Consider the following 271,481-nt stretch of genomic DNA (forward strand, 5'->3'; position numbering starts at 1 on the left):
AGACCAAGAAATGGAACCGTAATGGTCTGTGATAAAATCCCCACCACTCCCATGAACATGATTGAAAAAGATCTGGTTTTGTTTAAGTAACTTTGGACATTGAGTCCATCCTAAATAAGACCAAAGCCTGTGTCAGTGGAGTTGAGGCAAGCTTGAATGTCACTAGCAAAAGCTCCGTAGTCATTGTAGTGTGCAGGAAGTGTTTCAAAACATGGGAAAGTCACTGCTGACCACTTCCAGCGTTAGTTCACTGGCCAAGAGATCCCATCCTGTCCAGAATTGGAGGAGTACAGGTGTTCCCTGTATAAAATGCAGTAGAATTTTTACATTTGTAGAAGTGCTGAGCAATAACTTTATGAAAGTCACCATTGCTCAACACAAACCAAAAACATGTTTGGCCACAACATACCTAAATTTATGTGCAAACTGGAGAAGGGTCAGCACTTTTGAGAGGAAGAACCTGTTGAGTCCTTCTCTGACAGCTGCATCCCCTTTGGAAAGAAGTTACATGTTTTGAGTAAATTATATGGAAAAATATTTTTATATTTTCCAACATTGACACAGCAGTACCTTTCAATTTACAATTGAGAGGGCTAGCCCACTCTGTCTTCGGAGCCTTGTAGGTCGAGATTAAAGATCTTTCCTGGTCTTCTGCTGAGTCCCGCAGGTCCATTCTTAGCAGGATGGCTTTTTTGTTCTCGTTTTCAGAAAGTAATTTTGACTTGTATAGCTTTGCAGCTTTCTCTGCATCTGGTTCAGACTTCCAATCTACAGTAAAGATACAATTATAACACAAATTGGATTAAAATGCTCAACGGCAGAGAAGTTAATAACTTTTGCATTCTCCCTAGCAGTGAATTTCCTTCACCTAAATCTAACTGCACTTTCACGGCTTCACTGAAGCTACAGGACCAGGACTGCTTCTCTGTCCTAGTTTCACTGATGCTACAAGGTGACTCATCTGTCCTAGGTTCAATGATGCTGCAAGATGGCTCCTCTGTCCTGCTTGAAGTATTTACTGCTTGCTCACTCTGAGTGTAAACAGAAGAAGCTGCAGCAACAGTGGGCAAACAGCGAAGAGTTTACAGAGATTAACACAAATAATCTTAAAGCAACATGGATGTTTGTAAGGACATTTGAATATGACTTTGGCATGAATTTAAGTCCCTATACGGCCAATAGCATCTTTTTAAAGAATAGACTGGATATTAAACTTTTTAAATATATGTACAACAGAAGAAGGGACTAACAATTGGGACTTTTAGAAGATAAAAGTAATTTCTGTAATACTTACAGTATAAGTAATATAACTTACACGTACTCGAATATTGACACCAAAGTCATATTCAGTCAAAGGTTTCTGACAAGACTACCATGTTGTACATATGTATTATGTTCCACTGAAACCTGTATGGTTTAAATGAGTAAGAAAAAATGTTTCACAACAATTATAACACATAAACAAACACACCCTGGACACGTGGCAATATGATTTCTCATTTGGTTTAAAGGGAAATCCTTGTCACAGGTTAAGCATCTGGTCAGCGGCCCTTGGTGTTGCATGGATTTTGGGATCTACATAAAACAATGACATCAAAGATCATTAATCACTTAAGCGTTTTGTCCTGATGGCAGCATTTTTTTTTTTAGGTTTTGCAATGGAATAGTATTTCTGCTATGCAAAGTTTTTCTTCTGGTAGCTGACAGTTAAATGATGCTCAACCTAAAATCTCACCCTACATGCTTCAGCCCTCCCTTCATCCAGAGCAAGGGCCAGGCCAAGTACAATACCTTGTGCCTACATTGTTACCTCTGCAGGTATTCCGTATCACATCAATCAACCTAAGCTGAAATTTTTCTTTTTCAAGTTTTAGGCTGGGATGAAATTCGGAGCGGATTGAAAAACAAATCAATCAACTGACCAGAGAACATCAGCCCTAAATCTAATGACATACTTACACATTCACAAAAAATACGATTTTGCAATGGCCTGATGTAAATCATGGCCTATCCAATGCCAGTTGCAGGATTGGAGAGGTATCGGACAGTGTATCCTTCATCTAGGTTTGGGATTGGGGTTAAATCTCTGCTCTGTGTTGTCCCTGAAATCCTGAGTAGTTGAAACCCCCCCTGTTTGTAACTGTGGAAAGACTTCCTCAATTTTGTCACAGAAACTTTTATGATCTTCCTCTCTTACTACATACCACACACATAATAGAAAAGGGGGAAGAGAAGAAAATAGCTATTATTTTAACATTCATATTCATAAATTCTCAAAACAATGTTAAAGGGTACCGTTTTTTTCAACCCTATTCCCCATGTTTTGTGTCTAAGTGACTGATAGGAACAACAATCTTTGACATTGGTACAGTATTAAGCAAGATGGCTGCAGTCAGCAGCGGAGAAACAAGCTACAATGCAAGTTAATAGGACAATTGTCCACTTTGTATTTACCTTCACAAAAGTGCTTGTTTTGCCGCTGACAGACTCAGATTGATATTGTAAATGTCTGACAAAAAAGGATCCTACTCTTTAACAGAAAGGTCAACCTTCTTAAGAATCCTTTTCATGATGTTGTCAGAGACTTAGAATACTAATCTGAACATGTCAATGGGAATACAAGCACTTTTGTGAGGGTAAATACAACTGGACCAATGTCAAAGATTGTTGTTCCCATTAGACACAAACACATAGGAACATAGGGTATAGGTTGGAAAAAAATGGTAGTTACCCTTTAACTGCCTGATGAAACACAATCCGTTTCTCTCCCAGTCCAGCAGCTGTTAATTCCATTTTGGCATTTTTTGCAGGAACTTGGTCCCCCATATGGCCATTCAGGCAAAAGAAATTGTGCGTAAACGTCGTCCAACACAATCTTTTAGCTGGAGGTGCCGTTCATGTTGTAGGTCTTGCTGGCCTATCACTGTAAGGAGCAAAAAGTATCACCACTTCAGCTTAAAAATGTGAAAAAGAAAACATAGGATTAAGGAGACAGTCTGTAAATACAGTAGCATGCTAGGCACACAAAGACAAAGCTTTTTCATTTAATATATGATGATCTTGTAGAACATGATGCTTTGCTATACACAAAATTACCCAACAGTATGTACAGAAGTTAACATAAGCACAACCTTAAACATCTTATTTTATAAATGCAAAATACACATGAATGCAGCAAGAATATTCATCCCGAAATATTAGATATTAGATAAGATAACACTAACTGGGAACATTTAAATGTACAAGCAATGCTTTTAGCTGCCTATTTAACATTAGCTGATGATACTTGCAAACTTTTATTCAAGTAATGCTTGAATAAATGCTTTACTTTTGGAGAAGTATCACAGTGTAGAATTAGCACCTTTACTGCAGTAATATTGCAGGATCTGAATACTTCTTTCCCCACTGCTAGAAATTTCGTGTAACGCTAACATTAGTTTATCTTTGGTTGTGAGATCAGCGTTTGCAACTCATACTGTAACAATGTTATATCAAAACCTAGACTTTCAAACATCAATATGTAATTTATTAATATGTATTCGTGTCTAAATGACATAAAGCATATTTTCCTATTCTATTTTGCCTGGAAACGCTCGCGTCTCGCGTGAAAAATAGACGTCAGATATATTTCAGGCAAAAGTGGATCTGTACCGTTATCGGCCTGAGGGGTTCTGACCCGTTTTAAATAGTCTATAACGTCATACAGACACATAGAAAAAACACACAAAGTTACTTGATTTAAACCGGCCGAGTAACGTGACGTTTACTATGCAGCCGCAAATGAGCTTGCTGAAAGTGTCTTGGATATCATTAATATTACTGGGAAAATCCTTAGCGCAAGCTAATAGCATAACGTTGTATAAAATGACTTTACTGTTTTTTCTGACAGTACCACTTTCACCTGCCGTTAAACTGTGCCGGGGAAACACAAGCAATCTCGGCGTCACTCGTGAAAATGGTAATAGCTAGCTGGTTGAAGTAACGTTAGCTCGCTATGTTAATGATACCACAATGTTTTGGACGTGTTTCTATTCTCTTCTTCTAACATACCCTTATATTTATAATTGAAATGTGTCAACCACACCCACATTTGACTTAGTACAATACTTCTATACTGAATATCCATGGACATTAAACTAGCTAGGCTAACGCTAATGTTAATTGTGTTAGCTACTTTCACCCTTTAACTTCGACTTTGTTTAACGTTACCTTGGACAGGGGTTCTTGTGCTTGCGGTTCCCACTTCGGCAGCTCTAGGTGGTGTTTGGTTGTAGGTGGTGGTGGTGGTTTCCATCCCATCGAGGCGGTTGGCAGCCGCTCTCAATAAGTCTGAGATACTTTTCTCAGACATGAATGAACCAGTACCTTATTTGCTACTTTCACAGCCCTTTCACTGCCAGCCTTTGTTTGCACACGGCTCTGTTGTCTGTTCTGAATGTTAGATGTAGCCACGCCCCCTGATTTGCATATAAGAATGTGAAATGTAAAACGGCATTATGAAATAAGTCTCTGGAAATGAAAAACGGCATTATGTAATAAAAGTCTCTGGAAATGTAAAACGGCATTATGAAATAAAAGTCTCTGCAAATGTAAAACGGCATTAAAAATAAAAGACTCTGGAAATGAAAAGTGGCATTGTGAAATAAAAGTACCATGAAATGAAAAGTGGCATTATGAAATAAAAGACTGTGGAAATGAAAAGTGGCATTATAAAATAAAAGTACCATGAAATGAAAAGTGGATATTTCATGTATTTATTCATTTATTTATGTATTTATTCATTTTTGACTAAAACGGCATTCCATAGTTTTCACACACACTCACGCCACACAACCAATTTCTCAAGGCAAAAAAAAATAATTCTGATTTAAGGCAGAAGCGCGTTCATTCCTTTTTAAACTCCCCGACGATAGATGGCGCTAAAGAGCGCATCCGTAAACCTCTTTACCCCAAAGAGTCCCAAAGTTGGCAACGGAAGATTTTCAAACTGACAACCGCGGGAGAAACTCAGGAGGAGCAAAGATTAAGGTATGTTAATGACATGTGGTTCAATTTAGTACTCACTCTCTTAAACTTTAAATCTTGAAATATGTAGGGCAAGCAGGTTATGTCAGGACAAGATCATTGGTCAGCTGCCAGTGATGTGCTCATTGTGTACAAGTACGTTGGTATTGTATTCATATGGACACGTGGTAACAATTTGATCATAGCGTTCTGGTCACTGGTTATTTACAAGGAAGTCAGCTGTTTATAGAGAACGTGGGTGGCCCTTAAAAGGACCGTTTGTGTGTTGGTAACAGAAGTCGGGGTTTATCCTCCGAAGCCGTACAGGGTGCGTCCCTGTCTCTTCAGGGCATAGACCACATCCATGGCGGTCACCGTCTTCCTCTTGGCGTGCTCGGTGTAGGTGACGGCATCGCGGATCACGTTCTCCAGGAAGACCTTCAGCACACCGCGGGTCTCCTCGTAAATCAGACCGGAGATGCGTTTCACTCCGCCGCGGCGAGCCAGACGGCGGATGGCGGGCTTGGTGATTCCCTGGATGTTATCACGGAGGACTTTACGGTGACGCTTGGCGCCTCCTTTGCCGAGTCCTTTTCCTCCCTTCCCTCTTCCGCTCATGTTCACTGGTCGGTTTGGTACAAAGATGATGAACACGAGTCAGTTCACAGATATTTAAAGCCAGTCTGAGGACGTGATGGAAGACGAAGGCGGGGCTATAACGTGGTTCTGCAGCGCCTCCTGCTGAACGAATGTCTGTGTTTTGTTGTCTTCTGCAGGACCAAATAAATGCTGTAAAGATCAATATCTGAGTAGACTTTTGTGAATTTTGTGAACGGCAAGTTTTCAAAATTGCTTTTGAATAAAATATCGATGATGATCTTGATTTAACTCAAATCCATCAGCAGATATTCATTTGGAATTATGTTTATTCTTATTCGGTCTGATGATTTGTCGACTGGTTCACTGTAGTAACGTTAATGTAAATCAATCAATGTAAATGTAATGTAAATCAGACAACGGTCTTCTTCGCCAGAATACATACAACTTATTGTACAATGTGTTTAATCACATGTCACTTTGCACTGTGTCTTGACTGAGACAATTTACCAAAATCTAATCAATAGTGACTATTGTCACTATTATCATGAATTGATTATGGTCACGTTAAGGAATGAGTTCTTTACAGAGAGTGAGGTGGCTCTTAAAAGAGCCGTTGTGGTGTTAGTAGGAGCAGACTTTTCAAGCTCGCTCCCCGCGGATGCGACGGGCCAGCTGGATGTCTTTGGGCATGATGGTGACCCTCTTGGCGTGGATGGCGCACAGGTTGGTGTCCTCGAACAGGCCCACCAGGTAAGCCTCGCTGGACTCCTGCAGAGCCATAACAGCGGAGCTCTGGAAGCGCAGGTCGGTCTTGAAGTCCTGAGCGATTTCTCTCACCAGACGCTGGAAGGGCAGCTTGCGGATTAGCAGCTCCGTGGACTTCTGGTAGCGACGGATCTCCCTCAGGGCCACGGTACCGGGCCTGTAACGGTGAGGCTTCTTCACGCCGCCGGTGGCCGGGGCGCTCTTACGGGCGGCCTTGGTGGCCAGCTGCTTCCTTGGGGCTTTGCCTCCGGTGGACTTACGGGCGGTCTGCTTGGTTCGTGCCATGATTCACTAGTATCTCTGGTCGGAAGAAGTATGCAGGTCGGGAGGAGACGCGCTGCTATTTAAGCGGGGACCGGCTGTGGAGGGGTGACGCAGCTTCAGACCTCGGCTCCTGATTGGTGGAGGACTCCTCCTGGAGCTCAGCCGCGCCTCCACAAGAGAGTCTGCAATGCTCATTGGTGGAAATCTATTTCAAACTGTCCGCTGCGGGGCGGATTTCCTTCCTTTTTTGTTGAAAGAGCGAAATGAGTGACTGTCTCTCTCAATGCGTGACACTAGAGAGCCCTCTAGTAGTAAGATAAATACGGGCAAATCTATCACCCCACCACTTGGTGGAAGTGGAGACCCAGATAACAGTGTAATACCTCCATTTCATTTGTTTTACGATGGCTTCTAATATCTGGGAATCCAGTTTGATATTACCTCAAACATATGGTGGAGTTGAATCTGATTCTTATCCTTAAACTGGTTCAATTTGATCTATACAGTTAGAAACATGGCACGAGAAAGACAATATGCTTTGGTTTTGAATCATAAGGATGTTGGTCGTTGTCATTATCAAGTACAATGTTTTTAAACTGGGTGTTACACTGCAAATTCATTCAGCAAAATAAGAGCAAATCAACTTGATTTGTGAAGTATTGGAAGATTATCTAGCTATCTGACATCTTTGAGCTGTATTGTTAGTTTCAGGTTGAGCCCTGAAATGTCACCATGCTGTGGCCCTTCTCAAGCTTGACTAAGCAACAGCCAAACAGATATTTATTTATATACTTACATTTTGCAAAATGGTAATATGAAGAATAACGCAAAACAAGGGTTAATGGGTCAAATGGTTAACGGGTGTTTGAAAGTAAGCTGCAGAGTGATTGGACGAGGACGAGCATCAGGAGGACGAGCATCGGGAGGACGAGCATCGGGAGGACGAGCATCAGGAGGACGAGCACTAGCCCTCGGTGACTTGCTGCTGCTTGGAGGCATCCTGAGCCCAGTTCACATCGTGGTTCACGCAAATCTGCCTCCCTATGGCAGTTGTGCAAAAAAAACAAAGAAATCCATGGAAACAGTCATACATTCTTCCTTGAAATGTGATCAGTATTCACTGTTGTGGTGAGCTCGAGTAACAGAAACCAATGTCCAACATACACAAATGCCTTTACACCACAGCTGCTGTGGGTCTCCATGAAGGAGGCGATTTGTTTGTCCGGCACCCTTCCTGTAAAGTTTTCAAAGCAGAACGACGCAGGTGACATTTGTTATACTAGCTGGGCTGCAAAGACAAGAGAAAACCAGGATTGGTGTCAGAACACATGGAGACACATTTAATCAGGCTGCAACTACATCCATATTTATTACTTTTAATATCACTGGGTAGACATCTAGGAATGTATGTTACAACTATATACTATTCAAAAAAAAGTTCGTATGGTTTTTATGTAATCGTGTGTTCTAGTGAACGCTCTAAATTGCGTACTTTGACTTCACCTACAGTTAGAAAATTCAGTAACCCAAATGTATCTCAAAGAACTTGTTTAAGTCGTGATGGCAAAATAACTGTTTTTCTAAATACATTTTTTTTCTTTGAGGACAGAACAGAAGCGAGTTCAGCAGAGGTAATGGAGAAAAAAAATATTTGATTATATCTTTTCTCTGTTTAATAAAAAACAAACAAATTTCTGCATAGTAAATTAGCTAAATATTTAAGCCATTTGTCATAGACGTTAAATCCCACCGATGACATGTCCACTCTGTCTTTTGAGAGTTTTGGGGTTTTACCTATTTGGGTTATTATTATTATTCTCCCTATTGTATATTAGATATAAATACGCAGCATATCTAAATAGTATTTATTCAGTGTATTCTTATTAAGTGTGATCTAATATATTGGGTTAATTTATATATAATATAAACTTTATAAACTTTTTACTTGAAAGTGACATTAAAAGCAACGGATTTACAATAGAAATGTATGACACCATTAATAAATAAGAATGTAAATTGTTATTAAAATTACCGTTAACAGGATGGAAACCATTGGATAAGAGTCAACACTAAAATGCATTAATTAAATGATGGTTGTAGCTGGTTGTCATCTACGGTCCACTACGATTAGAGAGGTGTCGTTTGTGTTTTGACAACGTTTTATCTCATAATTTAGACCTTTTATCCCCTTTCTTCAGGGCGGAAATGGGCTTCTATAGTTCTGTGAACTCCAGCCAATCCAAAGACGGGGTTTGTTACCAATTAAATGTAGAGACCATGGTGACTGTCTCCGCCCCCTTACTGTCAAAAAGAACAACAGCAGAAAACACCTTCGAGCGCGAGACGGAGATTTGCTCACGGATGTTTGATTTACGCGTGAGCATCAACCTGATTTGGGCTCTCGAATTTTGACAGTGATTTGCCGCCATAGTTTAAGGATTCAAGTCTCTTTTGCTTCACTGGCACTAAGAAACGGCAAGAGCTAAAGCAAGCTAGCAATCAAGTTATCTTAAAACAGTAGAATCAACAACACATTTAGCAGACTTGCTTGGTTTAAAGAAAAGATACTTAGTCTTATTTCAGGTCGCCTGGATGTCTGAAGGCCTAATAGTCGAGATGAAGCCTTCAGAGCGATAAAGGAGAAACAAGGAGAGACCAGAGATGCACCAACGCAACTTGTGCCCAAGAGAGGAGCTGTGTCTGTTTGGAGGCTCTTTTGGAAAACCCGACGTAAGTTAGATCAGAAAACGATTTCTTGCAAAGCCTCTGGTGGCAACACTAGCAGCCACAACAAGCTATACCATACCGCACATCCCTACGTCCAGGACCCTGAAGCGAGCTAAAAAGAGCTTAACCGACCCCTCTCACCGCGGACAGAACCTGTTTGTGTCTCTTCCATCTGGCAGGAGGCTGAGGTCCATCAAGACTAAGACCTCCCGCCACACCAACAGTTTCTTCCCATCGGCAGTCGGGCTCATCAACAGAGCCGGTCCCCCACTGACTGACTCTGACATCCCACCGGTCACTCCCTTCAGACCCCACATGCACACACACACTTGTGACGTTCTATTTGCTGGTGCACCTTATTTCTAACTTTTTAAAACTTTATTTTTTAATTTAAATTCCTCTTGCACCACGTTGTCTTGTTATCATTGTCTTATTCTCCTATGTTGTGCACCAACCACCAAGTCAAATTCCTTGCATGTCTGATATAATTTGGTAATAAATGTTCCTGATTCCTGATAATATGAACCATATAGTTTGAGATTAAATTCCTCTCTACTGCCAGTCATTGACTTGAGCTTATTTGAATTTACGTTAAATAGACTGTTTTCAGCAGATGGAACAAAGCTGACGCCAAGTGGAGCTGATTGGCTGTTGCCCTGCGGACACGTAGTAACTATTCACTGTGTAATATCATTAATTACTATTTACTGTGTAACATCGTTGACTACTATTACTATAAGACATGCCAAAAATCTCAGATATTATTAAATGTTCTGTCTGTCCTTTAGCGATTGAAGTAGAACAATTATCAGATGTTGTCGACTAGTTACGTTAACGTGTGAGGTTAATAAAAAAGGGTTGGTTTTAAGATGGTGTCTCTTGAGGTTCATCAATTAAGTCTGTGCAGAGCTGAGCCTTTTGCAACGCGACATACAACACAACAAATTATCACTCAAAATAAAGATGAATTATAACAAGTGTGTAAATGAAGTAGGAAATCATAACATTTTCATAGTGTGTGTAAAATACAAGGGACCATCTCAACCTAGGTGTCCACTCTTGCCAAGCATTAATATGAATGAGTAAATGCATATTTTGATTATACAAACCCTACAGGGAAGGAAAACTAAGCTTAACAAACCAAGGTAGTGGGAAATTTGTATCAATGGACCGAATATCTTTTGTGGGTTTTTTTAATGATGTTTTACGGCGATCGTCAACTGCAAATGCAGCTCTGCCCCTCTAAAGAGAGGGGAAGAGCTGTCAACTGATCACCGTCTGGTGGTGAGTCAGGTGAGACCTGGTAAACTCTTCGGCCATCTGCACAAACATTTAATAACTGGGTACATTCTAGATCCAAACAAAAGGGTTTGGTTACATTGGTCAAATTATTCATATGTGCTCTGAAAATTAAAAACAATTTATCGTTTCAAGTTCTGAGATTCGTTAGCTTGTCTTATGGCACTATAGTTGTTGAAAGCAGACTGTGTTGCTGAAATAAAAAATCAGCAAACTAAAAACTTATAACCCAGAAAACTAAGCCCTTAACTATAAAATCAAAAATTGTCATTTAATTAAATTAGTTAAAAAATAAGAATTTACATTCAAACTAAACAATAAAATCAATAAACTTAAAACATTAAACATTAAAAAAAAAGAAAAAGTTGATGCTGTCACTCCCTCTGTGACATCATCGGAATTGTCACTGACCAGAAGATCTGAGCCAGCAGGCGTAACCATGGAGATGATGATGTCAATGACATCAACGCCATCTGATTGGCTGGCACAGAGCTCACATCTTTCTAAGGTACAAGGTAACAGTCAGTTGGAGACCAGACAGCAAGAGATAAGGCTGCACCAGAGAGGCACTCCACACCAAATTGAAATACAATGGTCAAACTGGAGAAAAGTACTAAAGAAATGCCCCAGACTTCTACAGGGAGAGCATTTTCCAGTGCAATGGCTTTTTGGAAGAAGCCTCGTGCCAACAAAAAGGAAGATGAGCCAGGACCTTCCAAGCCAAGGGTGAGAAGTCTGCAGGAAGAGATTGCCATGGATAAACAGAAAGAAATCGCCATATCTGAGCAGCAGCAGATGGCCATGGCTGAACAGACCATCAAGAGTCCAGGGTCAGAAATCTCTGGTCTGAAGGAGAGTCTCAAGGAAATGTTTAAAGATCATGAGGCAAACATTCCGCTTCTGGTTAGTAAGGAGCTTGAGGTCCACTTCGCAGAGAAGACAGCCAAACTCTTCCAGGACCAGACAAAATGTAAGGAAGAGTACGAGATTCTCATGGGAGAACACAAGAACCTGCTTATTGCCCTCCACGCTGAGCAGGCCAAGACAAAGCAGCTGGAGGAAGATAAGAAGATCCTGGAGCAGAAAAATAGGGTTCTAGCGGCGGAAAACGTGGTTCTTGATGAGGCAAAGATGCTCCTGGGCCAGGAAAAGAGGGTTCTGGAGGGAGAAAAAATGGTCCTGGCCCAGGAAAAATGGGCTCTGGAGGAAGAAAAGATTGTCCTGGGGCAGGAAAAATGGGTTCTGGAGGAAGAAAAGATTGTCCTGGAGCAGGAAAAGATGGTCCTGGAGCAGGAAAAGATGGTCCTGGAGGAGGATAAGAACCTTCTGGTCGAGGATCAGAGGCTCCTGGAGGATATTTGCCTCCGAATGAAGAAAAGAATCCTAGGATTCTTTGGGAGGAGGATGGAAGACAGAGCCACAGAGATGGCAAAGATGAGGAGGAAGGCTTCTGGCGGTGGATTTTTCCACAGGCCCTTCAGGAGGTAGTTTCTCTGCCTCTGTTTTTCTCCCGGTACTCGGGTTTTTAAAAAAAGATGGTGAGAAGGAGGAGGTGGTGGTAGGAGGTGGTGGTAGCGGGTAGACGGAGTATCTGCCTCTATGTGTTTTTTTCTCCCGGTGCTCGGGTTTTTTTTAAAAAATGGTGGAGGAGACAGGGAGTGGGTTTGGCGTCAGGAGGTAGACGCCCTTGTGTTTCTCTATATGGTTTTCTCCCGGTGCTCGGGTTTTTAAAAAAAGATGGTGAGAAGGAGGAGGTGGTGGTAGGAGGTGGTGGTAGGAGGTAGACTTCTTATGTGTTTTTTTCTCCCGGTGCTCGGGTTTTTTTATGAAAGTGGTGGAGGAGACAGGGAGTGGGTTTGGCGTCAGGAGGTAGACGCCCTTGTGTTCCTCTAAGTGGTTTTCTCCCGGTGCTCGGGTTTAAAAAAAAAGAAAAGGCTGTCGTGAAGTGGAAAACATTAAATGAACGATGTCTGATCTGGTGCATATGTGTGTGATAAAACTCCTGGACTTGACCAATATCTATGTTGTAAATGGTTGTCTGAATGAAGGTCTACATGTTGTGGAGCATCTGGTTGTACATGGTACCAAATACAAAGTGTGCTTTAAAGAGTTCGTCAAAAGCTCCTAGGGTACTGGTTGACTTGCAAAGTATGACCTGCTTGTCCAGAATAATGAAGAACTCATGGATGGTGCTCCTCTTCATCCCAACAGCTAGAAGATACGGTTGAGTGGTGCATTTGATTGCATCAACATGTTCTTGAATACTTGTTCCGCTCTGAAGATAAAGAATAAGTCAAAATTAAAAATTGGAAAGTCACAGATTACAACGGTCCCAACGTCTTGTTGCCATCTGTAAAGATAATCCTCATAAGCAATGACATAAACCTTCTTGAACACGACAAGATGTTTCTCAGCATGGGCTGCAGGACACCTTGCCTGGTCTTCTCACACCTTGGCCAGTATTTGAGGTATTTAATGTATCACCGGCCCCTTTTTCAAATGACTTTTCAAGCTCGCTCCCCGCTGATACGGCGGGCCAGCTGGATGTCTTTGGGCATGATGGGCAACTACTCGTCCCTCCCTAACTGAGAGCAAAACACTCGACTAGATCTCGACTCTTTGCTGTCCTTGCGCCGAAATGGTGGAACGAGCTCTCTGAAGACACCAGGACCGCAGAGAGCCTTCACATCTTCCGCCGCAAACTAAAGACACACCTCTTCAGACTCTACCTCGACTAAAGACTAACAAATTATAGCACTTAAATTGTACTTGTAACGTCACTCATCTATAGCTAACTGTAAATTGGCTTATTTGAGGAAATTGCACTTTCTTGTTTCTTGTTCTCCTGAGTTTGTACCCTATGGTTGAATGCACTTATTGTACGTCGCTTTGGATAAAAGCGTCCGCTAAATGACATCCACTGAGAGATGTCAGTTAGACAGGCAGAGATCCGAGCCACCACCTGGGTGTCCGAGTGAGGGAAGGAGAGAATTAGTTGGGTGTCATCGGCATAGCTGTGGTAGAAGAAGCCATGCGAGCGAATGACAGCGCCAAGAGAGTTGGTGTAAAGCGAAAACAGGAGGGGACCCAGCACGGAACCCTGAGGAACTCCAGTAGTAAGAGGACAAGGTTCCGACACAGATCCTCGCCAGGTTACCCGGTAGGTGCGGCCGTCGAGATAGGACGAGAGAAGGGAGAGTGACCGGTCTGTAGTTGTTTTCTTCAGAAGGGTTGAGGGTAGGTTTCTTCAGGAGGGGGTTGACTCGTGCCTCCTACAGAGAATTGGGAAAACAGCCAGATAACAGAGCGTTGTTGATGAGACAGGTGAGGAACGGAAGAAGGTCAGGTGCGATAGATTGTAGAAGATGTGATGGAATGGGGTCAAGAGGGCAGGTGGTCGGACGGGCAGAGGTTACTAGGGTAAGAATTTGGTTGGGAGAGAGGGCAGTGAAAGAGGAAAGTGAGGGCGAAAGAGGTGAGGTCGGTGCGACGCGAGAAGTAGGAGGTGGGTTTGAGAAGGAGGAGCGTATGTCAGCTATTTTCTTGGTGAAGTAGTTGACAAAGTCTCCCGGAAGAAGGGTGGAGGGGGGAGGAGGGGTAGGGGGTTCGAGGAGATTGGGGAAGATCGAGAAGAGTTTTTTGGGGTTAGAAAATGACGATTCGATTTTGGATTGGTAGAAAGCGCTTTTGGCAGCAGAGATAGAAGCAGAAAACGAGGAGAGGAGAGATTGAAATTTAAGCAGGTCGTCAGGTCGTTTATATTTACGCCATCTCCTTTCCGATGCTCGCATGGTGGCTCTCATGGCACGGACCGGTTGAGACAGCCACGGAGCCGGAGGGGATTTGCCAGTCCGTCGTGTCGTAAGAGGGCAGAGAGAGTCTAGAGAGGAGGAAAGAGTTGAGAGGAGAGTCTCTGCAGCAGCGTTCGGATGCAAGAGTGTGAAGGAATCAGTTGAAGGGAGAGCTGATAGAACAGAGGATGCCAGCGAGGAGGGAGAGAGGGAGCGAATATTGCGACGAGCCGGTATAGAGTTAGTCAATGAGGGAGGTTTGTTAGTTATAGAGAGTGGAAGGGAGTAAGAGATGAAGAAGTGATCAGACACATGAAGTGGAGTTACAGAGAGGTTAGTGGTAGAGCAGTTTCTAGTAAAGATGTAGTCAAGGTGATTGCCGGCTTTGTGAGTAGGAGGAGAGGGACTGAGTGACAGAGCGAAGGAAGAAAGTAGGTGTAAGAGGTCAGATGACTTCTCCGTCTGGATGTTGAAGTCACCTAGGAGGATGAGCGGAGGTCCATTTTCGGGGAAGTTGGACAGGAGAATGTCCAGTTCTTCCAAGAAATGACCTAAGGAGGCTGGCGGACGGTAGAGGACAACGATGGTTAATTGTACCGGGTGAGTGACTGTTACAGCATGGAATTCAAAGGACAATGGGGTGGATGGTGGTAGAGGGTAGAAAGAAAAGCTCCATTTGGGTGAAATGAGTAGACCTGTGCCACCACCCCTACCAGTGGGCCTGGGAGTGTGGCTGAAGGAGAAGGCGGAGGAGAGAGCGGCTGGGGTGGATGTGTTCTCAGGTGTGATCCAGGTCTCGGTTAAGCTATCGTTTGAGTACACAGGCTGATGGAAAACAATGGAAACAGCAAGACTAATAACACAAAACATCGGGGACAGCCAGCAGGCCTATCAAACTCCCAAATATGTGATTTTTTTGACTTGACGTGTGTTTGAGTCACTCAAACACACTCACACTATGAGCTACGCATTTCATTTTATGACAATTTACAGGTAATAACCTCAGATTTGAGGCACCGCTCTACACGTGAAGTGCTGATGGTTAATTAAAAATGACCAGCAGAGGGAGCTCAATGACCTGATAAGATGTGCTTCTAAAAAATGCCACATCAGCACAGCAGAAGCTGAGTTTTTTCATCTGTAGGCTGTGACCAGTTTGCATGGCTCGTTGGTCTAGGGGTATGATTCTCGCTTAGGGTGCGAGAGGTCCCGGGTTCAAATCCCGGACGAGCCCTTACTTTTTTACTCATCTTTGTTTGTGCAGCCCAAAATTGTACATTACAAATTTGTCTCAGAGGGCTTTAGAGTCTGTACACATGCAACATCCTCTGTCCAGAAACCCTCACATTGGCACACTCCCTCAAAAAAAAAAAAAACAATGGTGGGGGAAAAAAACAAAACCTCAGGGAGAACAGCAGAGGATGGGATCCCTCTCCTGGGACAGACTACAAGGGATGTCCATCCATCTTCACACCGCTTATCCTGCACACAGGGTCGCTGGGGGGGCTGGAGTCTATCGCAGCCAACTTTGGGGCGAGAGACAGGGTACACCCTGGTCGCCAGCCAATTGCAGTGCTAACACAGGGACATACAACCATCCACACTGACACAGGGAATTTAGAGTTACCAATTAACGTCATCCCATGTCTTCAGACTGTGGGAGGAAGCCAGAGTACCTGGAGAAAACCCACGCAGACACAGGGTGAACATACAGCCTCCACACAGAAAGGCCACTGGGCAAAGTCAAACCCAGGACCTTCTTTCTGCAAGGTGATAGTGCTAACCACCACACCACCCAAATGTCATGAACAACATAAAATATTTACAATGCATTCAATTCCTAAGACATAAAAAAAACTCAAAATAATTTCAATCACAGGTCATACACCGATGTGAAATGAAGGGAAGACTTAACATCTATTGAATCTTGATGATTTTTTGGCATTAGCCAGAGCCAGGATGGAGCGAAATCAATCCAGCTGTACACAGCTGGAATAACTGCGCGTCCACGGGTTTCTTAAATAGACCACGGTATCGATCACAGATTTACTGATGAAATGGAGAAGCACGGCATATTTTTCACCGGCTGAGCAGCAACTAAGTATGGAAACTTATAGAGCTCCAAACTTTTCAAAAAAATCTTTTAGTGAGATTTTGTCGGGAGTGACCAAAATTTTGCCGCGCTCGCAGTCACGTGACTCAAATATCAGGGAATATGGAATTCATTTGGCGTTGTAGCCATGTTGTGCCCTGCAATCTAGTCGAATCGTTGATGAGGGCGGCCTACTGGAGATGGACAACATTGGTTACATTCTGAGAAGCAAAGACACAGCTGAAGGTAAAGCCCCAGGACATTTTGGTTTCAGTAGATGTTATTTCCTACATTCTAGTCGATTTTTGGGTGGTATGCTAAAGAATTGATTCTGATTCATCTGATCATGACTTGTAGGGCCTTCTAGACTTGAGCTGAACCTTCAGACAACTATTGTTGCGCCTTAATGACTGTCTATGTGCCACAATATGGCCTAATTATTAGACCTGTGTTTGAGATTTGACCCAGGTAAAAATGATTCAAGTAGGAAGTAAATAGGATTTGGGAACTTGGGAAATGGGAAAAACCATGTGGATACTTGTCTGATGCGGAACAATTTGGTATTGGATATTTTCAATTTCAATTTACAAATTAGGAAATATATATTGTGAAATATGTAGAAGGCAGTGTTGAGAAAGAAGTTCTTCAGAGGTAGTGAGGTGGCTCTTAAAAGAGCCGTTGTGTGAAAATCAGGCGGTTTAAGCTCGTTCCCCACCGATGCGACGGGCCAGCTGGATGTCTTTGGGCATGATGGTGACCCTCTAGGCGTGAATGGCGCACAGGTTGGTGTCCTCGAACAGGCAAAGACCCGCTCCTCTCGTGCTGGACTCCAGTTCCCAGTCGGTCGCGTCCACAGACATCTGCGCAAAGGGAACTATGCGCAGCGTGTCGGCGCAGGAGCCCCCGTCTACCTGGCGGCCGTGCTGGAGTACCTGACCGCTGAGATCCTGGAGCTGGCTGGAAACGCCGCCCGCGACAACAAGAAGACCCGCATCATCCCCCGTCACCTGCAGCTGGCTGTCCGCAACGACGAGGAGCTCAACAAGCTGCTGGGCGGAGTGACCATCGCTCAGGGCGGCGTGCTGCCCAACATCCAGGCGGTGCTGCTGCCCAAGAAGACCGAGAAGCCCGCCAAGAAGTAAAGCCGGAGACCTCCATCTACCACAAAGGCTCTTTTAAGAGCCAGCCACATGTCTGTAGAGAGCTTTGTTTCGTGTGTCTAATGGTATTGTGTATAACACTGGCCTGGTGAACCAGTAGTTATTTGCACATGTGGTAACATGTTAACTGGCTCCCTTGATGACCCTGATGTCATCAACGTGAGTGGTGTGAACCACAGATCCTTTTTAAAGTACTGATTACTGAAGAGTTCCACAGTCACGGTCCAAGATAACGTGTTTGTGGGCACCAACACATAACTCCCACATGAATATATCTATTCAAACAACTTATTCATGTAACCCAATATCTGAAATCAGCATAGGCTCAGAGGGTTTTGGAACTCGAGGTGTGTTTTTTGATGAGGCCTGTCCATGTGAGATGAGATATGCACTATTGTGTTGGTGTAATGTGTATTGGGACATAATAGTTGATTAGCAGAAATATTTTTTGACAAAATAAGATTTGGTACCAGAAGATGAGATGACCAGAGCAGAATCTGTATGTCAAGACTGAAGAGAGCGAAATAATCCGCTCCATCACCTTCTAAATCTATATAAATAAGGCCTGCTGGTTAAAATCCTGGACGATGTCAATAATACTTTGAGCCATCAGTCCGCTAAATATTTTTTTCAAAGTGAAATTGCAGATGCCGTTTGTCCTGTTCTCTTAAAGAAGCAATATGTACAGTAAACACATTGCAAGTACAGTCTCAATAACTGAAACTGAGAATTTGTAATTAAACATTTCATTTTCGGCAAATCATTGCACTTTATGTGTGAGAGAGAAACCTGACTTAATGTCAGTTTTTGTGTCTTTCTAAAACACTGTCATTGCAAACTTTACATGGAGCAATTTAATGTCATGTATTGATGAATAAGGATTTGAGTACAATATCAACGGAAGCCAACATCCACAAATTTAAAAAAAATAGTTTTTTTCTACGAAAATGAATTAGCATCATCTATTTAACATTTACAGTTCACTGTTTGGATTGACAGTGACAAATGAAACCTTTGGAAATGATTTAACGTATTGACAGAAAAATAAATGTTTTTATGTGCAGTAGTATAGTCTTGTTTGTAATGCTCAAATCCTTGACTATTCAAATCCAGTCAAAGTTGAAAAGGTTCTAGATTTAGTATAGTATGTGTTACTGGTTTGAACAGAATTAGTAGCAGTGTCATACAAAACTATTATTTTAAATTATTGTATAGTTGTAAATGATTGATTTTACTGCATCTTCTGTATGTATGCGAATTGTGTTGATGGTGCAACTATTGTGCTTATGTAATAAAAATAGAGGTCAAAAACACTTACAGGATTCTTAATAAAGCTCACAAGAACATCATGAAATTGATGATCCGAAATTTTTATCTCTAATATATGCTGACTTCATTCACCAACACAATATTGGTAATAGCTGTTACAATAACAATTACAACATTAAGCTTCTCAAGATTTTTCAGTATCAAAGCTTCAACATTTTCCGGTGTGTTTGATGATTAAAAGTTGTAAATATTCAAAATAAAACTTGTCAGCAGAGGACAAGTCCACGGTGAGCGGATCTCATTGGAAGTCTGAATGAACTGAATCATAAGCCACCATCATCAGTGTGTTTGCTGCTCCCGGAATAACTGCAGTTTATTACAAACTGATCAACATCCGATGGTTGTTTTCACCTTGAGACCCTGAATAAACATGTGGATCAGATGGAAAACGACTTTTGATGGCGATATGATGTTATTTAAATACTTTAAAGAGAGAAATGAGTGGGAAAAGCCGCTGATCACTGCTGTCCACGGCGCTGAGTAGGTGAGGTTTGGAGGCTCCTCAAACAAAACGCATCGATCATCAGAGGTCTACGTGACCTGAACACGAAGAGAAACTAGTCCGCTATCGGCTCCTCCACCTTCAGCCTCCAGCACCTGATGCACATTTAGTTTTTAGTCTTTAATCAGTGGAGAGAAAACACAAGTGACTCGACTTTCAGACTGCACGAGGAGCTCCGGGCTGGGTTGAGTCTCTACGGTTCTCATGGTGCGTTTAAGTTCAGTCCGCTGCTTTCAGCTCTTCATCAGTCTCACTCTCTCGAGTCCTCGACGATACAAACGCACAACAACGGGACAACATGGCAGAAGTAGCTCCAGCTCCAGCCGCCGCCGCGCCCAAAGCAGCCAAGAAGAAGGCGTCCAAGCCGAAGAAGGTCGGTCCCAGCGTCTCTGACCTCATCGTGAAAACTGTGGCCGCTTCCAAGGAGCGGAGCGGCGTGTCTGCTGCCGCCGTCAAGAAGGCTCTGACCGCCGGAGGATACGATGTGGACAAGAACAAGGCCCGCGTCAAGACCGCCATCAAGAGCCTGGTGGCCAAGGGGACTCTGGTCCAGGTCAAGGGGATCGGGGCCTCCGGCTCCTTCAAGATGAGCAAGACCACCGCCGACAAACCGGCAAAGAAAGCCGCTCCTAAAGCCAAGAAGCCCGCGGCGAAGAAACCCGCAGCTGCCAAAAAGCCCAAAGCAGCGGCAGTGAAGAAAGTTGTAGCCGCTAAGTCACCGAAGAAGGCCAAGAAACCCGCAGCGGCCAAGAAGGTGGCCAAGAGCCCCAAGAAGGTGGTGAAAAAGGCCCCTGCAGCCAAGAAAACTCCAGTGAAGAAGGTCGCTAAGCCCAAAGCCAAGAAAGCAGCACCCAAGAAGAAGTAAACTGACCTCAGTCTGAAGAACCAACACCTCTATAAAAGGCTCTTTTAAGAGCCACCCACTCCCTCCTTAAAGAGCTTTTCCTTTATTAATACACAGCCACCCATGATTATTTTTGTTTTACCTTATTGGGAACAGTCCTAATAGTTACTTAGCTGAGCTTATTTTGCGGCTGTATGACTTTCATTTTAAATGTACAGGAAAAAGTTAATGTGAGAATCCACCTCAAGTAGAAAAATTCTTACTGGTCCAAAATAATTATAAACCAGTATAACTAATACTCTTGTATGAGCAAAGTCTAATCATGTACACACAAGTTGCTGCTCTGAGGTCTGTTTTAGGCTGTTAATTCTGAAAACATCACGGTCAAATTTAGTCAGTTATGCATTCACAGCTCTGCAAATGTTTGTGTTCTCTCAACTTGACTGACCAAGTTACACATCAAGGCTTCAGTGCTGGGACATCACAGGCTCCATGGGATTCTAAAGTAATATGGAATATACTGACAAAAAAAATATTTCCCAACAGACAAAAAAGCATGTCAATATTTACCTGCTGTGTTCTGTAATTTGTGTTAGCCATATAGACGTTCCTTTTGTGCGTTAAACATTTCAGTATTAAACTACTAAAATCCAAATGAAAGATTGCAGAGCAGTTATTTAATGTCCATTCACAATTACTGGCATTTTCTCATTTTCAACAGATGTTGAGGGGTAAACAATTGTGCTCTAATGGCGTTTGACAGTATAACAAACAAACATTTTGTGGACACATCGAAATGGTCTTTAGAAGAAGTGGTTGGCTCTTAAAAGAGCCTTTGTGTTGGTGGTCTACATCAGGTTTACTTGGAGCTGGTGTACTTGGTCACGGCCTTGGTTCCCTCAGACACGGCGTGCTTGGCCAGCTCGCCGGGCAGCAGCAGGCGCACAGCGGTCTGGATCTCCCTGGAGGTGATGGTGGAGCGCTTGTTGTAGTGAGCCAGGCGAGAGGCCTCACCGGCGATGCGCTCAAAGATGTCGCTCACGAACGAGTTCATGATGCCCATGGCCTTGGAGGAGATGCCGGTGTCGGGGTGGACCTGCTTCATCACCTTGTACACGTAGATGGCGTAGCTCTCCTTCCTGGTCTTCCTCTTCTTCTTGCCGCTCTTGCTGACGGCCTTGGACACGGCTTTCTTGGAGCCCTTCTTGGGCGCTTTCACAACTTCAGGCATGATTGCTCGACTTTCACAAGCAGCTGATAAACCCCTGACATTTGGACAGTGGTTTTATATAGTATCTTTATGCAAATTAGACTGTGCTGTAGCTCAAACTGGATTGGTTGCCATGTGGGTACTGCGCCTGTGTCACAAACCTTGTCGCCAATCCGATTTCTTTACTCTCTGAGTGACTCAATTATTATACATAATAGAAGGTTTCGCAAAACATACTTCAGAAAACTAGTGGTAATCATTCAGAAATGGTCAGATGAGTGACGAGGGATTGACTGAAGGATAAAATAGATCCATACATAATTCTGACCTTCTCTTCAACTTCTCTGACTTATTTTTTTATCACATTAAATTCCCTTATATTAACAATAATAATCTTAATTGTTGGCCATGCTACATACAGATTAAAAACATGATTTGCCTTATAATGTGGGGTTCAATTGCTCTTGTATTGTTTCCTTTTTTGTAATATTCTTATTTTAATCTGATATACAAATTATTGATTTCATAAGTTTCTTATTTAACTGTGCAATGTTTCCTTGCTTCCTTCCACGCTTACATTCCCCTGGGGACAACTAACTTCTCCAACCTTGTTTTGGAAGACCGCTTTATTCTCTTTTAAGACTTCATGAACGCCTTTGATTTTAAAACAACAAAACAAAAACAGGAGTGTATCGTCAAAGACTTCCACCAGTTCAATTTTTCTACAGGAATACATAAGAGATATCATGTCTGATCACCGTCTCTTCTTGGTAAACCTATATGTCGCTTAGTCTTAAATATGATTAGAAACGGTCTATGGAAAAAAAATTAAACCCATACATTGATAGCAGCTTAAACTTGATACATTTTGGATCCTTAAATAAACATTACAACATAAATTCCCGAAGTTGTATAATGGTAGTGTCGTGGTTATTCAAATTCAATGGCAAAGTCACTCCAGTTATACTGGTATACGGCAGGAGATGTTTCTGTTTTTAGTGCTGTGCCATCTGAATGTTGAGGGTTTATGGAGTCGCTTTTTGTGATCCGAGGTCTGTTTGGCAAGATTGTTTTTTCCGTCACCAAGATGAAGAAATACTGAAAGGTTTTAGGTTTTGTTCAACCGTAGACGTTGTATTCTGTGAATATGTTCTGTTGTGTTATTTCTGTAGATTGCAACCCCAAAGTCTCTCTCACTATTTTTGGCCTAATCACTCATAAAATGTTCATAGCTAATGCAATGCAAAAAAACGTTTTTAACGACAAAGAAATATGCATTGTATTTCCTTGTTACATTAAAAGTAATACTATCTTGAAATTATTAATAATATTTTAAATGCCGTTATTTTTTGTTATTTATGTGTTTGAATATTCTTTCTGTAATCACAGGCCTTTTTTAAATATTCATCACTCGATGCCACTACCGCCGTCTTTGGCGACCACTGCGTTCACATTCAGCTGAAGAAAAGCAGGTAGGAACTAAAGCCGCGGTGCAAAAAGCGCGACGGTGTGTTTTCACCGTGACACAAAACGTCATCGATTTGGAGCATTGACATCATATCAACTAGCCGAGCTCGGTGAGTTGTTGTGAGACACAAATGATCCCGCTTGGTGTGAAATGGCCCCGCTGTGGAGCTCTAGCGTGCTCGGTCGTGCAGCAGGAACCGAATATCGTGTCGGGCCCCGGACGCGACGCGATGTTCGGCTCTTGACCACGGTGACCGCCGTCAAACGTTAAAGAAGCTAAAGCTAGCCGGGCTCACCGGGCTCCTCCGGGGTGCACCGCTCGCGCCTCCACACGGAGCCAACAAGCCCGCCTGTCGTACCGCACAACGGTCGCTGTGTCGACGAGCCATAGCGGCGTCGTTAGCCGAGTGCGTCCTTGAATGGATCGACTTTAGCTGCCAGCGTTGTTCCCGTCGCCGTGGCTCGGCGGCGGGTTGAATCGGCAGGGCCGCCGATTGGAGCGGGACGCGTTGTTCCGTTTAACGTTCCCCGGATCGAACTCGACCGGCAGCTCGCGGTGAACCGGTGGCGCCGTCCTCGGTTTTTTTTTCCTTCAGTCGTCGCCGTTGACGAAAAGTTCTTTTCAATTTCGATCGTCTCGGTTACTTGTGATGCTTAAAGATGACCACCAGAGAGAGACAAACCCTTAGCGTTGCATGTTGACTGTTTGGTCCAAAACGGATTTGAATCTCACGTTGCGTTGTGGTTCAGTAAAGTTTAACGTCACGTTGGATCTTTTACAAAGTCGCTCAAAAGAAAATCGCAACATAAACCCTAAATCGGTTTCCATGTCCATCTCAAAACACTGACACATTTATGACAAAGTGGCAGTTGGGGTCAGCAATTTGAGGAAATCAGGCTCTAATGGGGCGATTGTGTTTTTATTTAAAAAAAAATGCATACAAAGAAACATTACAGGGGCACCTGTGACATAAAAAGAAATTAATATGGCATTCACGAATAATACACTCCACTTGCAGTGATTAATTCACTCTATGTACAGTGCTGTCATAAATGATATGCTCCCTTCTGGTTTTTCCCCTTTTTTTTGCATATTTGTCATGCACAAATATTTCAGATCATCAATCTAATTTCTACGTTGGACCAAGATTATCCAATAAAATACCAACTGCATTTTTTTTTTTTTTACATGATTTCCTTTTTATTAAGAGAAAAAAAAAATGTTTTACTTTACTGGACAACATTGAAAAAAAGACATCCAGCGATAATGCAGATGCCCAGAGAAAAAAGCAACCAGTACACTATAAACGCTCAAAAGAAATAGACGTTGCAACAGCGCAACGGCTTTCTGCAGTCACACACTCAATAAGGTGTGTTCTTGTTTCTTTTGGTCAGTTGTAATGGAAGCAGGAGCTGTAACGGGCGTCGACCTCAGCAGGAAGTTCGTGTCGGAATCGGAGCTTGATGAGAAGAGGAAGAAGAGACAGGAGGAATGGGACAAAGTGAGGAAACCTGACGACCCAGAGGGTAAGACGAGCACACCACACACACACACACACACACACACACGTTTTCATAACTTGGAAAGGTGCATGCACATTCTACTTTTTTACTCCTCAGAGGCCCCAGAGGAGGTGTATGACTCACGTTCCCTCTTTGAGCGATTGCAGGAGCAGAAAGACAAGAAACAGGAGGAATACGATGAGCAATTTAAATTCAGTAAGTTTTGTCTTTGTTATTTCTTTTATCGGGACCTTTGTCATCTGCTTTTGAATGAAGACATGTACCGTATATGTCCCACGAAAATCAGACGTACTAATAAGTATAATGAACGAAAAGTCAAATAATCCTTTTTTAAATGCACAATAGTCCAATTCAACATACTTCATATTCATGGATGGGTGCACGACATTCATTACGTAATTATGTTTTCTCACGATTAAAGACTTATATCCACCAATTTCTTACATTAAGGTCCATTCTATCGTAATGGTTAGCAGCATCCGCCTGCAAGAGCAGCGGTGAGGTGTCTTTCTGTCTTTTTACCTAAATAAGATTTTAAAGGATGGATTTTAACTTCTAATGGAGGATTAGAATGTACCTCACTGGTACATTAATGTAACACTGAGGCCATTTTTAAATATACCAGTAAGACTATAAGCATATATAATATTGTATATACTTATACCCCATTGGATGGAATTGTATTGACTTGTAAATAAAGAGCAAACGGGCAATTTCTGTGTAACATTCAATAATACCATCGTCTTTGCCACCGATCCGGATTTCCCGTGAGAGATGCAGCGAACGGTTTCATCATTCAATTGAAGCATTCGTAGTGGATTTTTTTCATATGGTACATACCAGTTGTCAGTACGTTTACCAATGTTTGACGCTCTCTGTGGGTGGAATCTACAGTAACATCCGTCGTAAGTCCCACCCCCTTTTGTCTTTAACCACAAAGCCCGGTTAGATTTCGTCTTGCTCAAAAGGTTGTTTTTTTGCGTGTGGATTTAAAGAAAGACTCTTTTGAATAATTTTCTGAAAAATGCAATCACTTTACACTCGCGTGTTGAGAGCCTGTTTGTTTCCATGGTGACAGGAAACATGGTTAGGGGATTGGACGAGGAGGAGACCAGCTTCCTGGACGAGGTCTCCCGGCAACAGTGCCTGGTGGAGAAGCAACGCAGAGATGAGGAGAAACAGGAACTGTTGGAATACAGAATATCCTTTTAATGTTTCGGTTTGAAACATAACATTTTAATTAGCAAGTATCGATTTTGTCATTAAATTAACACGTTGTATCCCAATTTAGTGAACATTCAGTGATTTTATTTTTTAGGTCAAAACGAGTATTAAGGATTATTTTGACGCATGGTCAAGTCTGGGAGATGTCGGTGCTACAACTTTTACCTTTTCAGTTTTTCTTTTTCAGTTCAAGACCTTCTGTTCCAGTTGTACTGAGCTCTACTAAGCTTTACTAACCCTCTAGAGTGAATTCGCAAAAAAGCAAGGCAACAACAGCCAAAGTGTCAAAATTGAGGGTTTAAAAAAAAAGAGTAAACAAACCTCTGTAACTGCATCCACTACTTATTTGCAGGCTTTAGCATGAATATATGAAGTATGTATAACTGAGTACTTTGCAGTCGCTAAAAGGGCTGCAGCGTAATTCTTTGGGCACTTACGCACCATCAATGTACATCCCCCTCAAACGCTCTGCTGAGGCACCTTCTGAGTAGTAAACCATTTACTTTACTTTTTTCTTGGATCCGGTGTGTTGGTTATTGTTTTCTGTTGAGCTTTTCATTTCCTTGTTTGTTGTAAGCTGATATATTTGCAATAAGCTAATATCAACAAATCTGTCCGCCTGGGCAACTCATCGGTCCATCTCTGCTGGCTAGATATGTGGGATGATTGCATTCTTAACAGTAGGATCTGATTAGCCAGTTGATTTGCCAACTGGAGAAAGCAGCTATGAGTGGGCACAATTGCTGAACAAGTCTTGGATGTGGTCAACGGGTTAAAAGTCAGCAACCAGCCTATTTTGTGCGGCCAATCCAATCTGGATCACTTCGCTGCATTACATAACCTCACGTTTTAGCCCCTAAAAGCAATATTGCGCGTATTTACCGAGGCCGCACTACCTAACTGCAAAGGTACTGTGCTTTACGACACTGTGTCTGTACCACATTATCTGAAGTGGCGTCCAGCCGTTAAGCTTGCTGGTTCGTGCTCTTTGTGCTTTTCTTCTGTTCCTCTCTGTCCTTGCGGACAGAAAGGTTTATGACGGACAGGTTTGTCTGCCGATGAAGAGAAAGGGTTGTCGTGGAAACTGCATCATAGGCTGGTAACTACGGTGACCATTTAATGGAGTTGCTGTGAACACAAAATACATGGACATACACACACACACATTAGGCATTAGTTATTGCAGTGCAAATTCATGACGGCTTGTCTATGCACCTCACGCATGTCTAATGCCTGATGTTTCCTGTTCATCTGACCCTTTTGTCTTGTCCCCTTGTGTCCTTAGTCTTTGTCTTTTTTGGTCCATTTTCCTCTGTCCCCGCATCTCGGCCCAATTTCATGTCTCCTGAGCTCCGTCCGTCCCCTGGTTTACCTTTGGGCTTCATATCTGTGCCACCTCCCTCTGCTTCTCTATATAAGTGCTTTTTTTTTTTTTAAGCCTCTCAGAACTGTGTCGCTCCGTCCTGCACACCGATGTAGAGATGTAATGGCTCCCCCCTGAAGGGAGGAGATAACAGACCTGTTGAATAGACTACTCTGCTTGCCCCACCCTTTGCTCCACAACGCGCCCTCATTCTTTTATTCACCTTGACGTTGTACTGTCACAGCGCTGTGGTGAAGCAGGTGGCCACCAGAGAGCCTGAAAAGAAGGTGGCATCCAAACCTTCGGCAGCGGAGCAAAAGACCAGCCATCTGTCTCAGGCCCATTTATTGGCCGGAGCTGTCAAGAGACGCAGGTAGTCAGAAGTTAGAAGCTGGTTTTGTTTTGGAATAAATTCAGCACCGACGTGTGTCGTCTATATGAAATTTGTCGGTTGCCTATTTACACATCTACAAGACATTACCATCCATTTGAAGTTGTAAGAATGTTTGATATTCAGCATGTGGAATCTAATTTATAACAATTGTGAGCTCTTAGAAAAACACTGTTTGCATCTCTACGTCTAGCTATTATTGTGTTAAAGAGGAGCAGGACTTGCATAATGCGCCATAGTGAGTCAAATGTAATGTATAATGACAATATTGATGATAATTCTGTGTGTTTTGTGTATGCGATCCTGTTCACGTTGTACTCTGTCATTAGATCCATCCAGACCTAAAACTTCAATATCTCTTTGTTCTGTTTCACCCAGTTCCTCCCAGTCTTCAGACAGCAATAAGAAACAGAAGGTGGAAATCTCAAAAACAGCAGGAAATGGAGACAGACACACAGGTGGGTTGCAGCCTGAAGCTTGAAAGGTAGGAATTTGTGTCAGAAGTGGACAAATATTCACTTTCGCAGTTCATTGACAACTTGTGTAATGGCTCGATGATAGAGCTGCACAGCAGGAGGCTCCGGTAAGTCAAGGCTGACAAGCAGGGGACGACGTTGCAAAAATAAGTCAGATTTGTGGAAGACTGAGAAAATTACCCTAGTTTTCTTTTGGACTGCCCCCCAAATCCCTCTTCCAACATTGGCCAGTTCTAAATGAGTAAAAATCTGTATTTTTGTAGCTCCGCAGGTAACGGTTCAGCTATCTTTACGTTTGACTCTCTTTGCAGTGGAGGTGGTCGGGCTTTTCATGTGTTGACCAGCTAGCTGTTGGTTTGTCTGACGGCAATTTGGTGCAGGTAACATGTAGTATTACGGAGAGGTTCTGAAAGCAGTTTGACTGAAAATCCTGCTGGAAACAAGGCTGAAGAGAACGCTGAGTGGATGAAAATGTTGAGGGCGACGAATCACAAACGTTACATCTCTGACCGTCTTTAAAAGGACTCGCGCGGCGTGCGGGCCGCTGAGTCTGACACTATCTTGTGTTGTTCAGAACAGGAGGATGGAGCAGGCGCTGCAGGAGGAGCTAAAGATCCACAAACCGCCCCCTGCTTGACGGCGAAGACCACCTCGGATCCCCCGAGCGCCGGCCAAGGCGTGTTACACCTGCCGTCGGCAGCCGTGTGCGTGGGCGTCTTACCGGGACTCTGGGTTTATTCCGCCAGCAGCGACTCGGACAGCAGCTCGGACAGCGAAGGTAGCGTGGACGCAATCATGTTGCCGTATCCCCGGAACAGCAGGGCCTACAGATAGACAAACACCAGCATCCGCACACACACACACACACACAGTGAAGTACGTCTGTGCAGCTGCAGAATCGCTTGCAAATAGTCTGGAACGGTATCCTTACACAAGATATACACACACACACACAGATATATTCAAACTGCTACAAACATACCTGCAGGTCGCACAAGTTCTCTGTTATAGTCACACACTAGCCACCTGCACACTAAGCAAAGAGGATTCTATTTCCAGTTGTTTCAACCGGGGATTTGAAAGGTTGTTTTTGTCATCAGGCAAAGTTCAACCAGGAAATCTAATCTTGATAAATAGTAACATTAAGAACTGCTTGTATCTAATTGTTTTTTTCTTGGTATTGTGGCACTCAAACGTTATACCTCCACCCTTCCTTCCCTCGATCACGTCTCACACAGTTTAAGCCGAGCAACCAATCCCGCACTGACTACCCTGACGACATCCTGCCCCCCCCCCTCACCCCACCCTCCCCTCCCTCCCCATCACCAAACCCTCCTCCCCACCCAACGCCGCAGCGGCTGCACGCTGTGCGGTTGGCTGAGGGGAACGTGATTGACATCTGTGGAGCACGGAAGAGGCGGCTTTAGACTGTGTGTCAAATGACTCGACGCCTTTTTTAGAAATCCACGACCAGGAGAGAGCCGACGCAGGACGCGCTTCGCTCTCCGTTTGGGTTAAATGCAAAGTCCGAATGGTTTGAAAAAAATCAACCTTTTAGTTGTGTGATGTAATGTCTTTTGTCACCAGTAGTTTGTTTTAAAGTCGCGTCGTGCTGGAAAGATGCAGGACTTTTTGCTCAGACATTGGAGCTTTATTTTGTTTGTTGAAGTCTGAGCAACGTGGAATAAAGATCTGTCCCTTGTACTGTGTTTGCCCTCTTTATTTGTGTCTATGTGAGACAGAAAAGCAAAGAATGTTAAACTATAGTGAAACCTTTACTGAATTAACAATTACGGATTCAAAATTGAATGCAGTTTTCATGTTTCTATTTGGTTTAGTTCTCACTAGGGGTCACGTCCCTTGGTTTCGGCGTGTGCTTTCTGCATCTCGTCACATTTACGGCATTTGGACACCAGTAACGAGCACCAGGAATGACTTCTTTTCATTTAAATGCACGCGGAACAGCTCGTCCAGGTGTTTGTGGTTTCACAGGTCTGATGTGTGGTTCAGAGCTACATGGATCACAAATTGGAATCAAACGTCAAAAGTGACGTGTGTGATTTGATTCTGGGATGTTTAGATTTTATTAAACCCGTAGTGATAGAAATTTGCGTCTGAAGCTTACTTTGGTAGTTGATTGAAATAGAAAAATATGGAGGCAATCCAGGTAAGATGATGAGATATTCAAGTCTGCACTGCTCAGGTAAATAATCACTGACAATGTTCGTAATCTTTAGCGGAGAAAATGTGTCAAAGCATCTTGCTAAAGCAATGAGAGTAATGAGCCTGGGAGATAATCTCAATCTGTGTGTATGGAGAGAAACATTTAGTTGGTTTGTCTGAGACGGTTCACTGACATCAGCAAGAGAGCCGTGGGTTGTTTGTGTTCCAAACTAGCATTTTACATTATATTATTATATTATTATTAACTTTCAAGCTGTTTTTTTTAGTCCTGTGCTATAATTGACATACCCTTCCAAAAGGTAAAAGATACAAGTAAACTAATAATAGTTACATTATTTATTATTAGTAATACACGAATGCCCAAAAACAACTACGATTATTTAAATATGAAATGATACAAACAGTAAAATTCTTTTGCTTCTCCTTGTGGTCGTTCTGCGCGTCTTTTTGTGTCAGTAAGTTTTTTTTATGAAGCTCGTTTCGGAAGCAAACCTGTTAAAGGGTCTTTACATGAAAAGTCGAGACACGTCTGGCACCTTGTGGATATTATCCAAGTCAGCTGTAGCTCTAGTAAATGGCAAAGAACTGCACGTTAAACATTTAACGGTCCACTGTGTCTCCTCACTCAAGTGTTTCTTGGAAACCATGTATTGTGTCCCTGACTCGGCAGGAACAGCCGACCCATGAACCTACTTTATAAAGAGGTAGTGATGTAAAAGGGTAGAAGGACCACCAGAGGCTCAACAGCCACACAAACAAGGTCACTGTTACTTCGGCCTACGTCTTTGTCACGAGGCTTTTTATACTTTAGTACTCTTGTCCTTCAGTCCGTCCCTAATAAAGGATGCACAGGTTAGTTACCGTACATTATATGCAGTTGGTTATAGTCAGTGGCAGCAAAGCCTCTGCTGGCCTAAACATCACAATATTGGTATTTCAATCAGGAGAGACTCATTTAATAGAATAATACTTTATTACACATCAAATACGAATTGTGCAACGTCTTTGTCGATTGGACTCCATCATGAAGTACTATCACCGAAGGCAGAAGGCAGGGATACTGAGGTCCAATAGGCCAAACTCCAGGGGGATTTGGGGTGATGGTGGTGGTGGTTAAAGGAATAGCAGCAACCTGATGATGAACCAGGAACAACGCCGACGCCGACTGGAGGTGACTGGTGTGGAGGAAGGTCGCATCAGCTACACACTGAAATGACAGATGACAGCCAACAGAGAGGAGGACACTTTTAAACGTTTGACAGCAACTACGTGATTGGCTCCCGGGAAACCGTGTGTAGACTCTGATTGGTTACTAAAATGTGCCCCGCCCCTCGATCAGCTGATAGAGTAATTACCTGGGAGGCAACCAGAGTCCGACAGATTGTTAACGTCCCATGTTTCAGGGTTCGTGTGTTGCCAGGGTAACGAAGGCCAACGACCCGGTGGGGACTGGATGTCTCGGCTTAAGTAGCGTTGTAGGCGATGATCAGGGCCAGATGTGGATCAGGTGGGAGCGGTGCGCCGGTGATCCTGGAGTTCCCGCCTTGTACTCGTTGCCCAGCAACCGGAACAGGTACCAAGCACAAACAGACATAAACAAGCAGGGAAAACCTACTCAAGGAGCTGGGATCGTGACAGCTACATTATAGCTTTTTCTGACGCGCTACTCAACGCCTTGTTTTCATTTTTGTTAACACAGTACCAACATCCTTGTTTGACTCTCTGTACTTTAATTTCTTGAGCTTTTAACTTTAAAAAATATATAAACTTCAAAATTACCGTTTCACTTTTTCTCACATGTTATAATGTGACTTGAAACCATATTTGAAATACTATTCTATGCGACAAACCAAAGTAGATAAATTCTTCAGGATTTTGACTTTTAATTTATCACATTAAAGTCTGAATTACAGCGGTGGAATCCATATATAAATGATCCGTCACTAAACATTTACGTGGCATAATACTTTATGATGTTTGTGTCTTTGTTTTCTCAGCCTTTTAGTGTTTGGCATTCTCACACACTGAGACCGCTCCAAAATGGATAATTTTGATAAATGTTAACACAAAATCATAATATGTCCTTGAGCATGCAGCCGTAACCACAAACTCCAAATATTATTATGTAGTTTCCTGCAGCCTATTTCTTTTTTTTTAGATTAACTATAGACAACACAGACACCCACGATGCCACTAAGGCAGATTAACACAGCAAAGTGAGTTATTACAGCAGTAGCAATTATCGATAAACACACACACACACACAAGGAGCATCGAAAGATCCTCCAGGATTACCATAAAAACATAAAGGCCTTTCACACAGAACGATGTACCAAGCACATCCAATTTCATGGGTAGGAAACATTTAACCAGAGGTGTGCGATATACCCAAAAGACAAATAATACACACATAATTGTAAAAAAGAATATTCATTCAGCGCTAACTACAATCTAAATGCTGGTTTATTAAAGTATACGCTGTTACGATTCACATTTAATAAAATTATATAGTGTTTTTATTATTTGTTGAGGATGTTGCCAACTCATTTTTAGGGGAAGTTGTTACAGGCCGGTTGATTTGCTGCTAAATGACGTTGGGCTGCTATGTTTCATTACACATTCTGAGACCTGTGCCACTGCAGAAGAACATGTTCTATATTTCCACCTGTGAGAGACGCATCTTCCAGCAAATTCCACAAACAGATTTCTTTGCTTCGTGGTCGTTTGTGTCACCCGTGGTCATTTCACATCTCATTAAGGTTGTGTGTGCGTGCATTTGTGGTGTGCCGCTCTTATATCTACTGACGCAGAGAGAACATGAGCATTCCTTCAGTTTATTAACCTGAGTGTGCACATGGACACAACTTTAGAAAATGAACTGCAACACAATTAGTACAAAGATGCACAACAATACATATTAAAGTAGTTTAGATACACAATTCGGCACTGCATAAAAAGTACATTAAAACATGTCAGAAACATTGGCTTGAGAACATGAACAGCATCATATAAATATACATTTGATATGCATATATATATATATATATATATATATATATGTATATATATATGCATATCAGAAACTCCTCTTATGCCTCCAATCCTTAAAACGTAAACAGCCTTCTCTGACACGACTGTCGTTGCTGTGATACACTTCCCTCCCTTCCCTCCAATCTCATTAAATATTTACAAAATCTAATAAATACATCATTTGAAAAAACAAACATGCATCGGTGAACATCAGTTTGTAAACGGTGCGTAGATATCGGCATCATGCGGGATGGACTGAATCATGACAAACAGAAGGAAGCAAAATGGCCCCATTATCTAAAAGCCTGACGAGTTCACAAAGAGTCCCGAGTCCAAGTCAGTGCTACAGCCGCCAGCACGGCCTCGTCCTCCTCCGGTTCTCTCCTCTTGAATCAAACAAGCACAGTGGAGCGTTGAAACTCGCCCTTCACACAATTGGCTTTTTGACACTTGAAGAAATAGTGCTGAGTGTGTGTGTGTGTGTGTGTGTTTCTGCCACACGTGAACACAATAGCAAACAGCCTGAAACGGTGACCGTGAGACAAAGGGAAGGGATTCAACCGCTGACACGTTTCAGCTGAGAAGAGGATCTACACCAATAAGTTGTATGCATCACATGGTATCCATCACAACACACACATGCAAAAAAAGCGACAAAAAGAAAATCGTAAACAACTCGTAAACAAGATATTTGTAATTTCTCTTAGAAAAAGGCCAGTTCATAAACTTCCACATCACTCCGAGACACCTGCCCTCACTATAGACATGAAAGGTCTTTTAAACGTTATTTTTATGATGTCTTGGAAAGCTTTAAGAAACAGAGAACATCCTTCCCAATGGATCCAAACTGCATACTGACCAAACAACCTGTGACAACTTTGCATCACTTTGCCGCTGTGTTGGTGGGCGGTAGATTCCGCTGTTTAAAGTACTGGACGACCTGCTGAGGCAGCTCGGCTAGAACGGATTTAGCGAGGGTCTCCTTGGGTGCCTGCAAGAGAAAAAGGGCAAGACAGCAGATGTCTTTTATGTGCATTTTCATTTATACAAGAGTTAAGTAAAAATGAAGGCGGACAAATTGGTCAGTTTGTTGACTGTGGGGTATTTTGGTTCTGCTTTGAATGGCTTCTTCTGACCGTCTGTTTTTGTTTAGTCTTTACTGCAGTTGTGTAGTTCATGGACACTCATACACGGATTTGCGAATGATTGATTGCGTCTCGTCGTGATCTGGTCTAATGCATTCTACGTCAATAATTACTACCAACTTCACGAAGGGGATAACTCTGTTTCTGTGTTTCACTCTTCCTCCAACCGGTGTTCCTCCCACTACGAAGGAAGTCAGCTCGCCCACCCACGCACACACGATGTATACTAAAATGAACAGAAATGCAAAGTGAGTCCTTTGGTGCACTGACAACAAATGTGCACTTCCAACCTGCGTGCTTAGCTACAGCTTTTGAAATGCGCGTTATGTGCGCTCATGCTGACAGTGTCTCTGCGGCGTGTGAGATAACGAGGCACCTCTGCTCATCCAGCAGACCCTGTGTGGCGTCGTGTGAGCAGTTACAATCCGAGCAGCAACGGGCTGCCGTTGGGTAACACATTCGCACTCGGACAGCAGGACATTGTGTCATCTGGTGAAGCCTCCGGCGCAGAACTAAGATGGAGTCAAAATGACACTACAGCTGTAGGTAAATCCCGGCCACTGGCGACTGAAAGGTGTTCGAACTTCTGCTGAGGGCTGCATGGTTTTTAAACTGACTATCAGAAACCCTTATCTACGTTAACAGACAATTCCAAGCTGACCAGACTGGAGCAAATAAATATATAATATTTAGGAGCACTTGAATCAGAATCTGGCACGGTTGTTTGCTTAAGTTGCTAGGCAACTGTAAATCAGATCAGATCTAACCACACTCACACAGTTGTGATGTATCAAAGATCGAACCCCATATCAGATTTGAGAAGAACAGAGATAACACAACACCCCAGTTGTGTGTCTGTATATGTACAGTGTATTATAGTATAGGTGCTTTCTGTTAAAAAAGTTTTACATTTAAAGTTATGCACGGCATTTGGAAAGAAAAGACTTGACCAACAATTCAACTTCGTAATTGTTCCCTTAAAGTAAACTTCAACCGTGAATTGAAGCCGTTGTATTTCTTGTGCATGAGCGCATGATGGTTCCATGGAACATGCTGGGTTTTTTTTTTAGAGATCAGTACTCACATTTCGGAAATCTCTGAACGGGACAAACTGCACAATGTCGCGGACAGCCTCTTCTCCCGTGTTGGACCTTAAAACGCTGGCGTCTCCATCTAAGAACTCCATAGCAGCAAAGTCTGCGTTGCCTACACCGATGATGATGATGGACATGGGAAGCTTAGACGCCTGTACGATGGCGTGACGCGTCTCGTCCATATCGCTGATGACACCGTCGGTTATAATGAGGAGAGTGAAGTACTGCTGCAGAAAGAGAGAGAGAGAGAGGGAAATGAGGGTGAGAAGACACAAAAGGTTGTGACAAATGACCTGGAGGCGCCTGAATAGACTTGAGGAGAAATCTGCATGAAGAAAATAGACTGGGACAACAAGTGGCAATCATTGTAATTATGCTCTCAATAAGTGACATGCGGTTTTTTGGAGGCGGAGAAGGAGAGCTCGGTCAAAAGGGCGAGACAAAGGAGAAACGAAAAAGAAAAATACAATGGGGGACATTTCAGAGATTGTTAGTGACGGAGAAGAAGTGACAGAAAGTATTCAAGAACAAGAGAGAGCTTGATGAAGCTGAACGAGCAATGAAAAAATATATATATATATATATGCAGAATGAAAGCTTTTCTGCATCACGGCATGATGGGTTCCATTCATATAACAAAACGCACCATCTGCTCCTGGAAAAAAATGCCAGATGAATAAAAGAAAGGTGAAAAAAGAAAAAAGAAATATCGAATCATTTGCAGTGATGGGAAAGGGAGAGAGAGTATGCTTTGGCATAAGACAGAAATGTCCTGTTGCATGTTGGATCAATAAATCAGTGGCACCTCATGAATGCATAAAGGGGATCGGTCGCCACAACCTGGCAAAGTCTGGAGGTGGACTGTGCACATACTGTATATCAACCCAATGTCTATCAAATACACATAAATAAGATACATAACTGCGTGCATGAGATAGCAGGATTGTTACAATTGAACGTGTCGCTTGTCCAAATCAACAAATTTGACTCGTCAAAACATTCGCCTGCAAGTGGGAAGCAGATCAGATCCAATTCTTGAGCCAATTCCTTGCTTTATAGTACGATTGTTAAAGTAGTAATAATTTACTTTTGTCAATTTTGGGGAAGAAAAACACATATATTAGACATATTTTCTAGTTTTATGGTTTGCTTTTTAGCAAACACGATTCCTATTTTGTGTCCAATCAGCATGGAGCAGCATCGGCATCCGTCACAATGTTTCTGAACAGCTGTCACAACATGAGAGGTGAGGATGTTAACCTCCACATCTCCGCCTCAGAAGTATATATAAAATAAAATGTATAAAAGACAATGTGCAGTCTAGAGAGCACAAAAAATGAATTTTCATACATATAAGCAAACGGTACATTGTTCATACAGTATATTGTGTGCATCTCTTCTACAAGGCCACCAGACATCCAGGCGACCTGAAATCGGACTAAGTATCTCTTTCTTTAAACCAAGCTAGTCTGCTAAATTTGCTGTTGATTCTAGTGTCTTAAGTTAATTTGATTGCTGATTTGCTTTAGTTTTTTGTCGTCTCACGACCAGTTCTCTTTGTTTGAAGTTATCTTGGTTGCTAGTTTGCTCAAGCTCTTTCAGTCTTTTAGTGCCAGTTTGTGTTCTAGATTCTACTATTAAGTTAACTGCCAGTGTGCCCTCCTAACTCTGCTAGGTTTTGACCTGATCTAAGTCTGTTTTGCCTTGTTTTCTGAAGCAAATAAGACTTGTATCCTTAAACTCTCATTTTGTCAAAAGACCACATGGTGTTTGTTCACTGATTAGGGTGTCAAGCTATTGGTGCTTTGCATTTTGAGGAGTTTCTGTCGAGGCCAATCGACCTTTTGTCTCCTAAACGACGGGGGAGCGGCCAGCGCAGCCGTTCAGAGGTTAAATTCCCCTTCCCAGACCTGAACTAGCCAGTGTGCATCTCTTCTACAAGGCCACCAGACATCCAGGCGACCTGAAATCGGACTAAGTATCTCTTTCTTTAAACCAAGCTAGTCTGCTAAATTTGCTGTTGATTCTAGTGTCTTAAGTTAATTTGATTGCTGATTTGCTTTAGTTTTTTGTCGTCTCACGACCAGTTCTCTTTGTTTGAAGTTATCTTGGTTGCTAGTTTGCTCAAGCTCTTTCAGTCTTTTAGTGCCAGTTTGTGTTCTAGATTCTACTATTAAGTTAACTGCCAGTGTGCCCTCCTAACTCTGCTAGGTTTTGACCTGATCTAAGTCTGTTTTGCCTTGTTTTCTGAAGCAAATAAGACTTGTATCCTTAAACTCTCATTTTGTCAAAAGACCACATGGTGTTTGTTCACTGATTAGGGTGTCAAGCTATTGGTGCTTTGCATTTTGAGGAGTTTCTGTCGAGGCCAATCGACCTTTTGTCTCCTAAACGACGGGGGAGCGGCCAGCGCAGCCGTTCAGAGGTTAAATTCCCCTTCCCAGACCTGAACTAGCCAGTGTGCATCTCTTCTACAAGGCCACCAGACATCCAGGCGACCTGAAATCGGACTAAGTATCTCTTTCTTTAAACCAAGCTAGTCTGCTAAATTTGCTGTTGATTCTAGTGTCTTAAGTTAATTTGATTGCTGATTTGCTTTAGTTTTTTGTCGTCTCACGACCAGTTCTCTTTGTTTGAAGTTATCTTGGTTGCTAGTTTGCTCAAGCTCTTTCAGTCTTTTAGTGCCAGTTTGTGTTCTAGATTCTACTATTAAGTTAACTGCCAGTGTGCCCTCCTAACTCTGCTAGGTTTTGACCTGATCTAAGTCTGTTTTGCCTTGTTTTCTGAAGCAAATAAGACTTGTATCCTTAAACTCTCATTTTGTCAAAAGACCACATGGTGTTTGTTCACTGATTAGGGTGTCAAGCTATTGGTGCTTTGCATTTTGAGGAGTTTCTGTCGAGGCCAATAGACCTTTTGTCTCCTAAACGACGGGGGAGCGGCCAGCGCAGCCGTTCAGAGGTTAAATTCCCCTTCCCAGACCTGAACTAGCCAGTGTGCATCTCTTCTACAAGGCCACCAGACATCCAGGCGACCTGAAATCGGACTAAGTATCTCTTTCTTTAAACCAAGCTAGTCTGCTAAATTTGCTGTTGATTCTAGTGTCTTAAGTTAATTTGATTGCTGATTTGCTTTAGTTTTTTGTCGTCTCACGACCAGTTCTCTTTGTTTGAAGTTATCTTGGTTGCTAGTTTGCTCAAGCTCTTTCAGTCTTTTAGTGCCAGTTTGTGTTCTAGATTCTACTATTAAGTTAACTGCCAGTGTGCCCTCCTAACTCTGCTAGGTTTTGACCTGATCTAAGTCTGTTTTGCCTTGTTTTCTGAAGCAAATAAGACTTGTATCCTTAAACTCTCATTTTGTCAAAAGACCACATGGTGTTTGTTCACTGATTAGGGTGTCAAGCTATTGGTGCTTTGCATTTTGAGGAGTTTCTGTCGAGGCCAATAGACCTTTTGTCTCCTAAACGACGGGGGAGCGGCCAGCGCAGCCGTTCAGAGGTTAAATTCCCCTTCCCAGACCTGAACTAGCCAGTGTGCATCTCTTCTACAAGGCCACCAGACATCCAGGCGACCTGAAATCGGACTAAGTATCTCTTTCTTTAAACCAAGCTAGTCTGCTAAATTTGCTGTTGATTCTAGTGTCTTAAGTTAATTTGATTGCTGATTTGCTTTAGTTTTTTGTCGTCTCACGACCAGTTCTCTTTGTTTGAAGTTATCTTGGTTGCTAGTTTGCTCAAGCTCTTTCAGTCTTTTAGTGCCAGTTTGTGTTCTAGATTCTACTATTAAGTTAACTGCCAGTGTGCCCTCCTAACTCTGCTAGGTTTTGACCTGATCTAAGTCTGTTTTGCCTTGTTTTCTGAAGCAAATAAGACTTGTATCCTTAAACTCTCATTTTGTCAAAAGACCACATGGTGTTTGTTCACTGATTAGGGTGTCAAGCTATTGGTGCTTTGCATTTTGAGGAGTTTCTGTCGAGGCCAATAGACCTTTTGTCTCCTAAACGACGGGGGAGCGGCCAGCGCAGCCGTTCAGAGGTTAAATTCCCCTTCCCAGACCTGAACTAGCCAGTGTGCATCTCTTCTACAAGGCCACCAGACATCCAGGCGACCTGAAATCGGACTAAGTATCTCTTTCTTTAAACCAAGCTAGTCTGCTAAATTTGCTGTTGATTCTAGTGTCTTAAGTTAATTTGATTGCTGATTTGCTTTAGTTTTTTGTCGTCTCACGACCAGTTCTCTTTGTTTGAAGTTATCTTGGTTGCTAGTTTGCTCAAGCTCTTTCAGTCTTTTAGTGCCAGTTTGTGTTCTAGATTCTACTATTAAGTTAACTGCCAGTGTGCCCTCCTAACTCTGCTAGGTTTTGACCTGATCTAAGTCTGTTTTGCCTTGTTTTCTGAAGCAAATAAGACTTGTATCCTTAAACTCTCATTTTGTCAAAAGACCACATGGTGTTTGTTCACTGATTAGGGTGTCAAGCTATTGGTGCTTTGCATTTTGAGGAGTTTCTGTCGAGGCCAATCGACCTTTTGTCTCCTAAACGACGGGGGAGCGGCCAGCGCAGCCGCAGCCGACTTCCACTAACGAGGGAGTATTTAACTAGAAATCGTAGGAAGCGTTAGCTTCAGCGTTATCTTATCCTCGCAGCACGAAGACGAGCAGAACAAAGACAAGGGAGTCTTTCGTGGCAGTCTTCGGGGCGGCTGAATGCGGCGCCTTCTTCTGCTATTTTTAATAATGTGTTTGACCCCTTCACCCGTGCCTGTTCGAATCTCTTCCCGCAGATACTACAGGCCTCGGGCTAGATCTGCTCTCTATCGTAACCTCTCCTCTCTCTCCTATCCCACCCGCTCCTCACACGTCCAGCACCTCGTCACAGGAGGTCTCTGGAACTGCCAGTCAGCGACTCGCAAGGCTGACTTCATCTCCGGCTTTGCTATCCAGCAGTCACTCGACTTCCTCGCTCTGACCGAGACCTGGATCACACCCGAGAACACATCCACCCCAGCCGCTCTCTCCTCCGCCTTCTCCTTCAGCCACACTCCCAGGCCCACTGGTAGGGATGGTGGCACAGGTCTACTCATTTCACCCAAATGGAGCTTTTCTCTCTACCCTCTACCACCAGCCACCCCATTGTCCTTTGAATTCCATGCTGTAACAATCACTCACCCGGTACAATTAACCATCATTGTCCTCTACCGTCCGCCAGGCTCCTTAGGTCATTTTTTGGAAGAATTGGACATTCTCCTGTCTAATTTCCCCGAAAATGGTCCTCCGGTCATCCTCCTGGGTGACTTCAACATCCAGACAGAGAAGTCATCTGACCTCGTACACCTACTTTCTTCCTTCGCTCTGTCACTCAGTCCCTCTCCTCCTACTCACAAAGCCGGCAATCACCTTGACTACATCTTTACTAGAAACTGCTCTACCACTAACCTCTCTGTAACTCCACTTCATGTGTCTGATCACTTCTTCATCTCTTACTCCCTTCCACTCTCTATAACTAACAAACCTCCTTCATTGACTAACTCTATACCGGCTCGTCGCAATATTCGCTCCCTCTCTCCCTCCTCGCTGGCATCCTCTGTTCTATCAGCTCTCCCTTCAACTGACTCCTTCTCACTCTTGCATCCGAACGCTGCTGCAGAGACTCTCCTCTCATCTCTTTCCTCCTCTCTAGACTCTCTCTGCCCTCTTACGACACGACGGACTGGCAAATCCCCTCCGGCTCCGTGGCTGTCTCAACCGGTCCGTGCCATGAGAGCCACCATGCGAGCGTCGGAAAGGAGATGGCGTAAATATAAACGACCTGACGACCTGCTTGAATTTCAATCTCTCCTCTCCTCGTTCTCTGCCTCTATCTCTGCTGCCAAAAGCTCTTTCTACCAGTCCAAAATCGAATCCTCATTCTCTAACCCCAAAAAACTCTTCTCGATCTTCTCCAATCTCCTCGAACCCCCTACCCCTCCTCCCCCCTCCACCCTTCTTCCGGGAGACTTTGTCAACTACTTCACCAAGAAAATAGCTGACATACGCTCCTCCTTCTCAAACCCACCACCTACTTCTCGCGTCCCACCGACCTCACCTCTTTCGCCCTCACTTCCCTCTTTCACCGCCCTCTCTCCTAACCAAATTCTTACCCTAGTAACCTCTGCCCGTCCGACCACCTGCCCTCTTGACCCCATTCCATCACATCTTCTACAATCTATCGCACCTGACCTTCTTCCGTTCCTTACCTTTCTCATCAACAACGCTCTGTTATCTGGCTGTTTTCCCAATTCTCTGAAGGAGGCAAGAGTCAACCCTCTCCTGAAGAAACCCACCCTCAACCCTTCTGAAGAAAACAACTACAGACCGGTCTCTCTTCTTCCCTTCTTGTCCAAAACCCTTGAACGTGCTATCTTTAATCAACTCTCCTCTTATCTCCACTGTAACAACCTCCTTGACCCCCACCAGTCAGGTTTCAAGGCAGGCCACTCTACAGAGACTGCTCTCCTTGCTGTCTCTGAGCAACTCCACACTGCTAGAGCCGCCTCTCTCTCCTCTGTCCTCATCCTTCTGGACCTCTCTGCTGCATTTGACACGGTCAACCACCAGATCCTTATTTCCTCCCTTCAAGAACTTGGTGTCACAGGCTCTGCTCTCTCCCTTCTCTCGTCCTACCTCGATGGCCGCACCTACCGGGTAACCTGGCGAGGATCTGTGTCGGAACCGTGTCCTCTTACTACTGGAGTTCCTCAGGGTTCCGTGCTGGGTCCCCTCCTGTTTTCGCTTTACACCAACTCTCTTGGCGCTGTCATTCGCTCGCATGGCTTCTCTTACCACAGCTATGCCGATGACACCCAACTAATTCTCTCCTTCCCTCGCTCGGACACCCAGGTGGCGGCTCGGATCTCTGCCTGTCTAACTGACATCTCTCAGTGGATGTCCGCCCACCATCTGAAAATCAACCCCGACAAGACTGAACTACTTCTCTTTCCCGGAAAAGATTCGCTTACCCAGGACCTGACAGTCAACTTTGGAAACTCTGTGCTAACGCCCACTTCGACTGCTAAGAACCTCGGCGTCACACTCGACAACCAACTCTCCCTGACTCCCAACATCACTGCGACAACGCGATCCTGTAGATACACGCTCTACAACATCAGGAGAATACGTCCCCTTCTCACTCAGAAGGCAGCGCAGGTACTGATTCAGGCTCTTGTCATCTCCCGCCTGGACTACTGCAACTCCCTCCTGGCAGGTCTCCCTGCCACCGCCATTCGACCTCTGCAGCTCATTCAGAATGCAGCAGCTCGACTGGTCTTCAACCTTCCGAAATTCTCCCACACTACTCCACTCCTCCGCTCTCTTCACTGGCTACCGGTGGCCGCCCGCATCCAGTTCAAAACACTGGTGCTCACGTACCATGCTGTGAATGGATCGGGTCCAGCTTACATCCAGGACATGGTCAAACCCTACATCCCAACCCGCACTCTCCGCTCTGCATCTGCAAAACTACTCGTCCCTCCCTCACTGAGAGCAAAACACTCGACTAGGTCTCGACTCTTCGCTGTCCTTGCGCCGAAATGGTGGAACGCGCTCTCTGAAGACATCAGGACCGCAGAGAGCCTTCACATCTTCCGCCGCAAACTAAAGACACACCTCTTCAGACTCTACCTCGACTAAAGACTAACAAATTGCAGCACTTAAATTGTACTTGTGACGTCACTCATCTATAGCAAATTGTAAATTCGCTTATTTGAGGAAATTGCACTTTCTTGTTTCTTGTTCTCCTGAGTTTGTACCCTATGGTTGAATGCACTTATTGTACGTCGCTTTGGATAAAAGCGTCAGCTAAATGACATGTAATGTAATGTAATGTAATGTATATTGATCAATATCTTTACAAAATGCACAGGCAATTATAAAGCTGCAGCCCTTCTGGAGAATCATTTTGATCCTTAAAAGATCTTGAAAGATTTCTGGAGGGGTTGTAAATGGAAAAAAGCAATTTAGATACATATTATTATTACATATAATCTTGACTTTAAAGAAAAAGAATCACAAATACATCCAACATTATCTACACATATATATATATATATATACGCAGATACATTTTGCCACCTCTAATGATATTTTGAGAATAAACACAACGGGGGCATGAAGCAAGTTCAATTCAACGCAATAGTGAAAATTAACAGGGAAAACCAATTTTATACCCAATCCCAGAGGTGTGAAGTGAGTGGGTTAACCAGCTATCTGTCAGTATAGAGATGCACCATGACAAAGTCCCGCCCACACTGGAGGCAAAAACAATGAACAGCTCCTGACTTTGAATTATGCGAAGACTCCTTTTCACTTTTTGTCTGCTGGCGAACAACAGAATAATGCATGGAGGTCGCTATGGTGGCGCAAATCTCCATGAATATAATATGACTTCACTGGCCACGCAGTGTTCAATCAGCCAATCATTGCAAAGGAATTTGATATTGATCAGCTTATAAAAGACTTCACTGTACCAATGTTGCGCTTATTTCTGACCAGTTCCTTCCTGCGGCCACGTAAGGACATCGATAGCAAAGGGTTAAAAAGTTTTGTCGTAAAAAAGGCTGAACTAGTTATGTGGTCCGTCTCACAGGAGGCACACAAACACGTGCGCACACGCGCACAAAGGAGGTGCCTTGGTTACTGCTCACTAGAATGCGAATTGTCATCCTATGATAACAACAACAAACACCAGGACACACGCTGACATTAATCGGAACATAATCACACTTTTGTGTTACACACACACCGACACACAACACACAGGGAGGGCTCTAACGCCTGTCTCTTTAATGTGCTAACGGCTCTTCGGAGAATTATTATAACGCGGATAGAGAGGGTCGCTCGCACACTGGAACGCGCTCTGACTGCACGGACGGTGTTTGTACACAGCGACACATTGTGCCGTCCCAGGTTCCCTCATTATCTGAGGAACAAGACGATCGAGGCTGAGCAACCGCCGATTTGTGCTGCCTTCCTACCTAACCACTTGGCCCAACACACACACACACACACACACACACACACACACACACACACACACACACACACACACACCTGTCTAACGACCACCACAGCATGTGGTCCACACACTCTTTCACATCTCCTTCCTATGTTCCACCGCTGTTTGAACTCACTGTAATATGAAACGAGAAAGACGACTGCAATCATCCCCTTACAGAAACAAAGGATTCTGGCACACCAGCACACAGACGGGCACAATCCTTTGTGTATTTCGCTCATGTGTTTGTTCTCCATCGAGTGACAGGATACAATTAGGGACAAAAAGCCCCGTGGGAGCATAATGATACCCAGCCACGGCGCTCTCTGTGGACGTGTCACTGGATACGGCACATACGAGAGGGCAAAATGTAGCATGTGCTAAAAGTTTGGAATGTCGGAAGCTCGTTGCCGATTTCACACATCTGTGCATTTTTTGGCATGGAAAACTCGGCAAAATGGCTGCTGTTTGAAGGGCCTATCGTCCATTTGAGACTTTATTTCAATGGGGACGCTGCTTATGATTATTACCAACAGCCACGCTGGGGTCTACGTGAACGCGTCAGACCGTTTGAAACATTCTTGGCCACAATATGATAAAACCGTTTGAAAATACTCCAAACACAAATTGTGCACACGGCGGGGCATTTGTAATATTTTTCAGCAAACGGCCACCCGCCTTCTTACATTGGCTCCCACAGCTTCTTGTCGCTTTTGAATGACGTTGGGGGGATTTAGGGGGGTTGAATTTCAAGGGCAGACGTCATTCTCGAGCGTCATTTACCCTCTACCCATTTTGGCTCCTGAGCGGCCGAGGACCATGTCGATCAATTCGGCCTGGCTTTAGTCGTATCCCAATGCGATCAGACGATTCAACAAAGTGGTTGAAAGGGGATTGAATGGAGTTAATGTGAAAGAGAAATAGTAAGTATGAGACAGAGGATGCTCTTCCGTTATGCTGTTTAGCCCAATAATGCGGGAGATGCCTGTTCAGTGACTCAGCGGAGGTGTGATGGAGAAGAAGAGAGGACAGAAGTTGTCACTCCAGTCTGTCACCTTGCTGCCTGCCACTCTGGTCAATATAACAGGACTCAGAGCCAACAGATGCACACACTTCTTTCTCCAGTCAGTCATCAGAGTGGATTATTTTAGTAATGAGTGAGAACTGGCCTGCCAGGCACACACTGCTCACTACTTGACGTGTAGGTGAACAACAACCATAAAGAGCAGTGATGAAAGAAAAAACAGAATCCTCAATGGAAATGCTTGGGTGAAAGTACACAATAGGAACAGCAAAACACTGTTCGAAAGTGGCCACTGGACAGGTTCATGCTACAGCGTATAACCGAGTAAGCTAAATATCAGGAAATGGAAGCGAATACATAAGTGGGGGGACCAGGTAAAGCTGTAGGAGCTGTTCGATTGCATTGAGAAAGGCAGCGAATCCTGTGAACAGATGAAATGAAAGAGCGGAATGAAGTATTAAATAATATGCAAAATGTCAGATCATTGTTTGAGGAGCTGTAGTCTTTGAGCAACAAGAGCAGTAGGTGAATTATAACTATAGGGATATAGAATAGTCTTAAGATGCTGTAATGATATTTAGAAATAATTTGATGAATCCTGCTATAAGTCAGACAAACTTGTAGATACAAGCCTATCTCGTGTATTGTAGGTACATGCGTTAAATTAATTCATTTATTTGTGTGAATAAAATCAGGTAGCAGCCAAGTAACAAATACACCTTACAGCAGCTCCATTAATCGGCTACTATTTTCACTATTGATTAATTTGTCTTTTCTTGCAGAAAAAAAATGTGATATCAGGCACTTAAATGACCGTTTTGGACTTCTTTAAATAAAAACTGTAATTTTTTCTGATTGGTGGAAAAAAAACGAATGGAAAAAGTGCAACACATTATACAAAAAAATAGATACCCCCATCAAGAAGCAGCTGTACAAATGAATGAATCCAATGTTTAGCTAAATGGAAAACGGATATATATTCCCATCCATCTTTGGACTTTTGCAACCACGCTATCACAGCGAGGCTGACAGATTGCGATAAATGGCTTAAGTTTAAGCATTCAATACGGGTTGTAGCGAGGACTGGAATAAAGCCAGCAGATTTGCAAAATGTTTTACACGCCGCATTTTCCCCTTTTGTCTCGTGATTCTTGTCTGTAGTACACAGATTTGACTGAAGAATAATTAAAACTTGGAAAGTTATGGCCACCTACCGCTGCTTTCTCTTGTTGAAGTGCCTGCGCAGCAAAACGTGCTACATGGCTGATGATCGGCGCAAAGTTGGTCGGGCCGTAGAAACGAATGTGAGGGAGACAGGCGGAGTAGGCCTCGGCGATACCCTCCACACCTGCACAGAGAAACGCACAGATTGAATATGAATATCCATGAAAATGGATGAGATGTGATGAGGGCAGATGAGAAACATCTCCAAACTCACGTGAGATATTTTCCACCGACTAATGCAAATCATTGTTTCACATCAGCAGTTCTATTTTCCATTCTGATCAGCTTAGCCAGACAACCAGACAATTAGACGCGTGAATGAGTCTATTTTCCTCCTTATTCAGTCAAGTGTGTGTTTTATTGTTCTTGTTTTGAAGGGAACTGGGAAGCAGACATTTCAGCTTCAATATTGGTTCCAGTTATTTTATTTTAATTTGAAACGTGTTCTCTTCATTATGTAGCTGTAATGCTGTCTTACGTATTTTGTAGAGGAGCAGTTTAAAAAGCTTAAAAAGAAAGGACGTTTGTGGAGGCACATGCTTTAATAACAACATGCTGTACATCTACGAAGCATAAACTCCTGCCTCCGTCAGGCTGAAATATGTGTGGCACATCTATTTTCCGGGTCTCACAGTTGTTCGAGTCATTTGCATTCGTCAATTAACACATTTGCGCATTTCAAATGCTTATGTTGCGTTAACTGAATTAAAAGGGAGTGCTCACTTTGTGGTTTCTTTGAAATAAGGTGTAAGATACTGTTGATTTACAGATCTGTTGAAATGCAGAGAGGATGTAGGAAAATAAATATTTGTCACAGTATATATTTAAAAGTGACTTTTTACCTCCAAGCCGCTAAGTGAGGCTCCTCATCATAACAAAGGTAACATCTAATTAGCCTACAATCTTTTCCAACATGGCTACATTTGTTAAGCATGCTGGCGTCTTCATTTGCTAGATCACGAAACAAAACATACAGACATACAGTCTTTTTTTCACTTCATCAGGTGAATGTTATTTAATGGAATGTTGTAAGACTCACGCAACAATATCATTTAATGTCTTTACTCCCACCCCAGTTTTCTATAAAGACAGATCAATGCTGCTGGGGTGATATATGTTGTAGGCCAACCCAGATGTACTTATTCCCTCAAATAAAAAAAGCTAGTGGGATTTGGAGAGTTACAAAAAGTCAGCCATGTGGGAAGTTTCTGTACACTTTGAAAAAAATATAATTGCCAGACATAAAAAGCTAATGTTGGACTAGAAAATTGTATAAGAGTAGGTTCAATGTAGGGACGTCCCCACAAAGCTAAAGGCAGACCAGTGTTCAACGTGTTAATGTGTCCCTGCAGCCCCAGTACTCCCATTTAGTCGTTTGCTAGGGACCACCTTTCTTAAGACAAGTAAAAGCTTCAAAATTCCCAAGAGGGGTATTCTGGGTACTGGAGCATTTCATATCATAGATATGAAAACCATAAAATCAAGTTGTGTTAAACAGAGACCTTATTTCGGTCTTTTCACTAAACACGTAAAAAGAAACCCATTAACAGAAGTCAAAATATGCAAATCTTTTTCTGGGTTTTGGGACTCATTCCTGCAGCACTTTAGTGGACCATGTTGTGTTATTGGAATGTGCATCTGGATATAAAGTGAACATGCACTCTGGCAAGCAAGAAGGTCCTGGGTTCGATTCCGCCCAGTGGCCTTTCTGTGTGGAGTCTGCATGTTCTCCCCGTGTCTGCGTGGGTTCTCTCCGGGTTCTCCGGCTTCCTCCCACAGTCCAAAGACATGCTCTGGGGATCAGGTTAATTGGGGACTTTAAATTGCCCGTAGATGTGTGAATGTGAGTGTGAATGGTTGTTTGTCTCTGTGTTGCCCTGCGATTGGCTGGCGACCAATCCAGGATGTACCCTGTCTATCGCCCGAAGTTGGCTGGGATGGACTCCAGCCCCCCCGCGACCCTGTGTGCAGGATAAGCGGTTTGACGATGGATGGATGGATGGATGTACTCTGGATACAGTGCATTCATATTTTCACCTATAGCTGCAAGGTCCTGTGCACTAACTCACCTGAGCAGAAGGGGTTGGTGGGGTCAAAGTTGATGGCAAATTCGTGTGACACCTGAAAAGACAAGAAACCCATTAAACAAATGGTATATTCTTCTTTCACTACACTGTAGAATATTGTTCGCGGAGATACTCTCCACCGCTCCAAAACTCTCGTTCTCTCTCTCTCTGTGTAATGTTCTCTTTCCTTTGTCCTTTTCATCAGCTCATTGCCATGGCAACACAGATGGGTTGACAATTGCGTAATCATGTGAATATGCATGTGTAATGCTTGCAGTTTTACCCGTGTGTGTGTGTGTGTGTTTAAGTTCACACACAACAAACCATCCACCTCTCTCTGTGTCACACACATACATAAAGTACTGTACACATGTATATGTATCACTATACTATACATATTTGTGTCTAGCACACATGCATAGACACACACAACATTAACAACACTAACAACAACACAAACAAACATATACACACATACCTTCCAGTCCGGAGGGAGTTGAGCTCCGAATCCCAGGGCAGGAAACATTTTGTCGCTGAGGTAGAAACCATGACAACAGATGAAAACGTTAGTTAAACCATTTTCCCTTTTTTCTCATCCAAATTCAACCAGCTGGATTTAGATGGCAGAGGAAATCCAGTGACCTTTTGAACAAAGAAGCGAGCAAAAAAAAAATAGCTAAGAGCTGTGAGTAAGAGCTGTCAGCGATGATGTCAGATTGCTTCTCACTAAGAGAAGCGCCCTCTTTCTCAAGGGAAGGATACAGAAAAAAGGATGTTATCTTGTTTTACTCTCTGTTAGGACGAGAACATATTTACATTACCTCACAAAACGCCATAAAAATCTAATGTGGTCGTCAGTATGTTCTCAGAGACACAAACTTGGACTTCATTTTGAACAAAAATTAAAAATAGATGGCTGCTTGTCAGTAGACGATTTCCTAATTTGTCAATCCAGCGACAAAAATTCCACTGACAAATTGAACATTTTTCCTGGATTCACAACTGTGGAGGTTGCGACTTAAGGGGTGCCAAGTAGTTAGGAATCCTCTTCTTGGCGCGACCCACCCTGTGCAACGTCCAGGGGCTTGGACAGGTGTCCTACTCCGCCACGGAGCTACAGACCTGATTGGTTGCGGTCTATGTCCTCACCAATAGGCTTTCACAACTGTTGTTGTCTAATCTCAACCAATCGTCTCTTCCTCAAACAGCTACACAGGGCGGGTTGCGATGAAGAAGAGTGGGATTTATTATTACACGGCGCGGTCACATGGGAATTCATCGTCCATTTTATTCTAAATGAGAAATTTTACCCAAATGAAAATCATTGAAACTAGCGATTGAGAACCGTAACCTCATGATTAACTGAGGTAATTGTTGGAAAAATGCCATAATGTTCCACTTTAGTACGACGGAGACGTCTGTGCTCTTTCAGAGGCACATGGTGTTCCGGGTCATCGGATAATCAAGATGTTTTGTGCTTCGATGTTTAATCTTGTGGTGCCAAAGATGATCGTCCGAGGTCGACTGCCATCATTTCAGCATCTTCCAACTATGTAGACTTGGCGCATGACTTGCATGTGTGTCAAACATTAAATATCCTGTTTTGATGATTTTACACGGGTGTCGAGTGAGACTTTTTCTAACAGTAATGAATCAAGTAAAAAGTAGGGTAATTTTATCTCGTACCCTTTTATAATCAGACTTCCGTTTGCATCTGTGGGGTCACTTCTTGCTGTGCATTTGAAAGAATGCAAGTTTAAAATGCTTCTGCATTGGGCTAACTTTAAAGCCCGGGACGCCATCGACTACAGATCCATGCATTTACTCTCCTACAATCCAATTGTACTCAAACCAGTTTGAACTGAATGTAAAGAGATGTTTGAGTAATGGCGTCTTGGGCAGAAAATAAAGTTGTGTGTTGCAATCTGAGCTTCATTCTGCTTTGTAATATATCCGTATATATCAGTGTCCATATTTTAGTTTTTACTATAATAACAGATTATTACTACTGGAGCTTACTTTTTTTAGATAACTGACTTAATAGAAGAAGATACTCACGTATCATAGTCCTGTATAATTTGTCCCACAGCTAAAATGGCAGCGAGATACTCGTTGCTGCCCAGTGGGTTGATGTAGTGGAGGGAGGACGGCTCTCGAGGGTTCCCATTAGATGCAGTGAAGTCTATACCGACCTGTGGAAATACAGAGAAGAGGCACATTCAAAATCATGTTAGAAACCTGTTGTGGTGTCATACTTTAATTAGCTCAAGATACTGGTGTGGGTCATAATCGGTTTTGTTTTTTCCTCCTCCTCCACAAATAACAAAGCAAAATCACCTCAATAATGGAGCGTCAATGAGAAAACAAACAGCTGCAAACACACAGGACTGAATGTACGATTTCTCTTTTGACATCAGATAGAAACGTCTCAGGAGAAGCCAAGCTTTATTGTTTTCCTTCTTTGCGGTCAACTCACATGGGAATGTTGAGGACAAAAGGATTGATCTGGTTACAAGATAAGCTGTTTGATTTCTAACATTTGATTTGGTTTGACTACTTTCCATTGTGATGGAAAATGACTGAGACCAAGAATGAAGTTATATTAGTCAGAGGAAAAGTACCAGAAGGGGAATCATTAGAAGCTAGAGGATTGACCCTCAATTCATGAAGGGCCATCATAATAAAGTATATCGACCATAACTTCTACAGGACTGGTGTCAATTATTGATCCGCTTGCCAGTTGATCATCTGTAGAGAACTGAATTTCAAAGGCTTCTGTGAAGTTTTATGACCCTCTACCCTTGCGTTGGCTTTTTCATTGTATAATGATGTGCTCACTGCACAAACCGCCTCTAATTGCAAGAATAAACGCATAAACATCGTTTGGGGTTTTCACAATCTTTATTTCTACCATCTCCCCAGGACTCAAAGGCAAACTTTGACCCTGATTCGTCATTTTCACCACAACATTCGCTAATGTTGGATGAGGAATGTAATGGTTGCTCTCAATGTGACGGAGTCGGATACTCAATCTTCAGATTTATTCCTTGCAGGACGGAGATACGTAATTCTGTTGTCTATGTTCGTCATTCTTTGTAAACTTGACATTTTAGATATTTTTCCAGTGAGATATTATTGACTTTATATAAAGTGACATTTTTGACTGAAATGATTGAGCTAGGTCATATTTAAGATGTTATATTCTACGTTGGTTGTGAGTTTACAGAAAACACGGAAATGCAAAGCTAATGTACAATCAACACTTTCTATTTGTATCTATTGCTAACACATATTGCCATTTGCGGATTTTCTTCATGCTGATATGTTTTAATAAGTCTGAGGTGAAACATCTCATTATCTTAGAGTGAGAGAAGTGTTTATTTTGATAAAAAGTCAGCAGGGACGCACCTTGTCTGAGTGCCATTTGCTATGATTTACTAGATATTGCAATTTGCTTTACAACCCTACAAGTGCACATGCTGCTGCTGTTGCTTTTACAGTTTAGACTTTCAACCAAGTGAATTAATTTTACGTATTACACATTCTAATTTTACTCTTAAAGATCACCAATACGCACGGCTGTAAATATTGAAAATATTGTAGCGCAGCTGTGTCTAACAATGATAAGATGTCCCTTGAACCACACCGATGACCACATACTGTACATCCAAAGAGAAACGCATGATCCCAAAATACACAGGCAGAAACACACACACGCCCCCATGGAGTCACACAGCCAAACATTACACGCGATTGAGAGTGACAAGAATATCCTCAGGCAGTGAATAGCGGCCTGCGTGCTGACAAGAACCCAACCCAGAAACTCTGCCTCCTTCCATTCGGCTTAAGGATGATCTAAAGCATCTCCTTCTTTCTTATTTAGTTTGGAGATATAACACGGCAATGTTCTGGTTCTACGGGGACAACACCCGAGGAAAGAAAGAAGCGGGAACAGAGCAAAGGTATTAGATCATTGCGGGAAAGGAAATTGGGCAAATGAAGTAAAGAATGGAAGGAGAGAGAGAGAGAGGAAACATACAGAACAACAGGAGCAGCCGGAGGGACGGACACAGAGATGCAGTGCGACAGAAATAGGGTGTTGCTAGATACTTAGTACAGCATGTGTGTTAAATAAAACACATGTGGCATTCTACACAAACTCTAGGGCAAGAAAATCCCTCTCGCCATTCCTGAGAGAACGCCTTCACAAGAAGGGACCGGATGCAGTGTCAGTCCAGCCTAAATTAACGTTTAAAGACACTAGAGTCCTGTAGATTTCCTTTTACTTGTTGTGGATCATTCTCATGTATTCATGGTTGACAGAACAGTTATTCTACAACCCGCTGACAAGGTTCCAAAGCTGAAATCATTTAATGGGGGGGAGGGATGTCGAATCGGCACTTAAAGGCTCTGTTTAGGACCTCTCCTTTCTAAAACACTGCTCAAAGCAACGTATATTAAAAAGGATCTATACAGGGATATTGCAGAGGTTACTGTACAGAACAAACCAATAATTGCATTTCTGTTTTTAAATATGCAAGAATCAGCAATGAAAACAACATTAGTTGATAATGTCGATTGTGGCTCTAAATACTCCTGTAATTATCTCCTTTTTTTGTTTTTTTATCTTCAAATAAATTGTTGTCTCTAGCGCTTCAATCCATAACACTGAACTGCATGCGTGAATGTGTGTACTGCTGACGATGACATGATTGTATGTTTCATTCAATCTGGTGATTTGTTTGAGCAACTTCAATTTCGTCCATTAATTTGTTCATATTATGAAAATAAAATCATGTCTGCCAGATTTGACCGATGACGGCGGACAAACTTCTACGTCATTGTTAATCCAATGACCTTTGCGGGGAGAGATATTGTGATTTTGATGGGTGTGAATTTGACAGTGGGAGTGGCACCGTCCTGTTTCCAACGTGTTCATTGCCCCAAGCTATTAGTAATTGCTAACACAGAAATAGACACAACACAACCTGACAAACACGCAGTTTCAACGAGCGAATGCTCAGAATTAAAATGAAGACGGGGCGACGGAGCAGAATCTTATTTCTGTGCATTTCATATCATCGATGTGACAGAAAACGTCTCTGGCTGAAACACATTGGAAGGATTCCACTACTTCCGCATTACTGTCACATAATTGACGCGACGACAATCACATTGAAGTCTTGTCAGCTGTGGCTTGTCAAGTATCGGCCAATTCTCACTGCAGGACTTCTCAGGCTCATTTGCACTCAGCAGCCACGGAGCTGGATGGAGGAGAGTGTGTCGGAGTGTGAACGTTTGCTGGAGTAACTGTGTCTCACTCTAAGGTGTTTCCAGTGACGACCATGAGCTGCTGTCTTCTGCCAGACGTCTATTTATGGTTATTGACATTTGTTCTTGTGTATTATTGGGTCATGCGTTTTAAACGGAACAATAAAAATCCTATTATAGTTATAGTTCTATGCAGTGATATGAGGTATAACATTGATCCTTTTGTAATGTTTTACTGTCCCACATTGTTGGATCATATCTCAAAAAGGGACTTCGACTTTAGATAAGATAAATGTATTTGATGTTGATGTTAAAGTATATTAAGAAATGTAATTATCATATTTCATATGATAAATGAATCCTAAATTATTATTATTATTTGCAGTAAATAGTTTCCCAGATTTTTCAATCCGGTTGTGTTTTACTTTGCCACTGAAGCAAACTTTCCAAATCACAAAACAATAAAAGAATAGTTACAGAAATCTTGTGTTGTGAGTGAAGGGAAAACGTTTAAAACTGCTAAAACGGCTAATTATTGACCTTCATGTATTTTCAAAACCAACTATGATGATTGTTATTTAATGTTCATTTCCACAGCACGACTTCAGTCAGTAACACAACGTAGGACCACGACGTAAATACTCCACTTCTCACCCGCTATTCCAACGGTGTTGATTCTGCTCTGCGGGTTTTAATTAAAAGTCAACACTTCCTGCACGGATTACATAGTCACCCACTCATGAAGCAAAATCAAAAGGCATCGAAAGGCATAAACCTTTCAAAGCTTTTAATGTAAAACATAAAAAAATGAGAAATTACTTAATTGGCAGTAGTTTAGCGGTGATCAAAAAAAAAAACAAGTGACTGCAATCAATTAATGTGAGACAACCGAGGATCAAGAGACAGATGAAAAAAAGGACCATTTGTTTGAGGCACTCCGCTCAACTGGATGACATCAAACATAAGATATGAATAATATCGCAAATTCCGTTGAGACGAGTCTTCCACAAACAGCCCATCAGCAGCAGCAGGCTGTGTCTTTGTGCCGGAGTGTGTTACGGAGAAACGCTGCTCTCCCTCCTGCCCCAAGGAAAGACTTTCCCTTCCCGGGGATTAGGATTAGAGCCACGCTAAGTCTGATTGAACAGAGCAAAATGGCTCTTTCCGCATGCGTGTGTGTGTGTGTTTGTGCAAGGCGGCTCCTCGCTGGATGTGCGTGTATATAAAACTTGCGCGTGCACACATGTGGCAGTGCGTACGAGAGGGGAAGACGTCAGCGGTGAGCATCTGCGTCAGATTACGTGTGCATTGTGCGCGTCTAAATCTGTCGGCATGTGTAAACAGGGAAGGCGCGCGTTTGAAGATATTGTGTATTGGTGCGCGCACGCAGAGTAGAAACCGTGCACACGGTGCAGAGGCACGTGTGACAAAACGTCTGCGTGATGAAGATACCGCGTGTGGATTTGTGTGCCAAAATCGTGGTTTGGTAGTTTGCATGTAAAGCTGGTGAAGCGTGTTTTAGTGAAAGCAGCTGTGTGACGAGGATGTTATATGTCTGTGCTTACATGTGTGTGTGTGTAAAGGGTTAGGGTTAGTTTGTAAGCATAATGTAAGAGGAATCTGTGTTAAGACTGAATTAGGTGTGTGTGTGTGTGTGTGTGTGTGTGTGTGTGTGTGTGTGTGTGTGTGTGTGTGTGTGTGTGTGTGTGTCCATCAGTGAAAGAGCTGCAGGTCTGTGACAAAAGGCAAAGATTTTGAGGGAGCAGTGAGGATTTAAGAACGTCCCGTTCTGCCTTAAATATGCTATTGAAAGTCTGAACATGAACATAAATTAATAGAATAAAAAAAAAGCCTCTGAAGCGAGAGTTCTTTGGTCTCAATAGAACAGGCAAATATTCCCATTGCACTGGAATTGTGATCCTAAATACAATCAAAGTCCTGGGACAAACAATCTGCCAAAAACTCCCAACACCCGTTCTACAAATTCTACAATATTTACCACCTAATGTCCTTACATTTCAAGGGCCATCACTGTTGGACAAAGTCAATACTCCACACTGGTTTTAAACTGGTCATCACCAGCTGACCACATGGACCAAAGGAATTACTACCGAATTTAAGTGGGATCAGTTGGCATTTAGCTGTGATTAACCAATCATTGGATTGGGGATTAATTAGAGCAGATAAATGCGAAATGTAATCCATGTCATTTTCGCACCAACCTCTTTAAATGCCGTCTCTTGCTCACAGTGCACCGACATGCACACTGCTCCGTTGAGAGACATCCACAGCATGGCTCTAGGGTTGCAATAAATGGGCGATTCCTGTTTAACTGTTCAATTGTCCTTTTTGTTTTTGTATGTCTCATTAATTTAAATAACAAAAATTACTTACTCAAATAAGTTAAAATAAGAAATCACTAATTGATCCCGATGCCAACAATGTCATCAACAGCAAAAAGTGTGTGCAAAACCTTTTGCTTTAAAGCCACATTTCTAAAGTTTTAATAAGGTGGAAATCGCAGGCTGTCATCGACGCTTGTCTAGATCTGTGTGTGTGTGTGTGTGTGTGTTTGCAGTCAACCTCCACGCAACGACTCTGTTGTACGATCTGGTGCATGGTTCTAGCTTGCAAAGCTGGGCAACTGTTGCAGAGATAGAGAAAAGACAGAAAAAGATGGACGCTGTGCACATATGTAGCATGTAGCTGGGAGTCTGTGTGCTACGGGAACAGTGAGACGGGTGATTGTATTTTGTAGAAAACCCATTGACACAACTTGCCGCATGTGTGAATGTCTGTGATTGGCTGGTACAAATCAGGACTCACCTAGTGACACACACAGTCTCTCCTATCAGCAGACCAAAATATAGTATAGTGGTGAAATATCTTTCTTTTTCTGTCTCCATACGTTAATCTTAATTTATTTGACATTTCAAAAAGCACATTTTGCACATTCATAGCTTTTTTTCTCCTTTTGATCTTTCACAACACCCCATTACCCTTCTCCTCTCTACACCACTCATTCATTTTGTCCCTCACATTTTTCCTTTCAGTATGTAAATTAACATCATCCAACTGTAACCCCAGGAGATGAAAATAGAAAATTTGCTTTTTCAAAAGCGAGGCATGCAGAAACATGTATCGCATTACCACGTCATCGCAGATGTAATAAAAACCGGCAGGCTAATATAATACTTACCGTGAACATCAGCTGGCATCCTCCAAGTATGTAGTCCAGAAAAGTGTAGTCCCTTGTAATCTAGAAACACCAGTCGGAAGAGTAAGAAAACACTTATTTTAAGAAGTATGAATGTTCAACATCAGCTGAAATGTCATGTGGATCTCACCAGCTTTAAATACTATTAATTGTGCTCCAAATATATGTTGTTATCCATTTGCATGAAGGGATAGTTTACTTTTTTGAAGTGGGTTTGTATGAGTATTTATACAGAGCAGATTCATTGGCATTATTTGAGCAACGGTCAGTGATTCCATTTAAAAGCAAAAATTAAGGAAAAGGGCAAAGATGTGATAAAAGGCGCATAGCTAATACAACGCATCCAGTGTGAAGAAGAAGACTTGAGTACGGCTCCAGGACCTAACGTACCATAATTGAGTTCAGCTTCAAGTAAAGTCAAACGGCTGTTTTTGTCAATGGAGTCTGGAAGCTTAGAAAAGAACGTCAATGGGTTCAGTTTTCAATCCGAAACATCTGCACGACAGCAAAGTAAAGCAGAGAAAATGTTTTACGATTTATTTCAAACTGGATAATTTTGGTTTCTTTGTAGGTCGCTGACATATAGGTTTTACCGTTGACCTCACCCAGAAGAGCACATTTGTTTGCCTTTGTGCCGGTACATTAAGCTTTCTTTTCATGACCAGCATTATTTTTTGAAATGACAAAACAACTCTTATATTTTTCTGAGTCAAGGTAATCTCAAAGGAGCACTAATTATCGTCTTGTTCCAACGCAATTTCCACTCCACTTACAATCAATATTTAGCAAGGATTTACTGTCATTAGTCTAATCCCTGCCAACAGCAAACAAATATAATTACTGTATTAGCCGAGCATGTGCTGGTTGTGTACGCGTAAACTGCTGTATGTGTCTATGAACATGGCAGTACGGAGGCTTGTTCATTGTTGTGAGCATGAAAAGAGGAAGGAAAATAATCAATTACGAAAGCTTGTCATTGTATGCGCACGGCTCGAATGTCATCGCAATGGGAAGCTAAAGGAAAGTGTTGAAGCTTAATGTGTCCTCGGCGGGGCTCAAAGTTACCACACAAAATAGAAATTCTGAGAGACTTACTGACACCCAATAGGAAGTGTAAGTTGATCAAAAGCTCAATCAAATGTTCTATTGAGTCCATATAGCAGGATGTGTCATTATGAGGTGGCGATTCTTTTCTCCCTTCAGCTCAGAATTTGAATGGATTTGATAAATCCTACTCATGATAAAAAGATGATAGGAGTTTTTAGGTATTTTAAACCAGCCTTTATTACTTTTGAAATTAAAAATAAATTTAGAGCTCATACAAGTCTAAGAAAATTAATTGGCAACTAAAATTGAAGGCATGAAACTGGGACAACGCCGTGTCAATTTTTGGAGCGATTTTTTTACATGGGAAATGTGCGTCGCACACCTGATTCCACAGGTGTGGGTTCCAGGCTAAGTATAGCAGCGAGAACACAAACATCAGTCTCATGCTGTACACTGCCCCAATACCAGCAGCCATCATTCAGATGCAGAAGATTAGGATCGCGGAGCCAAAATGAATGCTGCTGAAAAAGGACAAGATCATCCGTCCATCCAGGCATCCTTACTTTACACATCTTGACAATGATGAAGCCAGAGTTCTTATAATTCTTCTTCTTTTTCTGTTTCTTGGGGTTGATGCAGTCAAACTCTACCTAAAAAGACAAACATGTTATTACAGAGAATAAAGGTGATCAGTATCAGAAAAGACAACATTAGAAAGAAGAGAAATGAACGGACTGCTGAGAAGCTGTGATTTGAATCTGCATGTATTCCACACACCCCCTGCAATAATTATAAATTGAAAATGTAAGCAAACTATTCTATAGTGGTTTAGTTAGTATTCAGTCCATATGCAAACCCACTTTTCAATCAAAAAGACTGTTCGTCAGTACCAGAGAGAAAAAGTCCCACAAACACACATTAGATGGCAATTTGATGAAAAGATCATTTAAGACATGCACGCACACACACACACACACACTCACACACTCACACTACACATGCCTCGAGTCAACTAGTGATTCATATGACAGGTAGCTCTAAATGCCCTGTCGCGTTCCTGGGGCTCAGCTAAAGGCTGCTTTACATCTCAAAAGCACTTCTCATTTTCTCATCCTTCTTTTCTCTCTCTCTCTCTCAACCCCCCATCTCGTTATTTTGCATGTGTGTGTCTGTGCGTGGTTGAGTCCCTACATCGTTACCACACATGAAGAGACCCAGTGGGAGAAGAAGTCATGAGGCTTCCTTGGCACATGCACACACTCAGTTTCACAAATAAACACACACACACACACACACACAAATATTTCCTGTATATCGATTCAGTCAATTTAGTGCAGCTAGCGAAAATAAGATTATTATCTATTGGTGCATGATTCTCCAATACCATTCTCAATATCATTGCATAGCACTGAAAAAATGTTACAGCTAACAAGCAGGTAATCAACGATTTCTTGCAATTAAATAGAATTACATACGGTCACGGTTTGTTTCCTGTCTTTCAAGCCAATTCCCTCGTTCCTGCACCCTTCTATTGTCATTTTCCACCCGCCAAATACATAGAACCTTCCTTCCTCCTCACCTGACTACCCCACCTATCCGCTCTGCCCGACCTTCCTCAACCACCTCACGTGTGTTTGATTCCTTCATCTGTGTATCGGTCTAATCCCTGTCGCCTGTGGCAGGTGTTATTTTGAACAAAGAAACACACAATCAAAATAATGTCAAACATATTTTACCTCCACTGAGTTCTGGGCTTCACTCATCTTGGCCACCGTGGTTTGAAACTCCCCTATGAAGTCATGGCCTCCATCGTTGTCGTAGTCGTAACACAGGACCTGTTGTTGTGTAGAATACAGCATATGATGTCATCTCCTTCCCCATGTTATAACCAACTGGGTTAGCTTGTTTTGCTTACTTTTTGACAGTCAGGAGGGTTATTTCCTTCGTATTTCTACCTCTTTACTCTTCCCCATGTAGCTCATCAACTCTCTATCCCAAATGTCAAGTTGTATCAACATCAATATTGATAGATTGTTTTATGGATTTGGACCTAATTATTTACTATTTAGCAACGTATAATGACCAATGTGATCACACTGTTATGTATTGGTTACCAGTGTATTAACATTCTAGATATTTGTTCTATGGTACATTTCCACCGCTAAGAGATGATGAATTAGAAATTCACACCAGTTTGCAACAGATGAAATTCTAACCTTGATGTTTCTGTCCACCTCTCCGTTGCAGAGAGAAATTAGCGGCACGGTGAAAGATTTCCACGCAGGATCCAAAGTGTTCTTTATGACCTGATATCGCAGATAAAAAAGAAGGCAGCTAATCATTGAAATTCACAGCAGCAGATCTATAATGCAGTTGTAAACACAGCGGAATTACCAACACGTGTTTCTTTCACCCTTCATTACAGTTACAGAGTATGCCCTTGACAATGACCACTCATGGTTGAGTCACCTCAGTCCTGTGCACCAGCATCCATTTGCTGTCTTCTCCCTGTTTGTGAAACTCCAGGTAGGGGTCTGACTTCCCAAAGAAATCCTGCACAAAACAGAGAGATTTAGTCACTTAAAGTTCGGTTTTATCCTAAATAATTCATATACATATCCAGAATATAGCTTGTAGCAGCAACACCATTTTTCTTTGTTTTATTTTATTAATGTATTTACTAAAACAGGTGTTCTGCAGTTCTGCATTGACTCTGCACAGCTGGCACACATCAGCATTAGTTCCAAATCCAAGTTCAAACTGTGCTGTTTCTGACCCGCTGTCATTTTTACCTTTACTGTAAACCATAAACCTACCCAATAGATTCAAATTTGAGAAAAAACTAAAGATAAAATAAAAATCCTGCATGGTTTTCCTTTCCAACTACGTGTGCACCGATGAGTTGGCAAATGTGAAGGATATAAAAAAACATGAACTGTTTATTTGTGAGTTTACTGGGCTTTGCTTTGTGCATTCTAAAGCAATATGTGTCTCTCTCATGCACAGTGTGCGCGCGTTCTTCCGTGCACGCTTCAGTGTAAGCTAGTGGGTCCAACTGCCTACCTTTTTATCCAGTTTACGCCCACTCAGGGTCAAAGTGATGATTCTGTTGTCAGACAGCTCCTGAGCTGTTATCTAAAATAAAATTACAGGACAACATTAGCTGCAGCAAAAATACTATTAGCTGTAACACTCACTATCAACACTCACATGGACGACAACAATCACAACATCAACAGCAAATTCATCAACACTTCCATCATCATTGACAATTGCAAAGGGCCCATTATAGCAAACAGCAGCAATTACGTCGACATGACCAACACCCATTGATAATATGATTCAATATTAATATTCTCACCGTAATGGATCCTTTCCCAGCTGGTTTCCCATTGGCTAATACCAACGGTCTGTGGAGTTTCTTATTAGACACAATCTGATTGACAATTAGAGAAGGACAGACAGGACGGGAATGAGGGTCGGGGACTATAGGCCACATGAGGTCAATGCATTTCATAGAAACTTGTACTCTGCCATCCTACTTAAAACAAAACTAACTTTGAACTGAGAAATGAGAAATCCTTCCATACCACCCCTAGCGTGCAAACGAACTCTCCCAGGAAGTCATGTTCGTAGAGCTGTGTGGCACACTTGTCTTCATCGAACATGGCAAAGCGAAGCTTCTGGATTTGCTCGAAATGGTAGTCCACGTGAAACTTTACCCCAAACACTGGGTTCAAGTTGTTCACTGCTGTTTCAGTGCGACTGAGCTAAAAGACAAGAAGGAAGGACAAATAGGTTTGAAACAAACAAAATAAACACAAGTGGATTCTAGCGGCCGTGTTCACTGAAAAGGAGCCTATGATGGGTGTGTTTTATCAATTTTAATTGAATCTGGCATTTTTAAATCAAATAGTTTGTTCAGATGCACAATGGTGAACTGTGTGTGGCATCTCATATTAAGATATTATGTTTAAATGTAAAACACAGTAACTTGGTATATTATCATTTGCAGCTTTCTCTCTGACTCCTTTTTCTCCTCCATCTCTCATACATTGTGATAAATGGACTTACATAAGTCTCTGGCTGCTATTTGTATCTAACACGGCTGGATTCAACTTTCTCACTTTATCATGAGGAATGAAATACAAGCGGAAAAAGGGATGAAATAGATTAGGCGATAAATGAATGTTGTTGTTGTTGTTGTTACAATGTTGTTTTTAATCAATGTTTTGGGTTTTTTAAACACAAAACTACAGACATTTGATCATCTTGGAGGCAGAACTTGGTGGAACATGTTGAACAGGCAACTCTTCCAGCTAGCTTAGCCTAGCAGCTAGCTTAGCATAGCGGTGCTTTAAGTGGTTTGCCACTCACCCCCCTCCTGTTTGACACATAGAGGGTGCTGCCCACTTCTCCGCTCTATGTCGTGCCTCTGTTTGTTTTACAGCCAACGCAAAAAGCCCTCTCCATCTTTAACTACCATCTTGCTTTCTCCGATGTAACTTACTTTACTCCCGGTTTACTTTCGGAAGTAAACAGACGTATGTTAACTACATTCAAAACATTTTGTCGCATTAATCTCGGCCACATTAATCGCATAGATTAACGCATTTATGTTGACAGTTCTAGAATATATAACTGTCCTTAAATACTTCACTATGCAATGTAACGCAGAAGGTGGCCAGTGCTGCTTCCAGTGATACTGCATGCATAACTATATAAAAAGTGTCAACAGCTCAAAGTAAAATGCAGTATCCTAAGGATATTACAAAGCTACCAACTCTCATGGTATCTCACTCTCAGCTGGTCTTGAAAGCTTGTTTCGTTTTCATTTCAAATAAGAAACGGTATATATATAATGCAGCACCAGAGTAAATACAATATATACTGTACATATCAGACATAAAATAATTTGGGAAAATATCTCAAGGGATCGGATCTGAGTTGTTATACAGTCGAACATCTTTCTAAAGAAGATGAAGAGGAGCAGCTGCAGTTTGTGTTAATGCTGAACTTTACTGGATTACACTGACAGGTGTACATCTAATTTGTAATCATATTGGATGGAACAAAGTCAAGTCAAGTCATTTTATTTTGTATAGCCCAGAATCGCAAATTACAAATTTGCCTCAGAGGGCTTTACAGTCTGTACACATACGACATCCTCTGCCCCGAAACCCACCATCGGCACAGGAAAAACTCCCCAAAAAATGAAAAAACCCTTACAAGAGGGAAAAAAGGGAAGAAACCTTAGGGAGAACGTCAGAGGAGGGATCCCACTCCCGGGATGGACAGACTACAATGGATGCCATGTGTACAGAATGAACAATGTATAATACATGCAATTCCTATGACAGAAATGATTCAAGTAATTGTGAGTAGTAAGCCAGGCGCACAGCAGGACCACTGCAGAGACAACCACCATCAGATAGAACCACCATCCACAGAATCCTGTGGGGAGGGAGAGCACAGAGATTTTAGGAGAGGGTAATGTCGGTTTATGAGTAAAGTAATATGATTAATATCTAAAATAATGATGATGATGATGATGATGATGGCAGCAGCAGGCGTCAGCATGGCCACGGTAGGTGTCAGGACCAGGGTCCCGAAGGAACCACGATCTATGGAGACCTGATAGGGGCGAAAGCACAAAAAAAAACTCCCGGAAAGAAGCTGAATTAGTCATGTGCATTAATAAAACTTGAATTATGGTAGAAAGAGAGCGTGAGAGAGGAGCTCGGTGTGTCCTAAGAATTCCCCCGGCATTCTAAGCCTATAGCAGCTTAACTAAGGGCTGGTCCGGACTAACCTGAGCCAGCCCTAACTATAGGCAGAATCAAAGAGGAACGTTTTAAGTTTTACTTTAAAAGAGCTAACCGAATCTGCCCCCCGGACTGAAAGTGGAACCTGGTTCCACAAAAGAGGAGCTTGATAACTGAAGGCTCTGGCCCCCAGCCTACTTTTTAAAACCATAGGAACAACAAGTAACCCAGCATCTATGGAGCGCAGTTGCCTTGTAGGGCAATACGGTGTTACAAGCTCTTGAAGATACAACGGTGCCTCACCAGCAAGTGCCTTGTAGGTGAGGAGAAGTACCTTAAAATCTATTCTTGATTTAACAGGGAGCCAGTGCAGAGAAGTTAATACAGGAGTGATATGATCCCTTTTCTTAGTTTTTGTTAATACACGTGCTGCAGCATTCTGAATCAGCTGGAGAGGCTTAAGAGATTTACAAGAGCAGCCTGATAACAAAGAATTACAGTAGTCCAGTCTGGAAGTGACAAACGCATGAACTAATTTTTCTGCATCACTTTGAGACAGGAAGTTCCTGATTTTTGATATGTTACGTAGATGGAAATAGGCAGTCCTTGAAGTCTTCTTTATATGCGAGTTGAAGGTCATATCCTGGTCGAAGAGAACTAATAAGGGGGTGAACATTTAATTCAGGCCTGTTGTATTACATCACACTGAATTAGCTTTTTAATGGTTTCATAAAGTAAGAGGAGGTTGGATATAGCAACAATAATTAATCAGATAATATTTTACTGGATAGTAACACATTCCACACACACACACACACACACACACACACACACACACACACACACACACACACACACCGTTTGTCTTGTTATTACTCAAACATACTTGTACAGTTAAATTTATAGACTTCACTATAAATTAAATTGAAAATGTACCTGAACCTCATTGGTGTTTTTACATTAATATTGATTATCCTCATGGTATTTTATGTATATAATATAGTGATCAATGAGGCTATATACTGTAAGATAGGTGATCATTAACGTCATAGTATTTAATATCTATGATACAGTGATCAATCAACCTTGCCCACCGATCTTAGCCGAAAATGGCTAACCAGTTTCTGATCTGCATCTGATACCTCAGATACCTTTAGTTAATTTTGTCATGTGTTGATCCATTTTATTGGTTAAAAAACAGACACTGTTTAAGCACTTTATTTGTTGAACTTTCTTGTTTGATGGAACGTGTGGTGGGAGGCTTTTAATAATGAAAAATATTTCTCCCCAACTTATCTTTTTTGCATAAATCATTAAGTGCTCTTAAGAATACAATTATTAAGAATATAGTTTAGGTTTCAGTTAAGAATTAGTTGAATACCGTTAGTACCGTAGTCAAATCTCAAACACAGATCTAATAATTAGGCTATATTGTGGTACATAGACAGTCATTGAGGTACAACAATAGTTTTCTGGTTAAATGTTCAGCACAAGTCTAGAAGGCCCCACAAGTCATGATCAGATGAACATGAATCAGAATAATTTTTTTAGCATACCACCCAAAAATTGACTAGAATGTAGGAAATAATATCTACTTAAACCAAAATGTCCTGGGGGTGGACCTTCAGCTGTGTCTTTGCTTCACAGAATGTAACCAATGTTTTCCAACTCCAGCAGGCCGCCCCTATCAACGACTTTGGGCCCCACAAACCACCAGATAGCAACATGGCTATACGGTCAAATTAATTCCAATCCCCTGATTTTTGAGCCACCAACGTGTGTGGTTGCGTACATGGCAAGATTTAGGTTTCTTGAAAAGTTGGCAGCACTGATATCAATAAAGAAAAATGAATTTAGTATTTGTAGTAATACAGAAAAATCAATTCAGTATTTGTAGGCTTTTCAAAAGTCGTGTATTTAGATTCCAGTAAGGCTTGGCCTTACCAGGCCTGAAACCTTCTGTGTGCTACAGTTCTTCACTGAGGCCTTACAAGTCCACACAAGAGTCCACAGCTCACGGCTCTGTGAGGCTGTAATTTTATTAATATATCCACAGTGCTTGTATCGACAGTAGTCTTTCCCCAAACAGCAGAGTTTCAAAGTTTTCACTGTTTTAAGATGCTTTAAATTAAAATGTTCTGTTTGCTCTTGCCTTTATTTGAACCAGATTCAAGGATTTTGGAAACTGCAATGCATCTTTTTTAGCTTGTTTATCATTTCAATTTCTGTCTGACGTTTCAATCAAGGTGCTTGATTGTTTTTAAATTTCCTTTGATTTTGCCTTCTTTTGATGGTTTTAATGGTTTTAGGTGAACTTTGTATTGCGTTGTTGTTGAAATGTGCTATAAAAATAAACTACCTTTCCCTTACTATGTAGATCTCAATGATGATTTGATGTCTGTAGAGCCTCTGAGTATTCTGAAAAGCGCTCTGTAAATAATATATTGTTATCATTAATAGGATGTTGACCGTATGAAAAATCTGACAAAGTAACCAAAAGTAAATACAATCACTCCTGAGGGTAATCCAACAATTGTCGAGGGCTGTTGGTCTCTTCCCAAACTAATTACCAACTTTGTAGCAGTCATTCATCTGCATGTAGATAATTCAAAAAACAGGATTATTAGGACTTTTCAACATCCTCAAATACCTTTCCCAGGTGAATCCAGTAGTAGGTTTTCAGTAGTGAAACCTGATGACCCCAAAAAATAACCCAGTCAGCACACAGACACATCTGTGGGTGTCTGTAACAGCCCTTTCAGTGTCACTTTATTTGCCCCGGCTCCTCCAAGCCGAGTGGTTGGATGACTAATATTCAATGGCTGACTTACTTTCCAGTCTGACTCACCCTGAACTGACTGCTCAGTGTGTTTATCCTCCATTAGACAAGGTCACTCCATGTCTAGCTAGCCTGTCACCACTTCTGAACCTAAGTGAAGATAAATTTGTATATGGTCATTGGACTGATAATCTATAAATGGTGGCCATCCAATGTCAATAACAATTATAACTGTGTTGCTGATTAACACTAGTTTGTTGTCATATAATAATACAGTGTTTAGTGACGCGGCAGTTTAGTGCTTGGAGATAAGTGTTGATAAATTTAAGGGTGCTCATATTTACAACTTCCCACAAAAAGGGCCACCTCATTGGTTGATGACACCAATGATGGTGATTTTGTAGGCTCACCACTTTGTTCCCTACCAAATTCAAAATAGCCGCCGGATGGATTGCTGTGACATTTTGTGTAAACATGCATCGGCCCAAGAGGATAAATTAACATCAGGTCCAAGTTTCACCGTGCATTTTTGATTCATCAAACCCCAGTTTGTCGGAATGAGTCCGCATTTGAAAATCACATTCTTAAGAATGTGGAAGAAGAAAATAATTTTACAGTATTAGATACATCTATAAAAATGTGCCTTCTATGAATGATTTTATCTAAGATATCTCGGTTTCTCTAAATAGGGATTGTTCTTTCTAAAGAAGAGGAGAGACAGGCTGTAGACCTACAGAGCTGCAGAGCGGAAAGAGTTTTAACTTGATCAGTTCTTACGGCACTTATCCATCTGTCTGATGCATGGGAAGGGAGCAGAGAGTACGATCGCACTTTTTGGCTTGAAAACTGCTATTGGTGGTGAATCAGACCCTCGTGCCACTTTCTTATTTCATGCATGTTTTATTATTGCAGAATTTAGACAGAATAGAAGGCAACACAACAGGCAATTGAAAAAGTATTTTTTTCTCTTAATACAAAGGGTGGAATATTAACAATATGAACAGGATGTAAAAAAAATAGCTTTTTAAGTAGGTATTCATGTACGTTACTGCAGGATATGATTATGTGAGTGTTTTAAGACGGATGAATAAACATAACAAAAGCTTTTGACATCTGCCAATTTGTATACTTTGCTACTGTGCTCTGACATCTTCTTTATGGACACATAATGGCACCCAGTTTGTGGACTTCTTTGGCTATTTCTTCCATTTTGAAATAGCCACTTCCACTTTAAATCCCGGTACTAAACTCGTGGTCTATTTAAGCTGCTCCAATTAAAATGTTCATGTTAAAAATGCATTAGATCAATGTGTGTAACGGGAAAGGTGAGGCTTGGAGTGACAAACAAGCAGCTCTATGGAGTATTTTAGCTTCTTTCATGTTGTTGTTTTGCTTTAAGACATGCAACTTTACTTCTTTCCGTTTACTCCCACCACTTTTATTGACCTAATTTTCAGCGGTACCTTCCAATGAGGAAACGCTCATATATATCCTTTATACTCTACCCACCCAGCATCAAACAGGCAAATTCAGCAGGAAAGAATCTGCTCAAGCACTAAACAAGCAGCACTTTTCAGGGTTGGGGCGTATTGAAGCCGCTCCAGCTTTAGCTTTTATCCTAATCTCCCATCGTGGTTTCCTTCCTTCCCCTCTTTACACTTCTTGTTCTTTCCCACGTCCCTTTCTATCCCCGTCTACCTCGACTCGTTCTCAAATCGCTCATTCCATCGCAAATTTTTCCTTCATCCTCTGTTCCCCTCCAGCCTTTTCTCATCTGGCTCTCTCACACCTACTCTCGGCAGCACTTAGCCCTCTTACCCGCTCCCTTTCCCCCTGATGAGCCCAGCTGCTTCTCGCACCTCTGTCTCACAGACAGACGGACACAGAGGGACAACCAGAGAACGGAGAGGGGAGAAGAGAGAAGGACAAAGCTAACAGAAGGGTAATCAGAGGAAGTGAGAAAGCCGGCCTGTGAAAGAAATGTGACAGCTGTGGATAATATCAGAGAAAAAGGTTCGGGCCTATTTCCCCTCCTCCATCGTTCCCTAACTCCAGTACCACAAGTTGTTGTTTCCCTTCCCGTTGCCATAGTAGCCGTTGGCAATTTCACATTGGAGCCACGTACCCTGCTGACCGTCAACTGGTTACAAATCCGAGGCACTCGCCTACACACACACACACACACACACACCAGCCAGTTTGCCCTGTTGACCAGCTGTTTGCTGCAGAGAAGCCTTGAGGCAGCAGCCTACACACAGCAGAACCTCATTACCATGTTTCTCTTTGGCAGCAGCAACTTAGTGCTCGTGTTTTTATTTCTCCACACAGTCGTAGATGCTGTGTTAGGTCACTCGTTCACGTCACATATTGCTGTGAAGGACTGGGAGAAGATCTCCCCAAACGAGAGACACGCCACAGTGTAAAGTGGTATGTTAATACAATTAAGTTAAGTTAGTGAAGAGGGAAAATAAATGTTTTCTCAGCCACTTACACATCCTCAAGTGGATGCACTAGTTTAATGGAGCCAAATGCTGAGCAAAGTGCACTCTGACATCCCAGAACGTTGCTTGTTTGAGCTTTCTTCTCAACCAAAGAGACACTGTGCTGCTCAGACACCAAGTTAATAACAGTGCTGTAAAAGAAAGCATGCAAGATTTAGCTCCCATCTATAATAACGATGTACTTGAATTTTAGAAGGAATACATTTCATTTCTTGTATAAAAACGTTTTTTTCATGTAATCGAACTTGTCCTTCTCTAACAGGTCCAGAAAGGGCAGTGAGTGCAATACTCTGCAATCTTTTCAGCAGAAGTAAGCGTTCAGGATTAACAATCAAGCCCATTGTGTGCTATTGAGCAGTTTACATGAAACACATATTGAACAAAATAATAAGGTTTAGCTGGGTCACCTAAAGAGAGATGCTGAATATATGCTAATTCGTACAAACCAAGGGCGTAACCACTAGGGGTGTAACGATTCATTCACTGAATCGATTGATCGATTTATATTCCTGCGATCCAACTGAATCGATCTGTGCTCCGCAAATCGGCATTCCGGACGACATATATCGATTACAAATCGATTGAAATGGTACATAATCGATTGTATCGATACTTGGAAACTGCACATTGGATTTAAGTACAAAAACGGTGTGGATGCGTGTTTGTGTGTTTGTTTTTTAGCACTTTAGACGCGTTAAACGTTACTCGATTCAGTCTGCCTGTCTGTGACGTCATCAGTACGCACCGGCAGCCGCGCGAAACTCTGAACAACAACAAAACACAGCGTCGAGGAGACGACTGCGAGCGAGACATTTACAAACCAACTTATCGATCCAGCGCGTGGAAACATTTTGGCTTTTGCAAACACGGAGGTGTTCTAAATAAGTCGGTCGCTGTTTGTAGAATATGTAGAAGACAAATTTTTAAAAAAACACGGAAACGCGGCGAATCTTTCCGGCCATCTACTGAGGCGCCGTGGGATTAAACAACGCCGACAGTCAGGACCTCTAGCAGCGTCACCGCTGCAGCAGCAGCAGGTAACTCAGCTCTGCAGACACCTCAGGCCTCGCCAGCACCAAACTCAACATCACAGCAACAAGTTTATCTGTAAAGACGTGCGACCCTACGATGTGGTTGAAAATCCGGGGTTCTGTGAATTGATCCAAACATTGTGTAATTGTTGTGTAATGTGGGGGTCGTCGTGGCGGTGGGGGGTAGAGCGGGTGCGCTGGGAACCGCAAGGTTGGTGGTTCGAGTCCTGGCTGCCCCATGTCTCAAGTCGAAGTGTCCCTGAGCAAGACACCTAACCCCTAATTGCTCCCCGGGCAAAAAAATGTAAAAAGCCATGGGTTTAAAGTGTAATGTAAGTCGCTTTGGATAAAATGTAATGTTTACATTGAAAATGGCACTTGATTCAAATAAAAGGTTAATACATTTGCCATTAATTGTTGTTTGCTGGTTTATAATATCCATAATTAATTTAAACCTGATTTCCTTACAAGAAACAACAGGGATCTCACAAACTTTGCCTGCACTGTCCAGTAAAGTTACTGAATCGATTTCAAGTCAATGTATCGAATCGAATCGTTCTAAATTAACCCAGATCGTCCATGAATCGAATCGGCAACCGTGAATCGTGATTCGAATCGAATCGTTGTTAAAATTAATCGCTACACCCCTAGTAACCACGCATCCTTTGGGGGGGGGGGGTCGTGTCCCACCCCCAATATTGAGAAAAAAACAATCTGTCCCCCCCAATATACAGCAGAAAATATGTAAAATATATGTTTCCTTTCTCTTATGAACCGTTGGATAAACCCCCCCGTCGGCCGTCCAGCGGACCCACCCAATGTCTAAACCACGGTTACACCCTTAGTACAAACCATAGATCAATACAGACTTATATAGATCTATCAGAATTGAGCTTGTAGTGGCCCATCATGGAACCTGCTGTAGGACCGTGCGTAATTAACTTGGCAGCCGTAATGACGCCTGTGGAGTGCAAGAGCAACGTTTGAAGAACGTTCACCAGTCCTGCTGGGCTCGGCACGCAGGGGCTCATGCCAGATGGTCAAGACATCATGAGTTTGGATCTGGCTCATAACATTTACTGTGTACAAGGCAAAGCACACAACAAACAAAACGAGTTGGACGTGACCCTGAAAGCACATCTGACGTTTATAGAAATCTTCATCCTATTTTAAATCTTATTTTATTTTTTGCCTCCCTTTTGGCTTCTTGTCTCCACTTCCCTGAATAAACAGCATGGAGAAGCACCAAAGATGGGTTTGACTCCTAATGATCCAAACAATATATTACCCACGTTCAGCCTTTTCCCTCCAACCTGCCATTTGCCTTCCTGTGAGGATTCCTCTCCCTTTACCGCCTGCTTTAAAAAAACAAAACATGCCCTTTTGTCGCTCTCTTTCACCAGCCCATCTCTTCATCTTATTATCTTATTATCTCTCCATCTGTCAGCTTTTCTCCATCCATCCTTACCTCCACCCAGTTTCCGTCAACCTCATGGAAGAGAACACAGAAGGGGTCGGACTTGGAGGCTACATCTCGGTCCAGCAGGCTCGCTGCGGTGACGGACAGCTCCACCCGGGTGACGCAGTGCTGAGGTCCGACACTGCGCGGCGGGCCATCAGTGGTGGAGCCCAGGGTGTAGGCCATGGTCTGGGGTCACAATGATATGTCCTGGAATGCAGAGGAATTTAGGTGTGTGTGTGTGTGTGTGTCTTCCACTGACAGAAGGCAAAATGATGAATTTCAGAAAAATACAATTGGAGAGGAGAATAAGCCGCTACCAACACGACGGGTGTCAATATCTGTTGCCAGGCAGATTGCGTATTTCCCAACAGAAATCAGTTTACAGAGGGAGATACACATGAAGATATCAATTTAATGTTTAATCACTTTAGAAGTATGTGTAACATAAAAAAAGATTAAAAAGTGCACAACCTCTAATGGCTTCAGTTAATGAGAGTAATGCTGCCGCCTTGCTTGAAATACAGGATTTCAACACAGCTGTAAACATACGCAGAATGAAAGACCCTGTAATGCACATTGACCTTGTTGTAGAATCTCTCTCTTACACACACACACACAGACAGGCGCACAAAAACAACAAAATCACTGCAAACATAAAAGCGTCCAACATGGAGACGCCGCATGGAAGGGAAAAAAAAGGCGAGAAAACATGCATTTATTTTTGTGTAAGAAAAACATGTCAGAACATGCTGTTCCCTGTAATAACTCACATTTGGAATGATTTCAGAGAGGCATTAAGGACAGAAAAACCACAGAGCACCTTGTGTCCATCTGGGTGGTTTTGTTCTCTGAGCGGCAAGCTAAAAGGATGCTGTCTGTTGCTAAGATACTAATGTGTCATAACCAGCGTGCTCCTGCCGGTCTACTCCTATGATGTCACTGGTAGTGGTGATGTACTGAAAATACTTTGTTTTGTTTTCTTTCTTTCATTTTCTCACTCGGGGGTGAAAGGCCGTCTGACATGGCTGAACATGGTTGTATCGATTAAAGATCCCACTGCCTTTTTTCCCTTTATATGAGCTCATGAAAAAAAAAAAAAAGACACAAAATGTCTGTTAGCACCCGTCGTTAAAAAGCGCCACTTACAGAAATTACACAGGATGTTGTAATTGACCATTACAGCTGTTTTCAATATGTCTACTTCTCAACTTCTCTAGCGTGTTCGTCAGTCTTGTGTTTTACTTTGATCAGGGGTGTTATCTAAAATAATGAAGAGAGAAAAAAGAAAACCTGTCTTCAAATAGCGATCCCAAAGCGGCAGATGTCACCTCGGCTTGGAACCGCCTCGTGTGTTTTTGTTTGCGTGCACTGCAGGTACGCGTGGACGACACAGCAGCAGGAGGAGGCGGATGCACAAACCTGACTGATCCGTTGGGGCCTCTGGGTCGCACTGACCCTGCTGAAGACGTTCAAACCCCGCCGTCAGTCACACTTCACATCCACACCTCAGTCCCCTCTCTGCAGGAGGTCACAACTGAGCAGAGGGAGCGAGCGGAGTGCGACCGGTTGACGAGCAGAACAGCACGGAAGCCGCGTAATCCTAGTTTATAGCAGTGAGACCTGCACGGTCATTAGGTCTGATTACACGTCCTGTCTGCCATGAAGCGTGAGGTTGAAGGGGCCAATGGAACGGATGTGCAACACGTAAACACTAATCATTTAGAGGCCTGTCAATTCAAATTGAAAACAGATCAATACAGCAAAGCCGCAACTCACTTTCGCACTTGCACAAAGATAAAATGGATAAACATTACAACGGGCTTGACACTTAAAGTCATTTGTACTGGCGTGTCATAGCGGCGCCTCTGTATCGATCCATCAACAAACACCAGCTCCTGTCAATCGTCTACTAATCAATACCAAAGATGAACGAAAATGAAAACTGATGGCACACTTACCTCAAAGAAATGACGTCCAACTTCTTCTTGTCGCTTGTCAGTATGCAATTTCTTTAATTACCCTGCTTAGTGAGGAGAAATAAAAGGCCCCAAAGCTTTTGTTTTTCTACCAAAGGGTAAGAACTGAAGTTACAGTTGCCATTTTTTATCCCGTGAATCCTGCGAGGCGCAACAGTGTGTGAACGTAAATCATCCTCTCAGCCACCTGGACTCTGTTCTCTGCGCTGATGGACCGAGATGCGTCAAGCTGACGGTGCTATCGCACTACCGGAAGTACCGAGAGCTCTCCTTACAAAATAAAAGCGTCAAGGCGAATCAGAGCGCTTCTGTTTAGGATAATGTTTCGTGTAATTAGAACCAGAAACCGTGTTAATATTTCCGGGAGACATGGCACTCCCATGTGTTATGTTAATTACCAGCATACTATAAATTAGAGCAGCTTTTCTATTTCTGTAATGTGCATTTTGTATTTTATAGTCTAATAAGGGGAATCTATTGATATAATGTTCCTCTGTCACCCTTTTGTGGTTAAAACAGGTACTACGACCTAAATGTGTTCTATTTATTACAGCTACCCGTGGTGTAAAAAGCATTAAGCTATTTCACTTAACAGTCTCAGCATTAACCACAACATTTTAAAAAACGGATGCAAATACTGAAAAAACAAATTTTAATTGGACCGTTTAGTGTTTTTTTTCTACATGGATTATTATCATAGCCCATTGTTGGATTACTGTTTATGCTGTTTGATTGGGAGGCTACTTTATCGTTGTTGAGGCAATAAGGTTGCAGTGTTTTTACAATATTGTAATTTATTTGATTAATTGAATCTATGAATCCACAACAGTTATATGTTCTATTTGTCAAGATCGAGGCATAAGTTGCAAAGATATCAAGACCTTTGTTCCCAAAAAACTGCATCCTATATTGGTCACTATACAACTCAGTTTTTCAAATCATACATGGTCACTTTGTAGCAGGATTTCTGCTTTAGTTTGAAGTCAAAGTAACCTTTTTGACACCACTGGGTAGTTGCTATATTTCATAACTTTGAAAGGCTCCCTCCAGAGCCACAGACCACGATACAGCTGTTCCTCTGGCTGGTGAGTGAGCTGAACTTCATGACTGAAAATAAGTGGAGTACTTTAATAGAGGAGAGGAGCAGACTGCACCTCATTGAGGGAACTGAAGTCCTGTGACTGAGTCTCAAGTTTGTCACTGACGGGCGCAGCTGCTGTTTCAGCTGCTCCTGTCGATATAAATATGAGCCAGTTATGAAACACCCTTTGTGCTGAGTTTAGGAAATGTACTTATGTACTTGATACCAGGTTCTATTAAATTGTTTTTTCAGGAAAAAATACATTAGCAAGTTATGTAAAGACACAACTTAAGAGGATATTGGGTTGTGTTTGTATAACATTTTTTAGGTAAAAGTTAAGAAAGAAAGAAGGTGTAAAAAAAGGCCATCACTCAATTTAGTCTTTATTTTTTGAATAATTTAATGTCAAGCAAGATTTGCCATGTTAGAGGTCGAGGCTGCTCCGAAACCTTAAAGCCAAACCCCCCTAAAGAAGATTATCTACAGTCCCAAACACATCTCGGCCCCTGCTCATTCAAATCCTGTGTCCTTGTAAAAACAGTTCTGTCAGTTTAAATAACGTCTAATTATTAATTCATCAAAATATCGGAAGAAATAAATACGCAGTTTGGATAGAGACCACAACCTAAAATGATGGTTAGAGAACATTTACTGTAATTTTATGATTTGTTGTGTTTTCACTTATGTGGCCTCTAATTATTGTTAACACATTACGGTGCAAAATAATGAAAAGTCTGCATACCTGCTTTCTCAAATGGAAGTTACTGGAATCGTGGCCCTTTAGGTTCATAGTGTACAAAGAGGAGGGCAGTGTGTACAAAGCCCACAGCAAACAGACTGGAATGGTCGGGCCAAAAATAATTGTGTTGTTTCATCTTAACATTATTTACATTTAGGCAAAATGTCAAAAGCGTTCGCGGTTCACCACACAGTGGTCTTTAAGCCTTCTATTACACACGCCTGCTGCTGCAGTCCTCACATGCACAACCGATTGAAGGTATTCATACACATCGTGTGACATGATCATGACGTAATCATTTGCTATAAAATCATTCCTCATACTTCCATGTGGTCGCAGTTCAGGGGAAACATTCAAAGCATGTTAGGTGGAGGAGAAGTTCAGTCTCCTTTCCTTCAGACTGAGCGTCTGGGCCTCAATAGCGGAGACGTTGTTCCTCCACAACCTGAAAAGCACAGGGGTGGTTGTGATGGTGGTTAAATTCTCATTGTTTCTATATAACTATGTGTAGTTGATTTGAAGCATTACGATGGCTGTTACAAGACACTAACCGTATGTGGAAAAACAAAGAGGGAGACACCATGACAGAAAGTTTACCTGATCATCTGCAGAGCAGGACACGGCTGTAGAGCTTTAACCAAGGCCTCCGCTCCAGAGACACTGATGGCGTTTGACTCCAGACTGGGAGAAATCAAAAACATACTGAACGCACGTACCGTTTAATTGCCTCATAGTGTTAAGTGTGTGGGGATCAAGTAGGTCAACTACAGAGGAATGTAATTTAAACCCAAAAGGAGCCCATTTCATATATGACAATGCCTGACAATGAAAGCCTGATTTTAGGAAACCAAAATCTCAAAACTAATCTCTATTATCAAAAGCTACGACTAAATACAATACTGAAAACAACTAAAACTGGTGTGTGTGTGTGTGTGTGTGTGTGTGTGTGTGTGTGTGTGTTCAAACACTCACTCTATTCTCCTCAGCTTCTGACAGAGAGGCATAACTCGGACCAGCTCCAGTGCCACTTTATCCCCACAATTATTCCATCCGAGACTAGAAAAAGAAAAATACATAGCTGTGTGGCATCTCACAGGACAATCAATCCCTCTTAACATTCAGCTCAGAGCTGACAAACTTGTCATTTTAAATCATACATGAACATGAAATCCATCATGTTTATGTCCCATAGACAGCGCCAAGAAGGTGACGGCTCGCTGTAATAGGCAAATGCACTCAGGGTAGATCAATAATAATCAGACAGCTGTTTTCCAAATTGGCATATTTTTTTATATGATCTCAATACCAAAAAGAAGTATGAAAACTCCTTTAGAAAATACCTCTAAAAAAGCTTCTAAAAGTCACTTTTGCCCAAAAAAGAGTTGAGATTGTAGTTATTGGTTAGTTACGGCCTATTTCTTTAAAAGCACATGAAAATAATTGGCACCAAACATTCATTTGGTAGAGATCATTGCTATTGTTTCTATGTTACTATTGTTTTTATTACATTTTGCTAAAACGCAGAGAAATCCAAGGGTTTCACTTGGCACTATATTAAACACAGACGGCTGACTGCTGCTGCCAACGTTGTTGGGATTGTATGTCGTAGTGAAAGCAGGGAGCTACAACATTAGTCTTGGATGGTTTGCATTGTGTTACTGATCCCAACAAGGTCCACACAGTTGACACTATTTGCCACAGGTCAACAGTGCAAATGGAATAGACAAATGTGACCAGTTGAAAGGCTAAACACTTGAGTGCTTAAACCCTGCTGATTTACTCGACTGTGTGATTGCATGAATGCAAATTTGATTCAACATTTTGACATCTACATGCAGAGACTCATGTTGTTTGTTGCCACCAGGGCTAAAACTAACGATTATTTTGACTGAATTGATTAATATATTTTTTGGGATAACATTTTTTTTATTAATTTCTAACCTTTATTCAAAAACAGAACTGACAGTGCAAATTCATAGTTTAAAAAATCTTCAGAAAGTGCACAAACAGGTTGTAATATTTTTTATAAATGGACATAAGCCCAATATATAGGCTTTTTTTTAAATAAAGTGCACAAAAAACGTATATGTTTAAAGGGACCTCAGCTGAACAATAAATAATTTATATATACATAAAAAAAAAAATACAAAACAGTAAACGTCAGAACTTGTGGTAGCAACCAGTGGTAGCAGGCCACAGAGATTTTTTTTCTCCAGAATCCAATCATTTTGTTTTGAAAAACAACCAGATTCTTTACATACATCACTCTTTACACATTTTTTTTGTCGTGCGGTCCGTGAGGCTAAAAAAGTTGGGGGCCGCTGCTCTACACTACTCACAGACGCACGCGCTAACAAACTCTCACACTCTCAACTCTCTTCAACTCTGCGTTGAAATTTGTTGCTGACTCTTAATATCGAATTCATTTTATCGATTCGTTGTTGCAGCCCTAGATGCCACTATACTACACAGTTGTTTTGCGATCCTTTCAAAAAAAAAACTAGAGGGGTCCCTGTAATATTTGTCTTACTCATTATTTACAACACATGTATTATAGGATCCTTTTTTCATCTTACCCCACATCCTGTAGGAGGGGACAGTGGGCCAGACTGGCAGCTACAGGACACAGCTCTGAAGTCCCAACAGAGGTCAGACTGCCAGACAATACGAGAAAATAAACATTTTATCACAGCATACAATCAGTATATATTATACCTAGTCCAAAACAGCGGGAGAAGCTTGGGAGTCTTACTAGATCTTGGTGAGGTTCTTCATGCACATTATTGCTTTGGACAGGCTCACTGATCCTTCATATCCAATACTGTTCTCTGAAATACTGGAAAAAAGACACACGTGTGCATAAAGAACATAAACCTCAGGACAAGTAAAAACTGACAAGCATACGTCAACAAGAAATGTGTGTGTGTGTGTGTGTGTGTGTGTGTGTGTATGTGTGACCTACTCAAGCACAGTGATGTTTGTCAGTGACGGTAGAACGAGGGCCATCTTAGCGGCCGTGACATTGCCGAGACTGTTGCTAGGCAGACTAAGAAAGTACAAACAGATAATGATATTACTGATGTGTGTCTAACTCACAAAATACAAACAATAGAAATGACACAACAATACATACTACAGCTGAAGAGTTTACAGGGGAAATAATTGTTTTGCAGCAGTGAACACTATTTGAAAACACGCAAGGTTTCATCACACAAACAATGCAAGCGTGGATGAAGACATCATTCTCATCTCTGAGAAAAGCATTTACAGGAATGAGCCGCATATAAAAACATGTTTTATCCTTTGTCCTTACTGGAGCTCTTCCAGATGAGTGCAGCTGTTCAAAGCCTCCAGCAGCATTTCTCCCATGTGGTCGCTGATGAGGTTCTTTGATAGACTGGAAGCAGACACATGGACACACACGAAACAGTAAATGTACAACATGTAGTGATGAATAGTTAGGAGGCAGAATGCAATTTCTTCTTTGATACCACCGCTTGGGGGTGCTGAGGTCACAGGGTTAGCTGCAGTCCCAACACACTGCGAAGTCAAGGTGAGATTGTGTAAAACATTTTAAACACACATGCCGCACTAAGGGCAAGTTGAAACGAACACACGGAGGAAAATTAACAAACACAAAACAAACTCCCTAAAGTAAATGTTTTTCAAATTAAGCAATAGGAAAAAAAAAAAAAAAAAATTATATATATACATATATATATAAAGATACAAGATATGCCAGTAGAGGAGCAATACAATAAATAAACAAATGCAACCGCACAAAATGAAGGCCACGTTTGTCCAACATTTGAAAAAGGAAACACCTGCTAATGGCAGCAGCTGGTCCACATTAAGAAGGCGATGTCAGCAAATGCTCACATCACACAAGAAGGTTAAAGCATTGGGCATGACTATCATTGATAGCCTAACTATATTAGTTATATAGCCAATGATACCAAAGCATCTCATTATTTGTATCATTTTAAGATATAAAGCAAATGAACGGCAATGGAACACGGGACATTGTTGTTGTTGTTATAACCGCTGCATGAATAGTTCCCTCCAAACAACAAGCAAAGTGGCCTCTCCTCATCCAAAGTCTTTCAAAAACCATAAAATGATTATCTGCAGATTTACAAAACATGAAAATGAAACAAGGCTTAACAATATTGTGTTTAGAACTGAACCATTAATTCATATTTCTACAATGTTTTCGTGCTTAAGTGTCTATACAAATTCCTTTTCTTGTTTAATTTTCATTCTAATTTGACTATTTTTCTTTTAGCTTGCTTAAAGCTCTATGAATTCAATTAGATCAAATGGAAAGATACTATATACATACAATTTGATTGATTTAAGTATGAATTGACAATCATGCAGGTATTTGGCCAAAATATTAAGCTCGTAACTTTTAAACTGCGGCTTTCATGTCCAAAATAATTTAGCAAACGATAGCAAATATAATAAATATTTAATTTGAATTCCCTAAATCTGACAAAACAGTCACAAAGGTACCCAAAAGTTTTTGAGTGCCCAAAACCTTCCTGCCTACCTGATCTTTCTGAGCTCCGTCCAGAAGGGAAGGAGTCTGGTCAGCTCTTCTATTCCTCTATCAGCCATCCTCCAGCCCTTCAACCTGGAACAACGACGGAAACAACACATCCAGCATCACTGACGCCAACGTGCCGTCCACGACGGACTAGAATGCGATTATTCATATTGGTTTATGTGCAACATGCTCACTCTATGTCCTGCATTTGTGTGAGTCCCTCCATAGCAGCTAGAAGATCTAGCACACCGTTTGCTTGTGATGGTCCCATTGTCGTGGCAATCTTATTTAGCCTGGCCGACACACACACACACAACATGCATGATTAAAGGTCGAAAATTACTTCTCAACCATGCAATGAAATGCTCTGTAAAATTGTTGAATTGGTTCCAAACTAGTAATATATATATATATATATATATATATATATACATATATATCTCACGTGAGGAGGATGATTATCCATCTAAGTATAATATGTATTTAAACAACATTTCTGCAGTCTCTGTTCAGACCTTCCTGCTCATCATTGAATAGCAATTTACAACTTATGAGAGAACTGGGAATTGTAAATCCCCTCCCTCGGGATCGGGACCCCGCCCCATCCCGCCCGATGACAAGCTGGTATGCTGACCGCTGTGAGAAGGGAGAGAGAGCTTGGCAGCTAAAGTGGGAGCACCCAATCATAAATAGACCAGATAATCAGAGTGGAACTTGATAGGTGTCAGTTAAGTGTCCCTGTATCACTACAGTGAGGAAATAGCTTGGCGGGCATAGCTCCGTAAATTGAATAAATACTTAATGAGTATCTAAAAGAGATCGAAATGTCAGCGGCTCAGAGTGAGAAAGCTACAGTAGGACAGGTTTATTACTTGAGACTGCGTAGGGAGTTGATTTTCCTTAGCGTCTGCGCCAGGGACATCCTGCCGTCCTCATTCAGCTGCAAGCAGTCCAGACTTGGGAGCGCACAAAGAAAATGAGTGCACACACAAACAGAGACGCACCGACCTTCTAGAAGCCACCCTGTACTCAGACGTTTGTACCCAAGTTCATTCATTTATATGCTGGTGTGTGTGAGCGTGTCTCTTACCAAAGGGTTTCCAGACGGACACATTCTGCAAGTGTTTGGATCAGCTGCAGCCCTCCAGACGCAGACCACCCACAGTGAGACAGACTAGAAGGGCCCAACGGCAACATTACTGATTGTCTACTAATAACGAGCCGTCTATGAACACTTCATGAGATTTAGATGCTGGCGATTGATCCATTAATGTAATGAAACGGTTACTCAAGGCTTACTTGAGGGATCTTAGGCGAGGCAACATTTTGGTCATGATCTTGGCTGCTGTGTCACTAACCGCATGACCTGACAGACTGGGAGAGGGAAAAAAAATGTAAAATTCTGAACATGTGAACGTAGTGCCAGATTTTTATTTTTTTTTCTGAAAGGAAATGCTCCTGACAGGTCATAAGATGTGTGTGTGTGGCTCACTTTAAGCACTGAATGGCTGCAGCCTGCAGCAAGGCCTCGGACAGCTTCTCAACCACAGCCACAGACGCCTCTTTGGAACCAATACTGCACAAGACAAAATTAGTTGCTTAGCATTCTAGAATTTAAAAATAGATCTTTATCTTGGTGTCCGATGTGAGAAAAACTCTCACCTGAGAGAAGTGAGATTTGGCAGCGAGGGCAGCACAGAACAGAGAAACTCAGCGCCGTCTATTCCCAGACTGTTGTGGGACAAACTGTGACGATGAGAGAAAAACATTTCTTTAATTCCTCTTCTGTTTTATTGTAGCCTTGTGCACAATATTCATACAGGAAATAGAAAGTACTAACTCCAGCTCTGTCAGTGAAGGACATCTCTGGATGACGCTCTTCATAGATGCAAGGTGATGTCCCTCCACTGCACAGTCCATGAGGCTGGAAGACATGAGAGGAAAGGTGGACTTTCTCAGGGACCAGAACCACTGCCAGAAAGTTACATGCAAGCATTGTTTCTGTTTTTCTTTCAAAATAAGAAAACAATTTCTAAATTTCCAAACATTTAGTGTTGCTTGCTTACAAAAAATTATGTCCATGTCAGACTAAAGATACCTTTACCGGCTGATGTTTGATTTGTTTCTGAGAGATATTGCATTGCACTTCCTTGTTAAAGCAAGGCGGCCACGAAGTTGATATTGTGCCAGTCAAACAGCGGGACCACAAAGGGATCCTGCTAGATAATAACGTCTGAGCATGTAAAGAAAATAAATACCCAATTTTCTTTGTGGCCAGTAATGGAGTCATATCTGCAGAGTCATCACTAAGAAGAAGAAAAAAAAACAAGTCAAATATAGATAGTAAACACAAAGTGGCCCCACTAGACATTAACAATATAAGACGTCCCTCAGTGTTTGGAGATTTCTAGTTTTCTGGACGTGATGTCTGGATATCCTGCTGCTTTAAAGTTTAAGTACAAGAAAAAGTTCCCACTTCGGGAAATCTGGTGTCTTGTATCATTCATTTAATAATTGAGGGAAGGTACAATTAGATAAACACATTTTGGAGTGAGAGGGTACTTATTTTAAAGATAGAACCTAAATATATCACCTGACTGAGGTCAGTTCAGTGGAGTTCACCAAAGACAGATGAAGAGTGGTGTGCTGAACCCTGCAAAGTAAACATAATTAGTACCCTTATTTAAACATAATGTGTCTATTCTAACGCAAGTTTCGATGTTCTGTATGTATCTGCATACCTGATGGTGTGTATGCTGCTGCTGAGATAAAGACAGCGGCACAACAGACTAACGGCTTCCTCGGATCTGATCCAACGCTCATCAATACTTGAAAGGTAGACAGTGTGGTACAGCTCAGAAACAAGCCACGTAAGAAATGTTCCCACACGGGCAACGTGTAATGTACGTCTTCATACCTCACGCTAAATCCTCTCTGACTGCTGTTTAAGAGTTTTACAAAGTCTTCAATCCAATCCGACTGCAGAAAGTTGTTCTTGAACCTGTGGGCAGACCTCAGAGTAATCAAATGAACCGGACAACCGGAGACACAGAGACCAGTGGATGTCCTACGGATCATTTTTATTCATATATTCACATTAAGTTTATCAAGAAAGTGTCAATCATAATGGGACAATACAACATTTTCTCTCTCATCAAAACAAACATTCTTTTCCAGGCGGGACTCAAGAGACAAAGAAGTTCATATTAAAATATGGTGTGCTCACTCCAGTTTGGTTGGACTTGGAGAGACGGAGATGATCTCTGCTAATCTGACCAGATGGTCACGTTCCAAACCACTATCTGTGACGCTGGCAAACAAGAGGTTGAAAAAGAACACGTGAAGCCTTTTCGAAGGTTGCAAGAAATCCAGTGTGTGTGTAGAAATCACTGACAATTTGGCACAGTTACGTATGGAAATGAATTCTGTTGGATGGACATCTCACATGCCATTCAAAAAACATTGGTACGGTTAGAGGGATAATTAAGATTTTTTAAGCGAGGTTGTATGAGGTTCTCATCCGTAGTAAGTGACGGTAAACGCCTCGTTGTACGGCCCGAGTTTGGAGAAACAAACTGGTTCCAGACGATGACCAACTGACATAGAAGGAAAGCATTGTTGAGGACGAGGTCAGCAGTAATACGTTTATTTGCCATTTAACAGAAAGGTCCACCTAATAAGTCAGTTTAAGTGTACATTATATTTACTATATTTTTGCTTATATATTTTAACCATGTGGGAATTAGTAAAATTTCAATCTGCTCTCTTCAAAGCCAAATCACTACTTTAACAAACATTTTAATTTAGCAGGGAAAATCTCACAAATCCTCCCCTCTATAGGAAATACACTGACCATGGAGAAGTACTTCATACAACCCTACTTCATCATTCAAACGCTTCAGTACTTACTTGTACTACTGCAATAAGGGATTATTATCCTACCTCAGCGTTCTCTCACAATCTTCATCATGTGTAAACCAGATGACACACCTGTCTTCTGCATTTAAACTATAGGCAGAAATTTGAGTTCATGGACAAAGAGAAAGACGGGGAAGAATAGTTTTTTAGACATCTCTCTGTGTTTTTTTTTTTTTTTTCACAAAGCAGCACTTTATTAACTCTTTTCCCCTCTGCACAGACCCACCTGATCTCTACGCCACAGACGTTGTCACAGGTGCGCAGCGTGTCGGCCACATCCAAGAGCCCCTTCTGAGTCAGGCCATTGTTGCTCAAACTGTGCATAGAGACACATTAAAGACCACAAAAGTGCCATTCATACCATTTACTGACCGATGTGTAATTTCACTGTCAAACGTTCTCTAAATACACATAGTGTGTGACCTTTGTTGTTAAATCACATATTTGCATTTAAGGGTAAACGACAACATCAGACTGTAATCAATTAACACGGGCCTAGCTGCATTTCTAAATGTATGTGACATGTATGTCATTTACCAGATATCCTATCTTTTTTATTTCTAACAATACCTTCAATAAAATAAAATACTTTGTTAAGTACAGCTGGTGTAAGTTATTTTGGTCTTCAGAACAAAGACAAGGGAGTCTTTCGTGGAGTCTTCGGGGCGGCTGAATGCGGCGCCTTCTTCTGCTATTTTTAAAAATGTGTTTGACCCCTTCACCCGTGCCTGTTCGAATCTCTTCCCGCAGATACTACAGGCCTCGGGCTAGATCTGCTCTCTATCGTAACCTCTCCTCTCTCTCCTATCCCACCCGCTCCACACACGTCCAGCACCTCGTCACAGGAGGTCTCTGGAACTGCCAGTCAGCGACTCGCAAGGCTGACTTCATCTCCGGCTTTGCTATCCAGCAGTCACTCGACTTCCTTGCTCTGACCGAGACCTGGATCACACCTGAGAACACATCCACCCCAGCCGCTCTCTCCTCCGCCTTCTCCTTCAGCCACACTCCCAGGCCTACTGGTAGGGGTGGTGGCACAGGTCTACTCATTTCACCCAAATGGAGCTTTTCTCTCTACCCTCTACCACCATCCACCCCATTGTCCTTTGAATTCCATGCTGTAACAATCACTCACCCGGTACAATTAACCATCATTGTCCTCTACCGTCCGCCAGGCTCCTTAGGTCATTTCTTGGAAGAACTGGACATTCTCCTGTCTAATTTCCCCGAAAATGGACCTCCGCTCATCCTCCTGGGTGACTTCAACATCCAGACAGAGAAGTCATCTGACCTCGTACACCTACTTTCTTCCTTCGCTCTGTCACTCAGTCCCTCTCCTCCTACTCACAAAGCCGGCAATCACCTTGACTACATCTTTACTAGAAACTGCTCTACCACTAACCTCTCTGTAACTCCACTTCATGTGTCTGATCACTTCTTCATCTCTTACTCCCTTCCACTCTCTATAACTAACAAACCTCCCTCATTGACTAACTCTATACCGGCTCGTCGCAATATTCGCTCCCTCTCTCCCTCCTCGCTGGCATCCTCTGTTCTGTCAGCTCTCCCTTCAACTGACTCCTTCTCACTCTTGCATCCAAACGCTGCTGCAGAGACTCTCCTCTCAACTCTTTCCTCCTCTCTAGACTCTCTCTGCCCTCTTACGACACGACGGACTGGCAAATCCCCTCCGGCTCCGTGGCTGTCTCAACCGGTCCGTGCCATGAGAGCCACCATGCGAGCGTCGGAAAGGAGATGGCGTAAATATAAACGACCTGACGACCTGCTTGAATTTCAATCTCTCCTCTCCTCGTTCTCTGCCTCTATCTCTGCTGCCAAAAGCTCTTTCTACCAATCCAAAATCGAATCCTCATTCTCCCCAAAAAACTCTTCTCAATCTTCTCCAATCTCCTCGAACCCCCTACCCCTCCTCCCCCCTCCACCCTTCTTCCGGGAGACTTTGTCAACTACTTCACCAAGAAAATAGCTGACAAACGCTCCTCCATCTCAAACCCACCTCCTACTTCTCGCGTCGCACCGACCTCACCTCTTTCGCCCTCACTTTCCTCTTTCACTGCCCTCTCTCCTAACCAAATTCTTACCCTAGTAACCTCTGCCCGTCCGACCACCTGCCCTCTTGACCCCATTCCATCACATCTTCTACAATCTATCGCACCTGACCTTCTTCCGTTCCTTACCTTTCTCATCAACAACGCTCTGTCATCTGGCTGTTTTCCCAATTCTCTGAAGGAGGCAAGAGTCAACCCTCTCCTGAAGAAACCCACCCTCAACCCTTCTGAAGAAAACAACTACAGACCGGTCTCTCTTCTTCCCTTTTTGTCCAAAACCCTTGAACGTGCTATCTTTAATCAACTCTCCTCTTATCTCCACTGTAACAACCTCCTTGACCCCCACCAGTCAGGTTTCAAGGCAGGCCACTCCACAGAGACTGCTCTCCTTGCTGTCTCTGAGCAACTCCACACTGCTAGAGCCGCCTCTCTCTCCTCTGTCCTCATCCTTCTGGACCTCTCTGCTGCATTTGACACGGTCAACCACCAGATCCTTATTTCCTCCCTTCAGGAACTTGGTGTCACAGGCTCTGCTCTCTCCCTTCTCTCGTCCGACCTCGATGGCCGCACCTACCGGGTAACCTGGCGAGGATCTGTGTCGGAACCGTGTCCTCTTACTACTGGAGTTCCTCAGGGTTCCGTGCTGGGTCCCCTCCTGTTTTCGCTTTACACCAACTCTCTTGGCGCTGTCATTCGCTCGCATGGCTTCTCTTACCACAGCTATGCCGATGACACCCAACTAATTCTCTCCTTCCCTCACTCGGACACCCAGGTGGCGGCTCGGATCTCTGCCTGTCTAACTGACATCTCTCAGTGGATGTCCGCCCACCATCTAAAAATCCACCCCGACAAGACCGAACTACTTCTCTTTCCCGGAAAAGATTCGCTTACCCAGGACCTGACAGTCAACTTTGGGAACTCCGTACTAACGCCCACCTCGACTGCTAAGAACCTCGGCGTCACACTCGACAGCCAACTCTCCCTGACTCCCAACATCACCGCGACAACGCGATCCTGTAGATACACGCGCTACAACATCAGGAGAATACGTCCACTTCTCACTCAGAAGGCAGCGCAGGTACTGATTCAGGCTCTTGTCATCTCCCGCCTGGACTACTGCAACTCCCTCCTGGCTGGTCTCCCTGCCACCACCATTCGACCTCTGCAGCTCATTCAGAATGCAGCAGCTCGACTGGTCTTCAACCTTCCGAAATTCTCCCATACTACTCCACTCCTCCGCTCTCTTCACTGGCTACCGGTGGCCGCCCGCATCCGTCACTCATCTATAGCAAATTGTAAATTGGCTTATTTGAGGAAATTGCACTTTTCTTGTTCTGTTTGTACCCTATGGTTGAATGCACTTATTGTACGTCGCTTTGGATAAAAGCGTCAGCTAAATGACATGTAATGTAATGTAATGGTCTGGAGATGATCAAACTCCACATATCTTACTTTACGTAGGTGGTGATTTTAAGCTTTTGGAGACAATCCACAAACGTCTTCACTCCTTCATCTTCCAGTTGGTTACTTGATAAACTGCAGTCAAAATAAAGAATAACCCAGCATCCACACCATGTATACACGTCCGTCAGCTAACGTATGAGTAAGAATGGGTTTTATATGCACGTACTCCAGGTCAGCCAGCTGAGGACCCTGCTGTAGGATCTCAAGCAGTCTCTCCAAGATGTCACCTTTCAAGCTACAATGAGTTAACCTGTGTGAACACAGCAAAACTATCAGCATTACATTAAGACAGTTACAGTGTGTTCCCACTTTCCTTCATTCTCCTTTCCTTATTTTGTGCGGATAAAGAAGTACATGTCACAGAACATGCAGAGTAAACAGCTCTCACTGCACCCAAACTCCTTCAAACCAACATTTCATAACAAAATAATCAATTATGTTCAGTTTTTCTCCCAAACTCTAAAATAAAAATAATTCAAACAAATGAAAAGATTTGTATATTTGCAATGTGAGAAAGAGTAGATCTGCTGCAAGAAGACGCTAGATTGGATTTCTTAAAAAGTAAAATTAAAGTTATTAACTTTAAAGCACACAACCATGAGGTTTCTCAGAAAAATCTAGATTGCTGATCACAGACCTGCAGCTGGTTTCTTTGGCCTTCACACTGTCAAACTCAATGAAGGATTCAGCTTGAGGCCTTAGGAAGAAGACAGAGCAGTTATGACATAAAACTAGAGGCCAAGAGAAGCTAAAAACAAATTGTACCTGAGCTCCACTGAGGTGACTCGCTGACTGACAGTCAAACATCTGACCAGCACCAAGGCTGCATTTGTGGATGTGATGCTGTGGCTGACACTAAAGAAGAACATGCTAGAGGTGATTCAAAGGAAATGTGAAGGCGATAATTGACAATAATACAAGAAACAGGTGCTGGGTTCAAATGTTAAAGGTCACAGTATTAAATTACTTGAGTCTCTGCAGTGACGTCATCTTGGGCAGGACCGTCAGCAGATTCTTAATAGCCTTGTCCGTCAATGCGCAGTGAGACAAACTGCCACAAAAGATGAAACAATTTCAAAGCCTACCTGTTTGTTCATAATGATGATGTGATAATGTGTGGATATACATGAATTATACTTACTCTAACTCCAAATAGCCGTGACACTGGACCAATCGTTTACAGAGGGGGGTCATGTCAGATGGTGGGAGACTGCTGTTGTTCATCCTACATCATCAGAGAAGAATTAATTTTTTTTAAATAATTTTTTGTAATTTCACTTGTGGTAGACTGTGTGTGTTTTTTTCTCAAACTCTTTATCGGATCAATATACCTGAACATCTTTTTGGGGTGTTTGTCATCCCTAAAAAAGTCAGAGCATTAGTTTATTTGTAAAAAGAGCGACAGTGGTATTCAGATGTGAGGCGGATTTCAAGTTTTCTACCTTTTATCAGGGCAGAACTTCAGGATCACCTGCTCTCCACTAATAAAAGAACAGGACGCGATCAGATGAACACGCAGTACAATTTAAGACAAATGTATAGTAAATAACACCACTTTACCCTCAATTAATTAATATGCAAATGAATATGTGTGTGTGTGTGTATATGTCACGGTTTGGGTTCATGACTCTTGGGTTCTTGCCTCTTTTCTCCCTGGGTAACGTCACTTCCTTGTCCTGTCATCCCCTGTGATTGTCTGCCGGGTTATGATTGTTTCCACCTGCGTCCAATCACCTGCGCCTCCCTTGTGTATTTAAGCCATGTGTGTCTCTTGTCACTGGTCGCGTCATTGTTGAATGTCCGGAAGTCCATATCGAAGTGTTCCTGGTTCTCGTCTGTGTTTTTGCCCCCCTTGGAATTTAGATTTTTGGGAATTTTTGACTATTAAAGTCCTTCTTTGTTTCTTGAAAACTCTGCGTTTGAGTCATGCCTTCCCTGCTACTACTACCACCTGACAATATATATATATATATATATATATATATATATATATATATATATATACACACACTGTACTTCTATTTTGAAAATATATATGTATTTTTCTATCCATGCAACGACCAAAATTTACCAAAAAGAATACCTGATGTGGGTTTCTGTTAAGTTGTTTTGGGAGCACAAAGCACCAGCCAGCATCACAACTCTTTCCTTGCCAATTCCATTGTCACTGGCACTGAAAAGCACATAACAAACAACAATGAGCTAGAGAGGACATTATTTCCCTCAAATACGACATTCCTACCAAATAATGTCCTTATAATGACCTTATAATAATAATAATAATAATACATAAACACAGCAGTGGCCAGTACTAACATATTTGTTTGGAACCTGTTTGGTGACAAAATAACAGTCTGGCTTTTGATAAACAATCAATCAACCGTCTCATATCCATTTAAAACCTCCAGTCCTAATAGATCATTTCTATCAATTGCATATCTTGCAAATCTTAAATTGGATAGTTGCTATAAAGATCCTATGAAAGCTTATCTTTCGGGTGGCTTATGATGTCCTAAATCCTTTTTGTGTGTACCTTTTTTTTATCACTTCTAGAAGTCTTACTTTATTTCCTGGATGGCACTGAGACGGGGCAGGATGTCCAACAGTTTCCTCAGACCTTTGTTGCCTAAACAATTACTGGAAAGACTGACACAAAAAAATCTAGGATTTAAAAAAATGTCAGACACAGGAAAGGGAACATAGAACAATTTCTCTAAACTTTGGGCCTGTCGACTTCCATTGACTGTAGGTTATACACGACTATGAATGAGTACTTCAGAAACTCATAGCTGACCATTTAGGCAATCGGAAATTAACACCAGTGACAAAGGTCATAAAAATGTATCATGATTCCTGAACCCCTCTGAATATACCACGTGTGAGGAAAAAATATATTTTTTGGGTATCTTACTCCAGCAAAGTGAGATCAGGGCATGTTCCCAAACTCCTCCACACCCTCTCCAAATGAGTCGGCAGTAGACCACAACAGCAGAGGCTGACGGAAGAAACAGTTTCAGTATTACCATCATCATCGTCCGACAGTTTATGTCGAAAGTTTATGTGTCCAAAGGGGATCTTTAAGATTATTTTATTCACTGCTTTCTCTCTCAACTATAGCCTGGGGAAGACTAATCTGAACCTGTGAGATGGTTTGTTACACGGAACTTTGGAAGCTGGGCCTGAAAAGCCTTCAGTGTTTTTCTTTGATGTTCTTTCAAGAAAGGAAATATTTCCAAAGCTAACTGACGCTATTGCATAGATTAGGGTAACAACATTGCTCTCTCTGAACAAACAGAAGCTATTTTTCGTCACTAATTCTGAGCCCAAAAATGCAACAACGGTCCCAAGAGCGGAATTGAATCAGAGAACTTAATATGGCCATGCACTATAAGCCCTTGGATTTTAACACATACCAGAGCACTTTAGATACTTGATTAGTGTTTTTTCTCCCTACAGAAAACACTATAGACACCTGACCAGGACTCTGTAATCTGAAACATCAAACAAATACATTCACGTGTTAGTTGAAGAAACTAAGAATTTTAGCACTAATCATGTGCATGGGGCATACCATTGACGCTAAGCAATACAATATTTAATGTTGCTGACTAGTTTACACAGTGATGGAGAAAATCGTCCCAAGTATTCACTGAATGTGAGTAACTGTAATTATGCGTTTGTTAGTACAGCATGTTAAAAGATATGTGTATTTATATTGCTTGTACCTGATCCGAAGCTCCACCACAGTGGGACAATCAGAGAGCAGAGCAGTGAGACTCACCAAACCCTCCACGGTTAAGCCACTGTCATTTACACTGATAGGAAAATATCAATGCTTATAAATCCTTAACCAAACATATTAAGTGGTAAAGTAAAACAATTTCATGGCAAAAGAAGCCAAGCAAATTACGGGTAGCTTTTACGTCGTATTTGGTGATCGGTAGTTTGGTATGAGTCCAGTCTTACATGATCTTCTTGGTGATGTTGAACTTTGGCAAGAACTCAATCATTTTCCTCAGAGTGTCAGCATCCAAGTGGCCTCCAGAAATACTAGGAAATGAACACACACGCACAGTTCAAAATGGGTGTGGAATTTTATTGGATGATAGCATCCAAAATGTCTCTTTTGGTGAAGGTCTTTTGATATGGCAATATTGAAAGTGACTGCTCATAGTGAAAAAAATGACTACTATAACAACTAGTTTTTATTGAAACAATTGTACTGTTGGGTCAATTTCTGTAGTTAAGCCGGGAACAAGGAAAAAACAATACGTCAATAAGTGGCTGTTCCAATTGTACTCAATAAGGCATCGTTAAGGAGTATACAGAATTGTATGAGGTGTAACTCACTTCAGAATGGACAAGGAGGGGCAACGTGCCAGTGAATTTGCAAGTTTTTGCATATCAGGCCTGCTCCATTTTTGGTTCAACAAGCTGGAAAACAAATTTTACAGCAAAATAAAAATATAAACAACAAACTGAAAACAAATTCAGCACATTAAATAAACTGGCTTATCTGTCATAGAGGTCCCTTGTTCATAGTAAGAGCAAAGCACTGTCTATACTAGTAAAGATCTGGAAAGTGGAATGGTGTTATTATCTAATGTCTTACCTGATTGTTGGTTCAGACTCAGTTTTATGGCTGCAGGGGAAAGCATAAATAAAACCAAATGTCTCTACATGCAGTATTCATGTGATGACGTGCTAAATGTTTCATTGCTGGTTTGTATCTCCTCATAATGTTTATCAAACAATAAAGTTACCTGTTCATATCTGGATTTTGAGAAATAGTGACCGTCAATTCCTTCGTCCCACTGCAAAAACAAAACACACACGAACAGAGTTACAACAATGATTACTTGCTTTCTTTTTTTTCTTGCTTGGATTTTGTGGCCAATTTTCGTGGCTGTAGCTCCATAACGTACAAAAGATACAGGTTAAATCTACCTGAGAGAACCGGAACACAGGAGCATACAATAATAATAATAATTAATAAGTTTATTATGGAATTCAACTTCATATAACTACCGATTTAGCACAACAAGTAAACAATAATTTGTCAGACACTGGTTCTGAATATGTGTAATGAGAGCTGCAAGTGGGAGCAAGACTGGATCCAGCATTGAATTAAAAGTCACTGGAGGCTGTCAGAGGGGGGGCTGAAGCAGCTCCGTCCTGCTTTTTGGATTCAGTATTGCTGGACAAATTTCGAGGTCCTTCGTTTGGTTGCGGATAAAAGGCTTTGCATAGTGTCCTGTTGCAGCGGCATGACACGGCAACGAGCAGCTGAGAATATCTACTCCACATAGGGAGCAGGATCGCAGTGGAAAAAGAAGAGAGTAAAGCACATGTTACCAAAAAGTGTGTTGAGTTGAACAGGGACGCAGCCTGGATTTTTTCATGATATTTTTACATCAATGTTCATATTTGTGTTGTCAAATTTCACCATGATGCAAAAATTCAGTCTCTTGTGTTATCATATATTGAATCCAAGCAAAACTACAGCGTTAAATTTAGGGCTGTCAAAATGAACAGGTTGGTCATTGCGATTAATGTGGCCGAGATTAGTACGCTAAAATATTTTAGCGCAGGAGGCGCGACACAAAGCAGAGAACTCCTTAGAGGAGTTACTCCACGTGTCAAACAGAACGTGGGTGGGTGGCAAACGGACCACTTTACGCACCACAAGACTAAGCTAGCAGCTAAGCTAAGCTAGCCGGAGTTCTCCCTGATCAAATGTGTGTAGTTTTGTGTTTAAAATACAATTATAATATCGGTAGATGAAATCCAATGTTCTGATTGGTTGAGTGTGAGTCACAGGGGGGTGCGTTACTAAGCGATAAGGTAAAGTTGCTGTTCACATTGACCCGATCGTTCCGTATCACTGCACACTCAAAGTAACAGGTTAGCTTTTGTGCAACCGTTAGTTGACATATTAGTTTTTAGCTCGGTGGCGATCTTGAGGCAGTACTTCAATAATGTAACAGGTTGAGGGTTGCCTAACAACACCACCCAACTGTTATATTATCGATAAAGTACAGCCTCTCAGACCTTATTGCTTTATTAAACAATAGTTTCTAAAATACACGCTTTTTAAAGTGATTACTCGGGACTTAGTCTTTTGAAGAAAAACCAAGCGATTCATACATTTGGAAATGTGCGATTAATTTGTTGTTGTTTTGTTTGTTTTGTATGTTTTTTTAACAGCCCGAGGTTAAATTACATGAAAACCTCAGATTTGATCTGCAATCAACAATGCAATGCAATCTGCAATCAAGGACGCCAGTGATGACAGGGTCAGCATGTCAATGCTGATGAGTTTTCGTGACACAGCGTCAAGCAAACTGTTTGTGCGTGTGTGTGTGTGCATGGGTGTTTTCCTACTCTGCATGAATGTGCTGGATGTTCAAGAACGAAGACATTTTCCCGATGAGAAAGTCGACTGCTTCCAAAGAGCTGTTGTTTCGACCCAGCCTGCGAGGTTTGTAGACACACACGGAATCAGTCACAGATCCTTTCAAATCTTGAGATATTGTAGTAATTGAAAAACGGCATCTTATTGGCAGTATACACTTACTTCACCAAAACCAGTCTTGGTTGTTTGGTAAAAATATCAGCTATGTGTTTGATTCCTCCGTCTTTCAGATTGTTGTCGCTCAGGCTGTAATGCAAAAACAAAATTACGGTGTTAAAGTTTAGACCTGGACTCAAACTAATTCACCATGACATTAAATATAAGGCGGTAAAGCTCAATCTAGTCAGAGCCACAAAAATCTGTTCACACATTTATTCAACAGAACTGTCAGAAGATATGTTATTTGCAGGGGAATTATGTTGCATCAAATATACTTGATTTCAGTGACTTCTGGACAACTCGGTAGAGCGGAGGCCAAACTAGCTGCTCCTGTGGAAGTTAGACTGGCACCACAAAACCTTAGAGGACAAAAACAAAATCACCCGTCACTCGTTTTTGTAAAGGTTTTAAGGGCTGAACTTAAGGAAGAAGTCAAAAGACTAGAAAAAGTGTAGCAAGAAAACATGAATAATCTTACTCTAGCTTCCTCAGGGACTTGAATTTTGGCAAAATGGAGGACAACTTCTCAGCAAACTTGTCGCCATACCTGCGGCTGCAAAAACTGAAGCACACAAACAGAAATGACACATTCATCAAACCAACCTTTATGTTGGAACCGAGGCGCAAATACGTAGAACAAAACAAAAAATATGAATTAACTGGAAATACAAGCAATAAAATGGCATCGAGAACTACTATCATATTGCACCACAAAATAAATGATGAATATATATGCGTGTGCTGTGGTGAAAGGGTGGGGTGAGTACATTTCTTAATAATTAATATATTGACATACACACAAGAAGGAATATATTGGAATAGAGTTGTTTATAAACTCCAAATAAAGATAAATAAATAATACAAATGTTTACTGCTTAGTATATTAGTTGAGTTCCATGTAAGTGTATACCTTGTGTAGGAGTTAACTCCTTTTATGACTTCAATGAAAACCCTTAAATAATGTTAGTTGTTGTCTTTTTGCTCTTAACTCCAGGCCACTGTATGACAATTTGTTACAAAAAGAGACTTTGCCAACCACAGAAACCCGAAAGGAAATAAATAAATATTGTTAGATTCACAGTAAGTGGGACAGGTGGCCGATCAGCCGAGGAATGCTGACAGCAAAGTGGCGGGAGCTACACTCGTCATCGCTGCTCAACTGCTCTCTAAACGTCCAGAAGCCAAGCACCGGTTTACCAACTGTCGACGGCTCAACACCCCTCGCCTCACTGTCCCATTTATATATATTACAAGGGCAGTTTCCAACCGCTCAAGTGCACCTTGCCTTTGGTCAAAAAATTGTTCTTAGCTTCAAATGCTATGTCTATGTTTACGTAAGTAGTTGTCTCTATGTAAGTTAAATTTCCCCAGGGGTGCATATCATTCTGATAAGAGATTTTTCATGCATTTGATTGTGATTGCTGATGCATTTTTGCTGATGTGAATATGTGTCTGGACTTACCTGAGGTAGTGAATGTGCTGACACATAGGAAGGACATCTAAACACTCTGACTCCATTGAGCATGCTCTAAAGTCCAATCCAATGGCATTATCACCTACTGAGTTAACTACAAAAGCCAGAGCATCAATATCATTAGGTAGTAGCCGGATGTTGCGCAGTTCCAAGGTGGGTCTTGTACCAACAACCTGCTTAGCTAGTTGGTGGTCTTGGCTCTCCTGAACACAGTGGCAAAGCTCCAATATCTAAGAAGAGATGTGAGACGGATAGATAAGTATGGAAAGAGCATTGTAAAAAGTTAAAGTATACATCCATTTGTCAGAATTCACCTTTGGCCCTGTCAGATTGCTTTGACAAAGTTTTGTTAGCAGGTTCAAAACCAGAGTTTGTCTTTTTTTGACCCAAATTTGGCCTCCTGTTCCACCAGGGGTCCTGGCTAATTGAACTAAGGCTGGAGTGCAGCACGGAGAGGCCAGACCACAAACAAACAGGTGCAGGGAGTCAGTGAAGACTGTCCTCTGGTCGGACTTGGTCATCCAGCGAGTTCTCAGACTGAATCTGAGAGCAATGGGGAAAAAGAGTGAGCATTTTATTTAGTTAAAGATTTGGGTGCATTCATACATTGTACTTCTATAGAGGACAGCTAACCATGTGCATTAGAGGGCTCCAAAGAGGGTTTTTGCAACACATTTATGATTTAAAGTGCTGATTAAATGGTGTAGACTTCCAGTAAGTTGGTTAGTCCTGGCAATACGTGTTTAATTTGACTGGTAAAGTGGTAGCAAAACACTCGATCTACTCAGAAATAAGAAACACACTATTAACATAATCCATAATGTCACTGTTAACAATAAGACAGTGTTCACATTCTGCTGCCCCCACCTCTGCAGGCCCATTTACCCTTAACTGCTGTTATTGGAACAGTGAATTCCTGGTCTCCTTTTAGGGAAGGAGGTCATATTGGGCTCAATTTACACTGGTTATCTTGTTCCCTCGTTGGATTACTCCTAATATGTTCTTGGTATAGTGTTACATTATATGCTGAAATGGTTTGTGTCGTTTATCCAGATAATCCCAAGGTACCTCTAACACACTACTGATTAAGGTGAGTTTTATATATATATATATATATATAGCTATATAGAGATATATCCTAACCATGACATTTTCCCGACGCAATGGTAGGTGGACATGTTACATCCCATGTCATTTAGCTGATGCTTTTATCCAAAATGACTTACATTGCATTTTTTTTTTAACCCATGTTTTTTACATTTTGCCCAGAGAGCAATTAGAGGTTAAGTGTCTTGCTCAGGGACACTTCCACACGGAGCAGCCGGGGTTTGAACCGCCGACCATGCGGTTCCCGGTGCACCCTCTCCACTCCAAGCGCCACTACGCCCCTGAGCCTCCTGTTATGTATATATATATATTGTATTTATAATGCATTCCATGTAGCGGACCAAGCACAGTTCCATTTGGGTTCACTGAACATATTCCCATACCTCTTCTTAAGCTGCGTGTCACTGACATCATCACTCGTCATGATTCTGACTGCAGCCAAAAACTCCTGTAAAGTCAGATGAGTGAAGCAGTAGGAGTTGACAAGCATCCCATCTTCACATCTCAGCTCCACCTAACAGGAAGATATACACAAACATAGCATTTAATATAAGAAAAGATGTCATAGATGCCAAAGCCGTGTTAAGTCCGCTGAGATTTTTATTTTTAATCATAGATGTGATATTAGCAAAAGCTTTTTCAGTATTCTGAAATGTAATGAAACCCTAACCCTTAATATTCTGATTCAATCTATATTTGTTTTACACAACTACATTTTTACTGCTGCCTATCAGCTCTCACCACCCCAGACAATCAGAGTAGACGACAGGAAAAGGCAGGAAGTGAAGTCAACCCAGGTACACAAGGGGCAGGAAACTACAAAATAAAACAGGAAACAAACCAAACACTCCAGCTATGTAGAGAACATTCATACATACTGTACAGCAAAGTCTGACCTGTGAGAGGAGCCCTTTCTTGATTGAAAACTCTAAAACATCCTGAGAAATGTCTTCTTTCATGAAGAGGATCTTGCCTTCCTCTAAGCCGTTCCAGGCCAGCTGACTCAGCTCACCCAACTCTGATCGATGATGACTCAGAATACTGCACAAAAAGACAAAATAACTTGATTGGTACATTTGGATTTCATACAATCAAAGATCACATTTAAAAAATGTGTGAAATGCGTGGTTACAATTTTGTAACCGTAGTTCTATAACTCCAAGCGGAGATCTCCACCATGGCTAATACTGTTCTCCAATCACAAGCACGCATTCGGCTACCGAAATATGTCACTTGTTGCCGGTGAACACCCACTTGAGAAATTGTAAGATAAGCCGGGCTGTGTGGAACCATTCCACGGAGTTAGACATGAGAAGGTGAGGTCTTTGAAAAAAAGGAACACCATCCTGCCTCAGCACCGTGTCAACACATATTTTGAAGGTGAGCCCAGGCACAGCTAAGGATGGTAAAGCTGTTTAACGATCAACCTACCTAGTCTCGCACCGGTTAAGAAATGGGAGTCCAAAAAAAGTCTTGAAATCATCTTAACTTGGGAATAAAAAATTAGGCACAGTAAAACCTGTTACATACGTTGTTAATGGGAACAACAGATACATACTGTTTAACTGGTTGTGGATGTCTGCTACGAGGTAAAACATATCCTAGTGAAGGGATAAATTCACTTCCTTAATGCGAAAAAGATTGCAGAGTTGGAGAAATTTTAACCAGTTTTCATTCCCTCAGTCTCACTGTATAGAGCACCAGCTCCGGTTGGCTCTTATATTGAGCCACAATCTGCATAGATGAACCCGGGACTGTACCAGCAGCGCCAGGGGAAGCACAGACTTTGCATGGAGGTAGGGAAAGTGGCAGTTTGCTTAGCAGGAAAAAGATGTTGTGGTCAGTCAGGGGAAAGTTTAAATTACTACACGTCAATACATTTGAGTGGGCTAATGTGTGCTCATGACTGGAGGAGAGAATCTCACAAAGGCTGACCCTGTGTGTGGTTTTGTTTATCATTAAAATAGGAAACACATTGCACTAAATGATTGTTTAAGAAGCTCTGACTTAACATTCGTGAATTCACTGAAGTTGTATGTTATGTATAATTGGGGCAATATGTGACTTGTCTACTCAGCCTTCACCTTTGTGGAAGTTTTATGGTATTGAGCTTGTCATTGTTTCCTCTGGTATCGGGGTCACGGCACAGAAAGGCACTGAGAACGGTTAGGTAGACCTGGGTGAGGGTGGAGGGTATCTGGACTTGTGTGAGAGGTGGCTGAGGTCTATTGATTGTTCCATCCATCATTATTCCTTCATTTCTTCCACCTTGATCTTCTCTTTGCACTTCACTGTCTTCTTCTTCTTCTCGTCCTTGAATCTGTAGTTCTTTTTCTTCAATTTCTCCGGCTTGCAGCCTTGTCTCACTCCCTCTATCCTTAGGTATCGGCGTCCTTCCTGGATCTCCACTTTCCAGTAGTAAATACTGCAGACAGATGCAGCTGATGTTGCAGAGAGCAGGTAGGGATGCCATGGCGAGTAGGTGCCGACTTGAAACAAGGACTTCTGCTGCCTTCACCCCAAGAGCTCTGTTTGCTGAGTCACCTTTGCAGTTGAGACATAAATTAGTTTAAGCCTTTAGAAATGAAAGGTAGACACACAGCTGTTTTTAGCTTTCCTCTTTTACATCTGGGTGGCCGTATCCTCACTCTCCTTTATTGCCCATAATCATTATAGTTTGTATGATAATTAGATGAAGTATATGGATTGTATATAATACCTAGCATGTTGTAGCACAGAGGTCAACTGCAAAAACATAAAACACTTGAGGGTTTAAAAGGACAGTTTCAAAATGCTACGGGAATTGAATTATAGGAGTTCTACAAAACGGAACTAGGTTTGATATGTTTCTATGCCACATCTTTTATAGACTTAGAAGTATTATTAATAAGCAAGTTTCTTTAGTGGTGATTTTCAATATGCTGCAGGTGGGAATGAATGGTTTCCTGTCTCTTTACTCCTTTTCACACATTCACTACAACCCTGAACTTATGTTCTTATTACCCGGAGAAGCTGTATGTGGAAATGCAATTTACCGACAATATTCAGACTTCACCCTGCAAGCACCAGGAACAGTGTGTGTAATGTCCTACTAAGGCCGTGGTGTGAATAAAGCTGCCATTTCTAGGGTATTCACAGCAAGTTAGTGGGCATGTTGATTAAAATTCTATAGCATCATAGAAGATAATTTAAACAAATATTTCAGTCCTGTATCAGATTGACGACTGACCTGGCCTGAACTTTTTATATTGATGCATTAATCATGACTTAAAATTAATCAATTATGACTTTTGGTGATTGGTGATGAATACTACCATCTATATTTAAAATTATATTTGATTTAATATATATTTATATACTGTACATATTGTTTTTTGGACCAGTTTCAGTTTGAGCTTTTTTTTTGTTTTTTACTTGGATACCACCAAACATAAGCTTGTATATTTCAAGTGTTATGTGTACCAGTTTGGGGATAATGGATGGTACTCAAACTATAACTGACACCTGGACTTAAAAGTATTTATTAAATCTAAATTGGTTATTCTCTGACAATGAAGCATACAGATAGATACATGTGGATTTATCCATATGCAGAACGGTTTTACCTTTTTTGCCAAAATAGTTATCCACATACTCCTTGATCTCCTGGCAGTCCCAACCCAGCAGCTGCCCAACTTTATCTGATATGCCTTCCAAATCGAGTACATCACGTACACGACAAGTGACCATCAAGGTACATCCTGGGAGAAGTTGACGATTTAACAGGCCAGATATGAGGTCTGCTACAGGCAAAGGCTTTTCTGGGTCCAAAAGCTCTTTCTGCACATCTTGTTTGGTGATTTTGCTGTGAAATTTGTCATAGCCATCCAGCACCCAACAGCTCTGTTCTGGATTGGAAAGGAGGTAATCCACAATGGCTTCCTGCTCAGAACACAGAAATATAAGACAAACGCCCAGACAAAAGAGGAAAAGTATTAGTTCACCTGCTTGGAGATAAATACATTTGAGACAAGTATCGTGTTTGGTCTTCTGGCTTTCAAATACGAATTTCTAGAAACAAATGGTTCAAAATAAAGTATTTTAACTGATTAACATAGCTCCTGTTATTTATCCTGAATACGTTTTCTATTTTGCAGAATTTTGTCTGCTTAGAAAACTAGTTATTTATGCGAAGCTTCTGTAGAAACTGGGTCACCTGGAAGGTTTTAACGTTGGCTAACGTAAGAGTCCAGCATTGTGTAGCATGTGTATCACATGGTTGTAGTTAGTAGTTATTAGTAAAACAGAGAGGGGATAGTTTGAGGATACGTTTTTTTTTTTGTTTTAGAATAAAGGGTTGGAAATTAATCATTTTATAATGCTGTTTTTTTTATTCAATTAATTGAAAAAATAATCGACCAATTATCAAAATAATTGTTAGTTGCAGCCCTAGTCTTAACATCTGAACAGAATTTTCGTAAAGAATATCTATTATACTCGCTATTATACGCTTCCTGCATACCTGTTTGTGGTCACTGTCTTTCACAGGGACGTAGTGTCGAAGCAGCAGCTCAGACAGGGAGAGAGGACGGGACAGTACGTTGAGCTGATGAAACTCCAGCAGGACAAACAGGCAAAATGAAGGGATAGGGCCCTTGATGATACAACAGCAAAGGGGATAGAAACAAAAACAGTGAGAGTATTAACACATGAAAAATTGAGAGAATGAACCATCAGAGAAGGGACAATGAAAAGGGGACTTATTTTACACACCAAAGTCTTTTTACAGGTCTTATGGAGAACTGTATATGTGAAAAGAGTTTCTCTCAAAGGCCACTCAAATGGGGCTGCGTGAAATGCGCAGTTAATTGAACACCCTGATCCAAGACAACGAATATGAGTATTGTTTATAATGAATATATATCATTTTTATGTAAATAAGTTGTAAAGGATTTAAACGCCCTTTAGATGCCTGTCACATCACCTGAGGCCATTTAACAGACTTGACACAGTTCCCTCTGCAACCACTAAACGCTTTTCAGTCTGTGGACCGGCACTAATGTAGAAAATGATGGGGTTACGCTTGGATTTGGTTGATGCTCGTCTATGGTTCAGTTGTTCGTAACATTCGTTTAGAAATACTTTTAAGGTGATGTAATAGCCCGTGACGTTCAGCCCAACGTATTGCCTGACTCGACATTCACTGTTTTATTTATTTGCACAAATAAAAGTGCAGAGTCAACTGATTCCAACTGCACATATTATCCCAGATATTGATGAAAATATGCACACAAAAGCAATGGAAGGCTGGTGATCAAATTGCAACCTTACTAGTCCATGTGCCCACTGTTGTCCTAAGCAAGACATCAGCAGAGTTTTTCCCGATCCAGCCGGGCCAACAAGAACTGTCACCTTCCCTGCACATCCCTGGAGGAAGTTCTCCAATGTAACTCGGGAATCCATAGACCCATAATCCCAATCAGGCTCTGAGTGGAGTGAAAAATAAATTGTTAATTAAATCTAAAGCAGACCTAAGTCATGCAGTAGGACAGCGCCAAGACCAAGCTGCACCAAAAGAGAAATATTTCTATCACCGTTGAGTGTTAAACCTCCTTGCTCATTGAAGCATATTTTGAATTACTTCCACTTGAATAAAAAATTTCCAATTTAACTTCAAAAAGAGGAAGAGTATTTTGTTCTCACCAGGTGTTCTGGCCCCTTTGTCCGCTGGGCCAGGAGTTTGATCAGGTCTTTCCCTCGTTCTGTTCGCCGTTCTCAGACCAACCCACACGTTCTCCAGCTGGACATCAGTCACCAGCTGCTCGCTGACTCTCTCCCACCTCCTCTGCAGTGAATGTTTCACTGTAGCAATGTACTGCATCCAGTAATCTGTCGGTATAATACATGAAAAAACGTGTAATTTGTAGAAGGAGAAGTAAAAATGATATGACCTCATTCATAAAAAAAAAAAATGCTATTTCAGCGCTTATATGTGTGAGTGTGCTCTTGAGTGAGTGTGCCAGGACTAAAGTTAAGTTAAATTTAAGATGCTAACCAATTTCTAAATTGGGTGGCATCACACACAGAATCTGATGTTTTCCTCAGTGGTCTAACTTAAGTGGGTTTTGAGAATAAATGTCTTCTGTGAAAGAGGGTTAATCTTCTTAAGCAGGTTGTGGCAACCCAGGGGCGGAGCACTCTGGACCTCAGGAGAGCAGCACAAAGGGCAGGGGCACCAACGAGCAAGCGGTCAGGTGACCAAAAGGGGAAACACCCCGCCCCCTCAGGAGACAACGAGCGGCCCAGGTGCAGCTCATAAGGCTGATGAAGGTTGGCCACACTATAAAAGACCAACCATTCCAACAGCCCAGCAGACAAGATGTGAGTAGAAGCTGGCTTCATGCCGGAGTTTGGTTGCAAGAGTGGTAAAGCCTGTTTATTGTGTGCTTCCTGCAGGAAGGAGACTAAAGGCCCGCTGAACCGCACCCTCAAAAGAGAAAGAACCTGAGTTTCTGTTTTTTGTTACTTTGTACGTTATAATAAATTGTACTCTTTTCTTGTGCAACTAGACGTGCTTCTGAGTCCGGTGATTCCACCCACACCCGTTGGTTGCCCCAAGGTGCAATAGAGACAACATTTTAGTTTATTCTATAGCCCTGCCTATTTTGCAAATATTAACTATTTCAACATGGACTCGGACCAGTCACGTTCACTGTTATGTAAGTTTGTAGCTTTGTGTGTGTGTATATATTCTACCAATCCGTGGCCGTTTGATGAGCTGCTCCAAAGGCGGCGAAGGCGACTTCCCAGCCATTACACTCTGATTGGAAGGTTCACACGCACCTAGAGAGCAGAAAAAAATGAAACATAAAAAAATAGAATTGGTTACCATTAAAAGAAAAATAAAGGATAGAGTTCAATTTACAACGTTAAATGTTGTCTGACCAACTGACATGGCTGTCATTATTCTTTATGGCTGTTAACGAATAATCTATATTCGAATATATATTTGAATATAGTTTATTAAAAACAACTGCTTTGCGGGTGGACGCGCACCTGTAGTGACTATATTGCATGAATAAAATAGACTACATAGGCTACTAGGCTACAACAACAAATTCATGCACTAGTTTGATTATTTGCCGTTTCATGCCAAGGAAAAGTTCCGTGTTTACAGCACAGGTCGCTCCGAGCGTTCAACTTCGGTACTGTAAAACTTTCAGTTTCAATCACTGAATGAAACCTGCCATAGTTGGGACAAGAACCGCGACATTAAACTGCTTGCACAAAACTCTTGATCAGCACTCAGCATTTGTTTATTGTTGTCGCTCATTTAAACCGCTTTGCGCAGAGAGAGAGAGATCTGCGGTCATTGGTTAATTTACTTATTTTTGTGTCGGTAATATGTGGTTAAATATGTTTAAACTTAAATAAATAACCTATACAAGTAGTTGTGTCTCGTTGTATTAATTTGTCCTGTTATTATTACGTGCCTAATGCGCAACCAGATATTCGAATATATGTGTTTTTTTTAAAGCGAATATTCAAACGTAATTTTTTTTTTTCGACAGCCCTGTTATGCTTATTGCAGAATAAAGAGTCTGTGTAAAGTCAGCAGTGGGGAAGTACACTTCACATAACCCTGTCGGGTGCTGGAATAGAAGGTTCTTTCAATCAGGTTTTTTTCATGGAGAGAAATGCAACGAGAATTCATGCAATGTGTAATCCTTGCTAAATTACCCTTTGTACAACACATTATAATTAATTTTACATTATTTCTGCCTTGTATCTAAGCATTACCTTTAATTACTTTTTGGAATGACTGCACTACTGAAGTGACGTGGGGTTTTGGATTGATCACTCTATGCTTCGATACAACAAACTGTAACCAATGAATAGAAACATTCAGAGCATCATTTTCCACTCACTATTTTCATATCCAGCAGCTGACATGAGCTTGGACTCCAGGTGCATGGGGATGTTGTCACACAGGACACACATGCTCTGAAGGAAAGTGCGGCAATCTGCAGCGTTGGCCACCCTGAAGTACTCCAACAGGGCTTTAATGTGTTCTGTGACTGCTTCTGAAGAGGCATTACCGGAGGCCTGGTTGATGTTGCAACCAGCATCACTTGGCATCATCTGGCACAGTTTCATGATGACTGCGGTTGATTGACCGCTAAGGATGTGGACCAGTTCTGCTGATTCATGAGCCAATACAGAGTTCACATATTCACTGTCGGGATCAACCTCTTCGTCCATGGTCAGACTCCATCAGCTGAACAAATGAGCAAACAGGAAAACAAGCACGCGTTCAAATTACCACACTGTGGCCACACGTCAGCTTTGATAGAGGAAATATATGAAACCAAACGAGAAAACAACTATGTAAAATACTGGGGAGCCACCTGCATTACGTATTTTATTTCAACTAGTCAGGAAACGTTTCTCCCAGAGTTGGTTTAACATGGCTTTCTCTATCCTTTTAATAGTCTCAATTTTCCTGTCTTCTTTTGGAATTTTATGAGCAAATACAATGAAGTGTTATGATTAAATAATTCTCTTTCAATCCTAAATCAAGTAGATTCAATGCATTAATATTCAGAAACAGACAACACCATGCATGGCACTCAGGTCATATGGGCCGCACCTCTATTCAGGGCGTTACGGTAGAGAGCCTTGTACAGCCCAAAAGGCACTATTCACAATTTTGGGCTGTAGTGTCATATCCCTCTTCTAACTGTCTTTAAACAAGATCCATCAAAGGTTTCACTCTTTTGTCACTTGATTCCATTTAAAGAGGTCCTCCTTTATGCCCACGTATATTTTTATAAACCTTTAATTTACCAAAACTACACAGTAATAGATCATGAAAATATACAGGGGCATAGAGGAGGTCCCCCTTAAGAAGAATCAAATGATAATAGAGTTTAACATTTTATGGATCTTGTGGTGTATTTAGTACTATTTAATATGTCCTGAATAGTCGGACATACGGCGTCCAAGTGACCGCCGTATAATGTCCGAGATCACAAAGCTTCATTGGCGCAGGTGCTTGCGAAGTTCGTTAAAACCAAAATCAAGTGGACTCATTATTGTAGTACTACACTATTTATTTTGATGAAATGGGCTGACGATTTATTGTGATTCAAAATAACTATTGAAGTACAGCCCATTGGCGTGTGTAATGGTGTTGGTATATACGCGGACTGAACCTTGAAGTCCAACTCTTTGAATATCTTGTCAACTTTACCAAACTGTCCACTTTACTTTTGGACGGTCAGAACAATGACTTCAGTCTAAATTAATTGCATTAAAATCTGCAAGATAAGAAGCGTTCCTCGAGCCTGTCTATCACCGCAGTGGGCTGAGTGGTTGATCTGCAGCCCCAGACGCAGACAAGATGCACGAAACGGTGCCGTTTTAATTCGATAAGTGAAATAGAATGAATAAAATAAGCACTCACCAACAACTGTTTTCGTAGACTGCGTTTCTCTGCAGCCAGAGTATCTATTTTATCAAAACGAAACTAAAAGGAGCTGCTGCGTTCAACGTTTTGGTTTCGCTTTTGCGCTGTACGTGGTATTTCTGCCAGAATGCTCTTAAGGTTTAGGACAACGCTTGAATTTTAGTGCACTAATATTCTCACATTTGCGGTATTAAACAGGTAACCGGAATAAGGGCTATTAAAATAGCAAATTCTGGTCAAAGATAGAAGTATGTGTGTACAGGACCTCTCTGACTACTCTGCGTGACTCAATATGTCACGGTTTTGGGTTTACTTCCTGACTTATTTTGTAGTTTCATGCCTCTTGTGTCATAGATATGTATCTGGAGCGGGGGGGACTTTCTGCTTGGGTCATCAACGTTACCTCCGCTGCTCCCGTTGCCAAACCGTCCAGTTGGGGGATGAGAAGGGGAGTCGCAGCGGAAGTGACGTATGCGGTCGACGAATGCCCTTGAGGATGCAGCCTTGCGTTCTTGTGTGGACTTTTGTTCTCGTGGACTCGTGAAACGTCATCAGTCACAGCCCGAGTACTGTTCCAATTCTCAAGTCCGCATCTGGCCGAGAACGGTCATAATACCCGGATGTGACTCGCCCCGCCCATTTTACCGGGCATGCATCGAAGCAGACTCGTCTGTTCTTGTGAGAGACATATATCCCAGAATGCATTTCACCTCAGCAAGCTGCGATGGGAGATGAGAAAACGCACAACTGTAAGTCGTCTTTTATTAAATACCACTATTGTTAATTAACGGAATGTGATGTGAACACTTTTTAAGGATACAAGTTAGCGGTTTAAGCAACAAATGTGTTGTCAACATTCAGCCTATTTAAAAAAAATGCCTTGTAATAATGGGTGTCATTGTGCATTTGAACTAATATGACCGTGGTATCTTCAATAAGGGACAACTGAGGAAACCCAAGCCCTCATAGAGTGGCGTGCGGGCAACGAAAGCCTGTTCACAGGCCAACGAAACTCCAGCAAGACTGGATGGGAGTGAGTATTGAGCTTCTATCAGTGTGTAATTATGAGGAGGGCCAGGGTCTTGGGCCATCTCCAATGCCTCATGACCAGCAAGATGAGCAAAGCCAGCCCCAACCTCCTCCATCTCCTCCGGTTTGGGGAAATGAATGATCCGGTGTATAATGGTCATCATTTCCTCCACAACATTGTGAACCATCCGGCAAATTGTTGCAAGCGGCATTGCAAATACGTCTGCAGTGACCCTGTAGGAGGCTCCGCAGGCAAGCCAGTAGACAGTCACCAGCACCTCCATCTCGTGGCTCCACCCGTGGGGTTTTTGCCGGGGCAGAAGCTGGACCAGCATGTTAAAGCTGTTCCTGGACAGCCTGAATGCTGGCCTCATGTCGGCCTCAGAACAAAATATCGAAATGATGGGGACATCATTCTTCATCACAGCATATTTAGTAACAGGATGTTTGTTCTGTAATAAACAAATGCAACAACTGTATTGATATTGTTAAATTGGTTATTCAGTTCGTAATATTAAAGAGATGCTGCATTTTACGATTATGCTTTGACTATTTCATATAGTTAATAAAAACGTTTCCATGGATTCCATAATGAATGAGGTCTTGCTGCGTTTTGCAGTAACGCATAATGATGTTTATGCCTCTGTCCATCTGAATACCAACCTCTTAATGTTTGAATACCAAGACGACCATTAGGTGTGTATGCTTTAGTAGGCTAATCGATGGTCAGATGCTGTTACTGTATCAAACCTCCTCTGTACCTGGTGGTTTATTAGGCCTGGATTAAGCTAACCTTGATACACATAACAACTGCCCTATCATTAATAACATCTGTAGGTTTCGTATGTAAAAGGTATCTTTTCTGTAATGTGCCTTTGAGGGCATTGCTCCAAATAAAATCTGTATTACAACCACCTTGCAGTATCAGCCACAACAGTCAAACAGCAGAGAAAACCACAGCTGACATTAATATAAATGATTACATATCATCAATGCTTTATACTGAATTAAACTTACAAAGAAAGCGAGACATGCTATTATGGCACATCTCCTCGCCATCCTTCGCCTTATCTTGGATTTTCGCTTGCGTATGGTTCTCCTGAGTTGGGCAGCCTCCTCTTCAGCTTCTGTATACAGTTTGCCGACCGCAACAGCAATATGTATCAGATCCATTTAGTTACTACTCAAATTAATTAATTATTAAATATAATAATACCAATATGTTTTTATTGTGCTCTTCTTTGCCAGCTACTCAATCAGAATACTTTTGCAAGTTCAACAAACACCTTCCACAACCGTTAACACGCTGGTGGCTTTTTATACATTTCCACTTGCATGCACCGCCTACTGTGGTGACGTCATCAAGTCAGCTGCTGTTCCAATTGCGGAAATGTCCGTTCTCCGTTCTCCCGTACCCGTGAGTCAGGACTCCCGAGTCTGTCTCCCGAGTCTATTCTCGCGGGAACGCGAGTCCGTTCTCGCCGTCTTAGGTATTGAGAAACGGCCACAGCCACAGCTACGGCCTGTCCCCTAGGTCCGATTCACTTCCTGCCTTGTCCTGTCATCCCCTGTAATTGTCTGCCGTGTCCACGATTCTTTCCACCTGTGTCCAATCACCTGCACCTTCCCAGTTTATTTAAGCAATGTGTGTCTCTTGTCCAACTTCAAAACTTCCTAATACATCCTGTACCCGAGAGGATTAATTCGGTAAAACTGTACAAAAAAACAATGCTTACAATAGAACAGGCATACAGCGTCAGGCACATGTTCAAGCCAGTACGCCATAATTAAGTGCCGCAGTCCAATCAGTCTCCACTGCAAGAAGTAAAGGGGACTCCTGAGCTGTGGCTCAATCTAATCCCCGTGTTCACAGATACTTTTGGTCTACACAAGATTTGCCCCACAACAAGGATCACCCAAACTTATGTTGAACGCTGACAGAAGGGCTCTTAGGAAGATCCAACCAAAAATATGCCTCTTCTATCTGCCCATCACCTCTCAGGCCTTGGTGAGCTGCAGTCTTGTGCTTTCGCATTTTGAGACTTAAATAGATTATACCGTCAAAGCTACGCTTATGCGATCTCACTTTAGTGACTTCTCAGCAGACATGGCCTTTTACAGAAGATTCAACAACTGTCTTGTCCTTGTGGACCACCACCACCTTGTCAGCCAACAACTGACTCGGACTTCTCTCTTCCTTCTCAGCACCCTGACAGCTATCTTATTACATGAAGTTAGTGTAATTATAGATGTGGCACATCAAGTCTTAGCTTGAGAAAAACGTGTTGAAAAACATTGAGCAAATGTATTATGAATTATTATGAAAATGAATTTCTCTGAACACAGGCAGACTGTTGTACAAACTGAGCAGATGATGACAATTTATTTTTATCTCCTCCTCTGGGGAAAACTAGGAGTCAGTAATGCAGTAATTATTTTACTCAGTATTTCTGAATTCAGTCCCATTTGTGGTAACCATATATGATTATGAAAACCTTTTACTTCTTTCTTTTCATCGTAGGTTAGGTGGCATGAGCATCATATCTAACCTATCTAAGTGAGGAAAACCCTGAAGTGGGTGGGACTATGTGGTAATCCATAAAACAGCTGCAAGCTCATTGCGACTGCCAGTGAACCGTTACCTGAACATCAAGTAATTATTTCTTAATGTGACTTAATAATTACTTAATAAGTATTTGTTCTGTTTTTTTTTAGAATGACATACCCCCAAATCAGTGCACAAATAAGGACATATAGTGACATCAATATGTTTCATCTGATTATTCAATATAGTCAACCAAGGGAGTCCTGATGCCATGGAAAGTTTGCTTACCTTGCTTTAAGACGTTAAATAATTGTACATAGATATTTTAATTGAGACTATTACACCCAATTATTTAATTTTTTTGTTTATTAAGTTATTAAAAAATATATCGTAAATCTCATCTGGGTGTTTTGAATGTACACAATAATATAAAAATATAATTTACGGGACAAACATTATTCTGATCAAAGAGTTGGTTCCTCAGTCTACTAAGGATGCCATAATCTTTGAAAATGAAGTTCACCACCTCGTCATGCCAAAATAAGTTCCAAAACAACTGTACCCCTACCTATATGAGAACTAAATTGTTCTCTGATGTTCTCCTGTCTTGTTTTTCAAACATTTAGAAATTGTATTCATGTGAAATTAATAAACAAATTATTACATCTGGTTTGTGTGTGTGTGAACTCAAACATTGCCGGCTTAAGGTAGGGATTCTCCCAAATGTAGTACCTCCAAAATATCTCATGGTTTAAGACTCAGCTGTCATCCTCACCATATTTGACACATTAACCTGCCTGAACCTCTGCTTTGTAAGCAAACCAGACTGAATATAAGGAGTGCAAGGACAACCACAGACAGTATGCTGGAAGACCGGTGGAGGTCCGGCTTGTGGTGAGGTGGTCTACTGTTATGCCTTCTGCTAATCACATGTATTCACATATTTATGTATTCATGTATTTTACAATTGATAGTGTACTTCAACTTAATCAGTAATCAAATCACTTTGTGCTTTGCTTTGACACAATATGAAATGTGTATTTATCAACCTAATTTATAATATAGTATGTGTAGTTATATCTTAACAATTCGTTTTGATTGTTTGCTGCACCAACTAAATCCTTCTGTTTTCACCAGGTTTGTGGAATACAACATTTTTTTCACAAAGGGAAAGAGTACGGTATGTAAAACCTTTACAAATGATTAATTATTTATTCATATTTATTTATCTGTTTAATCTTTGACCTCAGGTGTTGTGAATCCAATTCAGATGAAACTCAATAATGCTTGGAATTGATCATTTAAAACAAATCAATTATATCTCACATTTGCTTCAAAAGGTCCTTAAAACTGCAATTCAGACCACCTTAGTGTAAAAATTCAATTACACATCAGAAAGAGCAATTGAAGAGAGATTTCTCTCACAATGTGTTTTATATGCTGTGTAGACAGAACAGAGAAACATACTATATTTGCAGTTCAAACAGTCAGCCTGTCGGTTTGAAAGGCTTTTACTAAGCTTACGAATGTAATTAAGCAACACATTGTTTAAGTTTGAATGTGGTAACTGCTCAGTGCAACACCAGGTTTTTGGGCAGTATTCAACAACATGAACAGACAGAAAAAGATGCTATTGTTTGACTTGTTTCTTTTTTGATACTTAAGCATTTTATTAGGGGGGGGGGCGGGGTTATCAAGGGAAAACAATACTTCATAGGAAAAAAAAGACAAAGGGGAGAGAAAAAGAAAATTAAAAAGGAAAAAGGAAACAGAACCACAAAAGATCATGCTCCTGGCAGAGGCCAGCGAGGAGAAAACACACCAAACACATCAAACATTGCCTATATAAGTGCTACAAGAAAATAAATAAATACACATGTGACAAAATATTTGTGTCAGGTCAATCTTGTATTTTTTCCAACTGTCAGATTGTAGTTTTATTCCGCTGTTCTTGTCATAACTTTTCTTAGACCTTGATCAAGGGTTAGATGTATAACAAGACCCATAAGTAGCTGCATAAGATCGCATCTTGGTTTGGCGTGGTAGTGTTACTTTTGAAGAAAGCGAACCACTCTGTTGTGAAATGATATAAGAGAACAGACACAGATCTCAACGACTAGGTACTCTTGTTCTGCCATATATTTCATCCATCCCGCCCACTTTGCTGTGTATTTACCTCCTCTTAATCTAAGAAAATGTTAGAAAGTCAATCTTTTCATGTCGTGGTCCATGTTCTTTTACCATTTCAGCCCAGTGTCTTATAGAAGAGGGGTTGGGTTGTAACCATTAACGAGTAATTGCTTTCTTTGCTGCTACTGCTCGTATTTTTAGGGGGTATCTATCATTTCCTGTTATTTCTTCTGGTAGATAGCGTAAATGGGGTGACTGGCGTGTGAATAGGATCCGGTGCCCAAGGATATGCTGCATAGTTCTCCACATATTTTCCCAGAATACCTGTACCTGTACAGCCCCAAAATTGTATTCGCTCGTATACCTTGGTAAACTTTTGAAATCATTGATTTGGAACCTCCTTTGAACACACCTACTTTTAATTTAATCATTTTATTAGGTTCTGTCGTTTCCCTTTTATTCATTTCTTTAAAAATGTTATATTTTTCCTTCAGTATCTGAAAACTTAGTAGTACGTTTTGCTCCATTTTGGGTCCATTGTTTGACTTGTTTTGCAGACATAAGGCGCTACCATGAGTACGGACGCGGAGATGGCAATGTATGGCAAAGCTGCTATTTACCTTCGTAAGCCAGAGAGGGAGAGGATTGAGGCCCAAAACGCACCATTTGATGCCAAGAGTGCCTGCTACGTGGCTGATGTTAAGGAGCTGTACTTGAAGGCCACAATCCTCAAGAAAGAGACTGGCAAAGTCACTGTCAAAGTCCTGACCACTCAGGAGGTTGGTAACATGAAGCCATAGTCCGTTTAGGATTTCAATAAGATCAGTTCTAATTGTGACATATCTCTTGTTATAGGAGAAGACGGTTAAAGAAGATGAAATCTTTCCAATGAATCCTCCCAAGTATGACAAGATTGAGGACATGGCCATGATGACCCATCTCAATGAAGCCTCTGTGCTGTATAATCTCAAAGAGCGTTATGCAGCTTGGATGATCTATGTAAAATAATCTAAATAAAACAAAAAAGGAAAATTGACAGTAAAAAAGGGACTTTATTTTTAGGATAAAGTTAAATGTTGTATCTCTGTGATCACTTTCAGACTTACTCTGGACTGTTCTGTGCCACTGTGAACCCCTACAAGTGGCTCCCAGTGTACGATGCTGAATGTGTATCTGCCTATAGAGGCAAGAAGCGTATGGAGGCTCCACCCCACATCTTCTCTGTCTCTGACAATGCTTTTCAGTTTATGGCAACTGGTAAGTCATTATCATTACATCATAGAGTATCGGAATAGGGAAACATTTTTTGCCAAAATAAGTTTGACATTCAAGGAATTAGAAATGGCGGGTGATGCACAGCATTGGACAATAAGACAAATAAACAGTAAATATATTTATCATTATATTGTATTTCAGTGAAACCTAGTTAATTCTTTTGTTTCTTATTTAACAGATAGGGAGAACCAGTCTGTCTTGATCACGTAAGTTTGGCTAATTTAAAATTGTTAACTCCGTTGAAAATAGTCAAATATCTTGATCAAATTCTTATACGTCTTTGTCTATGCCTAGTGGAGAATCTGGTGCAGGGAAGACTGTGAACACCAAGCGTGTCATCCAGTACTTTGCAACTATCTCAGTTGGTGGACCGAAGAGGGACGCATCAAAGGTATGTTCCTATGATTACAATATGGTGTTCTTTATCAATGGATCACTTTTCAAAGTAATTTTCTAAAACCACTTCTAACACTGGATTTTAGGGGTCACTGGAGGATCAGATTATTGCTGCCAATCCTCTGCTGGAGGCCTATGGTAACGCCAAAACTGTGAGGAATGACAACTCCTCTCGTTTTGTAAGTAGGAAACAATTTCTACACACGTGTAAGGCGTTGTTACTGATTGTCAGTGTTGGGAGTAACGCGTTACAAAGTAACGCATTACAGTAATTCCACTTCTTTTAGCGGTAACGAGCATGTAACAAAGTTTTTCAAAAAATAAATTAACGCAGTTACAATTACTGAAATTGAAACTCGCGTTACTCTCTTTTGTGACGCGAAGCGGAGGGCTGGCAAATAGTAAGTAAATAGCTGCCTGTCAGCACAAAATAGTTGTGACCACCAAACGTTGTGTGTCACAGAATAGTCGGCGTACGTGCATGTAAACATCATCGCGTCGCTCATGACGAAAGACCGCAGGCCCGCGGATGCTGCAGGCGTCGCTCCACGCAAACAACCAGGGCTCCTCTTTACACGGACTGCAGTGCAGCCGATAAACCGGGCAGAGCTGAATAGATTGATTGCTCGGTATGAAGAGGAGATGCATCCTGTCAACTGTCGAGTCAGTTGCCTTCAGGCAAATGCCTGAAGCAGTTATTTTGTATTAAGTTAAGTATTAAAAAGGACTATTGCTTTATTTGAAGGCATGTTGCCCTGTTGATTACAATAAATAGGTCTAAAAATATGTTTATTGTGTTTGACTGTTCAGTACTATTTATATTCATTACATTTAAAAAGCAGACATAAAAGTAACTTAAAAGTAACTTTCCAGAGTAACTTACTTTTGATACACAGTAACTGTGTTACACAGTAATGTAATTACCTTTAAAAGAAGTAACTAGTAACTGTAACTAAATACTCATTTTCAGTAACTTGCCCAACACTGCTAATTGTCCATGTATAGCGACATTGAAAATGTCTTGCTTCCAAACAGGGTAAATTCATCAGAATCCATTTCAGCACAACTGGCAAACTGGCTAGTGCTGATATTGAGACTTGTAAGTAAAAATACTTCTACTCAATACAATTTACTCAAATTGACAATTGGTATAAATCTGACTAATAAACAATTTGTAGATCTGCTGGAAAAGTCTAGAGTGACATTCCAGCTTCCTGATGAGAGAGGCTACCACATCTTCTACCAGATGATGACTGCCCACAAACCCGAGCTGCTTGGTAAACAGACTGAGATGTTACAGTACTTCAGATACTTACCGTTACAGTTTAATTCTAACAAAAGTATCAACCTTTTTAACCTTTTTTTTATCACCAGACTTGTGTCTCATCACAACCAACCCCTATGACTTCCCCATGTGCAGCATGGGTCAGATCACTGTGGCCAGCATTGATGACAAAGTTGAGCTGGAAGCCACTGATGTGAGTGATCTTCACTATAAAATATTTAAGTATATTTTGAACAATGCATGCTAAATAAATACTGTCTGTTTGAGTTGATTTTCTAAAAGGATTATGTTTTGTGTATCTTTTATATTCAGAATGCTATTGATATCCTGGGCTTCTCAAGTGAAGAGAAGTTGAGCATCTACAAGATGACTGGTGCAGTGCTCCACCATGGTAACATGAAGTTCAAACAAAAGCAGCGTGAGGAGCAGGCTGAGCCTGATGGCACAGAGGGTGAGTAGCTTGGGAACAACAGTTTAAAGATGAATAGAGTTAATAATACTGTATTATGTTCATGTGATGATGGAAATCACTGTTGTGTTTTCAGAAGCGGACAAGGTTGCCTACTTGCTGGGTCTGAACTCTGCTGACATGCTGAAAGCTCTGTGCTATCCCAGAGTCAAGGTCGGAAATGAGTATGTCACCAAGGGACAAACTGTACCTCAGGTAAACATAAATTATCCTTAGTCACCATTTTAAAAAACATGAATTAAATTATTTTAACAAATAGTGGATTATTATCGCATTTCAGTAGTCTAGAGAAAAATTGTCCCCGTAAATGCATGCAAACTGCATCGGGTCCCACACCATCTCATTCATTCACATCGCTGATGACGTCCACCTTAATTGTACTGTTGTGAAAAGCTTGCATTGCCTGAAACCGATCATTTGTGGGATTTCCGGGTCTTATTTCGGCGATCGCCACCGAGCTAAAAGCTCACTAATGGTCGCGCAAAAGCTAACCTGTTACTTTGAGTGAGGAGTAATATAGAACGCTCGGATCAATGTGAACAGCAACTGTACATTATCGCCCAATAACATACTCCTCGTGACCAGTGGCGTAGCGTGGGGAAAATTTCAAAGGAAGCCAAGTGAGACCCAACCTCTATGCCGTGTATGTTTTACAGGGGTGGGGGCACAAAATCGCATGTTGCTATTTTATGTAGTCGGGTGAATTATTACAGCGCCCAGCATCATTTTATCAGGATTTACAAACCCTTGTTATCTAACCGAGCACCGACGCGCTCTCTTTATCTCTCTCCCGCAGTCACTCACGCACACACACTCAGTCATCTTAAAAATCTCATTAATTTACGCAACCACCCTCCCAACAGCACAAGCAGCTACTTAAAGCACAGCGCACTTTTGATATTGGAAAGATGCGGATTCATTCACACACTCAATCAGAAGCCATTCAGTTTTACGTCCACGTCAAACACGACTCTTACGCTCTGTGTGAGCCGCTCACTGCGGACGTAACGTAACGTTCCCCTCAAGTCCGATAACTTTTCTTCCTCTCAGTACGGAGCTCTAGTTTTGGTGTCGGCCTGCCGTCTGAATTAATTCAGAGTTCCAGCTGTAAAGGCAGTTTACTAAAATCATTTTTGACTTAATACTCCAAATCTCCTCCCTCCATCATTGCGCTTTATACTTTCGCTAGCTTACTAAGCTACCAACACAAAACATCCGTTATTTAATTCAATGACCTTAATGACATACTGTGATTTGATTGGTGTGATGCCAACGACTTCTTGGCTTCCCTTGACGCTGTTATGGGGAACAGTGTCGTCACAAAAGCCTCACCTGATTGGTTAATCATTCTATTTTTGGCAGGCCAACTAAGCTTGGGTTCCTCACGGACACAACTGCAACTTGTCTGAGATCACATAGCGCAGTACCATGTTTTCAACGCTCATTCACGACGTAACATTGAGAGGGGCGCTGTTTTACACGTCATGAAACGCTCAATAATGAATGAAGAGAGACGAGGAGGAGACGACAGAGGGATTACGTAAATTGTTAAAACGTTTTTTTATTAAATCACTAATCATTAATGATGATTAAATAAGTTATATTCTGAAAAATAGTGAGGAAGCCTGGCTTCCCTTGGCCTCTTCAAGAAAACACCAATGCTCGTGACCCAATCTCAACCAATCAGGACGCTGGATTTCATCTACCCATATTATAATAGTCTTTAAAATCACTAATATTCCACTATTTTAAAACACTGTTAACTTATGAAGGAAACATAAATTATCTATAAATGATAGTATTTAAAAACACAGTTACAGTATAATTACAGTATATAGCAAGTAATAGAAAAACCATTATTTCAATGTATTTCATCCCAATGTATTACTGTTTGCAAGAGTTATATGAATTGAATGCTGAATACAGAATAAGTGCTGGGCCATCTGTAAAGCAATTGTTACATCATTGTCTTTTTTTTATTCAGGTGATGAACTCCGTACCTGCCCTGGCCAAGTCTATCTATGAGAGGATGTTCTTGTGGATGGTCATCCGCATCAACCAGATGTTGGACACTAAACAACCAAGGCAGTTCTACATTGGAGTCCTGGATATCGCTGGCTTTGAAATCTTTGATGTAAGACAATCCAACAATTCAGTTGCTAATGCTTTTAATGCTTAAACATCTTCATACGTGACAGAAAGACCTTTTGGTGATCATGTGTGTCCTTGCAGTTCAACACACTGGAGCAGCTGTGCATCAACTTCACCAATGAGAAACTGCAACAGTTCTTCAACCACACCATGTTTGTCCTGGAGCAAGAGGAGTACAAGAAGGAGGGTATTATCTGGGAGTTCATTGACTTTGGCATGGACTTGGCTGCTTGCATTGAGCTGATTGAAAAGGTAATCAGTTCATTTAGTTGTCATCAGTATGTCATTTTATTTTAGTTGACTTAATGTGTATCCTAATCACAGACTTCTTCCCATTTTCTTCAAGCCCATGGGCATCTTCTCCATCCTTGAAGAGGAGTGCATGTTCCCCAAGGCAACAGATACATCCTTCAAGAACAAGCTGTATGACCAGCATCTTGGCAAAAACAAAGCATTTGAGAAGCCAAAGCCTGCCAAGGGCAAGGTGGAAGGCCACTTCTCCCTGGTGCACTATGCTGGTACCGTGGACTACAATATCACTGGCTGGCTGGACAAGAACAAGGATCCACTGAATGAGTCTGTCATCCAACTGTACCAGAAATCCTCTGTGAAACTGCTGCCTGTCCTGTATCCCCCAGTAGTAGAAGGTATGATAGTAACCTGAGTAAACTAAAACGCATTGTAAGGTCATGAATACTGTAGATTTTCAACCGCTGCATGTTTTCATGTTAATGTATATGTTGGTCTTAAAAAACCTTCTCTACTTAAATTGATCAACAGAGACTGGTGGGAGCAAGAAAGGAGGCAAGAAGAAGGGTGGTTCTATGCAGACTGTGTCTTCACAGTTTAGGGTAAGATTTAAAATTGTAAACCTAGCTTATGTATCTTAGTTTATGACCAAACTAACAGTTTCCACCATTTTGGATCCACAGGAGAACTTGGGCAAGCTGATGACGAACTTGAGGAGCACCCATCCTCACTTTGTGCGCTGCTTGATTCCCAATGAGTCTAAGACTCCAGGTACACAGACAACTTAATTAAACAATCTTTTAAGAGTGGCTTTGTTTTCGTTTGTTGTCATGGTCTACATCATTCTATAGAAAAACTATTGAATAAAGTACTTAAAAAAGCTTTTTTCCAGGTCTCATGGAGAACTTCCTGGTCATCCACCAGCTCAGGTGTAACGGTGTGCTGGAGGGTATCAGAATTTGCAGGAAAGGTTTCCCAAGCAGAATTCTCTATGCTGACTTCAAGCAGAGGTATCAATGGATATTTTCATACATCATTTTATTGTTGATTATCAAAATCTAAGTCAAAGTTTACAAATTAACAATTAACTCTCTCTAAAAGGTACAAGGTGCTGAATGCCAGTGTCATCCCTGAGGGCCAGTTCATTGACAACAAGAAGGCTTCAGAGAAGTTGCTTGGGTCAATTGATGTTCCTCATGATGAGTATAAATTTGGACACACAAAGGTAAGCACTTTGCTTTCCCTATTTAACCTAATAATAATAATTACTAAGTAGATTCAGTTGTTTAGTTTAGTTGTTGTTGTGATGGCTCAAGTGGTTATTTGTCAATACTCGTAACCTGTGGGTCAAATGGCCACAATTGATCCAATCTACTCCAGTTTGGACTGTTCACTGGCTGAAATGAACTGGCCTGGATACTAATGTTGTTCTGTTATACTGGCCAAATAATGTGTGCAAGGCAGTAAACTGCAGTGATCTTTTTCAACAGGTGGCCATTTTGTTTATTTTTTTAGCTGTTAGAATCTAAACATTATTTTTTAGGGGACATTGGGGGACAGCATATTAACTTGTGTAGAAGAATACCTCCAAAACACATTGGGTTTAAAAAAGGAACCGATTTGTGTTGTATCGACTCAGTTAGATATTTTACAGACCTTGAGGAGTTTTTAAAAATGTTATCCTTTTGGTCATTTAATTTTTGTTTTTTTAGGTGTTCTTCAAGGCCGGTCTGCTGGGTACCCTTGAGGAGATGAGAGATGAAAAACTAGCATCACTGGTCACCATGACTCAGGCTTTGTGCAGAGGTTACGTCATGAGAAAGGAATACGTGAAGATGACAGAGAGGAAGTACGTTGAAAACAGTTCATTTTGAATGAAGTAATGAAACATTCCAAACGTAATTCTTCATAACAACTATCTCTATTCTGCAGGGAAGCTATCTACACCATCCAGTACAATGTTCGCTCATTCATGAATGTGAAACACTGGCCATGGATGAAGGTGTACTACAAGATCAAGCCACTGCTGAAGACTGCTGAAACTGAGAAGGAGCTGGCAAACATGAAGGAGAACTATGATAAGATGAAAACTGACTTAGCTGCAGCCCTGGCCAAGAAGAAGGAATTGGAGGAGAAGATGGTGTCCCTTCTGCAAGAGAAGAACGATCTGCAGATGCAAGTAGCATCTGTGAGTACACCTCATCAGACAGTTTTTCTGTTCCATGTTGTTAGCTGTTGGTGTGCTAATGACATCTTAATTCAATGGACTAGGAAGGAGATAATCTCTCAGATGCTGAGGAAAGATGTGAGGGTCTTATCAAGAGCAAGATTCAGCTGGAGGCCAAACTCAAAGAGACAACTGAGAGACTGGAGGATGAAGAGGAAATCAATGCTGAGCTCACTGCCAAAAAGAGAAAGCTGGAGGATGAATGCTCTGAGCTCAAGAAGGATATTGATGACCTGGAGCTTACCTTGGCCAAAGTGGAGAAGGAGAAACATGCCACTGAGAACAAGGTTTGTAAATTATAATCTAATCACATTATCAAGTAAAATAATAATGATGAGCTCCTATTGACGAGATCTTTCTTGGACACTTAGGTCAAGAACCTGACCGAGGAGATGGCCTCTCAGGATGAGAGCATTGCCAAGTTAACCAAGGAAAAGAAAGCGCTTCAGGAGGCTCACCAGCAGACTCTTGATGACCTGCAGGCAGAGGAAGACAAAGTCAACACTCTGACCAAGTCCAAGACCAAGCTTGAGCAGCAAGTGGACGATGTAAGTTGCCAAAGAGACTTGATGAAAAAACAAGATTTCTCTTTAACTCACAATTTAAAGATTCATTGTATTTGTTCAGCTTGAGGGTTCTCTGGAGCAAGAGAAGAAGCTTCGTATGGACCTTGAGAGAGCCAAGAGAAAGCTTGAGGGTGATCTGAAACTATCCCAGGAATCTGTCATGGATCTTGAGAATGACAAACAGCAGTCTGATGAGAAAATTAAAAAGTAATGTACTTTTTTGAATTTGAAAACAACCATGTTGTGTTCTGTTTACTGCATCGACTAAGTGTTTTTTATTTGTAATTATCTCAGGAAGGACTTTGAAATCAGTCAGTTCCTTAGCAAGATTGAAGATGAGCAGTCACTGGGTGCTCAGCTTCAGAAGAAGATCAAGGAGCTTCAGGTGACATATTGTGTTTGACAAAACATTACTGCACCCATGTCATACATTTGTGTCTATCAAAAGTGAAAGCTCATTGAAACAGATAATGCCTACATTCAACAGGCCCGCATTGAAGAACTGGAGGAAGAGATTGAGGCTGAGCGTGCCGCTCGTGCCAAGGTGGAGAAGCAGAGAGCTGACCTCTCCAGGGAACTTGAGGAGATCAGTGAGAGGCTGGAAGAGGCCGGTGGTGCGACTGCTGCCCAGATTGAGATGAACAAGAAGCGTGAGGCTGAGTTCCAGAAGCTCCGTCGCGACCTTGAGGAGTCCACTCTGCAGCATGAATCCACTGCTGCTGCTCTCCGCAAGAAGCAGGCTGACAGCGTTGCTGAGCTGGGTGAGCAGATTGACAACCTCCAGCGTGTGAAGCAGAAGCTTGAGAAGGAAAAGAGTGAATACAAGATGGAAATTGATGACCTCTCTAGCAACATGGAGGCTGTTGCTAAAGCAAAGGTACAAAATTCATGACATACTATTTAGTACCCAAATTGATTGTAAATGATGCATTCCATCTAATTAATACAATCTCATCAATGGTCTCATCTCTCTTTAACTCATTAGGGAAATCTTGAAAAGATGTGCCGTACTCTTGAGGACCAACTTAGCGAAGTGAAGACAAAGAATGATGAAAATGTTCGTCAGATCAATGACTCAAATGCACAGAAAGCACGTCTCCTCACAGAAAATGGTATGTAGAAGTTATTCTTGAATGATCTGTTGTGCATGTTATTAAGAAACTACTGAATGTATCATGACCCAAGGTGAGTTCAGCCGTCAACTTGAGGAGAAAGAAGCCCTTGTCTCCCAGCTGACCAGAGGCAAACAGGCCTTCACTCAGCAGATTGAGGAGCTCAAGAGACAGATTGAAGAGGAAGTTAAGGTAAGAAACCATTAAGTAAGTGTGTATTGCTTTGTTGACGGATTTAGATTTTTTTTAAACCATGAATAACCTTTAAAAACAGGCCAAGAATGCCCTTGCCCATGGACTGCAATCTGCTCGCCATGACTGTGATCTGCTGAGGGAGCAGTTTGAGGAGGAGCAGGAGGCCAAGGCTGAGCTGCAGCGTGGAATGTCCAAGGCCAACAGTGAGGTGGCTCAGTGGAGGACTAAGTATGAAACTGATGCAATTCAGCGCACAGAGGAGCTTGAGGAATCCAAGTGAGTAACATTCAAATAGTAAAATAACCATCGGGAAAGTGTAACATTCCCAAGATTCTCAACTGGCAGATGTATTGCTTTTTTAATAATTTTATTTATATAACTGTATTTATAAATGTCACATGCAGTTAGTTATTGCACTGCTTTTGTGCATTCATACGGGTTATGAGAATATATATTTTTTATATTTTATTCTTAAAACTGTAATATATATTGAAGAACGTTTTTGTAAAAATTTGCATTTCACTTAGCAACATATTCATCATTTTCTAAACAGGAAAAAGCTGGCTCAGCGCCTTCAGGAGGCTGAGGAACAGATTGAGGCCGTGAACTCCAAGTGCGCCTCTCTTGAGAAAACCAAACAGAGGCTCCAGAGTGAGGTGGAGGATCTCATGATCGATGTAGAGAGGGCCAACGGTCTCGCTGCCAACCTTGACAAGAAGCAGAGGAACTTTGACAAGGTAGCATACTTTACTTTGTGTGGCCAAGCCATACGAACAATGATAGGGATGTATATACACATGTATATACATATATATGTCTTTATAGTACAGACTGTACTTAACTGTAGTAATTGTGTGATTCAGGTGTTGGCGGAGTGGAAACAAAAGTACGAGGAGGGTCAGGCCGAACTTGAGGGAGCACAGAAGGAGGCTCGTTCTCTCAGCACTGAGCTGTTCAAGATGAAGAACTCTTATGAGGAAGCTCTGGATCAGCTGGAGACAATGAAGCGGGAAAACAAGAACCTACAACGTGAGTTCAACATCACGTAAACGTTGAATTGTATTCAACCAAGTTTAAGCGTTAGAAAACAGTATTTATGTTTACTCTCTTAAACAATTCTATCTATCTGCAGAGGAGATCTCAGATTTGACTGAACAGATTGGTGAGACTGGCAAGAGCATCCATGAGCTGGAGAAGTCCAGAAAGCAGGTGGAAACGGAGAAGGCTGAGATCCAGACAGCTCTTGAAGAAGCTGAGGTAACATTGGCAATCAAAAGAGATTTTCTAAATTGAAATTCTAAATCAATGTGACGAACGTTAAAAGGTTTATAGTGAGATATCAACATTTCATTTTTTTAAGGGAACTCTGGAACACGAGGAGTCCAAGATCCTCCGTGTCCAGCTGGAGCTGAACCAGATTAAGGGCGAAGTGGACAGGAAGCTGGCAGAGAAAGATGAGGAGATGGAGCAGATCAAGAGGAACAGCCAGAGAATCACTGACTCCATGCAGAGCACTTTGGACGCTGAGGTCAGGAGCAGGAACGATGCTCTGAGGATCAAGAAGAAGATGGAGGGAGACCTCAACGAAATGGAGATTCAGCTGAGCCACGCCAATCGCCAGGCTGCTGAGTCCCAGAAGCAGCTGAGGAACGTGCAGGCACAGCTAAAGGTATCGTAAGACACAGAGTTGCTACACAAACCACGGTCAGTAAAGGGATATGATGTCATTGATAGGAATAATTTCATGATGTTTTCACCAGGATGCACAACTGCACCTTGACGATGCTGTTAGAGCCCAGGAAGACTTCAAGGAACAAGCTGCCATGGTGGATCGCAGGAACGGTCTCATGATGGCTGAAATTGAGGAACTTAGAGCTGCTCTGGAACAGACAGAGAGAAGCCGCAAAATCGCGGAGCAGGAGTTGGTGGACGCCAGTGAGCGTGTTGGACTCCTGCACTCTCAGGTGAACAAACTTCCTTAACTTCTTCAATAATTTAACGGTATAAAGACATTTAAGATAATGTAACAATATGACATGTGATTAAAATTGTTGTATCTTTTAGAACACAAGTCTCATGAACACCAAGAAGAAGCTTGAGACTGACCTGGTCCAAGTCCAGGGTGAAGTGGATGACACTGTTCAGGAAGCAAGGAATGCAGAAGAGAAGGCCAAGAAGGCCATCACTGATGTAGGGTTGAATTCTATTGTTGTTCCTTTTACTCAAATGTACTTTGTTAGTTTTTGTCAAACAACATGTTATGATGTCTTCTCCAGGCTGCTATGATGGCTGAAGAGCTGAAGAAGGAGCAAGACACGAGTGCTCACCTTGAGAGGATGAAGAAAAATCTTGAGGTCGCTGTTAAGGACCTGCAGCACCGCCTGGATGAGGCTGAGAACCTGGCCATGAAGGGTGGCAAGAAGCAGCTCCAGAAACTGGAGTCCAGGGTAAGAAAGTCTTCTTATGATTTGTACAGCTAAATCAAAAAATACGGAAAATCATTCTTTTTCTTATCATTTTTTGAAGGTGCGTGAGCTTGAGACAGAGGTTGAGGCTGAGCAGAGACGTGGAGCAGATGCCGTTAAGGGTGTCCGCAAATATGAGAGGAGAGTGAAGGAGCTCACCTATCAGGTACAGTCACTGAAAATAAAGAAAGACCAAATTCTCCATTACTGTTACCATTTCAAATATTTATATTTGCACCTCAACACCTTCTATTACAGACTGAAGAGGACAAGAAAAATGTCTCCAAGCTGCAAGATCTGGTTGACAAGTTGCAACTGAAGGTGAAGGCCTACAAGAGGCAGGCTGAGGAGGCGGTAAGGACTAAATTTAAAAAAAAAAGCAAAATAACTACTATGTCATAATTATTTCATGAACACTAGACCACTGGGTCTTTTCCAAATATATATATTTGTTTGTATGTATGATTGTTCTTTCTTGTTTTCCAGGAGGAACAGGCCAATGCTCATCTGTCCAAATGCAGGAAGGTCCAGCACGAGCTGGAGGAGGCTGAGGAGCGTGCAGACATTGCAGAGTCCCAGGTCAACAAGCTGAGAGCAAAAACCCGTGACTCTGGCAAGGTAACTAAATGTCATTTTAGTTTATTATTATTCTTAAGGGCGGAAAGGTGGTGTGGTGGTTAGCACGGTCCCCTCACAGCAAGAAGGTCCTGGGTTTGACTCCGGCCTTTGTGGACTCTGCATGTTCTCCCCGTGTCTGTGTGTGTTCTCTCTGGGATCTCCGGCTTCCTCCCTCAGTCCAAAGACACTCTAACCTGCCCGTAGGTGTGTGAATGTGAGTGTGAATAGTTGTATGTCTCTGTGTAGCCCTGCGATTGGCTGGCGATCAATCCAGGGTGTATCCTGTCTATCGCCTGAAGTTGGCTGGCATAGACTCCAGCACCTCCCTGGGACCCTGTGTGCAGGATAAGTTGTTTGCAGATGGATGGATGGATTATTCTTTGATGTATCTGTAAATGTGTTTAATCAGATTTTGATCAGTTTCTATTATATTTACTTTACAAAGAATTATGTTTAAATACTGTAAAAATGAACTGATCAAAATGGCTATCACTTTAAGTGTATTCAAATTCACCCAATCCTTTGTTTGTTTTTTACAGGGGAAAGAAGCTGCTGAGTAAAGTGTATGTGTTAAGTCATATAATATGATACAATTCATGCCAAAACAATAAATGTTGCACTGTTGATATGATATTCTGTCTACAGAACTCTTACCACTTTTTTTCCCAATAAAGGAAGTTGAGATGAGGTTTGAATAATTTTTCTCTTATCTTTTGTTGTCTTTAACGGTAACCAAGTTTTTACAGATGCTATTTAATAAACATTGATTTTGATAGTGAATAAGTACATCTGACTATTAATCAATTTGTACAACATGTAACATTGTTGATGCCCCTTGAGGGGGGATTAAAACATTCTCAGTCATCAAAAATAGCAAAAAAAAAGTCCTTAACATTTGAGTTGAAGGTGGTGTGGGCAGCTGAAACGGAAACAACCGACAGTATCACTTAATTCACTTTAGTCCTAACCTAAGCACAGGAATAGATGCATTCATTGCATAATCTCATTTACGGGCTATTTTTGGAAGCCACAGGCAGGACTGAGACTGCTCAGTAAATCCTTGAACCACAACTTGAATCCTCATATATGCTACTGTATGACTCTTATAAGAGTGGTCAGCCGCACTTGTTTCTCAAAATCAATAAAAATATAGTATGTATGTATACTAGCTAAAGAAACATGTAGTAAAATAGGCAGAAGCCAAACTAGTTAGATCATATACAAAAAAACAATGTGTGCACCTACATTAAAACATATAATCGAATACAACTATTTATCGGTTGCAAGTGTGATCTAAGTGGCTATTGGTGACACTTTATTTTCAGAAGAAAATTGATTTGGAATGAAAATCATTTGTACAACAAGGTTTTTATCAGATTGCAAAACCATTAAGAAACCATGTCACTTTCAATTACATTTTCAGAGTGTTTTCCACACTGCAAGTTCAACACTATTGCCTGTGACATTTAAAAATGATGTTGCTCGACAACTGGAACGAGGTTGACATTCAACATGCACTGCAAGGGGCCAAAAATGGACTTGAAGCTATGTCTGCAGAGTCAGTAGAAGTGTTAATAGCTTGACATATGAGTGTGACAAGCACATATATATATCTTACACAGAAACCTAAATATGAGGAGTCTGTATTATTATTTTGCAGTATTTATTTCCTGGGAAACTGAACGTATTCACTATTGCTGAAATAATTTACTTTTTAAGTGTATTCTTATATTTTTTAATCCGACAATTAAAAAATGTAACAATTAAATATTAAGATAGATTTGCATACATGTTTATTATAAAATATAAATGTACTATTTTAGTTAGGCATTATCACAAATTGAGGATGTGCATTTATTAACGGAAACCTGAAACATAAGACGTACCAGCAACAAGTGGCACTCATGTAAGCAGCAGCTGTGAAACTTACCATATTTGTCATGTGTCCCACATTTAACTTCTGCCTGGCAAGCAAAAGTGGTTCAACATAAGGATTCCCTTTCCACCTTGTGAGTGTGGTAGAAGATTTATGAAGCTCATGTTTGAGGTGAAATAATCTGTGCTTCACACCACAATAGTTCAAATAGCATTGTAGTACAACATTATCTGTTCTGACAGGATGCAAGCAATATGTTTCAACTTATTAAACATGCAGCGTTTTCTACTTTGTCTACAAACATAGGGTAGGAATGCACAACAAATGTTAACTAATCCACACAGGAAGAAAGTACAACTCAATTACATTAACTATGCATAAACGGAATTAACACACTTAAGTAACCACCTACTATGAGTAGAGTCAGTCAACAGGTGGTGGAAATTGAGGATCTAAGGGATACTGAAATAGACAGAGAGAGGTCGTGAAGTGTTTGAACAGCTTATGAGGCTGGTGAGTGCATGCAAACATTCCTTGACTAATTCACGGATCAAATAAAATGTTTCCATCAGTTGTTGCTGGGGAGCCGCAGCCCTGCCTGGATGAGGCTGTAAAGATCGTCAAGAATTACATCTGTAAACTAAAGGAGCTTGTTTACGTGTGTTGTAGATTTCAACACAAACCTGAAAACACAAAAAAACTGTAAAACATGAAGATTTATGTAGTTTCAAAAACTAATGAAATGCATCGCTAGGCTGACAGAAATGGTAGTCAGTAGTCAGAAGACCTATTTGAACATGATGTGGCATCAGTATGAGATCCCTGTCATGCTCCTGAGATGTAAATGCATAAGTGTTAGTGCTCAGCTCACAAGCTAACAGCTAGAAGCTGGCCAGCTAGACGGAAACATCAGGGGTTATGACAATGATTGAACTTAAAATTGTATGAAATGAAAAAGCTGAAAAATGGTCACCTACATGCTTCCTAATTCTTTCTTAAACATGAAAAGAAGACAACCAATAAGCCCATTCTGACTCCAAAGATGAAAAAACCTATACTTTGCACACAAACATCTGCATTTCTATAAATAATGATATCTCCCAATACCCAAACATCCTGTGTTGTTTTGGGATCACAGCTGTGTCACTCCCTTCCCCTACATTCTGAACCATCTTACTCATTTGCTTAGGACACATGGCTTCATGGCAGCTGCCCTCACTAACAGAAAAAAACTCTAAATATAACATAACTTTCACAGATCCAATCCCTCAAAGCATTCCTGAAGCATAATCCACTGCTACATGTGTTGAATAATATGTTTATTTTTAAGTGTAATGATTATATTTTTCACTACATATACTACTATGTTGTTTCATTTACTAGGGCATGACTTTTTCACTAAAAAGTATCAGCCATTGACCCGAAATTATGAAAAAAACAGCAACTTGGGTGATTATTGCTCTGTGGAGTAAAGCTAGACCATAGCTGAATGTTCTTCCTTCTTTCACATTAAAATAGTTAATATCTTATTTTTGGTCCTCATCTTCGTCAACTCTAATGATGACTTTAAGATTTATTGTTCTCCATTACGACTACACATATAGGGATATGAATTTTCGCCAATGAAAAATGATAATTATGGCTACAAATGGGAACAGTTCTGGTACAATGTTTATCCTAGAGCACCGAGGATGTTCTGAAAAAAAAGTTGCAAAATACGATTCCCAAGTATAATAACCATATTTTGAATGGATCACTTCACCAGGGATGCAAAATAATGATAAAGATCTACTTGGAGTATGTTGCAACCAAAAGGTAACACTTTGAGGTTAAAGAATTTACACCTAAAGCCTATATATAGCCAAAGGGTAACAGTCATACGCGTAAACCACAAGTGAAATGTGTGATGCTATGCAACTTTTGTGTATGGATTAAAATTGTAAGCAATTCTTACATAATCTATATCATCATCAAACAAATAATAGAAATGTGCAGCTGAAAAAGCCTTCTGTGGTGATATAAAGGGAATCACTGGATCAATTTAGAATTTAGAAAAGCACGATAAAACTGTAAATGCAAATCTAGTGAATGGATCTGATGCATGTGTACCGCTCTAGTTAGAGTTATTTCATATATTTGAATAGATATGTTTGGCCTCACTGGCAGGAATCCAAAACACTAGATGCACATCTCAGCAACACCTGTCTCAATCGATGACTAAAGCAGAGCCCAAACTTGGCACGTGCCCATATTTAACCAGTGCTGCGTAAGCGTCCCGGGTTCAATATAAGCAGCCCAACACCACAAAGCAGTTGTGGTAGCAGACCTTGGAGACTTCAGCTTGTGGTAAGCATATGTTGTATGTGTTTTAGAGAATGTATTATATATTAGAGGAAATGGTTCTCCTCGTTAAACATATATTTACACACCAGTATTAATAACAAAAAATACATATGTTCCAAACAGGATTGTGGAATACATATCAAGATTTCAGATAGAGTGGGTCAGGTATGAAAATCTTTCAATTATACTAATTAGTTTGTGTCCTATGGAAAACATTTCATTCAGTTGCAAAGTTGCTCAATCGTTTGATTGAACTTCTTGACTCTGTGTTGTTAAAAAAAATAACTTATTTTTAAAGAAGACTAATATGATTTGTCTTATTTATTATAACCCTTAGAGAAGTAAACTGCCACCATGAGTACGGACGCGGAGATGGCCACTTATGGCAAAGCTGCCATTTACCTTCGTAAGCCAGAGAAGGAGAGGATTGAGGCCCAAACCGCACCATTTGATGCCAAGAGTGCCTGCTACGTGGCTGATGTTAAGGAGCTGTACTTGAAGGCCACAATCATCAAGAAAGAGGGTGGCAAAGTCACTGTCAAAGTCCTGACCACTCAGGAGGTTGGTAACATAAAGTCATAGTCAGTTGGGATTCCAATGTGATCAGTTCTAATTGTGACAAATGTCTTGTTACAGGAGAAGACAGTTAAAGAAGATGATGTCAGCCCAATGAATCCTCCCAAGTATGACAAGATTGAGGACATGGCCATGATGACCCATCTCAATGAAGCCTCTGTGCTGTATAATCTCAAAGAGCGTTATGCAGCATGGATGATCTACGTAAGATAATCTAAATAACAGTAAAAGGAAAATTGACAGTAAAAAAGGGACTTTATTTTTTAGGAAAAATAATGTTAAATGTTCTCTCTCTGTGATCACTTTCAGACCTACTCTGGACTGTTCTGTGCCACTGTGAACCCCTACAAGTGGCTCCCAGTGTACGATGCTGAATGTGTATCTGCCTATAGAGGCAAGAAGCGTATGGAGGCTCCACCCCACATCTTCTCTGTCTCTGACAACGCCTTCCAGTTCATGCTAACTGGTAAGCCATTATAATTACAACAAAGAAAATATTATTTGATGTCTTTATTGCAGTGAAACCTATTTCATTCTTTTGTTTCCTATTTAACAGATAGGGAGAACCAGTCTGTCTTGATCACGTAAGTTTGGCTAATTTAAAATTGTTAACTCCGTTGAAAATAGTCAAATATCTTGATCAAATTCTTATACGTCTTTGTCTATGCCTAGTGGAGAATCTGGTGCAGGGAAGACTGTGAACACCAAGCGTGTCATCCAGTACTTTGCAACTATCTCAGTTGGTGGACCGAAGAGGGACGCATCAAAGGTATGTTCCTATAAATACAATATGGGGTTCTTTTTCAATGGATCCCTTTTCCAGTATTTCCAAGTAATTTTCTAAAACCACTTCTGGACAACACTGGATTTTAGGGGTCACTGGAGGATCAGATTATTGCTGCCAATCCTCTGCTGGAGGCCTATGGTAACGCCAAAACTGTGAGGAATGACAACTCCTCTCGTTTTGTAAGTAGGAAACAATTTCTACACATGCGTCGGGCCTTGTTACTAATTGTCCATGTATAGCGACATTAAAAATGTCTTCCTTCCAAACAGGGTAAATTCATCAGAATCCATTTTGGCACAACTGGCAAACTGTCTAGTGCTGATATTGAGACATGTAAGTAAAAATGCTTCTAGTCCATACAAACGACTGAAATGGAGAATTGGTATGAATCTGACGAACAACAATTTGTAGATCTGCTGGAAAAGTCTAGAGTGACATTCCAGCTTCCTGATGAGAGAGGCTACCACATCTTCTACCAGATGATGACTGCCCACAAACCCGAGCTGCTTGGTAAACAGACTGAGATGTTACAGTACTTCAGCTACTTACAGTTACAGTTTAGTTCTAACAAAAGTATCAACCTTTTTAACCTTTTTTTTATCACCAGACTTGTGTCTCATCACAACCAACCCCTACGACTTCCCCATGTGCAGCATGGGTCAGATCACTGTGGCCAGCATTGATGACAAAGTTGAGCTGGAAGCCACTGATGTGAGTGATCTTCACTATAAAATATTTAAGTATATTTTGAACAATGCATGCTAAATAAATACTGTCTGTTTGAATTGATTTTCTAAAAGGTTTATGTTTTGTGCATCTTTTATATTCAGAATGCTATTGATATCCTGGGCTTCTCAAATGAAGAGAAGTTGAGCATCTACAAGATGACTGGTGCAGTGCTCCACCATGGTAACATGAAGTTCAAGCAAAAGCAGCGTGAGGAGCAGGCTGAGCCTGATGGCACAGAGGGTGAGTAGCTTGGGAACAACAGTTTAAAGATGAATAGAGTTCTTAATGAGACTGGATTCTGTTCATGTCATGATGGAAATCACTGTTTTGTTTTCAGATGCTGACAAGGTTGCTTACCTGCTTGGTCTCAACTCTGCTGACATGCTGAAAGCTCTGTGCTATCCCAGAGTCAAAGTCGGAAATGAGTATGTCACCAAGGGACAAACTGTACCTCAGGTAAACATAAATTATCCATATACAACTATTTAAAAACACATACATGACATGGGTTCTGTCAAATTGTGTATTGTTACTGTCTTTAAAATCACCAATGATCGACTATTTTAAAAAACAGTTAACTTATGAAGTTATACCCGTATTTTTATTTAGGTGATGAACTCTGTTCCTGCCCTGGCCAAGTCTATTTATGAGAAGATGTTCCTGTGGATGGTCATCCGCATTAACCAAATGTTGGACACTAAACAACCAAGGCAGTTCTACATTGGAGTCCTGGATATCGCTGGTTTTGAAATCTTTGATGTAAGACAATCCAACAATTCAGTTGCTAATGCTTTTAATGCTTAAACATCTTCATACGTGACAGAAAGACCTTTTGGTGATCATGTGTGTCCTTGCAGTTCAACACACTGGAGCAGCTGTGCATCAACTTCACCAATGAGAAACTGCAACAGTTCTTCAACCACACCATGTTTGTCCTGGAGCAAGAGGAGTACAAGAAGGAGGGTATTATCTGGGAGTTCATTGACTTTGGCATGGACTTGGCTGCTTGCATTGAGCTGATTGAAAAGGTAATCAGTTTATTTTGTTCTATGTCATTTTATTTTTAGTTGACTTAATGTGTATTCTAATCACAGACTTCTTCCCATTTTCTTCAAGCCCATGGGCATCTTCTCCATCCTTGAAGAGGAGTGCATGTTCCCCAAGGCAACAGATACATCCTTCAAGAACAAGCTGTATGACCAGCATCTTGGCAAAAACAAAGCATTTGAGAAGCCAAAGCCTGCCAAGGGCAAGGTGGAAGGCCACTTCTCCCTGGTGCACTATGCTGGTACCGTGGACTACAATATCACTGGCTGGCTGGACAAGAACAAGGATCCACTGAATGAGTCTGTCATCCAGCTGTACCAGAAATCCTCTGTGAAATTGCTGCCTATCCTGTATCCCCCAGTAGTAGAAGGTATGATAGTAACCTGAGTAAACTAAAACACATTGTAAGGTCATGAATACTGTAGATTTTCAACCGCTGCATGTTTTCATGTTAATGTATATGTTGGTCTTAAAAAACCTTCTCTACTTAAATTGATCAACAGAGACTGGTGGGAGCAAGAAAGGAGGCAAGAAGAAGGGTGGTTCTATGCAGACTGTGTCTTCACAGTTTAGGGTAAGATTTAAAATTGTAAACCTAGCTTATGTATCTTAGTTTATGACCAAACTAACAGTTTCCACCATTTTGGATCCACAGGAGAACTTGGGCAAGCTGATGACGAACTTGAGGAGCACCCATCCTCACTTTGTGCGCTGCTTGATTCCCAATGAGTCTAAGACTCCAGGTACACAGACAACTTAATCAAACAATCTTTTAAGAGTGGCTTTGTTTTTGTTTGTTGTCATGGTCTACATCATTCTATAGAAAAACTATTGAATAAAGTACTTAAGAAAGCTTTTTTCCAGGTCTCATGGAGAACTTCCTAGTCATCCACCAGCTCAGGTGTAACGGTGTGCTGGAGGGTATCAGAATCTGCAGGAAAGGTTTCCCAAGCAGAATTCTCTATGCTGACTTCAAGCAGAGGTATCAATGGATATTTTCATACATCATTTACATCACTAAGTCAAAGTTTACAAATTAACAATTAACTCTCTCTAAAAGGTACAAGGTGCTGAATGCCAGTGTCATCCCTGAGGGCCAGTTCATTGACAACAAGAAGGCTTCAGAGAAGTTGCTTGGGTCAATTGATGTTCCTCATGATGAGTATAAATTTGGACACACAAAGGTAAGTACTTTGCTTTCCTTGTTTAACCAAATAATAATTACCAAGTAGATTCAGTCTTTTGGTTGTAGTTGTTTTCTACTTTTCTTTCAATCCGTCCAAAGCTATTCATTTTGTAATGCTTATTTATAATGGTGAAGGACCTGTTATGGATTTTGTGGTTATTTCTCACTACTTTTAATCCGTTGGTCAATTGGCCAGTATTAAATATGCTCCAGTTTGGACATTTTAATGTGTGTACAATATATATATATATATGTACTTTTTCAATTGTCAATAAGATTCCCAATTGATCAAGAAATGCTTCAGTTTGGACTGTCTAAATAAACATTACAGCATATATTATTCACAAACTGGCCTGGATACCAAAGAAATCCAGATATTTTCAAATGAAATTTGATTAAGTGTCGCTACGCAGAACGTGTCGTCTAATGTCAACAGGAGAACCTTTTGTTTGTTTTTAGCTGACATCAGAACACATTATTTTTTGGGGACATTGGGGGACAGTTTTATCGATAAAAAAACAGCATGTCAACTTTCAAGGGAAAAATACCTTCGACACACGTTGGGTTTGAAAAGGAACGGATTTGTGTTGTATCCACTCAAAAACATACTTTGTAGACAGACCTTGAGGAGTTTTATGTGACTAAACATGTATTTTAAAATTGTATCCTTCTGATCATTTATTTTTGTTTGTTTAGGTGTTCTTCAAGGCCGGTCTGCTGGGTACCCTTGAGGAGATGAGAGATGAAAAACTTGCATCACTGGTCACAATGACCCAGGCTTTGTGCAGAGGTTACCTCATGAGAAAGGAATACGTTAAGATGACAGAGAGGAGGCACGTTGAAAACAGTTCATTTTGAATGAAATAATAGCAAAATCAGGCACAATGTTCATAACAGATATTTCTACTCTGTAGGGAAGCCATTTATACCATCCAGTACAATGTTCGCTCATTCATGAATGTGAAACACTGGCCATGGATGAAGGTGTACTACAAGATCAAGCCACTGCTGAAGTCTGCTGAAACTGAGAAGGAGCTGGCAAACATGAAGGAGAACTATGATAAGATGAAAACTGACTTAGCTGCAGCCCTGGCCAAGAAGAAGGAATTGGAGGAGAAGATGGTGTCCCTTCTGCAAGAGAAGAACGATCTGCAGATGCAAGTAGCATCTGTGAGTACACCTCATCAGACAGTTTTTCTGTTCCATGTTGTTAGTTGTTGGTGTGCTAATGACATCTTAATTCAATGGACTAGGAAGGAGATAATCTCTCAGATGCTGAGGAAAGATGTGAGGGTCTTATCAAGAGCAAGATTCAACTGGAGGCCAAACTCAAAGAGACAACTGAGAGACTGGAGGATGAGGAGGAAATCAATGCTGAGCTCACTGCCAAAAAGAGAAAGCTGGAGGATGAATGCTCTGAGCTCAAGAAGGATATTGATGACCTGGAGCTTACCTTGGCCAAAGTGGAGAAGGAGAAACATGCCACTGAGAACAAGGTTTGTAAATTATAATGTAATCACATTATCAAGTAAAATGATAATGATGAGCTCCTATTGACGAGATCTTTCTTGCACACTTAGGTCAAGAACCTGACCGAGGAGATGGCCTCTCAGGATGAGAGCATTGCCAAGTTAACCAAGGAAAAGAAAGCGCTTCAGGAGGCTCACCAGCAGACTCTTGATGACCTGCAGGCAGAGGAAGACAAAGTCAACACTCTGACCAAGGCCAAGACCAAGCTTGAGCAGCAAGTGGACGATGTAAGTTGCCAAAGAGACTTGATGAAAAAACAAGATATCTCTTTAACTCACGATTTAAACACTCATTGTATTTCTTTAGCTTGAGGGTTCTCTGGAGCAAGAGAAGAAGCTTCGTATGGACCTTGAGAGAGCCAAGAGAAAGCTTGAGGGTGATCTGAAACTATCCCAGGAATCTGTCATGGATCTTGAGAATGACAAACAGCAGTCTGATGAGAAGATTAAAAAGTAATGTACTTTTTTGATTTTGTAAAAAGAAATTCTGTTAAAACTGATGGTCAACTGCATAAACTATATTTTTTACGTATAATTATCTCAGGAAGGACTTTGAAATCAGTCAGCTTCTCAGCAAGATTGAAGATGAGCAGTCACTGGGTGCTCAGCTTCAGAAGAAGATCAAGGAGCTTCAGGTGACATATTGTGTTTGACAAAACATTACTGCACCCATGTCATACATTCGTGTCTATCCAAAGTGAAAGCTCATTGAAACAGATAATGCCTACATTCAACAGGCCCGCATTGAAGAACTGGAGGAAGAGATTGAGGCTGAGCGTGCTGCTCGTGCCAAGGTAGAGAAGCAGAGAGCTGACCTCTCCAGGGAACTTGAGGAGATCAGTGAGAGGCTGGAAGAGGCCGGTGGTGCGACTGCTGCTCAGATTGAGATGAACAAGAAGCGTGAGGCTGAGTTCCAGAAGCTCCGTCGCGACCTTGAGGAGTCCACTCTGCAGCATGAATCCACTGCTGCTGCTCTCCGCAAGAAGCAGGCTGACAGCGTTGCTGAGCTGGGTGAGCAGATTGACAACCTCCAGCGTGTGAAGCAGAAGCTTGAGAAGGAAAAGAGTGAATACAAGATGGAGATCGATGACCTCTCCAGCAACATGGAGGCTGTTGCTAAAGCAAAGGTACAAAATGCATGAAATATTATTTAGTACCCAAATTGATTGTAAATGATGCCTTCCATCTAATTAATACAATCTGATCAATGGTCTCATCTCTCTTTAACTCATTAGGGAAATCTTGAAAAGATGTGCCGTACTCTTGAGGACCAACTTAGCGAACTGAAGACAAAGAATGATGAAAATGTTCGTCAGATCAATGACTCAAATGCACAGAAAGCACGTCTCCTCACAGAAAATGGTATGTAGAAGTTATTCTTGAATAATCTGTTGTGCATGTTATTAAGAAACTAACGAATGTATCATAACCCAAGGTGAGTTCAGCCGTCAACTTGAGGAGAAAGAAGCCCTTGTCTCCCAGCTGACCAGAGGCAAACAGGCCTTCACTCAGCAGATTGAGGAGCTCAAGAGACAGATTGAAGAGGAAGTTAAGGTAAGAAACAATTTAGTAAGTGTGTATTGCTTTCTTGACAGATTTAGATTTTTTAAAAATCCATGAATAACCTTTAAAAACAGGCCAAGAATGCCCTTGCCCATGGACTGCAATCTGCTCGCCATGACTGTGATCTGCTGAGGGAGCAGTTTGAGGAGGAGCAGGAGGCCAAGGCTGAGCTGCAGCGTGGAATGTCCAAGGCCAACAGTGAGGTGGCTCAGTGGAGGACTAAGTATGAAACTGATGCAATTCAGCGCACAGAGGAGCTTGAGGAATCCAAGTGAGTAACATTCAAATAGTAAAATAGCCATCGGGAAAGTGTAACATTCCCAAGATTCTCAACTGGCAGATGTATTGCTTTTTTAATAATTTTATTTATATAACTGTATTTATAAATGTCCCATGCAGTTAGTTATTGCACTGCTTTTGTGCATTCATACGGGTTATGAGAATATATATTTTTTATATTTTATTCTTAAAACAATATAATATATATTGAAGAACGTTTTTGTAAAAATTTGTATTTCACTTAGCAACATATTCATCATTTTCTAAACAGGAAAAAGCTGGCTCAGCGCCTTCAGGAGGCTGAGGAACAGATTGAGGCCGTGAACTCCAAGTGCGCCTCTCTTGAGAAAACCAAACAGAGGCTCCAGAGTGAGGTGGAGGATCTCATGATCGATGTAGAGAGGGCCAACGGTCTCGCTGCCAACCTTGACAAGAAGCAAAGGAACTTTGACAAGGTAGAATACTTTACTTTGTGTGGCCAAGCCATGCGAACAATGACAGTGATGTATATACACATGTATATACATATATATGTCTTTATAGTACAGACTGTACTTAACTGTAGTAATTGTGTGATTCAGGTGTTGGCGGAGTGGAAACAAAAGTACGAGGAGGGTCAGGCCGAACTTGAGGGAGCACAGAAGGAGGCTCGTTCTCTCAGCACTGAGCTGTTCAAGATGAAGAACTCTTATGAGGAAGCTCTGGATCAGCTGGAGACAATGAAGCGGGAAAACAAGAACCTACAACGTGAGTTCTACATCATGTTCAACCGAGTTTAGGCGTAAGAAAGTATTTATGTTTACTCTCTTACTCTAAACAGTATGTGTATTATGTTTACACTCAACAAATGTATCTATCTGCAGAGGAGATCTCAGATCTGACTGAACAGATTGGTGAGACTGGCAAGAGCATCCATGAGCTGGAGAAGTCCAAGAAGCAGGTGGAAACAGAGAAGTCTGAGATCCAGACAGCTCTTGAAGAAGCTGAGGTAACATTAGGAATCAAAAAAGATTGTCTAAATATTGTGAAAAACGATACACGTTTTACAGGGGGAAAAAAATCTATATTTCATTCATTGATATTTTAAGGGAACTCTGGAACACGAGGAGTCCAAGATCCTCCGTGTCCAGCTGGAGCTGAACCAGATTAAGGGCGAAGTGGACAGGAAGCTGGCAGAGAAAGATGAGGAGATGGAGCAGATCAAGAGGAACAGCCAGAGAATCACTGACTCCATGCAGAGCACTTTGGACGCTGAGGTCAGGAGCAGGAACGATGCTCTGAGGATCAAGAAGAAGATGGAGGGAGACCTCAACGAAATGGAGATTCAGCTGAGCCACGCCAATCGCCAGGCTGCTGAGTCCCAGAAGCAGCTGAGGAACGTGCAGGCACAGCTAAAGGTATCGTAAGACACAGAGTTGCTACACAAACCACGGTCAGTAAAGGGATATGATGTCATTCATAGGAATAATTTCATGATGTTTTCACCAGGATGCACAACTGCACCTTGACGATGCTGTTAGAGCCCAGGAAGACTTCAAGGAACAAGCTGCCATGGTGGATCGCAGGAACGGTCTCATGATGGCTGAAATTGAGGAACTTAGAGCTGCTCTGGAACAGACAGAGAGAAGCCGCAAAATCGCGGAGCAGGAGTTGGTGGACGCCAGTGAGCGTGTTGGACTCCTGCACTCTCAGGTGAACAAACTTCCTTAACTTCTTCAATAATTAAACGGTATAAAGACATTTAAGATAATGTAACAATGTGACATGTGATTAAAATTGTTGTATCTTTTAGAACACAAGTCTCATGAACACCAAGAAGAAGCTTGAGACTGACCTGGTCCAGGTCCAGGGTGAAGTGGATGACACTGTTCAGGAAGCAAGGAATGCAGAAGAGAAGGCCAAGAAGGCCATCACTGATGTAGGGTTGAATTCTATTGTTGTTCCTTTTACTCAAATGTACTTTGTTAGTTTTTGTCAAACAACATGTTATGATGTCTCCTCCAGGCTGCTATGATGGCTGAAGAGCTGAAGAAGGAGCAAGACACTAGTGCTCACCTTGAGAGGATGAAGAAGAATCTGGAGGTCGCTGTTAAGGACCTGCAGCACCGCCTGGACGAGGCTGAGAACCTGGCCATGAAGGGTGGCAAGAAGCAGCTCCAGAAACTGGAGTCCAGGGTAAGAAAGTCCTCTCATGATTTGTACAGCTAAATCAAGGCTTTGAAACAATACGGAAAATCATTCATTTTCTCTTTTTTTTTTTAAGGTGCGTGAGCTTGAGACAGAGGTTGAGGCTGAGCAGAGACGTGGAGCAGATGCTGTTAAGGGTGTCCGCAAATATGAGAGGAGAGTGAAGGAGCTCACCTATCAGGTACAGTCACTAAAAAATAAAGAAAGACCAAATTCTCCATTACTGTTACCATTTCAAAAATGTATATTTGCACCTCAACACCTTCTATTACAGACTGAAGAGGACAAGAAAAATGTCTCAAGGCTGCAAGATCTGGTTGACAAGTTGCAACTGAAGGTGAAGGCTTACAAGAGGCAGGCTGAGGAGGCGGTAAGGACTGAATTTTTGCTTTTTTTTAAAGCAAAATGACTACTATGTCATAAGTATTTCATGAACACTGGACCACTAGGTCTTTTCCAAAGATATTTTTATATATATATTTTTTTGTATGTATGATTTTTTTTGCTTGTTTTCCAGGAGGAACAGGCCAATGCTCATCTGTCCAAGTGCAGGAAGGTCCAGCACGAGCTGGAGGAGGCTGAGGAGCGTGCAGACATTGCAGAGTCCCAGGTCAACAAGCTGAGAGCAAAAAGCCGTGACTCTGGCAAGGTAACTGACATTCAGCTTAATGAACATTGAATACAATTAAATTCCTTTTTAATGATTTTCACTTAACATTTAGTCATGAATTAAAAAAATAGGTTCATAGAATTAGGACAAAACAATGACAAAGTATGATATGCATCTTGGTGCATATGAAGTATATTTATTCATTGTCTGTTTTTTCTACAGGGAAAAGAGGCAGCTGAGTAGTGCTTTGGCTGATGTTTTTTTCTAATCATAAAATATGATGTGAAATCCCCAATAATAAAGTAGTTTTTGATCTCGACTTGCATTGTCTGTGTTGTTTTTATCTAGTTGTGTCCTCCAAGTCTCTTAAATATATATTTTTACTTTGAAACCATCTTTGGATGCCAATACGTTTGAATTACACAGTTCAAATACCTAAAGCATTCAAGAAGCACTGACTTTTGACCGTGATCAAAACGAATCTGGCCCCCCATTTTGTAAAAAATGAGTTAAATGACTTTCATAGGATCTTTTAACAGAGAGCGTCCTGTGTTGTACAACTCTTTGTTTTAAAATTGATGATCTCTTTTTCTGCATCAATAGTTTCTTACATTTCAGATATTTAATGTGCTTGTTTAGTACTATAGTGCCTTATATTTTGAAATGAAGTTAAGTTATTTTATTTAAATAGCGCAGTAAGATTCTGCAAATAAAAAAAAAAAACAATTAAGAAACACAGGACTTTTTAAAATGACTTTACCTTCTTTAGAGTGGAGAGACAGTCAAGAGCCTAAAATAAACTTCTGTTGAAGTAATGATAAACCCCCGGCCATATAAACTGTAACCTGAAACATCACGTGATATAATTACAACCTATCTTTTATCAAGGGCCGTCTGCCTTACCACATTTGGTGTACCATATTTAACTTTTACTGTGTCATCAAAACAAGATTCAGTATAAAGGCAACTCAAGGACAGGACAAGTTGTGAGACTGAAGACCTGAGTTCCTGCCTCTGGTAATACGTTCTTCTCTTAAAATTGGGATCATTTGAATGTGTTCTCTTTTTTAACAAATACTTATGCAAATAGAAGCAATGACAAATTTTCATGCATATTTTTAAAAACTTACTCTAACAACACAACTCTTTTTATCAGGATCGGGGAATATTGTCACGAGAGAAGGTGTTAGGTAAGGATGACTATTCAATTCATGATTTTTCTCTGCAAGCATTTGAAACATATGCAAAAAGTTTCTGATCCATTTAAGATCTGTGGTTTTCCATTCAAAGATTTTGGTAAAACTCAACATGTTCAAATGTATTCTCTGTAACATTCAAATGCAAGACTTGAGTTAGCGTAGTTGTAAAGTTAAAACCTATTGGTAACCATACAAGGATATGTTGATTTGTTAATGTATTTCAAGTAAAGTCATTCTATAGTCATTGCAGTCCCAATGTAATTATTTAACAGACATAAGGCGCCACCATGAGTACGGACGCGGAGATGGCCACTTATGGCAAAGCTGCCATTTACCTTCGTAAGCCAGAGAGGGAGAGGATTGAGGCTCAAAGCGCACCATTTGATGCCAAGAGTGCCGTCTATGTGCAAGATACTAAAGAGCTGTATTTGAAGGCCAAAGTCATCAAGAGAGATGGTGGCAAAGTCACTGTCAAAGTCCTGACCACTGAGGAGGTTTGTAACATGAAATCATAGTCAGTTGGGGTTTCAATAAGATCAGTTCTAATTGTGACAAATGTCTTGTTACAGGAGAGGACAGTTAAAGAAGAAGAAATCTTTCCAATGAATCCTCCCAAGTATGACAAGATTGAGGACATGGCCATGATGACCCATCTCAATGAAGCCTCTGTGCTGTATAATCTCAAAGAGCGTTATGCAGCATGGATGATCTACGTAAAATAATCTAAATAACAGCAATAAGGAAAATTGACTTTGAAAAAGGGACTTTAATTTTTAGGACAAATAATGCTAAATGTTGTATCTCTGTGATCACTTTCAGACTTACTCTGGACTGTTCTGTGCCACTGTGAACCCCTACAAGTGGCTCCCAGTGTACGATGCTGAATGTGTATCTGCCTATAGAGGCAAGAAGCGTATGGAGGCTCCACCCCACATCTTCTCTGTCTCTGACAATGCTTTTCAGTTTATGGCAACTGGTAAGTCATTATCATTACATCATAGAGTATCGGAATAGGGAAACATTTTTTGCCAAAATAAGTTTGACATTCAAGGAATTAGAAATGGCGGGTGATGCACAGCATTGGACAATAAGACAAATAAACAGTAAATATATTTATCATTATATTGTATTTCAGTGAAACCTAGTTAATTCTTTTGTTTCTTATTTAACAGATAGGGAGAACCAGTCTGTCTTGATCACGTAAGTTTGGCTAATTTAAAATTGTTAACTCCGTTGAAAATAGTCAAATATCTTGATCAAATTCTTATACGTCTTTGTCTATGCCTAGTGGAGAATCTGGTGCAGGGAAGACTGTGAACACCAAGCGTGTCATCCAGTACTTTGCAACTATCTCAGTTGGTGGACCGAAGAGGGACGCATCAAAGGTATGTTCCTATGATTACAATATGGGGTTCTTTTTCAATGGATCCCTTTTCCAGTAATTCCAAGTAATTTTCTAAAACCACTTCTGGACAACACTGGATTTTAGGGGTCACTGGAGGATCAGATTATTGCTGCCAATCCTCTGCTGGAGGCCTATGGTAACGCCAAAACTGTGAGGAATGACAACTCCTCTCGTTTTGTAAGTAGGAAACAATTTCTACACATGCGTCGGGCCTTGTTACTAATTGTCCGTGTATAGCGACATTAAAAATGTCTTCCTTCCAAACAGGGTAAATTCATCAGAATCCATTTTGGCACAACTGGCAAACTGTCTAGTGCTGATATTGAGACATGTAAGTAAAAATGCTTCTAGTCCATACAAACGACTGAAATGGAGAATTGGTATGAATCTGACGAACAACAATTTGTAGATCTGCTGGAAAAGTCTAGAGTGACATTCCAGCTTCCTGATGAGAGAGGCTACCACATCTTCTACCAGATGATGACTGCCCACAAACCCGAGCTGCTTGGTAAACAGACTGAGATGTTACAGTACTTCAGCTACTTACAGTTACAGTTTAATTCTAACAAAAGTATCAACCTTTTTAACCTTTTTTTTATCACCAGACTTGTGTCTCATCACAACCAACCCCTACGACTTCCCCATGTGCAGCATGGGTCAGATCACTGTGGCCAGCATTGATGACAAAGTTGAGCTGGAAGCCACTGATGTGAGTGATCTTCACTATAAAATATTTAAGTATATTTTGAACAATGCATGCTAAATAAATACTGTCTGTTTGAGTTGATTTTCTAAAAGGATTATGTTTTGTGCATCTTTTATATTCAGAATGCTATTGATATCCTGGGCTTCTCAAATGAAGAGAAGTTGAGCATCTACAAGATGACTGGTGCAGTGCTCCACCATGGTAACATGAAGTTCAAGCAAAAGCAGCGTGAGGAGCAGGCTGAGCCTGATGGCACAGAGGGTGAGTAGCTTGGGAACAACAGTTTGAAGATGAATAGAGTTCTTAATGAGACTGGATTCTGTTCATGATGGAAATCACTGTTGTGTTTTCAGAAGCGGACAAGGTTGCCTACTTGCTGGGTCTGAACTCTGCTGATATGCTGAAAGCTCTGTGCTATCCACGGGTGAAGGTCGGAAATGAGTATGTCACCAAGGGACAGACTGTACCTCAGGTAAACATAAAATATCCCTATTCACTATATGAAAAAACATGGATTAAACTTGTTCAAAGAGTTGTTCAGATATATTATTATTCTTTAATTCACTAATATTCCACTACTTTATAAAACGGTAAACTTATTAAGTTATACCCGTATTTTTATTTAGGTGATGAACTCTGTTCCTGCCCTGGCCAAGTCTATTTATGAGAAGATGTTCTTGTGGATGGTCATCCGCATCAACCAAATGTTGGACACTAAACAACCAAGGCAGTTCTACATTGGAGTCCTGGATATCGCTGGCTTTGAAATCTTTGATGTAAGCTAAAAATTTAACAATTCAGTTGCTAATGCTTTTAATTCTTAAACATCTGCATACATGACAGAAAGACCTTTTGGTGATCATGTGTGTCCTTGCAGTTCAACACACTGGAGCAGCTGTGCATCAACTTCACCAATGAGAAACTGCAACAGTTCTTCAACCACACCATGTTTGTCCTGGAGCAAGAGGAGTACAAGAAGGAGGGTATTATCTGGGAGTTCATTGACTTTGGCATGGACTTGGCTGCCTGCATTGAGCTGATTGAAAAGGTAATCAGTTCATTTAGTTGTCATCAGTATGTCATTTTATTTAAGTTGACTTAATGTGTATCCTAATCACAGACTTCTTCCCACTTTCTTCAAGCCCATGGGTATCTTCTCCATCCTTGAAGAGGAGTGCATGTTCCCCAAGGCAACAGATACATCCTTCAAGAACAAGCTGTATGACCAGCATCTTGGCAAAAACAAAGCATTTGAGAAGCCAAAGCCTACCAAGGGCAAGGCTGAGGCCCACTTCTCCCTGGTGCACTATGCTGGTACCGTGGACTACAATATCAATGGCTGGCTGGACAAGAACAAGGATCCACTGAATGAGTCTGTCATCCAGCTGTACCAGAAATCCTCTGTGAAACTGCTGCCTGTCCTGTATCCCCCAGTAGTAGAAGGTATGATAGTAACCTGAGTAAACTAAAACAAATTGTAAAGTTAGGAATACTGTAGATTTTCAACTGCTGCATGTTTTCATGTTAATGTATATGTTGGTCTAAAAAAAACCTTCTCTACTTAAATTGATCAACAGAGGTTGGTGGCAGCAAGAAGGGAGGCAAGAAGAAGGGTGGTTCTATGCAGACTGTGTCTTCACAGTTTAGGGTAAGATTTAAAATTGTAAACCTAGCTTATGTATCTTAGTTTATGACCAAACTAACAGTTTCCACCATTTTGGATCCACAGGAGAACTTGGGCAAGCTGATGACAAACTTGAGGAGCACCCATCCTCACTTTGTGCGCTGCCTGATTCCCAATGAGTCTAAGACTCCAGGTACACAGACAACTTAATCAAACAATCTTTTAAGAGTGGCTTTGTTTTCGTTTGTTGTCACGGTCTACATCATTCTATAGAAAAACTATTGAATAAAGTACTTAAAAAAACTTTTTCCCAGGTCTCATGGAGAACTTCCTGGTCATCCACCAGCTCAGGTGTAACGGTGTGCTGGAGGGAATCAGAATCTGCAGGAAAGGTTTCCCAAGCAGAATTCTCTATGCTGACTTCAAGCAGAGGTATCAATGGATATTTTCATACATCATTTTATTGTTGATTATCAAAATCTGAGTCAAAGTTTACAAATTAACAATTAACTCTCTCTCTAAAAGGTACAAGGTGCTGAATGCCAGCGTCATCCCTGAGGGCCAGTTCATTGACAACAAGAAGGCTTCAGAGAAGTTGCTTGGGTCAATTGATGTTCCTCATGATGAGTATAAATTTGGACACACAAAGGTAAGCGCTTTGCTTTCCTTATTTAACCAAATACTAATTACCAAGTAGGTTCAGTTGTTTATTGTCTGCCACTTTTTTTGGCCCTTCCAAGGTTATTCTTGCATTTTGCTAAATATTTTATGCTCATTTATAAGTGGATGGTAAGTTATATGTCATGGCTCAAGTGGTTATACCTTAATACTTGTTCACTTGTCGATAGGGTCCCCAATTGATCCCCAAAAGAACTGCTTCACTTTGGACTGTCCAATTTTAACATTACAGAGTATATAATTCACTGGCCTGGATATTAGAGGCATCCCATTATCCGGGGAAATATAAGGTGTGCAAGGCAGTAAACCAATGTCATTTTTGAAAATGATATTAAGCGTGGACAAAGGCTGAGTGTGTCATCAAATATCAAATAGAAGCCATTTTGTCTAGTTTTTAAGCTGTTAGAGACCAGAACAAATTAATTTTCAGGGGCCATTCAGACACAGCAGCTCTGAGGAGTATTAGTATTTATTTAAAAATTGTATCCTTCTGATAATTCATTATTTGTTTGTTTAGGTCTTCTTCAAGGCCGGTCTGCTGGGTACCCTTGAGGAGATGAGAGATGAAAAACTAGCATCACTGGTCACGATGACCCAGGCTTTGTGCAGAGGTTACGTTATGAGAAAGGAATACGTGAAGATGACAGAGAGGAGGCACGTCGAAAACAGTTCATTTTGAATGAAGTAATACAGAAATCAGACACAATGTTCATAACAGCTATTTCCATTCTGTAGGGAAGCCATTTATACCATCCAGTACAATATACGCTCATTCATGAATGTGAAACACTGGCCATGGATGAAGGTGTACTACAAGATCAAGCCACTGCTGAAATCTGCTGAAACTGAGAAGGAGCTGGCAAACATGAAGGAGAACTATGATAAGATGAAAACTGACTTAGCTGCAGCCCTGGCCAAGAAGAAGGAATTGGAGGAGAAGATGGTGTCCCTTCTGCAAGAGAAGAACGATCTGCAGATGCAAGTAGCATCTGTGAGTACACCTCATCAGACAGTTTTTCTGTTCCATGTTGTTAGTTGTTGGTGTGCTAATGACATCTTAATTCAATGGACTAGGAAGGAGATAATCTCTCAGATGCTGAGGAAAGATGTGAGGGTCTTATCAAGAGCAAGATTCAGCTGGAGGCCAAACTCAAAGAGACAACTGAGAGACTGGAGGATGAAGAGGAAATCAATGCTGAGCTCACTGCCAAAAAGAGAAAGCTGGAGGATGAATGCTCTGAGCTCAAGAAGGATATTGATGACCTGGAGCTTACCTTGGCCAAAGTGGAGAAGGAGAAACATGCCACTGAGAACAAGGTTTGTAAATTTTAATCTAATCACATTATCAAGTAAAATGATAATGATGAGCTCCTATTGACGAGATCTTTCTTGCACACTTAGGTCAAGAACCTGACCGAGGAGATGGCCTCTCAGGATGAGAGCATTGCCAAGTTAACCAAGGAAAAGAAAGCGCTTCAGGAGGCTCACCAGCAGACTCTTGATGACCTGCAGGCAGAGGAAGACAAAGTCAACACTCTGACCAAGTCCAAGACCAAGCTTGAGCAGCAAGTGGACGATGTAAGTTGCCAAAGAGACTTGATGAAAAAACAAGATTTCTCTTTAACTCACAATTTAAAGATTCATTGTATTTGTTCAGCTTGAGGGTTCTCTGGAGCAAGAGAAGAAGCTTCGTATGGACCTTGAAAGAGCCAAGAGAAAGCTTGAGGGTGATCTGAAACTATCCCAGGAATCTGTCATGGATCTTGAGAATGACAAACAGCAGTCTGATGAGAAAATTAAAAAGTAATGTACTTTTTTGAATTTGAAAACAACCATGTTGTGTTCTGTTTACTGCATCGACTAAGTGTTTTTTATTTGTAATTATCTCAGGAAGGACTTTGAAATCAGTCAGTTCCTTAGCAAGATTGAAGATGAGCAGTCACTGGGTGCTCAGCTTCAGAAGAAGATCAAGGAGCTTCAGGTGACATATTGTGTTTGACAAAACATTACTGCACCCATGTCATACATTTGTGTCTATCAAAAGTGAAAGCTCATTGAAACAGATAATGCCTACATTCAACAGGCCCGCATTGAAGAACTGGAGGAAGAGATTGAGGCTGAGCGTGCCGCTCGTGCCAAGGTGGAGAAGCAGAGAGCTGACCTCTCCAGGGAACTTGAGGAGATCAGTGAGAGGCTGGAAGAGGCCGGTGGTGCGACTGCTGCTCAGATTGAGATGAACAAGAAGCGTGAGGCTGAGTTCCAGAAGCTCCGTCGCGACCTTGAGGAGTCCACTCTGCAGCATGAATCCACTGCTGCTGCTCTCCGCAAGAAGCAGGCTGACAGCGTTGCTGAGCTGGGTGAGCAGATTGACAACCTCCAGCGTGTGAAGCAGAAGCTTGAGAAGGAAAAGAGTGAATACAAGATGGAGATCGATGACCTCTCCAGCAACATGGAGAATGTTGCTAAAGCAAAGGTACAAAATTCATGACATACTATTTAGTACCCAAGTTGATGTTTTAAATAATGCATTCAATCTAGTGAATACAATCTGATAAATGGTCTCATCTCTCTTTAACTAATTAGGGAAATCTTGAAAAGATGTGCCGTACTCTTGAGGACCAATTTAGCGAACTGAAGACAAAGAATGATGAAAATGTTCGTCAGATCAATGACTCAAATGCACAGAAAGCACGTCTCCTCACAGAAAATGGTATGTAGAAGTTATTCTTGAATGATCTGTTGTGCATGTTATTAAGAAACTAACGAATGTATCATGACCCAAGGTGAGTTCAGCCGTCAACTTGAGGAGAAAGAAGCCCTTGTCTCCCAGCTGACCAGAGGCAAACAGGCCTTCACTCAGCAGATTGAGGAGCTCAAGAGACAGGTTGAAGAGGAAGTTAAGGTAAGAAGCAATTGAGTAAGTGTGTATAGGTTTTATTTCTTTCAGAATTTAGAAATTGTGTATATTCATGAAAAACCTTTACAAACAGGCCAAGAATGCTCTCGCCCATGGAATGCAATCTGCTCGCCATGACTGTGATCTGCTGAGGGAGCAGTTTGAGGAGGAGCAGGAGGCCAAGGCTGAGCTTCAGCGTGGAATGTCCAAGGCAAACGGTGAGGTGTCTCAGTGGAGATCCAAGTATGAAACTGATGCAATTCAGCGCACTGAGGAGCTTGAGGAATCCAAGTGAGTAACATTCATCAAACATTATTTTTAACTTGACCCCGCCCTTATCCAACACCTATTTTTTTCAATAATGACACACTCTTACCTTTAAAATTATTTAGCGTCTCAAGTACTCACAGTTCTGGTTACTAAAGATCCAAGTAACTCTGTTCTATATTTTCCAAAACAGGAAAAAGCTGGCTCAGCGCCTTCAGGAGGCTGAGGAACAGATTGAGGCCGTGAACTCCAAGTGCGCCTCTCTTGAGAAAACCAAACAGAGGCTCCAGAGTGAGGTGGAGGACCTCATGATTGATGTGGAGAGGGCCAACGGTCTCGCTGCCAACCTTGACAAGAAGCAGAGGAACTTTGACAAGGTAGCATACTTTACTTTGTAAATATATATATGTCTTTATAGTACTACAGAAATTGCTGAACTGTTGTAATTGTGTTATTCAGGTGTTGGCAGACTGGAAACAAAAGTACGAGGAGGGTCAGGCCGAGCTAGAGGGAGCAATGAAAGAGGCTCGTTCTCTCAGCACTGAGCTGTTCAAGATGAAGAACTCTTATGAGGAAGCTCTGGATCAGCTGGAGACAATGAAGCGGGAAAACAAGAACCTACAACGTGAGTTCTACATCATGTAAACGTTGAATTGTATTCAACCCAAGTATAACTGTTAGAAAACAGTATGTGTATTATGTTTACACTCAACAAATGTATCTATCTGCAGAGGAGATCTCAGATCTCACTGAACAGATTGGTGAGACTGGCAAGAGCATCCATGAGCTGGAGAAGTCCAAGAAGCAGGTGGAAACAGAGAAGACTGAGATCCAGACAGCTCTTGAAGAAGCTGAGGTAACATTAGGAATCAAAAAAAGATTATCTAAATAATTGTCTAAATAATGTGACAAACATATTCATAAGCAGAGATTAATATTTCCTTCATTGATGTTTTCAGGGAACTCTGGAACACGAGGAGTCCAAGATCCTCCGTGTCCAGCTGGAGCTGAACCAGATTAAGGGTGAAGTGGACAGGAAGCTGGCAGAGAAAGATGAGGAGATGGAGCAGATCAAGAGGAACAGCCAGAGAATCACTGACTCCATGCAGAGCACTTTGGACGCTGAGGTCAGGAGCAGGAACGATGCTATGAGGATCAAGAAGAAGATGGAGGGAGACCTCAACGAAATGGAGATTCAGCTGAGCCACGCAAATCGCCAGGCTGCTGAGTCCCAGAAGCAGCTGAGGAACGTGCAGACACAGCTAAAGGTATCGTAAGACACAGAGTTGCTCCACAAACCACGGTCAGTAAAGGGATATGATGTCATTCATAGGAATATTCTCACAATATGTTTACACCAGGATGCACAACTGCACCTTGACGATGCTGTTAGAGCCCAGGAAGACTTCAAGGAACAAGCTGCCATGGTGGATCGCAGGAACGGTCTCATGATGGCTGAAATTGAGGAACTTAGAGCTGCTCTGGAACAGACAGAGAGAAGCCGCAAAACAGCGGAGCAGGAGTTGGTGGACGCCAGTGAGCGTGTTGGACTTCTGCACTCTCAGGTGAAAAAACACCCGTAACTTCTTGAATAATCCAATTGTATAAAGACATTTAGGATAATGTAACAACAATAAAATTGTTGTATCTTTTAGAACACAAGCCTTATGAACACCAAGAAGAAGCTTGAGAGTGACCTGGTCCAGGTCCAGGGTGAAGTGGATGACACTGTTCAGGAAGCAAGGAATGCAGAAGAGAAGGCCAAGAAGGCCATCACTGATGTAGGGTGTAATTCCATTGTTGTTCCTTTTACTCAAATGTACTTTAGTTAGTTAGTTTTTGTAAAACAACATGTTATGATGTCTTCTCCAGGCTGCTATGATGGCTGAAGAGCTGAAGAAGGAGCAAGACACGAGTTCTCACCTTGAGAGGATGAAGAAGAATCTGGAGGTCGCTGTTAAGGACCTGCAGCACCGCCTGGATGAGGCTGAGAACCTGGCCATGAAGGGTGGCAAGAAGCAGCTCCAGAAACTGGAGTCCAGGGTAAGAAAGTCCTCTCACAATTTGTACAGCTAAATCAAGACTTTGAAACAATACAGAGAATCAATCGTTTACTCGTTTTTTGAAGGTGCGTGAGCTTGAGACAGAGGTTGAGACTGAGCAGAGACGTGGAGTGGACGCCGTCAAAGGTGTTCGCAAATATGAGAGGAGAGTGAAGGAGCTCACCTATCAGGTACAGTCACTGAAAATAAAGAGACACCAAATTCTCCATTACTGTTACCATTTCAAATATTTATATTTGCATCTCAACACCTTCTATTACAGACTGAAGAGGACAAGAAAAATGTCTCAAGGCTGCAAGATCTGGTTGACAAGTTGCAACTGAAGGTGAAGGCTTACAAGAGGCAGGCTGAGGAGGCGGTAAGGACTGAATTTTTGCTTTTTTTTAGCCATATCATTATACATACAAAAGAGTATTACATGTTTTGAATTTTGGCAATGTAAACAGTTATGTAATATATTTATATAATTAAGAAAAATACTTCCGCCATACATTTACATTTAAGAAGTGTTCCAAACTCTATTTGTGTTATTTCAGGAGGAACAGGCCAATACTCATCTGTCCAAGTGCAGAAAGGTCCAGCATGAGCTGGAAGAGGCTGAGGAGCGTGCAGACATTGCTGAGTCTCAAGTCAACAAGATGAGAGCAAAAAGTCGTGACACTGGCAAGGTGACTATACAATTCAATCAAAATCAATTCCAGTTCATGTGACAGAAAGATTCTGTAAATTATGATTGATTTAAATCTTATTAAATTTTGTGTTTTTAGGCCAAAGAAGTAGCCGAGTAAGGGACACTTCCGGATCAGTGGTTTCTTATCATATAATATGATGTGAAATATGCTGTAAAGTAATACAATAAAAGTTTTCCCTCTCAATTTTGCCATATGCCTCTTTCCTCCATTGCCTTGTAGTTCGTGAGAAATAAGTGACTGAGAACTTTGATATCCACGTTCTATTTTTAATAAGTAGAGATATACTAAGGCAAGACCGGGCTTCATGGGACAGCAACGAATGTTGAACCGTACATGGAAATGGCATTGTTGACCCTTTATAATGTCAATGTTCAAATCAAGTTGAGACAGTACCTCTGCATACCCTGTTGCCCTTTTGAATTGTAAAACATGAGAAAGCATTGGCTCAATCTGTGTTTTCTATGAATGTCTGTATTCCTAGTAGTAGGGTCTTTGTGGCAGAGAGTTAGAGAAGGCGCAGGAGTTAGAGAAGGTGTGCTGGGAAGCACAAGGTTGGTGGTTCGATTCCAGGCTGCCCCATGTTCCATGTCGAAGTGTCCCTGAGCAAGACTCCTAACCCCTAATTGCTCCCTGGGCAAAAATGTGAAAAACGGGTTTAAAGTGTAATGTAAGTCGCTTTGGATAAAAGCGTCTGCTAAATGACCTGTAATGTAGTAAACAGCTATGCTTTTGTGTTGGTTTTAGACGGTAGAAGAACATAGCTACCCTTCTGAATGGACTAAATAATATTACTGTGCTGTGATGAAACGCACAAACTTTTGGTGTTAATATTGAAATATCTTTCCAAATGTAGAATTATCAGTTCTTCATTAGTTGAAAATGGCTCATCACGCCCTCTAAACTACCACTGACTACCATTGACCACTGAGCGATTCCTGCTTTACACATCCATACAATAAAATCCCCCTTCTTTCGGGGGCTCAATGCAGCCATAGCCCGGTTGGTCTAAAGGAGTGACACCTGTCTAAAACCCATAACCATCACAAACCTACCTGATGAACCATGGCAGAAAGTTGCGACAGCCTGTCCAACTACCCAGAAATAGCACTGCTTTCAAGCAGGTCCATGACACGTGTGATCAAACACATAATATCATATAGCTTGGAACTACTACACAAAACATGACACTGTGGATTCAAGATGCCAACACTTGGTGTAGGAGTGCTGCAGTTCTGGAAGAAGTGAAATCATGGACCTACACCATCAGAACGGAAGATGGCAAAATCTTGAGGCAAGATCAAAGGAGTTTGCAGCAATCAATCACCTGTGACAGACAGATGCGGACCAGATGAGCAGAATAACATACCTATGTTGAGAAGATCCAGACGTAACCGCAAACCACCGCACAGACAGAGTCTTGGAAGACAATGAATTTACAAGTTTCTTTTTTGAAAAAGATAAATAATCTGAATTTGAATATGGACATAATGTTTCTAATGTCATTTGAAAGTAAAATATTGTGGTTAAGCTGGAGGTGCAAAAAATGATCTTTCAGGTTGTTAAGTACACATTGAAGGTGCGGGAAGAATAGCTTGTTTATGAATATAATGGCATACATCTTAAGAAAGAGGGATGTAATGATAAGTGAAATATGACCCCCAACCACCAGGTAGAGGCCCCTGCAGTTGTTTACATAAATAGAGCATCTAGGATCAGGCCAAAGACATGCTCTGGGGATCAGGTTGATTGGGGACTTTAAATTGCCCGTAGATGTGTGAATGTGAGTGTGAATGGTTGTATGTCTCTGTGTTGGCCCTGCCATTGGCTGGCGACAAATCCAGGATGTACCCTGTCTATCGCCCGAAGTTGGCTGGGATAGACTCCAGCCCCCCCGCGACCCTGTGTGCTGGATAAGCGGTTTGACAATGGATGGATGGATGGATAATATATAAATATATTATATATAATACCAGCGGCTTGACCAACTTTGCAATAAATCGTTTTCTGATCTAACTTACACCGGATTTAAAAAAATTAATAAAATCCAAACAGCACACAGTTCATCTCATTGGCATAAGTTGTGTTGGTGCATCTCTAGTCTCTCGTTGTTCCTCCTGCATCGGGCAATTTTATAAATGTACAATTTTCAGTGTTCAGTGTTATTCATTGTTGTAAATTATATTACCATGACTCTATCTCAATACACGGAAGATATGTAGCTCCAACCGCGGCATTTTTCAGTCTGGTGCAAAAGAAAACCCACTCCCTGCTGAAGAGTAACATCAGTTGTTACGGATGTACACCGGTACAACTCATACCGTAAGGAAATCTGCTACCGGTGCACCAGCTTTTCGGTAGAAGCTAGTTATTTTTTACTTTTCCTTACATAAACCATTGTTTAACATTCCTATTAACAGTGCATGTATTGACTGAACAACAGACCTGTGATATAGAGATTTATTAATGCAGAATGACGTGATTTTGGAACAAGCAAAAAAGAAGTGTAGATATAAAAGCTGACTGTGACACAAACAACACAGTTATGCACAGATTGAGTAAAAAAAGTAATCTTCAGCAATAAGGAGTGCCAACGTCCAATCCGGCTCTTTCAATGTGATGAGAATTGGAGTTAAAAAGAGCGGTTGACAACAGAAAAAAAAATGTTCCTGTAGAATGACCAACCTAAAGTTTCATTTTGGCCGTTGAGCTGAACGGATTGGAACAGAAAGATATTTCTACCACTAAGGCGTCAGGAAGGAGAGGTGTTTATGTTTGGCATACTGCTACACAGGCACAGATCCCTCAGGCCGACACACGAGCAATACAGCTTTCAGTCATATGCAAACAGGTGTGAACATCAAGCCCCTGCCGGTGAGTATTTACATATGAGTCAAATCAGTATGCCATGCCACTTTGCTATTGGCTGGCGAACGGAGCACATCATTAAGCTCCAATGCTTGTCCTGTGAATTTCTTTCCTTACCCAAAGTCAACTGTCCAATTAGATTTCTGTCCAATTTAGATAATTTCCTAGTCATGTGAGTCTCGTACACAGAAACTGATATTTTACACTGCTCCAGGGGACACTCTGGCAGGGAGAACATGAGGACCTCATTGAAGACAGTTACCAGCGAATGGGCCACAGCAGAGGTTTTTTGGTACCTCAATTTGTGCTGGTTGCACTGCACACTGATCCTGGCATATAGGGCTGTACAACACAGAGAAGGCACATCAGGGACAACATGTATGACAACACTATGACCATGTCTTGAATCTTATATTGGTGGTTGATATTTACCTCTATCTGAGCATATTTCTGTGAGGACCGTTCTGACCTTAAGTAGTCCAACTTCAAGCCTCTGAGAGGTGGGAAGAAACTTTAAAGTGAGGAGCACCTCTCCTACGAGATCCTGTCCCGATAATGGGAAAAGAAACAATTCTGCATAAGCTTTGTTTCTATAGGATGTTATAAAATAGAATATATAAAGAATAGTAAAAGAAACTTTCTACAGTAAACATGTAATTTAAAAGATTTCATTGGCTCTAGAATTTCTTTGATTTAGTGGTGGTAGTGGTATTTACGGAAAATGGAAATAACGATATAAATAAATAAAAAGACCAATATATCAATCAATATGAATACATATTGCACACATGGTGTCTTACTGTACCTTCTGGGGTGTCTTCAGATCTTCCTGTAGCTCAAGAGGATAGGAGATGTTGAGCTGCCCTAGAGGAACCCTCACCTCTCCCAACACTGTGTGTCTAGAGAATTTATCAAAGTGCCTCACCTGACGTGCACACGTGACAGAGAGACAAGTTTAATTACACCATCACACATACAGTTGTGTGTCACTTAAAGTAAAGAACATAATGTCATGGCTCTCTTGAGTTTCCAGTTATTTCTACATGTCTGATTTTTCTCTGAGTGATTGGAACAGATACTTCTTTGTCACAAAACACATTCATGAAGTTTTGTTATTTTATGACTTTATTACGGGTTGACAGAAAAAGTGACATCTGCTGGGTCAAAAACATACCTACAGCAGTGCTAATATTTGGTTACATGTCCCTTGGCCATTTTCACTTCAATTAGGCACTATTGGTAGCCATCCACAAGCTTCTGGCAAGCTTCTCGTTGAATCTTTGACCACTCCTCTTGACAGAATTTGTGCAGTTCAGTTAAATGTGATGGCTTTTTGACATGGAGCATTGTCCACATGTTCTCAATGGGATTTAAGTCAGGACTTTGGAACACCATGCTAAAACCCTAATTCTAGCCTGATTTAGCCATTCTATTACCACTTTTGATGTGTGTTTGGAGCCATTGTCCTGTTGGAACAGCCAACTGCGCCCAAGACCCAACCGTCGGGCTGATGATTTTAGGTTATCTTGAAGAATTTGAATGGGAGGCCTTTAACCCCAAGAACACCATGCCTACCGTCAAGCACGGTGGTGGTAGTATTATGCTGTGGGGCTCTTTTGCTTGCCAATGGAACAAGTGCTCTACAAAGAGTAAATGGGATAATGAAGGAGGGTTACCTTCAAATTGGAGGAGACATGCCACGTACCAGCCTGCTTCAAGGCCTCCACCATCATCCCTGTTCCCAAGAAGCCCAGGATCACAGGACTCAATAACTACAGGCCCGTCGCCCTGACCTCTGTAGTCATGAAGTCTTTTGAACGGCTAGTCCTGACCCACCTGAAGTCCCTCACCGACCCCCTCCTGGACCCCCTGCAGTTCGCCTACAGAGCCAACAGGTCTGTGGACAATGCTGTTAACATGGCCCTCCACTTCATCCTCCAGCATCTGGACTCCCCAGGAACCTACGGCAGGATCCTGTTTGTGGACTTCAGCTCTGCCTTCAACACCATCATCCCGTCTCTGCTGCAGGACAAACTCTCCCAGCTGCACGTGCCCGACTCCACCTGCAAGTGGATCACAGACTTCCTGTCTGACAGGAAGCAGCACGTGAAGCTGGGGAAACATGTCTCAGCCTCTCGGACCATCAGCACCGGTTCCCCCCCAAGGCTGCGTTCTTTCCCCACTGCTCTTCTTCCTGTACACCAACCGCTGCACCTCCAGTCACCAGTCCGTCAAGCTCCTGAAGTTTGCGGATTACACCACCCTCATTGGACTTATCTCTGGTGGTGATGAGTCCGCCTACAGGTGGGAGTCCGACCATCTGGTGTCCTGGTGCAGTCAGAACAACCTGGAGCTCAACGCTCTAAAGACAGTGGAGATGGTTGTGGATTTCAGGAGGAACAGAGCCCCACCCTCCCCCATCACCCTGTGTGACTCCCCCGTCACTATTGTGGATTCCTTCTGTTTCCTGGGCTCCATCATCACCCAGGACCTCAAGTGGGTGCTGAACATCAGCTCCATCACCAAGAAGGCTCCGCAGAGGTTGTTCTTCCTGAGGCAGCTGAAGAAATTCAACCTGCCAAAGACGATGATGGTCCACTTCTACACGGCCATCATCGAGTCCATCCTCTGCTCCTCCATCACCGTCTGGTACGCTGCAGCCACAGCCAAGGACAAGGGCAGGCTGCAGCGTGTCATCCGCTCTGCAGAGAGGCTGAGAAGAGACGTGGAGCAGATGCTGTTAAGGGTGTCCGCAAATATGAGAGGAGAGTGAAGGAGCTCACCTATCAGGTACAGTCACTGAAAATAAAGAAAGACCAAATTCTCCATTACTGTTACCATTTCAAAAATGTATATTTGCACCTCACCACCTTCTATTACAGACTGAAGAGGACAAGAAAAATGTCTCAAGGCTGCAAGATCTGGTTGACAAGTTGCAACTGAAGGTGAAGGCTTACAAGAGGCAGGCTGAGGAGGCGGTAAGGACTGAATTTTTGCTTTTTTTTAAAGCAAAATGACTACTATGTCATAAGTATTTCATGAACACTGGACCACTGGGACTTTTCCAAAGATTTTTTATATATATATATATATATATATTTTTTTTTTGTATGTATGATTTTTTTTGCTTGTTTTCCAGGAGGAACAGGCCAATGCTCATCTGTCCAAGTGCAGGAAGGTCCAGCACGAGCTGGAGGAGGCTGAGGAGCGTGCAGACATTGCAGAGTCCCAGGTCAACAAGCTGAGAGCAAAAAGCCGTGACTCAGGCAAGGTAACTGACATTCAGCTTAATGAACATTGAATACAATTAAATTCCTTTTTTAATGATTTTCACTTAACATTTAGTCATGAATTTAAAAAAGTTCATAGAATTAGGACAAAACAATGACAAAGTATGATGTAGATCTTGGTGCATATGAAGTATATTTATTCATTGTCTGTTTTTTCTACAGGGAAAAGAGGCAGCTGAGTAGTGCTTTGGCTGATGTTTTTTTCTAATCATAAAATATGATGTGAAATCCCCAATAATAAAGTAGTTTTTGATCTTGACTTGCATTGTGCACTGTGTTGTTTTTATCTAGTTGTGTCCTCCAAGTCTCTTAAATATATATTTTAACTTTAAAACCATCTTTGGATGCCAATACTTTTGAATTACACAGTTCAAATACCTAAATCATTCAAGAAGCACTGACTTTTGACCGTGATCAAAACGAATCTGGCCCCCCGTTTTGTAAAAAATAAGTTGAATGACTTTCATAGGATCTTTTAACAGAGAGCGTCCTGTGTTGTACAACTCTTTGTTTTAAAATTGATGATCTCTTTTTCTGCATCAATAGTGTCTTACATTTCAGATATTTACTGTGCTTGTTTAGTACTATAGTGCCTTATATTTTGAAATGAAGTCAAGTTATTTTATCTAAATAGCGCAGTAAGATTCTACAAATTAAAAAAAAAACAATTAAGAAACACAGGACTTTTTAAAATGACTTTACCTTCTTTAGAGTGGAGAGGCAGTCAAGAGCCTAAAATAAACTTCTGTTGAAGTAATGATAAACCCCCGGCCATATAAACTGTAACCTGAAACATCACGTGATATAATTACAACCTATCTTTTATCATGGGCCGTCTGCCTTACCACATTTGGTGTACCATTTTTAACTTTTACTGTGTCATCAAAACAAGATTCATTATAAAGGCAACTCAAGGACAGGACAAGTTGTGAGACTGAAGACCTGAGTTCCTGCCTCTGGTAATACGTTCTTCTCTTAAAATTGGGATCATTTGAATGTGTTCTCCTTTTTAACAAATACTTATGCAAATAGAAGCAATGACAAATTTTCATGCATATTTTTAAAAACCTACCCTAACAACACAACTCTTTTTATCAGGATCGGGGAATATTGTCACGAGAGAAGGTGTTAGGTAAGGATGACTATTCAATTCATGATTTTTCTCTGCAAGCATTTGAAACATATGCAAAAAGTTTCTGATCCATGTAAGATCTGTGGTTTTCCATCCAAAGATTTTGGTAAAACTCAACATGTTCAAATGTATTCTCTGTAACATTCAAATGCAAGACTTGAGTTCGCGTAGTTGAAAGTTAAAACCCATTGGTAACCATACAAGGATATGTTGATTTGTTAATGTATTTCAAGAAAAGTCATTCTATAGTCATTGCAGTTCCAATGTAATTATTTAACAGACATAAGGCTCCACCATGAGTACGGACGCAGAGATGGCCACTTATGGCAAAGCTGCCATTTACCTTCGTAAGCCAGAGAGGGAGAGGATTGAGGCTCAAAGCGCACCATTTGATGCCAAGAGTGCCGTCTATGTGCAAGATACTAAAGAGCTGTATTTGAAGGCCAAAGTCATCAAGAGAGATGGTGGCAAAGTCACTGTCAAAGTCCTGACCACTGAGGAGGTTTGTAACATGAAATCATAGTCAGTTGGGGTTTCAATAAGATCAGTTCTAATTGTGACAAATGTCTTGTTACAGGAGAGGACAGTTAAAGAAGAAGAAATCTTTCCAATGAATCCTCCCAAGTATGATAAGATTGAGGACATGGCCATGATGACCCATCTCAATGAAGCCTCTGTGCTGTATAATCTCAAAGAGCGTTATGCAGCATGGATGATCTACGTAAGATAATCTAAATAACAGCAATAAGGAAAATTGACTTTGAAAAAGGGACTTTAATTTTTAGGACAAATAATGCTAAATGTTGTATCTCTGTGATCACTTTCAGACTTACTCTGGACTGTTCTGTGCCACTGTGAACCCCTACAAGTGGCTCCCAGTGTACGATGCTGAATGTGTATCTGCCTATAGAGGCAAGAAGCGTATGGAGGCTCCACCCCACATCTTCTCTGTCTCTGACAATGCTTTTCAGTTTATGGCAACTGGTAAGTCATTATCATTACATCATAGAGTATCGGAATAGGGAAACATTTTTTGTCAAAATAAGTTTGACATTCAAGGAATTAGAAATGGCGGGTGATGCACAGCATTGGACAATAAGACAAATAAACAGTAAATATATTTATCATTATATTGTATTTCAGTGAAACCTAGTTAATTCTTTTGTTTCTTATTTAACAGATAGGGAGAACCAGTCTGTCTTGATCACGTAAGTTTGGCTAATTTAAAATTGTTAACTCCGTTGAAAATAGTCAAATATCTTGATCAAATTCTTATACGTCTATGCCTAGTGGAGAATCTGGTGCAGGGAAGACTGTGAACACCAAGCGTGTCATCCAGTACTTTGCAACTATCTCAGTTGGTGGACCGAAGAGGGACGCATCAAAGGTATGTTCCTATGATTACAATATGGGGTTCTTTTTCAATGGATCCCTTTTCCAGTAATTCCAAGTAATTTTCTAAAACCACTTCTGGACAACACTGGATTTTAGGGGTCACTGGAGGATCAGATTATTGCTGCCAATCCTCTGCTGGAGGCCTATGGTAACGCCAAAACTGTGAGGAATGACAACTCCTCTCGTTTTGTAAGTAGGAAACAATTTCTACACATGCGTCGGGCCTTGTTACTGATTGTCCGTGTATAGCGACATTAAAAATGTCTTCCTTCCAAACAGGGTAAATTCATCAGAATCCATTTTGGCACAACTGGCAAACTGTCTAGTGCTGATATTGAGACATGTAAGTAAAAATGCTTCTAGTCCATACAAACGACTGAAATGGAGAATTGGTATGAATCTGACGAACAACAATTTGTAGATCTGCTGGAAAAGTCTAGAGTGACATTCCAGCTTCCTGATGAGAGAGGCTACCACATCTTCTACCAGATGATGACTGCCCACAAACCCGAGCTGCTTGGTAAACAGACTGAGATGTTACAGTACTTCAGCTACTTACAGTTACAGTTTAATTCTAACAAAAGTATCAACCTTTTTAACCTTTTTTTTATCACCAGACTTGTGTCTCATCACAACCAACCCCTACGACTTCCCCATGTGCAGCATGGGTCAGATCACTGTGGCCAGCATTGATGACAAAGTTGAGCTGGAAGCCACTGATGTGAGTGATCTTCACTATAAAATATTTAAGTATATTTTGAACAATGCATGCTAAATAAATACTGTCTGTTTGAGTTGATTTTCTAAAAGGTTTATGTTTTGTGCATCTTTTATATTCAGAATGCTATTGATATCCTGGGCTTCTCAAATGAAGAGAAGTTGAGCATCTACAAGATGACTGGTGCAGTGCTCCACCATGGTAACATGAAGTTCAAGCAAAAGCAGCGTGAGGAGCAGGCTGAGCCTGATGGCACAGAGGGTGAGTAGCTTGGGAACAACAGTTTAAAGATGAATAGAGTTCTTAATGAGACTGGATTCTGTTCATGATGGAAATCACTGTTGTGTTTTCAGAAGCGGACAAGGTTGCCTACTTGCTGGGTCTGAACTCTGCTGATATGCTGAAAGCTCTGTGCTATCCACGGGTGAAGGTCGGAAATGAGTATGTCACCAAGGGACAGACTGTACCTCAGGTAAACATAAAATATCCCTATTCACCATTTGAAAAAACATGGATTAAACTTGTTCAAAGAGTTGTTCAGATAGATTATTATTCTTTAATTCACTAATATTCCACTACTTTATAAAACGGTAAACTTATGAAGTTATACCCGTATTTTTATTTAGGTGATGAACTCTGTTCCTGCCCTGGCCAAGTCTATTTATGAGAAGATGTTCTTGTGGATGGTCATCCGCATCAACCAAATGTTGGACACTAAACAACCAAGGCAGTTCTACATTGGAGTCCTGGATATCGCTGGCTTTGAAATCTTTGATGTAAGCTAAAAATTTAACAATTCAGTTGCTAATGCTTTTAATTCTTAAACATCTGCATACATGACAGAAAGACCTTTTGGTGATCATGTGTGTCCTTGCAGTTCAACACACTGGAGCAGCTGTGCATCAACTTCACCAATGAGAAACTGCAACAGTTCTTCAACCACACCATGTTTGTCCTGGAGCAAGAGGAGTACAAGAAGGAGGGTATTATCTGGGAGTTCATTGACTTTGGCATGGACTTGGCTGCCTGCATTGAGCTGATTGAAAAGGTAATCAGTTCATTTAGTTGTCATCAGTATGTCATTTTATTTAAGTTGACTTAATGTGTATCCTTATCACAGACTTCTTCCCACTTTCTTCAAGCCCATGGGTATCTTCTCCATCCTTGAAGAGGAGTGCATGTTCCCCAAGGCAACAGATACATCCTTCAAGAACAAGCTGTATGACCAGCATCTTGGCAAAAACAAAGCATTTGAGAAGCCAAAGCCTGCCAAGGGCAAGGCTGAGGCCCACTTCTCCCTGGTGCACTATGCTGGTACCGTGGACTACAATATCAATGGCTGGCTGGACAAGAACAAGGATCCACTGAATGAGTCTGTCATCCAGCTGTACCAGAAATCCTCTGTGAAACTGCTGCCTGTCCTGTATCCCCCAGTAGTAGAAGGTATGATAGTAACCTGAGTAAACTAAAACACATTGTAAAGTTAGGAATACTGTAGATTTTCAACTGCTGCATGTTTTCATGTTAATGTATATGTTGGTCTAAAAAAAACCTTCTCTACTTAAATTGATCAACAGAGGTTGGTGGCAGCAAGAAGGGAGGCAAGAAGAAGGGTGGTTCTATGCAGACTGTGTCTTCACAGTTTAGGGTAAGATTTAAAATTGTAAACCTAGCTTATGTATCTTAGTTTATGACCAAACTAACAGTTTCCACCATTTTGGATCCACAGGAGAACTTGGGCAAGCTGATGACGAACTTGAGGAGCACCCATCCTCACTTTGTGCGCTGCTTGATTCCCAATGAGTCTAAGACTCCAGGTACACAGACAACTTAATCAAACAATCTTTTAAGAGTGGCTTTGTTTTCGTTTGTTGTCACGGTCTATATCATTCTATAGAAAAACTATTGAATAAAGTACTTAAAAAAACTTTTTCCCAGGTCTCATGGAGAACTTCCTGGTCATCCACCAGCTCAGGTGTAACGGTGTGCTGGAGGGAATCAGAATCTGCAGGAAAGGTTTCCCAAGCAGAATTCTCTATGCTGACTTCAAGCAGAGGTATCAATGGATATTTTCATACATCATTTTATTGTTGATTATCAAAATCTGAGTCAAAGTTTACAAATTAACAATTAACTCTCTCTCTAAAAGGTACAAGGTGCTGAATGCCAGTGTCATCCCTGAGGGCCAGTTCATTGACAACAAGAAGGCTTCAGAGAAGTTGCTTGGGTCAATTGATGTTCCTCATGATGAGTATAAATTTGGACACACAAAGGTAAGCGCTTTGCTTTCCTTATTTAACCAAATACTAATTACCAAGTAGGTTCAGTTGTTTATTGTCTGCCACTTTTTTTGGCCCTTCCAAGGTTATTCTTGCATTTTGCTAAATATTTTATGCTCATTTATAAGTGGATGGTAAGTTATATGTCATGGCTCAAGTGGTTATACCTTAATACTTGTTCACTTGTCGATAGGGTCCCCAATTGATCCCCAAAAGAACTGCTTCACTTTGGACTGTCCAATTTTAACATTACAGAGTATATAATTCACTGGCCTGGATATTAGAGGCATCCCATTATCCGGGGAAATATAAGGTGTGCAAGGCAGTAAACCAATGTCATTTTTGAAAATGATATTAAGCGTGGACAAAGGCTGAGTGTGTCATCAAATATCAAATAGAAGCCATTTTGTCTAGTTTTTAAGCTGTTAGAGACCAGAACAAATTAATTTTCAGGGGCCATTCAGACACAGCAGCTCTGAGGAGTTGATGCAATTCAGCGCACTGAGGAGCTTGAGGAATCCAAGTGAGTAACATTCATCAAACATTATTTTTAACTTGACCCCGCCCTTATCCAACACCTATTTTTTTCAATAATGACACACTCTTACCTTTAAAATTATTTAGCGTCTCAAGTACTCACAGTTCTGGTTACTAAAGATCCAAGTAACTCTGTTCTATATTTTCCAAAACAGGAAAAAGCTGGCTCAGCGCCTTCAGGAGGCTGAGGAACAGATTGAGGCCGTGAACTCCAAGTGCGCCTCTCTTGAGAAAACCAAACAGAGGCTCCAGAGTGAGGTGGAGGACCTCATGATTGATGTGGAGAGGGCCAACGGTCTCGCTGCCAACCTTGACAAGAAGCAGAGGAACTTTGACAAGGTAGCATACTTTACTTTGTAAATATATATATGTCTTTATAGTACTACAGAAATTGCTGAACTGTTGTTTTATTATTTATTGTGTTATTCAGGTGTTGGCAGACTGGAAACAAAAGTACGAGGAGGGTCAGGCCGAGCTAGAGGGAGCATTGAAAGAGGCTCGTTCTCTCAGCACTGAGCTGTTCAAGATGAAGAACTCTTATGAGGAAGCTCTGGATCAGCTGGAGACAATGAAGCGGGAAAACAAGAACCTACAACGTGAGTTCTACATCATGTAAACGTTGAATTGTATTCAACCCAAGTATAACTGTTAGAAAACAGTATGTGTATTATGTTTACACTCAACAAATGTATCTATCTGCAGAGGAGATCTCAGATCTCACTGAACAGATTGGTGAGACTGGCAAGAGCATCCATGAGCTGGAGAAGTCCAAGAAGCAGGTGGAAACAGAGAAGACTGAGATCCAGACAGCTCTTGAAGAAGCTGAGGTAACATTAGGAATAAAAAAAAGATTATCTAAATAATTGTCTAAATAATGTGACAAACATATTAATAAGCAGAGATTAATATTTCCTTCATTGATGTTTTCAGGGAACTCTGGAACACGAGGAGTCCAAGATCCTCCGTGTCCAGCTGGAGCTGAACCAGATTAAGGGTGAAGTGGACAGGAAGCTGGCAGAGAAAGATGAGGAGATGGAGCAGATCAAGAGGAACAGCCAGAGAATCACTGACTCCATGCAGAGCACTTTGGACGCTGAGGTCAGGAGCAGGAACGATGCTATGAGGATCAAGAAGAAGATGGAGGGAGACCTCAACGAAATGGAGATTCAGCTGAGCCACGCGAATCGCCAGGCTGCTGAGTCCCAGAAGCAGCTGAGGAACGTGCAGACACAGCTAAAGGTATCGTAAGACACAGAGTTGCTCCACAAACCACGGTCAGTAAAGGGATATGATGTCATTCATAGGAATATTCTCACAATATGTTTACACCAGGATGCACAACTGCACCTTGACGATGCTGTTAGAGCCCAGGAAGACTTCAAGGAACAAGCTGCCATGGTGGATCGCAGGAACGGTCTCATGATGGCTGAAATTGAGGAACTTAGAGCTGCTCTGGAACAGACAGAGAGAAGCCGCAAAACAGCGGAGCAGGAGTTGGTGGACGCCAGTGAGCGTGTTGGACTTCTGCACTCTCAGGTGAAAAAACACCCGTAACTTCTTGAATAATCCAATTGTATAAAGACATTTAGGATAATGTAACAACAATAAAATTGTTGTATCTTCTAGAACACAAGCCTTATGAACACCAAGAAGAAGCTTGAGAGTGACCTGGTCCAGGTCCAGGGTGAAGTGGATGACACTGTTCAGGAAGCAAGGAATGCAGAAGAGAAGGCCAAGAAGGCCATCACTGATGTAGGGTGTAATTCCATTGTTGTTCCTTTTACTCAAATGTACTTTAGTTAGTTAGTTTTTGTCAAACAACATGTTATGATGTCTTCCCCAGGCTGCTATGATGGCTGAAGAGCTGAAGAAGGAGCAAGACACGAGTTCTCACCTTGAGAGGATGAAGAAGAATCTGGAGGTCGCTGTTAAGGACCTGCAGCACCGCCTGGATGAGGCTGAGAACCTGGCCATGAAGGGTGGCAAGAAGCAGCTCCAGAAACTGGAGTCCAGGGTAAGAAAGTCCTCTCACAATTTGTACAGCTAAATCAAGACTTTGAAACAATACAGAGAATCAATCGTTTACTCGTTTTTTGAAGGTGCGTGAGCTTGAGACAGAGGTTGAGACTGAGCAGAGACGTGGAGTGGACGCCGTCAAAGGTGTTCGCAAATATGAGAGGAGAGTGAAGGAGCTCACCTATCAGGTACAGTCACTGAAAATAAAGAGACACCAAATTCTCCATTACTGTTACCATTTCAAATATTTATATTTGCATCTCAACACCTTCTATTACAGACTGAAGAGGACAAGAAAAATGTCTCAAGGCTGCAAGATCTGGTTGACAAGTTGCAACTGAAGGTGAAGGCTTACAAGAGGCAGGCTGAGGAGGCGGTAAGGACTGAATTTTTGCTTTTTTTTAGCCATATCATTATACATACAAAAGAGTATTACATGTTTTGAATTTTGGCAATGTAAACAGTTATGTAATATATTTATATAATTAAGAAAAATACTTCCGCCATACATTTACATTTAAGAAGTGTTCCAAACTCTATTTGTGTTATTTCAGGAGGAACAGGCCAATACTCATCTGTCCAAGTGCAGAAAGGTCCAGCATGAGCTGGAAGAGGCTGAGGAGCGTGCAGACATTGCTGAGTCTCAAGTCAACAAGATGAGAGCAAAAAGTCGTGACACTGGCAAGGTGACTATACAATTCAATCAAAATCAATTCCAGTTCATGTGACAGAAAGATTCTGTAAATTATGATTGATTTAAATCTTATTAAATTTTGTGTTTTTAGGCCAAAGAAGTAGCCGAGTAAGGGACACTTCCGGATCAGTGGTTTCTTATCATATAATATGATGTGAAATATGCTGTAAAGTAATACAATAAAAGTTTTCCCTCTCAATTTTGCCATATGCCTCTTTCCTCCATTGCCTTGTAGTTCGTGAGAAATAAGTGACTGAGAACTTTGATATCCACGTTCTATTTTTAATAAGTAGAGATATACTAAGGCAAGACCGGGCTTCATGGGACAGCAACGAATGTTGAAGCGTACATGGAAATGGCATTGTTGACCCTTTATAATGTCAATGTTCAAATCAAGTTGAGACAGTACCTCTGCATACCCTGTTGCCCTTTTGAATTGTAAAACATGAGAAAGCATTGGCTCAATCTGTGTTTTCTATGAATGTCTGTATTCCTAGTAGTAGGGTCTTTGTGGCAGAGAGTTAGAGAAGGCGCAGGGGTTAGAGAAGGTGTGCTGGGAAGCACAAGGTTGGTGGTTCGATTCCAGGCTGCCCCATGTTCCATGTCGAAGTGTCCCTGAGCAAGACTCCTAACCCCTAATTGCTCCCTGGGCAAAAATGTGAAAAACGGGTTTAAAGTGTAATGTAAGTCGCTTTGGATAAAAGCGTCTGCTAAATGACCCGTAATGTAGTAAACAGCTATGCTTTTGTGTTGGTTTTAGACGGTAGAAGAACATAGCTACCCTTCTGAATGGACTAAATAATATTACTGTGCTGTGATGAAACGCACAAACTTTTGGTGTTAATATTGAAATATCTTTCCAAATGTAGAATTATCAGTTCTTCATTAGTTGAAAATGGCTCATCACGCCCTCTAAACTACCACTGACTACCATTGACCACTGAGCGATTCCTGCTTTACACATCCATACAATAAAATCCCCCTTCTTTCGGGGGCTCAATGCAGCCATAGCCCGGTTGGTCTAAAGGAGTGACACCTGTCTAAAACCCATAACCATCACAAACCTACCTGATGAACCATGGCAGAAAGTTGCGACAGCCTGTCCAACTACCCAGAAATAGCACTGCTTTCAAGCAGGTCCATGACACGTGTGATCAAACACATAATATCATATAGCTTGGAACTACTACACAAAACATGACACTGTGGATTCAAGATGCCAACACTTGGTGTAGGAGTGCTGCAGTTCTGGAAGAAGTGAAATCATGGACCTACACCATCAGAACGGAAGATGGCAAAATCTTGAGGCAAGATCAAAGGAGTTTGCAGCAATCAATCACCTGTGACAGACAGATGCGGACCAGATGAGAAGAATAACATACCTATGTTGAGAAGATCCAGACGTAACCGCAAACCACCGCACAGACAGAGTCTTGGAAGACAATGAATTTACAAGTTTCTTTTTTGAAAAAGATAAATAATCTGAATTTGAATATGGACATAATGTTTCTAATGTCATTTGAAAGTAAAATATTGTGGTTAAGCTGGAGGTGCAAAAAATGATCTTTCAGGTTGTTAAGTACACATTAAAGGTGCGGGAAGAATAGCTTGTTTATGAATATAATGGCATACATCTTAAGAAAGAGGGATGTAATGATAAGTGAAATATGACCCCCAACCACCAGGTAGAGGCCCCTGCAGTTGTTTACATAAATAGAGCATCTAGGATCAGGCCAAAGACATGCTCTGGGGATCAGGTTGATTGGGGACTTTAAATTGCCCGTAGATGTGTGAATGTGAGTGTGAATGGTTGTATGTCTCTGTGTTGGCCCTGCCATTGGCTGGCGACAAATCCAGGATGTACCCTGTCTATCGCCCGAAGTTGGCTGGGATAGACTCCAGCCCCCCCGCGACCCTGTGTGCTGGATAAGCGGTTTGACAATGGATGGATGGATGGATAATATATAAATATATTATATATAATACCAGCGGCTTGACCAACTTTGCAATAAATCGTTTTCTGATCTAACTTACACCGGATTTAAAAAAATTAATAAAATCCAAACAGCACACAGTTCATCTCATTGGCATAAGTTGTGTTGGTGCATCTCTAGTCTCTCGTTGTTCCTCCTGCATCGGGCAATTTTATAAATGTACAATTTTCAGTGTTCAGTGTTATTCATTGTTGTAAATTATATTACCATGACTCTATCTCAATACACGGAAGATATGTAGCTCCAACCGCGGCATTTTTCAGTCTGGTGCAAAAGAAAACCCACTCCCTGCTGAAGAGTAACATCAGTTGTTACGGATGTACACCGGTACAACTCATACCGTAAGGAAATCTGCTACCGGTGCACCAGCTTTTCGGTAGAAGCTAGTTATTTTTTACTTTTCCTTACATAAACCATTGTTTAACATTCCTATTAACAGTGCATGTATTGACTGAACAACAGACCTGTGATATAGAGATTTATTAATGCAGAATGACGTGATTTTGGAACAAGCAAAAAAGAAGTGTAGATATAAAAGCTGACTGTGACACAAACAACACAGTTATGCACAGATTGAGTAAAAAAAGTAATCTTCAGCAATAAGGAGTGCCAACGTCCAATCCGGCTCTTTCAATGTGATGAGAATTGGAGTTAAAAAGAGCGGTTGACAACAGAAAAAAAAATGTTCCTGTAGAATGACCAACCTAAAGTTTCATTTTGGCCGTTGAGCTGAACGGATTGGAACAGAAAGATATTTCTACCACTAAGGCGTCAGGAAGGAGAGGTGTTTATGTTTGGCATACTGCTACACAGGCACAGATCCCTCAGGCCGACACACGAGCAATACAGCTTTCAGTCATATGCAAACAGGTGTGAACATCAAGCCCCTGCCGGTGAGTATTTACATATGAGTCAAATCAGTATGCCATGCCACTTTGCTATTGGCTGGCGAACGGAGCACATCATTAAGCTCCAATGCTTGTCCTGTGAATTTCTTTCCTTACCCAAAGTCAACTGTCCAATTAGATTTCTGTCCAATTTAGATAATTTCCTAGTCATGTGAGTCTCGTACACAGAAACTGATATTTTACACTGCTCCAGGGGACACTCTGGCAGGGAGAACATGAGGACCTCATTGAAGACAGTTACCAGTGAATGGGCCACAGCAGAGGTTTTTTGGTACCTCAATTTGTGCTGGTTGCACTGCACACTGATCCTGGCATATAGGGCTGTACAACACAGAGAAGGCACATCAGGGACTTTACATGTATGACAACACTATGACCATGTCTTGAATCTTATATTGGTGGTTGATATTTACCTCTATCTGAGTATATTTCTGTGAGGACCGTTCTGACCTTAAGTAGTCCAACTTCAAGCCTCTGAGAGGTGGGAAGAAACTTTAAAGTGAGGAGCACCTCTCCTACGAGATCCTGTCCCGATAATGGGAAAAGAAACAATTCTGCATAAGCTTTGTTTCTATAGGATGTTATAAAATAGAATATATAAAGAATAGTAAAAGAAACTTTCTACAGTAAACATGTAATTTAAAAGATTTCATTGGCTCTAGAATTTCTTTGATTTAGTGGTGGTAGTGGTATTTACGGAAAATGGAAATAACGATATAAATAAATAAAAAGACCAATATATCAATCAATATGAATACATATTGCACACATGGTGTCTTACTGTACCTTCTGGGGTGTCTTCAGATCTTCCTGTAGCTCAAGAGGATAGGAGATGTTGAGCTGCCCTAGAGGAACCCTCACCTCTCCCAACACTGTGTGTCTAGAGAATTTATCAAAGTGCCTCACCTGACGTGCACACGTGACAGAGAGACAAGTTTAATTACACCATCACACATACAGTTGTGGTCACTTAAAGTAAAGAACATAATGTCATGGCTCTCTTGAGTTTCCAGTTATTTCTACAAGTCAGATTTTTCTCTGACTGATTGAAACAGATACTTCTTTGTCACAAAACACATTCGTGAAGTTTTGTTCTTTTATGACTTTATTACGGGTTGACAGAAAAAGTGACATCTGCTGGGTCAGAAATATACCTACAGCAGTGCTAATATTTGGTTACATGTCCCTTGGCCATTTTCACTTCAATTAGGCGCTTTTGGTAGCCATCCACAAGCTTCTGGCAAGCTTCTCGTTGAATCTTTGATCACTCCTCTTGACAGAATTTGTGCAGTTCAGTTAAATGTGATGGCTTTTTGACATGGAGCATTGTCCACATGTTCTCAATGGGATTAAAGTCAGGACTTTGGAACACCATGCTAAAACCCTAATTCTAGCCTGATTTAGCCATTCTATTACCACTTTTGATGTGTGTTTGGAGTCATTGTCCTGTTGGAACAGCCAACTGCGCACAAGACCCAACCGTCGGGCTGATGATTTTAGGTTATCTTGAAGAATTTGAATGTGAGGCCTTTAACCCCAAGAACACCATGCCTACCGTCAAGCACGGTGGTGGTAGTATTATGCTGTGGGGCTGTTTTGCTGCCAATGGAACAAGTGCTTTACAGAGAGTAAATGGGATAATGAAGAAGGAGGGTTACCTTCAAATTGGAGGAGACATGCCACGTACCAGCCTGCTTCAAGACCTCCACCATCATCCCTGTTCCCAAGAAGCCCAGGATCACAAGACTCAATAACTACAGGCCCGTCGCCCTAACCTCTGTAGTCATGAAGTCTTTTGAAAGGCTAGTCCTGACCCACCTGAAGTCCCTCACCGACCCCCTCCTGGACCCCTTGCAGTTCGCCTACAGAGCCAACAGGTCTGTGGACAATGCTGTCAACATGGCCCTCCACTACATCTTCCAGCATCTGGACTCCCCAGGAACCTACGCCAGGATCCTGTTTGTGGACTTCAGCTCTGCCTTCAACACCATCATCCCGTCTCTGCGGCAGGACAAACTCTCCCAGCTGCACGTGCCCGACTCCACCTGCAAGTGGATCACAGACTTCCTGTCTGACAGGAAGCAGCACGTGAAGCTGGGGAAACATGTCTCAGCCTCTCGGACCATCAGCACCGGTTCCCCCCCAAGGCTGCGTTCTCTCCCCTCTGCTCTTCTCCCTGTACACCAACAGCTGCACCTCCAGTCACCAGTCCGTCAAGCTCCTGAAGTTTGCGGATTACACCACCCTCATTGGACTAATCTCTGGTGGTGATGAGTCCGCCTACAGGTGGGAGTCCGACCATCTGGTGTCCTGGTGCAGTCAGAACAACCTGGAGCTCAACGCTCTAAAGACAGTGGAGATGGTTGTGGATTTCAGGAGGAACAGAGCCCCACCCTCCCCCATCACCCTGTGTGACTCCCCCGTCACTATTGTGGATTCCTTCTGTTTCCTGGGCTCCATCATCACCCAGGACCTCAAGTGGGTGCTAAACATCAGCTCCATCACCAAGAAGGCTCCGCAGAGGTTGTTCTTCCTGAGGCAGCTGAAGAAATTCAACCTGCCAAAGACGATGATGGTCCACTTCTACACGGCCATCATCGAGTCCATCCTCTGCTCCTCCATCACCGTCTGGTACGCTGCAGCCACAGCCAAGGACAAGGGCAGGCTGCAGAGGGTCATCTGCTCTGCAGAGAGGGTGATCGGCTGCAATCTGCCGTCCCTGCAGGACTTGTTCGCTTCCAGGTCTCTGAAGCGAGCTAAAAAGATGGTAGTCGACCCCTCTCACCCCGGACAAAAACCGTTTGTGCCCCTTCCATCTGGCAGGCTGAGGTCCATCAGGGCTAAGACCTCCCGCCACACGAACAGTTTCTTCCCATCGGCAGTCGGGCTCTGTTCAACAGAGCCCGGTCCCCCACTGACTGACTAACACACTAACATTCCACCGGTCTTTCTGCTTCCTACTGCACATGTCACTTTAACTGTAATTTTTCACTCATTACTTTGTTGTAACTCGTCACTTTCTCACTTGTTGAATAGTGCACTTTATTTTTTTATATTTTGTAACTTTTTAAATATTTTTAACTTTATTCTCTTAATTTATACTAACCCATAGCCTTATTCTACTAACCCATTGCATTAGCATTTCATTTTATTACTTGTGCACTGCTGTCTTGTCCATTGTCACACTGTCTACTGCCACGCACCAACCGTCAAGACAAATTCCTTGCATGTTTGACATATTTTGGCAATGTTTCCTGATTCCTGCAATTCTTCAAGATAACCTAAAATCGTCAGCCCCCATTATGTTCTTTACAAGTGTATGTAAACTTTTGACCACAACTGTATAACATTGCGTTTTCTATGGAGCCAAATACAGGTCAAAAGTTTTGTTCATTTGAAAAACACATGTGAACCTGAAAGTTTCACGCCCCTCCCAGTTGATGCCCCGTCCCCTACGCCAAAAAAAGATCCAAACGCGAAAATAAGATCTGAAAGTGAAAATTCAAGATTTGAATCTGAAAACATAAAATCTGCAACCAAAAATACAATACACCGAATATCAAAAATATATATACGTGAAGATTAAAAAAAAAAAAAAAGAATATACTTGAGTCAAAACTATATTTTCGTCCACTTATTTTTATTTTGAATACATTGTTGTATTTTTCAATGTTCAACAACCCAACTTTTAGGTTCACATTTGTTTATCAAATGATCAAAACTTTTGACCTGGTTTTGGCTCCATAGTTTTCTCTACTTGAAGCTTACTTCGTCAACTGTCAAAAATCCTTTCCAATGATTCAAGAGATAAATGGACAAGGATTAGTTCACTGCAGTACCTCCATCTTGAGGTTAATGTGATGAAGCTCCTTGTCTTCCTGCATGATGCAGCTGAATTGGTCTCCAAATAAAGGGTTACAGCTGCCTTTCACAATGCGAGTCCGCCACTCCTGCAGCACCGTCCACAAGATGGGTGCGGTCCCTTCGCCCTGGGGGCAGTAATCCACAACACCATCACACACAAAAACACACTACCTGCTGTAGTTTCTCTACCCAATAATGCATTTTATGATGCCATTTGTTGACTAACACACTGCATGTGGTGACAAAAGAAGGCCAACCTCCTTGTCCGTACAGTCGTCCACTTCCACTCCCACTGAACCGGCCCACATGAGTCTCAGCTTGACAAATGGCTGGAGGCTGCATGTCTGGCTTGGCCACAGAAGCCCTTCCACCTGCAGGACGGTGACAACCAGCTGCGACTGGAGTTGGTCATAATAGATGGAAAAACGAATCGTTCCATCGACCTGGTAACAAGAGGACGTGTTAGGGAAGACACAAGTAACCCGATGTGTCTAATGATATAGCATAGTGCCCATAGCAAAGGCACGGAGAACTGATTCAGTATGTGTAACATGTGAAAGCTAATCTCCTCCAGTGACAAAAAAGTCAATCTATGTATCAACCCCCTTAATGCCCCTTTGCTAAGGTTCAAATTTAGCTAAAATCTCATTTGTTTCTGTGTATAACCTCACGGAGCTGCACGGCTGTAGCATAGTCAATAGAAAAACACACTTCAACAACACAGTGTGATGAATCCAGTTAGTGTGCTATTTATCAGACATGATAGACGGATGATTACCCTTTTAGAACCTCCAAAAACTGCATAAGCCTCCCTTTAAACTTGATAAATAAGAAAAAGGTCTCATAGTTTCTTCAATTTAGGATGCTAATAAGCAATTTAATCTATGACAGCTTGTACTATAGTAAAAACACATTTTTAGTAGTTTTTGAAGACAAAATTTGCCCATGCCTTTTGAATGAGAATACAAGTACTGAAAACTGTTGATTCCTTTTCACGACTGGGTCACACAGCAATGTGCTACCTTTTTAATGGTGTCCTGCTCCTCTCCGTCCACCTGTCTGGATTCCGAGGCGGGATACGAGGCCCCCGACAGACACCGGCTCAGCCTGCGGACCTCTGTGCTGACATTCTCCATCTGGGGAGCATGCATCACATTGCCAGTGTTGCTAGTCACTATGGCACCTCCAGCTTTTATTTGACTTGTGAAGAGCATCAATAATCCTTTGTTTGAACAAGTTCAGCCTAATCTTTATTTACATAGACAATGTGGCATATGTAGAACATCTGTGGCATATGTAGTACAGATAAATCTACAATGGGCACTTTAAATGTTGATAAGTCATGAACACTTTGTCATAATTGTATTATCTGGCACACCTTGAATCCAGCCTTTAACTTCAACTCTTTATTTTTTTTTTCTTCCACAATTCCAACATTAACCTTGGTAACCGTAGAGTGTATTTAAAAACGGTCCAAATACAGTAAAAACCTTTACACGCAGCAGGACATTCAGCCACACAAGTCAGTCGATACGAAGTAAACAGTTGACTATCCAAATAAAATGTGACTGAGTTATAGTAGATCAACACTGCTTCCTCTCGCTGATATAGTAATACTGCAGTTAATCTCATCAATGCCAGGATAGAAATCATCAATAAAGACATCTTGCAGTGTGGCAAGAGGCTGAGTTAGCATTTTTTCATATGAAGTGGTGGGTTATGCCCAAGGATGCTGTAAATACAGAGATAGGAAGTAGTGAAGGGGTCATAACCTTTGTTGTACAGTTTAGGGGGCTGCTTTGAACTCTGGGCCACCGGATTCAATATGGCGGTCACAGCCTACAAATTACATTAAGGTCATAACAACATCCGTTTCCCTTAATAGAGAACTCATTCTATCCACACTTCTCCTATCTATTTGTCTTACCCTAGTGCATGGAGCTCCTGAGTAGCTTCTCCTCGTTCTTGACTTTTCGACTGAGCACAGCAGATCCCTGTTTACTGCAGTAAAAATCAATGAGACAAAAATCTGTCATTGGAACAAAAGGGAAGAAGCGGAGGGAGGATGGCTTTGGAAAGACCAGAACTCCCTGAATGCATTTGGTAAAAACTTTCTTGGTCAGATACCTGCCATCGGCAATATGTACCGTAATCCGATCTACTCACCAGCATCTTGCCGGGTGATTGTGGTGCAGCACCTGAAGGCCTGCCACACCAAGATGCCCAGCGCCAGCAGAAGAAGAGCGACCGAGATGCCCAGGATGGAGTACTTGACCGTGTCTGAGAACGGCATTCTCAGGTCTCCAGCAGTCGACAGCAGCCTCTCGTTGGCCGGATAGTCCATCGGTCTACTTCTCACCCTCCAGCTGCATGTGGCCAAAATATGCCTCTGCAAAATGACAGAGGCGGATGAGGGCACTCGGATGTAGGTTAGAGAGCTCTGCGACCACAGAATGGGTCTGTTGGCAGCCATGTAGACTTGCAGGTTCACGTCAGCGTTACAGCTGCATATGACAACTATGCACACAGCAAAAAAAAAAAGAGCGTGTACAGACTCATACTAAAAGGTGTACATTCAAAACATTAGGGATTAAAGACAGAAAAAAAACCTCACAAAATCAAGTGATGTTTACTCATCTGTTCATCAAATATCACATTTAATTCAAGCCATTTAAAAAAAAGTTAAATACTGTTGACCTCTTACCTTAGGAGCAAAGAGGCTGGAGGGCATTCAAATGAGTGAAACATTAGCTAAAAAGCATGAAATAAATACGCTCGATTCTACATTTATTTACGTCGTCATGGTAAAGTGACATGTTGCAGTGACCCGTTTGCATTCACACCATTTCAAACTCTCACCGACTCTCACAGTAAAACTACTTTCCAGGTGGGTCCAGGGCTCAGCGTTTGAGGGTGGGTGTGGGGGGGGGGAAGCGACGGGACATTGGGATTGAACCTAAAAGTAAATCCATGGCCTCTGCACATCAATTGTTTAAAAAATAGCTTTACGTTAATAGTCCGATTATTCTTTTAGGTAAATAGAACTGGTACAACCGTGTCATGTTCAGAAAGAGATGATTATCTGCTATCAGAGAACGGTTTAGTCAAATAGCACATCCTGCTCTCACTGCATGCAAATCAACACGGACCTTGCAGGAGAAAGCCTACAAAATTGTAAGTAGCATTCCAATTAACACAAAAGAGGTTGGGAAAACACACAAGAATGAGCTCAGGACGTAAAAATTAAACAAAAATAACATGAACACGCAAAAAACATTTACCTGTAGCAAGTGATGACAAGTTCATCTTGTCCTTCAGGAATGCAAGAATCTTCCCACACAGTGAATGCAGGGCTCTCTCACAAACACAAAATAACTAGTTAGCACGACACCTCATTGTTGCAGGCGCTGTGTGCACACTGCCTCTCTCCTCTCGCTCTCCACACACAGAGCACAGGACTTCCTGCACAGCAGTCTAGGCAAACTGGTTTGATTAGATCTGAATGGCATGCCCTCTTCTTCAGCTCTGTTGCTCTTAAAGATTCCTGTGTTGCGGTCAGATGGCTTCAACAATGGAGCCGGGCGCCTGCAGCCAGGAAGCACTAGAACTGCCCCCGTATACACAGAATTCTGCCCCCGCCGTTATCTTAATACACGACACAGAGAGCATTGGTTTTTCACCTACGTAACCTATAAGTTTGTTCGATATGTTCATTTTCTAAGTAGAGCGCTCTGCTTTCTCGTGCACCTGTACCCAAACCAGCAGGTGCTGTGAAGTAACAATAACATGGTCAACTGGCACACGCAAAGGACGTTAAATGTAATTTGCCTTCCTTTACGCTTTCATTGTTCTCATTATCTCAGACTGGTCACCTTTTATTTTGCGGGACTGCATGCTGAAAGAGATGCACGATGGGAAACAGGAAACGTATCTTTAACAAACACAACAATACGTTGGGTGACCCTGCTGGGACACCGAGGTCTTCTTATGAGTAAAGCCCAAACTTAACTTACTGCTTCGAGAATGAGGAAGAAAAACATTTTGACAAAACTTCCTCGTACGACATCATCTACTTTGATTGTAAAAGAAGGAATGCTGTTTAACGTGGACAACTTACTACAAGTCGAACAGTTTAGGACAAAATAAACAAGAATAAACATGTGTATATTTTGACCTCCTTTACTGAAAGATACACTCATGGAAATGTAGGGCCGAACTTTTCAAACTGTATTCTGTGTGCATATGGACCCTCAAAATATGTACGATTAAAAAAATTTAACGTGAAGTTTAAGTCGTTCAACGTTGCTTGTTTCACTAGACGATCATAATCAAATATATAGCCATCAGGATCGGCTGGACGTGCTGATGAAAAAGGAATCACCACGGCAAAATGTCCCCGGTGAAGTTCAGAAACAACCCGTGATCCTTTTCAGTCAGTCCTCCAATCACAGACAGAGGGAAGAGACGCTCTCCTACGCACTCAGTGAGGCCTGAAAAGAGACATGTAATGTTATTCAAGACACACTTCTTGGAAATGTCAATACAACGATCCACACACACACACACACACATTTCTTCTCAACAACAGCTCATGAGTATGACTAAATCTCACAAAGCAGCGGATGGAGTTGGACGTGTCTGGCTCTTACCTCAGGACCCCCCCATGTCGGTGCAAACGCAGCCAGGATGTATGACCATACAGAGGATCCCATCAGGCTCCAGGTCTACAGCCATACAGCAACTCACCATGTTCAGGGCGCTCTGAGCCAGTAAACACAAACAATGCACATGTGAAACCCGCTGCGGTACAGTTCTGGACAACAGTTGATCCCTTTGGAGATGGTGGAAAGATCGGCTGATATCGCACATTTATTCTTAAAAAAACAACAACAAAGTTGTCCTTCGAAAAAGTTCAAACAGAAGAGTACTTTAGACCAGTGGTTCTCTGGCTCCGGGACCCACCATCACCCCTTAATGACAAGCCGCGACCCAAATACTACCTGAGATAGTATGGAGACAGAATACGTATGCCAACACAACAACAAGTTTAATGAAAAAACAAAACAGCCAGCTGGTAGCGATGCTAGAGAGGGAACTATTCCCTTTTACACTAAATTAGCTAAAAAAAACAAAGTGTACCATGGGGAAACGAGGTATTGCAACATACATAACAATTAAGAATCTTCAGCCATTTCAAACAAAATCAACAGCTTTCATGCACAAACAAAAAAATAAAAAAAAGACACAAATGACATAGTGACATAGTGTTTGTCATATTTGTTATAATGACCTGACTCAGATGTGAGTCAGGTCATTATAACAAATATGACAAACACTATGTCTTGAGGAGCAGATTTTGCACAAATTGAAAATAAATTAAATAAACTTGGCACACGCTGCTGAAAAAATGGACGGACGAGTCGGGAAAAAAAATACCGACACTCCGCTGCATTAAAAAAAGTCCCTTCAAAATAAAATCACAGGATGAATTTTTTATTTTATTCTAATTTTTATTTTCTCAGGCAAAGGCCTGCGACCCATTAAAAACAGGTCCCACCAGTTGAGAATCACTGCTTTAGATGCCCTTTCACTTAGCCGGCGAGGAATTAAATATCCAACCATTTAAAATAGACCAAGCTTCCTGTCTCGGTTCATATCAAAGCAGAGTTGACATGTCGTACATGCATTGACAGACATACTTTTGTTCATCAATTGGCATCAAGCAACTATGGATGTCCATTGGTGCAATACCTTGGACGTCCTGTAGGGGTACTATTTGATGATGTTGGACCGGTCGCCCCAGTTGAGCTCCACAGAACCCAGCAGAGCCGCCATGTTTAAGACCGCTGCCCTCTAGAGGCTCATGCCGGGTCCTCCTCTAGACGCAGCTTGTTTCAACAGAGGCACGAAGGCCTGAGGGGGCAAAACATTTGTTTTTGTTTTACTACATCTGTATACAACATTATGAAATCTAGGGATAAACATCACAGAAATTATTTGATTGTCAACTCCTGAATTTTGGGGGAAAGTTCAGAACATTTCCAGTCAGTAAAAAAAACAGATTTCACCATGTAGAGTGGTCTGTGGGGAGGAAGGACAATAGTGCCCTCTGGCGGCAGCAGGACCAACTCAGGAGACATTACTCTGTATTATATATATATATATATATATATATATATATATATATATATATATATATATATATATATATAACACCGGTCAGTTCAATCCAACAGAAAAAGCGAAACATTGTAAGCTTTGAAAAAATTAGCATTCATGGAATAAGTTATGTGGGGCGGCACGGTGGCCTGGTGGTTAGCACTGTCGCCTCACAGCAAGAAGGTCTTGGGTTTGATTCCGCCCAGTGGCCTTTCTGTGTGGAGTCTGCATGTTCTCCCCGTGTCTGCGTGGGTTCTCTCCGGGTTCTCCGGCTTCCTCCCACAGTCCAAAGACATGCTCTGGGCATCAGGTTAATTGGGGACTTTAAATTGCCCGTAGATGTGTGAACGTGAGTGTGGATGGTTGTATGTCTCTGTGTAGCCCTGCGATTGGCTGGCGACCAATCCAGGGTGTGGCTTTGTGTACCTAATGAAGAGCGTACAAATATCTTACAGGACGCATGCGTCCTTAAGGATGCAGCTTAGCGACTTTGAGACACAGCTAAACGTTCACTTAACATAAGACTACAGCATGTTTCAAAGTTTCAGCCAAAAGAGATTGGACCAATGTTTTTTTTGATTGATTGATTGATTGAACAGATTCACAACATCCAAATTGACAGAATGAAACAAAGTTGACACGACAAATCACCCAAAGTTAAATAAAAGAAATGGAGAAAAAAAAATCCCTTTTTTTAACTGAACTTTTGCAGAGAGAATGTTAACATATTGTGCTATGATTTGATAACGGATTGAAACTTAAACTTAAATGTAACGCAAAAAGGGGTCATCATTCTGAAAGTGCTTTTTATTTCAGGCTAAACTGACATTTTAATTTGTGCGGTGTGTCATCATTTACTTTAAACCTGTAACATATATAGGTATATTTACACATCTGGACAAATGTCACTAGTGTTCCTTTTATTGACACCCAGATTATACAGATAGATGTTGTGGTTGTAGAGATGTTGGTATGGAATTTTTGAGCAGGAGCCTAAAACATGGCTCAGAGCAGATGAGGCTTCACATGCATGAGGCAAACAAGAAGTTGTGTTGTTAGATTTTGGTTGGTGTATGCATAGGAACTTTGTTTATGAACCAAGAAACAAAAAATCCATCCATTTCACATGTTCATTCACATAAAAAAAACAGGCTTCGTATTTTAAAGTTGGGGTTGTGTTTATGTTAATTTTTTCACATAAAATAAAACCCATTATGGTGTTTTTTTAACTAACGTTAGGCGATTTATCGATTAAGCGCCGCGTTGTGGCGTGCTGACAGGGCGGGTAGCTTCACAGCCACTGAGCCAGCTGTAAAGCGGGTTTGCTTACTGGCGTGTTCGCGGGGTTCCTGGTGGTGGCTATTATCTTGCCGGGGGAGAAGCCTCCACTCGCCAGGCTGTCGACTATCTACAGCCCGAGACGCCGGCCGGCTCCAGGTACCAGCACAGAGCCGCAATTTTTAAAATGTATGGCGCCGCTCATTGTAACGTCACCTGTAAAGGCTGAGCAGGCTCCATGTGTTGCTGTACAGGTGTTACGGTTTAACAGGCGACCCTCTCAACTGGCCACTTTCTGCCGTAAGCGTCGGTTGTTGTCGTAGTTACCGCTGCTGTTGCAAATGGGACGTGAAGACGTAGCTGACCTCGTGAATGCCGCCTTGTTTAAACTTTTCAATTCAGTGTCAAGCCTTCAACACATCGACATCCAGTGACGTTTAAAACTCGAGTGGACTCTTTTCCTTAAAAGTCCTCCAAAGTCGAAACCGGTATGTTTATACCACGTATACGAGAATGTTTAACGTTTAAACAAGCCGGCATTCGCGAGGACAGCTACGTTTTCACTTCCTATTTTAAACAGCGGTCGTAAACAAGACAACAACCAACCCCTTTACGGTAGAAAGTGGCCGGTTTACAGGGTCGCCCGTCAAACCGGAAGACCTCCCGCTGTCACTGTGGTCCTCCGGTAGGTGGAAGCGTTGCTCCATTCAAACTTTATTCGTACTTATGATGGCTCTTGGGTCCGTGTACCTTTTGATAGTCCCTTTTACCGTAAAAAAACAGAAAACGAAAACACTCGTTTCTCGTTTTAAATTCAAAACGGTAAAACGGAAGTGGACAGTTGTTTTGTCGTTTTTCATCTAGAACCAAAAAATGAGACAGACTGACAACTTTTTACTCCGTTAATCTCTTTTGAAGTTGTGTCAATAACACGAAAATACGAAGCGGAGCCGCTAAACCGGAAGTACGTCGATTTTCACAGTAAGAGTCAACGCAATGGAACGTTGATGCTAGAAATCCGCCTGCGATGCCAGCGGTTAAAAGTTCATCAATGGATATAAATAAATAATCCTGGTCCGACGGGATGTATTAGCACCAATTGTTGACAACACGTACACTCGTTGCCCTTGGATCAGATATTTCTTTCCCTCGCATTGTGTCAGTGAGGGCCGAGCAGAGACAGTTCAAGGAGACGCAGAGTAAACGTGCGAATAAATTTATTTAAACCATAGATTTAATTATATTTAACTGTGTTTACGTTATTTATGATGGTTATTACAGATGTATTTAATGCTGGACTTTTGGTTTCTTTATACATACTCATTATCTGTCACACTTCAATCCTGAATGTAAACCGAAGAGGTCAAAGGATGAGAAGATCTAATGTTGGTCTTTGTTCCAAAGAAAATTACTTCAGTTTTATTGCCGTCAGATTTTTTTTGTTGAAAAAAATAAACCTTAAGTTATCACTGATTGTGTGAATGTTAGTTCCCCCTTAAAGGCAGATTTTAGGGCAGCTTCTCAATTGCACAGAGACATTTTTTTTCCAAGAGAAAATAATTGTTAAACATTCAATACTTATTTTAAGGAAGAGTAGTAGTAGTTTCTGGGCCAGCGAAGCCAGATGCATCAGTAGCTGCAGATTGGTAACAACAAGAGGTGGACTCATTAACACCCGTGTCACACTTTGGCACCGACAAGTGCTAATGATCAGGAAGCTGCAGAGATGGAATGTGCTTTACAAATGTTATTGTACTGTTGGACAGTGCCGTCAATAAATTGCCACAATTTTTCAAGATGGACTCAAATGCCTGATTGGTGTTACAAGAAGACATTGTCAGCACTTGTTATATCTATCTCTTTCATCTACTTGTAAACAGGACAAATATAGAATGTGAAACGATGCCATGACACCACATTTCCCTGTTGGTATGTTGTGCTCAGTGTTGGGTGTCCACCATATACGGCTTTGGCATTGAGGCCAAAAAATTTCAGTTTTGGTCTCATCTGACCAGAGCATCTTCTTCCACATGTTTGCTGTGCGTCTCACATGGCTTGTGGAAAACTCCAAACAGGATTTCTCATGGTTCTTTCAACAGCAGGTTTATTCTTGCCATATTTCTCGAGTACACGGTTAGTAGTTGTCCTGTGGACAGATTCTGTCCACCTTCAGAGTTAACATGTGACTCCTGGTTGCTGCTTTATCAAGGACATCAAAGTTTACTCGGGATAAATGTGACCTTTGACTTTGGTGATGATAGAGGAGATTAATATAATGTACAACTAAAGAGGATACCAATATTGTATTTTAAGTAAGAGGTGTCTCTCTGACACTGGAGACAACCTGTCCAAACATTAATTTCTTCTACTAAATTAGATTCCAGTGTCACTGAGCTAAAATCTTATCTGCATATTGAGGGACATGTTTGTTCTCTCAGATCACGGTCAGTTTTCAACAGGCTTCAGCAGACCAGTGTTATTTGGCGGGAAATACATTTTCTGTAACAGTGTCATGCTGGTGTGTCCAACATGCTAAAAAGCAGCTAGTCTGCTGCAATGGTTCCCAACCCAATTCCAGCCTTACGGTGGGATCCATCCACAGCTCCAGAGATCACTCTAAGGGTCACATGAAAGGTAACATGGAGGCAATGAAAAAAACAATGATTTCATTTCTTTATCTAGTGAGAAAAATGTGAAATATTCTCAAAATGTCTGAATGTGTCAAAATGTCTGAATGCCATGAAGCCATACGTACAAGTAATTCTCCTTATACCGCAGCATTTGAGCAACATTATTTCCTATCATCAGGGCCCTTTGACCTCTTGGGCCTAACCGTTCGATTTCGGATGGAAGTGTGACAAATAAACCAGAATTAATGAAAACAAGTCTCTATTCATAAACTGACATTACTTATTGCTTAATAAACACATGTTCCTTCTTCCATGAAATAAATATAACAAGATGTATACAAAAATGGTTGCAAATGAACCATACAAATCACATAAAAACTGCATTAAATACATCTGTAATAACCTAGATAAATAAAATAAACTGTTTAATATTATTAAATCTATGATTTAAATACATGTATTCGGCCACCAACTGGTGGAGATGTGAACACGTTTACTCTGCCTCTCATTGGACTGTCTGCGTTCGCTCAAGCAACACAATATATGGCAAATAAATATCAGAGCCAAGAGCAATGAGTGTGTGACAGTAAGACACTTTGATTGAATTATATTTTCAGCTATATTATTACCTACATAATCAACTATATATATACTATATTTTACTGTAGATCAGCGCCTGCTTATTCCCGAAAAGGGTAATAAATCAATGGCAGTTAGGTATGCGTAAGCCCTACACAGATTCAGTGAAGTCCCACAAAGCTATTTAGCCGTCAGACGTGACTCTTGGGAGCTGCATCAGGCGACGGAGCAGAGATCTTTAAATGTTCTGTCTGTCCTTTAGTGATTGAAGTACAACAATTAGCAGATGTTGTTGACCAGTTACGTTAACGTGTGTGCTATCTACCAGTTAGCCACGGCTGACGTACTCCACTGGGACCAGTGTTATGGGATGAATCATCAGATCGATGGTCTGCAGTTCCCACCTGAGTCCAGCATGTGGGGCTTGTCGGGGTTTATGTAGCTTACACAGTAACAACCACTAGCCGCTGTTGATTATAGGCAAATACTTTATTAATTTATTGTAATAAATAAACATTTGTTCCAGGGTGTTTTACATATGTCTTAGTTTTGAAAGTAAATTACAACATTGAAAGCGTATAATGTACTTTCATGAACCAGATCTCTCAAAGCAAACTGACAAGCACACAAAAAGTTTTCACAGTTTAATAAAAAAGGGTTGGTTTTACGATGGTGTCTCTTAAGGTTTATCCATTAAGCCGCTGAGTTTGATTTGAATCGAGTAACTGTTCATAAGATATGCTGACACGAGCCGTTATTTTTGTCATCTGTAGCAATGTTCATACCACCGTCTGAGTAATCCTTGAAATACAGTCTGGAAACCATCTGGGAATAGATATTGGTTCAAATTCTCACTCAGGAATTCATTTCAACCATAGTTTTTTTGAGAGTCCACACGTGTCTCAAGGCAATAGCAAAACACACTCCAGGGCGTTGAGAACCTAAAACCACCAACAGTGGGATACAAAGTTCTAACCCAGACAAATGATTTCCTGGAAATTGTTCATTAAATTCAGCAGTGGCTCCATTGATCATCTGGCATCATGAAAGCGCTCTGCCCGCAGAAGTTTGCCGGGCGCACCATCATGGTTGTCATGGTAGCCTTCAGATTTGGACCCTTCCAGTCTGGGGTAATATATGCCACAAACTGCCGACCTGAAAAAAGGGAATGTGACAGAGTTCAACGAAAGGGTTAAACTAAATTAAATATGAGCCCATGAAATCCAACACCCAAATGTATAGTTTAAAGCTGCGTACCTCCCGATGCGAGCTGGGCATGCTTGCATGCGCAGCGGTCATTGTCTCTGTCCTTGGTGCTGAATTGGGTGCCAGTGTGGGAGAAGCTGCTGGTCTGTCCAGCTGTGCCACTGAAGCCCTCGGCGTGAAGGCTGGAGTTTTGGGGAGTGGTAAAAAAGCAAACGCTTTCAGAAAAAAAAAAAGCCGAAAGCAGCTTTGATTATTTTGGACAACTATGCTTGTTGGCAGCTCCGCATGGTAGTGAAATCATCTAGTAGGGCACGACCAAATGCTCTCCATTACAGATCCTTCTTGACAGACATAGTCTGTGCAGAGCTGAGCCTTCTGCAACACGACATACAAAAGAAACAAAACAAAAGAAATGATCACACAATATAAAGATGATAAAGCATGTGTAAATGAAGGAGGAAATCATAACAGTTTCACAGTGTGTGTAAAATACAAGGGACCATCTCAATCTAGGTGTCCACTCTTGCCAAGCATTAATGTGAATGAGTAAATGCATATTTTGATTACACAAACACTACAGGGAAGGAAAACTAAGCTTTATGGCTCTTAACAAACCAAGGTAGTGGGGAATTTGTATCAATGGAACGAATATTTTTTGTTTTGTTTTTAATGATGGTTCATGGCGAATGTCAACTACAATTGCAGCTCTGCCCCTCTAAAGAGAGGGGAAGAGCTGTCAACTGATCACCATCTATTGGACAGTTAGGTGAGACCTGGTAAACTCTTCGGCCATCTGCACAAACATTTAATAACTGGGTACATTCTAGATCCAAACCGAAGGGTTTGGTTACATTGGTCAAATTATTCATACGTGTCTAGTTCTGAAAACTAAAAACAATTTATCTTTTCAAGTTCTGAGATCCTTGTCTTATGGCACTATAGTTGTTGAAAGCAGACTGTGTTGCTGAAATAAAAAAACTAAAAACTTATAACCCGGAAAAGTAAGCCCTCCTTCTGTGACATCATCGATTATTGTCACTCCCTCTGTGACGTCATCGGAATTGCAACTGACCAGGAGATCTGAGCCAGCAGGCATAACCATGGAGAGTTTTAGAATATGATCACAGTGGTCACAGTGTCATCAAAGCCATCTCATTGGCTGGCACATCTTTCTGCCTTGCTAAAATACCGTTAATTTAAATCTATGGTTTAAATACATGTCTCGGTCTCTGCTCGGTCTACACTGACACAATGCGTGGAAAAGAAATATGTGATCCAAGAGCAACGAGTGTGTGTGTTGTCAACTATTGGTGCCAACACATCCCGTTGGACCAGGATTATTTATTTATATCCATTAACTTTTAACCGGCGGCACGGTGGAGTGGTGGTTAGCACTGTTGCCTCACAGCAAGAAAGTCCTGGGTGCGATTCCGCCCAGTGGCCTTTCTGTGTGGAGTCTGCATGTTCTCCCCGTGTCTGCGTGGGTTCTCTCCGGGTTCTCCGGCTTCCTCCCTCAGTCAAAAGACATGCTCTGGGGATCAGGTTAATTGGGGACTTTAAATTGCCCGTAGGTGTATGAATGTGAGTGTGAATGGTTGTGTGTCTCTGTGTAGCCCTGCGATTGGCTGGCGACCAATCCAGGATGTACCCTGTCTATCGCCAATGGGATGGACTCCAGTCCCCCCGCGACCCTGTGTGCAGGATAAGCGGTTTGACAATGGATGGATGGATGGAACTTTTAACCGCTAGCATCGCAGACGGATTTCTAGCATCAACGTTCGTTGAGTCTTACTGTGAAAATCAACCGCTCCGCTTCATATTTTTGTTTTATTGACAAAACTAACAAGAGGGATTAACGGAGTAAAAAGTTGGCAGTTTGTCTCGTTTTTGGTTCTAAATAAAAAACGAGAAAACGACTGTCCACTCCCGTTTTACCGTTTTGGATTTAAAACAAAAAACGAGAAACGAGTGTTTTCGTTTTCTGTTTTTTACGGTAAAAGGGACTATGAAAAGGTACACGGACCCTCTTGTAAATCGGGTTATTTGATGAAATTGCGCTCACTTGTTTCTTGTTCTTCTGGATTTGTATCCTTATGGTTGAAATGCACTTATTGAAAGTCGCTTCGGATAAAAGCGTCAGGTAAATAAATTACATGTAACAAACAGCCGGATCCGTTTTACCGATTCATCAATAGACATCACGTGACTTTTAGGTAGAGTCTCTCAGTGGTAAGAACACACACACACAGCAAATATCTAATCCTGCATCTTATAAATTGAGGTTAAACGCAATTGAAAATGGAAATTAAGGGGGGCTTAAAGAAATAAACAATAGCCCTTACTGTATAAGATGGCTGGGTTATGTTATCACATGAACTAAATCTAAAATAAATGTTAAATGTAAAATAACATAAATAGTGCAATATCATAGATCAATATCTAAATAGCTTGATAACAGCTCTTACCAAAGAGTTATTGCAGTAAAATATCAGATTAAATCACTTTATTAATCTTTTAAAGGTTTTTATTTTGAAGTTACATCCACACTTGTCCATCCATTGTCAAACCGCTTATCCTGCACACAGGGTCGCGGGGGGGCTGGAGTCCATCCCAGCCAACTTCGGGCGATAGACAGGGTACATCCTGGATTGGTCGCCAGCCAATCGCAGGGCCACACAGAGACAGACAACCATTCACACTCACATTCACACACCTACGGGCAATTTAAAGTCCCCAATTAACCTGATCCCCAGAGCATGTCTTTTAACTGTGGGAGGAAGCCGGAGAACCCACGCAGAGAACATGCAGACTCCACACAGAAAGGCCACTGGGCGGAATCGAACCCTAACCCTAACCCTAACCCTAACCCCACACACTAGTACTATTAAAAAAAACGTAAATCCAATAGCTGTTATTTTCACATGGCTATAGAATCTGTTTACTTCCATTCTCCATCTTTAACATACTACTAAATAAAAGGGACACTTTTTTATCGTGAGTTAATGCTTAATGTAATAACATTGTATTTTCCTTATCCATTCGTTATTTTTGATTAGATAGTCTGGCATTCATGAATTCAAATGTTGCAAAGGATAAAGGTATCCGCTGTTTGCTTCCGATTTTTCCTGTTTTTAAAAAATTGGAGCTGAGATTGCGGTGTAGAAAGGAGGGTGACAGCACAGCTGATGGAGCTTATGCAGTCACAGCACACAGATGGTTTCTCTGGCAGCCACCTGAGTCCAGATTTTCTTAAACCTCCCGATTCTCGTATCCCTGGTCTGCTTCAGGTCAGTTCATTTGGATTTTGGCTCCCACAAGTCTCCATTTACAGACACGTTACTTTGGCACAGAGCACACGTTGTAGAGGATGGGTTGGTTGTGGCACAATGTGTGGTGCAGAGATGGAGGGTGTTAACTGCTGACAATAGTGGGGTATTGTGTGTACAGAGAATCCTGCAATCGGTTAACGGTTTAGATCAGAAGTCATCTGATTAAATATTATATTTAATTCCGCTTTAACACGGTAACTTTTTAATTGTTTGTTAAAGGTATACTCCCACAATCTCTGTGTGTATGATTTCTTTTTAGAGTGAAGTATTTTAAATGAAAACGTAAAAACAATTGAAAAACACTGCTTCCCAACAAGTCTCAGTTCAACTCAGTTCAAAAGATATTTCAATGTTTGTTCAACGCCCCCAGTGGCAAAAACCAGTCATTGCAGGTTTGCGGCTTAGCTTGCATGGAGGCTAGATGCAGGTAGTGGCACGAGTCCAGGAAAAACTCATAACCCCGGCACGACCTCAACTTGTTGTCTGTATACTTGCACAAGTGCTGGCACACTTCACTTTTCAACGGAGCCAGGTGTCTCTCCTTATTTCCAGTGTTCCTGATAAGCTAAGCCTCCTCAGACTATAGATTGATTTGATAACAGGTACATAAGTGATGGTGATCTTTTTATCCCAGACACAGCGCCAATCAAGACATTTCCCCAAACGGCAAACCCATTTCTGTGAATAATTTCTGCTTGGCACAATCATAAAAAAATGTACAGTTCTGCTTTTTAATGAAAGTAAACTCACAAGTCGTCTGTCGCGACGAGCTATAGTAGTTTGAGTGAGGAAGAGAACTTCCTTTAGAGTAGGGCTTACTGCTACAAGGGCGAGTCGTATTATGCCTATTTCTTAAGTCGTGCGTTTTATGTTTTCGCCAGCAGCGGAACTACTTTATAGTCACTGTGTATCTCATCGTTATTAGCGAGTAAGTTCTAATATCGATCATATTCCTTAAGGTTTTTTAGCTGACTCGTATTTGTTCGGTACACACAGTATTGCTTATCTTCCTCCAATATCTAACGCGGATGATGGTGAAGTAGGTTGTTAAGACAATACATTCGTGATACTCATTCTAACACTTTATTGAGTTAAGGAACCTTTTGATTAAGTTCTCACCCAGGACCTACGTATATGTTTGACCTGTAACCCCTCTGTCGAGTGAGCTCGTCCTTACATACCGATTAGGTCCCTAATGCCCTTGGGGGATGACTGGTACCTCTATGTATCAAGATAAGGTCACTCACCGGTGTCTGCAGGTTTCGAAGCGGTGTTCTTGTCATTCAGCCCCTTGGAGGAGGCCCCTCAGTGGAAAGGAATCCCCCGGAAACAAATGGTCTTTTGTTCCCCAAAAAGGAGAATTTTTATTTATATAAAAAAGCGAAAAGGTTTACGAAAATTGAATAGAAAACAATAAAAGCAGTTATATATTTCAAACCCTAAAGGTTAAAAAAGCTAGATTCCCCGTCTTCGTGTGTGAGCAAGAAGTAAGCACGCTTTGTGTTTAGACATGTTGGCTTATATACCTTTTTTTTTGCAGAAGCAATGTGCGTCACCGGGGTTTATCTTGCGTCGATCACAGTTTCGGTTCCGAAACTCAATCAAAGCAGGTGCGTGCGTTATTTGCGCTATAAGCGGCTTTCAAGAAGACATTTTCACACCTTAAAGCAGGATCGTGGAACGGCTTCACGCTTCAAGGCACTATTTGCGCTACTAAGTCATCTACGGTCATCTCTATACAGGAAAACAGCTTTACATATCAAACGGAAACATCTTTATCTTGTATTCTGGTGTTACTAGTGGTAGTTTTGGTGCGGGACTCTTGATGCACAAAGCAAAGCATTATGGTTTTGTAAGCATTTTTGTTTTACACAGTATACGGCTATACAACATGTCACATAACGGTTTCTTTTCTTCAAGAGCAGTCAATCTAGCTGCAGTATGACTTTGCTTTTGTGCGTCGGTGCTACACCCAAAGGGTTCTTTAATAAGCTACCAGTCTGGAGTAACACTGGAGAGAAGGAGTCTGTATGTGTGCCTTCATTAACTTGTCTTTGCTTGTTGATGTGTGCTTTTATTGTGCTGTGATGTGTGTGCGTCTACATATGTGTGCACGTGCCCGTGTTCAGTGTGTGTACGCGCCTGGTTGTGTGGGTTGCGCGGGCATCTTGGTTGTAACATCCATTTTCAATCACTTATTTAATTCACATGAGCTATATTTAAGGAGATCATAAATAAAATACCAGGCTTCCTTTCATCAATGCATAAATCATGGCTGTTATCTTCTTACATTTATATTCTCTGCCCTCCTTTCCCCCTGCACACAGTGCAGTGCTCTGCCTCCAGTCTTTATCACATTGGTTTATCACAGTGGAAAGGATGTGTGATGTATTATAATATGTTTACATGCACAATGATGCCCTTCAGTTGTTCTGTCTACTCAGCTGTTCACACATTGAGTTGGCTGCCGTAGATACTGTTACTAAAAACCCCATGATAAGAAACCCTGAACATGATTTAAGATTGAATACATTTAATGTCCCGAGGAAAGAATTCAGTGTGCCAGAACAGAAAATTGTGCAAATCAGTAAAAACCACATCAGCAGAAAGGGAAATCACCCTCTAACACGTAACCGCTGAAGGAGAATCTCCCCCATTTCAAGAATACATGTCACATCTGTGGCCATAATGCAGTGTTTTTCTTATTCTCATTTCCCAAATTACAGACCCTGATTAAAAAACAAAAAACGGACCACATTTATATCCCACTCACTGCTCAATTTGCTATCTTGCATAGACATCTGTTCAGATTTGGTGCCTTTACCCATCAGTTCGAAGGAAAACATTCATCAACAACTTAACTTAATGCCAGCAAAGGAACGGAGGAGAAAAGAGTTTTTTACATTTGTCTAAACATTTGACGCACTACATTCAATCTAATACAACATTCAATCTGCTGGCTGCCACAGCAGCATTGTGGGCCAAACACCTGTGGAAACGTGGGTTTTACCTTCAACAGTATAATGCAAAAGAATCTGTATTCTTCTTGAAGGGACAGCTCATCCCAAAATAATGAATACATATCCTCCTCGTACCTGTACTACTGTTTATCAATTAGTATCTCTACTGCTTGTTTTACTACCTAATTATGGCAATATAATCTAGATTGACAATGCTACAGGTAAGAGAGTAAATTTGCATTTTGGAATTGGGGGGGTGAACTGTGCCTTTAATAATGCCTTTGCAATTATTGATGTATGTCAATATAACATGCAGTATATATAGGACATTGTAAAGACAAGAGACATTTCTGACAAAAAACAACAAAAAATTTGACTTGAGATTAGTTATTTTGGCAAATAACAAAAAAATAACAAATACCTATCAAATGTGGTTGTATAGTATGTGTTTTTGTTGTCATTGCCCATTTTGAGCAGATTTAACAGAGTCCATCCTGCGGCTGTTGGAGATCAGTCTCATTCAAAATGTAAAATCTTCCCCCAGAGGGGACCAGAAGGCTGCGCTTAGTAAGACTGCGTTCGGGGATTCTAGACGCCGCTCGCCTTCTGCGGTGCCTTTTATTCAGACTTTTGATGCCCATCAGATGGAACAGAACGCGCGAGGACGGGTTTCTTGCGGATGACTAAAACAATATTGCGAGGAAAGAGAATTATCGAGATCCTTTATGTTTGTTCTCAAAGCACTTTCGACTGTGTTGAAGTGTGACGACAACATCTGACTCACCATAGTTCCCTGGGCCTTCCAGAATGCATTTAAAGATCCCCTTTGTCCTGCAGCGCGATAGTCGAGTAGCTTGGGGGGAGGGGGGACGTGCTGATTGTCAGTGATTCAGGAAACCCACCTGTGTTTCGGAGCCTTTCTCATTTAGTAGCTGTGTCTGACGAGGCAGGTGAGGGATGTGCACGTGGCCACTGGACTGATTGTAAAAATGCAATGAAATAATTACATTTTATTGAGGCTAAACGTCGATGACTTTCAGCGTTATTTCAAGAAAGACAGAAGAAAAACACAGCATGATTACGTAACAACTCATATACCTCTACCTTTCAGTGGCATTTAATACAAACAATTAAGATTACTCATGCCTTAAAGTGAGAATACATGAGCTCTGACAGAAATCTCCTTCCTGGGATACAGTACAATACAGTTTAAGTAAATCAACGTTTCTTCCTCCACTCAATATACTTTGGAGTTTAGCGCTTTACAGCATCAGCTGTTGCATATGGTGGCTAATTTTAGCCTGTGAACAAACAGCTATTTGAGTCTCTTTTCTGCCCCTTTCTCTCTCTGTGTATTGATCTCCTCCACTCCGCTTTTACACAAGAAGCGCTTCCTGGGTTTACGAAACATAAGCTAAGCCATAGTCGTGTGTTTCTTGACCACTTATGTCAGAGCTTGCTGACTTTGACTTCTCTCCTTTAATTTATTTCCGCAAATGTTCCCTGTGTTGTATGGCCGGATACTGTGTAAAACAAAAAATGCTTACAAAAACGTCAGAGAGTCCTGCACCTAAACTAGTACTAGTGGTGTTACCACTAGTAACACCAGAATACAAGATAAATATGTTTCCATTTGATACGCAAAGCTCTTTCCCTGTATAGAGATGGCCGTAGATAACGCAAATAGTGCCTTGACCGTTCCATGAACCTGCCTTGAAGTATGAAGCAGTCTTTCGGTTCTGCTTTAAGGTGTGAAAATGTCTTCCTGAAAGACGCCAAGTAGCGCAAATAATGCACGGTTCCGCTTTAAGGTGTGAAAATGTCTCCCTGAAAGACGCGTAGTAGCGCAAATATTGCACGGTTCTGCTTTAAGGTGTGAAAATGTCTTCCTGAAAGGCGCTTAGTAGCGCAAATAATGCACGGTTCTGCTTTAAGGTGTGAAAATGTCTTCCTGAAAGACGCCAAGTAGCGCAAATAATGCACGGTTCTGCTTTAAGGTGTGAAAATGTCTTCCTGAAAGACTCTTAGTAGCGCAAATATTGCATGGTTCTGCTTTAAGGTGTGAAAATGTCTTCCCTAAAGGCGCTTAGTAGCGCAAATGACGCACAAACATTGTTACGGTCCTTTTGTAGATTCCAGGACAGTAACACGACAATCAACGACAGGCGACAGAGTCAGGGTAAAAGGGGTCTTTCTGGTTTTTATTATTACACACAAAGATGGCTCCCAACAGGAGTGAGGGAGATGGTGGAAGATGGGACCTACAGGTTGTGCCAAACAAATGAAATGAATATAACAAAACGAGGCCTAGCTCACCACTGGCTCTTCATCCAAAACAAGTCAAACAAAATACCTTACCTGCTTCTCTAAAAAAGGACTAAAGGAAAACGTTACACAGGAGGCAACAACCACTACACCTGGTGTATCTATACAAAGGTATACCTACGTGCAAAAATGTACAGGGTACCCCAACTTACTAAGGTCCTCAACCTCCACCTTACAAAACTCCAGTTTTGCTACCAGGCAGCACAAACTCACGGACAGGAAGACTGGCCACCAGCCCGCAGCGCAGAACACACCCCCCTTTCACTTCTTGTTCTTGTTCTTCTTTTTCGTTTACTGGCAGATCGCACCAACTTAAAGGTGCATATACCGCCACCTACTGCACTGGAGTGTGAGGCCGGTCACGGCCTCCCTTCTATATCCTGCTGTACAGCCCCGTGTTCCTAAGAAAAAGAAATACTGCCTTCATTACTGCCTCCTTCCCTTTTCCACCCCCAAGCACCCCACCTATGTCCCAGCCCCGCTTTGTCTCCCTGACACTACCATACAACACCACCCTCTGCTTATCATACCTCCCACAGACAAACCGTACATGCTCAACTGTTTCCACCACCTCACATCTATCACACAAACCTGTGTCATGTTTTGCCACCACTCTCAGCCACTCACCACTCTCATTCCCCCAACCTCCTTCACTGACCTATTTATACCCCGGAAGTGCCTCCCTTTACCACCTTCACCCCACTGTCTCTCCCACTCCGCAATCCCTGCTTCCCGTATCGACTTAACCTCCCTGCGCCCTAACGACACCCTTACATCCACCTCAGTCCTCTTTACAGCACTCTTTGCCACCATGTCAGCCACCTCATTACCCTCCACTCCAGCATGCACACGAACCCAGCAGAACCTCACCTCTACTCCCTGTCTCTCCAACCCCAGCAATATCCCCATCAATTCTCCCAATAGGTCTTCCCTGTCAGACCTACCATCCATAACACTGCTTAACACTGCTGCTGAGTCTGATCATATCATCACTCTACATGGTGTCACATCCTCCACCCATCTCAACCCAATGATCATAGCCACCATCTCTGCTGTATACACCGACACATTATCAGTGACTCTTTGACAGATACTCACACTGAACTCAGGAACATGCACTCCTGCACCCACTCTACCACCATTCACTACCTTAGATCCATCAGTGTACACCCTTACAAAACCATAAAACCGTTTACAGACATACTTCTCCACACACACACTCACGTCCCCCTTGCCCCACTCCCTCCTCCATCATGCCTACATCCACTCTTGGCATCGGGAACATCCACAGAGGGATGGGCCCCAATGAAATCGCTGGCCCTATCTCTATCCCCTCCAAGCCATACTCTATCACTTTCTGCCCAATTGTCCACCCATACATCCTCAAACTACTCTTGTCCCTCTCCCAACATTCCCTAGTTGCCACAACCGCCGTGTGGCTTTCAGCACACCCCTTCAGCCTGCCCCAATATGCCAGCGCCAACTTGTCCCTCCTCAAGCTCAGTGGCAATTCCCCTGTATCCACCTGCAACACCACTACCGGAGTGGTCCTGATAGCCCCCACACACAGCCTCAGTGCTCGTGATTGCACCCTGTCCAATCGCTGTATCACAGTCTTGGCCGCAGCTCCATAAATAAAACACCCATAGTCTATCGTGGATCTAACTAGTGCCTGATACATACACAACAGTGTCCTCCTATCTTCCCCCCAGTCTACACCTGCCACAGCCCTCATCAGATTCAGCACCTTCCTGCACTTCTGTTCTATAAACTCCACATGTTTCCTCCATGTAAGCCTTTTGTCAAACCATAATCCCAAATATTTAAACTCTAACACCCTTCCCAATTCCTGTCCATACATATGTAACCGAACCTCCCCCACCCTCCTTCTCGAGTACACCATGAAACACGATTTAGTCACCGAATTCCTAAAACCCCATCTCTTGGACCATTCCTCCACCACATCCACCGCCTCTTGCATCTTCCTCCTTACAAACTTCTCATTCTTACCTCTCTTCCACAAAGCCCCATCATCTGCATATAGTGCCATACCCATACCTCTACCTACATCCCTAAACACATCGTCTATCACGATTGTAAACAACACAGGGCTAATCACACTGCCCTGTGGGGTGCCATTAGCAACCTCATACCTCTCTGACAATATTGTCCCAACCCTCACCTGTATGTACCTGTCAAACAAGAAATCCAGAATCCAATTATACATTCTGCCCTCAACTCCCAATGCACTTAACTTCATTAACACCCCCTCTCTCCACATAGTGTCATACGCCTTCCCCCCTTTCACTTCTCAGGAGTCCTTCCTTTATGGACTGCCACCGGGATTGCTGATTGCTTTCCACCTGTGTTTGGAGTTGGCCAATCAGCGTAATCACCTGGAGAGAGAAACAATGAGCAGGAGGGAGAACGACAACACATGCAGACCGTCCCTGACTGGCATGTAACAAACATGCTTTGATCAAGTTTCCATACCGAGACTGTGATCGATGTTATCTTGATACATAGAGGTACCAGTCATCCCCCAAGGGCATTAGGGACCTAATCGGTATGTAAGGACGAGCTCACTCGACGGAGGGGTTACAGGTAAAACATATACGTAGGTCCAGGGCTGTAGTGGAGGGTAAACGCACTTAAACGCTGTTTACGCACCTCTGGAATTTTGGAAATAGCGTATACGCACTTCTAAATAGCGTTTACGCACCTCTAAGTGGCGTTTACGCACCTCAAAGTTCTCTGCTCCTTGTATTCTTCCGTTGGAATAATCCGAAATAAACTTGGTGTAATTTTAAAACAGCTAAGACTACGTTTCCTATTGTTGAACATATAAACGCCGTAGTCTGAATCATTTTCATCTGCGCTGTATTTTGGTCTGTGACCATCCAATCAGTGCCTAGCGGCTGCAGCAGCAACACCAATCAGGATCCAGGAGGTGTGTAAACACATTCACGTTCAGCGTAGTGGTCCCCAACCTTTTTTACCTCACGGACCGGTTTCGTGTCAGACAATATTTCGCGGACCGGTCGAGAAGGTCCGATGGGGGGAGTGTAGTAGGCGTTGTGAACGACCGACGGGGGGGTAGTAGTCGCGCGCTCTGTGTTCGCTGGTCGTGCACGGTAAAAGGACAAGAAAAACGCCTGGTGACGGCGTGCGCACATAATTAGGAGAAAATCCGGTCAATTTTCAAAATAAAACAATTTCCTGAAAAAAAAAAATATATATAAATGGTAAATGGACTGTACTTGTATAGCGCTTTTCTAGTCTTCCGACCACTCAAAGCGCTTTAACACTACATGACTGTGGTGGAGGGGCGTGGTTAGCTCAGCTGCAGGGGGGAGAGCGGGGGAGTGGTTCAGGGGACGGTGCTGGTAGGTGAGGAGTAACCAGGTGTAAATGATCTGCACTGATTGTCTCCTACATAAGCAGTGAGCAGGATCCAGGTTGGGGGAACGTGAGCCGAGCAGAGCGGAGTGGAGCCTGAGGGCAGAGCACGAGAGCTGAGCGGAGCCGGACAAGGCGAAACCGACCACGCACATAGAGCGACCTCATTCCTGCTCACTGCCTTCCCCTTTTGGACAATAAAGACTGGTTACCCTCATCCTGTGTCCGTGCGTCTTTACAAGAACCCGCCGGTGGTAGCGCTATCTCGGCTACAGTGGCGCCTGGCTAGGGATGGACGCGAACGACCACGGAGAGGGCCTGATGCAGCCGGCGGTTGCGCTTGGACGGATGCTGGGGGAGATCGCCGCGATGCAGCGCGAGCAGGCCGAGGCCAACCGGCACTTCCTGGGGGCGCTGCAGGCTGCTACAGACCGGCAGACCCAGGTATTGGAGCAATTGGCGGCCCGACCGGTCGCTTCCCCAACGGCGCCGGGTCCTTCGCGGTATGCGGGCGTGGTGATGCACAAGATGACCCCGGAGGACGACGTACAGTCATACCTGGAGATGTTCGAGGCAATGGCGGGGGCGTGTGGCTGGCCGGCGGACGAGTGGGCGATCCGCCTCCTGCCGCTCCTAACCGGGGAGGCGCAGACAGCGGCCCTGGGCCTGCCACCCGGTCCCAGGCACGTCTACGCCAGCGTGAGGATCATGGATCATGGATCATGGATCGACTGGGGCTCTCCCCCGAGGACCATAGGAGGCGGTTCCGAGAGGCGAGGCTGGGGCCGGGGGACCGCCCGTTCGCATTTGCCCAGCGACTCACAGACGCGGCCAACAGGTGGCTGCAGCCGGAGGGCGCCGGAGGGGCGCCGGCGGTGGTGGAGAAGGTGGTGACGGAGCAGTTCCTGGAGGGTCTTCCGCCGCGGACTGCGGCCTGGGTCCGCTACCACCGGCCGGCGACGCTGGAAGCCGCCGTGACCCTCGCCGAGGACCACCTGCCGGTGCACCCCGGGGGCCGTGGGGAGGGCGGTCGGCCGACCGCATCGACGCAGCCCGTTCCCGCGCCACGACGGAGTTCCCCGCGGCCTGTTGCGACTCGGCCCCCTCCGTCCCCGCGCACCCTAGCCCCTCAACGGGGTACTGATCCACCCGGCCTGGCCGGCACCCTCCCTGACCTACAGAGGGCTCCTCAACCGCCAGGGCAGGAGTGTTGGAGGTGCGGGCAGCCCGGACACTACCGGCGGGAGTGTCCGCTAATGGAGGTGGGCCAAACGGTGCGGGTTGCCGGGCCTCCAGCACCCTCCCCCGGTCTGGGAGCGACGTACAGCGTTCCGGTAAGGATCCAGGGGGGTATACATCAGGCGATGGTGGACTCTGGCTGCACGCAGTCTATGATCCACCAGAGACTGGTTCGACACGGGGCATTGGTGGAGGCATCCCGGGTGAGTATAAAGTGTGTGCATGGGGATATTCACGACTACCCAGTGGTGCCGATAGAGATTAGGTTTGGGGGTAAAAAGCATAGAGTAAGGGTCGCGGTTAGCTCCCGCCTGACGCACCCCCTGATTTTGGGGACAGACTGGTCGGGGTTTCATAGGTTAGCGGGGCAGTGCGCGGGGGTGCGTTCGCGACCGGTAGGGACATGCGGGGTGTGTGCGGCGCTCGGCGGTGACGCGAGGTTGTCCGACGCTGCAGACGGGGAGGGGGAATCGGCGGGGCCTCCTATGGGGACGCCGCCGACGCCAGAGCTACGCTCCATGGAAGATTTTCCACTGGAGCAGTCTCGTGATGACACTCTACGCTTTGCCTTCGACCAAGTGATGCAAATTGATGGTCAAGTGGTGCGCCCCGACGCCGTATTATCATACCCGCACTTTTCGCTGATTAGGGACAGGCTATACAGAGTGAGTCGCGACACTCAGACAGGGCAGGAAATTACGCAGTTGTTGGTACCGAAAAGCCGCCGGGAAACAGTTTTCCAGGCGGCTCACTATAACCCGATGGCGGGCCACCTGGGTAGCGACAAAACTCTGGATCGGATAGTAGCCCGATTTTACTGGCCAGGCATCTGGGCGGATGTGCGCCGCTGGTGTGCATCCTGCCCACAGTGCCAGCTGGTGAACCAGCCGGCCATCCCAAAAGCGCCGTTGCGTCCGCTGCCGTTAATGGAGCTGCCGTTCGAACGCTTAGGTATGGACCTCATCGGGCCATTTCACCGGAGTGCACGGGGGTATCGCTTTGTGTTGGTTCTGGTGGATTACGCAACTCGATATCCCGAGGCAGTGCCGTTGCGCAGCATCTCCGCCAAGAGTGTTGCGCAGGCGCTGTTTCAGGTCATCTCCCGAGTCGGAATCCCGAAAGAGATTCTGACTGACCAGGGCACCTCGTTCATGTCACGCACACTACGAGAACTGTACGAATTGTTGGGGGTTAAGTCCGTTCGGACCAGTGTGTACCATCCCCAGACTGACGGCCTGGTGGAACGGCTGAACAAGACACTGAAATCCATGATTCGTAAGTTTATTCACGACGATGAACGTAATTGGGATAAATGGCTTGACCCTCTGTTGTTTGCAGTACGGGAGGTCCCCCAGGCCTCCACGGGATTTTCTCCCTTCGAGCTGCTGTTCGGCAGAAGACCACGGGGGGTGCTCGACCTGCTTAAGGAACACTGGGAGGAGGGTCCGAGCCCCGGTAAGAACGAGATTCAGTACGTCCTGGACCTGCGAGCCAAACTCCACACACTGGGTGAGTTGTCACGTGAGAATTTGCTCCAGGCCCAGGAACGTCAACAGCGGCTGTACAACAGAGGGGCCAGGCTGAGACAATTCACACCGGGAGAGAAAGTGCTTGTATTACTTCCTTCTTCCAGCTCAAAACTACTCGCCAAGTGGCAAGGGCCCTTTGTGGTCACACGGCGGGTAGGGGACGTCGACTACGAGGTGGTGCGATCTGACAGAGGGGGAGCCACGCAGGTCTACCACCTCAACCTCCTTAAAGCATGGAGAGAGAGTCCGTGTCCCTGGTGTCTGCAGTAGCAGAGAGCGAGGAGCTGGGCCCAGAAGTCCCAAAGTCCACCGATCCCACCCGGCTCCCGTCCGACGCCCGTCTCTCTGCAGCCCAGCAAGCGGACATAGCCCGGTTGCAAGATCAATTTAATGATGTGTTCTCCTCCCGGCCAGGTCGCACGGACCTCATAGTGCATCACATTGAGACGTCCCCGGGCGTGACGGTGCGGACGCGGCCCTACAGGCTTCCTGAACACAAGAAGAAAATGGTTCAGCGAGAATTGGCCGCTATGCTGGAGATGGGGGTAATAGAAGAGTCCAACAGCGCCTGGTGCAGCCCCATCGTTCTTGTCACCAAGAAGGATGGCTCAATAAGGTTCTGTGTGGATTATCGCAAGGTGAATGCGGTCTCACGGTTTGACGCTTACCCGATGCCCCGGGTCGACGAACTCCTGGACCGATTGGGCACCGCACAGTTTTTTACGACACTGGATTTGACCAAGGGCTACTGGCAGATTCCCTTGTCACCAGAGTCCAGGCTAAAGTCGGCGTTCTCCACTCCGTTTGGATTGTACCAATTCACCACGCTTCCCTTCGGGCTGTTCGGCGCCCCGGCCACCTTCCAGCGCCTCATGGACCGGGTGCTGCGTCCGCACGCTGCGTATGCGGCCGCCTACCTGGATGACGTCATCATCCACAGCACCACGTGGGCGGAGCATGTGCGGCGGGTGGGCGCGGTGCTGGAGTCCCTGAGGCAGGCCGGGCTCACCACCAACCCGGGGAAGTGTGCAGTTGGACGGAGGGAGGTACGGTATCTGGGGTACCACTTGGGCGGCGGGCGGGTGCGCCCGCAGGTGGACAAGACCGCAGCCATTGCAGCCTGCCCACAGCCCAAGACGAAAAAAGAGGTGAGGCGGTTTTTGCGGCTGGCAGGTTACTACAGGAGGTTCATCCCGGGCTTTGCGGAGCTGACCAGCCCCTTAACTGACCTGACCCGGAAAGGTGCCTCAGATCCGGTCCAGTGGACGGAGCGGTGCCAGTGGGCGGTTGAGGGGGTGAAACGAGCCCTCTGTGGGGAACCATTGCTCCATACACCTGACTTCTCTCTCCCTTTTGTCTTGCAGACTGATGCGTCGAACAGAGGGCTGGGGGCCGTTTTGTCCCAGCAGGTGCAGGGGGTGGACCGCCCGGTCCTCTACATCAGCCGGAAGCTGTCGGAAAGAGAGGCCAGGTACAGTACGGTTGAAAAAGAGTGCCTGGCCATCCGGTGGGCGGTCGACTCCTTGCGGTATTACCTCCTGGGACGCCAGTTCACTCTCTGTTCGGACCACGCCCCGCTGCAGTGGCTCCACCGCATGAAGGATGCCAACGCCCGGATCACTCGGTGGTATCTGGCTCTACAGCCTTTTAACTTCAAGGTGATCCATAGGCCGGGGGCGCAGATGGTCGTGGCGGACTTCCTTTCCCGCCCTCAGGAGGGAGGGGGGGGGGAGTCGGTTCGGCCGGATGGCTCCCCGGCCTAAGTCGGGCGGTGGGGGTATGTGGTGGAGGGGCGTGGTTAGCTCAGCTGCAGGGGGGAGAGCGGGGGAGTGGTTCAGGGGACGGTGCTGGTAGGTGAGGAGTAACCAGGTGTAAATGATCTGCACTGATTGTCTCCTACATAAGCAGTGAGCAGGATCCAGGTTGGGGGAACGTGAGCCGAGCAGAGCGGAGTGGAGCCTGAGGGCAGAGCACGAGAGCTGAGCGGAGCCGGACAAGGCGAAACCGACCACGCACATAGAGCGACCTCATTCCTGCTCACTGCCTTCCCCTTTTGGACAATAAAGACTGGTTACCCTCATCCTGTGTCCGTGCGTCTTTACAAGAACCCGCCGGTGGTAGCGCTATCACGGCTACAATGACATAATTCACCCATTCACACCCATTCATACACTGATGACAGGAGAACCATACACAGTGACACCTGCCTTTCAGTAACTACCATTCACACACTGTAGTCGCAGCTACAGGAGCAATGTTGGGTTAAGTGTCTTGCTCAAGGACACATCGACATGCGGGTTAGCCTGGGATCGAACCGACAACCCTCTGATTGGAGGACGACCGTGCTCCCCACTCACCCACAGTCGCCCTCATAAGCTTTCTGTGGTGCGGCCCGGTACCAAACGGCTCACGGACTGGTACCGGTTGGGGACCACTGGATTAGCCTGCCTGCCTACCTGTTCGGAATGGATTACCGCCGGTAATTAGCAATGGATATCAGGCGATATTTGAAGAGACCATCGAGTGCTCCCACTCCCACAGATGCCCGCAAAAGGCCTCAAGTACAAAGTAAGACTAAAGAAGATCAATTCACATTTTTAAACGTTGTTTTGGTTCGCACAACATTGCATTAAGACAGGGACAAACGCTATTAATAACGTGCTTTCAAATACGATGATGCAAGTAACAAGCCAGCCTTCCCGGTCCCATCTAAATAGGCCTAATAAAATGAGTAATTATCCTCACGCATATTGCTGCAGATTAGGCTAATTCATTGAAAAATTGTCAACAGATTATGTGCAAGACAGTTAGACATAGCTAAGAGAAATGCTAAGTGAAATGTTTTAGTTTAGCTATAGAATCTTCAAATTTCGCGGTCAAAGTCAAATATATTAGTTTTTTCTTTCATGATGACCACATGTCAAGTCATTTTCAAGTCAAGTCATTTTATTTTGTATAGCCCAGAATCGCAAATTACAAATTTGCCTCAGAGGGCTTTACAGTCTGTACACATACGACATCCTCTGCCCCGAAACCCACCATCGGCACAGGAAAAACTCCCAAAAAAATGAAAAAACCCTTACAAGAGGGAAAAAAGGGAAGAAACCTTAGGGAGAACGTCAGAGGAGGGATCCCACTCCCGGGATGGACAGACTACAATGTCCTGCTCTCGCATAGAAAACGTGAGCGGGGAGCAAAGCTGTTGCTTCACTGAATAGGCCTATATGCTTAATCAATTATTTGAAGTCATGAAAGTTGTAGAGTAGCCTGTAAGCAAAATACACTGTAAACATAGATTAGACAAACAAAACAACAAAAAAAACATGCTGTATAGGCTATTTATGATGGCATAGGTAGTACATGAGTGTTCCTTTAACTTATGTTGTCAGTGTAATTGACAGGCTGCTTAACTGGTTAACTCTTAAATTCAACATATTTTTTCAGGCAGTTATAGGACAGGCAATGATGCAGAGAGCACAGGGAGAGGAGAAACACCAGGACGAATAGAGAGAGGAGAAGCACAGAGAAGCACAGAGGAGCCATGAACCCCAGAACACGCGTTCTGGGGTTCATGGCTCCTCTGTGCAAGGCAGGACCTGACGTGGAAGACAAGGAGGCCCTCTGGGCACTACTGTAAAAAGGAGACTCCGTATGTAGATAGTTCTTAATCTGCAATTGTGTTGTTGGGTTGTGTTGACATACTTTTCATCACTGTTTTCTTACATTTAATAAACTACAAACTACTAACACATGTATTCATTGTCATTGATTGTATATGACTTTTACTGATAACATAATGCAATATAGCCAGGACAGCCTTACAGAGTCACAACGCTTTGTGTTGCGTTGCTTCGCATTGCGTTGCTTCGCATCGCGTCGAGGTCTGTATGATCACAAAATTCAAAGTTTACCCACCTCTAATTTTACCACTACAGCACTGCGTAGGTCCCTGGTGAGAAATTAATCAAAAGGTTTCTTAAATTCAATAAAGTGTTAGAATGAGTGTCACGAATGTATCGTCTTAACAACCTACTTCACCATCATCCGCGTTAGATATTGGGGGGAAGATAAGCAATACTGTGTGTACCGAACAAATACGAGTCAGCTAGAAAACCTTAAGGAATATGATCGATATTAGAACTTACTCGCTAATAACGATGAGATACACAGTGACTAGAAAAAAGTAGTTCCGCTGCTGGCGAAAACATAAAACGCACGACTTAAGAAATAGGCATAATACGACTCGCCCTTGTAGCTACTCTTAAGGAAGTTGTCGTCCTCACTCAAACTACTATAGCTCGTCGTGACACCTGTTACACTACACAGTCTCTCCTGAAACAATACTAATTGGATTTTTTAAATTCTTATTGCAACCTTAGTGTACTTTTAGTTTTTTGGTGCAGCTGAATGTCATATAAACATTTAAATGGCTCTGATTAATTGATGCGGCTTGCTAGCAGCTACACATTGAGATAGAGGTTTGTGCGGTTGCTGTATTATTCAGATGGCTTTAAAAGCATGTCAACTCAATTACAGGGTTTTTACGAGAAATATCAAGTCCTGTCCTACTATGTCAGGAGTAACATCTCAGCCCAGGAGGAACACCTCCCAGCCTGGATTCACCAGGGAAAAGAGGCAGGGTTTCAGTGGCACCGCTGCAATTTCAGACAAATTATTGTGGTTGTCAGTTCAGATTATTGTTAAGGTTTAGTTTTTTTTGTTATATTGAATTGCATGTTTTATGCAATAGGCTCTGCATTCATGTTCCTATTGACATTAAAGCCTCTGAGACGCATCATCGTTTTTCTTTTAGCTGATGTCAGATCAGATTATCTACTTTTTGGATTTACTTTGGTCATTTATGAGATTCAAACATTTTAACTCACTTCCAAAGTTAACAGGAGCTAAATTGTAAATTCCTTAGAAATTGCTTGTAAATGCAAGAACTTTGGATCAACTTTCACTTCAGTTCAGGTCTGCCTCAGCAACTCAAATAAGGGAGGAATGGAAGTGTTTGGTTATGCTGCCGTACTTCATTCACACGAGGAGAAAACAGAGTGCAGACTCAGCAACATCACACTACTTCTTCAGTCCTTTTCATTATGCAACTGAGAGACAGGCATCATACTGCGAATAAAGCTGTCGCAGTGAAACAGGCAATATTTATATTTGTCTTGATTTCACATACTTCTTGCGAAGCTGCTTAATGAAGAGAACCAGCAACATCCGAGCGAATCGCTGGTGCTTTTCTTATACAATCTATATAGTTCTAAATTGTGCACCATCTGGCTGTTGTTGCGACTGCATCCATCCTTAATCCTTTGCACGTTTACGCTAGTGAGTTGAAGTTGAGGCACCAGTTTACAGCTGGGGGGCCGTGATACAATAATGAAGTTGGTATGCAGAAGGTCAGCACAAGGAAACATCCCTTTGAGTGTTCAATGGCTCTAAAATATTTAGACTGCCACAAAGTCCAAGACTTAATCTTCTCCACCAAGTCATGACCAACGATGGTAGTTACAAAATAATGTTCATAGAGTGTCAAAAACAAGTTTATGTTAAGACATTTTATTAATATTTCCAATCGACTAGCAGCCAAAAACAAACATTGAAAATTTCAAATGATATCATGGCAATGGAACAGGAGGGCCAAGAGGCCAACACAGACTATAAATTAGATAAATCCAAACACAGTTGTCTGTTATATATATATATATATATATTGTATCTAAGGTTTTAAGATAGAGGGGATGGAGAGGTTCGAGGTTCAAGGGTTATCAACGGGTCAAAAGGTCTTTGGGCATTTGGTCAGGAGTTGCAAGTCAGGCACGGCAGGGATGGCGGGGATGGCGGGGATGTTTAAAGGGTCAGAAATAGTAAAGGAAATGGGTGAGGACTTATAAAGGTGAAAAACTACTGTAGAGGTTTCACACAGGTCAGGTGGTAGAAAAATGAGGGTTTGAGGAGGAAGCGCCTTTGTACGTGCTGACGGTGCACTTGTTCGTTCTGATGTTGTAACGTTAGGGCCGGGTGGGGTATAGGAGAGGGGTATCTGGCACATGCAGCCCGGTATATGTCGCCAGGCAGCTGGACGCGGGCGTGGTCTTGGAAGAGAAAGGACGGGTAGAAAAAGAAAAGGACACAACAAGAGCGAAGAGGAAGAGTCAAACAATGGGCTCCCTGCAGAGGACAATTTCCAGCTCGCCGCGGTAGAGCTTCCCTGCGTCGGACAGGCGCATGATGCTCTGCTTGTAGCCCGTCAGGTTCTTCACGTCCTCCTCCTGAACGGGAGAGAGGGGGTTGTGGGGAAACAATGGGAGATTTTCAGACAGAGGTAAAAAAAAGGACTCTAATAATAACTGAATGCATCACTTACTGCGCTGCCAAGCAAACAGAGTCTTGGTGCTCCTGTGCTGTTTGCACATATTTCAATCGGCTAATATGCCTACATTTGGTCCCATTCTATGCAAATTAGGCTAAAGAACAGTCCAATTGACAGAGGTCAGTGGTTATAACTAGGGCTGTCAACATAAACTTCTTAATCCATGCGATTAATGCGGCTGAGATTAAAGCAACAAAATATTTTAACATAGTTATCGTAACTTTGTTTACTCCTAAAGAAGTTGACCTCGGAAACGAAACGGCCGCTAGTTACATCGGAGAAAGCAAGACGGTGGCAGAAGATGGATTGGAGGTAAAACAAACAGAGGCGCAACATACAGTAGATAACTGTGCAGAGGAATTCCTCCACGTGTCAAACTGAAGGGGGGTGAGTGGCAAACGGACCACTCAAAGCACCGCTATGCTAAGCTAGCTGCTAGGCTGCTTCCATCTGAACATCTAACGTTAGCCAGCGCGGCACACAGTCTGCGGAGATCCAACACTGCGTCCCTAAAAGACGTGGTTTGAAAACGTTCTGGCTAAATGTGGGGAGATTGTTGGCACTTCAGACACAGCCGTTAAAGGATGGAGAGTTGAGGGCAAAGTGCACGAGGACAACGGGAAGAGTCGCTAGTTCCACCAGGCGGAATTCTGCCTCCAAGATGATCAAATGTGTGTAGTTTTGTGTTTAAAATAACATTAACAATTAAAATACACACAATACAAGCTCATAAAAAGCAAACGGTGCATTTTGGTATCAACAGGGTTGCAGCGTACTGGTGTGCATCTCACCTTCTTGTTTGTCTGGTAAAGGTCTCGTAGCAGGGCATCTAACTCCATCTCATCAATGTAACCATTCCCATCCTGAAAGAGAATGACAGAAGCATGCCACAGATTTTATTTACAAGCGACTGTAATGAATTAAGACGATGTCATTGGAGTGATATTGGTAGGTATTTGAACTACAGCTGAACAATATGCAGCTGCCTTCTACGGCAGAATTTGTTTCTAGTTTTTACCAAAATATATACAGTGCGGGGAGGCTATATTTAGATGCTGAGCTTCCTGATGTGTGTGGCCTGCTCTGCTGCTCATTCAATATTGTAAGCCAGCCTTCAACAATGCACCAGCCAATGACCATTCATGACAGATGACATTTTATAAAAGACTTCCCCATTCACAACTGCAAAGTCAATGCGGAGCCACTTTGCTAATTAATGAGTTGGGTCTCACACTAAAAATTTCCTGTCTGGGGCCAAGAAATAAGTCCAAGTTGTTGGAAATCTTCCCTTGGCAAGTGGAACAAAACCATGTTCTGTACATCTAGGCTCGGTCTCACGACGACTTCAGAGCTGAGTGCCTTGCCAGTCAAGTTTTTTATTTTCAGAGAAGAGAGAGAGTCTTTGATGTTTATAAGCCTAGATTGAAGTGTCCCAGATCCAAAGATCCCAGGAATAAAGTGGAAATTATCCTTACTTACACTTTAAGTATGAAAGAACCACAACTTTTGCAGGGTTATGGGAAAGGAAGCACCATCCGGTATGGGCTAGCGTGTCCAAGTAGCAAGACATCTTGAAATTACAGATATTTTTAAAGGTTTTGCACAGTTTCGGGCTGGTGGCCCCGTGAGCCATTTTAGAGTTCAGCTGACCGGCCGCTCTGCGCCCTGCCGGCGATCTCTCAGTGCTGCAGGGGCCGAGCACATAATGATGGAACTAATTACACCCACAAATGGTAGCGCTATATTCCCACAAATAGTCGACATGAATGAGTCGACACAGCTCATCTATTTTCAACTCTGTCTTTTGCAAGTGAATTAGCTACAGAGAGGGCTTGACTTCAGTCCAACCTGAGGGATGGATACTGCTCTTATTTGGCCGCGGGGACCTTTAGCTGTATTGCATAGACTTCATTGAGAGTAATATGCAGCGTGGCTCTGGAAGATTAGCACCCTGTGCCAGTAATGTTTTTTTTCAAGGTTTTGGAACTATAGCGTCGGATTGGTTCATTCCTAGAGCCAAATGTTGAATATCCATGTGCCAATTATTAGGTTTTTTACCTTTAATTTCTCTCTATCAACAGTTTTTGAATCAGTACAGAACAGACATGTCTCACTTCAACAGCAAATATTCTATATGATCTACTTTGAAATGATGCTCACAGTGCCATAGGGCATGTTATTTTTCCTTAAACAAGCAATTGAAGTATCCAATGGCGTAAATATACTCACTACTTCACTGTTCACGTTTTTCGAAACATAATTAATGTTAAAGACAATAAATAAAACCATGTCGTGAGAAGGCAGAAAACACATTACAGAGTAAATTTTATGTAAAAGAAAATAGAGCTTTCAGAACATTGGAACTAACCGAACAACAGAACAGAGTCGGCCTTCCCGCATCCCACTAGATTATGGAAGATCACTCGTGCCGATAAAAGCTCCAAAAGATTTCATAAACAAGAACCCAGGATTTATAAGATAAGCACCTGTCCCCTGTTACTCGGCTCTGTTCCCGTCCGCCTTGTCCCATATTGCTCCCTGTGGCCCCTCCACCAATCTAGTGCTAATTTGGAAAATGAAGGCATTAACTGAACCAGTGCTCACAGACTGTGATCTGTTTCCAAAGGCACAGGTGTGTCAAGTCTGACTCATTTCCTCAGGTAATTCAGGAGCGCCGTAAACAAGGAAACTTTCCTAATCATGATTTTACAAAAGGAGGAAACTTTAAACAGTGCAGAGTAGGGGTGTAACGATTCATCCACTAAATCGATTAATCGATTCATATTCCTGCGATCCAACTGAATCGATCTGTGCTCCGCAAATCGGCATTCCGGACGACATCGATTGAAATGGTACATAATCGATTGTATCGATACTTGGAAACTGCACATTGGATTTAAGCACAAAAACGGTGTGGATGTGTGTTTGTTTGTTTGTTTGTTTTTTAGCACTTTAGACACGTTAACGTTACTGGATTCAGTCTGCCTGTCTGTGACGTCATCAGTACGCAGCGGCAGCCGCGCGAAACTCTGAACAACAACAAAACACAGCGTGGTAGAGACGACTGCGAGCGAGACATTTACAAACCAACTTATCGATCCAGCGCGTGGAAGCATTTTGGCTTTTGCAAACAAATAAGTCGGTCGCTGTTTGTAGAATATGTAGAAGCCAAATAAAAAAACACGGAAACACAACGAATCTTTCCGGCCATCTACTAAGGCGCCTTGGGATTAAACAACGCCGACAGTCAGGACCTCTAGCAGCGTCACCGCTGCAGCAGCAGCAGCAGCAGGTAACTCCAGCTCTGCAGACACCTCAGGCCTCGCCAGCACCAAACTCAACATCACAGTAACAATTGCCAAGTTTAGCTGTAAAGACATGCGACCCTACAATGTGGTTGAAAATCCGGGGTTCTGTAATTATTGTGTAATGTTTACATTGAAAATGGTTGCACAATAAAAGGTTAATACATTTGCCATTAATTGTTGTTTTCTTGTTTATAATATCCATAATTAAAGTAAAGTAAATTAAACTTACTGAATCGATTTCAAGTCACTGAATCGAATCGAATCGTTCTAAATTAACCCAGATCGTCCATGAATCGAATCGTCAACCATGAATCGCGATTCCAATCGAATGGTTGTTAAAGTGAATCGTTACACCCCTAGTGCAGAGTCACCCAGACAGTCCGGACTCTTCTCTTTCTTACTCTGTTGCGATTGGTTCTTCTTTTATAGTGAAATGCTGCTGCACACTCGCTACGTCCTGTCAGCGTGTTAGCATTTTAGCAGTTCTTTCCCCCCCCATTGCGCAAATCCTCAGACAGAACGTGACAGTCAACAAGAGAGAGTCTCCCAACCGTGCTCATTTGTTATAGAGTTGTTCATGATTTCAAATGTTTAGCGCTCTATGCGAAAGGGCTCTGATTAATGAACATATTCTTTCATTTGAAAACAGAAGCCTTGTATTGCTGTGATTTACTATTTAAGAGATGATCACACCTTTAGTGTTTGGCTGCTGTTTCTTTATTGCTCCCTTGAATGAAATGTCGCCTACCTTGTCATAGAAGGCGAAGATGGCATTGAACTGCTCAGTGGTCAACTTGACACCCTGCAAAGAAAAAACAGGAGAAGGCAAAAACTCAACCACTGCTACACTAAAGTTCTTCGCTGATGTCAATTGTGTAAGGCCATTTCTTTCTGCGCCGTACCTGGAATTTGAGTAAGAAATTCTCCTTAACGGGGAGCAGCCTGGGGTAAAGAAGGACTTCATTAGCAACAATAGTTAAATTATTCAAATACATTGGTCGTGAATTAACATCAGCAGACCATCTGTCTTAACATTTACATAAACTGTGAACAGAGGCAAGACAAATTGCACATTACCTGGCCATCTCTGACAGGCCCAACTTCCCATCTCCATTCAGATCAAACATCCTGAGCTACAAAGTAGAAGCAGAACAGAGACAGGACGGGACAAAGGAGAGAGACTGAAACAGCCGTTTTTATAGGTATGTGCTGTCAAGAGGAAGGCAAATATGGTCCCATGAATTTAATAGACAAACGGAAACAGACTGGAAAGTTTGTACTTTTATTATATATCAGGTTTTTTTTATTATTACGAATGTTTAACAAGAGACGTGTAGAGTGATTTTCTTGGGTAACCTGAAAAAATAAAAAATAGTGACTACTTCTACTTTTTTAAAAATATTTTTGACAAATGTCTGGCTTCTGAAATGTGTTGTACACATTTTTATTGCACACATATTTGATATGAAAACATTTTCATATCAATTCATCACCATTTGTGACAATTTCTGACAGTCGTATCAAATAAAATCACCCATCATTTAGCTTTTCTACAGGTTCCAACATGATATCACCAGCACAGTTGAATGATATTGGTGCCTGTGAATCTACAATTCATTATTTTTGATCTGTTATTATTAGTACGTGAAAGTCAGCTTCTTTCCGTTGATTATATCCTTACCATCCGCAGCTAAAATAGTGGCATGAAGAAACAACAACGGCCGAGTGTATCTGAGAGTGAGCTGTGGAAACCTGCGTCTGAAAAATCAGGTCAGCTCTAGGGCTTCCAGGACAAAGCAGATGTGAGCACATCTGTGCTGTAAACCTACAACCTGCAGGACATGAACCGCCACCAACACGATAGGCCTCTGAGTGCCTACGGGCAGAGGAACGCTTGATATGTTCATTTCATAAAGACTGCATGTGGCTCACAGTGTTTCTGTGGGACTTAATGCTGATTATGAGGTGTCAGTTGTATTTAAGTTTAGTAATTTACAGTCATTTGTTAACACTTTGAGAGGCACTGATGCAAATCAATACCTGGTGTAGTTTTGCCGCGTCACATCATCCGCTTCTGGGCGGCAATTTGAAAGACCTGCAGTCTTCCTAATGGCCATCAGGCTGCAACTTCTTTGGTTTCCAAAAAACGTCCATTTGTATAGAAATCTTTAGGTAAACGAGCCTACTTCTCACATGATTTATATTTGTGAACATGGGTTTATTAAATGCTCTTAGGGCGTAGCTACCTTGTGATTAACTTTGTTCTCTGGTCCGGGAGTCATCCGTTTTTTTTTTTGTCTTAGAACTTTATCCTTTCACGGCATGTTTTAGTTCAAGGAACGTACACCTTTTGGTTGCCCAAAAATGTCTTATTCGGCATTCACTTATGAACCAGTACAGTGCAAACTGAGACATACGTGTAAATGCAAGGGAACACGTTTCAGGAATAAGAAGGTAACAATGTGGGAGCATCAAAGGTCAACATCCTCTGTATACTTAATCCTCCCTTCTTTTCCACAATTATTTTAATGGTTTGAGTTTATCCAAAACAGCTTGATGGCTCAGACACCAAGACAACTAATTGTCTGCACTATCGTGGCTTTAGGCCAAATTTTGTGCCAACTATGTATGAGAAATATGAAAACTTACTATGGTCTGTGTGTACTCCTGGAGCTTCTTGTCATCGTAGTGTCTGTTGGCCTTCTGCAGCAGGTCTGACAGGAAGCCCTGAGTAGATTTAAGAATAAAAGAAAGAAATGAGGCATGGAACAGTATGTACTATTAAATAAAGAGCAGCAATATGAGAGATGTTTTTTAAAACCTGCACAGTGTAGTTTTTACAATTTTAGGGGCTTCTATGGCTTTCAAATCAGTCGATGAATGACGAAAAGGAGCAAACAAAGAAGAAGAATACAAAGACAGGTTAAAATAAAATATAGTGTAGAGGCAAGTAAGGACAGAAGGAGGGTAACAGGTAAACAGAAAGAAGAGAAAACAACAGAGACAGAAAATGTGATAATGTTATTTTATCAAGTGATCTTGTGTTCTTTATTAAAAATTTGAATCCGCAGAGGTAAGAGTGACTACAGCCTTTACGTACATTAAGTGCAGCCATTATCTCACATCACTTCAGCTCTTGTGTCGATACAATCACATATTCTCATCTCCACCATTTGAGAAAGCTGTCCAAAGGCCACACCTGAGTAACTCATCTGCATCTGGTCAGCCGGAAGGAATGTGATCCCCTATCAACCCGAGCAGCCCGCTCTGTACTTCACACGTGATTGCTGACCCCATTAATGGTGAACTCCCAAGTGCGGACTCTCTCCTTTATGTAATTTGGAAAAACATTTCACTGGAGGTATCGAAGTGAAAAACAACTTTGAACTTTTTTAATTCTGAAATGCTTTTTTGAATCTGAAGCCTCACCTGGAAAAACCACTCATGGTCTTTAGGGGATTTCCTGTGGAGCATCCCCTTGACTCTCAGTCAAATCTGCTGTCAGGCTTTACTGACCCACGTGCTCAAAGGATTTTTAAAAGGAAAAGATGACTATATTTTTGTATTTGGGTTATCTGTGGACTTTATATAAGAGAGTGGATAAGCACACTCCCCACCTATTTCTATTCTTTTTCCCAAGCTGGTTCAGAATCACTATAGTGGGGGAATAGTTACTTATAAATACTTACTAATCACAACACACAAAAAGAGGAGAATTATTTTTGTTTGTTTCCTTTCTTTTATTGATGCACAGCAATGTAGCATCTGGGAGGGGATAAAGAGAAAATTTTGCTACTTGCAACTTTAACACTCCAATTTAATTAAAGGTTTAAGGAATACATCCAGGCGATGATAAAACATAAACACATCACTAATACAGTGGTATTGATATAGATAAATACAATCTAAAAGAATACAAGAAAAGACATGGAATATGCTTTTAGCAGCTACTGTTTGGGTTGGGTGCTCGGCTAATAAGCATTTAAATGTGTGTGTGTGTGTGTGTTGGGGGAAAAGAATGGAAAAAGACAATAAAATGAGAAATAATTATGACAAAGTAAACATATGAATAAAAACAATTATTATAAGATTAGTTATGCTTCTCATTGGGAGACCAATGAATATCTATTGTCAGGTCTGCTATGTGTTACACTGAGTCGCAACAAACCTTCAATTCATTCGCTTCAATGTAGCCGCTGCGATCTGTATCGTATCGCCGCCATGCCTGCAAGAAATCACCAGAACAAAGGAAACATTGGATTGAAAGCAGTTGACGCGCTGATGTAGGAGGCGCAGAGACATCTACATGTCTTTTCTTCCCTACGTAAACCTTCCTCCCTTTGTTGCTGAGCAGAAATGGTTCCATTGGGATTGACCACACGCTCAATCACACGGCCTTCAATACAATCCCATTCTCCGGCATACAGAGCAGAGGGCGGCCGGAGACAGGGACCGGAATGAGGCAGGGAACAAAAGTCCTTTTAACAAATGTTTTAATCTAGCAGCTGTCCCTGTCCGAAGAAGGGCTCCTTATCAAAGATAGATGGCCTCCCTCCCTTCCCTCTCCTCCTCCTCCTCCTACGCCTCTGCTCCTCCTCTGGGCTCGTCAAAGAGGAGTTACAGTGGTGTATCCATTATATATGACTCTGAAAATAGAAGGCTCTGCTTCCTCATTCCAACTCTTTCAAAACATCTCTGCCCACTTCCTCCTCCCAGAACCTTGCAACAAAGACGGATTAATCCCCTCTCTTGTTTTATTCTTTCAAAGTCTGCCGCTCAACTTCCCATCGACATTTCATTTACGTCCCCTCGGTTCCTGCGTTCTCTTGTTTGCCCTTTGTTTCCTTCTCTCCACACCGTCCCCTTCAGTCATCCTCCTTCTCTCATTTCGTTGTTCCTTTTCAATATGCCACAGGAGACAAGGACAGTCTCTGGCAGACATGTAAATGCTTTCTAATTGGTGCCATTCTTTCATATCGTCAATGAAATCTGCCGTTTCCTTATCTTCTAGTTATTTTGTGGAATTAATGACTTCCTCTTTTCTCGTGCATTTCATCACACACCTCGGCCTGCCGAGGACGTTTCTTTACTCCAACTACCAGTTATTATTCATTATTAACATCTGCACCGAACACAACTATAGTATATGTTTAACTCTTCATATATAAAGGGTTTCTTAAACACACCACTTGGTTTTAATAACAGCACTGAACCACTTTTGTTATAGCAAGGTTTTGATAGTAACTAGTCACCTACGATTAGCTTTGTGCGTAGCTAGTGTGCGAATACTCGTTAGCTGAATTGATTTGGTGCTTTTCTGACTCATTGTTTTGTTGGTGACACCTTCCAATTGTAGACGTTACGCTTGTTATGAACAAATCTTAAAACTTCTCTCTATCAACCCCTTGAAAACTGGGATAGTTTCCATTGGTATCCATTGTTTTCTTATTCCTCATTCCTTATAAATGAATTATTGTGTGGAGTATAATATGTCAACTATAAAAGAATGGAATTTACTCTCCATATGTGTTTATTTGTGCGTGTCCTGTGCATTTCTTAAAACACGCTTATTAAAGTATTAACCCTGTTCGGTTGAGTCAATGTTCACGATTAACCGCCAGGTGCGAAATAGTACACCTTCCACAATAAACGGGATGAATCCGAGAAATCAGTTGGTAGGCAGCGGCGAGAACCTGCAGGCCGTCTCTCCTCCCCGGCTGACCGACTCTGGTCTATAATGAATGGTCGGTTAAAGACATCGTGTCCTGACTAATGGCAGAACCGTTGTAAGTGAGAATTTAGCAAAAGGGAACGATCGGTCTTACCGCCATGAACTCAGCACTGGAGCTGACAAACTCTCTGAAGCAGAGCAGGAAGTTCTCTTCTGTTGGGAGAATCTGGGCCAGCTAAAGAGAAAAAACGACAAGGGAGTGGTGAGAACACATGGTGATCGGGTTGAGATGCCGGGAGGGAAAGGATGGAGACTAGGTAGCTTTTTGTCTGCCTCAAATGGCCAACTCGGACATAAATAATAGAGAAGCCGGGCTGTGCCTAGGTAGGAATTCTTAAGAAATCAAATTTAGGTTCAGACAAAGCCTTCGCAACAACTGAACCTTTGACTAAGATTTTCCATGCGGTAGGTGTATTATTGATATCACAGAAGGGCCTTCTTTTTGCCTTTATGTTAAATCCTGATCTGAAAATAGTAAAATCGAAGGAGAGCAACATAACAAACTGACACTCCAATGAGACCATCATAAAGACTGTATTTATGAAATCAATCTGCTATTGATCAAGTCTTGCACTTTATTGCTCCGGCTGTGAGTTTTCTTAGCTTTTCCTCTTCCTACTCGCTACACAAATAGAAGTGGCATCAATCCAATTCAAATTAGTTAATACTTTGTCTATATTATATATTGTACAACATCTCACTGACACAAAAAAGGACATTTTTATTGAAAACCTAAAACAAGGAACGATCTCCAGGCCTTACCTCTGACATCTCAATTCGTCCGTCTTTGTTCTTGTCGAAGTTCTGCATGAACTCCTTCATCTTTTCTCTGAATATGGGGTTTGTCGGGTCCTGGAAAACATTTGTACTTAACACAAGTGAAACACGAGTGGCCATGTCTTGCATGTGTTTAATCTTCAGTCGTTGAACTCACCACCCCAGCTCCTCTCCGGGCCGTCTCCAACTCCTTGAAGAAGTTCTCCAGCTCCTTCCCCTCGATGTAGCCATTGCCTGGGAGACACACATAGCCATGAAGCTAAGCTAATGCACGCCAGGTGCATTTCAGTGTCGCTAGAGTAAAGTGTCAAACCAGATGCGCTTGATTTTGACCCAGCGTTTATCCAAACGTGAGCCTTTGAACAGCGACTCTCATCCTTCCCCTTCGGGCACAACAGATTAGACCAGCGATTCCCAAAGTGTGGGCCGCGAGAGGTCATTTACAATAAATGAATAAAATATTTTTAATTTTCAATTTTGAAAAGTTTGAAATTAATATAAAAATATGTCAAATGGGGCGCCCTCTTGTAGTATTAAAGTGAATACATATGAGCTCCGGAGAAAATGGTATACAAAACATACATTGTCAGTTAATACATTTTTAATCGGTTAAATTCTTAAGGTCATTTAATCATCCCTAGTTTTTCTTGGTTTACAAAGGTGATGATACACGGGACGGCTTCTTTTATTCCACAGCGATCACTCCTGCTGTCAGCTGCTGGGACGAATCCACGTGGATAACAGCGCAGGGTGAATTTCTACCACCTTCTTTTTTTTCCACATGGGCTTGTGAAAGCGGGGATATTTTGTCAAGACCAACTGATGTTTTAAAAGGTTTCAACCTTGATTCACAGAATACTGTCAGTATTTTGGATAGAAAAGTGTCACTTTTATCCACAGGGGTCCATCCTAAGAAGATGTCCATCACATGTCTTAGATTCTGTCATTAAAGATTTAGCTCCGGGACAATAAAGTCGATTGTCTTCTTATCTTATTTCATGCTGCTCTGCTGCCCTGACAGTACCTATTCAGAGGACAAACGAGTGTGCCCGCTTCACCCAGGTAGTCTGTGAGCCCGTGCCAACATCCCATCAACAAGCCCGCTGAATGGATGGACAGATGGCTCCAAACGATGTGACTAGCTGCTTCAATGAAACCCTGGAAGGCAGAGCTGCCTCATTAAACACTAACGAAGATTATTATGCCATCAACTTCCCCTCTTCTTTCTAGCTCCCTCTCTCGCCATATCCAACCAGCAGTTTGGCTTTGTGCGGCTATCCGTGTGTGTGTGTGTGTGCGTGTGTGTGTGCGTCTGTAGCGGTGTTGTGTGAATGGGTTCCTCAGCAATGTTGCTGTTTCAATAAGTGGAACGGTAAAAAGGCCTCGCTGCTATCGAGCCTCCCTCCTGTGGGTCTTATTGACATTTGGCGCTCTGGAGGGGAATGGCCCGCTTGATAATTAAACAGACTATGATGTGATTAACTACAAGGCAAACTACATGAAATGGAGAAGAAGAAAAAAAATAGATTTATGAGCAGATTACTCCAGAGCGCTCGCACACCTCCAGTGATCGCGGCCAGAACATCTGTTTGTTCTGCGCTTTTTCATATCGGCAGGATGAACGCTTGCGTTCCCATTTAGCCTCTTAAGACACTACAATGTGCTCGAGGTACATTTTTTTCTCTGAAATGTTGCAGTAAACTGGCCCAAGCACACACATAAATCATCCCTTCCCTGAAGATACGGCTCATGGCTGCCTTCAGCGCACTTCCCCGTCACTCAACCTAAATGTCGCAGAGCCAGTTTTATATGTCGTAATGAGGCGGCTCCCATCGACACGGGAACATGAGAGGTTCCCAAAAACACTTTGGGCCCAAATACAGCGTTTTGAATGGAGGCTTGTTACAATCCCAGGAGAGCCGCTTGATTCTAAAATTCAACGCCAGTGGGAAGCTGTGCACACTAAGGGCATACTTAAGTGCATTTGCCTTTCAAAGTGCAGCCCTGTCTATTCAAATATTTTGTGATGAGACCGCGGCTGGGTCATTTCAGGAAATGGATTTTGCTCGATGCCGCCAGATTTCCATACGCAGGTTAATAAAAAAAACAATTGACAGCCAAATCGCTATAATTAGCAAAAGGAACTTCAGTTGTTTGCGGCTTTGAAGCGCATGAATAGAGAAGGCCCGACGGAGACAGAGAGACGAGAGGGACGCAGAGCGGAGTAACTGCGAAAGACGCAATCCAGATGAGACTCGATCCTGGTGCCAACGGGGGAATATTCGGTTTCATCATCTCTAGGTGCATTGTCTCCTGTGTATTTTCATCCGCAACTCGGGAGATGTTTACTCAATCTGAAAAAGCAAATTGGCTCTCCTCTCTCTTCCTGCCGAGCCGGGAGACACTCCCAGTAATGAGAGCAGAATTTAAATGCCGTGGCCAAATCTGTTGATGCTCACTGGTTGTATTTGATTTGTAAAGCGGCTCGTCGCAAAGCGCAGTATGTAAAGCACCTCGGGACTTTAAGGCACCTGGGTGGTAGGAGTGACATCCTGGCAAGGGGGGGAGAAAAAAAAAGATGTAAAAACAACAAAAGCTCGTGGCAACTTTGTCTGCACATTGGCTCATGTGGAGGAGCCCAGCTGCTGAGCCCCACACAGACCAGCTCCTGATTTCCCCGCGGAGAGCATTTCAGCATGTGTGCAAGCGTCAAAACAGGTCGCAGTAACAGTGGAATCCCCAGAGCCTGCGTGTGAAACAAATATTAGACGCACACTCACCTTGCTTTCAAGGTGTGTTTTGGAGCATCTCCTTCCTGATCATCAGTTTAAATAAATACCTTTAATCCACAGAAAAAGGATTTCCCCAATCACACGATTGAGTGTTTTACAACGTTTGATGAATATGTTTGAGGAAGAAAGAATACATGCACACAGACATGTTTTTCAAGAGCCCCAAAGAAAGACTGAATTGAAAAATCTGTGCGGGACGCTGAATAAATTATATTAGAGGTCTAAAGCACGGGGCTATTTCACGTTGACAGATATAACATCTCTATGACATAAATGCATATTCATACCACGCTATATGTCCACTGCATTAAGACCATCTTAACATGAGGAATCTTACTGATGGAACCTAAATAAGCCAGTTTTTGATCAGAAATCGGCAGTAGTCAGAGCCTACACGTTAAGGTAACCTTACAAAACCTTAATTACATGACGAAACACTTCTTAATTAACATTAACAGTGATCCGCACCTTGCACATTGCACATTTTAAACATATACTTTAGATAATTGAAAACAATATTTGATTTGAAGGCTTATTGAGAAATCATAATGTGCAGTTAAATAAAAAATACATTTAATGAAATTAGCTGATACAACGTGGTGTCGGGAGCATTTTAAAATTCATTTTAACGACGTATAACTTAAATCAATATCAGGTGTGATATAGGCTGATAAACACGACGGTTAAACACGAGAAGGTCGCATTAGACTACTTTGCTCCACAACCACACAAGAAGACAAAGAGTATTATCTAATGAAAGACAAAATAGACGCAATGAAATTCAGAACGCTATATTATGTTATGGGTGATTTTTCCTTTTCCTGCGGTTTTGTAATACGCAAAAATAGTTTGTTTTATTCGAGGTATTTTTCTCAGAGGAATTTGTCCGCGCATCTTCCCGTGTAATCATCGTCAACCTACCTTCAATCTTCAATAGCAGTGTTATTATCTGCAATCCACTGTTCTCTCCTGACTTGCAATTACTTTTAGGAAGAAAACACAAAGTGTCCTACCGTCGGAGTCGAAATGTTTCCAAATGTCGAGGAACTGGGACGCGGTGACCTCGGCCAGGTGCAGGTGAGGAGGCTGCTGTGCTTTGTCGGCCATGATGCTTCTTTTGAAAGGATGCTGCTTGCTGGGTCAGAAAACAGAAAAAGATTTCCAACCGCTAACTTTTCTGTGTCTCTTGTTCAAACACACCCCCTCACTGTGGCCCCGGCGCGCCGCCCGCCGCTTTTTAACCCCGGCGGAGCAGCGGCAGTGGCGCCGCTCCGCCGCCGGGGGCGCGCTTGCACGGAGCAGAGCGTCATCTGAGTCAGCGCCCCCCCCCTCCCCCCCTCTCTCTCTCTCTCTCTCTCTCTCTCTCTGATGTGGCTCTGTGTGATAGGATGTCTTGGGCACTGCAGTGGACAGACTGAGTGTATAAAAGAGAGAGAGAGAGAATGAGAAAGATGCAGATAGTCAGCAGATCATGTGGTTGTTGCATCATCATGCTTTACAGTAGATCCCATGTGTGTGTGTGAGTGTCTGTGATTCAGTCCACATGTATGCATGTGTGCGTGTGTGTGTGTGTGTGTGTGTGCGTTCCACCCTTACATCTGTGTGTGTATCTAAGCGTGCAGCTCCCAGAGCCGTTCTGCACACTCTGTGAGGCTTTGAAGACTTAATTAGAACGCACACATTAATCACATTTCCCACCCTGCCTCCAGCCAGCAGTGATTAGCCCACAACATAAATGTAAATTCTGAGAAGTAAAAAAAAAACTTTTTCATTAATGGCCCGGCTGATGTGTAGAGGGTAGTCAAAGCCGCTGGATCCTATTAGAAGAACGATATTTAATAAAAGTAGTCCTATATATTTCTTTAATTTACTCCAAGAGGTAATAATATTTCAGGATGAAGTAATATGACTGTAATGAGCAGAAGGGCAAGTATCCCTTAAAGCATTTTCCTGCTGTTGGGTAGAAGAAAAAGAAAATCAATACTATTTTTCAACTGAATTACAGGTCATAATAAAAACAGTTTCATGTGGTTCATTTAATTACATATAAATTTCATTGTAGCTAAAACATGTCTGTTGTGAAAAGGCAACGTTTCACGCTATCAATTGCATCCTTGAAATTGTGTCAACTTTATGGCGGCCAAGACAGTCATGCAGGTTCTATTTGTTCTCACAAACACATCTAGATGAACCAAGTACCATGAGATTCACTTCTCATGCATTATTATTTATTATTATTATTATTTGGGAATTCCAACCAACCCATTTTGTGTGAAATTGATTTTGTTGTTATAAAAACTGCATCTCCTCACTCAGATGGTCTGAGCTCCACAGACACCTGCAGGTCCAAGTGCACTGGTTTAGACCCGGAGCTGCGCTGACATCTGCGGCCCGGGACCACGTGCTTGGCACGACCTTGGCAAATAATTACGCGTCTCTACTCGAACCGAGTCGGCACCGTCATGCATATTGATGCACACGTAGCAGTGCTGCACACTGCAAGGCACCCGCGCTAAACGAGTCCCAATCGCCATCGGGAGAAGCGCTGCGCTCACATGGCCATGCACCAGCTCGCGTGCACGGCAGTGCGCGTGAGCAGCACGTGTGCGTGTGACAAGTGTTCTTAAGAAAGTCAGAGGTTATTTCCTCAGCGGCTCTTTTCACTCTGTAAACGATCACTAAACTGGCTCGGCGACAACAGCTGGTTTTAACGTTACATGTGGCCCGTCGGCAGCCTGCGGGGACTTTAACCACCCCCCCCCCTCTGGTTCTAGACTCGTCTCTACCCCCATGCAAAGCAGGGGAGCCGGCTACTTTGCATCCTCCACCCTCCTGTTCTCCACCCTCCCGTCCTCGTGGAGGGTGCGCGGGCCTCTGCAGTCCAGCGCAGCGCAGGTGTTGCGTTTGCGCCGCCTCGTTCATTTGTATGAATATTTCAGCTCCGCAGCGGGCCGCGCCTCTACGTGCATGAATTATGGAGCAGACGTTTCCACTTCGTCTCACACTCACAGCGTCTTGGTCTGCATGAGGTGTGTTTAAAGTGAAGGATTGCGATAGGAGAGGTGAGGATAGAGAGAGAGGACGTGTGTGTGTGTGTGTGTGCGTGTGTGCGCGCTTCTCCCTTATCTCCCTGATCTTGCCAATTATGGCCTCGTTCACTGTTCATCGTTATCGACGGTAGAAACTTGCGTTCTCCTTGTGAACAGCCGTGGGGAAGTCAGGTGATCCACTAGTCCACTAGCACACACACACACACACACACACACAAACACCCCCACAAACGCGTGCACTCACTTATGACAGAAAAAACAGCTTCCAAATGCTATCTGCACGTTTTATTTGACAACAGCAACATTTTGCATTAAAATAAACTATGTTTGCGTCAATACTGACATTGTGGGTTTACTGTTTGTGAATAAACTGAGACCTGGAAAACAAAAACATTTAGTAATTTTTCAATCAAATAAATGAAAATCGGAAAAAAATGCAACATGGAGTAAAGGGAAATACTGATCATGGATCAGGCATCTTAAAATGGGTCATCGTGGCGCCGAGAACCACAAGGTTCGAGTCCCGGCTGCCCCATGTCCCATGTCCGGGGAGCAATTGTAAAAAGCCACAGGTTAGAAATGTAATGTAAGTCGCTTTGGATAAAAGCGTCAGCTAAAATGACCTGTAAAAATGAATAACTTACATAACAAAAGAGATGTTTATTTTGCATGCAGCAGTTTAAATTCAAATTTTACATTTTGGTGATAGCAGCCGTCACTCTGAGCGGAATTCCTCTTTACGACTTCTGTCAGCCTCTTGATGTTGAGCCTGATACAAACGGCCAAATAGGTGGACTGCAGATTTGATCTTTGGAGCTCTGATGAATGAGACGGTGGAGGGGACCTGGCAGGAGGATCCTGTCCTGATATCACAGGGCGATTGTTTCTAGCGTTCAAATAACAGAGATACAAATGCTGTAATGCTGAGGGAAAATATCAGTACTGCTTGGTGTGGTTACAGGTGGACAAAACCACAGTGAACTACGCTTGTCTTTCAACCAGCAGGAGGGTGAAATGCTGCGTTTCAACCAGTCACCCTTTAAGGCAGTGGTTCGCAAAGGTTCCTTCTTTGTTTTGAATTTATTGCATTATATAAACTTATAAAAAAAATGTTTTCTTTCTAAAAATACACATCATTTGATTTCCCCAGCTTTCAAAGTTTATTTTTCAGTTGGTTTTACTGAATAGAAAAAATGTAAAAGAATGTTCTTTAGATTGCTTCAACTTTGAGACAAATTAATCTTATTACATTCTTGACTATAGAAGTAAAATGAAATTAAAATGTTAAAATGGATGTTAAGAGCAGAGCAGCAACTCACATTTCCCCATTTAATAGTAGGATTTTCAAACTCTATTATTTTTCAGGATGTCACAATGCTACACGAAAAATTATATTTGAAATTAAAACCAATACTAAAATTTCAGATTATTGGCCAACAGCTAATTATTTAATTTTGTAGATTTGTAGATATTACACCTCTGAGAAATAATTTGAGCAAACTGCCTCCATCAAAGTGATTCATAAGGACTGGATCCCGGGTTGTGAGCATCTTCTTGTGGAGCACTGAAGAGCAAACTACACACATTTAATATTTCCAACGTTATTCCAATACCGTAGACTTTTCTAGCTATCACATCCTCATATCATATTGACATTCTAAATATTTGTTTGCTTCGCTCCATACCTCGAACCAAGATACGAAATTGCAATACAAAAATACGTGACAACTTGCCACACATACTTGACCTGGTCCCCTCCCTTTGTTCAACGCTAACGACTTTATTGCAGGACTGGAAATGTGTTTTGTCTGCACGTATCAGATGAAGGTGCTAGATGTTGGCGATGAGCTGGCTGACGAGCCTCTCCAGGTCCTGGGTTCTTCGCTGGGTGGTCCTCAGCACCTCCTCGTGGTTGGCCTTCTCAGCGCTGTCGTAGTCTGTCACGACCTTGTTGGTGACAAGGGACAGACCCAAGACACGCAAGCCGCAGTGACGAGCCACCACCACCTCTGGAACTGTGCTCATGCCTAGAAAGAGGGGAGAAGTGGGTCTTATGAGCGTGATATTTATCGTATAATATTCATAAATGATGTGGTTTGGTATTGTATTTTTCGCAAAAATGATGAGACTTGTACGAGAAGCTTCCCAAGCACATTACATCGATGTTGCAGGAAACTGCTGTAAAGCGATAAAACATCTGTACATCTAAGATGTGCTTCTTTGTAGTCTATATTCAGAGAAAATGTAGTTTCGCAGAGGTCAAGGGAAAGTGTTTAGGAATAGACGTTAGGGGGTAATTCTTTGGACACTTCTTGTCCCTCATTCGGCCTGCTTACCTGCAGCTTACCGGGTCTTACTTTCTTTGTAAGTCAGTGACTATTTACACCACATCAGTTCCTCTTTCTTTCGTCTTTGTTTGTCTATTAACACTGAAACTGACAGCCTCTGCGTTTTGCGTCCTTCCTGTCTGTCCTCCTCCAGGCAAGGTGAAATATATTTTCAAACTTGTTATTTGATTAATTTTAGGGCTGTTTTTAGGCAGCTAGCTTAGCCTGGCGGTTCGTGAAAGGGGTCCGTTTGCCTTCTATTTGACACATGGACGAATTCCTCCGCTGTACGTCGCGCCTATGTTAGTTTTACTTCCAATGCAAAAAGATCTCTCCATCTTAAGGTACCGTCGAGGTCTCTTGTGTCTGACTGACTGCAGCTAACGGTCAACTTTACTTCCGGCACACTGGAAGACGTGGAAGAAATATTAAAATATTTTAGTCTCGACCACATCAACGGCATAGATTAAAGCCCTAATTCATTTAGATCAAATAAACTAAAACATGATTTGCATTTGAACCCTATCTTGAAGAAATAGCAAAGCAATGAACTAAAAAGTGGAAATACGAGTCAGACTTGCAGTGGGCTATACTGTACAAATAAGACCCATATTAGCTATTGGTCAATATTGGTCCAGGGAAATAGGGGAAGCTCTAGATGGAATTGACGAGGTTCTGGATGTTTATCTATGAGACGTATTGAGAAAGCTGCTGACACATTTCAGATAACTCTTTTGGTGCGAGCTGCCAGTTTACAATATGAGATCATGAAGAGAAATAACATCTGCGGAACAGATGAAGCTCTACGCTGCACTGCCCAACAAATTTTGGCAGGTCGGCGTCGCCAAATCTCGCTGCTCACGTTTCCCACTGCTGGAGCGCTGCACAATTCAAATGCCATTTTTATTTGTTCAGGTCGTTCCATCTGTTCCAATCCGAAACTATGAATTCCAATCTGTTTAAATATCCCGGAGCTGTTCCGGATACACTTTCCAGACACATCAGTTTCGCTTTCAGTGGGGACGAGAGAGCCGTACTAACCGACACAGTCAGCGCCCAGCATCTGCAGGAGTTTGCACTCTGCAATGGTCTCGTATGACGGCCCAGCCAGCATGCAGTAAACGCCTTCCTGCAGGAAGCCGCCGCAGCCCTGCTCCTCTGCTGTCTGCCTGGCCACAGCCCTCAGGTCACGGTCATATGCGTCCGACATGCAGGGGAAGCGCTCTCCAAACCTGGAGACACGTTGAACAGCAATGAAATGGGGGGGATGTGGCCGATGCACGAGCTTGACTATCGTAGTCGTGCCTCGGCGTTAGCAGGCGTACCTGATGTCGTTGTGTCCACACAGCGGGTTCTGCCCCGCGAAGCCCGGCATGTTGATGTGATCCTTAAGGATCATGATGTCGCCCACGTTGTAGCTGCCATTAAGTCCTCCCGCAGCGTTTGTCACGATCACAGTCTCTACGCCCAGGAGGTAGAAGACCCGCACCGGGTACGTCACCTGGAGGGACAAATGCGCTGCGATTCAGACACAAGAGGACGTCGTTCTGGTTGTCGCTTTGTCAGTGTTTTGGTTCGTTTAGAAAAAATATATAAAATAACTTAAATCTGGTGTCACTCTGCTAGTGTTGCTTGTACAAACTGATTCAAAGTAAGAAAGTACATCGGTAATATTGTCAAATGTACCTTAGTTGGATAGCAACACAAGTTCAACTCATTTGGTGATTCCACCGGAGGAATTCCATTGGTTGTATCTCTGTAAAGTCCCCACTGAGCACTGGAGCGTCACAATGCATCTGACTTTCTATTACTGTATCTAAATGGAATGTTTGATTCAGTGGGGTTATATGGATCGTTCCCTGTGAAGGCACATCAAAGCTGCGAATACGAAATCCAACCAGGACACAGCGTCTGCAGAGGGCAAAGGTCATCCCCGTTAACCACACACTAGTTTTTGTTTTTTTTCTTACCGCCATCATGATTCTGCAGCGTCATCTAACACACATGGTAAATTGTTAGCCGGTTGTGAGTTATGATTTACACCAAGTCCTGATTGAGGATCATGTGGAGCTTCCCTCTGTCACACAAACAACTAAGTTAAGTGTTTACACACGTCCATGGTTCAATGATTAGAACCACACCAAACAAAAGCTGTGAATGTTTTGCTCATAATGAACGACAAAGTCAGAGTTGAAACCGCCAGCTTTGGCTTAGTTATTCTGCATACTGTATAATTCGCATCAGCAAGTTCTCAAGAAACCAAGAACAAGGAAATTCCTTATGAAGAAATTTAAAGAAGTAAAACAGATACAGCTGCATGACTCACCAAGCGGTTTGCACATGGATGTCATTCAAGATGGATTCAATCATCAATTCATGTATTTACTTTCAGCTTAAAGAACACTAACTTATGTGAACCCAGTATACGAACAATGTAAATCTGAGACACAATACATAAGGTTTAATCAAGGCTAGCGGCATGGATGGCAGAAGTGGCTGCTCCACCACTTTGGTGCAGACTGCTTATGTCCATAACTTTAAAAGGACGAGATGATACCTTGAATTTTTCTCCAACACAACACAAAGCTGCACGTTGTGCGACTTTTATTCTAATACCGCAATATCTATTACATGGGTCATTTGATGCACACATTCACCTCCTTTTCCTTTAACAGTTGGAATACTTGAAATAATTGCTTCATCAACTCCTAATTTCAATGGTTAAGACTAAATGCCTTCAAGCAAATGTTAGCAGGCTAACCTAATTACTGAAAATGAATGAAAAGCATTTTTACTGTGAGGAGACTTACCTAAGCGTCTCGCTATTGCCACATCACGCAGTCCGTGGTACGTCTACGGGCTTTTAATCTTGTTTTTTTAAAATACAATTGTGTGTACAATTGTGGTCGTTCACAGCTCGTCTCGCACATGAAAACAGCGTACCGTGTGTATGTCGTAACCCTCGTAGAAGTGGAATCTCCCCTGCATGCAGACGCAGTCACGGCCCTGCAGGCTCCCGAACACCAGCTGCCCGGCATGGCCCGGCACTGCACAGCACACATTCCGTATGAACAGCTGCTAGCATGCTGCTGAAAAGTTACCAATCGCATGAGTATGAGATAATAAGCAAACTGTCAGGGAAAACTTACCAGTGCTGGTGGGAAAACGTGGTATATCCTCGTAAGGGAACACGGCCTTGTCACCCAAGAGGTCAGCCAGTCCGCCCAGGCCTGAGCCACAGATGATGGCTATTTTAGGACGCTGCTTTGTGTGGGCCAGCAGCCAGTCTGCTGTCTCCTTGTACTCTTCATAACTGTATCTGGAGACAGCGGGAAGAATAAGGATTCGCGTTCAATCTTACCAAACCATAAATCATGACTACTTAACATTATTTCCATTTTAGGACACTGTCTTTACAGAGTGAATAGGAACATGAACTAAATTACAGCTAATTTAGGGGGCAACATATAGCGCTGTCTCCTCTATAGGTAGGATAATGTGAAATAAAAGTACGCCGCTAAAATATCGTCTAGAAAACAGCAAGGGGTTATTACAGCATAAGTACTGCAATAAATATTCAGTATATTTTGTGTGGAAGAAATCAAATGCACATACTGTACACAAGACACTAAAATGTGCTGTCTTATGATCAAAATTTTAACGTGCCGCAAAAACACACTGGTCCACACCTAGATGAAAGCCATCCCTTCAATAGATACTGATTGTTTTTTTTTCTAACCACCAACAACTTAAAAACTGCTGACAAGAAAATGAGTTTAATTCAGCATACTGTGCATTTTGGGTGGATATTTTAAATGTCACAAGGGTTAATTACTGGTATAATCCTTTCTTTCTTTACCATAATGACAAATGAAGAAACTCCTAAAGCTACTGTCCCTGTTGATAACAGGAGGGGAAGAGACTTGACATTTAAAGTGCACGGGACGGAAGATTGTGTAGGAATAAATACAACATTGAGCAACCTACATTTACACCTTTTTTTGCCATGCACAAGCCATATTATTTATTAGGGAATCCTATTCCATCGGAAAAGCCTTGAGGTCCCACATTATCTAGAGTCTCGAACAGTCTTCCTGCATTGAAATATGTTGTCAATGATCTCTGTATGCCTCGAGGTCTGTTAATAAAACCGCATTACACTTACACTTTGGACCCTTTGACACCAGACAAATTTGCAGGAGAGCTTCATAATCTTCCAACATTGTCACCGTGTTCCAAAACACGTGGAAGAAGTAAATGCACTACTGAACTACTGCTTGAGATCATTTTTGAAAATGTTGTTAAGAATATTGAAATTTAATTTACATGTTTTACTGTAATTAGCTAAGATTTTTGCAGATTGTTTTTCCAAAAGCTATTTAGACGTGTATTTTTTTGGCTGGTGGGACTCATAAGGAGTTATTATATAGAACAGTCAGCCACGGGCCTTTGCGTTTAACTAGAAGCAGGAGTGGAGCTGCGGGGCTCGCGCGCGCGGGAGCAGCCGCACGCGGAGCTCTCCGTGGTGCTGCGTGAACTTCCGGGACGGGCCCCAGGCTCTTTGGCAGACGCAATTTCCTCTCGGTTTAACAAGCCTGAGCTGTTGCAGAGCCACGGCGTTTAAAGTAGAGACACAAGTCTGGCCTGTTAAACGAGGGGGCGTGCTGTTACATTCTTTCAAGAACATACGATGCGTCCACCACCTGTAACCCGCGGTTACGTCAGACGGAAAGAAGTCATCTTGGCAGGGAAGCCCTTATAGTGGGCTACAAGTCCTCGGAATGAAGCTCTAATGTTACTCTAGCTCCGGCTAACATCAGCAGAAACCCCACAGAAAAATGCGTTTCAGATAATGAGACCGGCCTTATTCTTTCAACACGACTGGATAGCCTTTAATGTAAGTAAGCTACGGGGTCGCCATGGCGACATTACGCTGCGGTCCACCAACGGCCAGCCCCCTCTGTCTTACCTGCACGGACTGGTGGAGGGTGCGGCTTCCATATCTGATGACGGTTGGGACCGATTAAGCGATAAGACGCGGTTGGTGTCGTGTGTGGCAGAGGCAGCCCGTGCTGAGTTCAGGGTGGTGGAGCAGGAGCGGCTGATGGAGACACTGCTGCGGATGACGGAGAGCGGCGCACAGCGTGCTGCGCGCTGACGTCACTGCGTCCAGGATAAAGGGGCTGGGCCTAAGCCGACTGTGCCGGTGCTTTTCTACAAAACTGATTTTGAGTCACTGAGTTTGGTTAAATTCTTCAAACCAATGCATGGCATGTGCCTGGACTAGAACACGTTGTAAGCTAATAAAAATTACCCCCCTCTCATGCATAAAAAAAACACATGCTCGCACAACAGGCTGCACGACAATTCAAATGCCGACTCATGAGTTCGCAGGAAACAACAGTGACAAACACAAAAGCTGAGTACAAGAGCTGTTTAACGACTGTGAACCTTTACGTCTAGATAAACATTATCCACTATGTTATAATGAAACATCACATACAATATGTACATGTTTAAGACTTTATTGGATGTTGTAATCATTTTGCAAAAAAAGATGTTCAGATTGAGTCGCGTGTGAAAGGTATTCATAAGTGAGGTTCAAAGATTAGTTACCTCACTAAGATACCGGTCCAAACATATGTCATGAACATAGTCAGTCAAGGGGAATAAATGCGTGGAGATTTGTAGATCCATTAAAAAATATCCTGCTGTGTCAGCATGGTTGTTCAAATCCCTGTTAGCTCACTCTTGTCCTTATAATGACCCTTTTGCATGTGTGTGTGTGTGTGTGTGTGCAAGAGAGGGTCCCTGACTGACAAGGTCTTTTGACAGAATTAAGTTATCTCATGTGAATTATAGATATTATTATTATTTCCACATGTTCAACTTGTATGAAACAGGCTATATTTGGTTCAAACTGTGCTTTTAAAAAGTTAAATTCCACACGTTTATTAACAAGTATTAACAGTAACATAGCTTATGATTGTTTTTAAGTAAACCTCAGAAATGGTATACTTGTACATTCGTTGAGTTTGTCTAGGTGACGTTACACTGTAAAAACTGCGATTGGCGTTAATTAATATCTACTAAATAAATAATAGTAATTGTTACATAATAAAAAAGACTAAGTACAGTTTTGAATTACATTGAGCTGAATATCAGAAATGCTGCTTATTTATTAATTACATGTTACTTAAATGTGCTTGAGTAAAATCAGCTGTGAATCACTGAGTAGACTTTAATCATATTTTATGAGTAAAGTTTAATATGCAGGAAAATTATGAATTTTACTCATTTAGAGTACGTTGTTTTCAATTGAGTGACACTTCCGTGCCACGCATTTTGAACCACGTGGACATCCGCTCCACAAGGGATGCTGTTCTCCTGAAGGTAAGATCGGTGTAATTATTGTTACTGAACGAACGCATTAAAACCAAGTTTTTGATGCAGTTTATCATTGTTTTGCTCTTCTGTGAAGTTAACAAACATGCCAACTTTGCTGCGCTGTAAATGTGTTTAAGTCATTAAGCTAACGTTAGTGGTTTTATGTTGTCATGTCGTTCCAGCTAACCTAGCTAGCTAGCTTGGTTAGCTTTAGCTTAGAAGCAGCAGCACACACAGAGACGGATTACGGGTGATGTTTGCAAAAGTAGAAACAAACATTATTGCTTCCAAAGTTTAGTAAAGTAAGTTAATGAGGAATATGAGTTATATGAATATCCCTGCACGTCGTTTAGTACGTAACTTTAACATGACAAGCTGTTGAAAGCAGGCGGGTTTGACCAGGTGGCTTTAATGGTCAGTGAAACTAACTGTAAACGTTAACGTTACATTTCTGGAGAATAGTCAGTGAAAGAAACTAACCAAGAAACCTGAGGTTATATTAAGCTACAGTGTGTTGATGTGTTTTGTGCACGCTGTGGCCGGTGTCTTGCTGACTATCAGTTCACCGGCCTTAGTAACACGTTAGTCCCGCAGTCCCCGCGTTCCCGGTGCTGAGAGGCAGCAGGAGACTCACGCCGCCCTGCTCTTTACGTGATGTAACTAACGTCGTGAGGCGAAATGTTTGTGTCACTCGTTATTTGCGTCTGTGCATTGACTTTGTTTGTAAACTACTCTGTGCGAACACAGCATTAAGAACCATGTGTACGCTTGTAATATGTGCTGCTCTAAAGCTGATTTCATTATTTGTCTTGCAGATCCAGGATGAGTTTCCCTGAATCTCAACGTGCAGCATGAATCAAAGTTCATGTCCGAGCAGGAGGAACCCACTCTCAATCTTCTCAACCTCTTCCACTCAAAGTGCAGCCATGGAGCTGAGGCTGAAGGCTAAAGGCATCCTATTCAAGGTTTCATTCATTATTATGTTTGCAAATGTTTTACTTTAGAATTTAAAAAAATTGAATATCACTTACATCTGCCAGAGGCAATGTTTACTCTCCAAAGAAAGTGTCATCTAACTGCATGCATTTTAGATTTTTCAGGTGCATCATTATTCAAATTTAGAATGTTACAATCACGTTTTACTTTGAATTACCTCATTGTGAGCTCACCATTTACATGGTATGTCTTAATCGTACAAAAATCAAGTGGTAAAATGTTGTGGTTTTGTGGGAGTTTATGAAGACTTCCTGGAGTCACAGCTGGATTTGTGGAATTTAGGATTGGAGTGGATCATTTTAACTCATAATGTTTGTTTTTTTCATTTCAGACATCCAGCATCTCGAGCATTACCACGACCAGAGATGCTGTCATTCAGGGTCTATCTTATAGAGACGATGGATCAACTCATAAAAGAGTGTGATGTAAGTTGAAGCACATGTTGACATTTAAAGAAAGTGATTTCTCTCATCTCTTCTACCCGTCAGGACTTGGAATGGTCAAATCACAACATACAATCATAACGTTATTTCTACTAGTAAGTTGTGGCAAAAGCCGCTGCGTTTTACAGTTTCATTGATAATAATTCAGATTAACTTAAATATTTATTGTCCTCTGGGTATGTGCGCACATTTTTGTATTCTATGACAGATTTTTTTTAATACTACTGCCGACATGGAGACTAAATGCTCGCCATTTCAATCTGATTACACCAGCTGTCTGAATTCAGAGTTATTGACAACGCAGCCAAGAGTCCCTTTAACATAGTTGCATTGAATTGGGTGACTTAGAGCTCCGGGAATGAGTTTATACTATCATATAGAGATCAGTTGACATATGACCAGCCTGTTAGTGAATGTATAATAAGATATTTGTGAATGTAGAAATAATTTGGTGGATGTTATTCGCCGCCGTCGCCGATCATTATAAAATCTCCGTCCCAAGGCAGGCCCTCAAGGCAGAGATGTTAGAGTTGATAAAAAAAGGGTTGGTTCACCAGGGGGTTTGTGAGGGGATGGACGAGGGCAGTGAGGCCTTAGGTGAAGAGTCTGGGGATGAAAAGACTGTGGGTGCACTGCTGGGTGATGAACAGGGTTTGGGGGCCGCTGCATTAGTGGTTTTACCTAGGGCCGACCTTTCGCCTCGTTCCTCTGTTGGGTCCAGAAGTGCTGCGGCTAGGCTCGAGTACCGGCTGGCTCGCCTAGAGATGGAACGAGAGGAGAGGGAAAAGGACAGACAATTTGAACTTAGAAAGAAAGAAATAGATGCAGAGAAAGAGGTGCGAATCAGGCAGCTCGAGTTAGAGGCGGGTGTTGGGGTTCCGTTAGCTCCCAACCTCGGTCGGTTTGAGGTGAGCAAGAATATTGCGGTAGTGCCGCCTTTCCGGGAGGCTGAAGTAGATTCATACTTTTCAGCATTTGAGCGTGTGGCTACGGCGTTGCACTGGCCACGGGAGGTTTGGTCCATCCTCCTGCAGTGCAAACTGTCTGGCAAAGCCCAGGAGGTTGGGGCGTCTCTCTCTCTAGAAGAGAGTGGGGATTACGAAATAGTTAAAGCAACTGTGTTAAGGGCCTACGAGTTGGTTCCAGAGGCATATAGACAACGTTTTAGGAACCACAAAAAGCCTCAGACCCGCACTTTTGTAGAGTTCGCCAGGGATAAAGAGACACTATTCGATCGCTGGTGTGCGGCTAGCAAGGTCAAGACGTTTGCTGAGATAAGGGAGCTGGTCCTTTTAGAAGATTTTAAAAACTACCTGACAGAATTGTTGTGCATTTAAACAAACAGAAAGTGCCGACATTGTCTCGAGCCGCTGTGTTAGCGGATGAGTACGCTTTGAACCACAAAATATTGTTTACGGCACCGCGACAAGAGGCTCGACCGCCAACAACGCCTACAACAGCATCTCATGCCAGCCATGTTTCTCTGGATGAGACCAGATCTGCACAGGAGACACGTGAGTGTTTTTATTGTCATCGTCCCGGTCACCTCATAGCGGTGTGTCCGGTTCTGAGAAACAAGAAAGCACCGTCACCGGTGCGATCGAAAAGCATAAACTTAATACATTCCATGTCTCAGACAAACAGCAATAATACAAACGAGGGTGGGGAGAAGCCAGATCAGGTGTATGCTCCGTTTGTGTCAGGTGGGAATGTGTCCCTTACAGGGGAACCAGTTGGCCAAATGAGCGTCACCATACTGCGTGACATGGGGGCAGCGCAGTCTTTAGTACTAGCAGACAGCCTGCCCTGGTCCCATGGGTCATACTGTGGGTCAAACGTCCTTCTACAAGGACTCGGAGCAACCCCCATGTCTGTACCACTGCATTGGGTCTGGTTAAAGTCCAAACTAGTGTCGGGGACGTTTTCGTGTTGGCGTGGTACCAACTCTGCCGGTGGAGGGAGTCACATTTCTGCTTGGGAATGACATTGCCGGTGGCCATGTAACACCCATGTTAGAGGTGGTGGACACACCTACCCTGGAACCTACGGACGACATTTTAGTACAGGCTTACCCTCATGTGTTCCCAGCTTGTGTGCTTACACGGGCCCAGTCCCGTAGGTTGGGAGACGAGGTGGACCTGTCAGACTCGATTCTTGAGCGTGTGAACGTGGAGCCAGCCCAGTCCAGTATTTCCACTTCAATGAAAACTGCAATAGGTAAGAGTGGAAGCGAATTCCAATTACACAATATATTGTCATCGATAACCTCACAGAGTATGATTAAGGCTCAGAAGGAAGACGTTAGTCTGAAGAAATGTTTTGATTGTGTAGTGATTTCTGAGGAAGCAAACACAAAAGAGCTGTCTTACTTCATGGAGGCTGGCGTTCTTATGCGCAGGTGGGCAGCGCAGGGTAACGTTCGGGGTTTAGGGGTTGTCAAGCAGGTGGTCGTCCCTAAACCATTGAGACAGCAAGTGTTATCCCTAGCACATGACCCTGCTTGGGCTGGGCGCCTAGGAATAACAAAGACTTATGACAGAGTCCTTTGCCACTTTTTCTGGCCAGGTCTAAAGTCAGATGTTGTGGAATTTTGTAATACCTGTCATGGATGCCAACTAACAGGAAAAGCGAACCAGGTCATCCCTCGGGCGCCACTGCATCCGATTCCTGTGCTGGGAGAACCGTTCGAACGGGTAATCGTGGATTGTGTGGGTCCTTTACCAAGAACGCGGAGTGGTAACCAATACCTTTTAACAGTGATGTGTAGTGCTACTCGGTATCCGGAGGCTATTCCCCTCCGTACCATCACAGCCAAGACTGTAGTTAAGGCCCTGATCAAGTTTTTCTCTACATTTGGCTTACCGAAAGTACTTCAGTCAGATCAAGGTTCAAATTTTATGTCAAAACTGTTTGTAACCTCCCTAAAAGAATTGGGTATTACTCACCAGGTCTCGAGTGCGTATCATCCAGAAAGCCAGGGAGCACTCAAATCAGACCAGCACCAGACCCTCAAATCGATGCTCCGAAAATACTGTATGGATAATCCAAATTGGGATGAGGGAGTGCCATTTGTGTTGTTTGCTAGTAGGGAAACAGTGCAAGAGTCGTTAGGTTTTAGCCCTGCTGATTTAGTGTTCGGTCATACACTAAAAGGACCGTTGAAGGTTCTGAAGGAAAACGTTTTGTTCCCCACGTCTGTCAGTGCCCCTAAGAATGTGATGGACTTCATTAGCCAGATGAGGGAGAGGCTACATGCAGCCTGCGCAATAGCTAAAGAGTCCCTCTCGACTGCACAGAAGCGTATGAAAATGCGTTATGATAAGGGGACGGTTGAGCGTTCGTTTGTGCCGGGAGAGCTAGTTCTAGCATTGTTTCCCGTTCCAGGGTCGTCTCTCTCAGCCCGTTTCTCAGGTCCATATGTGATTGATAGTAAGCTCAGCGATACTGACTATGTAATAAAGACCCCAGACCGTAGGCGTTCGTTACGGACATGTCACATTAACATGTTGAAAGCATACCGTACACGAGGTCCTTCTAACACTCTCTCCAATAAGCCCATCCAGCCCACTGTCTCTTCAGTGGCCACTGTTGCGCTGCAGGCGGGGGCGTACCTGGAGGATGACCCGGAGGACGGTCTGGAGTTAAGACATGCAGTGAAACCGGGTGAATGTATGGGTAATACAGAAATGTTGGGAAAGTTACCATCCCTTTTGAAACATTTGGAATGTGAGCAGTCTCAAGAGCTTGTGTCCTTGATTAACTCCTACCTCACCTTGTTTCATGACGTACCTGGATGTACCACGGTTTTGACACACGATGTTGATGTAGGAAACGCGACCCCCATCCGTCAACACCCGTACCGGGTAAATGCGTTTAAGAGGGAGAAGATGAAAGGTGAGATTGAGTACTTGTTAAAAAACAACATGGCCAAAGCCAGTAACAGTGCTTGGAGTTCACCTTGTATCCTAGTCCCAAAACCAGACGGCACATCCCGGTTGTGCACAGACTATCGGCGAGTTAATGGTGTTACTGCACCAGACTCTTATCCGTTACCTCGAATAGAAGATTGCATCGACAGCATCGGCTCCGCGGTGTTTGTCACGAAGTTAGACCTGTTGAAAGGGTATTGGCAAGTGCCTCTAACCCCTCGTGCCTCGGAGATTTTTGCGTTTGTGACCCCTGACAATTTCGTGCAATATACCGTAATGCCTTTTGGCATATGCAATGCCCCCGCTACGTTCCAACGCCTAGTAAATACTGTGTTTGCCGATGTTCCTAACTGTACCGCATATATCGACGACGTCGTAATATATTCGTCAACTTGGGCCGACCATATCGCTACGTGCGAGTTCGGAAAAGCTACAGTTACATACCTTGGAAAACAGGTGGGACATGGGCAGGTTCGGTTGTTAGCTAGCAAGGTGGAAGCCATAGCTAGTTTCCCTGCCCCTGTTACGCGCCGTGAGCTTCGCCGTTTCCTAGGTATGGTGGGTTATTACCCACGATCATTGATCTTTGGCCTAGGGTGCTCTGGTACCACGTACTCTTATGAACATCCTTATGTACGAACATGGTGTTTGTTATGGACAATCCGTGACTGGCACAGAAGTCCAGTAACAAACACCCGCTCGGGTTCAGATCAGGGAGGCCATTCCTCCCAATCACGCCTCTCCAGTTATCTCCATCGTCGCCCATGTGCGCATTGAAGTCTCCCAGTAGGACTATGGAGTCCCCTACTGGAGCCCCATGCAGGACTCCATTCAGGGTCTCAAAAAAGGCCGAATACTCTGAGCTGCTGTTTGGTGCATATGCACAGACAACAGTCAGAGTTTTCCCCCCCACCACCCGAAGGCGTAGGGAGGCAACCCTTTTGTCCACCGGGGTAAACTCCAATGTAGCAGCACTCAGCCGGGGACTTATGAGTATCCCCACACCCGCCTGGCGCCTCACACCATGGGCCACTCCGGAGTAGAATAGAGTCCACCCCCTATCCAGGAGTGTGGTTCCAGAGCCGAGGCTGTGCGTAGAGGTAAGCCCCACCAGATCCAACTGATAAAGCTCCACCTCCCGCACAAGCTCCGGCTCCTTCCCCCCCAGAGAGGTTACGTTCCACGTCCCCAGAGCCAGCATCTGCCGCCCAGGTCTGTTCCGTCTAGACCCCCCACTGTCACTGCCACCCTTGTAGCAGCGCACCTGACCCCATCGGTTTCCTCCACAGGTGGTGAGCCCATGGGGAGTAGAGTGTTGGGCTGCCGCGTCACTCCTTCGGGCTGTGCCCGGCCGGGCTCCGCGGTAAACCCGGCCACCAGACGCTCGCTGTCGGGCCCTCCATCTGGGCCTGGCTCCAAATGGGGGCCCCGGGCTTCCTCCGGGCCGGGTAACTCCTTCCCTCTTCCGTTTTTTCATGGGGGTCTTGAACCATTCTTAGTCTGGCCCCTCGCCTGAGACCACTTTGCCAAGGGTAACCCTACCAGGAGCACAAGGCTCCCGACAACACAGCCCTCAGGTTCATAGGGGCACACAAACCTCTCCACCACGATAAGGTGACGGTTCCCGGAGAGGAAATATGAATCAATTCCACCCAAATATTCCATTACTGTAAATCAATTCCATTAGAATATTAAGTAAATATAAATCAATTCCACCCAAACATTCAGTTACTGTAAATGAATTCCACCAGAATATTAAGTAAATATAAATGAATTCCACCCAAATATTCAGTAACTAAATCAATTCCACCCAAATATTCAGTAACTGCTAATCAATTACATCCAAATATGAAGTAAATGTAAATCAATTCCACCCAAATATTAAATAACTGTAAATCAATTACTCCAGAATATTAAGTAAATATAAATCAATTCCACCCAAATATTAAGTAATTGTAAATCAATTACTCCAGAATATTAAGTAATTATAAATCAATTCCACCCAAAAATTCAGTAACTGTAAATCAATTTCAATTAAATATTCAGTTAATGTAAATCATATTCATCCAAATATTTAGTAATTATAAATAAATTTCACCCAAAAATTAAGTAAATATAAATTCAGCATGATGATTTTCTTAGTAGACATCATGTCTACATCATGTAAAATTCATGTAAATCATGTAAAAAAACTTAGATTTAATTATTTCTTTCAATAATATTAGCATTACATTTTTTAGAGTGTACTTCATTTGTTCTAGAGTTTAGTTTAGGGAGTATTGTATTTTTTATTTAGTTGCATATCTAATTCTCTCATTAAGATCTCACAATTGAAATAAGATCTTCATAAAAAATATGTGCTGTTAAAAATATGTGCTGTTAAAAATGTACTGCGACAGAGGCCTATATAAATAAAACGTGTAAATTTGTATTATAAAGTTAAAATGAGTTCAGCCTCAATTTATAATAGAACAACCTCTACAGACACACCTAAAGTCTTATTTCATTATAAGTTGACAGAGGAAGAGCTGTCATGGCAGCATACTTTTTCCTGTCTTTTAGGGGCAGAGCGATAACTATTTAACCTAAACTCAAAACTTTGGGCTGAGTCAAAGGTCCATGCAAGACGAAATAGACTGTTGTATGATCTTTCATTATGGGAGGCAGCTTAGGTACTAGATATATGCAAACGAGAGAATTCTGCTAGAACGCAGGGGTCAGTGTAGCACTGTCAAATCCTAGAGCGTTTTGAGCCCTTTATGAACCATTTATAAGTAAATATCATAACATTTGTTTTTGTGAGTGAACCAGCACTATCAGCACTATCAAAGGCTAAGTAGATTCCATTTTTTTAAAGTAAAATCTTTTTAAAAGTAAATTAAATATTTTTTTACCTGGTACATTTTTTTCATCACACAGTACTTGCTTTTGCTGTTTTTAAAAGGGGAACTCCTTAAACAACTCTTACAATTCATGGTTTCCGTTCATTGATGTTTTTATCAAACTCTCCCTACTCTGAAGAACACTTTAAATTTGAAACTACAGATATTGCATCACAACACATACTGGAAGTTATTTCTGAAAGGCCCTGCCTTTGGGAGACATCTTCAGGACATCTAGCTCAAGAAAGAACTTCTGAAATGGTTCAAATTTAAATGGCCTCTTTGGGGATAACTCAGGTTGCCCTCAGTCGCATCATGGAGTTGCACCTAGAACTCAAAAACATAAAATATACACACACGCACAAGCCCCAAAGATACAGTCGGACAGAATGATCCGTAACACATGGTCTGTCAGCGTTGCTATTATCCTGTAACGTTAGCTAGGCATCACATGAGGAAGGATATCATTGTTTTTGATAATCGCTATGGGAATGTAATTAGCTCACTCAATCTAACACCTCTTCTGTTCTTGTCTCTTCCATGTCCTGTTGTCTTCTCTGAAGGCGTCTGTGGACAAAACGCATAAAAAATGACGGCCATTGCGTTAGACATAAGAACAAAGTGGGGAAAGAGCAAAGTGTCGAAAATGGTGAGTATATCATAATATCTGCTTGTAACAGAACAAGAAGTGCCCACCTGAAATGAAGCAGACCTTCACACTGGGGTTTTCTCATGAATAAACAGGCGCCCAAATTCTCACGACCTACGTTTTGGACATGGTCCCATTATTTTCAAAGAAGCTGCTTCAAACGACAAGATAGATAATCATTGCCCTGGCTTTTTACGGGGAGCAAAAATCAATGTGACTGCGGTGTTTGTTGCAATGACCTCAGCTCAGCAATTTTAGCCCTTTTAGGAGAAGGTGACAAGGGTCGGAAGTACTTTTACTTTTCTTGCTGTTAATTATATTAAATCATAATACGGGGGAGATGAAATCCAGCGTTCTGATTGGTTGAGAGTGAGTCACGGGGGGGGGGGGGGGGGGGCATTATTTAAGCAATAAGGTACGAGAGGCTGTACTTTATCGTGCAATAATGTAACACAGCGAAGGTACTGCAGGTGGGCCGCGAGAGGTCATTTACAATAAATAAATAAAATGGTTTTAATTTTCAATTTTGAAATGTTTGAAATTAATATAAAAATATTTTGGATTTAAATTACGTGTTATTCTTTTATCTGACCTATTTTTGATACGTTCGCTCGAAACGGCTGCTCATGTCCGCCTGTCGTTCAACAAAAGGCGCCGCCAAACAAAACAATGTCAAATGGGGCGCCCTCTTGTAGTAATAAAGTAAATATATATGAGCTCCGGGGGAAAAAAGTATACAAAACATACATTGTCGGTTAATACATTTTTAATCGGTTGAATTCTTAAGGTCATTTAATCATCCCTAGTTTATGTTGTCATCAGAGTTGTGATTAAAGGTTTGGGTGATTTTCAGATTTCAAATTGGGCCGCGGCATTCTTGAGTTTGGGAACCGCTGTAACAGTTCGGGCGCGTTGTTAGGCCTGACGCGCAGCGCTGTTCACATTGACCCGAGCGTTCCATATCACTGCGCACTCAAAGTAACAGGTTCGATTTTGCGTGACCGTTAGTTGACATTTCAGTTTCTAGCTCGGTGGCGATCGCCGAAAAAAGAACGTAAATCGCACAAATGATCGGTTTGATCGGTCTCGGGCAATGTCAGCTTCTGCAACCGTACCACATCTTGCAAGGAGACCCAATGCTGTTTAAATGCACGTACGGGGACTATTTAGGCTACTCAAATGCGATACACAACGTTTAGTGGCTAATACTTTTTTGTGCTGAAAGGTAGCTATTTGCTTACTATTTATAATTTCGCTGCCAACCGTATTATCCGCTGCGCTTCGGGCCTAACAACACCCCCGAACTGTTACATTATCGGATGATAAAGTACACCCTCTCGTACCTTATTGCTTAATTCAAGGTTAGTGGTAGCTCATTTTTAAGGCAAGGCAAGGCAATTTTATTTGTATAGCACTTTTCATACACAAGGCACTCAAAGTGCTTCACATTATAACATTTCATACAATAAAGTGAAATAAAATGCAGGAATTAAAAGACAATCAAAAACAGCAAATAAAATTATAAATTAAAATCTTATTTAAATTGTTTAATTAAAGGCAGAGGTTAAAAGTGCAATGAAGGTCAAATTGAGCAGAAGGCGAAGCTGAACATAAAAGTTTTTTAGTCTTGTTTTAAACGTGGTCAGAGTTGGGGCACGTCTTAAATCTTCAGGAAGTTTATTCCAGCTGTTTGTTGCTCAGGGAATCACTAACAGATTGGTGTCAGAAGATCTTAGTGATCTTGAAGGCTTATATAGTGGAAGCATATCAGTGATATACTTGCTACATTTTTGAGGTGGTAGTAGGCCGATTTTGTTACTGATTTGATGTGACTCTCCAAGTGTAAATCTGAATCCATAATAACCCCCAGATTTCTGGCTTTATTTGATGTTTTCAGGGACAGAGAGTGAAGGTGTTGGGTTACTTTAAACCTTTCTTTTTTAGCACCAAATACAATGATCTCAGTTTTGTCTTCATTTAGTTGTAGGAAATGTTGACACATCCAGTCTTAATCACTTGACAAACCAATATTTACTCAAGCAACGGTGTTGTCTCCAGATAACAGAGTGTATAACAAATACACACCTAACTGGCAGCCATTGAAAAATCCATATACCATAACCCCCACTGCTACATTATTCATTTAGATTTTGAGCTCACGTCCTCTGACCCAACCTTGTACTCGGCTAAGCGCAGTTATTGTCTCTGTTTCTGGTGCAATGATGAGGAGGTGCCAGATGATGGTGTGGGGACAATACTAACTACAGGATTGGTATGCGCATATAGTGATTTATTTAATTTTTTTCAGTAATGTTTGATTTGCTACCTCATTACTTCTGAATGGAGAGACAGAAAACGATGAAGACGTTGTGGTCTACGCAGGAGTGCCTGGCTTACACCAACGACATGCACCAGCTTCACATCATGGAACTGCTTGAGATGAGCGAGACTAAGTATTATAAATGAAATTATACTTCCATAAAAACAATTCTTTGAGAAACTTAAATATGTGTGTTATTGTTAAATGCACTGATTTATGTATATATCAATATTGTAACTGGAAGCAGCCGACTTTACAATGAGCTTACAATCCAATATTGGGTTAAATCCCTAATTTATATTTATTATTAACCAAAGGGTCTTTAGAAGCAGCTGTGAAAAGCTCCAATAAGTTAGCAGTCTGTCATATATAAAACCTGAATCTGAATCTATTATTTAGTAAGTTGCTTTGAATAAAAGCGTCAATGTTTAGCAGGCAGATAAAGGGACCTAACCAGAGTTTCTGTTGAATGTAATGGAACAAAGATAGAAGAGAAGTGCTGCTCATTTGGATTTGAACTACAACAGTGTATGAAAAGTGAATGTCACAGCCAAAAGACCATAAGGCTCAGAACAAACTTATGACCCCAAAACCACAGCTTACTAATAGTAAACGTTCTACAAATGTGTAATGTTGATATTTATAGTGTATTAAAGCATTTTAATGCACTTTTTTTGAACAGCTGAAGCATTTTTATCTTAACAATTGGTCAAATAAAATATGAATTCATATGGGTTTAACTAATATGTAAAAGAATAGGTATAACGTCTGTGCTTTATGTGCAGAGGGGGGGGGGGGGGGGGGGGTGAGACTGGCAACATTTCAAACTCCTCCTTATATCATCCTAAATCCTCTGCATAAAGAGCATGTGCTATTCGCTAAGGTCACTAACAATGTACCAAAGCTGCTTCCCCTTAGTCAGCAGACACTAATTGGTGGGCAAAGGGCAGCCAATGTGACACAGTCGGAATTTAACGCGAGGGCCTGCAGCAAATTTCCATCAAAAGTTTATGAAATACCTATAAAATGACTAAATGCCCACTCATCACAATTAGGAGGAGGCATTTTTGTATCTCAATCTCGTCACTTTTGTTTTTTTGTTGACTTGTCCAATATGCAAATGTGAATGTGAATAACCCCCACTGTGGGCCACTGCGGGTGATGAGCGTGAGCAGTGACTCTTTCAGGTCATCCTGAATGCCACAAAATTGCACACTTTAATATACAGTAGAGTATTATTTTTAATCTGTGACCGGCGGCGATGCAGCAGGAATCACAACGATGTCTTAACTTTGAGAGGGCATATTTTCCCTGTACGGGTTATATAATGTCTGTTAAAGGTTCAAAGTTTTGAGAAATATGCTTATTCTCTTTCTTGGCCAGCATTGGATGGGAATATCCACACGACTCTCATGTCTGTTCAGGAAGAAGCTGGAGTCAGGAGCAGGTTAGCTTTGTGTGTCGTAATGACTGTAAATGGAGAAAGATATTAAAATCCACCTAAAAGCACCTCTAAAGCTCACCAATTAACATATTATATCTTTGAGAATGGCAGTTTGACATTTCACAGGATTTATCCTGCAGTCCTATTGCACTGCACGTTAATCAGCTGCTGTTTCTAGTTAGCTCCATATTTAACCAACAGATGTGAGTGGTATCAATCTTCTTATCTATTCTTGGCCGGAGATCAAATGAGCTTTATTTCCCGAAATGTCAAACCTTTCAGAAATGATTTTTGAAAACTAATTAAATGAATCAATATTGTACATGTTATCAGACAACCTGTCAGCAGAGGTTAAAGCGCAACCTCCCTCAGGAGCTGTCAGGATCAGTCAGACGGCACCTCAATAGCACTATTGCCAGTATCTGCATCAACACGAGTCATCAACATATCTGATGTACACTTAAATATATGGATAAACATTGTTTAGTTGTTGTCACACCGCGGTGAAATTGTCTGTTGTTTTACTCTGTGGGGCATTTTGTCTTGTCATTTACGGTTTTATTTTGAAATAATAACTCCTCTCGTTTCAGGTCACTTACCCTTCCTCATGTGTCACCAGTCTGATTGTCTTCCCTGATTCCTGATTGTGTCCACCTGTTCCCCATTCCCCTCCATGTGTATTAATAGTCTGCGTCTCCCTTTGTCCTGTGCCAGTGTGTTCGTCATTACCCATGTGTTCTACCTCGTTCTGCCACGTCACAGGTTCCTTTTTGTTGTTATTCAGGATCTTCGATCGGCCCAGTGCCTTCACCTCCACGCAGGTTGTTTTTTGGTTTTGCTTAAGTTTTGTATTCCTAGGTTAGATGCAACATTAATCTTTCATAGTTCTTTGTTTTTCCTCCTATAAGGAGTGATTTTGTTTTGAGACGTTGCCTCCGTCAATAGAGTGCGTTGGTTACTTTGATAAATTTAAAAGCCTTTTGTTTTCCTCCTAGAGCGGAGTGATTTTGTTTTTTGATAGTTTTATAGCCACACTTCTTCCTGGTTTATTTTATCGGAAGAAGTGTGACCTAGGATAATTTCATAGCCCGCTTTAGACTCTGTCTGGAGGACCTTCGCTGCATAAATAAAGATCTCCTTTCCTACCTGAGAACCCTGCGCCTGCTTCCTATCTTCCTCCCGGGCTGATAGTACACACTGGCCAGTATGGAAGCAGCAGGGGAGGACCTTCTCGCGCAGGCCCTAGCCTCTCAGGGGGAGCGTCTCTTCCAGCAGGAAGAGCAGATGACTTCACTGAGCCAGGGACTCAGAGGCCTGGCCCGTAGTCAGGAGGACTTCAAGGCTGCTGTTTTTGACCAGATAGGGGGTCTCGCGGGTCAGCTTCAGCAGCTTCTCAGAGGTTCTGAGAGGAGGGACCCGGCACCTCCTGCACCTGAACCTTCGCCCCCTCCCACCTTCCCCTACGCAGGAACTGGGGTTCGGCTGGCACCTCCCGAGCGATATACGGGAGACCATGGACAATGTAAGGCATTTCTCATAGACTGCGACATGCATTTTGAACTCTCGCCTCAACACTTCCCCACAGATCGAGCCAAGGTGGCTTACGTAATCTCCCACCTGTCGGGAAGGGCGAAGGCGTGGGCCGTCGCAGAATGGGAAAGCGGATCCTCAATCTGCGACTCCATTCAGGATTTTAAAGAAGGGCTCCGAAAAACTTTTGATCCGGTCACAACAGAGCGAGAACGGGCAAGAGAGCTCAGTGGGCTGAAGCAGACAAGAGAATCCGTCTGTGACTACGCCATTCGCTTCAGGACTTTGGCGGTGCAGAGCGGCTGGAATACCACAGCGCTTTATGACGTCTTTCTTAAAGGATTGGCTGCGCCCATCCAAGAGCGATTGCTGCCTCTGGACCTTCCTCCAGACCTGGACTCCCTCATCGCCCTCGCTATCCGAACGGATAATCGGCTCCTGGAATTTAGGGCTCTCCAGGGACAACGCCTGGACGCTCCACATCGCTCACAGCACTACCCCGCCCCCTCCGGGTGGGCTCCCGGCCGGGCGCCACCAGATCAGCGCCGGTCTTCTTCCCCGGTTGGCGGAGACGAACCTATGCAGCTGGGTGGTGCTCGGCTCACCCCGGAAGAACGGCAGCGCCGATTGAGGGAAGGTCGGTGTTTCTACTGCGGGGAGCTCGGTCACCTGGTAGCCGCATGTACGGCCAAGACGCCGTGGTTAGGCAACCGACCCACGGCTCCAGGCTCATCGACACGGGTTTTGACCTCCATTAAGGTACAACACAACACCACAGTCATGACGTTGGATGTTTTAATTGACTCAGGGGCTGACGAGAGCTTAATGGACTGGGGACTAGCAAACAGACTGGGGTTAAAGACAAAGACTCTCGCACGTCCCATCAGGGCTAGTGCTTTAAGTGGGGAAGCATTATTCACCATCACACATGTCACTGAGCCTGCTGTACTTTCCATAGACAATCACACAGAACTGATGAATTTTTTTTTGTTTCACTCACCGACAAGCACCCTAGTACTGGGATTCCCATGGCTTGTTCGCCACAACCCCCACTTAGACTGGCCTACGGGCAAGATCATGGGATGGGGAGAAGACTGTGAAGGGAATTGCGGGAGAAGCCTCACCGACCCATCACCACTTTAATAAACACTGTTTCTGCTCACCCCGTCACAGAGCCCCAGTACCCAGATCTGACCTCCGTTCCCCCCTGCTACCATCATCTCAAGGAGGTCTTTAATAAAACAAAGGCCACGTCTCTCCCTCCACATCGACCGTATGACTGCGTCATCGAGCTCATCCCCGGCTCCACCATTCCTAAGGGTCGCTTGTATTCTGTGTCGGGACCCGAACGTCAGGCGATGACTGAGTACATTGATGCATCTCTGAAATCGGGGCTCATCCGGCCGTCATCGTCACCTGCGGGTGCCGGGTTCTTTTTTGTTAAAAAAAAGGATGGGTCTTTGAGACCATGTATAGACTATAGTCCACTTAACAACATCACAATAAAGAATCGCTACCCACTTACCTTGATGACCTCTGTTTTTGATCAGCTCCAGCAGGCCACAGTCTTCACAAAACTGGACTTGCGCAACGCGTACCATCTGGTCCGAATAAGAGAGGGAGACGAGTGGAAGACTGGGTTCAATACACCGAGCGGTCATTACGAATACTTAGTCATGCCTTTCGGCCTCACCAATGCTCCTGCCGTATTCCAAGCCATGATTAACGATGTCCTCAGAGATTTTCTTGACCACTTTGTTTATGTTTACCTCGACGACATTTTAATCTACTCACCAGATCTAGACACACACAAACGCCATGTACACCAAGTCCTTGAACGTCTTCTCTGCAATCACCTGTATGTGAAAGCAGAGAAGAGTGAGTTTCATGCCGACACCATCTCCTTCCTGGGTTTTATTGTAGCCCCTGGAAGAGTCCAGATGGATCCGGCTAAAGTAAGCGCGGTGGCTGAGTGGCCTACGCCCGATAGCCGCAAGAAGGTTCAGCAATTCCTGGGGTTTGCTAACTTTTACAGGCGGTTTATCAGAGGCTTCAGCGCGATAGCTGGTCCCCTTCACGCCCTGACATCCCCCCAGGTGCGGTTCAACTGGTCCCCAGATGCAGAGGAGGCGTTTCAGAACCTCAAGTGTCGCTTCACCTCGGCGCCCATCCTTACTCTGCCAGACCCACAGCGCCAGTTCGTGGTAGAGGTTGACGCTTCCAATGAGGGGATCGGGGCCGTCTTATCGCAACGGTCAGCGGCCGATGGCAAGATGCACCCCTGCGCCTTCTTGTCCCGGCGACTAAACTCTGCACAGCGGAATTATGACGTGGGCAACCGGGAGCTGCTAGCGGTCAAGGTGGCCTTGGAGGAGTGGAGACATTGGCTGGAGGGGGCACAACATCCGTTTATCGTGTGGACAGACCATAGGAACCTCGAGTACATCAAACAAGCGAAGAGACTAAATTCACGCCAGGCCAGGTGGGCATTGTTTTTCAACCGCTTTTGCTTCACCTTGTCTTACAGGCCGGGGTCCCGGAATGTTAAACCAGATGCCCTGTCACGCATCTACGACCCGGAACCAGTGGCCAAAAAACCAGAACCCATCCTTCCACAGAACTGTGTGGTTGGAACAGTTTCCTGGCCGATAGAACAAGAGGTGAAGCGTGCGAATGGGGGGGCGCCTCCACCTCGTGGGTGCCCAGAGCATTGTTTGTTTGTTCCAGTGGAATTGCGCCCAAACGTGATTCGGTGGGCCCACACCTCGCTGCTCACCTGTCATCCAGGAGTCCGGAGAACAATGTTCGCCATATCTCAGCGGTTCTGGTGGCCATCCATGGAATCAGGGGTCCGGGAATACGTCGACGCATGTCCGGTCTGTGCTCGGAACAAAACGGCCACCGGGGCACGCATGGGACTGCTGCAACCCCTACCCATCCCATCCAGGCCGTGGTCGAACATTTCGATGGACTTTATCACGGGGCTCCCGGCTTCAAAAGGTAACACCACGATTTTAACCGTGGTGGATCGCTTTTCCAAGATGACACATTACATTGCCTTGCCTAAGCTACCTTCAGCTAAAGAGACTGCCCAAATCATGATGCAACACATCTTTAGAATTCACGGATTTCCCAAGGACATCGTGTCAGACCGGGGGCCCCAGTTCATCTCACGGTTCTGGAGGGAGTTCTGTCAGCTCATCGGTGCCACAGCCAGCCTGACTTCAGGTTACCACCCGGAGGCCAACGGCCAGACCGAACGTCTCAACCAACAGCTGGAGACAAGCCTCCGATGCCTGGTGTCACAAAGACCGACGGCGTGGAGCTCCTATCTGGCCTGGGCGGAATATGCCCACAACACGCTGCCCACCTCTGCCACAGGTCTCTCACCCTTCAAGTGTGTATACGGTTACGAGGCTCCTGTATTTTTTTACTCTGAGCAGGAAGTTGTAGTTCCCTCCGCCCATGCCCTGGTTCGTCGCTGTCATCGCATCTGGGCCGCCGCCCGTCAAGTGCTCATCAGACAGGGGGACAGAGTAAAGAAGGCAGCCGACCGAAGACGCCGTCCCGCACCAGAATACAAACCGGGACAACGGGTTTGGTTATCAGCCAAGGATCTGCACCTCAAAGTCCCTTCCAAAAAACTAGCACCGCGGTTCGTTGGGCCCTTCCCCATTTCCAAAGTAATTGGCCCCGCTGCCGTCCGTCTCCGTTTGCCCAGGTCAATTCGGGCGTACCCCACATTCCACGTCAGTCAGGTCAAACCCACCAAGGAAAGCCCCATGGTTCCTATCGCTGAGCCCCCGCCGCCACTGGAAGCAGCCGACGGAGGCTTACTCTATAAAGTCAAGAGACTATTGGCCGTACGCAATAGAGGCAGGGGTAAACAGTATTTAGTGGACTGGGAGGGATACGGTCCTGAGCACAGACAGTGGGTCCCGCGGCGCCACATAGATGACCCTTCACTTATTCAGGACTTTTACAGAGACCACCCTGAGCTACCTGGACCGTCAGGTGTCGGTCCTAGAGGGGGGGGTTCTGTCACACCGCGGTGAAATTGTCTGTTGTTTTACTCTGTGGGGCATTTTGTCTTGTCATTTACGGTTTTATTTTGAAATAATAACTCCTCTCGTTTCAGGTCACTTACCCTTCCTCATGTGTCACCAGTCTGATTGTCTTCCCTGATTCCTGATTGTGTCCACCTGTTCCCCATTCCCCTCCATGTGTATTAATAGTCTGCGTCTCCCTTTGTCCTGTGCCAGTGTGTTCGTCATTACCCATGTGTTCTACCTCGTTCTGCCACGTCACAGGTTCCTTTTTGTTGTTATTCAGGATCTTCGATCGGCCCAGTGCCTTCACCTCCACGCAGGTTGTTTTTTGGTTTTGCTTAAGTTTTGTATTCCTAGGTTAGATGCAACATTAATCTTTCATAGTTCTTTGTTTTTCCTCCTATAAGGAGTGATTTTGTTTTGAGACGTTGCCTCCGTCAATAGAGTGCGTTGGTTACTTTGATAAATTTAAAAGCCTTTTGTTTTCCTCCTAGAGCGGAGTGATTTTGTTTTTTGATAGTTTTATAGCCACACTTCTTCCTGGTTTATTTTATCGGAAGAAGTGTGACCTAGGATAATTTCATAGCCCGCTTTAGACTCTGTCTGGAGGACCTTCGCTGCATAAATAAAGATCTCCTTTCCTACCTGAGAACCCTGCGCCTGCTTCCTATCTTCCTCCCGGGCTGATAGTTGTGAAACACTTCTTTGTTTTGGGGGTTGTTTTTATTCTTGTATTATTCCTTTTTCTTGATTTATTTTCTATATTACTTGTTATTGTATGTTTTTTGTAATAGGGAGGACATGTAACAGGAGTCAAAATCCATGAATGTATAGGGCGAAAAAAGCAGATTCTGATTCCGATTCATATTTTTAAATAACCTGAATGCAATGCTTGTTATAGCTGATAGAACAGTATGTATGTTGCATGCTTCAGTGTGGTAAATGCATTTTATTATGCAATTTTAGCAGGTATTCCATGTATAAGTTGGTAATAAATGAATATATGTTTTTATATTTGATAAAACCTACGAGTACCCATACCCATGATGTCAGAGGAATTGTGTAAATCAGTGTGTGTGACTTCAACCACAATTAGATAAACCGTCATCTTTACTGTAATATCATGACGGGTGGTAATGAGTATTGTTTATTTTGTGATCATTTAAAAAAAAAAATGAACTACCAGACATACATGTTCAAGTTTGTCTCCCAGGACTTCCCTCCTGTTCGGTCTGCTTCTCCGCAACAAGGATAAGGTATGTGAGCTGATCCCTAGAATAACCGGGGCACAGAACGCAGGATTCAGAGAGCATGGTGTGTATCATGGATTTCTTCCCTTAAGAGACGGGTATGATTTAGATTACATGACTCTTTGAAGTCATAATTAGACACGTAGGGGAGCAGAGGATGGTACGTGGGTACAAAATGTGAAATACTCAAATTGAGCACTCCTGTTACGGCCAAAGTTACACCAATATTTCCAATTGAAATTTCTAGGACTTCCACCACAGGCTGGTTTTTATGATGGCTAGGGAACGCTTTGAGGTCCCCGATCTGTTCCATTGGGACGTGAGCCATTCTTGACATGCAACTATGACTTGCTACTATTGATAACCATTACCAAAAGTTTTGTTGAATATTTGGGTTTCATCTGCCAGTTTCTTAAACATATTGAAGATTGAACCCCAGCTGTTCGAAAGACACTAAGCCTGAATTTCTGAAGTCCACCGTTTAAAAGTTCTCCTTTCGTTCCTTCGACTGTGACACTGTGCCTGCTTATGCAGCTGGAATCAGAGTGTTGAATTCCCTACAGTTAATAACAAAGATGAATCAGGGTTTTTAATCCAGTACTGCACTATAAGCTCATTGCAGAGTGGGCTGCTTTAAATTCAAATGTTGATATAAATACGAACAGGGGCAATCACTTAAAAATGTAAAAGATCATGACAACTAGCACAGACCTTCAACAGAGTTTCTCAAAAAACTACTATTCACTTCTCCATCGAGGACCTGGTCAAACCTTAAGGCCCCTCACGATCACTTCGCTCTTCTTCCGATCTGCTTGTTGCTCCCGTAAAGACAGCTGAACATCGCTGGCTCCACAGCAAAATTCTTAGAGTTAAATTAACTCTTTGATAGGTTTGAAATGTAACTGTACAGTCTCACACTTCTTGGTGTTTGGTTTAACTCTACGTACTGTGGCGCATGGAGTAGAAAGGGTGAGCCAGGAAAGTAATGTATTTAACAATGGGCAGATTTATTTTTGACACTTATTCCGAGTTAACTTGTTGTGTTGATTTAACACTGAGAAGTTTGGGACAATATAAACAACAGCTTAGAGTTAAAATTGAATCTCACAGAGTCAATGTAACTCTCGCTGGAATGAACTTCCCAATAACATCCGGACAGCAGAAACCCAACACAGCTATAAAACTAGGGCTGTCAACATAAACGCGTTCATTTATGCGATTAATGTGGCCGAGATTAATGCAAAAAAATATTGTTACGTAGTTACTGTTGCGGTTTAGTTCTGGGACCGGAAGTTGACCGTGGAAACGAAACGGCCGCTAGCTGCAGTCAGTTACATCAAGATGGTGAGAGCTTTTTGCATCGGATGTAAAATAAACAGAGGCGAAACGTACAGCGGAGAACTGAGCAGAGAAATTACTCCAACAGAAGGGGGGTGAGTGACAAATGCACCACTTAAAGCACCGCTATGCTGAGCTAGCTGCTATGCTACTTCCGTCTCAACATCTAACATTACCCTGCGCGGCACACAATCTGTAGAGGACCACCACTGTGCACCTAAAAGACCGTGGTTTGAAAACGTCATGGCTAAATGTGGGGAGATTGTTGGCACTTCAAACACAGCCGTTAAATGATAGAGAGTTGAAAGCAAAGTGCACGAGGGCAGTAGGAAGAGTTGCTAGTTCAAAATGTTCCACCTGGTGGAATTCTGCCTCCAAGATGATCAGAGTATTTGTGTTATAAATAACATTAATAATTAAACATAAGTGTCTAAAATACACGCTTTCTAAAGTGATTACTCATTATTCATAAGATTTAGTCTTCATTAAATTAATTAAAAACAACATTGCAACAACAACAACATTCATTAATCACCAACAATCAAGATTAATTCATTTAAAAATGTGTGATTAATTAGTTGTTTTTTTTCATCTATTGACAGTCAGACTAAAAACACAACTCTATACTGGACTAGGTACCACTTTATTAGAAGTTATGATGCCACTTAATTTTATGACCTTTGTATTCTGGCTTTCTTGAAATCATTTTACTGTCTTGATTATTGTTGCTCTGGTCTGCACCCTCTTGGCTGAATGCACTTATTGAATAATGAAAAATGTAATTCAAACTAATCCAGTGGCAGCTGGTGGATTATTTTTTTTTGGTAGGGCCAGCCTATCAATAAACATCCCAGTTTGATTCAATGCAAAAAAAGGGTATCAAACATGCATTATAAGCTGGGGAGAGGACTGCTCCCACTTCTGTCTAGCCTCGGTTGAGAAGGTCAAGAACGGTCCCTCTGCTTCATCTCCGGAGGGAAGGTCTGAGTTTCCCGTTGGTTCCACGTCCCTGGAAGGTCCGGAAGTCCAGCACCAGGTGGAGAGAGTACAGAGAATTCCAGGATGTCTTCATCAAGCAGTTGGCGACCAAACAACCACCTCACCGGCCAGGGGACTGCGCCACCGACCTGCTACCTGGAGCCACCCTGCCCAAAGGCCGTGTTTATCCTCTGTCCATTCCGGAGCAAAGGGCCATGGAGGAGTATGTGGAGGAAGCTCTTCGACGTGGGTTCATTCGACCTTCTTCATCCCTGGCCGCTTCCAGCTTCTTTTTCGTGGCTAAGAAGGACGGAGGTTTATGGCCGTGCATTGATTACCGTCATCTCAACTCTCAAACTGTGAAGTTTAGCTATCCCCTTCCTCTGATCCCAGCAGCGCTGGAGCAGCTGCGTGGAGCCCGCATCTTTTCTAAGTTCAACTTACGCAGTGCGTACAACTTGATTCGCATTCGAAGGGGTGATGAGTGGAAGACAGCATCCGTCACGCCCTCAGGCCACTATGAGTATCGGGTCATGCCCTTCGGACTGTCCAACGCCTCCGCAGTCATCCAGGGTTACATGAATGAGGTCTTCCGGGAATATCTCCACCGATTTGTGGTTGTCTACATCGACGATATTCTCATCTTCTCCTCATCTCTCTCTGAGCATAAGCGCCACGTCACTCCGGTTTCGGAGAAACTGAGAGCTCATAAACCGTACCTGAAACTGGAAAAATGTGAGTTTCACACCACCACTGTGCAGTTGCTGGGCTACATCATATACCAACAGGGAGTCCAGATGGACCAGAGGAAGGTGGAGACTATCCAGAACTGACCCCTGCCCTCTACGGTAAAGGATCTTCAACGATTCCTCGGATTCGCCAATTTCTATCGAAGATTGATCAACAACTACAGTCACATCAGCTCTCCTCGGACCGCATCTCCAAGTCTCTGTCCTTACCTCCTGAAGCCATCCGAGCCTTTCAACAACTAAAGGAAACCTTCCTGACTGCTCCCATCTTGGTTCATCCTAACCCTGATATACCCTTTGTTGTTGAAGTGGATGCATCCTCAACAGGGGTTAGAGCGGTTCTCTCACAGCGGCAGAGTGACCCTCCCAAACTCCAGCCATGGTCGTCAGCCCGATCATATGGGACATTGACGAGCAGATCTCCCAGAAGAACCTGTCGTTTCCCCGCTCTGCTGGGAGGTCCAGAGGGGCGTGTCTTTGTACCTCTCCATCTTCGTGCTACCCGTCTGGACTCCCATACCGCCCCGGGCTCTGGACATCCAGGTAGCAGGCGTACCCTCTCGCTCCTCAGTAATCGGTATTGGTGGCCGTCCATCTTGCAAGATGTTTCCCGGTACGTTCGGGGATGCTCGGTTTGCGCCATTACCAACACCCAGAGGAGACTTCCGGAGGGCAAGCTTGTGCCACTTCCAATCCCACAACGACCGTGGTCCCACATTGGAATTGACTTCATGACAGACCTTCCCAGATCCAGTAACCACACTCGTGTCCTCGTCGTTGTGGATCACTTTTCAAAGGCTTGCAAGCTGATCCCCTTGCAGAGGCTTCCCACTGCGCTTGAGGTCGCGGAGGCCCTCTTCAATCACGTCTTCCAAAACTTCGAAACATAGTGTCGGACCGAGGTCCTCAGTTCATCTCTAGGGTTTGGCGGGCGTTCTTCAGACTCCTCGGGGTCACTGTCAGCCTATCTTCTGGATACCACCCCCAGATGAACAGTCAGACTGAGCGGAAGATCCAGGAGATTGGACGCTATCTCCGAACCTACTGCCACCAGTACCAGGACAGCTGGAGCCAGTTCCTTCTTGCAAGGACGCTGCCGGTGGTCGCTCTTGTTATGTTGTCGAATGGCGCGTCGCGAGACTCGCCCTGATGAGAGCGCAGTGTAGAGCGGCGAAGGGCAAGTCCAAACTGAATGTATTTTAGGACGCTAAAATTATAATGTCACTCATTAGGTTTATCAGTGATTGGCTAACTGGTTCTTAGACCTACCGCGTTGGGACCCGGCCCGAGCCCAGCTATGACATGCAGAGAGGGGGTGCAGGAAAAGTATTATTATTATTTTGCACAGATATCTTAATTTACAAATATTACTGGGTACATTACATGTTTCAAAAACACAAAGACACATATTGACTATTTGTGAAATGTATTTTTAATATAATATGGACCAGCTGCCACTGAAAATCCCAAAATACTGTGCAAGTTAATGTGTGAAAAGAAATTCAAACAAATAACTTTACCAAACTGGTAACTTTTGGTTTATTAGATCAGGTCTAATTTGTTTGTTCAGCTGTTGGGACTCGATTCAGCTCATTGCAGTAAACTCACGAATCATGAGGCTGTTATTTTTTTTAATTATTCATCAAGTATTTAATGTAAATTATCATTGAGTCCTGATAAAACTGTACTATGCCTTGTGTTTGTGATACATCTGCTCATTTATAATGATCTTGTGGGTTTGAGGGACACATACTGTAGTTTTTACCCTCAGTTTGGTTGCCTACACAATTAGCCAGACCCCTCAACATCAAAGGCAAATAGTCGAAGCTTTTAACTGTTGCCGTTAGCACACAAGGGGATCAATTAGAGGTGAAGGGAGAAAGTGGCTGAAAAACATCAGTGCATTGCAAAAGACAATTAAACTCGGGTGTAGTCTGGTAGAATATCTCTTCTTCTTTCTTTACTGAAACTCACTGTTTTGTAAAAATTTAGAAAATGCTAAATGAACATTTTAAATCCCTTTGTACTCATTTGATATTCAGAAATTAAGGTTTCAATTCAAGAACTTCGCTTGGTGTACCTTTGCCAACTAAACCCAATTTCCCAAGCAGTCTTTTTACGATGGGAGCAATTAGGCTCACGTTTCATGTGCACTCCCTGCTAAACATCGGGGGCTGAAAATAGCAAACACGACAGGCTAGGTTGATTAACACGGGGGATGCTTCAATCAGAACCAAATCAGCTTTTCTCCTGACCCGAGACGGCCACATCAAAGTCTCCTCTCGAGCTAATTTCAGCTGCACAGCTCCCCAAAAGTTGCCTAGGTAGGATAATCCCATGGTGCTAAATGAATAGCTTAGAACAGCTGTGCTTGGGTTCACCCATGTTAACTATGCTTCACCTGTTTGGATATTCAACGCTGCACTACACTCATGTTTTTACTGTGAAGTACTATGTGTGTGTGAGAGTGGGTGTGTTTTTGTGTGTATGTGTGTGTGTGGGGGGGGCGGGGGATTCAGTTATATGCTGACACGACATTCATTCTGTTATCAGTAGTCGTCTGAAAACTCTACCACAGCAAAGTCACCTTGTGGAACAATAACTCCTCGTTTGTGATGGCCGAACTGTTCCGACTTTAGATTTGTGTTCTCCCATTTTGAGTTCATCATTAAATTATGGAGATCCAATTCCCCAGAGCAGAGATATATCTCATCCAATAGTTATTTATAGCACTTTCAGGATGATTGTTTCCAATAAAAAAAACATCAGGATCTAAGAAAAATAATGTCCGCGGATGAGGTTTTTTGCATGTCTGCTGTAAAAGCATTCTGTATTTGTATTTTTTTTTACCAGTGCACCTTTTAAGGGACGGAGATGCTGACATTCCATGTGAACAGGCACGTCTGCTGAATGAGTAGCAGCTACTCGGCAGCATTAAGCTTTTATAAGAGTAGGGCCAGCGGGTCCAGAACACCACTTATCATCCCATCAAGAGACTATCATTTTTAATTCAGCACCTCTCCCTCCCCCCCCGTACTTCGTTCGCGTGAAGTGTGTGTGTTGCGTGTCAGCTTGCACGTGCTTCACGGTGCTTAACGCAGGTACGCACCGCGTCTTTATTTCACAGCGTCGGTTTAAAAAGCGAGTGGCAGCTTTGGAAAGTAACCGCTTGCTCAGCTCACTTGTTTTTTTCCACCACGGTGTGATAAGACAATGCTTGTTCTGTCTTAAAAGTGAGCAGAGACTCGTGTTTCTCCACGACAACCCCCCCCTCTGTCACTGCCGCTGATTTAAATGAAAAGTCGGGCAGCTCTTTAGGGAGCGCCGAGGCCTCTGCTTTGACAGGGCTCGGGCACCGAGGGGACAACTAGCAACTGCATGCGCACACACACACACACACACACACACACACACACACACAAAAAGCTACATAGGAAAACAGAAGAAGGAGCGTGCTGCACAGCTACTGTTTGTGCAGTAATCAAAGGTAGCTGGTTGGTGGACAGCGATGATGAAGGCTTAGCAATAAGCTGCAGCTCTCCCTGCCTGTCAACTGCTGTCATAGTATCCGGATGCTGGCAGATAATTGCTTTTTTCTCCAATTCCTCTTTCCCTCTCCCTTATTTCCTTCCATCAATCATTCTCTGTCCTCCGTGTGGTCTTTCCTCCCCTCCTCCTGCTCCTCCCTCTTCCACCGTCCAATGTTATCTCGTCAGAGCGAAAGCGAAGACCCGTGGAACCGTGCCCGGCTTTTAGTTTTGTTTTTGTATTCCCTCATTCTGCCTCTAGGTACTGTGCATGATGGAAATCTCTGCGATCATTGCATCGCCGGAGAGCCAAGCTTAAATTTCAATACGCGTTTTTACTTTGGGGCACGTTTGGTCATTGCAGCCAGTCTGTGTTCAATTGGTTGTTGATGTGTGTGAAAGCTAAATAAGCCACACTGTGAGAATGTTACTTCCACTGAGGCTTTGATGTTACTCAGAAATGAGGAATTTCGGCTGCCAATTAGTAATCACGTCCCCGCTCACTGGCGTTCAAAGCCCGGGCAGAGACGGATTAAAAGCTCTGCGATGCGGTCTGCATCGAGCGGGACTACAAGCCTAATCTTGTGAAAATTCAACACATTTGTTTTTTTGGGTTTTTTATTTGGAAGATAGATCACCTACAAGGAGCCAGTGCTTTGACTGATTCCTCATTTAGTCCCGCCTCTCATGGTTTGTGTTTGATGGAGTGAAGTTTCTAAGGAAGCGTAGTGTTTTTTGGTAGTGAGTAACCAAAGATCCTTCATCTGCCTCAGAAAATCAGGCATTTGTTCTTCAACATGGGGAGCACGTATTTGGGCGTTTCTCGCCCCTTATTGTTAGCACGCCACAAGTAAGAGCAAGAGACTCCTGGAGGGGTTGGATCTCCCTGGCGGTTTCTGTTGTCATCCGTGATGTGTGGAGTGAGGTGTAAAAGCCTTTCATCGGACCGCGTGGGTGTGTTGTTGTGAGGCCAGTGTGTCACTTACACATTCTCGCCTAACCTTCAAATGTGGAGACAATGTTGATGGTGCAAAGACAGTATTCCTGTCTGATATTTAATAGTTGTTTAATAGCAAGTGTGACTTTCTCATATCATACTGGTATTTCTCATTCTAGTTTGACTATACATTAAATGGGAAATAAACAAAAGAACAAAATATGCAAAGAAGTTGAGCAACCATAAAAGTATTTAACTACACTCAGGCCATTAGATAAATTAAATATAACTCAACAGACAAAGCAAACTCAAAATTGACAAAAAACAAAAACAAATAATCACTGAGAGGAACATACGGCTGCTCAGATTAGACCTGCTGTCTTTGCCATCTTTGACCCCGGATGTTATGTCCCGGGCCCTATCTTTGGTGCTTCGCCTCAATGGCGCCATGCACTTGTTCATTGAAACGCCGCCAACGGGAGCCGCCTGGATGAAGTTCAATACTCAAAACCTTTTGCTCTGTCAAACCATGGTCAAATTTCTAATTGTCATCATCCTGCACTGCAGACCATTCTCGTCACCTTTAATTCATTTTGTTGAGATATGTAATTAATGGCAAGGCCCCCCCGGCTGTTTTGGCGAAAGGCGAGTTCTGGAAAGCACAACAATCCCGGTGAAATGAAGTACTCATTGATCCGTTGAGTTGCACAGTTTGCAAATGAGAAAAGGAATCCCCAACGCCCCTTTGATCTCATTTTTCATTTGTTGTAATTTGATGGACCAAGGTATCCGTGTTTTTTATTTGCGTTGGGGAAATGATGAACCACAGAAATGGAGATGAGGACCCTGCAGAGCATTTACAATTCACCCCCTTATGTTGTATCCAAAACAATAAAAAGTTCCCTGACTTGTGGAAATGGGTCTTTATTTTAAAAATGTAACCGCTGTGAGTACACATCTATAAATGATCTCAGGAAACACGGTGACTTTCCTGCAGTCCGTGTGATTTGAATGTAAACAAACATTGACTTAGTTTACATAAGCCCTCGTTCATTGCTGGCTTTACACAAAACTTTGTTTTGCATGTTGTTTTGTTGCGGCTTCTTGTTGCTCATTGTGCCACTGCTGGGAGCGTGCACACTATGATTGTGCCTCCTTGGTACCACTACAGAAACTCATTAAGAGTCCTGCTTACCGCTGAGAACTTTGTCTTTCATTCTTTTGAAGCTTTAAACACTCTTTGAAATCCTACTTACCGTAAGTCTGCTGCAATGAACATTTCATATTTATTTCAGCCGGATGAATTTCACGTTACTGCAACTCAACGCTCCTTGGCAGCAGAATACAGTGTGTTGTTGTGGACGCCAGTTTTTTGAAAGTCATTTTAATCTCCCTGCGAGGCTCCGTTTTGATCCAGATTCAGTCTTTCAAAGCCGGACTTTGCTGCGTGTCCTTGACTCGTCCGCGAGTCTCTCCTCTGTTTCGCCCGAAACTCCCGGAGGAGCAGAAGCGTCTGCTAGAATTGTTTAGCGCCATGTACGGTAGTCCGTGCACGTCCATGCCACAACACCTTTAGGTCATTGCCTTAATTAAAGCATTCAATTATCTTAACTTGAGGGCGGCACGGTGGCGTGGTGGTTAGCACTGTTGCCTCACAGCAAGAAGGTCCTGGGTTCGATTCTGCCCAGTGGCCTTTCTGTGTGGAGTCTGCATGTTCTCCCCGTGTCTGCGTGGGTTCTCTCCGGGTTCTCCGGCTTCCTCCCACAGTCCAAAGACATGCTTTGGGGATCAGGTTAATTGGTGACTCTAAATTGCCCGTAGTTGTGTGAGTGTGAATGGTTGTGTGTCTCTGTGTTGCCCTGCGATTGGCTGGCGACCAATCCAGGATGTACCCTGTCTATCGCCCGAAGTTGGCTGGGATGGACTCCAGCCCCCCCGCGACCCTGTGTGCAGGATAAGCGGTTTGACAATGGATGGATGGATGGATGGATGGATGGAATTATCTTAACTTGCTATGTTTTATATTTGAGTTTTGTTTTTGTTCGATTTTTCGGTTCACTATTTAAAACCCTTTTCCGTTTCTGCCGACTGCTTGATGACGCGTGTTGTTCAGTCGAGATAGATATTACTGCTGAGGGCCAAAGGTTTTTGCTTCTGACTTCTCACCCCCCTTGCTAATGAGTTTTTCTGTTTGCGGTTGAGCGATGTACACACTGGAAAATGAATGATGATGTGAAGACCGTTTCAATAAGATCTTCATGAAACAATGTCATCGGGGATCCGTTAACCTGGAGCCTGGCTAGCTTTCTACGCTGCGGTCAAGCATGTCTGTATCGTCGTCGAATTATGACTCTGATGGACAAACAAACTCAACATCTTGAGGCTTTTTGAAAACATTTGAGAAAGTTGTAAATGAGACATTTCAGCATTGCGTGTCAGGGTCACTGCAGTTCTCCCTGCACACTTCTGTTGCTTGGATACGCAAATTGTAACACTTCAAGATGTTCAGTCCAGCACAGTAGTTTTTTTCCCCATCATTTCTTCAATCAACCTCACAATGGATTTGGCTCGGGGATGGTCGTCTCCCCATTGGAAGATGGGCAGTTGGATCCCGTTTGGAGCCAGGCGGTGTGTGAATGGACGGGTGAATGAGGAGCTTTAGAAATGCAGGTCCATTCACCACAACTAATGAGGTCAGAGCACCTTGGTGGCTGGTGTGGATAATTGAAGGAAAGCGCTGATTAAAAATGTAATGGAAATTTAAAATGTTATGAAAATGAATTGACCTATTGATCAGCCCAGTGGATCAGCCAATGGCTGCAAGTATTGGCGAGGAGGGGGCTTTAGTGAGACTGACCATGCTTAATGCGGCTCAGGGTACAAGCGGACTAGCGCAGCAAAGAGGCGGAGAGGGATGGAGAGAGGAAGAAGTGCAACATCAAATATATATATATATATATATATATATATATCCCCAAAGGGGAACCACCGTGCTATACGGTAAATGATGTCAATCTAATAAATGTGGATTTTGCTCTCAGACTCTCCTCGTTTCTCTTTGGGGTTTCTTCTTCACCTTCTACTCCTTCCCCCATTTCTCCAGGGAGACCTCGGCGCTCCCACAGACGGGCCGCTCACTCGTTACGAGGCCGACCTCACAGCGATTCGCTGCCTCCCGCTGCTGTCCAGAGGGCAGAAGCCAGGCCACGGGGGAACGACCGGCTGGCCCTTTCACACAGCTGCAACCAGTGGTGTGTGTTCATATGTGTCTGTGTCTCCCGTGTCTCTGCGTGTCCCTCTTGACTAGTATCTCTTATCAGCTACTGGTGCACACCCCACCCACGGGCTTTCAGCTTGGTTTCCCTCCTCTACAGACTGCAACGGCTGAGGATAATAACTTCTAATGTTGTGTCTCAACAATCTGATAGTTTAATTAATGCAAAAGGGGTTGTTCCTCTCGGAGCAGGTTGGCTGTTTTGAAAAAGAGGCCACGAAAGAGGACACGAATGGCTTCATGCCGTGCCAGGAGATTCCTATTTGTTGCAAAGAGTTATGTTTTGGATTTGCTGTTTAAAGGTAAATCCAGTCCGACTCACCAGTTGCGGGTCAGTGGGCTGGGCTTTTTTTTGCCTCTGGACATCCAGGTAGCCTGACATGTTTCGACACCCCGCACGCCCTATTTTCTTTTTTTGGCAGTGTCTCCTCTACTCAAGTCATCCAGGTTCCCTTGGCAGAGGGAGAGGGGGGAGAGAGGGGAGAGAGGGGAGAGTGTGCAGTCTGTAGGCCAGTCCCAACACAAACTTTGAGAGGAGATCTGAGGGAAATGCAACAGTGTACTCGTGCATAAACCCATCCACATGCGCACACACACACACACACACAGGCATACAACAACAGTTGTGTTACCAACAGTTGTGTTTTTGTTTCCAGTTGAGGTGTATAGAATAAAGTCAACTTCCACATTGTTTACCACACAGAAATAAATAACATTGAACTTCCATTAAACTTCCCCTTTACACTATGAAGCTCCCACTAACATGGATTATGAATGGTTTCAAAACCAATCAATTTGTCTTTCTCTGTGAGAGAATATGCATGCACAGTGTGTGCATGCCTGCCTGCTCCATACCCTAGAATCACCCATCATACTGCTTCTTATCTTTCTGGCGCTCAGGAGGGTGAAATATGGCCCCGCTGCCCAGGACTGCTCCACATTGTCTTCCAGCCAGAGGAGGCTTATGGCACTAACAACCCATCTATTATGATAACACTGATCAGTGCCTAGCTGGAAAACACATTATACAGCACAGTGTTGCGTGTACCCTTCGGATACAGCTTGTGCGCCAGCTACTGAGCCTTTAGGGAAGTGCAGACCTGCACTGTGCTTGTGTTGTAACCCATTGACTTGTGCGACATCGCACTTGCTTTGTCTTAACTTAGTCCCAGTTACTTTTGTAAATTATACTAATGACTAAAAATACAGTCTGGGAAGAGGAGTTGAGATTCTCGGGCGAAGATCAGACAATTTAACTGACCATCTATACATTAATAACATTACCGAACCTGTGAAAGCAGAACAGGGAGTCTGGTATCTACGGACATGCTGGTATATTTAGTATTTCTAATAAAGTGAAATTCAATTTCAATATTGGTTATCGTTTCAATGTTAAAATGAAGATACATTTAGTGCATGTTGGTTTGTGTACGAGATGTATGCATCTCGACCCAGCGGTAGTAAAAGGTTGTTAGGAAATTTGCATGTGGCCGCCACGTGTGTATTCTGAGCCGGAGGATCGATTTACATTCATTTCCATGTGTCCTGAGGCAGTTGAGGACCTCATTAGCCTAGGTAAATGACCACCGCACCCTAATTCCCCAATTTGCAAGGAGCTTCAGAAGCTCAGTTAGCAGAACTTTCCCATTCTCCTGAATAAAATCCCAATATATGTTTTGGGGATTTCTCTGTCTTCAACTTTGTTGTAAGTGGACATGCAGAACGGGGTGGTCACCAGGAGGAGATTAGGCCATATGGCCGTGTAGTAAGAAAGGTCAAGCCAAAGTGAGCTGTTGTTTCCCTTTCAGGAAATTTTCCATCATGGAACGCTAGTAATGTAATGGTCAACAAAAAGCATGTACTATAATATTTGGAAAAATGGAAGTATCTATAATACAGCCTTTGACTATATCTTATTTCAGTAGTGGCCAATAACTATGAATAATCTGCTGAATTTACATTTGGTGTTCATGTTCGGTCTGCTGTTTATAATAGGGCAATACAAACACTACACAAAAACAACTCACAATCATGTCTCTTTTTATTGCTGTAATAAAGTCTGCAAGTCTTTCCTGCAAACATTTAAATTAGGCTCACAGAGTACTGTTATCTTTCCATTAAAGCCGACTGCAGTGGCATCTCAAAGAAATTTGTGATTTGATTATTTCACATTAATGCATGTTTATAACTAGATTATTGACGGTGGGGCTTTTACAAAAGAAAACGTGACTCAAGTGTTGAATCAGTGAATTCTCCTTTTTGTCCAGTTGCAGGTTTACAGCCGGCTGATGGATGCCTCAGTCTGTCAAGCTCTGACTCCACGTTCAGCCGCTATTTCTCCTTCAGTCCCGTGGAAGGTTTTATGCCCCCTGGGGTCTTCCAGAATTTTGAATTCACCTTCAGCTGTCCCATTTTAGGACCTTTCTCCGAGGACTTGCTGCCAACTGTCACAGGACGGCCGAAACCACTTACCTTGGTGAATTCAGCGAGAGGAGCGATTGTGACAGGACAATCATACGTATCCAAGCAAACATAAAAAGTTGAAAGTGATGGTTGTTCCGTGGCTCATGTTTAGTCTGTTTTTTTTTTCAGTGGTTGTCTCATTGCTCCCACCTTCCACTTTGATTTGTCAGAGCTCAATTTTGGAGATATAGGCTTTGGTGGGTTGTTCATTTCTTCATTTACGTGTGCATATATTAACCCACAGAATCGGAGCATTCAGGGAAAAAGTCCTCCCCTTCGGCCTCCTCTTTATGTTCCCTTTTTTTCCCCATCTGTCTCCGGGGGGCAGGTTTCCCACTGACAGTATCATTTAAGAGAAGTTGCTCTGCGGGTCCTTGGACACGGGTCTCCCAGTGTTACTAGTGCCAGACAGAAATCCAACGGGACCAGGAACATTAGCAGAGGCAGTGTTGCCTTAATGAAAGGCCTGGGTTCACTGTGTCATCTCCTTCCTTGTGATTGTGTGCCGTCTCTAGTTGTTCCCCACCAGTGTCCACTCACCTGCACGTCCCCAGTATACTTAAACCATATGTTCCTTGTCTCGTTGTTGGTTTGTCTGTGAGCCTCAGTGTACACTGTGATATCCACCGCTATTCTGTGTGATTCTCTGTGTTACCAGCGTTGTTTATTGGAGGTGGTTGGGTCATATAAGAGGAAATTAAAAGAATGAGAGTATTAATTAATTTATAAATTGTTGTTATAATTAATTAGTCATAATAATCGAGTGACTGTCCTGTCGAAATGGCTGAAAAGAACATTTAAATGTCCATTCATGCATCACAAAAATTCCCTCTTTTCATGGTTTATAAATGAGGATCGCAATGTCTAGAATTTTTTTTAAATGGGTCCCAAGAAAAAAAAAGAAAAACACTAGCAGTGGTTCTCAAATGGGGGTACGTTTACCCCTGGGGGTCTGTGACGGCACTGCAAGGGGTAATTGAGATTTATTTTTTAAATTTAAAATTAGCATCCATTTTCTTCAATATATTATTCAATATCAATAAAAAGTCTAAGTCTCCTCCATACCAGGATGCTCTGACCCAACCTGGCTCACGCCCCCCTGTCATCACCTGTCAATCACTGCTGCCTTGAAAGCTCAAACAAAAGGAGTCGTAGTTGAAACGTGCGACTGAAAACACGGCAACGAGATGCAACCCACCCAAAGCTTCAGTGTCAACAGTTTGAGAAATCAGACTCACTGGTGGCACAACGCTGTGTATTACATCTTTTTTTCCAATGAATAATGCTATGCACTGCTTAGGAGGTACTCTGATGAAAGAAATATTTTATAGGGGGTACGTTACTAAAAAAAGGTTGTGAACCACTTGTCAATAAGCAATTAAGAATGTTAGGGAAGGTCTTGGGTTTGAGTTACATAGCATAAATGTAAATTGTTCCATATGGTATCATAAGTTGGTGCCTTATGGCTCATTCAGGCCCAAAACAGATTTTTGGGCCACTTTTCTAGTACATTTTTTTAGTCCTGTCATAACACTGTTTGTTCTCATAAAAAACAAATAAATGAGAATCTATAACTTACTAGAATAATAATCTTAATCAAGTAAAATGGAATATCTTCTCCTCTTCCAAAACCAGTGAGTCATGCGATCAAACAGCAGAGGTTCAAATTGCCTTTTCCAAACTCCTGACATCCTTTCTCTTGAAGTAAGGTGACTTTCTTGTGTGGCGGTAACCTCTGCGGTGTTCCTGGCTCTTGCGATGCCTTGACAAGCTGTGAATGTGGCTTGATGACTCTCTATACAAGTGTGGACAAGTCAGTAGAGAGGATGTGTTAGATATAAAGAACCTCGTTTGCATAATACTACGTTGCAACGTCCCCGCCACAATCGCTCAGGACGACGGTAAACTGATTTACTCACAGCGATCTCTCCGTAACTGTAAATGTATCAACGAGTTCTAATTGATGGGGTGCAAACTGTGACATAGTGAAGGGAGAATATATGACTTCCAGTTGATTTATATCTACAATAGATCTTGAGTTGGTATGGTTGCATTAAATAAAAGTGATGTCCTCTTCTCACAAATACGAGGAGAGTCCGTAACTGCTTTTTAGCAATTTCTCAGAGGAAGAAGAGAGTTCAGGTCGAAGGAGCTTCCTGCTGTGTTTGGTAGCGTCCAGCCACCCCTTCTTCTGTGGACGTTTGTGTGCTTTGAAGTGTGAATAACTATCACTGTACTACGTGGCTGTAAATGAATTGCCTAGTTAACTAGTTCCCTAATTCCGCCTGTGTTTGGTTCCGTTCTGTTCTAGTAGCTGGTCTTGGCATGTATCGGATCGGAACCATGTTCACAGCCAAACGCTGGACTTTACCAAAGCCCTACAGCTCTCAAACTAGAATCCTCCCAGTGTTTAGCAGTGGCTTTAGCTTTACCCGTCAAGCCTTCTGTCTGTCTCCCCCTGCTCTCGGGACTAATTGTCCGTTTAATTTGTCACTAACGAGTTAACAGGCTCGATACTCTTGAAATAATTAGTTATCAATTCCATTTTAGCACTATCCCAGGAGGATAAGGTATTTACCTAATAGATGGGCTTGATTGGGGAAGCTGATTTAACAATAATCAAATCGGATTGCCTTGTTATTTCTGGTGTTTGTAGCTTTCTATGTACAAAATAGTCATTTCTACACTGAGTAGGATTTGGTGGAATCTAGCGGTATAATCGAACAATGAAGCCAACTGAATTTTTCCTCCATTCATTCCTTACTTTACAAGACTACAGTATCAGGATCCACTGAGCGCAAAACTGCAGCATTTCCTTCACTCACAAGCCATCCTTATCGTGGAACACGATGAAAGCGTTTTAGACTCAGAGGTTCCACGGTTTTGCACTATGCAACCCTGTGTTTGGGCTACAGCCAAGGAAATGCAGCAGAGAGACGCCAAAGTTGCTGCTATATGGACTGTGCAAAAGGAAATGGTCGCAATGCAACCTGGTCCATGTATACTCTGCGGCACGAGCCAGAGAAATACTCTCTCCGTTAATATAGGTATACAGAATGAACATACACACACACAGTCTTTTCTTTGAGATATAAACATGTCTGTTCTGCTTACTTTTATAGAAAGCGCCCATTCAATTATAGTGAAACTAACCAGGGAACCAAGACCTACAGTTCATCTTCTGAAAGCACTTCCTCTCTCTTTGCATTGCCTTATCACTGGGAATGGAGCAATGACTGCAGTTGCGTGACCCTGTCTTCTCCTCTGAAGCAGTGCGGGATCCCCCCCCGCCTCCCTTTGCCCTCTCAAGAATAAATCGATGCAGATTCTCCTTCAACTGCATTACATTTCGCTCCGTGGGCTGGTTGAGATCCACACAAATAGACCGGATGACTGAGGACTGGGGTGGATATTACGGAAGGCATTACCGTCTGTGTGGAATTATCCACGGGCTCCATCGCTTTTCCAACCTAGGCTATTATTGATTATTTTATGCGATAGCTCAGCAGAAGCCAACCCTTTACATCCAATGGTATCCAATTTTCCACTACTTTCCTTTCTGTTGGTAGAAACAGACATACACAGTTGGGAATGAAGACTGCATCACACATAAATAAACTATATGCACAGAGAATACCCTGCCCCATTGTCTGCACTCTTTTATTCGAAAGGGATCGGTTGGAAAATTCAGATGAATATGTGTCTTTGTCTATATATATGAATATATGTCTAATGTGTTTTTTGGCCGGTAACCAGAAACATGAGCCACGCGAGATTCCAGTTACGTTGCATTGATTTCGTTGCGCTGTGTAAAGTTTGTCCGGAGAATTGGCTGCAGTAATTCTCTCCAGCAACTTGCGCCCTATTCACAAGCAATCAATGCTAATCAAGCTGTGGGATGCAGCAGGTTTTGAAGTGATTATTGAGATTCCAGTCATCTGGCTCCTCTCTCTCTGGGGAGTCAACCCCTTGCTCTTTTCCTCTTCTGACACTGCCCACCCCTACACTGTGATCGCCCTTGTATCGACCCATACTGTTTGCTTTCACCGACCCAATCATACCAACGCTGAGAAAGTGATCCATGACTCCGAAAGTCACTCTCGGGCAGATGGGCTGTCTGCGTCTTTTCTTTTTTTTCGATCGTTTACAGGACTTTTTTTCCAAGGAAGTATCTTTGAACAGAGACGTCAAACTGAAGCTCGATGTTCCTCTTGTCCAACGTTATCCGCAACACAGAGCCCCGCAAAGTCAATTGCAAAATTGGACTGGAGACAATCTACCGTGTGGTCGTATCGGCATTGAAAGTGCCCAAGCTTCACTGCATCTTCAGTAAGCTCATACTCCACATCCCAATTAAAAGTTTATGTTCCAGCCATCCATCACCATAGTCGATGTATAAAACATTGATTTTGATCACGACCACTGTTTGGTCACACAGTACAGTGAGCACATTGGAGGGTTTATTAAAAGAAATGGAGATGAAAGTTAGATTTACATCTGTTTTTGTTATTACGCTAGACCTTACTCATAAATACAATCGAACAGTCGACAGAGCTGGGCAATGGAATGAGTACGCAGCATTCCCAGTCGTATACGTGTACCCCTGGGGGTCATCACCTGTCAATCACTGCCGTCTTGAAAAGCTCAAACTAAAAGAGTTGTGGTTGAAGTGTAGCAGCACACTGCTGAAAGTGAAACCCTCTAAAAGTGATGTTTCAGTGTAACAGTTTAAGAAATCATTCATGGCACAGTGCTGTGTATTACATATTTTTTCAACCAATAATGCTTAAGGGGTATTTTGCCACCCGAGAGCCAGCTGGAGCTGAGAGACGTGGTACACCTGAAGAACGCGCTTCACTTCCAGAAGTGTCCACCTAGATGCACACTGGGCAGCTGTCTAAATAGTCCGCTCCCCAGAAAGAAGGATACCTTTAGACGCAAGTTCTTCACCCTTCTTCGGTGGCTAAGAAGCGCCCTCTCGCGTGCAGCTCACTCCGGGTGGGTCGGGTTGGCAGGGGGGCTGGCGGCATCCTCACACTCCCCCAAGGTGAGACAGTTGGCTTGCAGGCCCAAAAGGGAACAAATGCAAGCTCCGAGTATCTTTACATTTTACATCAGTTACTCTTCGGAGTGCCTGATGTGCCATCTGGAGCATGGCATTGTGGGTGCGTACGAGTTCATTGGCAGCGTCAATGTTACCTGTCATTTTGTGGCATGCTCAGCATTTCCTCCAGGCAGCTGAAATTCCACCAGAAGAAGGTTGGTCAAGAGAAAATCTCTTTGGCATACAGATACAAAACTATATCAACATGTTAATAATGAGTTATTTAAAGTATCTACATCCAGAACTGTAATGCTGTAAAAGCCTGTGTCCCATTGAAGGATAACAGCACAGGTTTGAAAGTACACATATTTTTCGTGATACTTTGATTGGACTGTAAAACTAAAGGAATCACCATGGTTCAGCGTGCAGAGACTGTAATATCCTGAATAAACAAGTTTCAGGAAAAAGAGCCCAATCCCTTCCATAGCTTGAAACTGTCCATTGAGATGAGTTAGTAGAGTGGCTATACATTCAACCGCTGCATTGAAAGCCAAACCCATTATAAATTCTCCGGGGGAGAGAAATCTACTGATGTGTACTCAACGTTACACCGTCCCTTTGCTCTGGCCCCCCTCCCTTGCAATGCACCGTGAATACTATAGCAGTGTGTCCGTAGCCTCGCAGCAACTAACTGCAAAAACGCCACAAGATTTATTACCCGGCAGCGTCTTTCTTTCCCCCTCCCCCTCTTTCATCTATTGCTACTCCTCCTTTTAGCTCCCCTCATCTCAGGCTATTACATTGCCAATTTATCTTTCCTTTTTTTTAAATGTATTTTTCTCCTACCTCCTCTCCTCCCGCTCCCTTGTCTCTTCTGCCTGTGTTTCTGCTCACTACCAAATCCTTATCTTTGTTCTCGTTCCTCAACCCTCTCCGAGTTGGATTTTGACCTCACGCCGGCCTGTGAGACAATCCGTCTCATAGGCCGGCGTGCTGATTAAATGGAGACCTCACTCTGCGTTCACACACTTGCTCTCTAAGGTCTCTCTTTCTCTGTATCACAAAACCTGCCCTATCTAGCCATGTTCGACTAATTACATCCCTATCAGTAATTACGCCTTTGGAGAAGGTGATTTCAATAGAGCAAACTCTTTATTTGGCATTAACCCCAGTGATGGATAGAGGCTGTGCATTACATTGTAGGTATTGTAATGCCTCTCTGGCTTTAGGAATCCCTTATTTGCACTGTACCTACTTGTAGGCATGACGGATTAGATCAGTGAAGCACAGAGTCACCAAGTCATCACTCACAGGCAGGACGTTTAGTATAAGCCCAGGTGGACTATTGCAATGGTGAAATGAAGGTTCCTGAGCAACTTTCAAATTTCTCAAGTTCAGTCTTTCAAACCTGGAATGTTACATTTTTTTTCAGTCAAAAACTGTCTTGACTCCCGTTCTTGAATTGTAATGTAAGCTTCATGGTACAAGAATGAACACACATATATAGATGCATATATATTCTCTCTGCTCCGATGTCCTGCAGAATCCAAGGTTAATAAAGCGCATCGATATGCGTATCTTCGACGCAACGAGTTATTGTGGTTACTTCTTTTTTTTTCCATCCGATTGGAGTAAATGATGTTCAACTTTACCGCCATGGCGCACAGGAAGTACAGGGACAACGCAATGCTGTGTCGCATCGAACAAGATGGGACTGCAACCAATAGTAATGAAAAGCTAATGAACAATATGAATAATAAACCAAAGACGACATTTTAGTCAGTAAAGCTGAATACATACTAAAACAAAGAATAAAGGACCCTCATGTTGTAAACAAGGCGCCACCTCTGATCGTGACAAAAATGTAAATAGGCAATAGTTCGATCTAAGGATGGATGTATTTAGTTACTCTGAACCACTGGGAATAAGGCCGGGACACTTCTTTCATAAACTAAATCCTTGCTGGAGCTTTTTTTTTTGTAAAGAAAATGTGTCCTAAACTAGAGGCGAAAACAGGGAAAATGTTGAAGGGATGAAACCAAAGGCTAGTATTTGTGCTGTCAGCTGTGAATACATAAACATTTACTAATAATTTAAAATAATGTAAACCAGCATTAAACCAGCAAGAGTTTCGTCCCCTTTCTCCCCCACTCTCTGTCTCTGGAGAGAGAGAGAGAGAGAGACACGAGAATGTCAGAGTATGCTATTTCTGTCTTGAGCCTCAGTCTTGCAGAGTCATCATCTGCTGTCTCACCATCTGTTCTTCTGTCCGCACCAGTGGGTTTTAAAACTCTTTCCCCAAAAAACTTTTATGTCTTTTTTTCAGCCCACCCCCCCCCCCCCAAAAATTGCACCCTCTTATTTAAGAATTTGACCTGCAGTGCGTTGGCTCCGAGGTCATTGCTGATGTACTCATCTGTGATCCCTTGGGGGGGGGGGGGGGGGGCAGACGTCAGGCCAGCTCGTCACAGACTGGTCATACAACAGCGCCCCCTGCTGGTCGTTCTGCTCAATCCTCATTAAGCGCACACGCCGAGGGTCAGGATTTAACTGATGCATTTCCAACATGAAATCATTCTCTTCCCTGCCGACCGGTTTCCTGCTTCTTGCATATTAAAATTCCTCTTAGAACACTCTGTTTAATTTCCTCAACGAGTGTGATGAACACATTCTGAAATACTTGTGCTCAAAGGAATAATCCAAAGTACATTTGCTCTCTTGGTTGCTCCTAAGACCCAAATGCAGGAGTAGAGTTTAGTGGACTCTGTTTAGTGTTTGTAGCAAAGCTCTAAGCTAAAAAAAATCACCTGTCCACAGGAGCCTTTTTTTTAAAGGACAATAAAAAATACAGAACAGAACAAGAAGATCCACAAATACATCTATAGATACATACACACAGTACAGCTGTATTTCAAGGAGTGTTGAGGCGAGGGAGCAATGTTGCTTCTCTTTTAACCATAACTTGATACCTCTATTGAAAACATTATTATACATTGTGAAGCATTTTCAATTCTGTTGTTGGACTGTTCCAGTTTTGCTCCTTGAACCAAGAAGGCTGATTGTCCAGATGAGGCCTTGCGCAGAGTAATATGATCGTTGGCGTTATGGGTTGTACAGTTGTTTTTGCCCAGGTAGTGATGCAGTATGATAGGTGTAAGAATATCGGGGATTGCATGTAGAGCTGAGCTGAGCTGAACAGCAGATACCTTCTGATGAATCTGAAGCAGCGTTTTTGCTGATGTTACGCACTTGTTAATCAAATCTTATGATGATTCCTCAGTATGTCACATGGCCTTGACCCTACGCATGTTGACTCTGCAGCTACGTAGACGCACGTAGAATCTGCTCA

At 42.6% G+C, this 271,481-nt stretch overlaps 13 protein-coding genes, 4 long non-coding RNA genes, 1 other non-coding gene and 1 pseudogene across 27 annotated transcripts; 9 read left to right on the top strand and 10 right to left on the bottom strand.

Annotated features, from left to right (window-relative positions):
- Window positions 1-5,236: 5,236 nt before the first annotated feature.
- LOC120809773 (histone H3) lies at window positions 5,237-6,687 on the bottom strand. Its single transcript, XM_078082587.1, has one exon. It carries the CDS (start codon window positions 6,652-6,654, stop codon window positions 6,244-6,246), a length of 411 nt encoding a protein of 136 aa, XP_077938713.1. The 5' UTR covers window positions 6,655-6,687; the 3' UTR covers window positions 5,237-6,243.
- Window positions 6,688-15,612: 8,925 nt separating this feature from the next.
- trnap-agg (transfer RNA proline (anticodon AGG)) lies at window positions 15,613-15,684 on the top strand. Its single transcript has one exon. It is a non-coding gene; the product is annotated as a tRNA-Pro (tRNA).
- Window positions 15,685-19,779: 4,095 nt separating this feature from the next.
- LOC120812827 (histone H1-like) lies at window positions 19,780-21,037 on the top strand. Its single transcript, XM_040169038.2, has one exon. The coding sequence runs from the start codon at window positions 19,832-19,834 to the stop codon at window positions 20,396-20,398; it is 567 nt and encodes a 188-aa protein (XP_040024972.2). The 5' UTR covers window positions 19,780-19,831; the 3' UTR covers window positions 20,399-21,037.
- A 1,939-nt stretch (window positions 21,038-22,976) lies between these two features.
- On the top strand, window positions 22,977-29,736 carry psme3ip1 (proteasome activator subunit 3 interacting protein 1). Of its 2 annotated transcripts, XM_040168427.2 has the most exons (8): window positions 22,977-23,164; window positions 24,450-24,581; window positions 24,675-24,773; window positions 25,657-25,778; window positions 27,402-27,538; window positions 27,935-28,014; window positions 28,607-28,810; window positions 29,271-29,736. In XM_040168427.2, the coding sequence occupies exons 2-8, from the start codon at window positions 24,455-24,457 to the stop codon at window positions 29,273-29,275; spliced, it is 774 nt and encodes a 257-aa protein (XP_040024361.2). In that variant the 5' UTR covers window positions 22,977-23,164; window positions 24,450-24,454; the 3' UTR covers window positions 29,276-29,736. The 2 variants fall into 2 exon arrangements, with proteins under 2 accessions (XP_040024361.2, XP_077938725.1); XM_078082599.1 differs by lacking the exon at window positions 29,271-29,736 and having other exon boundaries at window positions 23,048-23,164; window positions 28,607-29,000.
- Window positions 29,737-33,034: 3,298 nt separating this feature from the next.
- LOC120809049 (copine-2) lies at window positions 33,035-74,104 on the bottom strand. 2 transcript variants are annotated; one of them, XM_078082596.1, is made up of 17 exons: window positions 73,857-73,997; window positions 73,318-73,432; window positions 71,905-72,105; window positions 61,951-62,130; window positions 61,722-61,796; window positions 61,424-61,495; window positions 60,830-60,913; window positions 60,577-60,666; window positions 60,097-60,195; window positions 58,924-59,010; window positions 57,296-57,355; window positions 50,884-51,017; window positions 49,304-49,358; window positions 48,829-48,880; window positions 46,750-46,883; window positions 35,476-35,712; window positions 33,035-34,237 (listed from the first exon to the last, which is right to left on the bottom strand). In XM_078082596.1, exons 3-17 carry the CDS (start codon window positions 72,079-72,081, stop codon window positions 34,130-34,132), a joined length of 1,644 nt encoding a protein of 547 aa, XP_077938722.1. In that variant the 5' UTR covers window positions 72,082-72,105; window positions 73,318-73,432; window positions 73,857-73,997; the 3' UTR covers window positions 33,035-34,129. The 2 variants fall into 2 exon arrangements, with proteins under 2 accessions (XP_077938722.1, XP_077938721.1); XM_078082595.1 differs by lacking the exon at window positions 73,318-73,432 and having other exon boundaries at window positions 73,857-74,104.
- On the top strand, window positions 39,719-43,349 carry LOC144383729 (uncharacterized). Its single transcript, XM_078082594.1, has 2 exons — window positions 39,719-40,536; window positions 40,690-43,349. The coding sequence occupies exons 1-2, from the start codon at window positions 40,188-40,190 to the stop codon at window positions 43,146-43,148; spliced, it is 2,808 nt and encodes a 935-aa protein (XP_077938720.1). The 5' UTR covers window positions 39,719-40,187; the 3' UTR covers window positions 43,149-43,349.
- LOC120809050 (uncharacterized) lies at window positions 70,161-72,375 on the top strand. The gene is made up of 2 exons (XR_013451136.1): window positions 70,161-70,442; window positions 71,884-72,375. It is a non-coding gene; the product is annotated as an uncharacterized LOC120809050 (long non-coding RNA).
- Window positions 74,105-75,337: 1,233 nt separating the features above from the next.
- On the bottom strand, window positions 75,338-106,835 carry nlrc5 (NLR family, CARD domain containing 5). 4 transcript variants are annotated; one of them, XR_013451132.1, is made up of 56 exons: window positions 106,295-106,594; window positions 104,757-105,106; window positions 103,585-103,671; window positions 102,532-102,717; window positions 102,160-102,314; window positions 101,351-101,482; window positions 100,455-100,770; window positions 98,934-99,393; window positions 97,746-97,890; window positions 97,233-97,363; window positions 96,057-96,285; window positions 95,731-95,972; window positions 94,747-94,830; window positions 94,544-94,627; window positions 94,272-94,355; window positions 94,079-94,168; window positions 92,458-92,508; window positions 92,307-92,336; window positions 92,045-92,128; window positions 91,661-91,744; window positions 91,420-91,509; window positions 91,108-91,185; window positions 90,606-90,689; window positions 90,257-90,340; window positions 89,778-89,867; window positions 89,137-89,175; window positions 89,026-89,055; window positions 88,836-88,919; window positions 88,662-88,745; window positions 88,460-88,549; window positions 88,332-88,391; window positions 87,861-87,944; window positions 87,683-87,766; window positions 84,388-84,477; window positions 84,186-84,251; window positions 83,470-83,553; window positions 83,161-83,244; window positions 82,985-83,071; window positions 82,837-82,896; window positions 82,502-82,549; window positions 82,084-82,167; window positions 81,906-81,989; window positions 81,736-81,819; window positions 81,543-81,617; window positions 81,334-81,417; window positions 81,116-81,199; window positions 80,438-80,536; window positions 80,247-80,330; window positions 79,008-79,091; window positions 78,657-78,740; window positions 78,447-78,530; window positions 78,271-78,348; window positions 76,667-76,750; window positions 76,292-76,375; window positions 75,986-76,139; window positions 75,758-75,897 (listed from the first exon to the last, which is right to left on the bottom strand). XR_013451132.1 is itself a non-coding variant. In XM_078082593.1 (55 exons), exons 2-55 carry the CDS (start codon window positions 105,088-105,090, stop codon window positions 76,058-76,060), a joined length of 5,766 nt encoding a protein of 1,921 aa, XP_077938719.1. In that variant the 5' UTR covers window positions 105,091-105,106; window positions 106,701-106,835; the 3' UTR covers window positions 75,338-76,057. The 4 variants fall into 4 exon arrangements, 2 of the variants coding, with proteins under 2 accessions (XP_077938719.1, XP_077938718.1); XR_013451133.1 differs by having other exon boundaries at window positions 75,338-76,139; window positions 79,008-79,234; XM_078082593.1 differs by lacking the exon at window positions 106,295-106,594 and adding an exon at window positions 106,701-106,835 and having other exon boundaries at window positions 75,338-76,139.
- A 5,723-nt stretch (window positions 106,836-112,558) lies between these two features.
- LOC120809427 (myosin heavy chain, fast skeletal muscle) lies at window positions 112,559-125,696 on the top strand. Its single transcript, XM_040163228.2, has 39 exons — window positions 112,559-112,780; window positions 112,857-113,000; window positions 113,102-113,258; window positions 113,455-113,482; window positions 113,571-113,667; window positions 113,759-113,851; window positions 114,708-114,771; window positions 114,851-114,949; window positions 115,047-115,150; window positions 115,270-115,408; window positions 115,503-115,621; window positions 117,411-117,560; window positions 117,659-117,829; window positions 117,924-118,224; window positions 118,358-118,428; window positions 118,510-118,597; window positions 118,719-118,836; window positions 118,928-119,051; window positions 119,539-119,675; window positions 119,759-120,014; window positions 120,098-120,340; window positions 120,425-120,601; window positions 120,681-120,826; window positions 120,914-121,004; window positions 121,107-121,496; window positions 121,605-121,731; window positions 121,805-121,923; window positions 122,006-122,202; window positions 122,480-122,663; window positions 122,790-122,955; window positions 123,059-123,183; window positions 123,287-123,595; window positions 123,687-123,890; window positions 123,991-124,116; window positions 124,203-124,373; window positions 124,453-124,557; window positions 124,650-124,745; window positions 124,878-125,009; window positions 125,549-125,696. The coding sequence occupies exons 1-39, from the start codon at window positions 112,574-112,576 to the stop codon at window positions 125,567-125,569; spliced, it is 5,796 nt and encodes a 1,931-aa protein (XP_040019162.1). The 5' UTR covers window positions 112,559-112,573; the 3' UTR covers window positions 125,570-125,696.
- A 3,446-nt stretch (window positions 125,697-129,142) lies between these two features.
- On the top strand, window positions 129,143-140,040 carry LOC144383728 (myosin heavy chain, fast skeletal muscle-like). 2 transcript variants are annotated; one of them, XM_078082589.1, is made up of 41 exons: window positions 129,143-129,231; window positions 129,352-129,393; window positions 129,566-129,789; window positions 129,865-130,008; window positions 130,114-130,270; window positions 130,361-130,388; window positions 130,477-130,573; window positions 130,678-130,770; window positions 130,861-130,924; window positions 131,003-131,101; window positions 131,199-131,302; window positions 131,422-131,560; window positions 131,658-131,776; window positions 131,930-132,079; window positions 132,178-132,348; window positions 132,437-132,737; window positions 132,871-132,941; window positions 133,023-133,110; window positions 133,232-133,349; window positions 133,428-133,551; window positions 134,250-134,386; window positions 134,468-134,723; window positions 134,807-135,049; window positions 135,134-135,310; window positions 135,390-135,535; window positions 135,627-135,717; window positions 135,820-136,209; window positions 136,318-136,444; window positions 136,518-136,636; window positions 136,720-136,916; window positions 137,196-137,379; window positions 137,506-137,671; window positions 137,788-137,912; window positions 138,013-138,321; window positions 138,413-138,616; window positions 138,717-138,842; window positions 138,929-139,099; window positions 139,188-139,292; window positions 139,386-139,481; window positions 139,629-139,760; window positions 139,944-140,040. In XM_078082589.1, the coding sequence occupies exons 3-41, from the start codon at window positions 129,583-129,585 to the stop codon at window positions 139,962-139,964; spliced, it is 5,796 nt and encodes a 1,931-aa protein (XP_077938715.1). In that variant the 5' UTR covers window positions 129,143-129,231; window positions 129,352-129,393; window positions 129,566-129,582; the 3' UTR covers window positions 139,965-140,040. The 2 variants fall into 2 exon arrangements, with proteins under 2 accessions (XP_077938715.1, XP_077938714.1); XM_078082588.1 differs by having other exon boundaries at window positions 139,188-139,481.
- A 580-nt stretch (window positions 140,041-140,620) lies between these two features.
- LOC100174900 (myosin heavy chain, fast skeletal muscle) lies at window positions 140,621-204,550 on the top strand. Of its 2 annotated transcripts, XM_078082591.1 has the most exons (43): window positions 140,621-140,738; window positions 140,878-140,911; window positions 141,193-141,414; window positions 141,490-141,633; window positions 141,740-141,896; window positions 142,093-142,120; window positions 142,209-142,305; window positions 142,410-142,502; window positions 142,593-142,656; window positions 142,735-142,833; window positions 142,931-143,034; window positions 143,154-143,292; window positions 143,385-143,503; window positions 143,658-143,807; window positions 143,909-144,079; window positions 144,174-144,474; window positions 144,609-144,679; window positions 144,761-144,848; window positions 144,970-145,087; window positions 145,181-145,304; window positions 145,851-145,987; window positions 146,069-146,324; window positions 146,408-146,650; window positions 146,735-146,911; window positions 146,991-147,136; window positions 147,224-147,314; window positions 147,417-147,806; window positions 147,917-148,043; window positions 148,117-148,235; window positions 148,324-148,520; window positions 148,690-148,873; window positions 148,956-149,121; window positions 149,228-149,352; window positions 149,456-149,764; window positions 149,858-150,061; window positions 150,152-150,277; window positions 150,369-150,539; window positions 150,625-150,729; window positions 150,822-150,917; window positions 151,096-151,176; window positions 156,999-157,094; window positions 157,256-157,387; window positions 204,203-204,550. In XM_078082591.1, exons 3-43 carry the CDS (start codon window positions 141,208-141,210, stop codon window positions 204,278-204,280), a joined length of 6,030 nt encoding a protein of 2,009 aa, XP_077938717.1. In that variant the 5' UTR covers window positions 140,621-140,738; window positions 140,878-140,911; window positions 141,193-141,207; the 3' UTR covers window positions 204,281-204,550. The 2 variants fall into 2 exon arrangements, with proteins under 2 accessions (XP_077938717.1, XP_077938716.1); XM_078082590.1 differs by lacking the exons at window positions 156,999-157,094; window positions 157,256-157,387; window positions 204,203-204,550 and adding an exon at window positions 151,327-151,434 and having other exon boundaries at window positions 151,096-151,227.
- Window positions 154,320-155,063, bottom strand: LOC120809428 (uncharacterized). The gene is made up of 3 exons (XR_005710087.2): window positions 154,922-155,063; window positions 154,549-154,660; window positions 154,320-154,458 (listed from the first exon to the last, which is right to left on the bottom strand). It is a non-coding gene; the product is annotated as an uncharacterized LOC120809428 (long non-coding RNA).
- Window positions 158,340-166,376, top strand: LOC120809174 (myosin heavy chain, fast skeletal muscle-like). The gene is made up of 32 exons (XM_078082916.1): window positions 158,340-158,365; window positions 158,505-158,538; window positions 158,819-159,040; window positions 159,116-159,259; window positions 159,366-159,522; window positions 159,719-159,746; window positions 159,829-159,925; window positions 160,030-160,122; window positions 160,213-160,276; window positions 160,355-160,453; window positions 160,551-160,654; window positions 160,774-160,912; window positions 161,005-161,123; window positions 161,278-161,427; window positions 161,529-161,699; window positions 161,794-162,094; window positions 162,229-162,299; window positions 162,381-162,468; window positions 162,590-162,707; window positions 162,801-162,969; window positions 163,410-163,453; window positions 163,623-163,806; window positions 163,898-164,063; window positions 164,170-164,294; window positions 164,398-164,706; window positions 164,800-165,003; window positions 165,094-165,219; window positions 165,311-165,481; window positions 165,567-165,671; window positions 165,764-165,859; window positions 166,038-166,169; window positions 166,269-166,376. Exons 3-32 carry the CDS (start codon window positions 158,834-158,836, stop codon window positions 166,287-166,289), a joined length of 4,002 nt encoding a protein of 1,333 aa, XP_077939042.1. The 5' UTR covers window positions 158,340-158,365; window positions 158,505-158,538; window positions 158,819-158,833; the 3' UTR covers window positions 166,290-166,376.
- Window positions 168,637-176,480, bottom strand: syt19 (synaptotagmin XIX). The gene is made up of 9 exons (XM_078082597.1): window positions 176,225-176,480; window positions 175,110-175,332; window positions 174,871-174,944; window positions 173,966-174,079; window positions 173,201-173,386; window positions 172,919-173,068; window positions 169,866-169,985; window positions 169,493-169,604; window positions 168,637-169,400 (listed from the first exon to the last, which is right to left on the bottom strand). Exons 2-9 carry the CDS (start codon window positions 175,285-175,287, stop codon window positions 169,084-169,086), a joined length of 1,251 nt encoding a protein of 416 aa, XP_077938723.1. The 5' UTR covers window positions 175,288-175,332; window positions 176,225-176,480; the 3' UTR covers window positions 168,637-169,083.
- LOC144383750 (C-signal-like) lies at window positions 177,113-180,706 on the bottom strand (annotated as a pseudogene). Its single transcript, XR_013451173.1, has 4 exons — window positions 180,513-180,706; window positions 178,695-178,972; window positions 177,599-177,704; window positions 177,113-177,433 (listed from the first exon to the last, which is right to left on the bottom strand). The product of XR_013451173.1 is annotated as a C-signal-like (transcript).
- On the bottom strand, window positions 184,064-189,619 carry LOC144383730 (uncharacterized). 2 transcript variants are annotated; one of them, XR_013451134.1, is made up of 3 exons: window positions 189,372-189,619; window positions 184,847-184,977; window positions 184,064-184,744 (listed from the first exon to the last, which is right to left on the bottom strand). It is a non-coding gene; the product is annotated as an uncharacterized LOC144383730 (long non-coding RNA). The 2 variants fall into 2 exon arrangements; XR_013451135.1 differs by having other exon boundaries at window positions 184,847-185,170.
- A 578-nt stretch (window positions 204,551-205,128) lies between the features above and the next one.
- On the bottom strand, window positions 205,129-219,794 carry calb2a (calbindin 2a). Its single transcript, XM_040163306.2, has 11 exons — window positions 219,580-219,794; window positions 215,932-216,008; window positions 215,760-215,849; window positions 215,092-215,172; window positions 213,435-213,491; window positions 211,916-211,993; window positions 210,344-210,399; window positions 210,169-210,208; window positions 210,015-210,068; window positions 206,750-206,821; window positions 205,129-205,857 (listed from the first exon to the last, which is right to left on the bottom strand). Exons 1-11 carry the CDS (start codon window positions 219,671-219,673, stop codon window positions 205,741-205,743), a joined length of 816 nt encoding a protein of 271 aa, XP_040019240.1. The 5' UTR covers window positions 219,674-219,794; the 3' UTR covers window positions 205,129-205,740.
- Window positions 219,795-221,886: 2,092 nt separating this feature from the next.
- pnp6 (purine nucleoside phosphorylase 6) lies at window positions 221,887-229,165 on the bottom strand. The gene is made up of 6 exons (XM_040163110.2): window positions 228,913-229,165; window positions 227,093-227,262; window positions 226,887-226,990; window positions 225,269-225,444; window positions 224,985-225,175; window positions 221,887-223,643 (listed from the first exon to the last, which is right to left on the bottom strand). Exons 1-6 carry the CDS (start codon window positions 228,942-228,944, stop codon window positions 223,447-223,449), a joined length of 870 nt encoding a protein of 289 aa, XP_040019044.1. The 5' UTR covers window positions 228,945-229,165; the 3' UTR covers window positions 221,887-223,446.
- A 3,069-nt stretch (window positions 229,166-232,234) lies between these two features.
- LOC144383652 (uncharacterized) lies at window positions 232,235-234,252 on the bottom strand. The gene is made up of 4 exons (XR_013451076.1): window positions 234,139-234,252; window positions 233,842-233,977; window positions 232,451-232,527; window positions 232,235-232,278 (listed from the first exon to the last, which is right to left on the bottom strand). It is a non-coding gene; the product is annotated as an uncharacterized LOC144383652 (long non-coding RNA).
- Between the last annotated feature and the right edge of the window lie 37,229 nt (window positions 234,253-271,481).

This window comes from Gasterosteus aculeatus, chromosome X (genome assembly GCF_964276395.1).
Source record: "Gasterosteus aculeatus chromosome X, fGasAcu3.hap1.1, whole genome shotgun sequence".
Taxonomy (NCBI): domain Eukaryota; kingdom Metazoa; phylum Chordata; class Actinopteri; order Perciformes; family Gasterosteidae; genus Gasterosteus; species Gasterosteus aculeatus.

Excerpts from the sequence above, each read along its gene's own strand:
- LOC144383729 (XM_078082594.1), top strand. The coding sequence starts at position 40,188 with ATGCGGCGCCTTCTTCTGCTATTTTTAATAATGTGTTTGACCCCTTCA. Across the intron at positions 40,537-40,689 it reads CCACACTCCCAGGCCCACTG|GCTCCTTAGGTCATTTTTTG; the intron begins GTAGGGATGGTG and ends ACCGTCCGCCAG.
- nlrc5 (XM_078082593.1), bottom strand. The coding sequence starts at position 105,090 with ATGGACGAAGAGGTTGATCCCGACAGTGAATATGTGAACTCTGTATTG. Across the intron at positions 92,129-92,306 it reads GAGTCTGAACCAACAATCAG|CTTGTTGAACCAAAAATGGA; the intron begins GTAAGACATTAG and ends TTTGTTTTCCAG. Across the intron at positions 81,820-81,905 it reads CCAAATCTCACTTCTCTCAG|TATTGGTTCCAAAGAGGCGT; the intron begins GTGAGAGTTTTT and ends TGTCTTGTGCAG.
- LOC120812827 (XM_040169038.2), top strand. The coding sequence starts at position 19,832 with ATGGCAGAAGTAGCTCCAGCTCCAGCCGCCGCCGCGCCCAAAGCAGCC.
- LOC120809174 (XM_078082916.1), top strand. The coding sequence starts at position 158,834 with ATGAGTACGGACGCAGAGATGGCCACTTATGGCAAAGCTGCCATTTAC. Across the intron at positions 163,454-163,622 it reads GAGGAGCTTGAGGAATCCAA|GAAAAAGCTGGCTCAGCGCC; the intron begins GTGAGTAACATT and ends TTTCCAAAACAG. Across the intron at positions 166,170-166,268 it reads AAAGTCGTGACACTGGCAAG|GCCAAAGAAGTAGCCGAGTA; the intron begins GTGACTATACAA and ends TTGTGTTTTTAG.
- LOC120809049 (XM_078082595.1), bottom strand. The coding sequence starts at position 72,081 with ATGGCCTACACCCTGGGCTCCACCACTGATGGCCCGCCGCGCAGTGTC. Across the intron at positions 48,881-49,303 it reads AACTCCCTCCGGACTGGAAG|GTGTCACACGAATTTGCCAT; the intron begins GTATGTGTGTAT and ends TTGTCTTTTCAG. Across the intron at positions 46,884-48,828 it reads CACCAACCCCTTCTGCTCAG|GTGTGGAGGGTATCGCCGAG; the intron begins GTGAGTTAGTGC and ends TTCTCTGTGCAG.
- LOC120809773 (XM_078082587.1), bottom strand. The coding sequence starts at position 6,654 with ATGGCACGAACCAAGCAGACCGCCCGTAAGTCCACCGGAGGCAAAGCC.
- LOC100174900 (XM_078082591.1), top strand. The coding sequence starts at position 141,208 with ATGAGTACGGACGCGGAGATGGCCACTTATGGCAAAGCTGCCATTTAC. Across the intron at positions 142,503-142,592 it reads ATGACAACTCCTCTCGTTTT|GGTAAATTCATCAGAATCCA; the intron begins GTAAGTAGGAAA and ends CCTTCCAAACAG. Across the intron at positions 145,988-146,068 it reads GTGAAGATGACAGAGAGGAG|GGAAGCCATTTATACCATCC; the intron begins GCACGTCGAAAA and ends TCCATTCTGTAG.
- LOC120809427 (XM_040163228.2), top strand. The coding sequence starts at position 112,574 with ATGAGTACGGACGCGGAGATGGCAATGTATGGCAAAGCTGCTATTTAC. Across the intron at positions 117,830-117,923 it reads GCATTGAGCTGATTGAAAAG|CCCATGGGCATCTTCTCCAT; the intron begins GTAATCAGTTCA and ends ATTTTCTTCAAG. Across the intron at positions 124,374-124,452 it reads TCCAGAAACTGGAGTCCAGG|GTGCGTGAGCTTGAGACAGA; the intron begins GTAAGAAAGTCT and ends CATTTTTTGAAG.
- syt19 (XM_078082597.1), bottom strand. The coding sequence starts at position 175,287 with ATGGACTATCCGGCCAACGAGAGGCTGCTGTCGACTGCTGGAGACCTG. Across the intron at positions 173,387-173,965 it reads AGCAGGACACCATTAAAAAG|GTCGATGGAACGATTCGTTT; the intron begins GTAGCACATTGC and ends TCTTGTTACCAG. Across the intron at positions 169,605-169,865 it reads ATCTGAAGACACCCCAGAAG|GATCTCGTAGGAGAGGTGCT; the intron begins GTACAGTAAGAC and ends TTATCGGGACAG.
- pnp6 (XM_040163110.2), bottom strand. The coding sequence starts at position 228,944 with ATGGAAGCCGCACCCTCCACCAGTCCGTGCAG. Across the intron at positions 227,263-228,912 it reads CCCTCCACCAGTCCGTGCAG|ATACAGTTATGAAGAGTACA; the intron begins GTAAGACAGAGG and ends CGCTGTCTCCAG. Across the intron at positions 225,176-225,268 it reads TGTGGACACAACGACATCAG|GTTTGGAGAGCGCTTCCCCT; the intron begins GTACGCCTGCTA and ends ACGTGTCTCCAG.
- psme3ip1 (XM_078082599.1), top strand. The coding sequence starts at position 24,455 with ATGGAAGCAGGAGCTGTAACGGGCGTCGACCTCAGCAGGAAGTTCGTG. Across the intron at positions 27,539-27,934 it reads GGAGCTGTCAAGAGACGCAG|TTCCTCCCAGTCTTCAGACA; the intron begins GTAGTCAGAAGT and ends TGTTTCACCCAG. Across the intron at positions 28,015-28,606 it reads AAATGGAGACAGACACACAG|AACAGGAGGATGGAGCAGGC; the intron begins GTGGGTTGCAGC and ends TGTGTTGTTCAG.
- LOC144383728 (XM_078082588.1), top strand. The coding sequence starts at position 129,583 with ATGAGTACGGACGCGGAGATGGCCACTTATGGCAAAGCTGCCATTTAC. Across the intron at positions 129,790-129,864 it reads AAGTCCTGACCACTCAGGAG|GAGAAGACAGTTAAAGAAGA; the intron begins GTTGGTAACATA and ends GTCTTGTTACAG. Across the intron at positions 139,482-139,628 it reads AGAGGCAGGCTGAGGAGGCG|GAGGAACAGGCCAATGCTCA; the intron begins GTAAGGACTGAA and ends CTTGTTTTCCAG.
- calb2a (XM_040163306.2), bottom strand. The coding sequence starts at position 219,673 with ATGGCCGACAAAGCACAGCAGCCTCCTCACCTGCACCTGGCCGAGGTC. Across the intron at positions 210,209-210,343 it reads GGCCTGTCAGAGATGGCCAG|GCTGCTCCCCGTTAAGGAGA; the intron begins GTAATGTGCAAT and ends TCTTTACCCCAG. Across the intron at positions 206,822-210,014 it reads TCTTCGCCTTCTATGACAAG|GATGGGAATGGTTACATTGA; the intron begins GTAGGCGACATT and ends ATTCTCTTTCAG.